The sequence below is a fragment of the Marmota monax genome, unplaced genomic scaffold (genome assembly GCF_021218885.2).
Source record: "Marmota monax isolate L192 unplaced genomic scaffold, Marmota_monax_Labrador192_F-V1.1 WCK01_AAM20220418_F8-fsc00347, whole genome shotgun sequence".
In the NCBI taxonomy this organism is placed as follows: Eukaryota; Metazoa; Chordata; class Mammalia; order Rodentia; family Sciuridae; genus Marmota; species Marmota monax.
In genome coordinates, this window is record NW_026694678.1 from 1,251 (window position 1) to 289,608 (window position 288,358).

The 288,358-nt window shown below is 44.3% G+C and overlaps 2 protein-coding genes across 5 annotated transcripts; one reads left to right on the forward strand and one right to left on the reverse strand.

Moving 5' to 3' along the window:
* Window positions 1-3,303: 3,303 nt before the first annotated feature.
* On the reverse strand, window positions 3,304-233,310 carry LOC124078531 (mitochondrial peptide methionine sulfoxide reductase). 4 transcript variants are annotated; one of them, XM_046423354.2, is made up of 6 exons: window positions 232,982-233,310; window positions 100,156-100,224; window positions 66,687-66,806; window positions 9,314-9,418; window positions 3,927-3,993; window positions 3,304-3,463 (listed from the first exon to the last, which is right to left on the reverse strand). In XM_046423354.2, exons 1-6 carry the CDS (start codon window positions 233,109-233,111, stop codon window positions 3,319-3,321), a joined length of 636 nt encoding a protein of 211 aa, XP_046279310.2. In that variant the 5' UTR covers window positions 233,112-233,310; the 3' UTR covers window positions 3,304-3,318. The 4 variants fall into 4 exon arrangements, with proteins under 4 accessions (XP_046279310.2, XP_058428327.1, XP_058428330.1 ...); XM_058572344.1 differs by lacking the exon at window positions 232,982-233,310 and adding an exon at window positions 197,614-198,266; XM_058572347.1 differs by lacking the exon at window positions 232,982-233,310 and adding an exon at window positions 197,341-197,531.
* An 18,357-nt stretch (window positions 233,311-251,667) lies between these two features.
* LOC124078530 (FMR1-interacting protein NUFIP1-like) lies at window positions 251,668-253,355 on the forward strand. Its single transcript, XM_046423353.2, has one exon. The coding sequence runs from the start codon at window positions 251,696-251,698 to the stop codon at window positions 253,154-253,156; it is 1,461 nt and encodes a 486-aa protein (XP_046279309.1). The 5' UTR covers window positions 251,668-251,695; the 3' UTR covers window positions 253,157-253,355.
* Window positions 253,356-288,358: the final 35,003 nt, after the last annotated feature.

Below are 288,358 nucleotides of genomic sequence, written 5' to 3' on the forward strand. Positions count from 1 at the left end.
GATCTCTAGCACAGTTGTATGATGGTCAGAGAAACATAATCTACATGATTTTTAAGCCCCTTGAATCATACATTCCATGTATGATTCAGGAGATAGTATATTCCCAAGTTCTGGGTAGTGTTTTACATATATCCCTCAGGTCAAGGGCTCTAATTGTGTCTGTCACATCCTCAGTATTCTTAATAAGACTCACAAAATTCACATTTTTTTGTGACCGGAAAATTCCCGGGAACAGTGGTCCCTCTAAGTGTCTGTTTACCTGGGTGGGTTCCTGTGTTTTCTCCCATTTTGAGCTAACAATTCCATATAACTCTGTCAGCTCTTTGATGTGATGCTTTCAATGTTTTTAATATTTTTCCAACATCTTAAATTGCTTTCAGTGAGTAAATTGCTCTGAGTGACCTAGCCTTCCATTACTGAAGCCTAGAAATTCTAGTTCCTGTGAATGTTATCAGCTCTGATTTTCTCTTATCTAATTTAGGACTTTTTAATGTGAAGTATAGTAATTCCTCCAACTTCATTTTCTATTGCTGAAGTGCAATTTATTCGAATTTGAAATGACCTAACCATTACAATCTAAAATATTTGCAATGCTTCCAGGCCAAAAGTTTTCAAAAGGCTCCTTATTTGAACTTCGTCATCTTGCTAATCTTTAACAAGATTTATAAAACTGTAATGGACACCACAGGAGTTCATGACCATTGGATAATGTGCTGCTGTTTCCAATCACAGGGAGTCAGTCATGCTTTCTGCTCCCTGCTCGCCCTGCATAACAATGCAGAGCTTTATGTCAGCCAATGGAAAGAACATGGGCTTAGAACAGGAGCCCTAGGGTCCAAATTCCTGCTCTACCACCTAATGTACTAGCTGGCTGTGCCAAGTCATTTCACCTCTCTGGGCCAGTTTGTTCTTCCCTAAAATGGGTCTTAGGTTCTCAGGTTACTGTGAGGCTCAAATGGGATCATGTGATGTAAGCAACTAAGCACAGAAATGATACCCAGGAAGGGTCTGATCCAATTTGGAGACCCTTATGACATTAGAAAGCAATGGAAAACATTAAACATGGCTATACAGCATGAGATGGAAGAGGGATTAGGAAGTGCAGAGAGAGCACGGACACTCGTGATAACGTCATGCAAGGAGAAGTGTGACTGAAGGAACAATTAATAAAGAAAATATCAGTTAAATTCTTTGTTTCAGTTTTCTCTGTTTCTGAAATTCTTAAAAGAATGCAATCCCTTTCAGAATTCATAATGCTGGGTTTGGGCCATTTTTTGCATTTTATATGTGTGCAGCTGTGCCTCCACTCTAAGCATGCACATCTGCTCATTAGCAATACAATATAATTCCCACTGTCTAATTATTTGCAGATGATGGATTCCTTGTACATAGTCTAAAAAAAGGATAGTCCTTCAAAACTGGTGACTTATTTAAAAAAACTAACTTAAAAGGGTCAGCACAACGAAGTTCAGATATTAATTTGGCAAGTTCAAATATATGAACACCAGCACTTAATTGCCCACTTGATGGGAAACAGAAGGAAAATAGGATTTTTCTCCTTCTAATTAATGTTTCCCAGTAGACAGCACAGGGGGCTCGCTGCTCCACCACGCACCTGGAAAGAAGACGTGGGGCAAACCTGCCAGAGATGGAAGAGACCGACCTGCCTCACTCTCTGGGACCCACTGGGCACAGCCCACCTGCAGCAGGGCTTCCTGGTGAGCTTGTGTGAGTGGGACATGTGGGGTCCAGAAGAACTGATTGGAAAAGAGCCCTCGGGTTTCCAGCTCCAAGCATGGGCTGAGGAGCCACAAGTCCCCCACCCATGGATCAGAGGCTGAGGCAGCTGGCCAGGATGTGAGCTCTGGGGCCGCCTGAAGCCCACCAGCTAGGACGGGGCATCCCACTGGGCAGGCAGACCAAGATTTCCTAGGATAACCCTGGCTCACTGTGGAAGACGGTGGCAGGGGCCAGAGGGAAAGCAGGAAGCAGCTGAGGAGGATAAAGGGCACGGACAAGGGACAGGAAACTACCTGGAGTCTCAGAGCACAAGCTGGGGAAATGGAATGGAGAAAGCTGAGGAGAGTTGGGATTCAAGGAGGAATGAGACACAGAGGGCCGGCAAGGGGGCTCTTCCACAGGTGGCAAGGGGCTGGCAGCTGGACAGTCAGCCCTCCGGGTCTGCTGCCGGGCACCCTTGATTCAACCCCCGTTGTCAGAAATTATCTGAGAAACAATGTGTCTGAACTGAACACGCACAGACTTTTCTCCTTGTTGTGATTCCCTGAACACACTGTACAACAATGATTTACATAGCATTTACATTGCATTAGGAATTACAAGGAATCTAGAGATGATTTAAAATATACAGGAGATTGTGTAGGTTATATGCAAATACTATGCTGTTCTACAACGGACTTGAGCATCTGCAGATTGTGGTGTCCATGGGGTCCTGGACCTAATGCCCACGGATGCTGAGGGAAGGCGTACCTGCCAGGTGCTTATGCTAGGCCAGGCACCCTGCTCCGGGCTACACCCTGCATCCCTCCTGCATCCTGACAACTTCCGGGGCAGGAACTCTTTACAGGCACAGAAACAGCTCCATTCACTCTTTCCATGAGAAAGGGTCAGCTCAACGAAAAACAAACCAGTAAACCGCCAACGACCAATGACAGGGAGCACAAGGTAGAGAGCCACTTGGGGGTGGGGACAGGGAGCGGGCTTTAACCAGGGTGTGGGGGGAGACCTCAGTGAGGACTGGACATCCTGAGGCCTAGAGAACAGAGCGGGCAGGTCCCATCAAGATCTGTGGGCAGACTGAGCAGTAGCCCCAGATCCCAGGCAGGAAGGCACGTGAGCCTTTTAGGAATGGAACAAGCAAAGGCCCCAGTAACGAGGTGAGGTGAGCAAGAGGCAGGCACCTGGCTTGAGCGGAGGTTGGAGAGTGAGGTGCCTCAGTTAATCCAGCCAAGCTGCAGAGTCAGTAAACTGTCCCAAAGAAACTGGGCAGCCAGCAAAGGGCTTAAAGCAGGCAGAGTGGGCTGGGCAAGAAAGAGGTCCCTGGAGGCTGGAGGCTAAGGGCCAAGGGAGAAACGACAGGTGGCCACTGAGCAGGGGTGTGGCCAGCCTGCCTCACCACCACAGCTTTGCTAACCTGGGTCCATATTCTCATCAGAGGTTTGGCTAAAGACATTTAATCAAGGGAGTGTTTTAATTAAGGCTTTAGAGGGGCAACAGGAGTTGGCGTCGTTTAAAGTTGGAGGCTGTGTTGGTTAGAACGTGGCTTTAGCTGCTGGAGAAAAGGACAGGCAAAGAGGCCTAAACTGAGTGAAAATGACAGTAGTTTGAACAGGATGATTCTTGCCTGTACAGTCCAGCCTGAGGTGGTGACTCTGGATCCTTCTGTCTCAGCTCCTTGGTCCTTACGGTCCACAGTGGTTCAGCACTGCAGCCACACCTGCCCCTGGGAAGGGAAGAAGAGGAGGAGGATGCCCTTCCTCAAGGAACCCAGCAGTGGCACTTTGCGAATGCTCCAGGAGTCGCAATTTTGACACATGCCATTCTCGGCTCTAAGGAGTCTGGGAACTTGAGTCTTCCCGGGTGGCTGCACATCCAGCTAGAATTCCCAAACTACCCAAGTGGGAAACCCATACTGAGTCCACAAGCAGTCTCAGCTAGGGGCCTCTGCTGACAGGCCATTGCTCCCAAAGCAGCGACCTGGGTGCTCCTGACTTGCAGTTGTCCCAGGAGGCTCTCAGATCCACACCGTGAGCAGGCGTGCCTGGAGGCTGGGATGCATGTGTGGGAGCACTGTCCTCTCCCAGAGCTACGGGAGGTGTGGCGAGGCGTTCAATGTGGAGCAGAATTAAATTCATGCTTGCTATTTACTATATTTGCTTGAGAAAAGACACTAAAGGCACAGTTACCACCACCTGGGGCCCCGCCAACATGATTGTCCATTGAAAAGGTCCTCCCGGTCAGGCAGCCTGCACCCTACAGAACCAGGGAAGAAAACAGACATGAGCTCCAGACAGAGTAGGGGCCCATCCATATTAAGCAAGACCAAGTCCTTGGGCCCTCAATTCTCTCCTGTTAGATGATGACAAGGATGCTACTTCATAGGTCTATGATCAAGATTCAATGGAATGAGAAGTGTAAAACACCCATCCCTAAGACTGGCCCATAAGGTGTTTAATAAATGTCTCCATCCTTGGCCCAGGATTGAGGAGCACAGAATGGTTTGTAATTGAGAAGTCAAATTTATGGTGTGAAGTCAGCCAAAGCTGAAGTCTATGCTTTGTGTCCTGTAGCTTAGGCTGAGGCACATGGTCTGTGCCCGTATCCTATGCAGGAACTGGAGGGCCAAACTGTGTCACCTGTGCACAGGGCATGGCAGGTAGAAGGCTGCAGACCAGGGGTGCGAGGCTGGGACCCGACTCAGCAGTAAACCTCAGGAGCTCTGAGGAAGGGTCCCCCAGGCCCACCAGCAGCTGCTCAGCAGCAACACAGAACCACAGCGCCAACAAGGCCACTCCTCCAACCAGCACAAGGGGCTGAAGAACCTCTGTGAGTAGAGGAGTCACACTCTTAGTAGTTGGAGGGTGCGATAGTTCCCACAGAAAGAAATCAAGGGCAATGTGAATATAGGAGTGAATTCTAAAATCTGGCGACATGGTCTTGTTGTACTGAGAAAAACAACCACACTCTCCAGCATTTGCATGGGACCAGCATTTTCACAATACTTACTTCGTTCTTAGGACAGCCCGTGAAGTGGGCGTAAAGTTATCATTAGCCCTTTTCACAGATGAGAACCCAAATCTCTTAAATCTCAGGCTCTGCTGTGTTACTGGGGACTGCAGGAGTCTGGCAACCAAGTGGCCAGGAACGCACATGCTCCGGAAGCACAGGGAACTCTATTTGTCCCATGAGCAAGATGGGGGAAAGCCAGCACAGAATGTGTTAGTTGACGGTGGTATTTGATGTTTTGGCAAAAGCTCAGGTTTTGTAGTAACTGGCCAATTAAGGTAAAATACTATTTTATTCACTGAGCAAACGTAAAATAATGCTGTCAGGTCTTCTGCTGCACCTGAAGCTGACCCCTTTGGTGGGACTCTCTGAACTCATCCACAGTGGCTATGAATGACAGGTCTCTGCTCCACCTGTATCTTATGATACCTGCATTTACCATTCTCCCTCCTACTGGCTTCACTACCTTCAAAATGGCAGGTTAGGTCTGGGACTTTGTTCTACCCACAGGGCAGACACAGTGACAGCTGATTCAGGGCCTTGTAGCAGTGAAGAACATGCAGAGTTTTGTTTAGTCTATACCAAGAAGATCTGATTTAATGGAAGAGGGACTTTAAGGTTAGCCTCCTGCTGATTTTGCTATAGTCAGACACTTGACATTACCTAGAATCCCCACATTTGCAAATGTCATTGCAGTATACTGCTTCTCTAGGATACTGCTTCTCCCACAAAATGCAAAAAATTGTAACCAAAAATTTAAGTGTCCCCTTCAAATGCTTAATTACTTTATCAATAAGGTACTAAAGTCTTCCAACATGCTAATTAAAATATATTTCTCTTGAGTCATATTCCTGTGGAGGATCACGCACCTCCCGGGCACATCTCCACAGCAAAGGTCAAGGCCTTCTCAACTTTGGCTGGGGTTCTGTCTCTTTGCTGATAAGCAATTCTGACAATGGTAGGAGCATTCCTCAGGGGGTTTTAGGAATTGCTTATTCTCATTTCTGGAAAGAAACCCAAGTGGGTTTGCTTCACAGACTAGAGTTGCCCAAATCCAACCTGCTGTTCTTCTGCGACATCCAGGTTTTGAGTGAGCAGTTACGACCTTTCACTACCCTCATCCACTCTGTTGGTGGCTCTCGTTTCACTGGGGAATGTGACATGGCTGGCCAAGTTCATTCACAGCTAGGCTCTCCTGCTGCCTGTGCATCCTTCAGGGAGTAAGTTTCAAATTCTGAAAAGTGACATGAGACTACATATTTTGGACCTTCAGGATTCCTGGGGAATATTAAAGTCGTTGGCTCCAGAGTTCTGACTTATGGTTTGTGTTGTTGTTGTTGTTTTGCTTTTAATGTTCCAGCATTAACACATACCTCTTTTAATGATTTTTTTCTTAATATTTTCACCTACAATCTTATATCTACCTATTTGTATGTTCATTGATTTGATCTCAGTACACTGAACTTCACTGTTTTTTTGCTGGGAGATGGGTAGGATTCTTCCCTGTGCATTAACCAAGCTTCTCCTGCATATTCCAGACCACTTGGTGGTTTAGCACCATCTAGCAGCAGGACGTAAAATGAATGTCCTTTATTAGTGACTCTTTTACAGCAGATCAGAGACATTGAGAGGGACTCTCCTATGTTTTTCAGGCCACACTGCCTAAATCCTAAACCCTAATTCTAAATTCTGAATTACCAAAAAAATCTCTAATCAAACCACCAACAGGTCTTGAAGTTTCATTTTTAGTGTCCCTACTCCACATGTGAAGTGATAGTTTATGCTTCTGATATATAAACCCAGATGAAAAGGTTATCTAGTTACCAGTATAATGAACACAGTAATTAAGGTGGATGAATGGATGAATTCAGATTTTTGTTATTGCAAGCAACAGTAATTTAAAAACCTAGCTAAAGAAAAACAACCAGGGAGCACATCATGGGAGCTCTGGTAGCCTGGAAAGCCACCAGGAGAGCTCCGAGAGTCACGGCGGGCTGTGGGAAGGACCTCTCCTTCTCGGGGCCACGGCGCCTCCCAGAGGGTCCTCTTGTCTCTCAGTGCCTCTGCTCATTTTCCCTACTTCTCCTGTAGGCAGGTTCTTCCCACACCCAGACCACCTCTGCCTTGGCACCTCAGCAAAGGAAAATGTTGTTCCTTCTCATACAGGGAAGGACGCTAATTGGCCCTGCTTGGGTCACAAGCCCAGTACTTGGGTCTGTTGTCAACAGGAAAATGTACTGTGATTGGCCAGACCAGTCATGAACCCACCCCTTGGACCAGCGACACCCAGACTGTCTCCAGAAGGGTCATAAGGAGCCTTATCAGACACAGAAAGATGACTATTGTGGCCTACCACGCTGGCTACCCAGGAAGCAGTTATGATAATAATGTGGGAGCACTGAGGTCAAGGCTGTGACATTCAGCCAGATGACCACTAGAATCTCCCCACTTACGAGTCTGTGGATGAAGCTCCAAATAAAGCCACTACATCACTAGATCACCTTATGGGCTCAATCCCTCAAGTCCATGTGTCAAGTCTTGAACGTTAGCACCACAGAATGGGACTGTATTTGTAGTTTGATAACGTTTTTAAAGAGGTAAGTAAGGTAAATCAAGATCACTAGAGTAGGCCCTGATTCAGTGACTGGTGTCCTTATAAAAAGAGATTAAGCAGAGAGACACACAGCGGAAAGTCCACGAGGACACTGAGAAAGGATGGCCATCTTGTAAGCTAAAGAGAGAGGCCTCAGGAGAAATAAAACCTGCTGCTGCTTGACCTTGGATTTCTAGTCTCCAGAACAGTGAGAATAAATATCTATTGTTGAAGCCACCCCGTCTGTGGCACTTTGTTATGATGGCCCCCATAAATGAATACAGACAGCAAACAAGATCTTCAAAGTGGTGGCCGGATGAAGACTGGGCAAGTTCAGGCCAAGGTGATATGTGGAGTGGGAGAACAGGAGGTTCTTTGAGGTTCTGGTTAAGGTAGAGTTCTCCCCAAGGTTCAGGGGCCAGGACTAGCAATCTATTACCTGCTGGTCCTGACAAAGACACAATCAAAGTAGGAAAGAGGGTAAAAGGGACAAGGGCAGAGAAGTCGATGACAGGCTTCATTACAGTAGGCCAGGTCCCGGGACATGGACTTGGCCTGCAGGAACCTGGCTCCCCCATGGCTTCAGCCTTCTCTGGAATCCCAGGTGAGTATCCACTGATAAATTTTGGAGCTCTCAGCATCTCTCAGACCCAGGGTTCTGCCAGCCAAAAGACTGAATGTCTGCTGTGTCTGATGGAAGGCTTACCAGCATGAGTCCTTGGCCATTGCCACACTATTATGACACCCAACAGTCAGAGCCCAATCCCTCAGGCCTACTTTTTGTGTGTGCTATGAGAGTCCAGTGGTCCAAACTGGGGTCTCCTCTGCCCCTTCTGACTGAAGTCCTCAGTCTACCCTGCCTCACACCTCATCCTTGTCCCACCAGGGACCTACCACCATGTCAAACAAAGAACGTTGTCATGACTACCTGCCTGGCCTCCTTCCTAGCCCAGACCTAGGGCCTTGAGCCACCTGGTGGATCTGCCTGCATCCTAGATCCATCTGACCTGGCTGGAGCTATCACTCCCTGCATGGCCTTTGCTGTGACCTTTGCCCTCTGGCAGATCACCCTGGCACTAGATGGTTCTCAGAAGCAGCACTCAGAACCTACCAACCTGTGCTGCTGGGATCTTATGAAGATTCCACCTCAAGTACAACGCATGGTTGGAAAAAGCATATTGACTCATCGGGAAACAGTGAACGTGGCCCAGCCACAGCACAAACCCCTGACTCCAAAGGAAGTGGTTTGTTGGGGAGACAGACTTCTGTCTGGCAAAGCAGCACTGGGGAGGCTGAGGGCGCAATCTGGAAATTGCTTCTTTGTTGAACATTACAATATTTGCCAACACGGGGTTTTCCATTTGTGTGTGAATTCAAATAAAATTTCTGGCCACTGTTGTTTATAGTCTAAATATATATTAATATTTCCACATAACAAATTCTAAGGAAGACAAATGAAATACTTAAATAACCCAAGCATTGTAGACCTACTGAATACAGCATTTTACCTTCACATTCTTCTTTCTGTAATCACCCCAGACGTTTGCTTAGAGAACAAACCTGATAACGTCAAAAGATGAGGAAGGCTGAACTCGGAGAAATAAAGGAAGCATAAATCAGGAAAACTTTGGAGCTTCGGAAAGACACTTTAATTTTGTAGACAAAAGACTGCATTAAGGAGGAATAATGCAATAATCAAAGGTGAACGGATCTCCATTGTCTGGCATCTTTCTCTGTGGGAATTTTCCCACCCCTGACAGCTGTAAGGGGGGAGGGGCGCTGAATGTGGCTGCGCCTTTATTCTCTCACCCTTTTTCTCCCCAGCCCCTCCTCTTCTCCGTCAATAAATGTCTGCAATCATATTCTTGAGCTCCTGTGTGATTTCAAGGTTCATCTCTTCCATGCAGCTCAAACACTAATTATCCCAGCTGTAATTAGTAAGATAATTAAATACTGGCTCACTCATCACTCTACCTTGGGTCGGGTCGTGATTCTCCCAGAAGACCTTGAGCAGTTCCTCAAAGCTGATGTGTTCCGGCTGGTACACAACCCGGACGACTTCTGCATGGCCAGTTTTTTCTTGAAAGAAACAGAATGTACAATCAAAATTTACTGACAACATCAATTTATTGCAAATTATTTGTTCTCAAGAAACCAACAGACAGAAGCTGAAATGATTCCCTCTGCAGGAGGGGCAAAAGCACGAGAGTGGACTTGAGCTGCCTCATCCTGAGCCTCTGTGCTGGCTCTTTTCCCATGGGAGCACACGGCTGCACTCCAGTGAGCTTCCTGGGGCTGTGGATTCTCCATTGTGCTCTCCTATTATCTTTAAGTCCATGAGAAATGAACTTGGATTTTCATTTTTCTAATCTCACTCTGATGAAATCCTATAACCCAACCTGACATAACAGTCAAGACTGGAACCCTGCAGAGGGGAATGAGCCTGCTTATTCTTGCCCCATGTTATACACAGTAAGCTCAGCTGCCCTACGGAGCAGGGTGGTGCCGTGGAGAAACCCGTAACCGCAGGCCGAGAAGGCTTCACAGTAGATGAGTTGGCTAGTGGAGAGCTGTATCTGCTGTGCTGCTGACACGGGGGCAAGGACCAGGTTCAAACACACGGCCGTGGAAAGTGCCTTCTCAGGAAACAATGACTCAGGCCTCTCTGGTAAACAGTGACTGCAGCAAATGTTTGCAGGGCCCACTGGTGCAGGCTCATTCTCAAAGCCAGTCCGGAGGTTCCAGGGATTGGGAGTGAGGAACCATTCACAATAGGGAGTTCACGTCCCTCCTACTGCACAGCCTTAGAACTTGGTGAAAAACAGACCCTCCCTACTGTCAGCATCTCTGTATTTATATTCCTTTTCTGTCTCTTTCAGTCACCTCATGTGTAATGAAGAACTTGACTTTGTCCAAACAGAGGTCTGGCCTTGGCCCTTGGCTACTGGGAGATAACTTATGTCCTCTCTGATAGAAGACAGGAATGGGGCTGGCCACTCCAGCTCTGAGGATGGGCGGAGGAGCAGCCGTGTGAAGCAGGGTGGGGGCTGTGGATGACATGTCGTCAGTCAAGCTGGGGCCTGAGGTGAGCCATGGGGCACAGTGGAGCCACAGTCAAAGCTCTGCACACCAAAGCTTCGGCAAGTCTCTCTGGCATGCAATGCTCTCTGCACGCTGTCAGACGTGGATGCCGGGAGGTTAACACGTGCAGACTCCACAGGAGAGGAGACCAGAAGGCCTGGGAACCCTCCAGACACTGCCCCCACCTCTGCAGCCGATTTTGAGCTGTGCTTGTTCCCTATGATAAATCATAAGTGCAAGTGGAACAGCTTTCAGTGAGCTCTGATGGTCCCTCCAGCAGACTGTCAGGCACGAGGGTGGCCTGGGGACACCCAAACTGCGCCATGGTTTGCTGGTGTTTTCCTATGCTGGTTTTTCCTCTTTCGTTCTTATAACCATCTGATGCCGGCAGCGGAGAAGGTAGAAATTCCCATTCCACAAACCCAAAAGCTGAGATTCAAGTAAGGTCAATTGGCTTGAGGTCACAGAGCCAGTGAATTTTGTGCCATAACCTAAATAAAACACCCTCTGACTTCTTGTCCAGAGTTCTACTCAGCACATCCCAGGAGAGCAAAAGCAAGGTGCGCATTGGGAACATAAGTTCAGGAAAGGAAAGAAATCTACCAATTATCTTTAACTTTTTTAATATATAATTTCTTTCTGATTGTAGATGCAATAATCACAAGTGAGATAAAGCTTAGAAAATATGGCAGAAGCACCCAAATATAAAATAAAACCCGCCTGTATTCATGCAACGTAAGCACTATAAACTCTTCTTATGCGTCCCTTTCTGAAGGCATCCAAATGCACATGCACAAGCACACCCATGTGCAGTTTCTACGACTGTATCGTGATAGCAGGCTTCCCACTTACCGGTGTACTGAGATTATTTCCCCATGCCACTGAAATTTTCAGAAAACACCACTTAGAATGACTACATAACACTCCATCAGATGGCTGTCCGGTTACTTAGTCAATCATTCCCTGTCATTGGGCATTCAGACTGAATCCTATTTTTATCCCTGAACGTAAGTAGTTTTCCACACTTCTAAAGCTGCCGAAAGCCATAGTTATATAAATGGAATTTCTAAATCAGCGTTTATAAACGTTTTAAAATTTCTTGATGGCTAGTGACAAACTGCTTTTCAGTAAAGTTGACCCAATTTTCTTTCCCCATTAGCAGCATATTTAAGGGCCAGATTCACTTGCTGTTAAATGGTTTTAGACCTTTGCAATTTATAGCTAGAAGTCAGTATTCTATTGTTTCAGTTATAATGAATTTAATTATTAGTGAGTTAAAAATAAGTTTCATGTTTATTAGTAAATTTCATTCCTTCTTTGCTCTAATTTTTGCCATGCCCTATTTACATTGAGTTATAATTGGTCATTATGTTGATGTTTTATTATTAGTTGGTCATTCCATATAATTTTAATTAAAATACTTTAGTCATTTAAGTTAGCATCGAAACAAATTCTATGCTGACAGAGCAGAAAAAAATGACAGGAGAGAGTCTAGGAAGAACATTCAGCAGGTATAATAATCATGTTATGTAAACCACTTTTGATCTACTTTAAAATCTTATTTTGTCATTTGAAGTGTTGAATGATTTAACTACATAAGCTTGAAAATTCTGAATATTAAAAATGGTAACAGTATGTTATAAATATGACACATGTATCATGTATTTGGTATGAAAAGCATTGAAGCCACACTAGAAATATAAGCAAAAGCTATAAGCAGACTATTCATATAGGAAGAGATAAATGTAAATCAAGACATGCGAAATGCTCAACATCTTTAGATCAAATAAGAGCAAATAGGTGCATATGAAAACACTAGCATACCACCTCTTATTTATTACCATTTGTACAGCCCCTTGAAAGCATGCTGCTATTGTTGAGGACATAGTGGAACCAGTGCCCTTTCTGTCCAGTGACAGGGAAAAGTCCCCATGCCCTATGGGAAAGCCCCCTGGCACACATGGCACGAGCCACAAAGGTGTGCATTCATCTTGATGAACGATCCAGGAAACCTCAAAAGTACAACCCCAAAAGAGGGAAAAGATGTCTGAGGACTCTCATTCAGACCACCATTCTCACAAAGGTGGAGGACTACAAGAAACACAGAAGTCCAAGGAGAGAAATGCTTCATGGAACAGCCGCAAGATGAAATGCAGTAACTATCAAAACCCAGCGTGCTCACCGCAGGGAAAGCTGCTAGTCCTAGAACACCAACAGCCTGGCGGGCACTCGGCCTACTTGGTGCCACTTTGCGCTCACAGCAAGTTTCCTCTACTGTGTTAAAGAATATATAACATAACATTAGCCACATAAGACTGAGCCATTTTTAAGCGCACAGCTCAGTGGGGTTCAATACATTCATGGTCCAGCAAACACCACCCACCTCGGGAGCTTCTCATCCTACAAAACCACACCCATTCAACACCAATGCTCCTCCCCTCTCCTGGCCCTGGCACCCCCATCCTACTTTCTTTCTCCATGAATTTGTCTGCTTCAGGTATCTCCATATAAAGTGGAATCATAAGGTATTTGTCTTTTTGTGACGGGCTTATTTCATTTGGTGTGATGTCCTCAAGGTTCATCCAGATGTCAGAATCTCCTTCCTGGTATTTCAGTGTGGGTATGTGTGTGCACGCGCCACATGTTACCCATCCACTCACCCCTCAAGACACATGTGGGGTGCTTCCACCTTTCAGCTGCCATGAATAATGCTGTTTTGAAGCGGGGGACATGAACTGTTTGCAAGTGTGCAAGAAAGACATGGTCCCATCTTACAGATGAGGAAACAGTTCTGTCCACAAGTTTTCTCATACAATATCACACAGCTGGTAAGTGGTAGACACAGCCACAAGCCAACTAGGTTTCAAGCTAAGAGGAAGCTTGGGCCCACTCTATGACCCCAAGCCCCTTCAGAACAGAGGAAACTGGAGTCACTAAGAGCAAGCAAACGTCACACAGCAGTGGCTCTGATGAGAAATCACAGCTGGTGGTAGCTGATACCCAGGCTGTCAAAAATATTTTGCAGGATTAGGCTCTTCTTTTGCAACAGCAATATGGGGTCAGGAAAGTTTACCGCTCACCAGCCAACACTTGCAGACTCGATCCCCACAGACACAGATGCAGACACTATTTGTGGAGAGGTTTAAAGATGCCTAGTTGTTTAAGAGAAACCACGATCATTCAAATTCAAGGTCCATTTGCATTGACAAACAGTACAGAGATGCCCTTGCCAAACTCACCTTTAAGTTTCTTTACTTTATTTCTCCAAAGTAAAAGAACCTGTGTAAAAATACACAGTGCAAATGATCAAAAGGATTAAGGGACTCGGAACCACTTATGGAAATGCCCGCGCTTCGCAGGAGCCAGCCAACGTTACAGGCTCATTTCATTCCAGAGGCCAATCTGCAAATACTGTCTGGTGCTTCCAGAGACAAAAGGCCATATCTTAAAAATATTTCGAGCCGCGTCTTCACATTACATCGTGCAAATAGCATGATAGATGTGACGGGCAAACACTCGTTAACATCCACAGCAGCAGCCCAGGTGCCTTCGCACTGCTGTTCCAAAATATCTTAAAAGGAAAGATGGGAAAGCAGGAGTGCCCTCTCTGAGCACCTTGCTCTGCTGCCTGACCTCACAGATCCCAAGGAAGGTGAAAGGTACAGAGGCTGGGGGAGGGGCCATTCCTTCCAAGACAAAGTATCCTACGAGAGATCCCGCTGAGCTGTAGGCACAGGCTGCCAGGTGCCACCCTGACGTGTCTAGGAGCTCAGTTCAGGAGCCCTGTGCCCAGGTGGGCATCCTGGCCACTTGGCAGCTGTGTGGCCTTGGCAAAGCTCTTCTCTGGGCTTTGACTTCTTGACTTCCTTATCTGTAAATGGGGACATTAGTGGTACTTGCCCCAGAGAACTGTTTTGATCCTGAGTTCAATAATCCATGGGAGTGCTGGGGTTGTGGCTCAGTGGGAGAGCGCTTGCCTAGCATGTGTGAGGCATTGGGTTTGATTCTTAGCACCACATACAAATAAATAAATGTTCACCCACAATAAATAAACAAACAAACAAATAAATGTAAATTGTCCATGGGAAGTATTGAGAGCAGCATGAGGCTTCACATACATAAGAACTCCACCAACATTTGCTTTAAATTATTTTTTTTTTGTACTAGGAATTATGCCAAGGCCTACTCCTTTTTATTTCTCACTTTGAAACGGGTTCTCACTAAATTGCTGAGGCTGACTTTGAACTTGCAATCCTCCTGCCTCAGCCCACAGAGTCACTGGGATTATAGGCATGCACCACCATGCCCAGCTCACTCAACATTAGCTTTTTATTAACAGCACTGTTAAAATGGATCACTACCATTTCTAGAGCTCATAATGTTTGGAGTCTGGGAATCTGTATGCTTACTGGATTCCCCAGGTGATTCTTAGAAGTGGTGCCGGTTGGAAACCACTGACTAAGACAGCCTACGGACTTCTTAAGGGGTCAACCCTCAACTATGTACCCTGGCACCCCAGTGCACATTGTGTCTGCAAGGTCAGGAGCACAGGGAGCCCCCAAGGCCTCAGGAGGAGACAGGAAGGAAGGCTGGAGAGGGTAAAGGATGAGGAGGGGCGGAGAGGGAGCAGAGGGGAAGGCAGGAGAAAAGGGGAGGGAGGAGATTCATCTGCCGCAGTGAGGAGAAGGAGACTGGTCCCCAGGAGTAGTAGTGCAGATAGCCACCATGGGCATTCTTTAAGCACCGTGCATTGTTCTAGGCTCCTGACGTGCATGGATCGAGTGGACCCACAAACACCCTGGGACAGCTAATATCATTCTCAATTTTTGGAAGAGGAAATTGAGACACAGAAGTAAAGGAAATCTATCTAAAGTCAAACAAATATTAAGTAAGGGACCTGGACTTGAGGAACGCAGGGACACAAAGAGCAGATAGCCCTAGGTGACTCTGGGCAGGTCACATGCATATCAGGACATCAGAGATATCCAGAGGGACAGGGCCCTTATGGATGGAGAAACCAAGGTGGATGGAGGAGAGGGCGGGGCACCCCAGTGAGTTGAATGTGAGGACCAGGTGGGAACTTCAGGGGAGGGTCAGAGGCCAGGCTCGGGCTCTCTGCTGCGGGTGGGGCCCTTGTGTCTCTTACTGTGAGGGTTTCTCACTGGCCCATCCCTGTGCTGCCAGCTACCGTCAGGAGAAGCAGGAAGCCCAGCCCCTGCCTCAGATGCAGGTGCGTTTGGATCCACACACAGCCACCCTAGAGATGACCAAGAGGAATGTTATCACCTCACAGCTAGAAAAGCTAAGGCGAAGAGCCCAAGAGCAACTGAGGTGACCGGAACGAGAGTCCACAGTGCTCCAGGACCTGCTGCCTCTCCCACTCCTGGCCTCTGCCTGGGGCTTCAGGAGCCTTCACCTGGCATCAGGACCCTCCAGCACTGGCACCATCTCTGCCTTGGGTCCCCACACCCTCCCTGATCCAGGCTCCTGTCTACCTGCATCCCCGCTCCCACAGCCCACAGCCCACGAGCCTCTCTCCAGCCAACTGCAGTCCAGACCCAACCTGCTCCTGAGGACCCTCCACCCCTCCTCCTCCAGGAAGCCTTCTGATCCTGGAACCTTCCAAAAAGGCAGATGCCAGAGAAAACACAGTCCATGTGACTTGATGGGACTGACTTTGCTTAGAGTTGGGGTCCTCAATGGAGTCACATCCTTGAGGTCACTCACAAGGTGGCTGTGAGGACTCGAGATGGTGCTAGGCAGCGTCCTGAACCTGGCACACAAAGGGGACTCAAGCAAAGAGGTTTTCTTCCAACCTCAGGCTCAGCCTCCCTGATCCTTCCCGGGATAAGCTCTCTGCAGGGAAAACTTGAATGCTAGCTGTTCCAAGCACCTGCGTAGTCTCCCGCCCAGTGAGACCTGGAGAAAGGCACCCTGACGGCAGCTCTTCTCTGCTGTCCCCAGGACTGAGCATACAATAGGCTGTTAATAAAAACACCAGAATGGGAGGATGCATTAACTGATCTTCTCACCACTCACTCAGCTTTCATGTGGACAGGGTCCTGACCCCCATGTGGACCCCAGCCCACTCACCTGCCTGAGGACCAGACCCCGGTGGAATCAGGCATGCACACAGTGCTCCGCCTCTCTGCCCCTCGCCTCTGAAGTCCACATAGACCTCGCAGTGCACCCTAAGACAGACATAGCCACCACCCGGAGACACAGCGAAGGCTGTAACATCCGTTCACTGTGTGGCCAACAGGGTGTTTTAGTTATTCATGGATCTACGAAAACTCACTGAATGCCTACAAAATTACACACACAGGCCAAGTGTCGGGGATGATGACGAAAGTCATTGTGGTGACAACAAACATCTCTTGTCCCATGGGTGCTGCCCATTCAGGGAAGGAACTGCTCTTTCACATAAAACGACCTGATCTAGTTTATTTATCCTACAGGCCAGACAGAGGGGAGAAGTGAGCTACCGTTGACTATTTTTCATTAAATAATAACCACTTTTCAACGCCCCTCATCTTTTCCCTGCCAACCAGACTCATCCAAACCGCTAAACCAAATCAAAGAGCACGCAAAAAGATCCAGGTGTCTGAAGGAAGAGGGAGCGGGTGGGTGAATAGAACTCCCCTTCCCATAGAAGATCCAAAACACTACTTTCCTCTTGCTAATTAACTACAAAGAGGTAAGACGTCAGCTCAGTGTCATCTCCAGCTCCTGCAGATGGAAAATGTGATTTCCAACAATGTACTCATTATAAAAAAAACCCCTAATACATCAAAATTGGATGCCCTGTGGAGTTCATTATAGGATTTGAGGAGTGTCTATACTGTCATTTTATCTTGGCTTTTTTTCTTTTGTCTCATCAGTCACTTAAAGTGTCCGACGAGAAATGTAAGCTTTAAAAAGCATCCTATTCAGTGAAAAGTAGGAAAAACACTATGTGAGCAATTGTAATTTTTTTCCTCTTTTTTTTTTTTGTCCACCATGGGGAGACATGCTGGGGAGCTGAGAACCCACTGGTGTATGTTTTATACGGATGGATCACTCAGTGGATATTCTCTCAGAGAAAGGCTATAGACACAGTCGAACACTTGATCAAGAAAATTCCTCAAGAAAGCAGTCAAATGTAACTATTGATTCTTGGTGCCAGGAGAGGTTCCCAGTGCTACCAAGGTAACTAGCAGGTAAAGATTGGTAACTAGCATAGGAGTGAGCAGCCCGCTGGCACGCAGCCTGCTGATGATAGAGGCTGGTCTTCACCCTGTTGAACCATTATTTCCAGGATGTGAAACACATGAAGGATCCATGGGTGGGGGCTGATTGACGTCTGTCTTCCAGACTAGCACCTGCCCTCACCCTACTATGACACAGGCAGGCAGGACAAGATGTCAGCCAAACCAACCTGCCCAGTACAGACGGCAGTAACCTCGCTGCCAAGGGAACAAGTACAGTTTTACCTAATGGCCAAGGTACTGCACACTGAGAAAGTGTCTCCTTGAGGCTACTGACTTACAGCCCCACGTCTGAAGCGAGGCCCATGGGTACCCTATCAGGGGGCCACGGGACAAGAGTGTTTTACAACTCTATGCCTCAGAATTGGTTGTGGAATGTTTTGAGATGGACTTTCACACCCACCCCTCCATCCCCACTGGAATTCTGATACAGCAGATCTGGGGCCAGGCCTGGGTGTGTGCACTCTCACCAACTCTGTGGGCACTTCTGACGCACATCTGGGAAGGAAAGCTGTGAATCTTGGTGCTTGAAATACGAGGCAGAGGAAACTCAAGACGATTTTTTTTTAACAAAAATCTCAGAATTCTCTGTGTCCCAAAAGGTCACCTAGCTAAATGCTTTGTCGTCTTCCACCCCACTGAGACAAGCAGATGACCATTTCTGGACAGGACTCATACCACTTCACAAAGTAGTGCATGCCACTGTTGGACTCTCTCAACTGCTGGGAACTTCTGCCTTTTGGAGTCAAATCTGCCTTATACGCTGGGTCCAACTTGTGCCTCTTGGAGTCTATTCACTCCTCCGCTGTGGCTCTCGAGAAGGCTCGAGTCTCAGGGCTCTGTGGGGCAGTTCAGTGGACACTGACTTATAGTCAGAAGACATAAATTTGAGGGCACAAATTGCCAGAGAATCCACTCTACTTCTCTTAGTCATAAGGTGCTCCTATGTAAAGCAGGAATTCTAATACCTGTTCTACTGATCTCAGAGCATGGTAGTGATCCACTGGTGGATATGGGGGAGCACTTTGGGGACTTCCTGTAGTGATTAGGACTGTCCCTCATCACTAGTGTCTAAGTATGTATTATTAGTACCATATACCAAGGTGACCGGTAAGCCACCCATAATGGAACTTCATGAGCAACAGCCAGACACTGTCAGGGAGGTGGGGTCTGTGTTGACACCACCAGAACAGCACGACTGCTCTCAGATGGGCTTCCCTGGGTGAGCCATCAGGGGTCAGTTTTTTCCTAAAAGTGTCATTCCAACTTAGAAGACAGCTGAGAACCCCTGAAATCGTGATAACAGAAGTCCTTAAAGCCAAGTCTGATGTCTTTTCATATTCATCAAAAACATTCTCAACCCTTACTAACACAGATGAGAAAAGCACCTTATCAAGCCCACCATTACCAACGTCAAGGCTGCTGCTGCACCCAGGAGAGCTCCCTCAAGTCATCCAGGACAATGAAAACTGCCTATTCATTCTGTACCTAAACCACATAACAGCTACTTTTTAAGTTGATGTGGTGGCTGCATATTCTCCCACCTTGATGGCACAGTGCTTACAGATATGCCACACAGGAGTGGTGCAGAAGGGCCATCCAGGAGGAATGGCTGTGCCTTATGCAGACATCTAAATCCATTAATATAAATACGATTACTTGGTTGGTCTAAATATTTTTGAGAAGAACAGAACTAAGGGCCAAGCCTTTCGATTTATTCACAACTTAGCTGCAAGTGGAAATACTGTTGGTGGTTTGAAAAACATCTTGGTTCTGCCTGCCTATTCAGTACCAAAAAGTTCCACTGAATTTGTACCAAACCATTCCCCCGAAAAAAATATCTACCAGCTTTATCTCAAAAGCATGTCAACCACACAAGCAACCAAGGTACAATAAGTTTATAATTGACTCTGTAAATGTCAAGCAGAAGCTCTTCAGAAAATCTTCATAGGATCAAACAAGCTGATTCGAGCAATTCAGTCCACTATAGTCTAACCCAGGTATTCTCAGGGATGGTGCTGTCATGTCCAAAAGGGCAAAAATTGGTTCTTAAGGGACAAAAATGTCTTGTATGTCAAAATAGTTGTGGCCCTCTGAAGGGTCACAGTACATAAACTGACAGATAGTGACATCTGTGATGTTAAAATTTAATGAAAGGGGGCTGACAGACACAAGGAAGAAATGTCTGAGAGTTGCTCCTTTTGTAAAGTTGAGAAGCATGGGTCTAACTGATCTAATCTGCCAGTAGAATTGAAACAGAGACAGGACCAACCACAACTCTTAAGCCACTTCCAGGTGGAGTCACACGTGACCTCACAGAGGAGGGCTTTGCTCCTCAGGTTCTCAGCGAGCCCAAGAGCCTCGGGCCTCACTCTTGGGTGCAGCTAACACAACAGGGAGTGAGACAGTTCCTCACCAGAGAAGCTCACGGCCCAGAAGGACAGCCATCCTAAATGGAATGTCCAGCATGAAGCAGTGACTTCCAGGAGAGGGGTGCGCAGGAGGACACCTGCCTGCCGTCTGAGAGGACTTCTGGGGAAAGAGGAGCCAGCGCTCTTGGCACTGAGCGCTGCAGTAGCCTTTGTGAGCCCTGAGTCTCTCAGTCTTGAGGACTTCACCCTTGAAGGGCATCCAAATAGTCAATACAAACATGGGGAGCATTCATTAGGCTCCATACCTTGACCTACGATCATTACTTCAACTTCAGAAGGAAACAAGGCCCTGAGCAAAAGCTTTCGTATGTAGGAATTATCTATTAAATCTTCATTGTAGTGCCATATTATGTCCATTTTACAGATGAAGAGGCCAAGCCTCAATGAGGTAGAATCATTCGCTAACTTCAGGCCTCGCAGCAGGTAGCAGAGCCCAGCAGGTTTAAGCCACAGCTCCAACCTGGCCGTTGATTCCATAGTCTCATGCTCTCCTGCATAAACACCTGCATTAAGGGAACCACTAAATTATTGCCACCATAGCTTCCTATAGAGTCAAACTCAGCTGTAATTAGATTGATATTGGGAATCTTTTAGTCTTGATTAGTGTATCTTTGATGATAGCCAGTAATTAATTTAGGAGCCCAAAGACATGCCCTGAGAAACACACCAAATGGTTCCACCACGCCAAGGGCATTGGCGGTGCAGTCGGAGGCTGACTCAGAAGAATTTCTCAACTTCTCTGTATCTCAGGTCCCTCGTTCACACAGCAGTTATTATAAAATGCCCAAAAGGCAAGCTGGGAGGATTACACTGCGGGTACATGCGCACGCACACTCACATGTACACATACACACAGGTGGTGTTAACTATAATACCTATTTCTTCTGCTCATTCTCTCCATCCCAGCCCAACAATGCAGGAATTTAACAGACATGAGCCTCTAGTCTTGGCTACATGCACAGGACGAGGACAGTGATATAAGAAATTCAAAGACACGTGACATGAAGAGCCTACCCTCGGGAGACTCAGGAGAACACTAACAAGGTAAAACGTGCAGGTGCCACAGGAGAGTACAGAGAAGCCATCTGGAAGTCTGGAAAGGAAGAGGACAGGAAGGTTCCATCGAGGGAGAGCATCTAGCTGGATGTTGGAAAATGGGTACCACTGAGACACACAACTGGGAGTGAGGATGTTCAGCTCTGTTTCTATTAAAATTAATTTAAATGCATTAGGAGAAAACCCAATAAAAGGGAGTGATTTTAAATATGCTATCAAATGAGGTTTGGGTAAGACTACTTCGAAAGATTGGGAAGTATGGTGTCAGGTGCTGGGATAGAGCAAATCAGTCTGTGTTTAATGGTGACACAGTTTCAGATCTGCAAGATGAAACAGGTTCTGGAGATGGACAGCGGTTGCAACAACTATCCGAATGCACTTAATACAGTCGCTCTTCCCTTGTCTGTGAGGGGTATACCCCCAGATCACCAATTGACGCCCGAAACCTTGAATAGTACTGAACACTGTATATACTGTATTTTTCCCATATATACTTTACCTATGATAAAGTTTAATTTATAAATTAGGCACAGCAGGAGATTTACAATAAAAACAACAAAATAGAACAATTATAACAATACACGGTAATAGAACTGCCAATATAAGTACTTTTGTGCTAAGGGGCCATTATGAGGTAAAATAAGGGTTACTTAAACACAAGCAGTGTGACACAGTGACAGTCAATCTGATAACCATAACAGCTAGTGAGTGACTAACGGGTGGGTAGCATATACAGTGTGGATATGCTGGACAAAGGGGCGGATGACACATGTACCAGCAGAACGGTGGTGCAACAGAAGAGTGTACGATTTCATCACACTCCCCAGAGCAGCACACAACACAACATTTATGAATTGTTTATTTCTGGAATCTTGTATTTAATATTTTTGGACTGTGGCTGATCATGAATAACTGAAACCACAGAAAGTAAAAACCAAGGATAAGGGGTGAACTATTGAACTACCAAAATGTAAAAATGACTAAATTGGTAAATTTTATGTTATGTATATTTTACCACAATTAAAAAAGAAAAGAAAAGATTGGCGAGGAACACATCAAAGTCCAGATGAGTTCTGCGCTCAGACTGCTACACAAGTATCTTCAAATTTTTTTGATTGTAACGGCACCGAATGACAATAACAAAAGTCGCAGGCAGCACTCACTGTGAGGTGCAGTTCTAAGTGGTTTCCGTATCAATTTAATCATCCCAATAAGCTAATAAAAGTGCTAAGGAGGCACTTTTATTGCACCCATTTCACAGATGAGGACAACAGGCATAAAGACATCAATTGATCACAATCACAACACCAAAAAGAGAGCCGAGTCAGAATCCAGGCCTAAATATGCCAGCCCCCTTCATCCCAGGCTATGCTGAGAAAATGGAGGAGGCCGTCCAAGCAGGGGACCACTGGCCTGGATCCCAACACATGCACAAGAATATCTACTTATTTAAGTTTTAAAAAATGAAGGTTTCTGTGGAGATTTTTTAAATGATTAAGTGAGATTCCGACTAATCAGCTACAAGGCAAGAAAAGCAGTGGGTAAGACATCCCCCGCTTCCTGGAGCTCAGGATGTTGTTGAAGTGTGGGAGCATGCAAGTCAATCCGCACTGGCAACCGCGGGAAGGGCTGGCTCCAAGTGCCGGCAGGAGGACCGTCCTCTTCTCAACAAGTGTGAAGGTGGCTCAGGGGTCAGCCAGTCATGGTGTGCAATTTTTATATGACAAAATATAGGATTAAGTGTGTCACTGGAATCTAAGAGACTGTCTGGATGCATCTTGCATGGTTTATTGGAAAGATAACTTGAAGAAACCTTTACCAAGCAAAGAGAAAGGAGTGTGTGTGTGTGATGTGAAGACGTGCATAAACAACGTCTGCACTGAGCACTGGATCTGGCCAGCCTTCCAGGAAAGTCTCCTGGGCTAGGTTTAAGGAGCTCCTGGAGCTATGAATGGGGCCTTCTTCTCTTTGATCTTCAAGGGGAGCCTACAAATCCTGTGTATTTTCTAGGGAGCAACACTGGTCTCCATTCCCCCTTTTCCTGCAGAGGGTGGGGAAAGCAGTTAGTCAAATAAAATCCAAGTCTCCTCAACAAACTATGGACAGAAGCAGTAAAGATAGGGAAGCAGCCTGCCTTTCCACACCTTTGTTGGAGAATTCATCCTGAACTCCAGGATCAACAGTACAGAGTCAGTGGCCAGAAAGTGAGCTGGAAAGAGCTGCGTTATTCAAGATTCATTTAGCAACCGTGTGGGGGGCACTTGGGTGGTGTCAGAGTCCACAGATGGAGATGCCAATTTCAAGGGCATCTCCATGGCTCTCTGATTAGAGAACAGTCAGGCCCAGTGTCACCATGGCAGCTTCTGTCACCTGGGAGTGCAGAGACAACAAGGCTGGACACTAAGAGGGGAGAGAATGGATACCTGTCCCCAAAGACAATGATGCTGGCAAATGTGCTCCTCACTGGAGATGCTAATATCAGAAAGCATCTGGCTAGATGAGTTGCGTGCGTAGCTTTCATCTTGCAGCTACCCATTGTAGAGGTCAGTCGAAATTATTTCCTTGACTGCCAAAACAGCTAGTGGAAATGGTTCAAAGTGTCTTCAAAAAATAAATTTCAAGCTGCAGGTAAATCAGTAATGATTTCTGTACCAGGTTCTCCATCCTGGCTCTCTTGCAAATCACGGCAATGTGCTTGCCGGTTACTCACTGCTGAGGTTGGTGAGGGGACGATGTTTGTGAAGCTTGTTGGTTTTCGTGGATGAAAGGTTTTTGATTAGTACAAATTATAAATTATTACCATTCATTAGAAGGAACAAACGGATTATTTCAGCTCCTAATGCATCTCTGACATCCGCATGCTACTGCACAGGAGGAGGGTGGGGCAGCCCACATTCTCTTCACAGCACCACCACGGAACAAAACGACACTCCTCCACCTTGCACAGAACACTTCAGAGCAGTCTGAAAAACCTGAAAAGTAAGTCCCACATTTCTTTGTCCCTTTATCTAAAAAGCAGGGAAAATATAATTAGAAACGTGGCTAAGAAGCCTCACTATTGTGCTTGGTGATAAGCTTCAGATGCTTGGATCCCAGCTCGATAATGGCCGTGGTCTTGATCGGTGCCCCTGTACAAAGCAGGCTCCTGCTTCACAGACAGGGTGGGGTCAAGGTTTCTGGCACAGAGAACAAAGTACAATTCCCCACAAAGGAGCCACTCCATAGAGCCCGGTCATTGTGCAGATTTGATACCATTTTCCCCTGTAGCACATGCCAGGAATTGTCCCTTAAAGACCGTTTCTTATCTCTAACACTTGCCTAAGGTGTGTGGTGTGCAGTGCTTGCTGCACTTGTATTGTTCAGGTCTCTGCTTCCACAAAATCTTCAGAGTGAAAGCCACGTGTGCCCGCCACGTGTGCCCGCCACGTGTGCCCGCCACGTGTGCCCGTGAGTGCTGCACTGTTGTCAAGGTCGGTCGGCCTAGGCTGCTGTGCACCATCATCCCTGAGGGCGGCTGTTGGAAGGTGATGTTTGTGTCTTCTCTACTTGTTTTGTTAAATCAATCCTTTTTAATAAATAAGTTAAACTTTGTTTTTCAACATTTCCAGTGGGGAAGTGCAGGGCAGAAGAGGTAAGGGGAAGAGGAGACAGAGAAAGAACTTGTACATACTGATTTAGAGTAAGTGATTTAGAGCTATTTTGACTTATTGGTGATTGCAGGAGAAAGTGCTTTTTACTTTGATTAATAAATGTTATGGTTTGGATCTGGAATGTCCTCAAAGGCTTGTGCATTTAAAGGCTTGGTCCCCAGTGCAGCGATGTCCAGAGGTGGGCTTTCAGGAAGTGTCTGCATCATGAGGGGTCTGACCTCTCAGTGGATTAGACTCTTGGGGGGATGACTCCTTTGAGTGGACTACCAAAAGAGAGTGGGAACTGTATGCAGGTGGGGTATGATTGGAGGGGGTAGGTCACTGGGGACACACCCTAGGGGACTATACTTGTTCCTGGCCCCTTCCTCCTGCCCTCCCTCTGCTCCCAGCTCCATAGTGGAGGTGGTGTCCTCTACCACACCCTCTGCCAGGACGTTCTGCCTTGTCGCAGGCCCAGAGCAATGGAGCCGGCTGACCACGCACTGAAGCCTCTGAAACAATGAGTAAAAATAATCTCTCCTCCCCAAGTTGTTACTGTCAGGTATTTTGTCACAGTGACAGAAAGCTGACTAACATAACAAATTTATGGAGATGAAATTCACATGCTTCTAATTCACCCCTTGAAAATGCACAGCTCAAGTGGCTTTCAGAATGTCCCCAGAGCTGGGCAACTATTACTGAGGCAGGAGAGAAGAAACAGAAGGATAGGCCAAAAGAAGACAAAAAGGAGGACAAGGAAATAAACTTTCCACCTGACGTTCTGCAGACCTTTCCAGGCCTGGCACTCTCAGGTCAGCTTTTCTTCCAGGGCTGGCACTCCCACGTTTCTGGGAAATCTGTAAGTCTTCGAGTTACTGGAAATTCACCCACTTGTTAAAGTTACCTTGTGCACTGTTAATCAGCCCACATAATAAATAGATTAAGCAAAGAGAGATACACTATTTAAAGAAACGTATAATGTAGGGGATTTTCCAACATCGTCTACTGATCAGATAATGGAGACCATGTCAGCCTAAGGATCCTGAGTATGAGCAGACCACCACAGACCATCCTGGGATCACCAGACTGATGTCATCCCCACACCTACCCACACTCACACCTCACCAAGCTTTCCTTTTAAACGAAGAACTTGAGAATCCCCAAAGCACCCCTCACTCTCCAGATGTACTCTCTTGAATGTGTATTCCTTGCTTTCTTTAACCAATCTCTGTGCCTCTATTTGATACTTCCTTAAGTTCACTTCTGCAACATTTGTCAAGAGCACCACTTGCCTGAGTTGAGGTCTCCGTCTCTGGGAACTCCACGGACCTCCTTGGGCAACATCACCAGAGTCAGTTTTAAAGCATTGTCATCACTCCACCAGCCTCTCAAAACAATGGGAAAAAGGAGTAACACTCCAGACACTGTCTACAAGTTGGTATAACTTAATGTTAAAATCAGACGAGGACAGTATAAAAAAGAAAAATTGTAGGCCAATCTCATTAATGAACCAAGATGCAAACTCTACATCAAAATTAACAGCAAACTAAACCCAGCAATGCATTTAAAAGCTAAAGCCCAAGGTAATTCAGGTTCATCCGAAAAATGTAATCAAAATCATTACCAAGATTTTTTTCATGAAAGCTGATTCTAAAATGAATGGAAGAGCAAATGGCTGAAATGACCAAGACGTTCCTGAAATGCTAATGGAAAGACTGGCCTTACCAAATACATCACTGATAACTAAGACAGTGCTTTGGTGCCACAATAGTTACCAGAGCTAAGGAACAAAGCGAAGAGCCCTGAGAGAGACCTGTGCAAATATGAACACTAAGCATATGACAGAGACTCCATTGTAGATCTAGCAACTGACAATTCATCAAAATGAAAACAAAATTAGACCCCTACATAATAAAAAATTAATTCTATTCATGTTAAAAAGTTTAATGTAAAAGATGAAACTCCTTTTGTCTTATAGAAGCCAACTAAGGAATATTCCTTATTTGTGATCCTAGGTTAGCAAAGATACAAATCTAGGCAAGATACAAAATATAAAACTATAAACAAAAAGATTAATAAATTTAACCACTCTAAAACTAAGAACTTCTGCTCATCAAAAGACACACAAAAAAGAATTTTTAAAAAGAAAGCCACCAAAGATAAGAAAAATATTTGTTATCATGTTAAGTGTCAAAGAATATACTCCTTAATCAAGAAGGAAAAGCAAAAATCTAAATAGAATAATTAGCAACAGATATAAATAGGAATTTCACAGAAGAGAAACATGAATGGCCAAATACATATGAAAATTATTAGTAATCAAGAGAACGCAAATTAAAACCATAAAAGGATGCCATTTTAAATCACAGAGTCAGCATAAATAAATAAATAAAAATAACCTGAAATAGGGACATCCTAGAGTGGGAATCAAAAGCTGAGTGTACTCTATCATCCAAAAATCTAGGAGCTGAGAGACACATGTACCTAGGTGTTTGGAGGCATGAACACGTGCACAAACAGCATAGTTTATGACAGAAAAGAATGGAAACAACCTAATGTCCATCTATGGAAAATAGAAAGATAAATGTTTATAGCCATTCAAGAACAGGCACTCAGCAGGGGGAAAAAAAGAAAGAAAGAAAGAAAAATATATTAAAAGTACATTCCACCAGTAAAGATGAATCTCAGGGACAAATGTTGAATGATAAAAATAATACATGAGAGAATGTAGAGAGTAGAGCTCCACCTTGAAACTGGTTCGAACAGACAAAACTAAAGATGTGCGGATGTGGCAGGACCACAAAGACAAGCAAAGGCCACTGAGTGCTCCATTCACATAGAGGCCACTTCTGGGAAGAAAGCAAGAGGCTGCGAGGAGACGGCGGACAAAGGCGGCGCTGTTATGGGTAAAGTCCTAGCTTTTAAATTGAGCAAAGGGCTCATTTTTTACTAAGTTTTCAATTTAAATTCACTTCATAATTCCTTTCATGAGTCAAATATCTAATTTCCTTTGAAGACAAATACCTATAATAGCCCTAGATGATCTTATCTCTTATATCTCTTCTGACAAAAGAAACTATGTGTGTTAGCCTTTATCTTTCATTTAAGAACAAGTCATTCCTAACACTTTGCCTGGGCATTTAATTATACGTACAAATACACAAATCAGCTGCTAGTTAGTCTACTGAGTTTTCTTGTGTTATACCTTTCAAATCTAGAACTAAAATGATCATTTTCATCATAGAGGCCACATCCAAACCTTTTCTCCCCATTCAATTAAGATTTATCCTTTAGAAGCCTTCCAAATAACAAAAGTTAAAGCATGGTTTGAAGGCTGCTCACTAATTCTCGGAGGTTCTCTGCCAGGAAGCTAAATGTGACTGCCTTTTTCTGCAGCAAACCTGAAAATAAACTAGGAAACTAAGCCGCAGCAATGCCTTCATGGAAAGACTAGATTACTTAAAAACCAGGCCTTGAATGGGAGTTGTGATGCTGGTGTTGATGAGGTACTTCTGAGAACACTGCAGCCCCTCTTCCTGCCTTTGGCCTGCTTCAGGCCAGGAAGCTTGGAGTGGGAGAGGGTGCGCTTGGTATGTTTGGATCTGGAGTATCTCCCAGAGCCTCCTGTTGAGAAGAGGGGCTGTGGGGAAGGGGTTAGATCATTAGGGTTCTGACCTCATCCACTGACAGCCGAATGGACTCCTGGGAGGTGGGACCTTGCTGGGGTCATGCCCTGGAAGGGTCTGTCTTCTCTCCCACCCTTTGTACTCCCACCCCCACCTCTGTCTCTCTACCCCCCAGCTGCCGAGAGCAGAGCAGCTTTCCTCTACCACACCTTCCCGCCATCTTGCCTCACCTAAGGCCCAGAGCAGAGGGACCAGCTGACTACATGGATAGAATCCTCCGAAACTGTGAGCCAAAATAAATCTTTCCTCCTCTCAGTTGCTACTGTCAAGTGCTTTGGTCACAGCAACAAGAGCGAATTGACGCCGTTGTCTCCCTCACTCCGTTTTATCCACTTTCTCTCTCCCTTTATCTCTCCAGGGCTGAGCCCAGAGTGAAAGGTGAAAGCAGAGAGTCCAGGCTTATGTGGTGAGTGACACTTGTCAGCTGGTGTTAGGGACTGAATTGTGTCCCCCTCCCCAATTTATATGCTAAAGTCCTAACCCCCTAGGACCTCCGAATGAAAGTGGATTTAGACACAGGGTCTTTAAAGAGTCATTAAAGCAGGCACTGATCAATATGGCTGGCGTTCATACAAGAGGAGATCAGGATACAGACACACAGAGGGATGGCCATGTGAGGACACAGGGAGAAGAAGGTGGTAGGCCCTGAGGAGAGGTTTCAGAGAACAGCAGCTTTGATGACACCTCGACTTGGATTTCCGGCTTCCATGTCTATGAGAAAATCAACTTCTGTTGTTTAAGCTGCTGAGACTGTGCCAACTGTCACGCAGCTTGGGCAGAACACTCATCTGGTATGCAGCGTCCCTCACAAGGTGGTAAACACACAATCAAAGCTTCTTTTCCTCCCTGCATGAGTCTGGGGGCTTCTGGTGGGAAGAAGCCTCCAGGAATTTCTGGCAGTTGTTCCCTTGAGGTGGTCAGGCCTGTCCTTTCTGCTCCAACTGGCTGCTCACAGCGTCCCTACCTGCTCTTCAACCTCTGGGACTTCCAGCAACCTACCCCATAGGTCTTCAGTCAGGACCCCTCTGCACACCCCCCCCCCCATCAGTGGTTCTCTTGGGAGAGATACTTTTTTAAGTTCTCAGGGTGGCTCCACACCACAAGGTCAACTCCTGAAGACAACACTTTGTCCCACACAGGTGGAAGCCCAGCCAGGCCCCGCCCCGCTGTGGTTCTCTTTCCAGGGCGCCAGGCCCTTCTTGCCACAGCCTTAGCCTTTATCCTTGCCAGGCAAGAGTGAGACACTCATCCTTACATTCCCAAGCTCTGGGAGCATATGGTAAGTTCCACAGTTGCACTCCTTAAAGCCCCGCCGCTTGGCCTGAGGTAATGAGGCATCCTCTGCTTCACCCCTCTCCTTAGGTTTCGGGGGGAAGATGCCTAATTCTCCAACAGCTCCTCAAAGAAATCTCCTCAACTCTTCAAACCCCTCTGTCTAAGGCTGATTTAAAGGATTCTACAACTTCCTAGATGACCTGTGCAACTGGCCTGAAGGTGCCCAAGGAATGCTCAGCTTGGCACCTCCTCCTGGCTTCAGGCTCAGGGGTCTGCCGACTTTGGTGCACAGAACTTCTAGTTCCACCGGGCTTCCTGCTGCCCACCCACGAGAAGATATGAAGGGCTCTCTTGGTAGAAGTGACTGAGAGACTAGAACCAGACACGCTCAGGAAAGGGCTGCTGGCCGCCTCCCTGCGTGTCCCCACCCTCTGCAGTCTGAGTTTCACTTCAGTCTAGCTGGACAGTTGTCCCAGAGCTGTTCCCCATTTCCCAGTTAACAAGGTGGAATGACTGGCCTGGGATTCACTGGGGGAAGAGCCCTGGAATCTGGCCTTCTTAAGGAACTGGAGGTAAGTGCATTCTGAAGCCCGGTGTCTAAGGTCTGAGCCTTCTGCACAGCAGCTGGCTACTGAACACTCCTCAGGCAGAGTCTACATGTGCTGGTCTCCGAGTGAGTGACCGAGCTGGGGTCACGCAGAGACTTGGGAAGATGGAAGGCAACTGAGGTTGTTTGTTACCTTTTTGAGCTATTTTTAAATATACTTTAGCATCTGTGGGGAATTATCCAATGCCACAAGATTACATGTATGCTGTTTGCCTCATGATTTGACCCCATTTTCCTTTCCAGCCAGTCCTTCCCATCACTTTCCTCAGGGGTCACCCTCTCCTGACACTGTTCCTCACAAGTGCCAGACTTCAATCCGGCTCCCTCCTCCCCATCTGCCCAGCTCCTGGTGACACCTTCCAAACTCCAGCCAGGAATCACCTTTCACTACTCCAAATCCTCGGAGATCTCCACCTAAATCTGTCTTGGAGACCTCAGCATTTTCTACCTTAAACCTGAATTATCTTCTCTGCTCTCCTCAATGATGAGCTTCTTGAATTACAATAATTATATTTTATGGACCATTGTCCCTTCATTAGTACCACACTGACAAGTAAGTAGATGGCCATTTGATAAACAAGGAAAGAATATCAGTGGCACTATGTATGTAACTTATTCTTCAGTGACAGAAAAGACTGACAAAGAAGGTTAAGTCATACGCTTGACTCATAGGTTTGATTTCACAGTCATTTTGCAGTAAAACAAAGTCATAATTATTAATTTTTTTCAGAAAGTGAAAATATGTTTAGAAACATTTTAAAAATCTGCAAGTTCCCATGAGCAAATCATATCTTCATATCAAATCCATCGTAACAAATAAGATAAATTATATCATCATAAGGCAGCACTTTCTTTTGTGAGCCTGGTATTTACTAATTTATTTATTTTAGTTTTGCTTTGTTTTGATTTTAACTTTTGTACAGCAATGGGTAGGATGTCTAAAGGCCTACACTACTCTTCACTTACTCCTCTTGGAAGGTCTCAGAAAACAAACTTTTGTATCCAAATTGATGTTTCACATCACAATCCTATTGCATTTTAAAATTTTTATTTTTTATGGAGAGTGGTTTTAGTCACATATCTTCAAATGAAATAGGATTAAGAAGCAAGGACTTTAGTTTGTATGTGTATAAAAAGAAAAGTACACAGAATGAACACGTCTGGGGTGTTACTCACCCATCACCAGCTACTTTAACATGATCATCTAAATATGCACTTAAATCAGCATCTTGTATGTTCTCTAAGCACTGCCAACACTGGTTCAGGCCAGAACTCTTGGCTATCCATCCCACAGCTATGCCCACACACATTTTCCTTGCTTATAGGGTACCCCTTCAGTTTGGGCAGTCGGGAATTCTGGGCAGGCAGGGACCTCCAGTGTATCAAGGAAGTCTTGACTGTTCTCTTATTGGTCATTAGATTCCCCTTTTCAGAGTTTGGTTTAGACACAGCCACGTGAAACAATTTCAGCCAATAGATATAAGGACATGCCTTTTGGAGGACTTTCAGGAAATTCATCTCCCCCTCACCAAAGGACACAAAAAATGGAGAGTGAATCCTCTTTTCCTTGCAATGGATATTGATGTTGGGAACTTGATGCATGAAACCGTGGCAGCCATCCAGAGCCACAAGGGACACTGCCAAAGCTGGGAATGGCGGAGTAGCAAGATAGAAACTTAATTCTTGACTTTTTTTTTTTCTTAGCTATTGAATTAACTACCCTCCTCTGGATCTGAATTAACTACCCTTCTCTGTTCTTTTCTCTGGATTTCTTGACCTTTGGTTATGTTAAAATTAAAAAAAAAAAAGGATATATTCCTATCCTTAAGCCAATTTTAGTTGCAATTTCTGTTACTTGGAGCCAAAAGTATTCTAAATAATCTACATATTAGATTTCATTAAATCCTCACACCAGTGATATAAAGCAGGCATTTCTTTTCTTTCTTTTTTTTTAATAAAAAAGAAGCAAATAAAATAGTAAAAAATTTAAATGGCTGTACCAAAGTCACATGCCTGTAAATGGCACTGCTGGATCTGAAACCAGGTCTGATTCCAAATTTGGTGTTTCTTCCAATGAAACTCAAGGACACACATAAAAAGCCTACAAATCACACGATGTCCTCAACAATTCACAGGCCACCAGGTCATCTTGGGAACAGAGTTGCTGTGGGGGCAAGAGCTGCTTCTATCAAAGACTCAGATTGAGACTGAATCACTTAACATTTCCCAATTATCAGATGCACAGTCTTCATCTATAATTCCAAGCAAGAAAATTCAAGACAAACAGATGAACATATTAAGTGCCTCTTCTTGCGCACAATTATTTGGCACTGTGTGAATACAACACAGACCAGATATTACCTGGTTCTTGAGGAATTCCTTCCCCTGATAATCTGAGTCATAAATATTGGAAACAGCTAAAGAAGCACACTTGGGATTACATCAGAAGTGGCATACATGACACCAATGATGGCACCAGTTGTTTCACTGGCATGGGACTAAAGAGTAGTGTGGATCCTGCAAAAAGATGTCAAATGTCACTAAGTAAACTGTTAATATAATTTTTTATTATAAAAAAAGGCAATTTTATCCATTCAACCTTGCTAGGCCTGGGATGCCTAGAAAGCAGGGAAAAAATGCACACATGTACACGCACATGCACACCCACACACACGCACACACACACATATTTGAACTAGTGGGAGTGTGGGAGATGTAAACCAGCCACAGAAATCAGAGGAGGGGTGCTGAGGTAGGAGAACTTGTGCAGAAGGGAGAAGAGCACCCAGGATATTGCACATGAACCCATAGGATCAGGAAGAGTCACCCTAAAGAGGAGGTGCCTCGCCTGAGTTCTCAGTAGGAATCAGCTTTGCTATTAATTTCGTAAACCTCTGAGAATTGTATTTCTAAATGGATGCTCATACTTTCCCCTATTGTCACCCATGTCATGTGTCTGGACAGCCAGCTGTTTCATATTAATTAATGCACTTAGCAGAGTGCAGTAGCTACACAGAAGATCTGCAGTGCCTGCCTCCATCATCACCCCATCCATCAAGGCAAGAATCATTATCTTTCAGTAATGAAGAGACAGAGGTTCCAACAGATACCCAACATAGTCATTGAGTAGTAGAGCCTAGAAAAAATTAGGCAGGAAGTAAGAAGAAAACAATAGTGTGAGCCCCATAGAATCAATGATCTAACTGTTCTTTGTAAAAATAACTCAACCACAAAGGGAAAAACAATTTCTTTGCACTGTGAGGCAAAAATCTCCTCTGACTACTGAGCATGCTCAAGGAGACCACCATTGCTGCCTGTCTGAACCACCCCAATGGTGCCCGTAAGCCTGCAGCTCCACTAAACTTCAAGGACCATGTCAGAAGTGAAATTAGCCAGATGGAGTTTGGAGATGTCTTGTTCCTTCCTTGTCTCAAGGTGCCCATTAGACACCTTTAACAGTGCCACAAAGCTCTGTGCCCACAAACAAGCCACGTTAGCATGATCTTCCAGGAGCTGCTGTGTCACTTGGTGAGGGAGGGGGCACAAACAACTTGGAAATCGCAGCAGACTCTGCCAGCTCTTCCCCCATGTCGACTTCCTTTTCCAGAAGCCCAGCTTCACCCCACTTCTGGCTTCCCTGGCTATTCGTGTGGCCATCTGATTGAGTTTCTGCCCTATTTTGACCAAGACTATGAGATATTTGTCTTTCAAATTTATTTTTATTAACAAGTAAAATTTGTAGATGTTTGTGGTATATAGCATGATGCTTTGAGACATGTATACATTGTAGAATGGCTAAATCAAGCTAATTAGCAAATAAATACATTGCCTTACATACTTATAAAGAGTTCTTAATGCAAAAAAAAAAAATGCCAGTAAGTAGCCAAAGACCTATCAATGATATGGCCCTCCACTTCTAGAAAGACGACAAGTAGCTGAGAGTGTATGCAACGGTACTGAGGTGAGGCCCTTTGACTCACAGAAATTAGTATGTTTGACCTAATATCAGTAAGCCTGGTCTCACATTATGCCTTCTGTCAAGGGACAAAGCAAGAAGACAACACTGGCATCAGACTCAGCAAATTACCCTTTATCGATACGATAAGAAAGCACAGACATTGAACCAAAGAGTAGTACGACCAGAAAAGGCTGGAGAAACTTTCTTCCTCAATAAGGAGATTGAGATAAAGAAACTTTGGCCAGAGAGGTTGAATGATCTTCCTGAGGTCACTCTCTGAGCTCTTGGTGAGAGAACGTGGAGTGAGGTCGGGGATGCTAACTCTGGGACCTGTGTTCTTTGGCTCTGACAGCATGGAGGGAAAATCAACTTAACCTCAGAAACAGACCTGTACATATGCTTTCATTAGCTAAATTATGCTAAGGAGAAAGAGATGAGACTTAAAATTATTACCATCTTAAGTTTGCTAGGATGCATTTTATAAGACCAATTTCATTGAGCTTAAAAATTATTAAAGATATCTTTAAAACATTGTCCTAATTTCTCACAATAATCCATTGCTGTTATTAATAACAACCTAGGCCTCAAGTAATGAGGTAATACTTTCTTATTTAGAAAAGCTAACAGATTATTTATAATCATCATAATGGTAATACACTTTCAATTACAGAGGGAAAAAAATCAAATCCCTTTTAATTTTATCTTTCTTAACCCTGAAGGATATTTCTTCCAGATTTCATCAGCTGATACAATTCAGATTTTTTTTTTATAAGTCCTTTCTTTATTACTTAAAGGGAGCTGTAAATCAAATGTAGACCTCAGGAGCGTGGGACAGAGGGGGAGAAGGAGGGAGAGTTCATTTGCTTATTAGGTTTTCATAAAAAATGGAGAATAACAAGCAGATCTAAATCTCCCCGGCTGAAGCCTTGTATTAGTTGCTGCTGAAACATTAGAGACGTTTCCTAGAGACAAACTGCAATCACCCTGACGTGGGTCGTCTCGCAGACACGCGTGCCGCTCCGGCTGATGAGATGTTATTACTAAAGGAAGAGATGGCTACAAATTAAAGCAAGCCCTGCTTAATCACATTAATCCAAAGCAAGTCAAAGGCTTCAATTTTCGAAATAATTTCGGGCTTAATGCCTTGGAGATGGGCAGCCCGCTCCATTGAGGCAGCAGCTGGTCCAATTTAAGCTGCATTGTGAGGCCGGAATTGTCAGGTCCTTACAGAAACAAGGAAGCCTGACAGTTTTCAGGACGAACCAAAACTGCTGAGACAAAGGAAATCGCAAGAAACTGAAAGGCCCTGAAACCATCACCAGCGGCCCCCGTTGGGCGATTAGCGGGCTCCCGGGCTCCCGGCGCCCGGCGTCCTGCGCTCACTGCGCCTGCGCGCCCGCCCGCAGCTGCCGCACCGAGCCCGAGCCCGAGCCCCACCCCCCCGGCCCGTGGCGGCTCGCCGCCTCCAAGGCCAGGGCCGCCGGCGCCGAGGGCACCCGCGCGCGCGCAGGGCCGCCCAGGCACAGGCCCGCGGCGGCCTCCAGCGAACACTGGCAAGTGCAGGGCGGCAGAAGGGACTCAGCCCCAAGTGCCAGACGACAGACAGGCTTTCAGCAGTGGGTTTTGACTCTCATGAGCAATTACCCTGATGATTATGCAATAAAGCTAAAGGGGGGGGGGGGGGCAGAAAGGAAACAAAACAAGTTTCAGGTTGCGAACCAGAGCCCGAATTTCTAGTCCCAGATGCGCAGTGACGGCTGTGACTTGGGGCGATTCGCTTTCTCTCCTGGGCCCCACTCCTAAGAGTCAGCCGAGGTTCCAGCTCGGGGCTGCGGAACCTGGGAGCGAGAGGACCGTCTACACCTCCCGCACACCCGGGGCCTCCGCATCTCCCGCAGCCTGCACGTCACCCCACGTCGCCACCCCGTCCCGCAACCCCACACACCCCAGCGTCCCGCGTCCTCACACGTGTTCAACGACCGGGCACACCGCCGCCCAGACGCCAGAGTCAAAATGTCCCCCTTCCCGCTGTTCCCAGTACATGACTCATTTCACACTGAACAAGGAAGAGACCCTGCAGAGGAAATGCTTTTCACCATTTCATTTCTGTGTAGAACTTCAATTCTCGAAAATTCTCATGTCAGAAAAGAACACATTCATTTCGAACAGTAAAATCATGCCACCAACCCGCTTGAACTAAGACCACCAAGCCAGGGCATAAAGACCTGTATACCCAACGCAGCTCTCTGCTTAGACAGTTGTAGGTCTTGTTCCTGAAACTTCAGAGGTGAGGATGGTCATATGTGGTTTCAATTACTTTCTTTGCTTTTATTCCTCCTGTCATTTTGGCATATTATGAGAAAATTTTAGGAAAAGGATACCTGGAATATAGAAGACAGCAAACAAAAATTACTCTAATATTTAAGCTAAATAAAATAATGCATATGTAATATCTTTGATTAATTCTAATATTAATATTATAGTCATTGAAAGCCAATCCATAAATATAGGCTCAAATAATATGAATTTTAATTGAGTGAAATAACTTTACTGAGTCTTAGTGCAACATAAGAGGGTGACTGGATGGATGATGCAGAGACATACATGGGTAGGTAGGCATTAAACGCACCTCTTCCGTAATGGAGAAAAGTCCACAGCTTCTCCAGACTGGAATGGACCTTGGGGGTCAACAGCATATGCTCCTGGCCTGGGTAACCTCCCACAATTCAAGAGACAGCCACTTTAGCTTCTGCTTCATCAGTCTCAGTGTCAGATGATGGAGACATCTGGAGATACGTATGCAGTTCCTCCTGGTTTGCCAAAATCAGCCTCCCTATCACTTTTCCTTGGCTTATTCCCTCTGAGTAACACATGCCTAACGATTTTCTCCCTCATGTGGCAGTTCTTCAAGTATCTGGAAACAGCTAACATGCTCCCCTCTCCCACAGCATGTACATGAGCCTTTGACCAGCACTTGGCATTTAACTCTAATAGCATGCTAGGAGGTTTCTGGACTTAATAGGTGTGCCAGTTAGTAATGCTCTGTGATAATGGAAGTAAGCCTTGGAGTAGTCTTTGCCAGATGGCTTTACGTTCATTAAGCTGTGTCAGTAGGAGGCACTGGAGGGACACAAGAAGAGGAAGGGCTTCCTGCTTCTGGTTCAAGGGGCTTTCTTCTCAGACTCCTGCAGAGTACAGCTCTCTCCAGGGCTGACCTCCTGTAAATGACTTCCCTATTAGGGTAACTGCTACCTCATCTACAGATAGGAAGCTACCAACTCCACCGGCCAGCTCCAGAATACTGCAAGTCCCCAGTTCTCTTTATCAGATTCTGCTTCAAATATTTTGAATAGTTTTTTTTCCTGCAAATGAACCCTAATATACATAGTATAGATGCTCCTCAACTTCTGAGGAGTCTACATCCTGATGCACAAATAGTTAGGTTGCAAATATAAATAGCAATGCATTTATTATACTTTAATATTCCCAACCTTACTTTTCTGCAACTCAACTTGCTACAGAGCATTAGTGGTTTTCCCTTGTAATTGTGTGGCTCACAGCAGCTGTGGTTCATTGCCCCACTGCTGCCCAGCATCATGTGCAAGAGTACTGTGGCACATATCACTAGCCAAAGAAAAGATCAAACTTCAAATTTTTAACTACAGTTTCTACTGAGTGTACACTTTCTACTGAAATATCGCCTTCCCATCATCATACAGTTTTAAAAATTGCATGTGGAGCAATTTGAAGCCTATATATTTATCTACTTTGGTTGAGACTATATTTACATGGTTACAATGATAAAAACTTTTCTATCAACTTTTTGAAAAACTTTCATATACTTATGTAAGAAGAATAAGAAGAGACGAGATAGAAGAATAAGAATAAGAACAGCATGGTATTGGCACCAAAACAGACATGAAGACCAATAGTACAGAAGAGAAGACACAGAGAAAAACCTACATAAATATTGGGAGGTAACATAAGAAACTTAAGTTTCTTCTAGAACTCATAAATAAATTCAGCAGAGTAGCAGGATATAAAATTAATACCCATAAATCAGTTATGTTCCCCATATATTAGTGATGATTCAATTGAAAGAGAAATTAGGAAAATTATCCCATCATTATAGCCCCCCCAAAATATTTGGGGATCAATCTAACAAAAGAGGTAAAAGATCTTTGTAATCAAAACTTCAGAATACTAAGGAAAGAAATTGAAGAAGACCTTAGATGGAAAGATGTACCATGTTCATGGATAGGCAGAATTAATATTATCAAAATGGCCATACTACCAAAAGTGCTATACAAATTTAATGCAATTCCTATTAAGGCTCTGATGATGCTCTTCATAGAAATAGAAAAAGCAGTCATGAAATTCATTTGGAAAAATAAGTGGCCCAGAATCGCCAAAGCAATTCTCAGAAAAGTGAAGCAGGAGGCATCACAATACCACACCTTAAATTACATGACAGAGATATAGTAACAAAAACAGCATGGTATTGGCACCAAAACAGACATGAAGACCAATAGTACAGAAGAGAAGACATAGAGAAAAACCTACATAAATATAGTTATCTCATATTAGACAAAGGTGTCATAAACATTCATTGAGGAAAAGACAGTCTCTTCAACAAATGGTGCTGGGAAAACTGTAAATTGATATGTAACCTCTATCTCTCACCCTGCCCAAAACTCAACTCAAAGTGGATCAAGGACCTAGGAATTAGACCAGAGACTAGAAAAGTAGGCCCAAATCTCCATCATGTCAGCTTCCTCAACACAAGAAGCAAAATCAAGAATTGATAAATGGGATGGTATCAAACTTAAAAGCTCTTCACAGCAAAGGAAACCAATCAAGAACATGAAGAGAAATCCTATAGAATGGGAGAAAATCTTTTCACCTGCACCTCAGGTAGAACATCAATCTCCAGGATATATAAATAACTCAAAAACCTTAATACCCTCCAAAAACCAAATAACCCAATCAATAAATGGGCAAAAGAACTGAAGAGACACTTTACAGAAGAAATACAATTGGTCAACAAATATATGAAAAAATGTCTAACAACTCTAGCAATTAGAAAAATACAAATTAAAACTACACTGAGCCAGGCGTGGTAGTGCACTGCATGCCTGTAATCCCAGTAGCTCAGGAGACTGAGACAAGAAAATCAAAAGCTCAAAGCCAACTTCTGCAAAAGTGAGGTGCTAAACAACTCAGTGAGACCCTGTCTCTAAATAAAATAGAAAATAGGGCTGGGGTTGTGGCTCAGTGGTCAAGTGCCCCTCTTCAATACCCAGTACAAAAAAAAAAAAACCTACACTGAGATTTCATCTCATTCCAGTCAGAATGTCAATTATCCAGAATACAAGTAACAATAAATGTTTGTGAGGATGTGGGGGAAAGGTACACTCATAGGTTTTGCTGGAGGAAATGCAAATTGGTGCAACTACTCTGGAAAGAAGTCTGGAAATTCCTCAGAACACTTGGAATGGAACCACCATTTGATTCAGTTATCCCATCCCTCCCCATATACCCAAAGGACTTAAAATCAGCATACTAGAGTGATGTGGCCCCATCAATGTTTATAACAGCTCAATTCACAATAGCTAAGTTATGGAACCAACCTAGGTGCCCTTCAACAGATGAATGAATAAAGAAAATGTGGTATATATGTACAATAGAATATTACTACTCAGCCACAAAGAAGAATGAAATTATGGCATTTGCCAGGAAATGGATGGAACTAGAGACAATTATACTAAGTGAAATAAGCCAATCCAAGAAAACCAAATGTCAAATGTTCTCTCTGATATGCAGATGCTAACACCATCTAGGGAGGGGGTGGGGGGAGGGAGGAGTGGAGGGTCACCAGACTGGACAGGGGTGGGGGGCAGAAATGAAAAAGACAGTAGACTTGGACATAACTTTTTTATGTTCATATATGAATACATGACCAGTGTAACTCCACATCATGTACAACCACAAAAATGGGAAGTTATACTCCATGAATGTATCGTATGTCAAAATATACTCTACTCTCATGTATAACTAAAAAGAACAAATTAAAAAATTAAAAAAGAAAAAAGAAAGTTTCTATAACTGATGTTTACAATATTATTATCATAAAACTTACATGACCTTTACTACATACTAAGCTGTTTACATATAGTATCTCATTAATCCTTTAGAAACATTGTGAGACAGGATAACAACATTTGCCCCACTTTGAAAAGATAAAAAATGAGGTACAATAAAATAAAATACCTTGTCCAACATGGTACAACTATCCAGGGTGGAAGCAATTAATGTCTAAAATGGGTGAATTGAGAGTGAAGTTATGTAGGTTAGTACAAGACGCAGAAGACTTCGGGGGAACAGGTTTAAAGGTAGGGAAGAATCAAAAAGAGGAATACTGCGTTCATTTTAAATGCTAATTGTTGTTTAATCATGTGCATATAAAGTTTGATAAGATAATTTATTCATTATAACTTAGACTAAAACAAACTTCAAGCAGATTTTATTGGGTGATAACTTAATCATTCCTGTAATCTCACATCTGTATGTGAATTGTCTTTAAGGATGAACTTGATAACTTTATTTCGCCTTTGCTGGATCTCCATTTTAGTAGTGCATGCTCCTTCATGATTACCCTTATTGGTCCTGAAACCCATCCTCTTATGGTCATATTTAACTTATGGAGTTTCTCCTAAATGTTTTGCAGATGTAATCACTCTCCATTCATTTACTCATTCAACAGAATTACTTCTACCTGTTCTATGCTAGACCCTAATTTAGTCTTCTATGATTAAAGAGGAGTGAGACAAAACCTATGCATTAAGAAATGTACAGCCTTGGGGCTGGGGCTGTAGCTCAGGGACAGAGTACTTGCCTAGCACACATGAAGCACTGGGTTCAATCCTTAGCATCACATAAAAATTAAAACCAATACAAATAAAGCATGTTGTCCATCTACAAATTTAAAAAAAAAAGGAAAAGAAATGTACAGCCTAGAATAAAACATGTCTATGTAGTATAGGCATTTGGAGGCTTCAGTGTACAATGTCAATATGTGGCTGGTCTTAGATGGTTAATTTTATGAATGAACTTGACTGTGCTATGGGGTTCCCAGTTGTTTGATAAAATATTATTCTGGATAAGAGTAACATTAGCATCAGGAATAAATCAGATTGTGGGTGGGCTTTGATCAATCAGTTGAAGGCCTGAATGAACAAAAAGTTCAAGGAAGAGGGGACGACTGCTGCGACTGCCTGACTGAGCCAGGAAACCGACTTCTGCCTCTGCCTCTGAACCCTCCTGAAATCACCAGGCGCAGATCTCAGGGTCTGCAGCACTTAGATCAGAACCACACCAGCTGCTCTCCTAGGTGTCCAGCTAGGATCTCAGGACCTGCTAGCCTGTGAGCTAATCCTCACAATCAATCTCTCCCCCTCTTCACACATATGTATTGTGTTGTACGCATACCTGTGTAAATACACACGTGTATGTTCACATATGTATGTATATGTGCACAGCATCCTGTTGGTCTGTTTCTCTGGAGAAAAACAACACACTGATTAGTGCAACGAGCTTTCAGAGTACAAAGTGAAGGAAATTATTCCAGATAGAGGAGACCAGCGTTCATGAAGTTCTTGAGACATGAAGCGACCCAGCACCCTTAGATGGAGAGTCAAAGAGACTAAAGGTGGAAAAAGAGCTAAATTGGAGGTTTTAGAAAAAGAATCCCCATGGAAATTAAATAATTCATTTAATGGAATTCCTGGTGAAGTGCTGTATATAAAAGAAACAGTTCCTTTTGTAATGCAAATATACTGACTGATAAATTTGAAATTTTAATGGAGATAAAATCACCTTTAATTGAGTTTATGAGCAGGTGTTTCCCAGCATGTAAAATGCACAGTAAACTATGCCTAAAATTATGTGCCTATCTGCAGTGTGCATAACTCCTAGAAAGACGGTTGCAAAGAATTTTTGCTATGGAAGTTTCCAAACATATATAAAAGCAACCTAACGGCAACATCAGCCCCACTCTGCCGCCCCCTCCAGAGGCGATGCTCTGTCTTTCTGTATTACAGACCAGTCACTTGATAGTGATGCTGTTTAGTGATGCTAAGACCAATCGGTGGACCCAGGCGATGACGGCCATCCCACTTGTCCCCATTTACTCAGATGGCTTCAGGAGGATGAACGACACCTGGGAAAACGATTTCATTCAGGGTTTCCAAACAGTGATTTGTCTAGTTCTACAATTATTTCTACATTAATAGTCAAATAGGGATCTAAAATCATATGAAACAGGAGCCACATATGATTGACATACGATAAACTGCACATGTTTAAAAAATGTGCAAAGTGAGAAGTTTTAACATAGGTACTTTCCCTAGATCATGAACGTGAAGGCCATCTTCCAAATGTTTTATCATTCTTCTTGGAGCTCTTCCCTCTCTCCCCTCACCGGCCCTGTGCCCAGACCCATGCTACCACAGCTATCGCTATAGCTTGCTTTGTATTTTCTAGAGTTTTTGTGAATTGAATAATACAGCATGTGCTTTTGTTTACGTTTTTAACATAAAAAACTATTTGAGCATAAATAATCTGAAATCCATACCTTCTGTTGTATCAGTGGTTTATTCCCATTTATTGCTGACTTGTGTTCCACTGTCTGGACATGCCACAATTTGTTTATAATTCACCTGTTGATGGGCATTTGGGTTGTTTCTACTTTGGGATTATTAGGAAGAAAGGTGCTATAAACATTCTTGAGGACTTCTTTTATGTAAACATAGTTTTCATTTCTCTTTGGTAAATGCCCAGAAGTGGTAAATGTATATTAAACGTCACAAAATATTTAAACAGTTCTCCAAAATGGGAGTACTATTTTATTCCCACCATCAATGTATAGGAGTTCCAGTTGATCCGGATGTTCATTCTCACCCTGCATTCACAGTATTTTTAAATTTAGCCATTCTAAGAGATTACAGTAGTATCCCAATGTGGTTTTGATTTGCATGTCTCTAATGACTGATGACACTGAGCATTTTTAACAATTCTTAGGTGCCATCTCTAGGTCTTCCTTGGTGACATGTCTACTTAGATATTTTGCCTACTTTCCAAAAGTTGTTTATTTCCTTATTATTGAGTTTTGAGAGTTCTTCATATAAAAACTTTTATTCTTCTACGTGATATAAAAAGAGAGAACTCATAAATGAGCCTAAAGTTATTTACTGCCAAAACAAAAATGTGCACCAGGCAGCTGGGTGTTTGAAATAAAAGGAAGCCCTGTTCCAGGATGGAATGAGATTCCTGCCAAGTCCGTGTTTCTGTGTGGGACAGCCGGGTGTGGGAAGGTGCCTGGCTCTCCACCATGCTGGGTGCCCAGGTCCTCCTGCACGTGCCCACACCACAACCCCTTCAGCCTGGCTTTGATTTTTCTTCTTTTGAAGAAAACCCCAAAAGTGTGGAATCAAAGCATTCCTCAGTTCTTTCTAGAGTCACATGAATGAGCTGGTGACACATGTCATGTCTGTGCTTCACATAACTCCTCATGAAATCAAACATCTCAGAGGCGCACACCCTCGTGATACTTGGTTCCCTCCTCCAGCATCCCACCTTAACCTTGGAACTATGGTTGCTCTAACGTGGCCTCAGGAGTTAGACGGCTCCTGGTGCTGTCCCCTTCTTCCTCTAGCTATCCACGTGACAGTCCTCTGGGACTGGCATCCAACAACCCGTCATCAATCTGCAAAACTCGATTTCACTTTATAATTAAAGTTGGATTAAAATTTCTATGACATGAATAAGGCAATTAGTAAATTACAGATTTTTTTTCTGTTTCTTCAAAAAGAAGACAAAGTTTCTATGGAAAATGAATAGAAATAAGGCTCCCATGAAAGGGTGTGGTGCCTTTCTTTATGCACAAGTATGCAGCTCTGTGTTTTATCTTAAAGCAAACTAGCTATGGACAGGCAGAACTTTATTTTATTACTCAAAATAGAATCTGGCATATAAATCAATCTTTCAAAGATAACTACCTAACAAAACAAATTTCCTGATAATATTGCACTAAGGAAAGACTGAACCCCCATGTGGAACTTGACTAAGTCACTTCCATAGTAACAAAATCTTCTGCCTTCACTGTCTAAACAACACAGTACGCCCACATCATCCTCTCTGATGCTCATGACATACCCTCAGGGCAGAGGAGAGCAGGCAAAAACATCCAGGTTGATGCAAGCTCTCTGCCCTCCAAGGCCATGGCCCCAACACTGTGCTCCTGGCTCCCTGCAAGGAGCAAGCACTTCACTGCCTCCCACACTAGCACGTGCACTATGCAGCCAGGAAGCTCCAGAACTCTCAGTGCTCTCCCTACCCTACAAAGCCATCCAGTCATGAACATTACCGTGGTTGGGTTGTTTTTCTTTTTAATAAATTGGCCTATATCATGACATAGTTCTGATTCTAAGTTCTGTTTCTTTAAGAAATTCCTTCAAGCCTTTATTTTTACCACTGACGAATAGTCTACAAAGGGATCTCTTACAATGAAACCATTTAAATGATTCAGAAAACCAAGAATGGCTGCTCTGTGGTATCACAATTGTTTGGATGAATTCTGTTCTTGCCCATTATCTGCACACAACGTGTGGGCCAACTGCATTCTGTGGTAACAATGTATCTCCGTTGGCCAGAACTCTGTTTCCAGCTGCCAGCCCAGGCTCAGAGAAGCATTCAAACCTGGAGACAAATGACCCGCCAGCCGGGAGGAAGCAGCACCTGCATGAAGGTGTGCAGGCTGCCTTATCTACTCAAACCATCACGTTCCCTCTGCATCTTTTCCAGAAAAGTAAAAATTAGGTCCCAGGAGGTGGAAAGGTTAATACTGTAAAGCTGTGTTTTAATGGCAAGAAGTGAAATTTGACCTGAATCCAGGATAACATGAAGTAATTCTCTTTGATGGGGTAGATCTGCCAGGTGTATGGAGACCCACTTAATTGGCCCATGTGGTCGACTAAGGAAGTCAGGCTATAGTCTTACTCAAAGGAACCTTGGCTCAGAGCCATGTTACAATTCGATGGTGGTTCAATTCCATTTGACCTGAATGCTTTTGAAGCCCCGGTTATTGTTTTTTTAAATGCTTTTTGGTGCAGAATTTGTTTGTACATCTACTTAATCATCTGGTAGCAATTTACTGAGATCTTACTATGTGCTGTATGTTCAAAATGATGGGGAGGACAGAGACAAATGTTAATTAGGACTGAGTCAGAAAGACAAGGATGTGGTGTGAACTGGCGCAGGGAGGTCCTGGCCCAACCACAGGAGGAGAGGGAAGACGCGCAGATGAGTACCGGCCAGAACCAAGGAAGACAGTCTCTCCTCGCCTCTTTCATTTGTTTTAGAAATCATTTTTCAGCAACATATTTTCCACTCTTGAATGCCAAATAAAATTGATCTTTATTTGATGAGAATAAAGTATCCCGATTTTGTTTGAAAACGAATAAATTAAGTGTGTGTTATAGTTAGCACGGTGTGCGGCAGCTCTACACACACACACCCACACACACACACCCACACACACACATACACACACCTGCCTCCTCCCTTAGACCACGCATTCTTTAGCACTAAGACTGCCCACTCATCTTCATAGTCATTCATTGGTTTTCATTCATCAATGGTTATTAAAGGGCAGTAGGGTACAAAGGTAACTGAGAGGTCTTGGCCTGAAGAGACACCTGTTCTAGCAGGGACAGAAAGGATCACTGGGATGTAGTGAGTGCCAGAGGAACAGAGTGTGGTCTGGAGACGGGGAGAGGAAGGGCCCCTGGAGGAGGCCAGACCAGTATTCTTGGTGCAAAGGAATGGTGCAAGTCACGTGTGTGAAGGGTGGAGGAGCGCCTGGCCTCAGCCCAGGATGAGGAGTGCTGCACGTGTCCGCAGCCAAGTTGCACAGTGTACCCATAAAGCTGTGCTCCTCTCCTGGAGGATAAGGAAGTAGGGCTGGGAGAAGCTGAGAGACTCGCTCCTGGTCCTTCAGGGGTAGAAGCAACTGTAAAGATGCAAACTCTGATCTGCTGAGTCCAATTCAAATTTCCACATAACTCTACTGCTTTCCAGGAAGCAAGCATGGCCCTGAGGCCAGGAGCACAGTGGGACCCACAGGAATTCCCAGGGGTGAACTGAGTAGCTCCGGTCCCAGGTAACAGCAGCACAGAATCTGTCAACCCGGTGGTGCTAGGAATGCCCCCTGCTCTCTTTGTTACAAGGACAAGCACTGGAAAAAAAACAAAAAGATATGCCTACATTGCTCCATTCTCTTTCTAAAGTTTACTCTTTCCCTGTCAATGAGCTGCTCCCTTCAGGCCCAGCAGCCTCCCCCTCCCACTGGGTCTGCACAATAAGAACCCAGAGAAACTTCTCTTGGCCGGTCTTATGAATGGCAGAGAGTGCTCCACATTGTTTGGGAGAGCCGTCCAGAGACATAATTACATGATTAAATGCTGTGTCCTCTCCAGGAAATCTAAAGTACCATAATTACCTCAACCGGGAGGGGTGGGGGGTAAACACACGCAATCACTGCTGCCAACGAGGTGCATGCCAGGGCCCCAGACTGCGAGGGTCCCCAGTAAAAAGGAAGAGGCACGCTTCCTATTCCGTCTATGTTCATATCAAGAAATATAACAAACCATAATCAAGAATATAATCAAGAATATAACAAAACGCTGATTGCCCTTAATGACCTTATTATTCTTTCACTAAACATATTATAAAAACTGGGCAATGTATGTTAGTGGTGTATTGAGTGCGCGTGTATAATGTAGGCTGACCTTTGCATTTTACTGGGACAGGATGGATAGAAGATGCCTGCCTCCGTCTAGGTGAAAAGACCACAGGCTTTTTACTACAGTGTGCTGGGTCCAAAGACTCACACCATATTCAAACATTAGTCCAAAATGTGCAGAGACCCTAAGTGAATCTTAACCTAATAAACTTCTTGAGAAAAAAAATGGAAGAAAATCCTTGTGAATGTGGGTTAAGCAAAGATTTCCTAATATGACACAAAAGTATGATCCATAAAGAATAAACTGGTATATTAGAATTCATCAAGAATTAAAACTTCTACTCTTCAAAAATCTGGTGAAAGAATGCAAGACAAGCAACAAAATATCATGTCAATATGTAATAAAGAACCTGTACCCAGAATAGATAAAGAACTCTTAAAATTCTAGAATAAGAAAACAGTCAGCCCAATGCAATAGAACACAAAGGAGCTGGACATTTTGTGAGAGAAGGCAAATAAGTACATGATAATATCAGTCGCCAGGGAAACCACAAGGTGACCACCTATTGGAATTGCTAAAATCAACGCAATTGACCATACCAGGTGTTGGTGAGGATGGAGAAAACCCAGAACAGGACAGCTGATGGCACAACCACCTTGGAAAGGGTTGGCACTTCTTAAAACGTTATATGGGTCAGCGTGGTTCTGTTCCTAGTTCTAGGAGGAAGGAAAGCTCACACAAGGACTTGTCCATGATGTCTACAGCAGCATGATTCTGAATAGCCCCAAACTAAAAACAACCCTTACCACAAGTGCATGAATGGTGGTCCACGCGACAGACCACGACTCAGCAATTACAAAGCATTGAGCCACTGCCACACACAAGAACACACAGGAACCCGGAAACAGTTGAGCTGAGTAAAAGAGAATCAAATATACACACTGTATGGTTTCACAAAAATTCTTCAAAATGCAAACTCATCTATATGACAGAAGTGACCAGGATTTTCCTGGGCACCAGAGTGGAGGGAAGAGGAAGGCAGGAAGGAGGACTACAAAGGCCGTGAACAGCTTTGGCTATGGTCACCATCTTGATGGGGTGATGGTTTCAGTGTCTACTTACATCAATACATCAAAATTTACCATGTGGTACATTTTAAACATGTCCTTTCACATATCAATTAAGGTTCAACATAGTCGTTTTAAAAAACCTAATACATATATTTATAAAAGGGGTTCTAATATAGTCCCTGCCACAGGCCAACTGCTGACAATGGTAAGTAGTCCTCCTTCTTGAGTTTCCTTTTCCTACCCTGAGAAAAGAGAAGAATCCACAGCCTCTAATAACGTGATAGAGGTGCAGGTGGCTCTTCCCAGCAGTCATCACACTTTGCAAAGGCCCAGGTTGAAGGTCACCCAGCACTGTACTTGTCCCACCTGGGAAACCACTTGGTAGTTGGCATCCTGTGTGCACCACATGCTGACCAGAAGCCAGGATCAACTTTGACCTCGTGTGGCAGCTTGGGACCAGCCTGTTCCCTTGCCTCTTTCTTCTCTCCCTACCACTCAGTGGATGACCAGACCCCTCCATCTGGCTACGGGGCAGCTAGCATCTGATCTGATTTCCAGAATATGGACTGGCCTCCCCCACATCCAGGACTAAACTGGGGAAAACATCACCAGGATAGTCAGGCCAGGTGACAAGTTAGCCCCAGGGAGGAGTGAACAAGGATCCTGATGCTCTCACTTTCCTGAACCAAAGACAGAACTTCAGTTTGCCATGACCTCATCCTAGTGGCCCTCTAGGATTCACACAAAGGCCGCCCCCCTGGCTCCAGCTCCAGAGATGGCACATCCAGAGATGGCTTTAAAGCTTCTACCCCTTATGGGCACCTGGCCCTCTGCCCCATTTGGCTCTCACCACCATCTCTCCAGCAAACAGGCCTGGCCATTTCTTCAGCTAACTCTCCAGTGCCCTCTACATTGGCCTCTCAGTTCATTCCCAGGTTATTCCTTGAGATTGACACACGGGATGGTATTCCTGGCCCATTCTGCAAGGCTAAAGGTTTCTCACTCATTATTATCTACTCTTAAGAACCTCATGTGCAGAAGACAACCACCATCCACTTGCCCTTTCCCCTCCTCATTTTGTGCCTGGGCCATTCCCACCAAGGCATGCCCACCTGTGTACCTCTGCCTGGCTAAGCTGCTCAGGCCCAGCCCACAGCCAGCTTTCTGCTGCACCCATCTGGGCCCAACCCAGAGCACAGTTCCAACAAAGAGGTTGAAATTTATCTGGAAAAGTGGCAAAACAGGAAACTTTGAAAAAGATTCAATACTGAGCTTCAGAAAACCAAATCAAATATATCTTGCAACTAGTTCAAACTATGTTCACTTAATTTATAATATAGGTTGAGTATCACTGACCAAAAAATTCAAAATGTCCCCAAATCTGAAAAGTTTTGAGTGCTGACATCACATCACAAATGGAAAATTCCATGCCATAAAACTCTGTTTTATGCACAAAATTATCTAAAATATTGCATGGATGTCCCTTCAGGCTATGTGTATAATGTATATTTGAAACATAAATGAATTCTGTATTTAGATTTGTGTCCCATCTCCCAAACATCTTATCACATATATGCACATATTACAAAAGCTGAAAACATCTGGAATCTGAAGAGGCTCCTTCTCCCAAGCGTTTCAGATAAGGCATGCTCCTCCATGCCTTTCAGATAAGGTCTCATTCCTCCATGAGAATGCTGTGGACAGCTAAGGAGATGCGTGATATTTTATGAGGGGAGACACCCACGTGCTAACAGCTGGAGCTCCAGGAGCTACTGGAAATGAAAAGAGCATTTTGCAGTGATGCAATGACACGCAGTGAGAAGGCGACTAAAATCCACCCGTGTTTCACAGAAGCCCGGTCTTGCAGAGAGCAGCTCTTGGGTCCAAGGTGAGAAGTTGTACCAGAGTATATATAAACTTGGAGGGAGAAAACCTCAACTCTTGAAGTAAAATGCACTTCCCACAACAAGCAGTCACACACACCTGAGGTCTCTCAAGAAATATTTTTTAAAGAAAACTACAGTCAAATCCTTATTTGCCCGAATGAAGAGGAGGATGTGAGGGTATGAATAAGCATGTGCAAAGCTTCTAAAAGGACTAAAGCATAACTTTGTCTTGTATCTATATTTAATTTCTAGAAGCATTGACTACTCTAAGGATTCACAGGACAACAAAATCAGGCGATGAAGACCCAACTACAAGAGGGTTGAAGTTGCTGGTTCTCTGCATCTCACTCTCCTGCTCTGAGGCTTCCCGGGTCCCTTCTGAACAACCAGAGCAGGAGCCCAACCCTGAGTCCCAGTGGGCCGCTGTGAAGCCCGGGCTGACAGCTGGGATAGAGAAAAAAAGAGATTCCAGAAGCCCCTCAGGGTTAGAAGATCAAAGGATCTGGAGTTCATCACAGGAAAGGCTGACTAGTCCACGAGGAGACACAGGCTCTTGGGAAAATGTACAGGGCCCTGCAAAACACCTGAGCACTCAGGATGCCTCCTGGCCTAGGGAGCTTTCTCTTCCCCTTGGACAGTGCACAGAGGTGTCTGATTTCCTGTGTGTCCTGAAGCAGAGATCACCCTACAATTTACGGCCTGAGGTACTAAGGAATGGTGAGGCCATTGTCCCAGAACTGGGAGAGTCAGAAGGAAGATAAGTTGTGAGGTATAGGAGAATGATAAGGAGATTGGGTTTAGCCATGACAAGTGATAAAGCACCCAACTTAAAGCCAGTTTTATTATCAACCACTGAATATGTGACAACTTTCCCAGACACTAGGCCTCAGGGAGGGGTTGAGATGACCCGTCATTGATGGTGCTGACACCATCAAGCAAAGGACGTCGGCGCCAGCCACGGGTGGTGGACAACCACAGCCAGCTGAACCCAGGGAGAACAGCCAGGGTCAGCTACTGGGATCCCTGGGAGTGTAATGGCCAAAGGAGCAAAAAATGAGAGGCCACAACTATGGCATAACCCGGAGTAGAGGTCCACGTGCACAAGAGAACAAGAGAAGGAAGCGGTGAGTGCAGGACTCGGCACCATGGAGTCTAAATCGGCGCTAGGAGAATATCGGGAGTGAAAGAGCCTGCTCTGGAGGCGCAGTCCTGCCTCCCAGGACACACTGCTCTACCAGTGCACCAGCGTGGAGTGACGCCAAGGCAAGCAGGCCTGTGAAAAGGTGCTTCACATCATACGCCACTAGAAACCGCAGATGGCAACAACAGAGCGGTAACACTGCATGTCTGTTAGAGTGGCCCAAATCCCAAACGCTGACAGTGGTGGCCACAGCGTGGAGCAACAGGTACCTCCTTCACTGACGTTGGCAGAACGGCATAGCCACTGGGGAAGTCAGTTGGATGGTCCCTTACAGCGCCATGTAGTCTTCCCACGTGATCTGCAGTCCCTTCCTAGGTATTTATCCAAATGACTTCCCAACTTACGTGTATACGAACCCTTGTACTTGAAGGTGTATGGCAACTTAACTCAAAATTGCCCCTAAACCTGAACAACTGCAATGACTTACCTAGGTAAACAGATAAACAACCTGTGGTGCATTCATGTGGTGGAATACTGTTCAGTGACAACAAGATTCAAGCTGGCAAGCCACAAAGACTGAAGTGACCAGAGCAGATTTCCAACTGAACAAAGAATAAAAAAGAATCTAAAAAGACTGCACACTCAAAAAGGCTACAACTACACTCCGAAATGATACAACCATAGGAGAGTCTGAAAAGTAACAGCTATGAACAGCAAAAACCCAGGGGTCACCAGAGTTTAGTGCGGGGGTGGGAGCACAGGAGTTTCCAGGGGCAAAACTGTTTTCAGTGCTATCCTGGTGGATACCTGTCATCATTTATGCCAAGAATCATGGCGTACACATTGCCAAGAGTGAGCCCTAATGTAAACTATGGACTCAGTTGATGTATAAGTACTGGCTCATCAACTACAACAAACATTCCACACGAAAGTCAGATGTCAGTTCCAGGGAATGTATGTGTACTGGGGAAGAAGCAGGCAATCTGGGGACTCTACATACTTCTTCCTCCATGTTTCTCTAAATCCAAAACTGCTCTAAAAATTGAGGTCATTTTTTAAACAGCAATGGATGTACACCTTTGTCAAGACAGAAGTATGCTTTGCCCACCACTGTATCTGTTGCTTAGTAACTTTAAAATAGTAAGTGAAGGAATAATTTTTAAAAGCTTTCAAAAGAGGACTCCTAAGTGAGTGTATAAACACATCAGTGCATATTAAAACACTGGATGGCAGCAATGTAGAGACACCGTCACATGAGATCAACAATACCAACAAAGAACCAGTGCAGAGGCCTAAAAATATAGACAGAGAGAATGGCTTTATTTTAGTTTAAAGCTGTCTTTTACATGATGATTCTATCTTGTATTTTACACTTTATTTTGAAAACCAAACCACATTCTATAACAATTTCCAAGAAAGTTATTATTTTGCATTTTGTGCTCAGAGTAAAACTTCAATGTTAAGAATATTTATTTATTTCAGATGTTTTCTGCTCATGTATCCAGATATTATTTACTCTCCCAGTGTTGAGACTGACCTATGATGATGACATTGAGAAGTGACAATTAAAGTCAGGTTTTATAAAGATGAATTAAAAATATCTTTGTACCAAAAAAAAAATCTTTTTAATGCATAATCAAACTTCCTTCCCTTACTGACTTTCACTCGCTCTTTTTCTCATCAGTGCAAAGTGATGCTCGCTGCCCTTTCAGATCATGAACACGATGTTTCTACCTCTGCCCAGGTATGTCCTTGGATTCCCTAGCTGGCATGTGTGGTCCCTGGGCAGCCAATTTATGCAATGAATAGTCCATCTGTTGCCTAACCTCAGGCAACATGATCAGCCCATCTGGGGTGTCGGTGCTATGGGTGCCTCACTTGTGGGTGCTGCTGGAGTTGCAGGGTGCTCTCCTGTCCACTCTCTCTCCATGGAAGCATTGCTCCTCTGTTCCATTCAGCTTGGACTATGGCAGGATCCTCTCCCACTGCCTTACTAACCAGAACTCCGTGCCTGCACTGTTGGCCCAGGCGTGGTGGTGCTACCCAGCTCTTGATTACCTGTCAGATGTGATCCTCACCTGGAAGTGGAACTCTATTTTGCGGCAACTGGGCCAAATCACAGGGTGCACCTCCTTCATCGACATCTCTCCTGCACACAACTGCTCATTCCTTCTGTTCCTTGCCATTTATTTGGAAGCATTCTCTTATGGTGCCCCCGTTTGATCTTGGCAGTGTTTATTTCTAGTCCAAAATGGGAAACAAACCCAGGTAACTTGGTTGTATTTTCATTTCTGAAACTGCCATGTCAAGGAAGCAGGCCTAGGCCCCTATCTGGAACTTCCGGTTGTCACAGCCATGTACCCAGGTCACCAGTGAGGGCCCACGGGTCGGGTGAGGCAGCCAGCCCAAACAGGGAACCCCAGGCTGCAGAGGAAGCTCGATGGCAAGGGGAGGGCCAGGGACAGCCATGACAATCAAAGAGGCAAAGCTGGAGATGTGGAAGGTAAGACCAGGCGGGTGGAAAGCCCAAGCCTGGCTCTCTCCTCTGTGCACCAGACCCTTCCCTTTACCCTGGGCTGTGTAGTACACGTTCCTGCAGCAGAATATTCAATATAGCATTTCCAAGCTTTGCCAAGGCCCAGAATGACACCTTCCCCTAGTAAGCAGTCAATAGATTCTGGGGGAGAGTAGTGCGCGACAGGAAGACTGCCCCCCACCTCCACCCACAGGGCGGCCAGTTACCAACAGGGCAGAGAGTAGGGCCCTCAACATTCGGTGCGGTCAGGAAGGACCCTTAACCACCTGGCTGTGACTGTGAATAATGTTCTTTCTCCTCCCATTGTGCAGGTTGAGTTCAGAGAATCCTCCAGAAACTCACAATCACATTTATCCAGCTTCCAGAGCACTCCAGAAACCACCCGTGTAAGCTGCTTTGCACCATTGCAGCCCGAGAGATGCTAAATTTAAAATCTAGTGACCACCCCCAGGTCCAAGTCCACTCCTCAGGGCAATGAGCACCTCATGGACTTCATAGGGCCAAGGCAGCAGGTAGACACGTAGAGCTACTCTCCTCCTCCCCTAGCTGATGGCCTGCTGCTCATCCGGGGTGACGCCTGGTTTCCTCCAGACCTCTGCTCTCAGGCCACCTGGAAAGGCTTGCTCAGAACTCAGTCTCTCAACTTTTCTTGCGATAGTTTCTGGTTCTTCAGCCAATCAGGAGCATCTCTCAAGACTTCGTCTGAGCACCTGTGTCCCCAGGCCATTCCAAACTTCCCACTAGATCCTCAGGCACTGCCCCACTCAACGCACAGGGTACCAACAGCTCCGCATGATGCCGGCTGACTGGGGGCCTCTGGTGCGAGGCCTGCTCCAGGTGTTGTGGGATAAGGAAAAGACACAGCCCCCACCTCAAGGACATCATCATCTAGTGTGAGGGAAGCCTTTGCTGCCACCAAGTCCTGCCTCAGGGCTGGCCTGGCAAACTTGAGTGTCTTGTTCTTTTAGGGGGAGGGGTATTGTACATCCTCCTGAAAATCAAGTTCTTTGCATTGTACTTACCGCACTTTCTCCTCCTCCCCAGAAAGACCCCACAGTAGTTAAAAGCAAAGGCTTTGGATACAGACCGTCAGGGTGTCAAATCAGTTCTGCTGCTTACTAATGATGTGGGACAAGTCAAATAATCTCCCTGTACCTTGATCTGCTCCTTTTAAAATAGACATGCTATCATATCCCATACCCTCACCCCGTTCAGCTGTAGAGAACTGAAGAGGTTGCTACAAATAAAAGATCTGTAATTAGATCCTGTTTATGGGAAGCACTAAAAATATTAGCCATCATTTTCTTTCTCCAAGCTCATATTTAAAGGCCATCAGAATGGGCAGGTGACAATCTTATAATCTCACCTCTGACTTCTAAGCACACCTGCTATGTTCTCCTGGCTAGAGAGATCAATGTCATCAATACGTCCAGCCAGAGAAAGACTGTCCTAGATAAGGGAATGATTTTTGGACCAAGGCAAGTCCCCTCCTAAATGGGACTCTACTTCTCATCAAAGCCTTGAGAAGCTAGTGCAAAGACCAGGATGCAATTGTGTTTATTTAACATCTATCTGTATTCACATGGAAGGCCACGGGGGGTGCAGTGACTTAAAATAAAGTTAAAAGGCCACCAAGAGATGCAAACAGACCAGGACACATGCCATCAGGGTATCTAGCTGCCTGCCACAGGGAGACCCAGGTCTCTGGGGAAGAGGACTCCATGTGCCATCACACTTCCCCACAGCTGTCATTTTCTCCCCTCTGCCCAAGGACCCTTCCAGGTCGCTGGTTTCCATCTGTTCAGGGCTGTTGCTGGCCACCTGAGGGACATGCTGTCACTCCCACCTAGTAAGCCCTTGTGCATTTGTAAGCATAAATCCCACCTCAGAAACCCCTGGCCAAAAACATGGCATATCCTAAGCAACCTTCCTCTCCCATATAACTCAGATGTGGGTAAAATATATTTTTAAGCTTTTAAAACTTCTTCACTGAGCGAGTACAAAAGAAAGGCCTATGCAGAGGCCACAGGCAGGATGTACAGAGGCAAGCAAGCCCCAGAGTTCTGGGAGCTTCTCCTGAACCTCCTGGGGGCAGGGAGGAGGACAGGAGTTGCAGTCTGCCCACCACCCTCAGAGCCAGGAGTCTGATGGGAACCAGCCTCCAGAGCTGGAACCCTGAGTACGACAGCCTCAGGGGAAGGTGAAAGAACCCAGCTGCCGCCCAGCTGCCCCCCAGCACAGACACTTGCCCATCCGAATCCCCCTATTCTGTGAAGGGAGAAAAGACACCTTCCCCTGGGAACTTATCACCACTGGCCAGAGGCACACAAACGTGCTATCTGAATTCTTGTTACCTATGTGATGCACCCCTCCTCCCCCCCGGAAAAGTTCAAGCGAGAAATTGAAAGTGGTTTTGGTGGTGAATCTCCAAGGGCCTGCCTGCAATTGGCCTAAAGGAATCCTCCTTGGTGGAAGGTGGATTTGGCCTCCTCAGCCTAGAGTTCCTGCATTCACCTCCCTGCTGTGTGGTCAAGAGCAGCTTCCTATGATTACAGCACCTTTATTCATAGTTACCCAAACCTGGAAGCACCCAAGATATCCTGCAGAAGGTGGTGAGTAAACACCTGTGGCCCATGCAGACGAAGGGTACAATTCATCACTACAAAGAACCGAGCTACCGAGTCATGAAGAGACATGGAGGAACTTTAAGTGCATATTGCTAAGTTACAGAAGCCCATCTGAAAAAGCGACACGTTGCATGATTCCAACTCAATGGCATTCTGTAAAGTCAAAACCATGGAGACAGTGACAAGTTCAGTTGCTGCCAAGGACTGAGGGGACAGAAGGAAGAAACAGGCAGAGCACAGGATTTTCAGGGCAGTGGAGCTATTCTGCAGAATACCACAGCAGTGGAGATGTGTCACCAGACACTTGTACAAGGCCATGCACAGCACCAAGAGTGACCTGATGGAAACAGCACATCCCTGCAATTTTACCCACCGTGGTGCTGCAGCGCTGGGGAGGGCTATGGGAAACAGGGTGTTTGTGGGTGTGTAGGGGCGGCGGACACAGGACTTTCTGCACTCTCTGCTCAATTTTGCTGAGAACCTACAAATGCTCTAAAAATAAATGTTTATTAATTTAAAATATTGATGAAAAAACCCAGATGCCTCCTGATGCTCACTCCTGTGACCTCAGCCTCTGGTGTATGGCTCTGCCATCTTTACAATGTGATTCAAAAGTGGACAGATGATTTGCTCTGGAGCATTTCCAAACTATCAAATGCAACCAAACAAGCCTTAAACAAAATGACAGATTCTTTTTTTCTTGTACACATAGATACTCAAGTTCAGGCACCTATGGCTTTCTGTCAACCGGCCCTTCCAGAGCACAGCTGGCCTGCTGACAGCCACACTGGTGTCATGGTGGCTAACAGGCCCGTACTGCCAGGACTGAAGGGGAGGGGCAGCTTTAAAATAAATACACTGGAGGTCCAGAGCTGCGTGGGACACAGTGTGCTCTGGACCACTTGCTGTGAGACCTGTTACTTGTGTGAAAATGTGTACCCCAGGGCTCCTCAAGTGCCCAGGCATGCCTCTGAGCAGACAGAGATGAGAAGGCCCCTGCCTGTGTTCTCTCTGCTCGGCCCCCCTGATGCTCCTGGGGCACAGAGAGCAGCTGCGGGCTTCCAGCAGGCCCTGTGCCGAGGGAGGGTGGAGGCTCCCCATTCCACTGCGTTCCACCAGAGTGCAGGTGTCCCTGGCCTCCGTGCTTTACAGAGAGAGCTCCTGTGGGTTCTCAGGAGGCACCTTTGGGGCCACAACAGAAAAGACAGTGTGGGAGTCAGGCCCCTCCAATCAGAGCTTCTGGGAAACCATGTCCTCCTACTAGACTGTGGTGCAGAAATTTCATATTAAGATAAGATTCTAATGCTTAATTTAAAAAAAAAAGAAGAAGAAGAAGAAGATTCAAAACTCACTAGATGTGCTCTAAACTATCCAACTAAGGAAAAAGAAATCCCACATTTCTGTGGATTGGGATTATCTAAATAGTTCCAAAACATTTTTGAAATTCTAGTTTATACTAAAAGAAAACAGCAGCTTTACTGACTATTCAGAGGCTGGCATCACTGGTAAGTGACTCCGGGCCAATGAGAGCAGCCGTGACAGCGCAGTGACCTCCTCAGAGCCACTGGCTCCTGCCCGGTGCTTGGCTCACAACCGGGCATTTTCATGGATTCCTCTGGTTGTGACTTTTCCTTGGCAGATGGGGCAGTCACTGACCCAGATATTTATTTTTAATGTAACTTTTAAAAAAAGAAATCTCGTTCTTGAAAATTTGTTAGTCATTAGGAAGTCATTAAGACCCAGCGTATCACATGAAATTCCTGGATTAGCTCACCCTTCCCCATGAGGTTATTTTCTGTTATTACAGTGTGGCTCCATTATATGTGATTTGAAAATATCAGCATAGGCACATTCATCAATGGCTTTTGCAATTACATTTTAAGAACTGCTTGCCATAGCAAATTCCTCTTAATCTCCCTTCTAAATCTTTGAGAATATAATCCCGAGACAATGAAAGAATAACCTATGTCTTATGTTGGGTGTGCACAAAGGATGCTTTGATTTTTGATTCTTTCCATTTTATTTATTTCCCATTTAAAAGGCCTATTCAAGTTTCGCCATTACATATGCTGAAACAGTGACATATTTAACCACTGAATGCCTGACAGTCTGTTGACCTTTGAACGCCACACCTGTTCGCCAGCAGAGATTCAAGTTGTTCAAGGAAAGAGGGGGGTGACCAGCCCAACGAGCTAGAGGGTATTAAAATATCAAGGTCACATGAAGAATGCACAGCACAGGCAGCAGTCTTCAGAGAATCTGTAAACTGTCAGTTTCGTGCCTCTCCTTCAAATGATGAAAGAACAGACGGTGGCATAGTGGAGTCTCTGGTGAGGGGCCTGAGGAAGAAGGTCAGCCCTCAGTTTCCTGGAGTCACCTGAGGACAGCGGTGGCCTGGTGCCTCATGCTGCTGCTTGCTGGCCTCAGTGCTCTGACGCTGTGGGAATCCTCCTCCTCCCTGACTTCTGCTGCTGGACTTACACCTCCAGGGAAAGTTTCAGTATCTCTGCTAAGTGTGCAGGCCCAGCAGACCCATGTCTTCTCAACGCTGGGGACCCTGAACCCGCCTTGGCATGGCAGTTCCAAGCCCACATGAGTAAGGGCAAACGCCTGGTTCTGCACAGGTGCTGTGGATGGAGGCTCCGACTGCAGGGTCCAAGGGGAAGGACGGGTGATGACGCACACGGACATGCTCTGAATCCAGTGACAGGAGGGAGGGTGGGTTTCTTAGTGTGGGGCCATCTCTCTCACGTACTGAACACTGAAGAAGATTTGTGTGAGACTGAGCCAAAGGCTTGAAGGCTGTGCTTGGGGACCAATCAGTGTGGGAAGGGTGGGAAGCCAGTCTGCAGAAGCCTTGAGGGACAGGGAAGGCAGGAAGCCAGGAACCGTCTCCCTGTAAGGTTTCCTCCTCGCCCAGGCCCAGCAGCTCCGCCCCTGGTGCAGCAGACGGTACAGAGAGCACCCACGGTCACAAGAAGGGTCTGCCAGGAGGCTCCAGTGTGGACATCCCTCGTATCCATGGCTTCACTTCTCAGCTTTCAGTACCCATGGAGAGAAGAGGGTGAGGACAGACAGGCTGTTCAGAGAGAGCACGTTCACATAACTGCTGCCGCAGCACACTGTTAGAGTGGTTCTACTTTATTACTAGTCATCACTGCGGATCGCTTGCTGTGCCCAGCTGGGAAGTGGAGTTTAGTCACGGGGCAGTACGTACAGGAAAAGCACTGTGTCTACGGGGCCTGGGCAGCCTGCAGTTTCAGACATCCACTTGGGAATTGGGACATGTCCCCCACAAATGACGGGGACTGCTGGGTCAGTCTAACAGAAATGAAGAGCAAGGACTAATTGACAAAATGTCCACCCCTTTATGTCTTAATATTTCAAACTCAAAGCCCCCTCCACTCTGAATCCCTGACCACCAACCTCACCTGGCAAGGGGGGATGAGGTAAGATTCTAGGAGTCAGCCATCGCGTGCCATCTGGAAGATTAGAAAACACTCCACCTCTTCTCCAATCTCTCTCTCAAATCACTTCTGTCAAGCGCGGTCTCTTCCACAGACAAAGGAAGTTGCCCCAGCGAACGTTAAAACATGGCACATTCATCAGGATCCCAACCTGTAATGCTGTGACAGGTTCACTGTGCAGCCTAAATCCTCGTCGTGCAGGGAATACCTCGATGCTGGTGCAAATCCCCATGGCAGCCTTCTGGAGCCCAAGGGTTCCATGGTCACCCAGTTTGAAAACTGCTGGACTAGCAGATATTTAAAGCCCTTTCCAGGCCTGGAACATGTGACCTCCCCATGACCTGTGCCCCAAGACTCCTGCTGTCAGTCCTTCAGAGGGTGAAATTTGTCAAGAAGCCAAGCTTGTTGGAGTGACTGAGCTCACAACAACAGCAGTTCCCCACTATCTGTATTGCACCCCTTTGGGTGATGGGTCCACCCAACCAACTAAGGTGCCCTGAAGAGCTGTGTGTGCTCAGGGCTGGAAGAGGGGCTGTACTCGGTCCTAGGGGTTACAACTATGAGCCAAGGGTCCTGACCTCAGAGCCTGGATTGAGATAGATAAGCATCTTTACTCTGCCTGCTATAAGTTCCAGGCCCAATGTTATGACTAATAATAAGAGGAACAAAAAGTGATCAAACTGCTTGTAGCAAGAACTGAACACCAAGTCTTGCATTTTCAGGGATATGTCAATAACTTAGTAATTTACCTTGACTGACATTGAAATGAGCACAATAAGTCTGACTATGCACTGAAAGGGGATTTAAAGTAGTCTGCAAGGAATTTAGAAAGAGTTTTCCGTGGCTCGATAAGATCTGCTAATAACAGATCTCAGCCCTGCTTTGAAGAAGAATGGGACCATTAGTCTCGTGTGAGCTGCGCAGACGTGCACTTCCACCCAAACACTTCAGAAATTAAGTCAGACTAAAAGGCACACAGAGCTGCTTTATATTAATGGAGAAATTATTATTCGATGCTTAGTTGAAGCTCTCAGCATCCAGGAGAGAACAACATGCACTTGGGGAAGGGGTGGCTATGACCTACCAAGAACACAGAGGAGGAGAAGAAGGAAGCGGTCCCCCAGCATGCACCTGCTGTAGGCTGCCCCCTGCCTGCCACGCACCTCCTGACCCATCACTCTCACCTTTAACATACCCAAGGGCTGGAGTGGTGGGAAGCAGATGTTCTAATTTTGTAGAGTAACTGTCCATTGAAAACAATCCCACCTTCAAATAATCCAACCACAGCCAATGGCCTCATAAAGGAGCACTGCTTCTATTTTACAAGAGAGGAAAGTGAGGCTCAGGAAGTAGGGAGACAACCGGGCATCTACACCCCAGGAGGCCTCCAAAGACTCCCACGCTCTGCTCCCCCCAGAGGCAGGAACCAGATCAGACCTCTGTGGACAATTTGCCTGACAATCCCCCAGAGAATCCTGTGGACAGAGCAAGTGTCTGGGCCTCAGATTATCTTGAGGATGTGTGAATCTCACGAGGAAAAGCCACACCGCCCCTTTCATGCTTCTGGTTTTGGTGCCACTTGGCTGTGCAGATTTCTAAAAGCTTATGAATAGACTAATAAACATGGAATTGTTCTGAACATCTGTAAGCAAAATACGAAAAGATATTACCCAGTGAATGAACATCCTGGGTTTTCTTGCCAGAAATGGGGTATTTGTATATTAGGCTAATGCTCTGAAATTAACCCAGAATGCTTATCCACCGCAGAATATCTTTTCATATTTTCATCTGTACAGTTGTTATTATAAAATGTAAGAATAATTCTCTATCAGGGTATTCAGGAGTCTGAATAGCTCAATTACTTCCAGAATCAGTGCCGTGAAGCAGCAGCATGCCAGTTATCAGTTGGTTTGCATAACAACCATTTGAGGGAGCTCGTGTGTGTGTGTGTGTGTGTGTGTGTGTGTGTGTGAGAGAGAGAGAGAGAGAAGAGGAAACCAGGGTCAGCGCAACTCCTTAAAGCAAACATGGAAAACCAAGCTTCTGTCTGACTCTGGAGAAAGAAGCCTGGATGGAGGAACCAGTGCTCTCAACATCAGTTCATAACACGGCATCTTGCGCGGGTGCAGTCCCATGAGGCAGCGCCATTCACTTAAGAATACCTCTGTGTTGGGCCTGGGGAAGTGGCTCAAGATGTAGCGGGCTAGCCTGGCATGCGCGGGGTGCTGGGTTCGATCCTCAGCACCACATAAAAATAAAGATGTTGTGTCCACTGAAAACTAAAAAATGAATATTAAAAAATTCTCCCTCTTTAAAAAAAAAGGAATACCTCTGTGAAGCTCTCGCGCTGCGCACTCCAGGTTCTGAACTCCTGAGTGCCAGGGAGAGACCTTATTCATAGGAATACAAGAGAATGCGTTAATCCTTGCAAGTCATTCCAGGGAAGAACAGTGGCCACCAAGACTTGTGACCTCTCAGCATGTCTCCTAGAGACAGGTCACAAGCCCCCTGGAAAGCAGGTCTGCTGGCTACCTTCCATCAGGTCAAAGCCAGGGCCTGATTTAGGGCAGCAGCCGGCTTTCAGAAGGCTTCAAACTCAGCCCTGAAACACCCTGGAGAGGAATATTTCTCAGCCTGTGCCTTACAGGCTCATATTTGACAGATCCGAGGAACGGAAGCTTACCAAGCTTACACACTTGTTACATGAGAATGGCCATTTTTAAAACAGGTTTGTAAGTAAGTAGGGAAATAAATAAGTCAGGTTCCAATGAAATTATCGACAACTAGAGAGATGGGGAATCTCCAGGGAAATGCAAGGAGGCAATCACAGCCTTTGGAAAATCATGGAGGTCTGGCTTTGGCTCTCAGCTTTGAAAGCCCAAATTCCATGTTTATCATTCAATTCCACCCAAGGTTAATCCAATTTGAAGAGAATGACCCATGCAGACTAAACTCACAATAGACTGAGATATACATCTCAGAGTGACATTTTATTGAATTTGGAAAGAGAATTAGAACTGTCTGCCTGACTGATCTGTTCTCATTGCATTTTCTTGCTGTATACAATCACCACCAGAAGACAAAAAAATAGAAGATTCTACAGAGTGGATCAGAACAAGAGGTTAGTGATATAATTTCAAAGTGTCATGATGTCAGGTGGTATGCGTCTTCCCAGAGTATCCCAGAGGGTGCCACTGGGGCTTCCGTACCCTCCCCTGGGCTGACCAACCTCCTCCTGAGTCCCCCCACCCACATAGCGGGGGAGCTCTCCACTCTGATTCAGGGCAGCATCTTTATGCTCTCTCCCAATGGGCAACATTACTGTGAACATAAGGAAATGTTAGCTCCTTATATCTTCCACCTACGTCGGGCTCCAGGCACATGTGTGGATGGAGGTGCCCGACATGCAACAGGCATCTTGCTTAGATGACAGTTGTCATGGTTTAGATGTGGTGTCCCCCAAAAGCTTGCATGTGAGCCAATGCAAAATGGTTCAGAGGAAAAATGAGAGTCTTAACCCAATCAGTGAATTAATCCCTGATGGAATTAACTGAGTGGTAACTGAAGTGGTAGGGCATGGCTGGAGGAGGTGGGAACTGGGGTGGGGCCATGGGGTATATATATCTGTATCTGGCTAGTGGAGTCTCTCTGCTTTCTGATCAGCATGTGAGCTGTTTCCCTCTGCCACACTCCTCCGCCAGGATGTTCTTTCTCACCTTGAGCCCTGAGGAATGGAGCCAGCCTTCCATGGACTAAGACCTCTGAAACCATGAGCCCTCAAATAAACTTTCCTTCTCTATAATTGTTCTGGTGGGTCTTTTAGTCACAGCAGCAAAATAGCTAATTAAAACAACAGTCAACTTCACCATGTGTCACTGCTGGGGCCATCCCCCGCTCATCTGTTCCTAGAAGTTGTACATCTTTTCCAGGTGCCTGATGGAGACTCTATCTTGGGTTTCACGGTCTCAGGCCCCTCAGTCTTCACAGGGAGACACCACTGGAGGTGAGGGCGTGCTAGCTGACCTCATGCTTCTGCTCGCAGACGCGCTCACCCAGGCCGGCTGGGCTGTGCACACCCATGAGCAGGGTGCCTGGCCAACTGGAGCCCTGGCTCCTCGGCTCAGGGCCGCCGATCTGCACGCCGACAGTACCGTGGAGGCTCTGACATCTGTCATCCCCTGAGAGATCAGGGTGGGGCTTTGACAGCCCCCTTCCATAAACTGGTTCCTGACCCAAGAAACCAAGTGGTACCTTTGGCTCCAATGTGCTGCCACAATAGAGAAGGAATTTGCATACAATAGTTCTTCTCCTTATAGTTCTTTTCTTGAAAAAGTAAAAATCAAAAACAAAAATCTTTACAAAATATTCATAGGTTGTGATCAAAGTTTGACCAACCCAAGAGTAAGCAATTTTGAAATGGATGCAAGTACTGGGACAGACTAGAGTTTCTCCCACACTGAACCTCAGCAATTATTACACCCCTTAGCAGAGTCTGGTTTCCCCAACACATTGGGCAAGGCTTTGCGCATGAGGGGGCAGAGGTGGGGAAGGCCTGACAGGCCACCTGACTTTTGTCTCCTGCACTCCTCTCCTCAGTCAGAAATCTGTAATTAGATGGTTACCATAATTCCTCTAGCTGGGGACTTTATTTCTCCTTCCCTGATATTCCCAGGGATTTGAAGCCTCTACCATCCCGAGCCAGAGGAACCACTATCACAGCCTCTTGCTACCCCTTTTATGATCAGGATAACAATAACAAATTCAGGGGAAAGAAATCATCTCTCCTTTCATGTCTGGGTTAGACCCAGTAAGTACCTCTTTCCAATCAGGAGCAAGTTTCCATGGCAACCACACTTCCTGAAGCCACCGCTAACTTAGCAGGAGTGTTGGCATCACACTTTACTAGCCTCCACAGTTCCCGTCTCCACCCATCACCACAGACCTCTAATGCCAGCTATTTGCATGAACTGGATCTTAAAGGGTTTGGTTATTTCCTTTCTAAACATCAGAAGGTCAAAAAAATTCTTTGGTATTTTCCTACAGTGATCATTCAAACACACATTAATATATCTAAAACTGCAGAAGAGGGATAGACCTGAAAGAGGGGTTGTGACTTGGTGCAGGCAGTGTGTGGAGATGAATGGAGAAGGGCTGGCACGGAGCAGCAGACAGGAGATTTACACCACGACAATGGCGTAAACTTTGAGCTGAGAGCAAACCAAGTGGAAATTCCAGCCACTGAGCACCCTGGGTGAGGAACCTATCCTCCCTGAGCCTCAACACTCCCTCTGCAAAAGATGGAAATCAACAGGCCTCATGGGAGAACTGTCTGGAAAAATGAAAGACATAAAAAGTGCCTGGCGCATAGTAGGAGTTCAACTCACTGTACCTGTCATGGTGTCACTAAGGTAGACGTGAACTGAGGGAGTCTGAGCAAACGATCAATCACACTATTCTGGCTGATCATCATCATTTTGCAAGATGAGGATAACAGCACAAGCAATGGACATTCTGGGGTTTTCTAAGCCACAGTTTCATCGTAGGATGATAAGTCATGCCTGGAACCACAGGAAGGAATCTATTCATTTTCATTCCTAAGACTTGAGAGGATACACCTGGGCAATCTCCCCAGTTCATCTGAATCTATTTATAGCTCTGCGTAAGCATTGGTTTAATTTTGAAACCAATGCTTACTTTAAAAGATAAAGCTGCTCGTGTACTCTTAAATTCCATTTGTGTCAATGTGTCAGACGGCAGACCTAGTTGGACCTTCCCAGTTGGGATAGGATACAAAATATTCTGTTAAAAAATGAGCCTTCATACTTCCTGAGCTGGCAAGAAATAAAAGGGAATTCATAAAGGCCAGAAACAAATCCAGAGAGGTAAGCTGGCACTGAACTAGAATGTTCCAAAGGGGGCATTTGCCTCTTCTCTGCAGAAAAGCACATTTTTCTTTTCCTTTCTTCCCCCTCTCCTGTAAAGGGCCGGAGAGTAAACATCTCGGGCTCTTCAGACCATACAGTGTCTGTGGTCACCACACAACCCTGCTATTGTGGCAGGAAAGTGTTCACAGATAACATGTTTTTAAAATTGGGCACTGCTGTGTTTCAACAAAACCTTATTTACATAATCACACAGGGAGCGGGCGTGGGCTGAGAGCTGCGGTTTGCGGATCCCTGCATGATAGTGTGGCTTTTCACCATTTTCCCTCCAGAAAACATGCCTTTCACCTGAGCCATTTGAGCCACGAGGGGGGTCGTTGCACTGATTGCCCTGATCTCCTCACTTCCCTGTGTCCCTGAACCTTGCCTGGGCTGGTCTCTTGTCTCACACTGACCCTGGGCTAGACCATGGGACTTGCTTTGGCCAGTGGGACAACAGCAAGTGTGCCACAGTCAGAGAACGGGGCTCCTGCCCTCCTGCTGTTCCTGGGTTCTTGCATCCACCACTGTGTGGATTAGCCCTGTCCAGCGTGCCACACCCCCATCCCCATTAGGCAGCCAATAGCACCGACTGCCAGACTCGGCCAAGAGCGGCCAGTCCCAGCAGCCCACAGTGGACTGCAGCCCCGGAGAAAGAGCCTGGTGCTCCCAGCCCAGAGGGCACAGCAAGCTGGAAGCTACTGGGCTCTGGGTGGTTGACCAATAGCAAAGGCTAAATGATACCTCCCAGAGGAAGTTTGTTATCTTCTAAAAATGTAAAAGAATCAAACAAGTATATTCACAGGGATGGTAAAGGGAAGCCCAAGGAAATATTAAACATAACTGCTATTTCCATGCTGAAGAGGCTCTCGTGCACCAGCAGGGACAGGCCTGTCCCTCCTAGTAACACACAGCGCAGTCCTCCTACCTGAGCAGACTTCCTTGTAAGTGGGGTTGGGAGTGTAGCCTCCTGCGAAGCCCACTTGAGTCGAATACACTCCCTTCAGGATCCAGAACTTCCTTTCGGCTCCCCAGAAACAGCCCATTCCTACAAAAAACAGAAGGTACAGGTTAATCCCCTTCCAAGGCGAGTGCCCAGTGCACTGCAGTGCCTATGGGCCAGGACACAGAGCTCGACTTTGTCTTGTAAAGAAGGAGGGGTTTTAACCTTTAAAAATAATTTCATTTAAAGTTGTTTGTAAAGATGTCTCTGTTTTCACTGTACAAAAACTCACAAAGCCTTAGATTTTAATGGAATCAGGTCATCTATACCCTTCCCAATGACACAGTAAAAGGATAACTATTTTATGAATATTTCCATACTCAATTCATAAATTAATAGAAATTCATTTAATGAACAGCTTTCTGGTCATATTTTTAAAATATTTTAACAAACAAGTGTAGCACTACATTGCTAATTTTAATGGAGAAACTTACAAAATCAACATAGATTGATGCAGTATTTCCAATGAACCATTTTGCATACGTGCTCAGTTTTTAAAAATTTTTAAAGTCACTGTAAATTTGCATGTGATAAATCACTTATTACCCACATATCCAATCTTTTGAATTCTATTACTGAATATAATAAATGGAGGGGGACAGGGGGAAGGAAGGGAAGGAACAACCACAAACTCACTCACAAAAGTCCACTCCATTCAACAGGGAGCATCATGTTCTCCCAACAGGTACAGCTTCCTCAAACACCTGGTGGAACCAGGCCCAGCCCCAGGAGCACAAGCACAGCTACTGCATCATGTCCTTGGGTTACACACAGGGACTCCCATTTCTACCCTAAGCTTCTGGACTGCCCAGTACAACTGCTGTAACACGCCCATCTCTAGAAGTAGCAAGACAGATGCCTCACTCACACTGTACTCAGCTTTTTAAACTCACAAGTAACTAAGATGAACAACAGTTGGTAAGTTAATGTATGCCTCCTACTCCACAATCGCCAGATTTGATAGACTTAATGACAGAGCTGTAAGAAAATTTAGTTTGCTGACATTCTTGACACTCATTTAATATTCTATTTTAAAAATTCAAAGCAACAATAAATAGCCATAATATGATGTTCATGAAGTTATACATTATTCAAAAATATTCTACTTGCTAAAATGTGAGGGGAAATCTACCACCCAAAAATAGGTTAATAGTTTTAAAATATGATAGAGCCAAATAATTAAATTCAATGCAGTAAAAATTACTGTTGTGATAATGTTGCAACATGGAAATATGCATGTGATTATATCATAATTATCTAAGGCTAAATTAAAAAGGAAAAACACAATTATATGCATGTTTTTATTATAACTATAAAAATATTCACACCAAAATAGACTGGAAGGAATTGTACTGAAGTTATAACCATGAGAATATTACAGTGGTGAGAATGGAGAAATACTTTTTCATTTTTAAAGTTTTTCTGTGATACAGTTCTATCACTTTAAAAATGAAAGGTATATATTTTTTTAAAAAAATTCAAAGAAATAATAGAAGCATATACATTACTTGAGTTACAAACTACTACAGCACTTCTCCTGTTTACAAGTGAATTATTTATTACTAGTGATTATAAATAAATGTTTTCTGAGTGTGTATTAAAATTGAGTATCCCCTGTCTCTGGCAAAAGGATTCAGCACAAATTTTACTTTGCTGTTCCCTGGGATGAGGGACTGGTGCTACAGAACCTCTGGAGGACAGGGAAACAGTGAGCTCGACACTACTGGACATCAGCAGCCTCAAAGCCACGCAGGAGCCGTGCAGGCGCCACACTGGAGGCACCCCGCCTGATGTTCAGGAGTCCATGGGGTTCGGTGAATAAAATATTTATATTGCACAATGACTCATAACAACAGTACCAAAGAGTGTCACATCTTTAACATTCTACATACAAGGGACATGACAGGCTTCAGTAGCCAGCCGACCAGATCTTGGTCTCCAATTCTCCCAGGTGCCTCTTGATGGTTCAGGCCATCTCTCTTCATGGTACCATAGTTCCCCCCACAACACACACACACACACACACACACCTTATCTTAAGTTTTGTTTTCTGAGATTTCAATCTCCTTAGACAATTATGGTCTGAAAATATTGAATGAAAAACTCCAGAAATAAATAATTAAATTGCTTGCCATTCTGAGTAGTGTGATGAAATGTCACTGTCCCCTCTTTCCCACCTGACACATGAATCATCCCTTGGTTCAGCGTATCCACGTGGCGTGCACTACCTGCCTGTTAGTCACTCATTAACCATATCAGTTATCTGATTGGCTGTCGTGGTATCACAGCACTTATATTCAAGAAACCCTATTCTTAGGCTGGGGTTGTAGCTCAGCAGTAGAGCGTTTGCCTAGCATGTGCAAGCTCCTGGGTTCGATCCTCAGCACTACATATAAATAAATAAAATAAAGGTAATGTGTCCAACTACAACTAAAAAGCAAATATTAAAAAAAAAGAAACCCTATTCTCCTTACTAATAGCCCCAAAGTACAAGGCTAGGAATGCCAGCAATTCAGATACGCCAACAAGAAGCCAGAAAGTACTGAATATATAATGTTCACTGCTATCTGCGGTTTCAGGCTCCACTGGGGGTTTTGTCAAAACCTAAAATATTCTTGACTGAACCAAACAAAACATTAGTTATAAGTAAAAAAGCAGTTCATCCTCTTTTAATGTTTAGTAGGGATCAAGAAATGGCCTTGTTGCAGGGAGGACAACCAGACTCCCACTGGGCCAAGGCCTCCAAAGTGCCACCTGTGGCTGACAGAACTGGTGTGAGATCAATGGACACGTATCTGGAGAGGCACTGACTTAGGACAGGGGTTGTCAGAACAACAACTCCTCCTGGAAGCAGTGTCTTATCTTGTGGCTTGCAGTATGGCAGAGCATTCAATTTGGGGGTTGAGTGTGAGAGCATGTGTGTTTAAACAAAGAAAACAAGCTTATTTATGGAAGAATTCCTCGTAACTTTCAATAATCAAAAGGAGTTTTGTCATCAAATAAAATACAGTATTCACTGTATTATTTTAAATACTCATATTTTAACCTATTGAAACACATTTCTGAAAGCACTATTAGGCAAACATCTTGTGACCACCATCCACAACCCTCCCCAAAGCAACTCCTATTGACTTTTATAGTAATTCCTTCCTGTGTGTCTTTATATTTTTATCATCTAAGAGTCCATCTCTGGCATTATATTAGTTTTTTTTTATTTTAAAATTTTGGTGCACTTTTAAGTCCTTTCCATTGACAAGTCCCGCTTCAGTTATTTTCCTTTTTATTTGTCGGCTAAAGAACGCAAGCTACTTGACCCGCATCACGATGTGCCTCAACTTGCTCCTGTCCTCAGAGGGCAACTTCCTGTGCTGGTTCTTTAGATGGGAAAAGGCATTTCAAGACCATGATGTGGGTACGACTGATGCTCACCACTGAATGACCACCCAGGGGAATCCCTGGGGACTATGCGCTAAAATTGACCATCGAGAGCGAGCCCAGTGGGTGCAGTCACAGTCCATCATGGAAGAGAAGTTATACCCAGGATCACACGTGAGCAGGGCCAGAGGGCATAAGCAGGTTGTGTGAACAGGTAGCCAGCCTCCCCAGCATGTACTGGGGTGTGCCCACACAGTCCCTCACTCCATACCTGTGGCTGTATGGGGACTCTGTAAACCGGCTAAAGGACAAGGTAAAGGCCTTTTTGTTTTGTTTTGTTTTGTTTTGATTTGCTTTGTTTATGGCTCATTATGTGAGAGCGAGTCAAACGTACCTAACAGCCACACTGTGGGATCACTTAGGAGTGGCCAAGAAAGACAGTGGTAAGGGAAAACCCTCCCAATTGGTAGCCTTGAGGAGCACACAGTTACCCACCTGTGGAAGAGGTAGCCCACATTTAGTTCACTCGTGGGCTCGTGGACAGTAACACATGGCTTGGTTGACTAGTCAGGGCAGAAACAAAAAAGTCCAGAAGATCAGGAACAAAGAACCCAGGATATACAAAGGAGTGCGCGTCTGCAGCGTGAAGATCTTTGTACCACACATTAATGCTGACCAGAGTGCACCCACCATGACAGAGGCACTAGCCAACAAAGAATAGGCCAACATCCCTTGGCCAGCTTCTTCAGCCACCCTAGTACTGGCAATATGGACACAGGAGCAATGTGGCCATGTGCAAGAAATAGGCTTTACATGAGCCCAGAACCTAGACCCCCTCTCACCAAGTCTCATCTAGCTGCTGCCACCACTAAACACCCAATACGATAGCAACAGAGATGGTCACCAGGCACCTTACATAGCACCATTTCTTAAGGGGATCGATCCACCACGAGGGGCCAAGGGGTGAGAGAACTCATGTATGTTCACGTAAGAGACAGATACTCCTGGAATGGGTCTGCCTCTTCTGCCTTCAGGGGCCTGGCAACATACTATCAGGTTAGAGCAGGTGACTGACTTCGTAGCATAGGGGACACATCTGTGGCTCGTGACACAGTTCCACCTATTCACTATACAGTGCACTACCCAGAAGCTGTTGTCTGGAAAAAGCACCAAGACACGGGGGTAGACCAACTCAGAGATGGCACTCTGAGGGTGTGTACCATCCTTCAGGACACAGGATAGGCCCTCCCCGAAAGACCCCAAAGACACTGGCATGCCATGCCACCCAGAAGACAACGCACGTGTTTTGAAAGCAAGGGGTGGAAACAAGATTAGTTGCTTTTACCATTCTCGGTGACCCACCGGGGGCTTTGTTCTTCCTGTCCCCACAACTCTTGGCTCTGTGGGGTTAGAGGACCTGACCCCCAAAGAGTGCACACAGCAAGAGCCCATCACAGTCATCTGCTACAGTTCTCATCTAGGCACTCTGGGTGGAAAGAGCTTGCCGGGTGTCACTGACCCAGACTGTAAGGGAGATTCCTGTTTTGCCAGGATTTGGTGTTACAAGTTATATACAATTTGCCAGTTGGCTGGGTTTTAAGTGGCATCTCATTGTGACTTTAATATAAACGTAGCTAATTAACAGTGAGGTCGAGGATCTTTACATGTTGTATATTGGCTATTTACATTTGCTCTTTCGTAAATTGCCTTTGTTCATTTTTCTATGAGGTTGCGATGTTTTTCATATTTGTTATAATTTCAATATGTTCTGAATACTATTTTTGCCCATTATTTATTTTCAGATATTGTGTCTAATTTGCCTTTTATCTTTGGTTATGATGCCTTCTTTCACACAGAAGTTTTCAGTTTTAATGTGGTTAAATTTCTATCTTTTCCTTTTTCACAGGTATTTTTTGTATCTTGCATAATAACTCCTTACATACATAAAGATTATAAAGACAATATCCTACATTTTCAGAAGCTTTAAAGTTTCATTCTTCATTTTAGGCTGCCAATCTATCTGGAAGTAATTCTGTATAGGGTATGAGGTTGGGATTGAATTTATTTTATTTATTTATTTATTTATTTATTTATTTATTTTGGTACCCGGGATTGAACTCAAGGGCACTTGACCACTGAGCCACACCCTCAGCCCTATTTTATATTTTATTGAGACAGGGTCTCACTGAGTTGTTTAGTGTCACACTGTTGCTGAACTGACTTTAAACTCACGATCCTCCTGCTTCAGCCTCCCAAGTTGCTGGGATTTCAGGCATGTGCCACCATGCCAGGCTCAATTTACTCTTTTATATGGATAACCAAATATTCCCCAAAGTGATAGTTATTAAATATTCCATTCTTCCTGCACTTCTCTCTAATGTCACCTCTATCGTACATCACTGAGTGGTCCTGTTCCTGGGACCTCTATTATGCCCCACTCATTTGTCTATTCCTACTCTGGTATACTTTACTGCTTTTCATTCATTCAACAACTACTCACAGTACAGTGCCTGCTGTATACCAGAAGGTGTTCTAGGAACTTGGTACTCATGAGTGAACAAAACAGACAAGATCCTACCCTCTTGTAGGGCATACACTCTGGTGGGGAAGAGAAAAGAAATACTAAAAATAACAAATATGTAGATGATATAGTAATGAAAAGGTTAAAGAGAGCTATAAAAAATAAGGAGAGCAGAGTCAGATCAGGAATGATGGGAAGGATCAATTTTCAATAAGGTATTCAGGGTGGTCCTTTTAATAAGTGCAAACAAGTTGACAAATTGCTTAAATCTGTTTATATCTGAAAATGTTTATACTTTGTCCTGTCAGTTGAGTTTAGCTGGGTATAAATTTCAAGATTTCATCAGTACTTTACAGGTGCTAGCCTACCGTGCTCCCATGTTGACTGAAGTCAAGTCTGCTGTGAGTCTAAATGTCATTTCTTGGTAGGCAATCTATCTTCATAGTTTTAATTTTTTTCATTATTCTTAATATTCTGGAGTTTAGTTTTGATATGGCTAGGTGTTATTACTTTTTATTTACCTTGCTTAGAGCTTAAAATGCACTTTCAATACGATCATTTGTGTCTTCCTTCCATTCTAGAAAATTCCCAGCTATTGTACCCTCAAATATGCTTCACCATCATTCCTGCCATTCTGTTTCCCTGGAATTCCTGAATATGCCAATCAATGAATCTCAAGTTATCCTTCATGTCTCTGTCTGCTGAAGAAAGGAAAGTAGGAAGGGAGGGAGGGGGGGAAGGAGGGAGACATTACTTGCTTCCCTATCTCAGTTGTCCCAGAACCATTCACTAGAAATATTCACCAAGCCCCTCATCAACTGGGTTCCATCTAAAAATCCACATATAGAATTGTTTCAATAGTTATTTAGTTTCAAATTTTATCATTTTTAATTTAGTTTGCTAATTTTCCATTATAGTTTCTTCATTTATCTTCTGGAATATTCTAAACATACAGATTTTAAAATGCTTTTTAGTTTGTCCCCTAAAGTTAATTTCATTAGTAAACACATATTTCACTTACTGATATGGTTGGTTTCCCTCTTACTATTAGGTTACCTACAGGCACTGGAATTGGACTTGCAGGTTCATTTTAAGGAGCTGCACACACATGGGTGTGTCAGCCTGGGCAGAAAGCAGGAGGCCAGAAGCACTTCAAGGGCACCTACATGACAGTCGTCACAATGTCCAGGGTTCTTGCTAAAGCAGCAGTTGCAACAAGAGACTGGGGGACCCAGAAGCCCTGAAGTGGAGCACCAGAGGGTCTCTTACACAATGTATCTAACTTGCACTTTAGAGAATATTTTATCCAAAGGTGATGCTGGCCTTTGGAAGACATAGATGCAATAAATTTACTTGCCACTACTACCACCTAAGAACCTCTGAAAGACACCCAATTCTGTAGGAATAAAGTTTTAAATTGAAGGGGGTGTAAAGATTTAATAATACATAATTTAAACACCTAAAAGATTTAAAGAACAGATAAAATTACAACTGGGAGACTATCAGATTCACATCTTTGGCACTATCATTAAACATTCTTTATAAGAATGCTCCAGAAGTTCCTCTCTGGGGGAGGGTGCTGTTTGCCCCTTTAGAATTACCCTTAATTTTTGTCATTTCTCATAAACATTTGTATGTGGGATTTTTCATATTTGTGGGACTTAATTTATTTTCTTTTAAGATATTTGTGATGCTCACATGAATTCCTTGGAAAGAACTTTTAAAAGACATCAAAATTTCATAAGTCCTTTTCCCAAAACACATTAACAGTGCATTTTTGACCTAACTAGTAAAAATCTGTGATTGTGATTGCTAAAATGCTATTTTCTGAAAATGTCAGAGGCCAATGTCTGCCACTGTGGCCCCGGGAATGCAGCCCTCGGTATCTGCTGTGTCCTCATGGGCCTACTACGCAAACTGGCCAGGGCCCGCTCTCTACCAGCACGCCCCATGCTCTGCTAACTGGCAGACCCCTTTCTCCAGCTCTGCCTGCTGGGTACCTGCACAGAACAACCCTCAGATGGCAGATGGGGCGGGAAGAGCAGTCTGTGTTGTCAGAGTGGAAACCAACAGGGAGGCTGGGCTCCCACAGCAGCATGTGCGGCCACCACATGCTCCTGCGACACCATCCAAATGCTCCCTCTCCCAGCTCTTTCCCCAGGTTCAGGAGCACAGGCTCAAGGAGCACAGTCATGCTCACAGTGATTGGGAGCTTCCAGGGTTCCTTGCTAAAACAGCAGCTATAGGAGAAAGGTGGACCCCAGAAGACCGAAGTGGAGCCTAAGTGGAGTCTTCACAGATGTACCTAAGTTGCATTTTAGAGGGCTACAGCTGCCACTCGGATGCTAGAAACACAGAGAGGAAGCAGGAACGACCCAGCCGCTCTGTGTCTAAGGTCGCATCCCCCCGCCCCCACCTAACCTCAAAATTCCTGCCAGTTCGAGGAGCACAATCACTTTGCCTTTTTATGGTCCCGTAAAGCACACTTTAACTACTTTTTTCCATTTTCGAAGCAACATTTTTCTATGTAGTTGAAAATGGTTTCTTAAATTGAGACACATGGCCTCCACCACCCACCTAACAGAGCTTCTGAGTGTCGCCGGGACCTGCACCAGGAAGCCTCCCTGGCACCATATATCGGGACAGCTCATGCCAGATGGACAGCCAGAGGCATCCTCTGAGGTTTCTGTGGGTTTCACTGGCACCACCTCAGAGGAAAGCTGAGCCCCGTCCTGTCCTCTCTTTTTTGTCCCAACCTCAACTGCTTCCTTGCCTCATTCTCTCTGCTCCTTTCACCCGCTGGACGGTGACCACCGCACCCCACCAGCCTTCCCTGCTCAGCTCAATTCCATTGCAAATGCCCTCCACCATCTTCTAGGTCCACCTTCGCCACACACACTCTCAGAGGTGTCACTTTCTCTTCTTTAAGACCACGGATAGGTAATATGCAAGAATTTTGAAAATGATAAATTTTGATCCAACGATTCTACTTCTAAAAAGAGGCTGCAAGAAAATATTCTATAAATACCAATTTTTAGGAATGTTTCTAATCTGAAACAACTCAAAATTTCAGTATTAGAGAAAGTACTTAAAAGTATTTAACAGATGATGCTGTACCCACAATTTGAAGTAGACTATTACATATTCATTTTTCTGACATTATTTAATTACGTGTAAAAGTGTTTAAAAGATGACATTAAGGAGGAGAAAGCATGCCGGGCACAGTAGCACACACCTGTAATCCCAGCAGCTCAGGAGGCTGAGGCAGGAAAAAAGCCAGCCTCAGCAACTTAGCAAGGCCCTAAGCAATTCAGTGAGACCGTCTCTAAATAAAATAGATGTATATGTAATGTATATATATTGAAAAATGGATCCAAGGGAAATAAACCAAAGGTTTTCATTGTCTTCTTTATACTCTTCAGTATTTTCCAAATTTCTACAAGTATGTATCATCTGTTGTACTCAAAGGAAGTTATTTAAAAAGTTTATATGGCAGGGCACAGTGGAGCACACTTATAATCCCAGTGGCTCAGGAGGCTGAGGCAGAAGGATCAAGAGTTCAAAGCCAGCCTCAGCAACTTAGGGAGGTCCCAAACAACAACTTAGTGAGACCTTGTCCAATTAAAAAAAGTGGGGGAACTAGTGATGTGGCTCTGTAGTTAAGTGCCCCTGGGTTCAATCTCCAAAAATTGATTGGTTCAATCCAAAAAAAAAGTTTATATGACTTGAGATTGATAGCTTAGAGGGAAATCAAATAAATACAATGTTGCTATAATAGTTACCTCCAGTTGCTCTGTGCATTTTTATGTATCTGCCAAATGGTTTCTAATCAGCCAGGGTCACTTTTCTAACCATCAAAATTGAAGTTCTAAGACCCACAGCCCATCCTTGGCCACACTGGATCCCTTTCCCATGACTACCCTCCAGCTCATCACAATGATCCACACTGTGTATCCTCCACCTTCTGCCCACCCGCACAGAACAATATCAGATCTCATGTTCTTCTGTTAATGTTTCCAGAATCCAAGCTGATACACAGTCTCTCTTCTTGAACCCCAAAGCATGTCCAAGGCCTCTTCACTCAGGTATTTATGCAATCATTCCTATGAGTGATTATGGGATTCCTTGGAAGCCCCTCTGTCCCTCTGCCACCTGACATGGTCCTTTTATATCTAAGACTTGGGGTAAAGAGGTCTGTTGAACCGGAAATCTGTGAAAATTTAACAGACCTTTCTTTGGGGGGAGGGGTATTGAACCCAGAGGCACTTTACCACTGAGCCACGTCCCCAGCCATATTTATTTTTTTTATTTTGAGTCAGAGTCTCACCAAGTTGTTCAGAGCTTCATTTAGTTGCTGAGGCTGCCTTGAATTTGTGATCCTCCTGCCTCAGCCCCACATTGCTGGGTTTACAGACACACCTCACACGCCTGGCTTAACAAACCATCTTTATCCTTAAGATGGAGTCCACAGTGGAGGGACGCCTGGAAACCAAACAGGGTTGTGTGGAGAGCTCAGCCCCTCCCTGGAGGCTTCGCACATGCAGACCCAAGGACCATGTGGGGAAAATGTTGTTCTGAACACAGAATTAAAAACAGCTTGCATTCCGCCTGTCCTTTCCTCTTCTGAGTTTCTGGGGCGTCCTGATGTGGATTCAGAAGTACCAAGCAAGCAGCACTGCAGTCAGCCCCAGGGCTGAAGCGCACCCGCCCTGGCGACCTCAGGAGAGCACCCATGTGCCCTAAACCTATTTCCTCTGCATAAGCTCACAGAGTCCTGGGGCACTGGGAGAACACCAGCAAAGTGTCAAGCACACAGCAGGTAGTCAGTAAGTGCTGGTTTCCACTGTTCCTTGTGTTCCCGTGTGCTCCACCTCTGGGCTACTTCTGAACCCAGATCCTTTCCTCACATATCTGCCTTCTCACTGCCTCTGCCCAATGTCACCAGCCAGGTGTCTGTTGCCCCAAACCTGCAAAGAATGCTGGTGTCAGCCAGGGCACTAGAGTTGAGTGTCACTGGGTGACACGCAGGGATGTCTGAAGTTTCAATTTGCCTCTAGAAAATGAGTGAAATGAAATTATTGCCAACATTCAGTTTGACCATCAAGTGATCATCCGATGCTTTGTGCAGCCCTGGGAACTGAAGACTCTTTTCCTTTTTCATTCTCAACTTCAGTTGTGACTCTGTAATTGTCAAAGTGAGCAAATAAATTTTTTCCTACAAACAGTAAATAACCTCGAATCCTTCTCCTCATTTGGCAGGGAAGAGGGGAAGGGGAAGGGATAGAGGAGGCTCTCTGGGAGCACCTGTCGCCCTGCGTCTCTGTACGCACGGGACCCCTAACCCTACAAGGATGACCTCATCACCCCACTTCCAGGAAGAGAAAATGGAGATTGGAAGAGGTTTAGGTCCCTTCCCAAGGACACAGAACCAAGGCACCCCGAGTCACCCCAGCAGGCCTGGCTGCAAGCTGAGGTTCCCACACCGCGCTTGCGTCTGTGGGGACTGAGGAACAGCCTCCCTGGCTCCTTGCACAGACCCGGGGACTCAGGGAACAGAACCCAGCCTGTGTGGCCCTCGGAAGGAGCATGGCCTTCACTGGCTGTAACTGAAGCCCACGTGGAGGGCCAGCACCGACGCCCTGCTCCACGCACAGCACATGTCCAGGGTGCTCCTTCCCCAGAGCTCTGTCCTTTTTACAGGACAGGATGACACAAGATGAGAGCTCTGCCCAGAGTGACAGACTGGCACTCAGATTCAGCCACAGCTGGACAGCGTGGCCTTTCAAGGGAGGGGGCTGGACAGAGAGAAATGGCCTGGGTACACCCAAGGGGCAACTCGGAAGGCTGGAGAGCAAGGGGCGGCAGGCCCTGAGACAGACAGCCACAGAGCCGAGTGTGGCCCAGGCAAGTCTCTGCCTGTCCACGTCCAGCAGGGGCAGGGTTCACCACCGGATCTCGGCTCCAAAATGCCAGAAAATGAACATGCGGTCAAAATGGGAAGTCTCCATCCAGCTTCCCGCCAGCTCTGCATGAAACAAGCCCATATCAGGCCGAGCGCCCCCAGCCACCTTCCTCCCACTAGTCTTGCTTGAAAACTACAGAATTTAAAAACACTTCCTGCTAATATGAGAAATCATATAGCAATTAGGGTCTGATTGATATTCTCAATATTTGATGACAACTAATTACTCTGTGTCCACATCAGTGCCTAGTGCTGCTTTAATTTGATTAAGCATTCCTTTGGTCTTTCCCTAATTTAAAACGTGCCCATGTATGCACGGGCACGTGCCACTGTGACTTTGCACTGATTAATCCAGTTCCAGGGTCTTTACACACACTGCAGGAGCTCAGCCGTCCCGCGGGAAGGTTCTCTCGAGAGCACGAGGTCCCCTTCACCAGCAAGTTCAAGAAACAACTCCAAGATCAGAGGGGCCCTTCCCTCTCAGCTCACTTAGGTGCCCATGGAGCTCAAAGTTCCTGTCACACCACGGCAGGCGGCTGTCCAGTCACTACCCTGCACCTGCAGAAGGAGCCCAGGCCTCCTCCAAGATCGCTAGAAAGGACACCTGGAAAGTTCTTCCGACGTTGAGCCAAGCCCTGGCGGGTTCCCCCTTCACTTGGCTCCCCTCCTTGAGGTCACAAAGGATGAAACTGGACCAAGTCGGCCCCTCTTCCTCACAAGAACCCACTGGACCTCTGGCCCTGTGAGGACGGCTCTAGGAACTCCAGGACCTCCCCTCCGCCAAGCTGGACACAACAAGTCTCCATTCCTATGAGGGATTATGGGCTCCTCATTAGACACCCTTTGGGGTCTGCTTGTCACTTGCTCACCTCAGAATGTATCACTGAGAGTCTGCAGCCCTTAAAGGACCCTGGGCAAGGACAAAGCTGGAGGCATCACAATACCTAGCTCCCAAGCACACCAAAGTCACAGTGGCCTCACAGCGTGGCACAGACCAACCAGTAGAACAGAGACCAGAAATCAATTCATGCATTACACACAACTGGCTTTTGACCAAGGAGCCAACAGTGAATAGTGGGGAAATAATGTCCTCTTCAATAAATAGTTCTATAACCCATACACAGAAGAACAGAATCAGACCCCGATCTCACCATATAAAAATCAATTCAAAATGGATCAAAGACAAATGAAGACTCAAAACTATAACCAGAAGAAAACATACTGGAAATGTTTTGGGATGTTAGTATCAGCAAAGATGTTTTGGGGAAAAAAAAACTTCAAAAACAGAGGCAAAAATAAATGGGGTTATATCAAATTAAACCACTTCTGCACAGCAAAGGCGTGAAAGACAACTTGCAGAACTGGATAAAACATTTGCAAAGTATTCATCATCTGATAAGGGATTAATATTCAGAAGAAATAGAGAACTCCACTCCACAGCAATAATAATAGTAATAGTAATAGTAATGATAATCTGATGTTAAAATGGCACAGGATCTGAATTAACATTTTCAAAAGATGACATACAAATGACCAACAAGTACATAAAAAAGTGCCCAACATCAGGGCTGGAGTTGTGGCTCAATGGCAAAGCACTTGCCTAGCACATGTGAGGCGCTGGGTCCGATCCTCAGCACCATATATAAATAAATAAAATAAAGGTATTATGTCCATCTACAACATTTTTTTTAAAAAGTGCCCAACACCACCAATCATTAGGTAAGCAGAAATCAAAACCACAATGAGATATCATCTCATCCTAGTTACAATGGCTATAATCAAAAACCCAAAAAGTAAATACTGGTGATGGTGCCGACAAAGGAAAACTGGTATCCACTGTCTGTGAGAGTGCATATTAGTGCCACCATCATGAAAACAGTACGGAGATCCCTCAAAAACTTAAAAATTGAACTACCATGTGATCTAGCAGTCTTTCTTCTGTGTGTGTGTGGGTGTGTATATATATATATATATATATATATATATATATATATATATATATATGAAGGAAATGAAATAGTGTATCCAAGAAATACTGTATTGCCATGTTCCCTGCAGTACTAGTCCCAATAGCCAAGATATGGAGTCAGCCCAAGTGTCCATCAGTGGATAAATGGAGAAAGAAAACGTGAGCTCCATCATGTCAGCCTAGGAGCCAACTTCCCTAACAAGACTCCTGAAGCACAAGAAGTAAAATCAAGAATCAAAAGGGATGACGTCAACTAAAAAGCTTCTTCACAGCAAAGGAAACAATCAAGAACATGAAGAGAGAGCCTACAGAAGGGGAGAAAATCTTTGCCACCTGCACCTCAGAGCATTAATCTCTAGGATATATAAAGAACTCAAAAAAAAAAAAAAACAATCAATAAATGGGCAAGGGAATTGAACAGACACTTCATAGAAGAAAAAATACAATCGGCCAACAAATATATGGGAAATTTTTCAATATGTCTAGCAATTAGAGAAATGCAAATTAAAACTACACTGAGATTTCATCTCACTCCAGTTAGAAGGGCAATTATCAAGAATACAAGTAACAATAAATGTTGGCCAGGATGTGGGGGAAAATGTACACTCACACATTGCTGGTGGGACTGCAAATTGGTGCAACCACTCTGAAAAGCAGTATGGAAATTCCTTAGAAAACTTGGAATAGAACCACCATTTGACCTAGCTATCCCATTCCTCAGTTTATACCCAAAGGACTTAAAGTCAGCATACTACAGTAATGCAGCCACATCAATATTACAGCAACTCAATTCCCAAACTGCCCCAATTAAAATCCCTTAAACAAATGAATGGATAAAGAAAATATGGTATATATGAACAAATGAAGAAGAATGAAATTATGGAATTTTCCAGTAAATGGATGGATCTGGAGATCATCATGCTAAGTGAAATAAGCCAATCTCAAAAAACCAAAGGCCAAATGTTCTTTCTGATATTCAGATATGGACTCACAATAGGCAGTGGCGGGGGAGTGGAGGTTCACTGGATTGGATGGGAGCGTCACGGGAAAGGAGAGGGATTGGGATGGGAAAGACAGTACAATTAATTAGACATCACTTTCCTTATATTCATATATGAATGCATGACCAGTATAACCACATCATGTACAACCACGAAAAATGGGAAGTTTTACTCCATGTATATATGTTATGTCAAAATACATTCTACTGTCATACATAACTAAAAAGAAGACATTAAAATTTTTTAAAAATGTGGTTTAGGTACACAATGGAATACTACTCAGCCATAAAAAAAATGAAATTCTGTCATTTATAGCAACGTGGGTAAGCCTGGAGGATGTTATGTTAAGTGAAATAAGCCAGGCACAGAAAGGCAAATATTATTTTCACCTGTGGCACTAAAAAAGTTGAGCTCATAGAAGTAGAGAGTACAACGGTGGTTACCAGAGACTGGGAAGGGAAGCAGGAGGGGGACTGAGAGAAGTTGGCCCGTGGGTGTGGAGTTGCACTTGGGAGGAAGGAGTGTGTGATGGTGTTGGAATGTTATTCACCTAAGGACTACTCGGAAACCAGGCTGCAGGCTACCTACCACAGAGGGGAAAGGTCATTCACTGTAAAGAGCTTGGCCCCATCACAATGCCAACCCTCAGAAGATTCCAGAGGGCCCCTGTGATGTCCTCCGAAAGTCCCTATGCAGGTTTTTACTCCTCTAATCAAACATTCTTTTCTTCAAGTTAAAATTTTCAAACTACTTGTTGATTGTTTGTATGTCCTCCTCTGAGAAGTGTCTGTTCAGGTCTTTGGCCCATTTGTTGATTGGGTTGTTTGTTTTCTTATTGTTTAATTTTTTGAGTTCTTTGTATACTCTGGATTTTAGGGCTCTATCTGAAGTGTGAGGAGTAAAAATTTGTTCCCAGGATGTAGGCTCCCTATTTACCTCTCTTATTGTTTCTCTTGCTGAGAAAAAACTTTTTAGTTTGAGTGAGTCCCATTTGTTGATTCTTGTTTTTAACTCTTGTGCTATGGGTGTCCTATTAAGGAATTTTGAGCCCGACCCCACAATATGTAGATCGGAGCCAACTTTTTCTTCTATCAGACACAGAGTCTCTGTTTTGATATCAAGCTCCTTGATCCCTTTTGAGTTAACTTTTGTGCATGGCAAGAGAAAGGGATTCAGTTTCATTTTGTTGCATATGGATTTCCAGTTTTCCCAGCACCATTTGTTGAAGATGCTATCCTTCCTCCATTGCATGCTTTTAGCCCCTTTGTCAAAAATAAGATAGTAGTAATTTTGTGGATTGGTCTCTGTGTCCTCTATTCTGTACCATTGGTCCACCCGCCTATTTTGGTACCAGTACCATGCTGTTTTTGTTACTATTGCTCTGTAGTATAGTTTGAAGTCTGGTATCGCTATACTGCCTGATTCACTCTTCCTGCTTAGAATTGCTTTAGCTATTCTGGGTCTTTTATTTTTCCATATGAATTTCATGATTGCTTTCTCTATTTCTACAAGAAATGCCATTGGGATTTTGATTGGCATTGCGTTAAACCTATAGAGAACTTTTGGTAAAATCACCATTTTGATGATGTTAGTTCTGCCTATCCATGAACAGGGTATATTTTTCCATCTTTTAAGGTCTTCTTCTATTTCTCTCTTTAGGGTTCTGTAGTTTTCATTGTATAAATCTTTCACCTCTTTTGTTAGGTTGATTCCCAAGGTTTTTTTTTGTTTGTTTGTTTTTTGAGGATATTGTGAATGGGGTGGTTGTCCTCATTTCCATTTCAGAAGATTTGTCGCTGATATACAGGAATGCCTTTGATTTATCTCTAGCAGTCAGAGAAATGCAAATCAAAACCACCCTAAGATACCATCTCACTCCAGTTAGATTGGCAGCCATTATGAAGTCAAACAACAACAAGTGCTGGCGAGGATGTGGGGAAAAGGGTACACTTGTACATTGCTGGTGGGACTGCAAATTGGTGCGGCCAATTTGGAAAGCAGTATGGAGATTCCTGGGAAAGCTGGGAATGGAACTACCATTTGACCCAGCTATTCCCCTTCTAGGACTATTCCCTAAAGACCTTAAAAGAGCGTACTATAGGGATACTGCTACACCGATGTTCATAGCAGCACAATTCACAATAGCTAGACTGTGGAACCAACCTAGAAGCCCTTCAATAGATGAATGGATAAAAAAAAATGTGGCATTTATATACAATGGAGTATTACTCAGCACTAAAAAATGACAAAATCATGGCATTTGCAGGGAAATGGATGGCACTAGGGCAGATTATGCTAAGTGGAGCTAGCCAATCCCTAAGAAACAAATGCCAAATGTCTTCTTTGATATAAGGAGAGCAACTAAGAACAGAGCAGGGAGGAAGAGCATGAGAAGATCACCATTAAACAGGGATGAGAGGTGGGAGTGAAAGGGAGAGAGAAGGGAAATTGCATGGAAAGGGAAGAAGACCCTCATACATATGGCAGTATGTAAAAACGTGGATGTGAAACTGATGTGATTCTGCAATCTGTATACGGGGAAAAATGGGAGTTCATAACCCACTTGAATCAAATGTATGAAATATGTCAAGAGCTTTGTAATGTTTTGAACAACTAATAAAAAAAATAATAAAAGTTTAATTGAAACTTAAAAAAAAATTTCAAACTATTTCTTAGTCAACCGTGTATACATTAAGTCACTGAATTACAAGGACTTTTCTCCTGTTGCCAATATGCAGAACATGCTCATTCACTCATCTCACAAGATATTTAGAGGAAGGGGCTGATTTGAGAGTATGGAAGACAAAATCCAGAACCTTTCAGCAAAATGTTTACAAGACAGGAAGAGGAGACCACCCACTCAGAATGCAGGCACAGTGCAAGGTGGGAGCCCTTACCTGATGAACAGAGGCACAAAGAGGGGCGGGGGAGGTCACTGAGAGCTGACAGATGGGCAGGCTGCAGCCAAGGACAGGAAGGGTGTGGAGTGGCTAAGGAGGTCCGCCACAGGGGGGCTGGGAAGCAGTATCCCCGGGGGCAGGCGGAGCAGCACTGCTGTCTCTAGAGACAAAGATGTCCCAGCAAGGTAAGGACCTGACCACAGCGGAACTCTGGGAAGCCCCTCTGGGGGAAATCATGGGATTTCTCAAAGATGACAGATTGGCAAAGGGACTCAGCTCCTCCACAGGACTCCATGCCCATACCACCTGGCCTAGGCCACCACCTCTCACCCTTTAAGACTGAGCCCCTCCCCCCCAGGGAAAGGGACCCACTCTTGTGATACCTCTGGCTACTGGTGACGAGTCCTGCTCCCTCACAGGTTGAAGTATAACATTGGAGAAGCACGCCGAGGCAAGCATATGAAGCAGGGTTTGTTTAAAAAGCGGTAACAGACTTCTCCCGGGAGGGAGAAGGGGGCCAGTTGGTGTCCTGGTCTCCCAAGAGGCCAGGCGTTCTGCCTTTCTGTGTGTCCTGGGCTTCCTGCGTTCTCCTGCCCCCTTCTCTGTCTCTTTACTGCATATGTGGGGTGCCCAGAAGGCGAGAGGCAGATGGGCTGGAGGGGCCAAGCAGGAAGGGGCATAATCAACAACTCCCTGCACCTTAGGCACAGGTTGGAGCAGGGGCAGGTTACCTTGATAAGGGTGGAGGAAGGGCTCTGAAGGCATGCCCATTTCAATCCCTCCATGCTCTGGATTGACCCTGGCCTCTCTGCCTGTCTAATCTGGCTTCACCTGTAGGGCGGGGGTTATTTTGTGTCTGGGCTGGTGATCACTGAGCTGTGCTGTAGACGGAGACCAAGGTCTTCTGTGAACAAGGAGCACACAGCTCTGGGGAAAGTGTCAGGGGTGTGTGGGCCCCAGTGGTGCCTCCAGCCCAGTCTCTCCACACCTGTCCACCCACACCACGCTGCACCCCGAAGCCTGGGTCATCTTTCTGAAACTCACTGTGTTCTTCCCACTTCCGTGGCTCTTGCTGCTCTTAGGATAGAGTGTGTTTCCTTAAGCTGGCTCCCAGCTGGCCGGGTGGGGCGGCCTTCTCTGGTGATGATCCAGGCTGCAGACTGGAATGATCTGCCCCGACACAAGTTAGCTAGAAGCAGAGCTGGGGCTCAAGCCGAGGTGGAGTCCAAGCCCGTGAGCTTTCATTCCAGCACACTGTCACCATGGAACCAGAGAAGGAGGACAGTTCATCCTAAAAGGAACCCAGTGGGGAAGTAGGGGGCGGGGGTGGTTCTGGAACGAGACGACCTTCTTGTCTTGTGTTCACCTTCCTCCCCACCCAGAGCATTCTGTTCCCTGATCCTGATTTGATCCCCGCCTCCGACCCTCCAGACCTGTCATTCACCTTGACTCCCCCAACAGTTTTTCATCCAACTTGTGGTCACTATTCCCTCAAATCTATCTTGTGTCCCAGTTACTTTCTAGCTCCTTCTGATGCTCCGTCACAGGTGTATGGGGCCACCTGACATTCATCATCTCACAGTCATTGAGCTCTGTTCACTTTTCAAGAACATTTTTCCTCTGTGTGCTCCAGCTTGGGAAAGTTCCACTGAGCTGCCTTCGAATTCACTGACCCTGTCTCCTGCAGCGTCCAGACGAGGCGCCTCCTAGGTCCACTCAAACGTTATTTTCAGATGCTATATTTTACAATCTTGGAATTGTCATTTTATTTTCTTTTATAGTTTTCATTTCTTTGTCAATACTTCCCCACCTCTTCACCATCTTTTCCTGCAGACCCTTTCACATACTTATGACAGGGTTTAAGTCCCCATCTGCCGATTCCAACACCTGACTGGTTCATCTCTGGGCCTGCTTCTCTTGGCTATTTTCCTTTAATCATTAACCACATTTTCTTGTTTCTTTGCATCTGATGATTTTTGTTGTATGATAAACACTGTGGATGATCCAGTAGAAATTGGGTTTGTTTTTTTCCTCTGAAGAATGTTCAATTTTTTTTTTTCTGGCAAACATTTTAATTTCTGGTGGGCTACCTTGATTCTTAGGAATCTCAGTTTTAAATTAAATGTAAATTAAATTAAATTTAAATACAGTGGCTTCATTTGGTTTTCTTCCTCAGCCCTAGGATGCAGCCTTCGCCCCGGGCCCACCCCTGAGACCCAGCCCCTCTGAAAGAGGCCTAACATCTCTACAAGTCTCTGAACCCCGTTCCATTTAGGACTGGGCACTCACCCTGTAGGGCCCAGGTCAGAGTCACCTGGGATTCACGCAGAGCCCCTGGGCTCTCCCTCCAGAGCTCCTGCGTTCTAGAAGGCTTCCTATTGATTTCCAGCTACCCAAGTAGCCTGCGATTCGGCCACTTTCTATGCGCGGTCTTTTGCTAAGCAGCTGTGAACCTAGTGCTGCCACCAAGGGACCCACTGGCCAATGTGTTTCCCTGCCTCTCCAAGGGCTGGGTCCCCTTGGGGTTCTGCCAGAAAGCAACATCTGGCCACTCTCCAGCTCCTTCATGCAACTCAAACCATCTCTTAAAACTTGGTCCAGAAGTGAGATTACTAGAAGCTGGAAGTTTCAAAACATAACCAAGGTCAGAACACATTTGTTAGGACTAAAACAGACTAACACATCTATTAGGACCTGGCTGAGCACAGGTACCTGATGTTCCTGTTCACAGTGGCCATGGGTGGAGGAGTTAAAAGAGCCATGACATGCTGACTTACCTCACAGATCAATTTCAGACTCCTTTCGCCACTGGTTTCCCACTCTCAGCCCAGCCCAACATGCCCTGACCTGTCTCCGCTGCCCCGGGTAGGGGGGACGCTTCCCCACTGCCCCATGGATGGTGGAACAAGCCTCTCAGCAGATACCCCTCACACCTTCAGGACGAGTCCCAGTGACCTCACTCTGTCCATCCAAAAATGCAAGTAACGATGATCTCTAGTGGAGCACTGACTGTCCCTGAACGCTCCACAGATGACCCGTGCCTTTTTGACTAGGGCATTGTTTACTATCCATGTCTTTCTAAAATGACAAGGAAAACAACACATATTTACGGTGTGTGGTGTGTTTTGGTTAACACACACACTGAGGAATGATGGAACCAGCTGATTAACACACCCCTCACTTCACATTTTGTGTGTGTGGTAAGCACACTTAAAACCTCCTCCTGGCAATTTTCAAGTACCTGTCATATTAAGTGCAGCCACTCTGCGCTCCTTGACCAGCACCCTCACTCCAGCTCCTGGGGCCACTTTTCTTCTGTGAGCATCCATGAGCCGGACTTCTTTCGATTCCACGTGTGAGTGCAGTTGTGTGGCACTTGTCTTTCTGTGCCTGGCTTACTTCACGGAGCTCAGCGTCCTGCTGGTCCGTCTGTGTCGTTACAGTGACTTAATAGTGACTTCCTCACTATTAAAGCGAATAGCACTCAACTGACAGATCACACGCTCCCAGCTCATCTGTGGATGGACACTCGGGACAACTCCACGCCTCGGCCACTGTGAACAGAGCTGCCATAACAGGCCCCCTGAAGACTCTGAGCTCATTTCCCTTAGGTATCACCCCGTACTGGAATTGCTGGATAACGGGCAATTTTTAATGTTAATTTACATTTCCACCAACCGTGGGAATCCTCACTAACAACTACTATCTTTGGACTTTTTGATTATAGCCAAGATAATGTGTTATTTAAAAGGGCCATTTAAATTCTCAAAACAGTGGGATAAATAAAACCTTCTAAAACTATGAACATACTGCATTTGACTAAGGTCCACAAGGGTATGTAGTTGAAGATGGGTTTTTTTGTTGTTGTTATTTTAAATTAAAGACAGTGTGTGTTCAAGACAGAAGTGCTGGCCTAGGGGACAACAGCCTCCTGAGTGGTGTTCCTGCTGCTGGTATTCCTCCCACCACCCTGGCAGTTGAAGTGATTGTTTTTTAATATATGTCTTATTACATCACTCCTCTGCCGCAATGCTCTAAAGATTTCCTATAATATTCAAAACAAAGGCCAAAGTCCCCAGGAATACCCACAAGGTCCCCGGTAACCAGATTCTCTCTTAATCTCTGACTTCAGTTCTTCCTCCTTCCTCCTCTTCCTTTGTCAATTCTACTTCAGCCACATAGGGCTCCTACCCAACCTGCTACTGCCCCAGGACCTTTGCAATTGTTTCTTCTGCACGGACACGTTTTCAACACATCTCTGTGTGACAGCGCACCTCTTCTTGGTCTCTGCTTAAATATTACCACCTCAGTGTGCCTTCCTTGACGATGCTATTTTAAATTGCGATCAACCCCTGTCCTCTCCTACCCCCCACCCCTGCTTTATTTTAGTCTACAACTTTTCGCAGTCTGCCATAACGTGCTTTACACAGCTATCTTGTTTCTGTCCCGCACTCCTAGAATATAAGTCCCTTGAGGGGAGAAATTTTTTTCTGTCTCCTGTTGCAGCAAATAAATGATTTGATGAATAAGCAAATAATGTGAATGCTGGTCTTATTTTCTCACCTCAGAGTTAACTGCAAAGAACAAATGAAATTACATGCATGAAAATATTTTGTAATATGGAAATTGATGCTCAAAGGGAAAAGCCAGTTGGGGTACTGCTGGTGTCTGACAGCCTTTCCTCTGTAAGCTAGATTGCAAATGCCTAATGGGAGAGAAAACAGGGACATAACCTGCATTCAGAGCCACTGGAAGCTATTTGTCATTCAGCTGGTGCACCTGCCTGGCTGCCAGGTGTCTTGGCACCAGAGTTGAAGCCCAGGCCATTTGCCTTGGAACCCAGCTTTGCTTGTGTTTGTGTATTGCGTGTGGAGGGGCAGAGGCTGCACACCAGACCCACGCCCCTGGGCCTTCCCCACTGCATGGCCCCAGGGTTGCACTTCTCCACTGCGAAGCTGGCCAAAGGCTGTACTGTCCAGTCTCAAAGATGAGCAGCCGAGAGGAAGGACCACTGCATCCCTGACAGCCCGCCTGCCCCTCTCCCATGCCACCGTAGCCCTCAGGCTTTCCCAGATAACTGGCACCTCCTCCTGTTCATGTTCCTTGTGAGGTGAATAGAAATTCTTCCAGATTCTTGGTCCTCAGTGACATCGGGACAAAGGTCATACTCCAAGGAAGGGGAGCCCTGGAGGTAAGGTGGCCCTGGGAAAGGGATAAGAAGAGTCTCCCAAGCACCAGCTTGATATGTGGAGTCAAAAGCAAGATGGATGCAGGCACCTGCTAGAAAGATTTTCCCCTGTCCTGACAAGGACCCAAGCACAGAACCTGGAGGTGTGTCACCACAGAGAGGCAGGGGGACTGAGAGGACTGTGGAGGAACTCTGGGCGGCGGGGTCAGAGATTCAGGAAAAAAAAAATTTCTTTTCCCAAAAATGAAACCCCGACCTCTGGGTAAGTCAGATTCTGCAGGCCACATGAGGCTGCTTTCACTCACCTAATGCTAAATGTATTTTTTAAATCTTTTTAATTTATTTATGACATGGTCTACCATGGACCGTCATTAATTTCTTTCATACTGTCATGAGTATGGAATCCCAGCTGAGACCCGGAAGGACACACAGTGGGACCTACACCAGGAGGTCCTCCATGCGCAGGCACCGCTGCTGCTCCAGGGCTAGGGGCGCAACACTAAACCCCTAGTCTTAGTCAGCTATGAGCCCAAGTCCTGAGATGCTAATGGCACCTCAGGAAGAGGAAGGGCGTCCTGCATAGTGACACCTACTGATGGGCAGTCCCTGGGCTCTGCAGTCAGAGCCGCCTGCAGAGCTCACTGGCTGCTCCTCAGCAGGGCTCAATGCCCGTCAGCTGACCCTCTTCCTAGGGCTCCAGTGGCCACACTCCCAGTCCTCCTGGAAAAGTGCATAGACACTGGCTTCGATCATCCAAAAACAAAAGCACGGACACTTTACTAGACCCAGGAAGTTTCATTTTGTTTCATTTTTAGTACTTAATTTATACATAGCATCTTTCCAAAAGAATTTAAAATGACTTATAAAAATACAGACGGGAGATACGTGTAAGTGGATCAGTACGGAGCTCGCCTTCTCAAAGCCCCGGGTATTTGGCTGCCATAATGGTGGATGGATCGATATTCCAGCGATCCTGCCTGTGAAGCCGGACGCACGGGCAACGCACCCTGATGAAGAGTACCCTGCCTCCGCAGACCCACTTGCCCCGCGGAGCGGAGGCACAAGGAGCACGCAGTCAGGCCGCCCAGCTGCCCATCCTCGCTGGGGGCGGGACCTGAGGAGCCTCGTCGTTTCTCGCCTGCTTTTCCCTTTCCAGGGCTTCAGAATTTGACAGCCACTTCAGGCTCAGCGCCTGGCCCCTCAGGAGTTGGTCCTAATGCTGGAGGCTCAGGATTCGAATCCATGTGGCAGCAGGTCCTCTGGTCACCAGAACTGGGTGGGAACAAAACAGAAGGTGGCTACTCCCCAGAAACTACCCCTGCCACCTGACCCCGGTGGCTTTACTCTGCTTTCCTGATCAAACTCGATCTCATGGTGTTCAACAGTTCATAAGGGGAAGTTTCCTGTTATAGAAATATTCCAGTTCACAAAGGGAAGCAGTTGCCCCCCAGGACCATAACGGGATGGATCCAAGGCCCCCTCCAGCTCCGAGATACTCAAATCTAAAGATGCTCAAGCCTCTCACATAAATGGAAAAGTATTTGCATATAACCTATGCACAGGCTCCCAAATACTTTTAGGTCATCTCTAAACTCCTTACAATACTAACGCAATGTAAATGCGATGTAAATAGTGGTTATTCTGTGTTGTTTAAGGAATAACAGCAAGAAAAAAATGTCTGTACATGTTCAGAACAGAAGCAAGTTTTTAAAATATATTTCCCATCCATGGTTGGTTGAATCCATGGATAGAGAACCCACAGACAAACAGGGCCAACTGAATCTTGCAGTCTCTAGTAAAATAATGGATCATGGCAGTCATTAGTAAAAGCTGCTACCTTCACCAAAAAAGAAAGAGCCAGTTATTAAATGCCTCCTGAATGACATTTCCAGGTTCTGATCCGGCCTCTAACTCCTAATTCATGGAAAACACAGAGAACGGAAGAAGGTGATCATTCAGTTCAGACTGAAGGAAATGTACAGGGCAAATCCAATTTTTTAAACAAATAAATTCTGAGAAAGAGAGAGAGGTGATAAAAAGAGACTGAATATTTATATCAACCAATTGCAATGTAAGGACTTTATTTGGAACCTGATTCAGATGAACAGTTAAACAATATTGTCTCATAAATCTGAGCCAGTAAATATGAGACAATAGGGGAAATAAAGACTTACTAAATATTGTACAACATTAATGAACAATAAAAAATTTTAGGTAAGATAAGAATCATTCTTCTGCTTTAAGAGGTCAGTATCCCTCTTTTAAGAGACATCTTTAAAGATATACACTAAAATACTCACAGAGAACTGCCATGACATCTGAGGCTGGCTTTCAGCCTGGGGCGGGGGCGGGGCAACACAGCTGAGCTGCAGAGGCCAGCGCACGCGCTCGGCCATCTCCTCTCTTACTTGTATACACGCTGGACACTTTCCACAATAAAGAAGTAAAACATTTTTAAGAAACTCAATTGAGAGAAGTACTGTTGATAGGAAATTCCCTAACGGACATCTGGTCCATCAATTGTTTTAGATACAAAGCAACTAATCTCTGGGTTGAGCCAGAGCCCACCAGTGGCAGGGGCAGGGCAGTGGGACATGGACCAAATGGTCCCTGGAGGGTGTCCCGAGCCCAGGAGAAGGGCAGTGTGACAAACAGCCCATAAAGTACTCCTACTGTCCCTCCTAAAGCACTGGCAGAGCACAACCAATGGCCTTTCGGGACAAGGGTGTCCTCTTTATAAGTGCCCTGAACAGAAGTTTCCTTCTGGTTCTAGAATCAGGGTTTTTTTTTACCCCCAAGCAGCTTCTTTTTCAGGATCACTAAGTAAAACCTGAAGCCAATCACCACTGCACCACCGGGATGGCTGCTCAAACTGAAGAGCGCAACAGCAGGGCTGGCGAGACGTGCAGAAGCCGGTGCCCTGCCAGGGACGCTGCCGGGCAGCCACGGAGGAAAACGGTGGGTCGACTGCTGGAAGAGCGGCACACAGGGTCCCCACGTGGTCCAGCAGCTCCACTCCTGACCATGGTCACCAAGAGAAGGGAAGAGACGGCTGTGCTGTGTTCACAGCAGCGCTGCCCACAGAGCCCAAGGGTGGGAGCAACCCAGGTGCCTCGAGGGACAAGGGTAGATGAACGCAGTCCACACACAGCAGAATGTCACGCAGCCAGAGAAGGAGGGACTGCGACGCCCCTGCCCTGTGCCTGAAACAAGCCAAGCACAAAAGGGGGGCGCAAAATGGCCCCCTTGCAAGAGGCCCCACGGGTGGTCGAGTCACAGACAGGAGGATGGACGGCCAGGCACTGGAGGAGGGGAACGAGGGGTGAGAGGTCAGCTGGTGAAGATAAAAAAGTCCCAGCGACAGATGGTGGTGATGGTTACATAACAACCGGACGCACACTTAAAAATGACCAAAGTGGCAAATTTTATACTGAAAAAAAATTAAATAAATAAACTCAACTATACAGCAAAACTGAACCTTCTCCATGTTGCTGCTAGGAAACTTAGAGCCGAATTTGTGGTCAATTTTCAAAAATTGTGTAAGTTATGGCCCACACACTGTGATTTCCTTTCACTTATTTTTCTTTGGTCTAATATTTACCAAATTCTAATGTATGCTATTTTTTGTGCCTTGTATACTTTTTAATTTTCCTTTAATCCATTTTATCACAAGGCCCAAGATAAATAGTTGGGAAGAGTAAGAGCAAGAAAAACAATATTATATTTCATATTATCTGTGTTTGATCCATATTGCTCAGAATTTTTCTTAAAAACACTATTTGGGTTAATTTGAACAATGAGTAAATGTTTTCATTTTCCTGTTCTCCATACCCAGTTTCTTTTCTAAAATAACTTAATTAACAGAGAAGCAATAGAAAGATAATTGATTTTCCCCCTGCATATGCTATTGAGCATATTTTCTCAGAAATTTAAGAAATGTCTGGACACATTTGTAAAGTAAATTAAATAAATCTTTTTTTTTATATTCAAAACTTTCAAAAGTAAAGGTTGGTTGAGTGGAGGCCACTTTACAGGCGTTATGATAGTGAAAACATCAGCCACAACTGGCTGCACTGATACTGAAGGAGCCCCGATCTAATCAGACCAGTGGGGAGAGTGGATTCAGCAGGACCCGGCTGACATGCGAGCAGTGCTCAACTCACTCTGTCCATCGCTCCCCAGAGTCCCCAGGATACGGAACCCATCTGGCATATTGAGGGAGAGGTGCTGCAACCAGGGGGTCTGGCTGTAGCTGGGCTCCCTTTGTAGGGCCTTGAACACGGGTCCACTGACAGGGATCCAGATGTGCCCCCGCCAGGTGCCTCCCACTCAGGGCACTCTCCCTCCTGCTGTGGCTGGGCTTTCTCTCCACCACTCCACGAGGCACACAGTCTCCTTATTCATGGACGGGGCAAGAACCCCATCCACTGTCACTCCAAGACACCTCTGACTTGACGACCTCTGGGAATTACAGTTCTTATGGACTTTGCACAATTGCTTCCTGGGGATGGCTTGCTTTCTGGCTCTTACTTGCATCCCAAGTGGTCGAGGTGTGTGGGCACGTGGGTGGCACTTTATCAAAGCTCACTTATCTCCCTCCGCCTCTAGCAGGCTCGGCTCCACCTTCCAGCACAGACCTGTCCCCATCTCCACCTTCCACACCCAGCCCTCCCCGCAGACAAGCCCTCCCTCTCCACATGGCTCTTCCCTGGGTCAGCACTGGGACACTGTGGTAGCACCATCCCCAGTGGCGCCACACATGTCAAAAGGGACTGTCCGCAGGCGTTGACAGCTGCTGTCCCCCGCTCTGAGACCAATCCTTCAGCAAGGGCTCTTTTCCCTTCCCTGTGTGACCCGCCACACCCAAGGAAAAAACGGAAGTTGAAAAAGACATAAGAAATAAAATGTGCCTTATAACACGTCTCCAGTGCCCAGTTGCTGTCACTTGGAGAGGTGCGTCTCACCACCCTGCGAGAAGGCCTATTTCTGTGCTTCTCCATCTAAGAAGTTCGCACCAGTCAGCAGCCTGCTGTTCTAACAGTCTCCTGAATACAGATTGTTCGGTTAATTATAAACACATTTCAAAGTCATTCTTCCTGGCCTTTTTCCTGGAATGAGTGACTGCCACTCCTCGGCTCACAGAACGGGCCTCAATAGTTTTCAGTCAAGGGTCAGGGAGAAATACGCCACACCGGGATTCGATTATTTACCAACATCATGTTGGACGCGAGCCAATGAGACACCAATACATTCTCCTTTGAAGTCTGACATATTGCCTGCTGCTTCCAAGGCTGTTTTCTTGGCTGGCAGACAAAAACTGAGGCTGTTTCAAAAATCACCTCCAATTCAAGTCAGGGGAAAAAATTGTTCTTGTGATTGGCTCATCTTACAGACATTGATCTCATTCTCCATGAACCCCCAGCATTAGGGGCGTTTCTGAGCCTCTGACAGCCATGGGCCCCAATTCTGCAACCAGGCCTTCAGCAGTTACTCAGGCAAAGCCTAACGTGTCCCCAGCCCCTGGCCTGCTGACACCTGAGCCGTGGGCATGAGCAAGGTCCCTGATGTCTTGTACTGGCTTTGTCCTCCTGTCTGAAGGGACCCAAGGGAACCTGACACAGAAGAAAGGTTTTGCGGTGGTTTAGGGTCACAGATACAGTACTATCAGGTTACTGGGAGGCGAAACACCCAGGACAACCCAGAGAAGTCACTGAGGGGCTTGAGCTACCCCACTTGGTATCAGCTTCTGAACATGCAGGTTCAGAATCTCACCTACAACCAAATTGCCTGGGTGCAGGTTTCTGACCTCCACAGGGTAAAAGAATTTTGAATTAGAAGGAAGAAGAAGAAGGAAGAGGAGGAGGAGGTGGGGGAGGAGGAGGAGGAGGAGGAGTCATTGTTGTTTTAGCATTCTAAAACATAAGTAAAATCTCATTAATTGAGAAAAATGGAACTTAACAGCTATTTTCCCCCATTAAGCGACTGCTCTATCATTTAAACACTTGGATTGATGAGAAGTTCATTATTCCATATCATTGGCCAGTCTTAGTACAATATTAAAATTTCAAGTGTACAGTCAGATACATTCTCTACTCTTATTGAAGGGCCATGAATCAGCCTTCTTTATAGATATGAATTAACTTTTAATCTGAAATCATTCAGAGAGAGTATAGCAATATTTACTGAATAAAATCTTCAAAGTTAGCCTAGCTATGAGTGTTGATGCTACATTACATACAATCAAAGTCTACTGCATTCCAACTTTTTCATTCATTTAATTCATTTTATGTATCTTAGTGTTTCGTTTTTCTCATTCCACTTTGCTCAGTTGTATTTATTTTTCTTTGTGAAATATCGTACAACCTGCAGTTGCATTGTATACCAATCGCCTGAAGCCCACCAGGTTTATACCTCATTATTTCAACATAATGTTGTTTTTGGTTTTTTTTATTTTGTACCAGGGATTGAATCCAGGGGCATTCAACCACTGAGCCACATTCCCAATCTTTTTTATGCTTTATTTTGAGACAGGGTCTCACTAAGTTGCTTAAGGCCTCACTAAGTTGCTGAGGCTAGCTTTGAACTCGAAATCTTCCTGCCTCAGCCTCCAGAGCCCCTGGGATTACAGGTGTGCACCACCATGTTTGGCACAACATAATTTTAATAGCACCCTTTCACTCTCAAAAGTGTCCTAATTTAGAAGAAAAAATTATGTTCAAGGGTTATACTTCAAAGTTTAAAATATTTTATCATATTTTCTTTAATTGTGCTGAAAACTCCACAATTTAAGATTGGAATCCCTTTGCCCTTCACTTCCCATCTTCTCAATTAGTGAGATTTACCTTCGTTTGAAATGACCGATCTTGACTATGGAATATTTTTAATAAAATTAGTAGCCGCTCTGTGCTGGAGAAGCACCTCCACAGAGTGGCCACAGCCTGGCTCTGCATGGACGGAGTGGCCCACCGCCAAGAACTGTCACTTTCATTAAGACATTGAAAGCCGCGGAGACCCTTCCCAAGATAGGCACAGCGTGTAGAGGAAAGATGTCCTCCCCAGGGGGCCATTCTCTGTACTCGACCATGCTTCTTTAATCCCTGGTGCCTCAGTTTCTGTACCACAGAGGAGCACAGTAATGTCCACTTTGTAGGGCTGACAAATGGAAGAAAAGGGATGATGGCCACAGGGCACTCTCAGCCACCAGCAATAAAGACACTGAGCAACAGCAAAATGTTCAGTTCCGCTTTTGCAGTGTGCAGGGAAAGGCTCCTGCTGACTTGAAAGGGAGCCCCCCAGGAAGACAGGGGAGCCCACAGGAGGACAGGGCCTGGCCATGGGCGTCATTAGCATTGTCAGAAAGTGCACTGAGGGAAAGAGCAACAAAGGAGGCCAAGAGCTCCGGTGGCAGGAAAACAAGACCCAGAAAAAGATCTCCCCAACGACTACAAAAGAAGGCCTGAAAAGCTGAACTTCTTGAGTTAAAAATAACCTGTGAAAACCATACGCCAGGAGCGGTTTTCAAGGAACCATCTATATGTTCTCGGATTACTTGATATAATAGCACACTCATGTACTTTTACACTGGAATGTGCCCGGATCCCTCATGCTGTCTGTCCTCTTTACATTCTCCTCTGATCTAAAAGCCTAACGGTAGCTCAGTGGTCACCTGCAGAGTGGACCAAACTTAAAAGCTCCTATTTAGACAATGTTCATAAGGTGCATTCAAATGATCTACCACTAGGTAATGAAATCATTCTTGGTGAGAGCACTTTGGCATTAAAACTGTGGAGACCGCCAAGGCCGAAGAATGAGTGTGGATGAGCATGAAGAACCATGGTGCTCTGGTCAGCTCACAGGCGGGGAGATGTAAGACACAGGCCTGTGCATTATTAATACTTGCTACTCAAATCAAATGGGGAGAAATCGTAATCATCATAGGAGACGTCACTCCAGACAGTGTTTTCCCGGCAAAAGCTGCATCTCAAGAGTCCTTCAGAGCACTCTGGGAATGCATGGGGGTTTACAAATCAATCTGCTAAATTGCCTTGGCAGGGAATCGTGCTTCTGTGTATGGGCTGAAAGGCACTGCTGAATCTGCTAAGCCCTCCCAGTGAACTTTCTAGAAGAGGCTACATAAGCCCTGCAGCCTTGCAAGGTGCTGGCAGGATGAAACACCAAGTGTATCTCAAAGAGTCAAATGCTGTGTTCATTTGAACTTTATGGTACAGCTATAAACAACCCAGAAGGACAGAAATCGTCCTCAAAAGCCATCCACTCCCTCACCGCTGTAGGCCAGGTGGACAGGGACACATAAAAAGAGAACGATTCTGGAAATGCGAACATGAAATGCTTGCATATGCTTAGCCAAAATAGGGACCTTAATTTAAGCATCTGCAAGAGCCAAACTGCAATTCTAAAGAAGGAATTCTTAGATGTCAAACGTATTCTATCTTATGATCTGCATAATCCTGCCCTTTACATACTGTTAACTTGTAGGAATTCTGTGCGTGATTCGGCTCTTCTCAAACCACACACATTGGCCATTCACAGTGAGCTCCCCAGGGCTGATCCACCAGGTGAGCCTCTGATCCTGGAGGGAGGAGGCAGAGCAAAGGGCTCAGAGCCAGAAAGGCTCAGTGTGCAGCCAGCAGCCTTTCCACTAGGAAAACTGAGGGCTTGGAGTAACTTGCTGCCCAAAGTCAAACCATGAAGGCTGTGGGCTAGGATTTTTAGTAAGTCTCTACAAACCAAATCGGACAGCAAAAAGCAAGGGAAATCTTCATTCCCTGATAGTTACAGTTACATCATGTCATCAGCCTGTCCTCCAGGAGGGAGTTTGCACCAATAACAGAAGCTCATAAGATAGGTCAATGTCACTTCACATTTCCCCAAAAGTTACGGAACCTCCTTTCTAACATGTCTGTGGATGGCAAATCTGAAAGGCTAAAAAAAAAAAAAAAAAAAAAAAAAAATCATCAAAAGAACACTTTGAACATTGACACATGGGACATTTGTGTCCCATGGTAACAGACACTGACAGGATACGAAAGTGGGAAGATCAGATATTTCCACACACGTTACAGTGTCCATTATGCCTTCTACAAAATCAGATTGTCCATTTAAGTTCTGCATGCACCGATTTTTAATCACTGCTCAGCACATTTTAAAGGGTGATTGCCCATCCAGGCAGGATTTGCTGACAGGTGGCACTAGGCCTTGCTTCACGGCTCTCCCACAGTTAATCCTCACTGGTCGCCAGGTTTGATTCCGTCTCAGGGAATAGGGATTCCATCTCGGGGATTCTCAATGTGCTCATTTAGGGACTGGCTGTTTTGAGGCCCATCTCCCTCCAGGTCAAACCCACTTCAGTACAGTTGTGTAGGACACCCAAGATTAGAGTGGGACAGAAGTTAGGAGAGGCATGAAGTCAGAGGACTTCAAGATTTTAGGACAGGAGAGGTCACAGAACCTGTCTGAAGGCTGAGGGAGACAAGCCAGGGAGACTCTGGATGCCCAGCTGAATTCCAGGGGACAGAGGTGCCTTCCCCAAGGGGCCCCTTGGAAAGAAGAGAAGTGGAGTCCAGAAGGACCAAAGGAAGCCAGTGTGAACAAGGGAAGGGAGAGGAAGAAAGGGAAGGAGAGAGGAAGGGAAGCAGGACAGAAAGCTCAGGAAACCCCGGAGATGCCGGAGACAAGGAAACAGGGTCTAGAGGGAGCTTGCCAGAAGGTGTAGAGTCTAACTGGAAAGTTCTGCTCAGCCCATAAGTGGACATTGTGGGTATGCAGTCAGGGATTGGACTTTGTTCTGCTTAAACCATTTTACATTAATGTTTTCTTCTAAAGAATGTTCTTATCGGGCTCGGTGGTGCCCGCCTGTAATCCCAGCGGCTCAGGAGGCTGAGGCAGGAGGATCGCTCGAGTTCAAAGCCAGCCTCAGCAACAATGAGGTGCTAAGCAACTCAGTGAGACCCTGTCTCTAAATAAAATAAAAAATAGGGCTAGAGATGTGGCTCAGTGGTCAAGTGCCCCTGAGTTCAATTCCCAGTACCCTGCCCCGCAAAAAAATGTTCTCAGTAGATGGAAAAGAAAGAGTTCATCCAATTAGATTGATTTTTGTGGAATAACAACTTAAAATTACTTGAATCCCAGCCTGTGTGGGGAGGAAAAACCCTTCCTCACAAAGAAAATCTCAAACACTAAATTAGCAGGTTAATTCACAGTGTGGACGAAAGAAATAGCAGATACACAGTTTGATATTTGGGTTGTTAAAGTGAGAAAAGAAAGCATGCTAGATTCTATAGAATAAGCATTCCCAATCCCAGAAATTACTAAGAATTTGAGAGTTTTCTTGGCTGTAAGGACTTGTAAACATCTAGAAGAGCCCAGATTTTGAAGCCCCGAGGACACTTGCTAAAACTAAGAAAGTTGGCAGTAGGTTTGCACACAATTTGGGTTTTCTTTCAGAGTTGATATCTTACCAAATACAGCCATCTGTGTTCCCTCTGGGAAAGGTTCAACTGTCCTGTTGCCATTGACATGATGTTTGGCTAGAGAAAGAAAGAAAGAAATGCAAGTTTAAGTGTAAAGTTCTACACACTTACTAACACATGTCATTAAATGTGTCAATGAGCCTATTTCTCATTTTGAGTTAGAAGCACACCAAAGCTTACCCTCCCCAGAGAGTTTTGGTTATTTTGTTTTTAATCTTAGTCACAGCAGAACCTAGACATCTTGTAGTCTAGGGAAGACATTTTGCAAATTAGCATGCCAAGGCCCAAGTTCCTGCAGGGCCAGACAGCCTGAAAGTGCCTGACCCCTGGCCAGCAGGTCCCCAGGGTGCTTGGTTTCCCCTGACAACTCTCAACAATCACAAGGTTGTCACGATCTACATTTAAGTGAGAGGTAAAATGAGCGAGGTAACACTGGGCCCAAATTTTCAGGAAACATAATAGCAGTCATGTCATCTCACTACAAATCAAACTCTGTTCCAGGGGGCCAAAGGCATTACCAGTCTTCTAAGGACCACGTGGATATTTCCATGCCTCCCACTGTCCCTTCATCCCCCTGGTGCCCACCACCAACCATCCTTCTTGCACTGGTGCATAGCAAGGACTGACTCAGAAATAAAAAGAAATCAGGTTAGAGGTTTCCAGCATTAACTTGTTCTCACGACTCCAAACAGAGAATACTGGAGTACCTCCATCTAGGAGGATTTTAATAGTAGCCTCAGCTCTTTTTGAATACAAGCATTTAGGTAGGAAATACAGGAGAGGAACAGCCACACTGCTTCCACACATGCATTGCAGTTTAAGGGGTCACCTTAGGCTTGCTGAGCGATGGAGAAGGACTCAGCACTAAAGTGAGGCTCCTGGGAAGTATGACATGGCTGCTGCCCTTGAGGACAATAGCTACCTTAGAGGCAAACATTTCAAAAACAAACATGACAGGAAGCTTATGATTCAGCACAGTCCTGGGGTGTGGAGTGGGAGGAGCTCATGGGGAGGGGAGCAGACTGGGGAATGGGTGCAGGAGACAAGAGGAGAGCCACTCAGGTAGGAGAGAGAGGGCTGGGCAGGGGGGTGGGCCAGGATGTGAGCAAGGAACAGAGGACCTCCTGAGCCAGGGAACAGGATAGCCCGGCTGTGGTTCAGGGTTACGCTGGGAAGCAAGGGTGACCAAGGACGGACCAGGGCTGGATCAGCCTATGGGAGGCCTCGATCCCCATCCAAACATGGGGGACCCTCTTCAGCTCTGCACAAGTGCTTTAGACCCCGCAGGCTCAGTTCACACGCCCCTCAGGGCTCCACCAGTTCTTCAGGCACTTCCACAGCTTCCTTGTGAGTAACTGTGGTGTGATCCTAAGAGCATGAAGCCCCGGGGAAAAGGAAAGCGCAGCGCAGGTTCAGAGTGCAAGCCCTGGGCTGCGCAGCCTGCCTGAGGTCCTCGGCTGTGCACACTGCAGAGTCACGGTGGAAGGTCCCAGGTGACTTGTCAAGCACTCACTAATGCGGTTAGGACCACTGTCACTGAACTCCAAGGAACACGAGGAGCTACGGTGCAGAGGTCCAAGTTCTGCCCTCTGGTTAGACCCCCCACGGCACCCACCAGTGGTTCTGAAAGGGTATCTTTACCCACTCAGGACTCAGGGATCCATTCAACCCCCTAACCCACCATGCCCACTTGAAAGAACTTTGAACCTAAGGAAAAATGCAGGAGGAAAAACAGGTGCCACTTGCAACAATATGCATTTGAAGTCTAACTTGTTACAATGAAATCTTAAAATCAACTAAATGCTTAAAAATTGCCATTCATGATTTTTCAAACGAATGGAATACTACACAACATAGTTTGAATATGACCCTGAAAGCTCTGTAGAGATGAAGGAAAACATTTGGATATTGATAAGGGAAAATAATTCTATTGTGCCTTTTATGTAGATTATAATGACAACTAAATGAAATTTGAATGACATCAGAAAAGATGGGCAGAAAAACATGCAAAACGAAAACAAGAAGATTGTGCTAGGTATTTATTTTTATTTTTATTCATTTCCTTTGTCACAGGTAGGTTATTTACTTAATGTCTAGGGAAAAAACATGTTTAAATTTCAAAAATCAACAAAGCTATAGACTTCTACATTTTCCCTTAGGAGTTGGTTCCCAGGACAGCAAGGCTCTTCTATGGCCCGAGTGAAACACTGCATGTGTTCATAAAAAAGTGCAGCCCCTCTGACACCTCCGTGGGCCACCTGGACAGCACAGAGGACTGCCCGCCATGCAGAACTGAGTCCCCTCCACACCCCTGCATTAGGGACAGACCCGCCATCTCTTATTCCTTGTCAGCGGTGCCCTTCTTTCTCCTCAGTGCCCACATCCGAGCCACCCAATCCTAGCTGATTTCACCTCCTCTACCTCTTTAGAGTCCCTTTCCTCTACCCGTCACCACCCAAGCCACTCCTGTCCTGCCATCATGACCTCCTTATCTGGACCTCGACAATGGCCTCCTAACCTTTCCAGATCCCTCTTTCCAATCACTCTTCTCAAAGCAGCCACAACTGCCCCGCAACATGGAACAAACCTAATTATGGCACAAACCCCACCCAATGCCCTCCCCACCTTCCACTTCCCACTACTCTTAGGCTACAACTCTTTAGCATGGCTTCCAGGACCTGCACGGACTATCACCTTGGCCCCTCATCCTTCTCCTAGTGCCCCCATGAAACCTTGGTACAAGCTTCTCCTCTGCCTGCTTGCCAGGGCTGCACTTTACACTCACGTCACTATTTGGACAAAGGCCATACCAATGAGTGGACCCTAAGCTCAGGGAGGGCCTGGTTCTTCCTGTGGCTCATTCCAGGACCCAGGATCCCAGCCGGGACCCACAGGGAGCAGGTGTGCGGTAAGGATTTGTTAGTAAATGAGGCCACTGGTATCTATAAGTCTCTATTCTGCCATTATGAAAGATTTATTTGACATGTCGCTTGCTGACAGGGTACCTTCCAAGAGACGGGTTGGTAAGCGGTTTCCATCACTGGGCGAACATCGAACATCGCAGAGTGCACTTACACAAACAAGACAGCAATGATGGCACTCGTGGCCTCATTTTATGGGCAACCACTGTATATGCAATCTGTCGTCACTCGAAAGTTAGTCTGTGGCATGTGACTAGACGCAATGTCCTAGCCTCACAGCCAGGTGGAGACCAGGGAGTCCCCTGTCCCTCCCTTAAGGCCCCAGCTGCTCCTTTTCCATCCACCCACTCTGCTGAGGAGTGGACGTGGAGGTGGGAGCAGGGAAATGCTCACGCTGGGGAAGGAGGTTTGTCGCCGCCCCTCCTCACTGAGGAGGTTCTCCTCCGGGGCCCAGGCCCTGTAAACTGGAGTTTGCACTTTCTTCTGAAGCACAGCTGCGTCTTGCGTCAGCCCAGTGGCAGCTGGCTCAGCATTAGCAAGCCAGTGACAGCCTGGGTTCTGGGACAAGATTGCCTGACTTTGAACCTCTCCCAGCCCTGGCTATGTGACCTTGTCTTAGTCACGTAACTTTCTGTGCCTCTGTTTTCTATTGTGAGCATTTCTTCATTGTATTTTTCCCACTTGTACCTACCTTGTGGGTGGTTTTGTGAATGAAATTATTTTAAAATGTAAAGCCCAACACACAACATATGGCACATAACCTTGAGGCTGGTATCATCATCTGTGTGTGAACTTTCTGTTCACAGCAAGATCTGAGTCAGGCATGGGACAGCTGCCTCCATATCCATGCTCGTGGAAGACAGCACTAATCAACCACAGCATCCTTTCATTATCCCCAAATGCGATCACAAAATCCTTTCCACACTTAACACTCCACAGAGCTTCTTGCCATTTAGGGATAGAAAATGAAATGAAATCACCTTGTAAACTCTTAGTCTAAGTGAAAAAACCAGAAAGATGGAACAAAGAAAGAAGCCATTTCCTTCTCATTTCTGCATGACAAGTTGCTATAAAACCCTCTTAAACCCCATACAGCAGCGCCCCCTTATCACTGGGCACAGCCCCAAGTGGGTGCCTGAAGCAACAGACAGCACTGGACCCTGAAGGTACCAGGCTTTCTCCTACATGCACTGCAGCGTTGCCACCGCATCAGAGGCCATCTGTCCTTCCATGATCCGTGCCCTGGCGCCCATTTGCCTCTCTGCTCATGCCCTCTGGGGTGGGAATAAAATCCAGGCTCCTTGAGCACAAGCACTGCAATACCACAGTGGCCAGCCTCATAACCAAGACGGCTGCTAAGTGGCCAAGGGTGGGAAGCATATGCAACATGGACACACTAGACAAAGGGACGACACATGCCCAGGCAAGACAGAGCAGGGTGGTGGCACTCAGAACAGCACACAATTTGAAATGAATGTATGATTTATTTCTGGAATTTTTCATTTAATATTTTTGGATAACAGTTGATCAAGTAACTAAAACCTTGAAAAGTGAGGCTTTGGATAAGGGGGAGTACTATATATAGCTTTAGAGATAAAAGAATGAGGAGGACGCTGAGGGCTACCTTCCACCCTGTGAAAGAATGGCAAGTTCTTTAAAATCCAGCACTGGCACTTCTAATCCTGGAAACCAAGGCTGAATCTCTCAAGGCATTTTCCCATTGAAATTCTAAGGCACGTATTTGAGGGCCAAAGAACCAGAGATCCTTTAAATATCTTATATAGGTCAAGTAAGATTCAGGAGAAGGGTGGGCATATGTAAATGCCAGCATTTATATAAATTTCTGTTTCAGAATTAGTGACATTCTTTATCACAGAAGCAATCACGTTCACTAAACAGAGAAGCCATTCAGTGGTTGGGTCCTAACTATTGATTGCCAGCAGGGTATAAAATGAAGACCAGGAGGGTCTGACAGGCAGGGACATCTGTTGACAAGTCACTACAGGTAGAGGCCTCCATTCTGAATGGTTGGGTGCATGTCCCTGCCCTTGCTCTCTGCTCCCTTGGGGCACATTCCAAAGCCACATGCTCCAAGAGGACAGAAAGCCTCTGTTGGTGGTGACTTGTCCTCCGTCAAGGGTATACGAGGACAAGGAATATATTTCCATTTATCTTGAAATCCTAGTGCTTGAGGAGCAGAAAGGTTAATTAGAGCAAAACCAGGTCAAAGTCAACTTCAGTGGAGATGTTGAAGGGGACTTGGGGGACATGCTCAAAAGCTTTAGAAAATGGCACCAATATTGCCTTTTCTTTTGTTTGTGAATATCCAATATGGTTGAAATTTTAAAAACTGTTTTTTTTTTTCCTTGAAGGAAGGTACAGTTCAGGGAGGGGTGAGTGGGGAGGACAGGAGAGAGTAGGGGGAGGATGGACGTGCTCAATCACAGTAGATGCATGTGAAGCAACACCACAGAGAAGCCCCATTCATTGTACAATTAATAGTTCTCAGAAAATTTCAATAATGTACCTGAAATATTTCAAATTCAGGCATAAATTACCCATCATAAGTATCTCCCTGTCCTATACTCAAATTATGTTAGCTAAAATTCTTATCTTCTGGATAAGAGGGGTTGGCAAAAAGCAGGGAAGGGTGGTGGGGGTGAGAGAATAGGTCCCAGACCCTCAGTCTATTACTGTGGTCCACGCTCCTCTTGACTGGGTACCAATGGGCACCACCAATCAGTCAGGCTGCTACTGAGTTATCAGTGGTAATTGGTGGTCTCATGGGACTGGAGCAACTTAGTTCACCGGTATGGTAATAAAAATATGTCACCTTTCAAACAGATTATGGTCTCCCAATTCCCCTCATTTTTTGTTTCTTTGAAGTTCTTTTTTCAGCTCAAATTCAAGGCATCTCAGTACAAGTCAGACTGCCCCCCGCCAAAAAAAAAAAAAAAACCTCATCCTGGACCTGCCTCTTCCATCTCCAGGGGAGGGTCCCTCAAGAACCCTGACCAGACCCTGGCCCAGATGTCCTCCACAGCATTGAGGATGGTTTGAGGGACACTCAGCTATGGGACAGGGGTCCTGGGAGAGGAGGGGAATTCTCGTCACAGATGCCCAGAGGCATGGGGTTCTGTTTTTGTCCCTCACTGTTCCTATAATTGGAAGCTACTGTATTTTAAAGGGAAGGTTAACAAAAAGGTAAACGGACACAGCTCTAATAAGATTATTTAGTAGGGGCTGGGGCTGTAGCTCAGTGGCAGAGCGCTTGCCTAGCATGCATGAGGCACTGGGTTCGATCCTCAGCACCACATAAAAATAAACAAAATAAAGTCATTCTGTCTATTTGTAACTATAAAAACATTTTTTTAAAAAACATTATTTAGAGAATAGGTCCCAGACCCTCAGTCTATTACTGTGGTCCATGCTCCTCTTGACTGGGTATTATCAATTTATAAAGAATAATCATAAATAATTTTCCATGGCATCAGGAAATGGTAATAACATACGGTCAAGTAGGAAAAAAAAATTTTAAAGTATCCTACTCAACTAAGTGAAGAATGAAGACGCAGGAAAAAGACTGGAAGGAAACATAGTAAGAAATATAATAGCAGCCACTTCTCCATGATGACTCATGGGGAATTTTTTCTTTGTGTGTGTGTGTGTGTGTGTGTGTGTGTGGTGCTATTGAACCCGGGGCCTCACACATGCTGGCCAAGCACTTTGACCACTGAACCACATTCCCAGCCCCTTTTTCTTCTATGTACTCTCATTTTTTTTCTTAAGTACATGTTTCTTTGGCCGTCAGTTAACCAGAAAAAGGGAAAGGGAAAAAAAAAACAAAAGCAACACTGAGAAAGAAGGTGACTCTTGGAGCCGTACATATGGAATGTCCTCCAACTTTCAAGTCCATTTTCTCTGAGTAGAAAGAACAAGAGAAGCAGCAACCTGCTCTGACAGGAGACTAGTCAGTGCCCAGCTTCTGTCCGGCTTCATCGCATAAGGACTCCAGAGGGGCCCTTCCTTTCCAGAGTCCTGAGTACCTGACCTCGCTCTTGCCCTTGGCTGCAGAGCTCGGGCTGCTCGACTCCACAGGAACCTGAGGCAGCTCTCTGGCTGCCTGCTCACTCCTCTGCTGGGCTCAAGCCATTGCTCCTCTTGGGAGGGAACTGGAGCTCAGCAAGTCCTAGGGACACACGTGTAGAAGAATGAAGGAAGGGTGACAGGGGGCACTAGGGGCACACGGCAGCCCTAGCACGAGACAGGAAAGGGGTCGGTGCCAGCTACTGTGCTTCAAGGTGGCAACACAGAGAGCAAGATGCAACCCTGCCTGCTCTTCACCCCTCACCCACCCGTGAGGCCCCGGCCCACTCTTGAGGGCCATAATCAACCCAGCACCTGGCTTCCCAGCCACCAGGACACCCAGTGCCCTTAGAGCAACCTGGACGCCCAGCCCACGCCACGGGACCCCAGAAAAGCTCCACCCTTATCACTTCATCTGCTGAAGAATTCTGGCTTTACTTTTAGAAGAATTATTAATTACCACTTTTAAGAACCATGTCTAACTGAAGCGTCTGTGAGAGTATATAATATTATTTTAATTGATGGGAAATTTCTACCTTTTACAAAAATCTCCCCATTAACCCAAGTAATTCCTAATCACTATCAAAATTAGATAATATTAAAAGCAGAAATTACATTTAAAATGGGGTTATTTTAAGGATTAAGATCTACATTTCTACCTGATGCACATGACATCCTCCTGCAAACACCAGTGCTGAAACACGTGAGGAGCCAGGATGAGTTCCTGTGACTAAGGGGCGTGTCCTCTGACAATTCTAAAACGTATTTTAGATTTTTAAGATGAATGGTAAGTGTACCTATGAAGGATCACAGAGAAATCATACTTCCTATTTCTTTTTTTAAATATTGCCCCTCAAAGACCCGGAGGAACCTGGCTTTGCTGGCTGGCATTGCTTTACTCTCTGCATACCCACAAAGCACAGCTATTGACTTTCTCCCCAGCAGGGGTTGTTGGTTCGACTATATTAAAATATTCAGCCTTGTGCAGAGTGAAGTCCTAGGAAGGCAATTAAGGCTGCAGCCCACCAAAGTGTTCCTTCATTCTGTCAAAGAGACACATTACCTCTTTGGAACCTGGCTGTGTGCCTCTAGAACACCCTGAAATCTACTCTTACAGACAGTTCCACCTGAGACCAGAGAGGATGCAGCACGTGGTTCTAGAGACGTCCCACAGCAGGTGGCGGATCCTTCCTCTTTTCCTTGTGAACATGTCAGCGGCCCTAAGCAAAGAGCTCGCTGTCCTTGATGGGATGAGGTTTACCTGCTGGTCGGGCAAGGCCCTGTCATCTGTCAGTCAGCAGCTGGATGGGAGTGGCCCAAGAACTGCCCCACCTTGTCCCCACTCTAATGGTGTGAATGGTGGGGTTGGTGCTCAGCCGAGCCTGACCGCCCTGCCCTCCCCTCCCCGTGCAGTCTGTCCCTGGACAACACCAGCCTTTCTCCCAACGTCCCTATCAGCACTGTCTCTCTGCCTGCCATGGGCTGAGGTCAGCCCTATTGGCTCTCTAGTTCTCCCTCAAAGAGGAAGTCTGGCTTTATTTCTTGGCTGAAGCTATTAATTGAAAATGGAGTGTGGGATATGTTATACCTCACAGCACACTCGTCTCCACTCTCTTTTCATATTAGGAATGAAGAAACACAGTTGTGAACGTGTGACTTTAGAATCCAGAAAAAGAAATCATCCCAGAAATGGACACAGATATCGGCCTTGCTCAGCCTGACTTCCATTAAAAGAAGGCTTCCAATTTTTCCAGTTATTGCACATTGTTGGGGTCAGAAGGAAAGAAAAGATTCTGAGGGGAATAAAATATTCATAGATGAAACACTAACATGGTTCATTGAAGATCAGCTTCCACAAAGCAAAATGCAGGTTCTTTGCTTCCACAAAGCAAAATGCAGGTTCTTTGCTTACGTGCACGCATAGTCGGGGCTACATGTAAAGACTGGCATGAAGCTTCTGCGTAACATGATTAGTTGTGCAGTAATAGACACCCTGACAGAGGGAAACGGTGCAGGAGAAAATGCGGAACACACCACAACTTGTTAAAAAAGAACAGGAGGCTGAGGCAGGAGGATCACAAGTTCAAAGCCAGCCTCGGCAACTTAGCAAGGTCCTAAGCAACTCAGTGAGACTCTGACTCTAAATAAAATACAAAATAGGGTGGAATACGATGGTTATCATTACCCTAAGTACACGTAAGACACAAAAGATGTGACTCTACTTTGTGTACAACCAGAGATATGAAAAATTGTGCTTTGTATGTGTAATATGAATTGTAATGCATTCTGTTGTCATATATAACAAATCAAAATTTTTAAAAAATACAAAATTGGGTTGGGGATGTGGCTCAGTGGTTAGGTGCCCCTGAGTTCCATCCCCAATACCAATACTCCTGGGCTGAGTCTAACTGAATGTCTTTAGGGCACCTGATTAAGACTTTTGAGCTCTGTTCCATGTGATGTATTGCTTATTGGGAAATAGAAAAAGCAAGTCTAGGGACACTTGGGAGCCCAGGAGCCTCTCCTGGGTGACAGCTGCGCTAAGACAAAGGAATGCAGGCAGCAGCCGCGAAGCTCAGACCTGCCTGCGGCTCCGCAGCACCCAGTCCCAGCACCACGCACCCACCCCCTCGTGATCCCACTCACAAGCTTCACACCACAGCATAACCCAGACCTCTTTAGAATGGGTTTGGGGCACCCTGAAACCCCTCCACGAGAGGTGTCCCAGCACCCTCTCTAAAACAGCTCCGCAGCCTCCAGAGCAACATGTTCCCTGTCCCCTTTTCAAGGAGGAAAGGATTTTAAGAGAATCAATCATTCCAAATTTTAGATAGAATTAAAAATTATCAAAAATAAAAATAAAGGTGTTTGGGGTTTCCTCTTCTTAGAGAGCAGAGGGCAAGAACAGAGGCTAGGACACCAGCACACATGCTGCCTTTCTGGAATTGGTGACCTCTTTGATTTTTTCTCTGTCCTCCTACCTCTCATCCTTTCTATTTCCATCTGCCTTACTATTTTCCTCTACAACACAGATAAGGGTATTTCAAAATCTGCTTTAGATGTTTACCATCAGAATGTAAAAAGCACTTCAGACATTCTACATTTCCCTTTAAAAATTAAGTTTTTACTATGAAACTTTCAATTGATTTTAAAAAAAAAATCCAACTCTTAGACAGCACATGTAAATCAGCTGCTCTGAAAATTTCCCCTAAGGACCTGGCCTTCTGAGATAGCAGGCTCGCCTCATGACTCATTAAGAAAAGTTGGATAACCCAGCAAGATATTCATATTAAGAAACATAATGAACAAAATCTTCAACTGTGGGTCTACAAATGGCACAGAGAGGCATTTTATGGTATTTTTCACACTTGTCTTTCTGTGCAAACCACAACATATTAACTAGAGGAAGTTAGTGGAAGTGGGTGGCCCTCCCCACATGCTTCTGGGCATCTGACTTTATGAAGGATAGGGACATGGGCACAGAGCCCTCTACCTGTCTTCTACCTTTAATATGTGCTTAAGCATCATTTATTCAAGCCATGGACACTCCCTAGACCAATTCTCTGTTGACCGACAGGAGCATTCCTGAATAAAATGAGAGGCATGTCTGAAAATACCAAACACAGGAGAGGCAGAGGCGGGAAGCTTCCTTGCAGTTCAGTTTGAGGGTCCAAATGGTGTCTCTGCAAAGGCATCCAGCTTCCCAAAGACATGGGGAGTAGGGGGTCCAAGGCAGGCTAAATGTTTCTCCTGGGCTGAGTCTAACTGAATGTCTTTAGGGCACCTGATTAAGACCTAAGAGTTCTGGAGATGCAGAAGACAACCATGACCAGCAAACCTGAACTATTAAGAGATCTTGGCACAGGCCCTGCAGAAAATCTGATCTTGAGAAGAATCAGGTCTACCAGACTCCTAGTGCTAAGAGTAAATCACAGTAATCTTTATTTTCTATCACTTTCTCTTTCCAAAAGGTTGATAGCTCAAAATGTAAACTATTGTTGGAATGATTTCTGGGGAGGACAGGCAAGTCGCAAACTTAAAAATGAGTCACAATCAAGAAAGAGATCTGGGATACCAAATTCATTTTTCCAGGAACATGCTGGTATCAAGTGGTGAGCTAGCTCACAAGTGCCTACTCAGTCTACAACAAGTATCAAATATAACTCTTCCTTGGGATTCTAATCACCATTTATATAACACTGCTTCATTCTAAGTTCTACCCTGTAGCATCAAGAAGATACCTTTCATAGTGGTCATGTTTGTTGAAAGGTATAAGAGAGGAAAATAAAGCACTGCCCTTCTTTCCCAAGCTGCACAACTATTAGCCTGATTATAGAAAAATATCTCCCACTGTTCCACTCAGCCTTATGGAAAAATGTAGCCTCCTTGGAGCCACCTTGAAGGAAATTCATTGATGCACAGCCACACCATTCAAACGCAAGTTACATTCCAAATTCAGAGGTCAATTTCATCCTAGGGTATGCAGTTGGGTGGTCCTGACTTAGGACTCCCACACAGCTGCAACCCAGGTGCTAGCTAGACTGCAGCCTCATCCAAAGGTTCAATGTTAGCAAGGGATCAGCAAGCTTGAACAGATCTTCCTGCTATGATTTGGATAAGAAGTGGTCCTAAAGACTCACGTGTTGAGGGATTGATCCCCAGTGCAGCCATGTTCAGTGGTGGGGTTTTAAGGAAGTGTTTGGATCATGAGGGTTCTGATCTCATCAGTGGATTAATCCACTGCTAGCTAAACGGACCTACTGGGAAATGGGAGAAACTTGTAAATGGTGAGGCATGGTTAGAGGAAGTAGGTCACTGGAGGAATGTCCTGAAGGGTATTTCTTGTCCCTGACCTCTTCTTCTCCCTCTTCCTGCTCCCTGGCTGCCATAAGCAGAACAACTTTCCCCCTCCACAACCTTCCGCCACAATGTTCCACTTTACCTTGGGGCCAAGCAATAGAGCCAGCTGACCGTGAACTGAAACTTCTGAAACTGAGAGCCAAAATAAGTCGTTCCCTCCTCTTAAATTGTTCTTATCAGATATTTTGGTCACAGCAACAAAAAGCTGACTAACACACCTCCCATTGCCATAAATCTCTGATACTGCTCTGTCCATAGGTGGAGCTTGATTCCTTTCCCCCTGGAGTGTGGCCTGGACTTGGTGATGCACTTCTGTTGAACAGAACACAACAGGACACTGGGAGGCCAATTCTGAGAGCAGGTTATATGTTACCTCTTAGTTAACTTCCAGGTGTAAACACAGAGAGACGGGTTAAGGAATGGAGAGAAAAGAGCTGAATGTAGTACACTAGGGTGCACTCTCTTATATGGCCCATGTGTGAGACATTGAGGCCCCCCAAGATGTAATGCAACTGACACCTTAATGGTAGCCTTGCAAGGGACCCTGAGGCACCCAGCAAGGCCATGCCAGATTCCTGACCCAAAGAAAACATGAGGTCATAGATGACTGCTTTAAGCTGCACATTTTGGAATAATTGGTGACACAGCAACAGAAAATTAATATACTAATGTGTTCTAATAAAGCAAAAAGAATGCCTTTATTGCAAACAAAAATTAATGGCATATGCCAAGAAAGCAAACCATCTTTTATGAAGCTAATTTCCACAGGAAAATATATATTTCCAGTCTAAGTGATTTACAAATCAACCCCTGGAACCTGACCCATTTCTAAGTTGGAGACTATCTCTATGCAGTTGATTTTTTCCACACACTTTGTTCCCTAGTGTGCTGGCATTGCTGAAACAGGCACTTCTGAACCACCAAAGTCTAGGGATAGTGTGTAAAATATCAAAGGAGGGCTGTTAGCACTTTTGCAATAATTCTGGCAATTTTTATTCATTTGCATTATCCAGGGGATTGTTCTCTGCTTTTCCTGCTGTTTTGTTTGGGGGAAGTTATATCTCTGCTTCATGGGGCTTACAGAAACAATGAAGAAAAATGTTTTTCCAAAATTCCAGGGAGGCTAAATTTAAATTCATGCCAAAGGCCTAACTACAATGAAGAGAATTTTCTGTGTTTCGGTGGGGTTTTGTGTGGTTGACTGGTTGTTTAGTTGAGTTTGGGGGGTTTTTTTCTTTGGATAAATGAAAGTAAAAAGACGGTTGGACTATTTCTCTTCAGAGTCATGTTATGAGAAATTTGTTTTCCCCTCTTTTATATGGGAATAAAATACAACCTCAACAATTTAATTGTTGCTGGATAAGAACTACCTTTTAGTGTGGATACTTCATCCAGTAGGCTATATTTTGGCCTGGATACTTCTTCCATGAGTAGCTTAAGGTTCTAGTACCCTATTCTAAGCAGTAAAATAGTGATATTCTATTACATGCTGGGTCCACAGTATCTCTAGAAACTCTAAAGTCTCTGCTAACTGCCATGAAACCCTGCAAGACTAAAGCTGAGGCTGGTCCCCTCAGTGATGCTTGGAACCATGTCCTGTCCACTGACGGCAGAAATGTCACTCACCACACTTCTCTCCCCTCCCTCCTTTTAGTTAAGTTCCAGGTGTAAACACAGAGAGGAGGGATAAAGAATGGAGAGAAAATAGCTGAATGTAGAGCAATGTCTCTCATCCTTCAGAAACTGAGAGCCAGAACCACAGGTGACAGGTCTCACCCAACAGTGCTTACAAGAAATCCTTGTGTAGCAGCCTGGATCCAATCAGGAGACACAAACCACAGAGCAGGCCAAAGAGAGGAAGTCTGCCACACAGAACACCAACAGTGATGACAGATCGCTGTGTGACCTAAGGAAACTCTCCCTGCATCCCAGGGCTTGTCGCCGTCCATCCAAGCTGGTGACCTATGCTGGGTTCACAAATCTGACTATTCCAATAACTCAAGAAAATGGCAAAGAAAGCACACAAACACACAGAAGTACCTTTTCAAAATCCTGGGATGGCTCTGTGACCTTGGGGTCTGTGGAAAGAGAGAGAACTACAGGAATTCTTTATTCCTTTTTTAAAAATCTTTGGTTTTTAATTTTATTGATTTTTAAAATTTATATATGACAGCAGAATGCATTACAATTCTTATTACACATATGGAGCATAATTTTTCATAACTCTGGTTGTATACAAAGTATGTTCATACCAATTCATGTCTTCATACATGTACTTTGGATAATGAAGTCCATCACATTCTACCATAATTTCTAACCCATGCCCCCTCCCTTCTTCTCCCACCCCTCTGCCCTATCTAGAGTTCATCTATTCCTCCCATACTTCCCCTCCCTATCCCACTATGAATCAGCCTCCTTATATCAGAGATAACATTTGGCATTTGGGATTTAGGATTGGCTAACTTAGCATTATCTTCTCTAACTCCATCCATTTACCTGCAAAGGCCATGATTTTATTCTCTCTTATTGCTGAGTAATATTCCATTGTGTATATATGCCACATTTTTTTTATCCATTCATCTATTGAAGGGCATCTAGGTTGGTTCCACAGTTTAGCTATTGTGAATGTTTATTATAGCTGCTATAAACATTGATGTGGCCGTGTCCCTGTAATATACTGTTTTTAAGTCCTTTGGGTATAGACCGAGGAGAGGGATAGCTGGATCAAATGGTGGTTCCAATTGTCCCCATTTTCCAAGGAATCTCCATACTGCTTTCCATATTGGCTGCACCAATTTGCAGTCCCACCAGCAGTGTATGAATGTGCCTCTCTCCTCACATCCTTGCCAACACTTATTGTTGTTTGTGTTCTTAATAGCTGCCATTCTGACTGGAGTGAGATGAAATCTTAGAGTAGTTTTGATTTGCATTTCTCAAAACTCAACTCAATTGGATCAAGGACCTAGGAATAAAACCAGAGACCCTATGTCTAATAGAAAAAAAGTAGGCCCTAATCTCCATCATGTGGGATTAGACTCCAACTTCCTTAATAAGACTCCTTTGGCACAAGAATTAAAATCAAGAATCAATAAATGGCATGGACTCAAACTAAAAAGTTTCTTCTCAGTAAAAGAAACAATCTGTGAGGTGGACAGAGAGCCTACATCCTGGGAGCAAATTTTTACCCCTCACACATCAGATAAAGCACTAATCTGTAGGGTCTATAAAGAACTCAAAAAGCTAAACACCAAAAAAAAAAAAAAAACAAATAACCCAATCAATAAATGGGCCAAGGACTTGAACAGACACTTCTTTATTCTTATATAGGGGACACACAGGAGGAGGTTCCATGGAACATTCTATCCCAAAAAGGGCAAAGAGGTAGGATTACAAAGGAACAGGTGAGTGTAACTCAACCCCACCGGGTGACGCCTGCTCCTGGAGCCACGCCTCATTACCCGAGAGGAGGTAAAGCCCAAGTTATGCGGGGCACGATAATTGTTCAGTATCTCTCCTCAGGACTTAAGGGTGTGTATTTCCAGAGCGGCTCCCACAAGGGCTGAAGGAGGACCAAGGAAGGACGAGCCTGGAAGGAGGCGACCTACTGAGGAAGGAGGGCTTCAGCCACTGGACAGCGAGAAATGACCTGGAAGTGCTGGCCAGCAATAGGCCACCCAACTAGGATGCAGTAGTCAGCAACCAGTGACGTTGCTGTGCTCCTGCAGGGGTGTCCAGACCCTGAAGGAGACAGGAGGTCTTGGGAGCATCTGCAGGGGCTCCAGGCACAGCCATGGCAGGAGCAGCAAAGGCCTGGCAGCCCAGGGCTCTGGCCCCCTGTTGAGAGACTGTGGGAAAATGATCACCAGACCAAGGCTGTAAAGGCACAGAGAAACTATGTTCTGGGCACATGGTGGGGATAGGTGACCCCAGAGGTTCTCAAGCCTCTGACCGTGACCCACAGCACCAGTGGCCAGAGAGACTTCCTCCAGCAGTGTCTCCCCCGTGTCCTCTACCGAGAACGCTTCACAGCATGATCACATGGCCTGAGACCAAGTCAGGAAATCCCTTTGTTTATCTCAGAGCTTAAAAAGAAGGGTGTACTCAGAGCTGAGAGGCAAGAAATTAGTACTAGACATGCCTTGAAAGATATGAACTACCAAAAGAAACATAAGAAACAGAAAATCTGACATAGAAAACTCCAGGCTCATAAATGGTCACTGGGAAATTCCAGATACACTTAAGGCAGGAATGTTTTTCTCATCCCATAAGAACCACATTACTCTGATGTCAAAACCCCAAAACAGCACATGAAATCTACACACAAGTCTTTCTTCTGAATATAAATTTAAAGATCCTTCAATAATACTGAATTTGGAATATATAGTAATCATGACCATGCTAGGTTGATTCAAGGTATTCAGTTGTTTTAACATTCAAAAAAACTCTATAATTTGTCACATGAATATATATTTTTTAAAAAATTCATCACCTCAAGGAGGCTTGGAAAGCTTTTCACCTGGCTGTTTGAGGGAGCAGCTCGATGATTCCAGGTCATGTGAGAACCTTTCTCAGAGCGGCTCCATAGAACAAAGTGCATGCAGTAACTGGTGAAATCCAAAATCTGCATTTGAGCTGAGAGTGTTACACCAACGCTTTAGCAATGTACGGTGTGAGGCGGCCCACCTGGAGGAAGCGGGCTGAGGCACACTGAAACTCTGCTCTACTTGTACAACATCTTGTAGATCTTAAGCTACTTCAAATTAAGTTTTCTTTAAAATATTGTGAGAAATCCTAAACACATAAATATTCCCTAATTGTTTAAAAATCAAGCTAACAAAAACTCAAAGCTGGAAAAGCAAATTGGAAAGATTTTCCTTACCAGAATAACTTTCAAAGTTCCACAGTTCTAACCCATTCATTCAACCTGTTAAATTCCATTTACCCAAAGGTAAATGGTTACTGTCCAATTAGTCCTTCAACACCCGGCAAATTGTTGGGTGGGCAATACTGTAGCCAACTCACCAAATCCAGCCCACCTCCTGTCTTTGTAGGACCTGTGAGCTAAAGGTGGTTTTACTATTTTTTTAAATGGTTGAAAAACAATCACAGGAAGAAAAATGTTTTGTGACACATCCCAGGCCCTAGTTTGTGGTCTATATGTATCCTCATGTCAAAGGATTGAACAGTTGATAGTTCTATCTGTGGAGTACAACGTAACTATTATACAAATATTTCTGAATAAAAGAACATCCAGTGCATAGCTCCACGCTGATGGGCAACATGCTATTTATCTAACACACCTGAAGGACCTCAGAAGCTTAACTTGAAAACAATAATAGCAAGCAACTACTGCCTGCTGTGCACTCAGTGTCATCAAACATCCTGGGAAGAAATACAGAAAAATAAGTTGTGCCTCATTGTTACAATGAATAATCTACCTATTTTTTTCCTCAGACTCCCAGGCCCTAGTTTGTGGAGAAATGACGAAGTGTTCCCTTGTGCTGTGGGGCAGTCTTTTGCAGGGGGTGCCTGTACAAACCAAGTGCCTGCACAGTCCCCCTCTGCAGCTTTCCTAGCAAGACTCCCAGCATGCAATGCAGGGCCTGGGAAGGGAGCAGAAGGAAGCATGGGTATAGTGAAAACCAAGTTCCTGTGAAGCTTCCAATTCCTTTCCTATGCTTCTTCCCAAATTCCACAAATAGGCATAATATTTTAAGGAAAATTTTATTCCAGGATGCACCCAAGGGAAGGTACAAAGCAAACCCCTTGAGATACTCCAGAGATTACCAGCCACGTTTCAGGTGATGCCTAATCACTGTGGATGACCTGGAGACCAAATGTGGAAGGAGGCTCAGCCATGTGGTCCTCGTGGTCAAAGGAATATGGCCAGCAGCTGGCCCCAACCTCCGCTGAAGCATCACACCAAGGAAGGTCTCTAAATCTGTCCTCTGTATCACAACGTCAGGTCCCATGGCTTCAAAATCTAGCTGAGATGAAAAGTATGGGTAAAGTTGAAGCTCTATGTAAGTCCCCACTGAAAGAAACACTTCATGAAATTGTTCAGAAACAAAAGCAATCCCTCTGCCAACACTAAAAAGCATGAATTTATAGGATCAACCATCAGAACGGCTGATGACAGCTCACACAAAAAAGATCTAAGCCTGGTATTTTTACAAAAACCAAAGCAAGACCTTTTTCTCTATATAGAGCTCAAAGATAAATGACATATAGGATTTAAATCTAACATTTCATTGAAGAGACAATAGCTGCACAGCAGGACTGACCTTATTTCACACAGAGGCAGCTTCTGCCTGGTGTCACCTCCCGCCCCTCCTGTCGCAGCCACAGCTGCCTGAAATCCCTACAGGAGGTAACAAGGCCTTTTACCTGCACTTAAAGTTCCAAGTCATGTGTGCTTCCAGGAGAACGAACACAGTGATAATTTTACCCAAAGGTAAATGGTTACTGTCCAATTAGTCCTACAACACCTGGCAAATTGTTGGGTGGGCAATACTGTGGCCAACTCACCAAATCCAGCCCGCCTCCTGTCTTTGTAGGACCTGTGAGCTATGGGTGGTTTTACTATTTTTTTAAATGGTTGAAAAACAATCACAGGAAGAAAAATGTTTTGTGACAATGTAAATTCTATGAGATTCAATTCAAGTGTCATTAAATAAAGTTTTATTGGAACACAGCCACGCTCATTCATTTATATATTGTCTATGGCTGCCTTTGCTCTACAATGGCAGACTGAGCGGCAGTGACAGAGACCGTATGGCCTGCAAAGCCCAAAATATTTACCATCTGGACCTTGATAGAAATGTTTGCCAGCCCTTGTCCTCGAACAGCCATGAGAAGAAGATGAGAATGTGAAGTGGGAGGAGGCCTCTTTCGGAAAAGAGAAAATTCCCGATGAGGAAAGGGCTACATGAGAAGGGCCAGAAGAACAGAAATTGAACTTGGTTCTTGTGGCCTCTACACTCAGGTCCAGTACAGGATGACATCCTCAGGAAGGGGAGTCACAAAGATGCCAATGACCATGATGTGGCAAGAGCTGAAGTCCTGACTGCACAGCTCTGGAGGCTCCACTCTCCATCAAAACTTCCCCTTCAAGCAACTCACATGACCCTTCTGAGTTTCCATTAGGGTTCAGCCTTGATAGATGAGCAGGTTTCCATGGGAACACAAGGCTCCCAGAGGAATAAGTGAATGGCGAGCTCAGCCCATAGTCTAGGAACTGGTGATAGATGTCCCTGGTAGCTGAGGCAGAAAAGGCCATCAGGCCAGATCCTGAGTTGATGTACAGCCCTCTTTTCCCTGATCATCTCTCCCCCTTCTCTGTGCACGACCCTCTTCCCAATGGCCTGCCAAGACATCCTTGAGTGTTTCTGGGCCCAGGGTGACTAAGGGCTGAACTGTGCCCACACTTAAGGTATTCCCAGTGGCACCTTCTGGGTACCTGTTCTGAGGTAGAAACAGGCTTCTCTGCAGCACCCCCATCCTCTCATCAGATCATTTGACCTACTCATCCCCACACTCAGGTAAATCTTTGGGGTAAAACCCTACATCTACAGCTGGTAGCTTCTTCCAGCTGCTAAGTGGGAGCTAAATGAGATTCCTGGGACTCGGAGTCATTTATAATGAATTCTAATGACTCCCAGGCCCGGTGGTGATGCATGTTGATGAGCTGCCCTGCAGCCAGCTGTCCCTCCATCACCAATTGTCCATGAGGGGATTCACATTCGTCAAGGGTACAGCCGTCTCCAGAGATGAGATCAGCAGGGGGTCTGCAAAGGAGAAAGGCAGCCCTTTAGCCTTGAGATAGGGATTTCATGGTGAATGTTGGGAGTATTTACCAACAGCAGAAGGCACAAGCAAAGAGTGGTTAAGAACTGGGTCTCAGCCCTGCAATAAAGATCATAAGTCTAAATTTACAAACTGTTTATTCTCATGTTTTATTCAACATCCATACTTTCTATTCCTTCACTTACCATCGTGTTCTCTTCTTTCATAGGATAGGTGATAAAACAGGGCTATTTTCTGTTCAATTTGAGCACTTGATTTGGAAAAGGAAGACCTAAGTATGAATCCTTGTTGCATAATTATTACCTACATGACTGATAGCTGTGTGTTCTTTGGCACCTAACTTTTCTGAATCCAGATCTTTCCATCCATCAAATCAGGTACTGCTTGCTCTACTAAGATTGTTATTGGACCAGGTAAAAACATGTGGAAGATGGATCTGGTAAGCTTAAAGCATCAAGCAAATCCAAGGGATCCCTATGGTTTTAAATATGTCTTCATCTTTAAAAACTTAATACCAGTTTCTAAAAGAACCAGTTAGGGAAATATTTTAAAATAATGAAAACCTTAGAATGTGATATAAACCAAGCCATTTAGCCTCATCCCAGAGGGGGAGGGATCTTCTACTCCTTTGACTGCATCTAACATAGTGGCTGACCTCTCACATCTGAAGGGAAGGTGGTCATCAAGTTTACTGTTCCCAAGGGCAGGAAACTGACCCCCCCCCCTGCTTCCTGGAGTCTATTAACATCTAAGGGGGAACTTGGGGGGTAGGGATGATTCAGGAGGCCAGTGATGTCAGGCAGAGTGAGGGAGTGGAAGCCTCCACCAATACCACCAAGAGCACCAGCCTCGGCTTCTCCAGGGAGCCCAAGGGATGCCATGCCTCTGCATCTAGGCATGGGCTTCAGGCAAGAGTCTTTAAAGAGTTCACAAGAAGAAAGGAAAAGAAAAGGAGTCTGGACAGCAGCTAGCCCATGGACCTGCCCCTGCCCCTGTCGGCCACGTCACTGCCTTACTCTACCCACACTTCTGCATTTTCAACTGTCTTTTGGCCTTGCTTTATAGACACTGCTTCAAGCTCCTAGACTCTGCCCGTCCTTGACCATGGCTACAACGTCCTCCAAGCACTGCTGTGCCTTCTGTTCTAGGATCCTTCACTAGCTCTATGAATAGCACAGCCGGGGTGGCACCCTGGCTGTTTTCCTGACCCATTACTCACATGTGGTGCCGGGCAACAGAGGCCATGAGTCCCAGGTGACATGCCACAGGTCTGTCTTCTGTCAGTATGCACACAGTGCTAACCCTGCACAAGACTAACCTGTCTGCTTCCTACACCCTAGTGTGACAACCGCCTAAAGTGGCCCACTCATGACCAGGATGGAGGGACCAGGGTGGTACCAGGTCTAGAAGCAGAACAGTCCTCAAGAGCAAAGACGAGGTTAAGATCTAAGACAAACAGAACCATGAAATGAGCATTCTCAGCATGGTAGTCTATACCCTAGACGATGTGCTATGAAGGACAATGTTAGAGAAAGGTGAGATGGCTAATTGAATAATGGAATGTGTTGTTTGAACTCTATTATTTAGGCCTGTGGTTGTGGCTCAGTGGTAGAGCACTTACCTAGCATGCATGGGGCACTGGATTCAATCATCAGCACTACATAAAGAATAAACAAATAAAATAAAAGTATTGTGTCCATCTACAACTAAAAATATATTTTAAAAAAGCGAATTCTATTACTTAGTTCTAGACTATCTTATATGCTTCAAAGACATGTTTGTATAAAGGAATGGAGCAGAAATCATGGGATTTCAGTGTGACAGACAGAACCTTAGTATCCTGGGTCTCAAAACCCAAGATGGGACTTTTAGTTCCCATTGAGATCCAGGCCTGGAATCACCACACAGCAGCTGGGCACTTACAATGTGCAAGTGAATAAAAGCCTTTGAGGCTAAACCTGCAGACATAGAAACCACTATCTTCTGGCTTGTGGTAGGCCAGGAAGCCCACCTCTGGTCTGGCGGATGGAGGTCAGAAGGCCCCAGCTCTACTCACAGGGACTATAGATTTGGGTTAGTCATGTAATTTCCTTGAGTTTCATGTTCTTCATTCATAAAAAATGAGGAGGGTCCAGGGTGATCACTAAGATCTTTTCTGCTCTAATAGTATATGAGTAGATTTATGATAAACAGCTGTGGAAGACAGCCCTAGGCTAGTCCCAAAAATGCTCACCTCCTGGTGTTTACAGTCATACACAATCCATTCTCCTCTAATAACTTGCTGCCAACAAACAGAATAAGATAGCATGGAGGGAATTTTACTTCCACAATCAAGTCACAAGATACTACAATCTCCATTGGACTAGTGGACTCTCTCATGCACACTTTGATGAAGCAAGTTGCCATGTTGGAAAGGTCCCATGTAGCAAAGCCTGTCAGGAACCAAGACCCTCAGTCCTATGCTCAGAGAATCCCCTGAATCCTGCACAATGACCAAGAAAGCTTGGCAGCAGATCCTTCCTGAGTTGAGATAAGACCTCCACCCTGGCTGACACCTTAGTCAGCTTGTGAGAGACCCTGAAGCCGAGGGCCCAGCTGGGCAATGTCCAGATCCTTGACCCACAGGGACTGAGGTCCAGATGTGTGTTGTTTTAAGGAACTAAGCTTTAGAATCATTTTCCACACAATAATAGATAACTAATACACACAGCTTGGTCTCCTGGACCGTGATGAGCTGCATCCTGGTCTCTCACTTTGGTTATTCCTAGTCATTCTATCAGCCAAGTGAGGGATTATCTGGAATTGGGGTCAGGAACCAGGAAACCTGACTTAGCCACCACAATTCAGATGACAAGATAGATGAGCCCCCAAGGCTCCCACCCCCTCCCCAGCCACACTCAGCCTCAGAACAGTGGGGTGGACTCCAGATGGCAGCTGCAGACCTGCCAAGAAATCTGCATCTCCTCTCCCCACCCTAAGGTGACATTCACTCACACGTCCACACTTTGAGGAGAAGAGAAGATATTTTTCTTACATGAATCTCCTCACCCACACCCTCACCCAGAATGCACACCAATCAGTCAGGCTGAGGCATGGAGGCCACAGAGGAAGGCTGTTCCCATGCAGGGGCGCGGCCCGCAGGGTAGAAGCAAGGCCCCAGGACACTCGTGCTCTTGGTGACACCACGCCACGTGGCACCAGGAGGCCCACTCCTCAACACCTCCCTCCCGACCCAGCTCGCCCCCTGATTTCCTCAGTCACGAAAGCCCTCCTGACTCCACTCTCGCCCTTCCTCTGGGCTCCCCTCACCCCACCCAGCCGCACAGAGCAATCTGTCTTAAATGAGAATGCAGTCATGTCACCCCCAGCCTCGAAGTTTCCCGCAGCTGTCCATCCCACTCAGGATCATCCCACAGCATGGAGCTCGACCCCAAGGACCCAGTCCTGTCCTGACTGGTCTCCAGCCTCGTTTCCTCCCCACATTGTTCCCACCTGCCCAGCCAGACAGCGGCCTATCTGGGACATGTCAACATGTCATCCCCACCAGGTCTCTGCACTTCCTGTTCCAGATGCTGGACACTCTTCCTGCAGATATTTGCTTAACTCACCTTCTCATTTAAGTTGCTGCTTGAGCCCTAGCTCTGCAGGCCTTCCCTGACCAGCCTTTGCAAACAGCACCCCTTCTCCCTGCTCACCCCTTCTCCTGCTTTAGCTTACTCCGCAGCATTCAGCAATATTTGACATTACAACATATTCTGCTCTACGGTCACATTCCACCCTATGTGCGTGCTTGTTTACTGGGGTATAGAGATTGTCCATCTTATTCTCACCTATCCCAGTGCCGACTGTTCAGTCAGTATTTGGGGCTGCACTATGGATTTGACAAGGGAGCCATAGAGGAAGACTGTAAAGGAAAGTTATCAGGTAGAAATCATAGGGGAGAGGTCAAGTTCAAGAAGTCAGTCAAAGAGAAAGGATGTGGTGAGTTTTATCAACTTGGCAGTATCTGGAAGGAGTGACAAGAAGGTCATCCAGGGCACCTCTCAAATCACTGTCTCCTGAAAACACCAATGTCCCATCCTTTTCTCCAATGCACTCAGCTGAAGAAAACCAAAACACAATTTCCAACAGTGTCCGGCACTAAACAAATGTGTTAAATATACACAACTGTGATTTAATAAGGGATACGCACTTGCCTCTGCCTGGTTCACACAGAGCTCCTACAGCCCTTGAAGTTTCTGAGAGTCAGGAGTAAAGAGGTGCATCACTTATGCATCTTTTCATAACAAGCCCCTCTGGACCTCCTGAGTTTATGCTAATGAGGTGACTCTTGAAGTGAGGGCTGGCTGCCAGAGGAACCTCCCAAGTGAGTAGAGGGTTGGAATTTCCAGCCTACCCCTGACCCCCAGGGAGAGGAGAGGCCAGTGAAAATCAGCCTAAACAACAGGGTGCAGAGAACTTCTGGGTGGGTAAACATTGCAGTGCTGGAAGGATGGTGCCCCAGAAAGGGTGGGAAGCTCTGCCCCCTTCTTACCCTATCACATTTTCCATCTGGCTCTTCCTGAGTTGTCTCCTTTACAATAAAATCAATACACATAAGTAGTGTTTGCCTGATTCTGTGAGCCTTTCTAGTACAATATGGAACCTGAGGAGGGGGCTGTGGGAGCTACCACCCGAGGAAAGTGGAGGTGGCAATTTGGGACTTGCAACTGGCATCTGAAGGGGCTGGGAGCAGTCTTATGGGACTGAGCCCCTAACTTGTGAATACAGACACTAACTCTGGGTAGTTAGTGCCAGAACTGAATTGAATCATTAGTCACCCAGTTGGTGTCTGCAAAGAACTGGAGAATGTCCTGGAGTAAGAATCTATCCATTTGGTGTCAGAAATGTTTTTGTGAAACTGGGCATGGTGGCCCACGCCTGCCTCAGCCACTTGAGATGCTGAGGCAGAAGGATCACAAGTTCAAGGCCAGCCTCAGCACTTAGAGAGATCCTGTCTCAAAAAAAAGGACTAGGAATGTAGCTCAGTGGTAAAGCTCCCCTGAGTTCAATCCCCAGTACCCCAAAAAAGAGAAAAGGAAAAAAAGAACTGAAGGAGAGGGAGAGAGAGGAGGGGGTCAACATTTCTACACATAAATACTTTTGCTTGGAGAAGGGTGGTGTGTTAGGCAGAGTTTTGTCACTATAACCAAAATACCTGACCAGAACCACTTAGAGGAGGAAAATTTCATTTGGGGTTCATGGTTTCAGGGGTTCAGTCCATGGACAGCTAACTTCATCTCTCTGGGCCTGAGGTGGAGGCAGAGCATCATGGCAGAAGGACCTGGCAGAGGAAAGAGACTCTGCTCATGGCCGCAGGGACAACATTTCCCATCCCCAGGCACACCCCCATGACACTCCTTCCAGCCACGCCCACCTGCCTACAGTGACCACCCAGTAGCACATTCAAATTTTAATCCATCAAATGAATTAATTTCACCTCCTGCATTAACAGAGGAGGTCTGTGGGGGACACCTTGCATCCAAACAGATGACATACAGGGAACCAGGCAGGCATGGACAGATGCTGTCCCAAGTGCTTTGCTATCAGTATCTCATTGACTCTACCTCAACGTGCAAAAGCAGCAGCATGAAAAAAAAAATTAGCTCAAATGGGCTTTGGGCCTGGGACATGAACCCAGGCCTGTTTAACCTCAGAGCCCCTGCTCCTAACTCATGTGCCCTGTCAGCTGGGTGGTGTATTTAGCCCTGGACCAGAAATCAGGAATGTCATCCTAGGAAAAAAAACAGGACAAGGCCATGCCAGACACAGGGCAGAAAGCATCCACTGAGCAAAACTGCACAGGCCGGGCCACAAAAACTGCTTTCTTTACAAAACAATTGAAGTGTACAGATACAAAATGCACTGTCACTACAAACGACAGACCGTGGGAGCTGAAAATAAACAAGAAGCTCCTTCAGTCCCACCACTTTCCTAGAAAGATGAAGCAACCAACTCTTATAGCCCAGAGTCCCACCATTACAGAGAAAGCTGGATGCCTGGTCTTTTGTCCTTGGTACCGGTTCAGTAGGTAGGTCTAGTATGTAGGTCCAAAATTTGCAGCTCTTAGAAGTAATTTGAGAATTTTGCTATGTTTTTTAAAAAAAATAGATGATAACCTTATCACCCCACCACTTTAGAGGCAAAAGTAATTCAGTTATTAAAAGATAATGCAGACCTGAGGCAGCCATGACATAGGATGAGGCATCAACCCACCACAGTCATCACAGCAAATGGCACACTGCCAAGGGGAGACTCTGCCCAAGGGGAGTTCTAATATTGTGATGCCCTGAACAGCAGAGCACCAGGAACTTGCAACCAGGCAAGCACTGAGCCGTGTTCCTCCAGGAAAGACAGAAAGCCAACAACCAAGAAGCAAACCAAAACAGAGCCTCAATGGAGGAACCTCTCCCTCAGTCAGCGGGCCTGAGCACCAGGCCCACATGCTGAGCCATCGTGCTCTCTCAACTAGAGGCCACAGTGGTCTCCCCGCCCCTTTTCCAGAACTCAGCTGGGTGCCAACCCTGAAAACTTGAGAGCTCCCAATCTCTCCACATCACAGCCTGCGTATCACCCTGGGCTACTCTGATCTCAACTGAAGGAACGGCACATGAGCTACTAGAGTGACTCTCATTGTCACTGGTGTCTGGGCAAAGTTAATACATGCCCCCTACACTAAGGTAAGTACTCATTTTCACCCACAAACTATGTCTCTCAGGTCTTCGTCGCTACTCTTATGTAACTCTGTGGTATTTTCTGTGTTACAAAATTAGCAATATTGCAGTTCACAGGTTTTTAAAATCACTTTCCTGTTTGGAATGCTGCTGTTGATGAAAGGCTAAGATGAGTTTGGTTTTTACTGTCCGAGTATGTGAAACTAAGCAAAATCTATCAGGAAATGTAAATACCCCTGGGTCTTCTGGTTTTCCTACTCTTAGCTCAAGGACAATGGAGACTTTTAAAATGTCATGGATAATTAGTCGGCCTCTTTACAAATAAGATTTCTTGCTCTGATAGAATCACAAAGTTAGCCAGTCTCTGGAGTTGACGTGCTCATGAGGAGGTGATCAGATGTAAAATTCGGTTTACACTTCTGAAATAACGGGGAAGAACGTGAGGCTGCAGGTGAGGTGACCATGGTCCTGAACAGAAGTGGCCAGGGCACAGACCTGGTGCTGAGGGGTTCTAGGGAGGTCACTTTACTCTCTTTATTTCTATTTCCTCAACTTGGAACTTAGAAGACTCCTTTTGGTTCTTAAAATCATCTTCTACCCCAACCCAAAACAGACTTATCCATAAATGAAACAGACTCTATGCAGATGGCATCAGGTTTTGACCTGGCACTCTAGGCATCCAAAGCTCTTCTTCCTTTCAGGACTGGTTTTAAGAAATTTCAGGACTGCCCATAGATCTACTACTAGAAAAGATTCACCAACAAATAAAACATCAGTGAATATAAGGTATAAACTAGGAGCTTTGTTACCAAAAAGATCTTCAATTTCCCTACTGGTATACATTGTGTCATAAAAACAAGTGACAAATACCTATAAGCAACTTTTAAGTTAATGCTGATATGCCACGTAAAACAGTATTTCTATAACCATAAAGACACAGGCCATACTATATTTATGAAGTACTATGTACAAAGCAAGCACACTGCACTCAAAGAAAATGTACCAACAAAAAGTATCAAGGCTCATAAATTTTCTGAAAGCAACAGACAAGCAGATATAGTAAAGGCATCTTGAGTTGGAAGGATCCTGGTTGGTCCCCCCACCACATTCATCAGAGGGCCTGGCCAGATGCACTGAGCTGTTGAATGTGGGATAATTTAGAGTTGTGAGATACAAGCCAATCCCTCAGCAATGAATCAGCATCAGCATCAACCTGTCTTTGTCTTGAATTCTGTGAAGAGTGTTCCAAATCACAAGTGGTACAAGCTTGGCACATTTCATGAGCACCAAGTTTTTCCACACCAGCATGATACCACTCAAGACATCCACCATTTGCAAAGACGCCTGAGACTCATCAAACCGAAGCAGCGCGCATCAGGTGATACGCTGAAGGGGCCTGTAGCACCAGACTCCGGCCTCTACTGAGAAATAAGGGTTCCCTCATGACCCTGTCTCATTTGTGATATATGAGGAGCTTATAGGCCTCATTAAGAAGTCTCCAGGGCTGAGGTTGTGGCTCAGTGGTAGAGCGCTTGCCTAGCATGCCTGAGGCACTCGGTTCGTTCCCAGCACCACATTAAAACAAACAAACAAACAAAAAACAACTAAATAAACAAAATAAAGGTAGTGTGTCCATCCACAACTAAAAATATTTTTTAAAAGAAGTCTCTAGATAATTTTCTACACTAGAGGAGGGAAAGCTGAATTATTTAAGGCCATTTTATAGGCAAGAAGACAGAGACAGAGAGTGAAAATAACGTGAATGCACAGCTAAGGAGCTGATCACAAGTCCTCACTGGAACATAGTTCTGAAAGTGTGGCAGAACATAGTTCTTGGTGGGAGCTAGATTCTGTCCCAGCCTGATCCCCTGCTAACTGACATGACCTTGAATATGCCAGTTAATAACAATGACCCGAACTTCAGGCTGGAGTGTGAAAAGGACAGCCTTTTCACAGAAGTCTCCAGGGTCACCTTTCCAGAAATTGGTATTTGTAGAAAAGTTGCACCTTCCATCACTAAAACCTGGGCCGGGCTAATGGCACCTGAGTGTGAGCACTCTGTTCTCCAGCCCACCTTGGAGATGAGCCAGGGGAGCTCTTGACTTGGGTATTTCACCAGATCCAAGACCTACACCTCTGGGGAGCCCCTCGCCCTGCACAGGGACCACCAGCCTCACCCCCTCTCAGCACTTCCTGTCCTGGATCTTTCCCAGCGGAGCCCTCTCCCCTGGTGCCACCTGCCCTCAGTGCGGCTCAGACAGGCCTCACGTCTCAGAGAGGCTGGAGTTGAGATGAACAAATGCTTCTGGTTTTAAAAGAACAGATTTGAGAAGTTTTCTACAGGCAGCTTTTCCTGAAACTTCAGTTCTCATCCTGAATTTTAAAACCATAATGTGACATTTTAACATATGGAAAAGAAAGATGAATTTGAGATCATTTCAAACTGCTTAAAAGATCTGCATTAAACACAGATTTCCATTATTACAGAGCTAATAAGTCCTATTCTCATCTGGGCTATCAGCAACCGAGTAAGTAATTACCTTTCAACTTGGGCTGTTCCAGTCCATTAGCCCAATACTGATGACTCAGGAAAAGCCATCCGTGAGAACTAAATGCTGATAAAAGATGAAATGAAACGGAAGAAAATGATGCTGACTTATCCCAGTCACCTACATCACTGTGAGGAATGAATCGAAAATAAACTTGATGGAGTGATAAGTCTAAAAGTAAATATTAAAAATAGGAAACAGAGTTGTAGCTACCTAGATGAAAGCAGAAAGCAAAATGGATCCTGGAACAATACATCATGGATTCTGAAGACCCCTCAGTCATTGACTACAACATTTTCCTGTGTAGGAGGACCAGATCTAAATGGTACCAAACATCTCCAAAGTGAAAATCAGTGCATCAGGTATTCATTCAACAAACCAGCCAATAAGTCAGGCTTCTCCGCTAGGTGCTGGCAAGGTGAATATTAATGAGACAACACCCTCTTTGTGAGAGATTCGAGATATCATTTTAACCATCCGAATCAAGGGTACTTCTACCAGCACAATTACTTTTAAGTTCTTTAGACTAAAATTTTTCTTTAATCGAGAATCCTGTTATCAATTAGACAACATTTGATAGTTTTATATTACATTCCTGGCATTCTGGAGAATGCAAGAACAATGATCTTGGTGATTTGATAACAGTGTACATTCAAGTCAGGGAGATAAGAGCAAGGAACCCGGCGTAGGAAGCACGTTCCACGTTAAACTGTGGAGCAGAAATTAATAAGGAAGGAAGGGGGTCAAAGAACAGACAAGAATCACCACGGCCGGCTGGGAAGGTGCCTCCATGAGTGCAGGGTGCTCCCAAGTGCTCTAAGGAGCAGGAGAGCAGAGCTGAAGGACACCAGGAGAGGGGCCACTGGGGGCAAAGGGGAGCCGTGGTGGTGCCACAAGGTCCAAAAGGAAGCGCCACGGCCGCATGAGCCCCAGGCACACTGATGGCGACCAGTCAGCCTCCCAGCTGTCCTGCAGCCCGAGTCCACCCTTGCCACCTCTTCGCCCACCTGCTCTCTCTTTTCCAGATACCACCATGAGCTTTTCCCTCTGAGGCCCTCCTGTCCTCCCCGCCCCTGGCTACAGGCTCCCCCTCCACTTCCTGACACCTTCTCCAATATACCCAGTACCATCTACCCAGACCCCTTTTTGTAACCTGCAGAGCTAAGCTGCTGCCAGCTCCTTCCCCAGAATCTTTCTTAGATAAGCAAGTGGCTGGGGACCCTGGTTGGATGGTGAGCCCTGTCAACTCAGCCCACAGGCCATGGGAGGACCAGGCCTGTTCCTCAGACTCACAGCCCAGGTGTGTTTCCTTACCACAGAGACAAAGGCTGCCTTGTGCGGGTTAAATGGAAATGTAGTCATTTTCAAATGCAAATGCCTGAGATGGGACAGACTAGGAACACAGATGACTGCAGGAAAAACCAAGAGTGACAAGAAAACAGTGACAAAGAAGGGCTGCAGATTGAGCGAATCCAGGCAGGATTTGGAAGACAGCATCTTGAAGCTAAGCCTGGCTCCAAGCCCAGAAAAGAGACAAGCGGGAAGATTCCCGGGCACGTGGCCCAAGGAGGGCTCAGCATACGTTCGAGGTGTCAGGGAGATGCCTGGAGAGCAGTTGTAGCCCCGATTTGTGAGTGATGCCGAGAACCAGCCAGAGGGAGCTGAGTGTTTCAAGGTTCAGGGCTGGAGGGAGAGACCTGGCCTGGTGTAGGCAGGGCAACCCAACCACTTAAACAAGACCCTTCCTGGGGCAGCACGAAGCCACACCCTGACCCTGGGCCCTCATCCCGTCTGGTCTGCACCCCCAGTCTTCACCACAGAGATCTCTTGAGCTCCGAGGACCGGGTGTGACATTGCTGCTGCAGGTGTCAGTCTCACCTGGCAGGTGACAAAGCCTCCAGCAGACAAGGAGGGCCTTGGCTCAGAGGCGCCTGGCATTTAACGTCTTCATTCTAAAAAGCTAAAAACCACATATTTAACCACTGGTGCTAAGACTTAAAATGCAAGAGAGTACTGGGTGGATTTTGAACAGAAAAGGGCCCGTGAGAGAGAGCTGGCTGCGAGAAAGAAGTCCTGCGAAGTGCGCTCTTACCCACTTTCTTTCCACCTCGGTGCTCTGCCCCTTCCTCTCTCCCCTTCACTTTCCAACCTCGGCAGACACCCAGCCCAGAGGTCAGCTCTTTTCTTCACAGAGGCTGTGCCCACTCCCACTTGGTGTGACGTGGCTCATTTGGCCAGGCCCCTTCTCAACAGAACCGCCTCGGGACTCTCGCCTGCCTCCGCAGCACAGCACCTAGGCCCTCTCGCCCAGGCTCCCGACAGCACTGCCCAATAAAGAAAGGAAGGGTCCCACCAGAGGGGGTGGCCCTGGGCCACCAGGGCCCCACACTGCTCTAGACTTACCTCCTTCCCCCTCTGGCCGATCAGCTCTGTCTGCAGCCCTGCAGCCAAGACTTGGGCCCTATTTCTTTTGCCCTATTTCTTTTTCCTTAGCCTGAGTTTTTAAGTCCTTCCTCTACTTCAGAGGGCTCCTAATCGTACCCTAACCTGTGTCCCTCAGTTAATACTTTGCCATCGTTCAGTTTCCATCCCCTCCTTCACCCCCTCTCCCTGCCTCCCAACTAATCACGCTGGACTCCCCATCTAGGACTTCACTGTCCACCGCCATCAGTTCCAGAGCTCCACCTTCCAAACGGCACCTCCAACCTCAGGCAGCTCTTCCTGAGCTCTCCTCAATGCCCTTCTTTGTTGTTCTGGGGTCCACCAGCTCCTTCCCAGGAGCATCATCTCCACCAGGTGACACACACTAGCCACCCCACCCCAGGTCCCACTGCTTTGGCCCATCAGTCCTCCCAGCACAGCAAGGAGGAGGCACATGTCCCCGGCTCTGCTGAATTTCCATTCCTCCGACTCCAGCCGCAGCGCAGGGCCCCCCAGTCCATGTGCAAGCCTGGCAGGGAGCGTGTGCATCTGAACTTAATGTGATTATTGCTATCACTGTAATGGGTGCGGCATTACCTCTATATCCTACTTCAGGTATTTTGGACTTCAGAGACTGTGTTATCTTCTCTGATAAGAGACATGTAAATAGCTCATAACATTACACAAGAAATGCTTTGGCAAATCTCAGCAACAGACAGAACACTTCCTGATTTCAAGTAGTTGTTAACAGAACTATAATGCCATCATAATGATTGATACTTTGCACAAATTCCACTACCAGCTAAACAAATTGCAAAGACATTTTAAAGATGATTTTCAAAGTGTTCTCACATGGTTGAGTTGATGATTTAGCTTTTTTCCAGTAATATCAGCTCTATGTAATTAACTGGTGATTCCACATCGGCAGTTGGCTGTGGTCGCCTGTGCTGTCAAATATGCTGCAATGTGGTCACTGGGGGAATCAAATGCTGACAGATTAAAATGTATATTTCTTCTTACAGTTTTATTCATTAATAATAATTTGTTCATTACTTGATGTCTTATCAACAAAGATATAAGGCCCTTGTTTTCTCTCCCAGCAGCTAGAGGGTGGAATTTTGCTAAGAGATCCCATTACGAGTACAAGGCAACATAGAGTTACTCATTTTCTTAAGGCTCTATTTTCAAAAAGTGAGGTTTAAATGGAGGTAACTCTTAAGATGTCAGCTTCCTGGTTTCTTCAGGGCCAGGGAGTCGAGGGAGACGTGAACATGGACAGGCAAAGGGCAACGGCCATAGCAGAGAGCCAGAGATTTCGAAGCACATTAGAAAAATAAATAAGTAAACAAAAACGGACTCGCAGCTGGCGGTTCCTTCCAACTCAGCTGAACCTGGCCTGCTCGCTCGACTGCTAAACATGCTTTGGCCCCGACACCCCTCCCAGCACGGCAAGGAAGGGGCACATGTCCACGGCTCTGCTGCCCTTCCCTTCCTTGACCCCAGCTGCAGCGCAGGGCCCCCCAGTCCACGTGCAAACCTGGGAGGGAGCGTGTTCATTTGTATTGTCAGTTGGGGGACGGACGCCTCCCCCGAGCAGCACTCAGAAGCAGCCCACACTCGCAGGAAGGAGGGCTCTCCCCCAAGATGGAGAACCAGGCAGGAGACGCTCTCACCATCCCTGTGCGGCTGCACGCTGCGGGTCCGACCAGCACAATAAGGCAATAAGGGGAGAGGAGAAGCATGCAGGTTGCAAAGGAAGGAGCAGGACCATCAACACTCACAGACCGCCACGACAAACTGCCACACACTGGGTGGCTTCTCAACATCTCTCAGCTATGGAGAGACTGAGGCAGCAGCAGACCCAGGGTCTGGTGAGGGCCTCTTCCTGGCTTGCAGAGGGCCGTCCTGTCACCACATCCTCACTGGCAGGAGGGACTCCGGAGCGCTCTGGCTTTTTTGTTTGTTTTATTGTTTTAACAAGGGCTCTAATTCCAGAGCCCCGTGTCTTAATACCATTCAATGGGGGTCAGGGTTTCAACCTAGGAATTTGGGGGGACCTACACATTCAGAATACAACAGTCTACACAGAAAACACCAAAGACCAGAGAAAAAAGTCACCAGAACAAGTAAATGAGTTTAACAGGTCCTGAAGACACAAGGTCAACAAGAAAACGAAAATGAATTTTAGGAAAAATCTACTAGCTCATTGTAATGACATCAAACAAAATATGTGTGAAATTTATCTTTTCATTTTTCTCAACAATATGTTTTGAGTAACACAATTTTGTACCTTATAAAATACAATCTATCATTTTTCTCTTATTTTCTGGTTTTTGTGTCCTAGCTAAGAATTATTTGCCTCACTCACGGTCACCAAGATTTTTCTCCAATGTTTTCTTCAGGAAGACTGATGGCTTTATGTTTCAGATTTAGGTTTAGGATACATTTTTGAGTTAATTTCGTACAGAATACAAGGTTAGTAGCTCTAAAATATGAAAATAGTAATAAATAAAGTGGCAATAAGAGGAGGAACTGAGAAGTGGACAAAGTCAGAAAGCTCGAGCCCAGCTCCAAGCCCTTTCCGCGCCTCCCGTGCCCAGGCAGACCGGGCCCTGCAGCAGCGCAGGCTGGCGAACAGCGAGGGCCGCACCAGCAGCCCATGGGTACTTCATCAGCTGGTCTGCTGGCATCATCAAGAAGTGCAAGGACATGCTGGTGACACAGCCACAGACCCAGCACTCCATGGCATTCCTGTCACCGACTCCTCAACACCTGGCCACACCACATAGTGATCCAGAACGAATAATTTACACATATTCCTACCTTGAATTCATCGCTGGCGGTTATCAGTGTCACTGTGACAGGAAACAAGACCTCACTCTGCATATTCAAAACATCCTGGTCGTCCAAACTTATGATTTACTCCAGCAAAGCCTAACTGTCACTTTTCAGGAGCACAGAAGAAAGGATTTCTGCTTGGGCAGGAGGCTGGACTTGGTGAGCTTAGAGCTCAAGTGGTGGGCACAGGGTTAGGGTCTGAGAAGAAAAGTCGGTTCAAATCCCTGCTGAACTACCAGCTAGTTACATGACATGTGGCCAGTGGCAGGTAGAGCCATCAGCCCAGTGACGTGGAGGACCATGACAACACAGAAATCTATATTCGTTGATGTCATCCCCAGACTGGGAATTCTACATTAAAAAAAAAAAATGCAAATGTACGGGTCCAAGATTTCTAGTAGTAATAAGTGAAGTAGTAGTGGTAGTAGTTAACAAGCATGTGCCCAACACTGTTTTAAGCATTTTACATGGATTGACATATTTAACGCTCACACAATCCTCTGAGGTAGGTACACATTATCACCATTTTGCAGATAGGAAAACCGAGACAAAAGGAACATAAGGATCTTGTCCAAAGTTACAAAGCTAATAAGTTATAAAACTGAAACTCTAACCCAGACAGTCTGCAGGATCCCCACAGCCTTATAAAGATCAGAAATGGTTAAGGGCCACTCCCACATCTTTCAACAGGGTTTCCATGAGTGGCACCCGTGTGCCTGTGTGGCGTGCCCAGTTTTCTTAACTAATGTCAGGGTACCTGGTGAGGGGGCTTCTAGAGCAGTGGCACTCTTCTTGTCCTTGGCAGGGTGGGGTGGAGGGTTGCATGGGAATCTGTAATTATTCCTTGGGTTGTGTGGACTCTTCTATTTACCTCACAATAAGAGAAAGTGGATCAGCATTCACATAAGACTCACTGCCCAGCTTTTGCCATTGTGAAGGTTCCCTGTCTGCTGCTGCTGATGCACGCCCAAGGCAAGGCACAAAGGTTGGGATACAGGGGAGCAGAAGATGCCGCACAGCTCCCGGCCTTCCCTGGTCCTTGGAATTTGCATGCTAGAATTACTGGAGCAAAAGCTCAGCTAATCTCCTGGCTGCGTGGCTGTTATTATCATGCAGCGCACACATGCACATTCAGCCAGATTTAGAGGGAAGGAATAAGCCACCCTCGTGGTGCTGCTGATAAACAGCCCCCAAAATCTTTTTCCCTGTGCTCAGACCAAACACATTTTGAGGCCTTGTCATACTTAAAAGTGATTTGCCCCTAAGTCTTTTATATGTTAATAACATTGTACATTGAATATTTTGTTCCCAGGACCATCATCTGATTGGTTTCCCTGTGATTTTCAGTACAATAGGAATGGACGTGGCAGTCTCCGGTGCCATCGGACACCAATCTCCTGGTTCAAGCTCACACTGCACCCGGCTGCAGCAGAGCCCAGGCATGTTGTCTAGTGTGCTTATTTCCAGACAAACATTTTAATTTCTGGCATGGGAGAGGGGCTGGGAGGAGGGGAGCGCTGGAAAAGGACAGACAGGAGGGAGGGAGGGACAAGGGAATTTGCATGCCTCATCGGGGTAAGGTATCCGGCTCGCTGGCTTTCTCCAGCTAGTGCAAGGGACTTCACACTACCCATGCTCTGCTTACAGCCTGGGTGGATACGGCCAGGTGCTTCTCAATCCTGGGGAGCACAGGGCAGGGCAGTAAGATTGGAGCAACCTGGCAATCAGTTCTAGATGACGCTAGGCCTGGATCCAGGATTGAGATTTGAGGTAAGTCTGAGCTCCCCTGACCACACCACTAACAAGGAAGCTGCTTACACACCCCTGGGAAGGGGCACACCCATCGTCAGTGAGAGCCCAGGGGAGAATTCGTCAGGCCCTGGGCATATGATGGAAGGCATGCCTAGACTGGGCACCACGGGATGTCAGAAGAGCAAGCGCAGACCCCAGCCCCGAGAGTGCCAAGTTCAAGAATAAGGCAGGGGCTCTTGCCATGTTACTCTCCAACACAAGCACATACATCTGCACTCATATATACACACAAATTCCTGTACACACATGCAGACCAACATCCACGCACACCACTATGTGAAGATGCACCTCCTATAGGTTTTGCCCTTTGACAGTTTCATGAATAACATTCTGGGCTCATTCTCCCCTGAAATTTGTATAACTAAACCTTCCAAAACTTCTAAAGTAGGCTGCCACCACCACCCTACCCACTCACCCTGAGTGACCTAGTGCCAACTGTGAGACCAACTTGGCTCTTCTGAGTAGAGACAGATGGCCTCTACTCACACACCTCTGATTTTACGAGCCAAGGTGCCTTCCTTTCCTGAGGGTCCACCCTGTGCCCACACAGTCAGAGGCACCTTCTCGTGCCCCAGGTAAGGCAGCACAGTGATACCTTCAGACCTCAGCTACTCCAAAGAACAACACTGGGATCTCCGGTGAGTCCTGTGGCTCCCCCATGCTTTGGTTTCCTCATCTGGGAAAGCCAGGTGATAACGGAACCTACCTCAGGGTTATTTTATGTCTTCATTTTTAACTTACAATGGTGTTTAGCACAAGTCAGCAATGATTCCACCACCTCTGTGACCCAGTGAGGTCCCCCAGCACCTCCAAGGCACACCCTCACATACAGTCTCATGTTGAGGGCCACAGCCGAGTGGGGATGATGCCTGGCATTTTGCCAGAAGTAATGGTTGAGAGGCGAGCCATTAAGATGATGCTGGATTGATTCAATTGTACATAGACCCCTGCTGTCCGCCTGGGGCGCCCGCTACTTTGGAGTTCTCGTGGGGATTCCTGGGAAGTTCGCGTTGGTTGGTGAAGTTCCGGGGGAGGGAGTTCCAGTTGGTGTGTGGTGTTCCAAGGAAGGGCCGTGTGGGTGGCGTGGCGTTTGGGGGAGTTAGGAAATAAAGTTTGTTCCTGCTTGAGTGGCTCGTGATTTGTGCCCAGCCAGACTGTGGCAGTCTCACTTACAAGACTACATGAATTAATTTGGGGCTGAGAAGATAGTCAGCCTAAAGGGCTTTGAACAGTATCATTAGGAAACTAAGGCCACCAAGCACATCTGGACAGATGACCCTAGTTTGAACTCCCTGGCTACCGTCTCCCCACACCTACCCTGCTCTTGCCCCCCCTCCTAGGAGGTAACCCTTCTGGCTGGGTTTGCCAGGAAACCATGACAAAAAAAATCTTACTTGTGTTGAGTGCAATGGCGCATACCTATAATTCCAGCAGCTCAGGACGCTAAGACAGCCTCAGCAACTTAGCAAGACCCTTGGCAATTTAGTGAGACCCTGTCTTAAAATTAAAAATAAAAAGGGCCATGAATGTAGCTCAGTGGTAAACTGGCCCTGAGTTAAATCCCAGTACTGCCCCCCGACACACACCAAAACACTCAATAAATAAAATAAAATCTTATTTGAATACAGTTCAAAATTTCTATTCTTGTGTGAGTTTGGGTTTTTAATTGGAAACCCAGTTTAAAAAAGTGTGTGGGGGGTGCTTAAGTCCAGGAAAGTGGACATATTGTTGGAGAGAGGAGTGTTAGTTCTCATTAAGTTCAATGTCAAACAAATGCATTATTCCGTAATGATATTAACTCTAATTAGAGGCCAGCAGCTCAAAAAGAATACAGCAAAAAGAAGGCCAGATGCATTTTTCTCCAGTTTCTCAACCCTGGCTACACACCAGAATTACCTGGGAGGCATTTTTATAATGCTAACACTTAGATCTCACCCCCTGAGATTCTGGTTTCATTGCTCTAGGATGGGACCTAGCATTGCTATCAGTTTCTCAGGTAGTTTCTGTGTGCATCCTGGGCTGGGGGGTCACTATCCTAGAGGGAGGAAAGCTAGTATTTTTTAAAGTCCTTCCATGTCCCAGGCATTGTCCTCTGCTTTCATACATACTGCATTATTAACTGCAAAAATAAAAGTTCTATTAGGAGTTAGGGACAAGTCTGTAATCCCAAGAGTTTTCCCATTCTCTGTCATATTGGGTTGCTTATTTAATACAGAATTGTCCATTGGCCTTTGGGGGAGTCCTAGAGATGAGCAGAGAGGTTAAGACCAGTATTGTACCAAAACTTCAAAGAACCTCAAGAAGCTGGAGTGGCTGCCTCTGGTCTTCCTGAACAGCAGGGTGTAGAGAACACCAACCAGCAGCTGAGGGAGAGGACACACGGAGGCCCAGCTGCACCCAGCCCGTGGAGGGCTTCTCCACCCAGGGAGGACCTAGAAGTGAGTGAGCAGGATCATCCTGATCAAGACACAAGGCAGAAGAGGATCCGACTGCATTAAACTGTGAATGACACTAGGTGGGGACCAGCGAGGAAGACACCTGCTCACGCCCCAGTCTCACTTTCCTCTTTGTGTCCGGTTAAAAGCACTATTCTCACAAAATAGCTTCAGTGAGTGTGTGGTTTTAAGAAGAAATACAGGATTTCTTAAGAGGAGAATGGTGGGGTGGACATTAAGAGAAGGACCTAAAGAATTCAGTACAAGAAAAGCCAGAGAGAATGGTTCCTTTCATAGTTCCCAGGTGGCCCGCGAGCATCAGTCTCCCTGTGGATGCAGAAGGCGGCGTGCAGAAAGGCCAGCTCTTCATCACACCTGCAGTGCTCAGCTGCAGACTGGCGGCAGCTCCACACCCACAGGCAGATGGGGAGGGTGCCATCCTGGTCCCTGTGGTCCTCCCACCTGCCTCTTGTCCTGATGGGCCACTTGCTGCCACCCCAGCAGCAGTGTCCTTCTGGGCAGGGTCTATCGTCCCTATGAGGCACTTGCCAAGGCCGGCCTTTCCCCTTGATACTGCCTCTGGCTCCTGCATTATCTTTCCTTGTACCTCTTTCTAGTGATGAAGTTGTGCCCTTGATCTCAGATGTCATCTTCATGCAACAGAATCTTGTTTCCACCCAGTGCCATGGTGATTTCACACCTAATCCTCCAACTTCCAGATATGTGCTGCTTTATCTGATTCTATAGCATGGCACTGAAACAGGAAACCTCTACGACTTCACAAAGGTCAATATCAGGAAAGCCACCTGAATTTTGGATGATCGCCAGCCTCGTGGCATTTGAAATGGGGTAAGCAGTTGCAGTTGCATAATGGTCCACAGGGCAGCTCACACACCTGGCCTCCTGGCCTCCTCACAACCTCCCTGAAGGCTGGGTACTCTTATGAAGAGAGGCCGAGACAAGGATGGAGGTGGTTGACAGAGGCAAGGTGCCCTAGGTTCTGAGCACAGGGTCTCCAATCCTAAGATACTTTCTTGTCAACTCAGGTAGGCATAACAGACTACTGGGTGGCTTATAACAACAGAAATTTGGAAGCCTATGGCCAGGGTGCCGTCAGGTTCAGGGGCTACTGAGAGCCTCTTCTGGTCCTAGATATCCAACCTCTTGTGTCATCACATGGCACAGAGAGCTTGAGAGGATCTCTGGATTCCTTTCCAACCTAGTCATCACCCAAAGCCTCACCTCCAAACACCACTAGCCAGCGGGCAAAGAGTGCATCATGTAACTTGGGGGGTACAGCGGGTGCCATGATGTATGTCATCCACTACTCTGTCATGGCTGTATGAAGACTCCAGCCAGTTCCCCTACCTATGACCTGTGTGACCTTGGGCCAGCCACTTAAACCCTTAACACTTAAGCCTTAGTCTCCCCAGCTGCCAATGGTTATCAGCCATTCAATGAGGCATATATCAAGGGCTCTCAGCACAACGCCTAGCCCATCAAAATCTGTCGAGAATATGAGCTGCTGTCACTGTTACGCAGCTCAGCTGGGGCTCAGCCAGCCTCTCTGGAGATGGTCCTGCTGCTGCACCACTGCCATTCAGGCCGAGTGGCTTGTCTGAGAAGGCTGCCAGACTCCTCATGTCTGCCCCGCCCGATCCCGCCCCAGGCCCTGGCCTTCCATCCTTTTGCTCTCCCCAGGTCCCTGGGCATGGAAGGGCAGGGCATAGCCATGGAATTACTGGGAATGTGTGGCACCAGTGAAGGGCACCAGCAAGAGAAAGTGACTCTCCCTGGAGCAACAAGCAGCAGGGCTGGGAAGAGATGATGCAGGAACTCGAATGTACCAAGTATTCCAACCTCACAAGGAGATTCGCACTCCGGGGGCCATAAAAAGAAAACTGCCCTCTCGAGCTGCCTTCCTTTGTACTTGATTCTTTGGGCTCACCATCAGAGCTACTGGCTTCCCTTGGCCACAGTGGGACAAGGTCCCCTGACCCACTGTAGTAGCTGACCACTGACAGTTGCCAGTCCCACTATTACCCCATTCCCACATCAGCAGGTGGCCCCATAGAATTCAGGTACTGTACTAAAGGAGAAGCGCGCTGGCACTCAGTGGCTGTTAGATACCCTAAAGCAGGATGCACTCACGACCACACTGAACACCCCCAGGCCTCAATTCTCCAGGACCCTACCCAAAATAAAAAATAAATAGAAGCCGGGGTCAGAGCTCCAGGAATGACTAAGGCAGTGTCCCACCACAGACCTTTTCTTCCCCAACCAAACTCTACCACTTGGTTCATTCTTACTCCCCTCACATCAGAGTTCTAAGACCTGCATCAAGGTCCCAAGTGCCGTGCCTCACAGAGTCTCAGGCAGGAAGGGAGGGGAGGCGTGGGGACACTGGGCCCTCTGAGACACTCACAGTGTGTTCCTGTTCAATCCTCCTGGTCACCCGGTGGCTATCAGGCAAAAATTAGTGGTGTGCTCCCATTTCAAAGATGGAGAACCTGAGGCCAAGAGTGGACAGCCAGATCCCCAGCTACAGGGTCAGGGCCGGGATGCACACACAGGTCCCTCAGCTCCAAAGTCTACGCTCCTCGCTCCTCCGATTCTTGTTGGAAAGATCTTTCAAAAGGCACAGTCCGCTCTCTTGCTTCCCTTCACCAGCACTGAGAAAGCGGGTGTGCCCAGCTTCATCTGTGCCTCCACATGTAGCCCAGGCCCCAGAGCTCCTTGGGGACACATTCTCTCTTCTTATCAGAAAGAACTCTCAGTCTCATTGTCACTAGTTAATTGACATGGTGCAAAAGGGGGTTCTGGTAGGAAACCAAAGTATTTCCCGAAATCATTTCCCAAAAAACCAACTTCAGTTTTTTCTCTTCTTCAAACAAAACGGTTAAAAGCTGCATAAAACCTGCCCTACTTAGGGCTTCCGTGAAAGGTCTGGGATTTGTAGGTGGAAAATCAAAGTGAGCATTACTGGGGGACTCATCACCCAAGTACCTAATGAAGATGATCCATCAGCACCGCGGCAACTTTATAGGGCCATTCCTGCCCAAGGAAATAGCAAAAACAGCCAGGGGGGGACACCGCCGGGAATTAAATGGGGAAACAGATGATATTTAATTATATAAATATTCTCAGCAATGCTCCGAGGAATGGAGTCATCGGCTTGCTGGGCTGCCCCTCATTGAACCAGGCCGCAAAAGAGATTTATGCGGCAGAGTTCATGTTTTCATTAGAATCCACGCAGGCCATATTTAGAAAGAGGGTGCCTGGGAGCTGGAGGCTAGCGCAGGTTCATAATCTGATACCGTAATACTTGGCTTAAAAAGAGAAGGGGGAACTGATCTCTTATTCATTCGATATTTACATTTTATTAGGGTTATTATTATTTGGCATAATTACATACAAAGAATTAGCAATGTTAATTAATGCTGCACTAATGCAGTCCTAATTACTTCCATTTATTTCAGAACATAAATGAATTTTTATAAATTTGTTTATTTGGAATTCAAGTGACATCTTGGATTCACATTTTTTAAAAAATCAAATCTATTTGCCTAGCCTAACGAATGCTATAGAAGAAAAAAGTTGCCTAGAGTTTGAGCTAAATAGGACCCCCTGCAAAATCTGTGAAATGGAAAAATAAAATCATTTTAAGAATGAGCTATTGATTCATCCTGACTATGTTCCTAATCACCTGTTGGGTTTGTTTGATATTATTTTTATCCCACTTGCACTGTAACAAAGCTGTGGTCCAAGGAGAATTCTGAAAGAACTTCTTAGCACATTTTCAACTGACAAAGCAACAAAGAAAGAAAAGAAGAAAAGCACTTGATCTCCTCACCCTGCCAAGAATTATACTGACAACTTTTCTAAGGTTTAAAAGATTGTGAGTTATAAAGCTACCTTCCTGGGGAAATCCAAGGGAAACTTTATACATCTTCTTCCATATTTAACAGTGACAGTCCATTAAGAATTAATATCCCACAAGACAAGGATGCACCTTCACGACTTTATTCAACATAGTACTGGAGGTCCTGGCCAGAGCAATTAGGTAAGAGAAACAAATAAAGGACATCCTTTGTTTCTTTTTTTGAGGATGGAGCTTCATCCAAAAAATTAAAAACAGAAGTATCACATGACCCAGCAAGCTATACCACTTTTCAGTATTTATCTAAGACAATAAAAGTCAGCATATTTTAGAGATGCACGCATACCCAAGTTTCTTATAGCACAATTCACAATTACCAAATTATGGAATCTGCCTAGGTGTCCATCAGTAGATAAAGAAAATGTGAGATAGATATAGTTTTACTCAGCCATAAATAAGAACAAGATTATGCCATTTGCAAGAAAATGGTGGAACTGGAGAGTATCATGTTAAGGGAAATAAGCCAGAATCAGAAAGATAAGTATCAAGTGTTTCTCTCATAGAGGGCGAAAGGGAGCAGGGGAAATCATGAGGGCACAGGGAGATTATTACAATTTGATGTACATACATCGAATCATGTACATGCGTGCAAGTATATGTCACAATGAAATCCATCAGTCTGTGCAATTATTGTGCACCAAATTGGAAAAAAAAAAAAAAGAAAGGCATTCAAATCAGAAAGGAATACGTCAAACTGTCCCTCTTTGCAGATGACATGGTCACATATCTAGAAAACCTTGAAGACTCCCTGAAAAAATGGTTAAATTAATAAATGAATTAAGTAAAGCTTCAGGATACAAAACCGACACAGAAGAACCAGTAGCATTTCTACATATCAGTGGTGAATTATCTGAAAAAAACATAATCAAGGAAGCAATCCCATTTAAAATAGCTACCAAAAAATAACCAAATACCTAGGAATAAATTTAACCAAGGAGCTGAAAGATCTCTGCAAAGAAAATAATAAATAACTGATGAAAGGAATTTATCAATGGAGATAGCACAAATAAATGTAAATAAATCCCACGTTCATGGATTAAAAGAATATTATGAAAATGTCCGTAAATTTTATTAATATTGGTAAAATATCCCAAAGCAAACTACACATTCAGTGCACATGACATTTTCCACAGAAGTGGGAAAAATAATCTTAGAATTCACGAGAAATCACTGAAGACCCTGAACAGACAAAGCAATTTTGAGCAAAAGGAATGAAGCTGGGGCCACCATGTCAGACCTCAAATACCCTGCAAAGTCACAGCGACTAGGACAGACATGCAGACCAGAGAAGGGAACCGAGAACCTGACCTAAGTCCCAGGACCTGCAGCAACTGCAGGTGGAGGAATGTACTCTGGGGAAGACGAGCGCCTCGAACTTGGTGCTGGGAAAACTGGATATCCACATGCAGGAGAGTGAAACTCGACTCCTACCTCATGCCATGAAAAATCAAGCACCGGCAAGAACAGACAAATGAAATGGGGTTCTATCAAGCTGAAAAGCTGCTGCACAGCACAGAAAACAATCCACAGAGCAAAGGGACGACTGCAACACGTGGAAAGTGTCAGAAAGACGTGAATCTATCAGGTTATCCCAGAACCCATCAGGAATGCAGACACTCAATAGCAAAAAAGGAGGGGTGGAGGAAAAGGAGGAAGAGGAAGAAAGAAAAAGAAAATCTGATGTTAAAATGAGCAAAAGACCTAAATAGACATTTCCCAAAAGGAGACACACAAATGGCCAACAGACACATCTTTAAATGCTCAATGTCACTGATTATCAGGGAAATGCAAACCAAAACCACAGCGAGATATCACCTTGCTCCCTTTGGAAGGGCTTTTATCAAAAAGACAAAAGATAACAAGCACTAGTGAGGAGATGGAGAGAAGGAGCCTCACACACTGTGGGTGGGAAGGGTGGACAGCCGCTGTGGAAACCACCATGGGGGTCCTCAAAAGTTAAACATAGAACTTCTCCATGACCCCACTACTGGCATATCCTCAAAGGAAATGAGATCCATATACTGAAGAGATACCTGAACTCCTGTGTCTAGTGCAGCAAGATTCACAATAGCCAAGATATGCAGTCAACCTGTGCGCATCAGCTGATGGATGGACAACAGAATATGGTGCACACACACAATGGAATACTATGCTGCCATGAAAAGATGAACTCCTGTCATTTGCCACAACATGAATGGAGCTGGAGGACCTCACGCTAAGTGAAATGAGCTGGGCTCAGAAGGACAAGTACCTCACGATTCAGTGTGTGGAATCTACAGCTGGCCTCCCAGAAGCAGGGAGCAGAATGGAGGTTAGCAGAGGCTGGAGCGGATGTGGGTGCAGGGCCAGCAGGGGAAGAGGTCGGAAAACAGGTAAAAAGGTACAGTTAGAGGGGAAGAGTGTAGTGCAGGGGTTCTCCTACACAACACCTGAGTACAGTGACAGTAATGTGCTCTACACTTTAGAATAGATGTCCTATCAAAAAAAAAAAACAATGCATGTTTGAGGTTCAGACACACAAGCCACCCTGATTCGGTCATTACATAATACATACATGTACTACAACATCACGCTGTGCCCTAGAATCTGTACAATCGTTATATGCCAAACCAAACAATTAACATTCCAAAACTAGGACTGTATCTCAAAAAGAAAAAGAAAGAAAGGAAGGAAGGAAGGAAGGAGGGAAGGAAGGAAGGACGGACCCGTGGGAACCACTAAGCTGGCTAGATATCCATGACCAAGTGCCCCTCTCATCTTTTAAGTTCAAATAGCACATTAATAAGATTTTTGTTGGAAATAAGGACTTTAAGGATTCAAATTCGGCCTTACGGGGGCAAGCCTCTCCCCTCCCTCCCCATCACACAGCATCCCCTTTACTAGAAGCTTGTGAAGTGCGCTGACAGAGACGTTGTCCTGACAAACTCCACTGCACTGAGGGCCCGCGGCTCTCAGCTCTCTGTCACTGTCTGCCACACCGAGGACAGAGCAGCACTCTACTAAAACCCACAGAGCATCGCACTCTCCAGAAACAGGAGTGCGTCCCCCCACCCCGGGACGGGGATTCGGAGTCCCCTCCCCAGCCTTGCATCTGGAGCCTGGAAAGGACCAGGGTCAACTCCCCCAGCCTGACACTGTCCTTGACTTGGTGCAAGGCCGAGGGGCAGAGAGCTGGCCTTGTCCTCCTCTCTCCCTTTTCCTGTAAGAAGCCCAGCCCAGGAGGGGACAGCACATGCAGGGTGGCCAAGGGGTGGGACACAGCAGCTCAGGTGTCCCTTAGCCCTGTGTCAGTCAGCTTTGCTGCCACTGCGACTAAAAGACCCACCAGCACAACCACAGAGGAGGACCAGCTTCCGGGGGCTCGCGGTTCCAGAGGCCTCCGTCCACGACAGCAGCTCTGCTCTCGGGGCTCCAGGGAGGCAGGGCCACGTGGGCAAAGAGTGCGGAGGGCAGTGGCTCGCGTGGCATCAGGAAGCAGAACTCTCCAGACAGAAAATGTATCCCAGAGCCCGCCCAGGGCCCCACCACTCACCCCGCCACCAGGTGACCCACTCGCGGCTCGGGTTCAGGCTCCAACCCAGGCGCTCCCTGCGAACCCTCTGGCATCGCCTCGCACGTGAGCTTCAGGGAGACACTCACATCCAGACCCCAACAACCCCACCCACCAAGGGCCAGCACTCCGTCCCTGCAGCTGGCACACACCTCAAGGCCCACACGCCCAGAGTGGCCCCCACTCCTCCGGCCACACCCAGGCCGGCTCGCTAACGCCCTCCCCAGTCAGGCTGGCAACGAGGAGCCCTCCCTGACTCTCCTCTGGGGTCTAACACCAAGTCAACCCGTCAGGAAAGCCGTCCTCGGCACCTTCAGAATACCCAGCCTCCCTCGCCAGGCTCCTGTCCCCGAACTGTGCCCTGTCTCCCAGCTGCTCTCCCCGACTCCAGGCCAACGCACTCTGGATAGGACGCCAGAGGAACGCTCTGGGCTGTTGAATCTTACCACGTCACTCCTTCGGTCAAACCCTCCAGTAAACTGTCTCAGAATGGGAGTAGATGACCATCCACATGACGACCTATGATTCCCAACATAATGGGGCACTGGACCCCTCCCCACCCAGTGCCTTACGCCTCCTCTCTGAACTCATCCTCTCCTAGTCCACCTTCCTCTCCCCTGCTGTACCCACCTGGCTATTCCCTGAAACTCTTGGACCCAGCCCTGCCTCAGGACCTTTGCGCTGACATTCCCCTTGCTTAGACAAGCTCTCCCTCATCCTCCACATCCCCACATGGCGTTCTCCCTCACCACTTTCAAGGCTCTGCTGGAATGAACCATCTCCTCATCTGTCATCCTATTTAAAACAGCAGCACCACCGCCCACTCCATTTAGGGTTTCAGGTTTTCCTTCTCTTAGAACCTTCTGACATAACACACAATATACTTAATATTTATAGTCTGACACGCCACTCCCCTTCCCTAAACTTGAAATCCATGATGGCACACTTTTTACCTGTAATTCCCTGCTGGACCTCCAGTGCCTACAACAGCACCTGGAGCACAACAGGTGCTCAATAAACATCTATTAATGAATGAAGGCGTTTTGACAGATGGCAAGTCACCTTCTAGAGCAAACACCTGCAGGTTTAGAGTTTGCTCCTTCTCTCTCTCTCTCTCTCTCTCTCTCTCTCTCTCTCTCTCTTTCTCTCTCTCTCTCTCTCACACACACACACACACACACACACTTGCTTTCCTTTTACCAAAAGTGGGCTTAGGAGATAGGTGCAGCTCAGTGGTAGAGTGTGGCCTAGCAGGTGTGAGGCTCCAGGTTCAAACCCAACCCGACACCACAAGAAACAAACATCATGGAGTGGCAAAAGTAGGCTTACGACATCAGGAACTTCCGCCCTAAATACTTCACCATGCCTCTCTCAGAACAGAGAGCTTCTCCTCAACTCCCTGCTCATGCTCAGAGTTTCCCAACTGACTCACAATGATCTCGAGAGCCATCTTGTTGGCCTGGATGCGGAATCTGGTCAGGCTTTGCTCGCTGCAGTTGGCGGGGTCTCTGCTGGCCCTCCCGCCTGCACCCCGTGTACGTCATGCTACTCCCAGGAAGCGTCCATGCCGGCGGTCCTGTGGAAGCCTGTACCCCACGGGAGGGAGCCCAGTGTGGCCAAGGCCAGGGTCAACCTCTCTAGGTCCACAACCTCGCGTGTTGCCCGGCATTCCGCGTCCCCCAGCCGGCCTCCCACCCGGCGCCCTCTGGGTCTTAACTGGACGTGCTCATCCCTGGTGCTCAACACGCTGATGCTGCAGCCAGGGATTTGCACTGGCCCCGGACACGGCTCCCTGTCTCCCACAACAGCAGTTGGCACTATCAGCCTGAGCCCACCCCCGTCTCCCTGCACATCCACCATCTCAGTCGCACTCGCCGGAAGCTTCTAGTGGAGAATGGAAAACAAATCCCAGGACTGAGCACTGGGGGCGCTCACAGCTCCCAGGATGACATGGCTGCCAGGCTGCCAGGACAAGTGTGTGAGTGTGGGCACGAGTGAGTGTGCATGTGTATGAGTGTGAGTGTGAGTGTGAGAGTGTGCATGTGCGTGATTAGGTGTGTAACTGTGTGTGAGTGTGAGTGTGTGAATGTAAGTGTTCACGAGTGGGAGTGTGCACAAGTATGTGCATGTGTGAAAGTTTGCGTGTGTGAGAGCATGTGTGTGCATGTGAGTAACTATGCATGTGTACATGTGTGTGAGTGTGTGTGCGTTTGCACATGAGCTCCTGCTGATACTTTAACTCAAACCCAGAACGCGATCCCTCCTCACAAGCCCTTTCCACGTGCACATCCCTCTCTGCCACCGTGAAAGTCCTGGTTTGCACCAACCCACTCACTCACTCTCTCCCAAACAGACACCGGGAGTTCAGACTCATTCACTATCCCCACCAACATGAGCCGACCAAAAAAAAAAAGTCAACGTTTCTTCACCCGTCCCTTGGTCATCATACTATATGCAGTGGGCATGATTTTTTTTTAAAAATACAAGACTCTGAACTAGAAGAGAGGAGTTCAATGGTCTCCACCATAAAAAAAAAATGGTAAGTGTTTAAGGAGATGGATATGCTAATTATTTTTATTTGATTGCTATACATTAAATATGTGTATTAATTTATCACACTGTACCCCATAAATAAGTACAGTTTTTTAAAAATCCCCCCAAAAGCTCTTTGGCTATAAAAAAAAGATTTTTAAATGATTCTGTTAATCTTGTTCTCTTAGAACGTGAATGTGAGATAATACCAAACCATCCATACATTCAAGAATCAAACTCTATGATCAGCCTTCACATTAAATTTACAATGCCTGTGGTATTTAAATAGGTAATGTTAGCTTTTGTAAATCAACATTACAGAACATTTAAGACTAGGAGTCCTATTTCCATAGAAACAATAGATCACTATTTCTAAGAAGAAAGTTAAAATCTTTTTTCAATATATAAGTAATTTTCCTTGAACGATCTTCAAACAATTAATATGTTTGACCCATACCCACACAATTTCACAAGAAATAGTAAAACTGTTCCATTTAAAACAGAAATTCATTATGCCTACAAGACATAAATCCTGCTGTGGGGCTCGCATCTCCTGGAGCCGATCTGGGGAGTGTCCTCTAGCGCTGGGTGATTGGGTGGTCCCAGCTACTGCAGCTGCGGTCAGAGTCAGGAGTTACTGTTGACGGCTGCTTTTCTGGAAAGTTCTCAAGCAAGTGTCCCACCGGCACAGGTTGAAAGGGACATGGAAGAGCCGCCCTTGTACAGTTGGACCTTGTGGGCTCCTGATGATAAACAGCCTCCTCGTGCTAACTACAAGAGAGCCACACCACACCCTTCACTGCCACCAAGAGAAACCATAAAGACCACTGGACCTCTGCCCCCATCCACCTCACGCAGCTGCCCACCCGGAATAAAGCAGAGAGACGGAGGCGGGGGGGTGGACAGAAGCAGCAGAGAGGCCAGGGTGGAGTCCTCCTGGCCACGGGAAGGCTGAGCTACTGGAGGGGGAGGAGATGCATGGGCCAGAGAGCAGGGGAGGGCCCATGGAGAGGGTGTGTGAGAAGCACCTGGTCAGTCACACAGAAGCCTCTGCCCCCATGGGCGCTGCACACCAGGCCTGATGCCCCAAATGAGGAGCCTCCCTCCCCCCACTGTTTTAATCGTGGTAAAGCACACACAGCATCAGCTTTACCATCTTAAGCTTCTAAGTACTCGTTCAGCAGTGGTGAGTATTCACATTGTTGTGGAACTGATGCCAGGACTTCTCCACCTTGTAAACCTGAAACTCCACCCCATGAAACAACGACTCCTCAACCCGCCTGCCCGGCCACTGGCAGCCCCCTCTGTCCTGAATCCCCCATTCTAGAAACTTAACGTAAGTAGAATCTTACACTGTCCACCCTTGGGCCACTGGCTTACTTCCCTTAACATAATGTCAAGTTCTGACCATGTGGTGCGTGTACCAAAGGCTGGGTGATATTCCACTGTGTGCACAGACTACGTTTTGTCTATTCACACCCACTGTGGACACGTGGGTTGTTTCCACCTTCTGGTGATAGTGGATGAACCTGAAGAAACACCACCATTTTTAACAACCTCCTTCAGAACGTGCAGGATTACCTCTTTCTTAATAATATTTAAAATGTTTACAAAGGTACTTTGTTATTGAGCAGCGGATTCACAGAATCTAAAACACACTGGCTGTGCAGAGTCCCTGACCTACCTAGACCACAGTGGCTGATCTTTCTAGAAAGCCAGCCTCAGATCAGTCTGCCCAGGATTCTTTACAGCCTGTGATTTAGATCAGACTCAGATTTCTGTCAAGGTGATGGGAACTGGGCAGAAAGAAATGACACCCACTAGTTCTTGGTCGTAAAAACACCTCTTTATTTCAACTCCCTCGTGACTCATTAAAAACAAGCTTCTTCTCTTCCACATTTTAGATATTTATGTTTTATGACTCAATCCAACTCTGTTTTGCTTTACTTACTTATATACACTTCTACACATGTGTTGAGGCATGCAATGTCTTCCACACACACACACACACACACACACACACACATTTACACATACAGAGTTCTATTCTCTACACTTTTCAAGCTGAAGTCCAATTTAGGGAATTTTCAAGGGGATTTTCCACTTCGATACACAAAAAAATGTGCTCACGGCTTCACTGTGCATGATAAAACTGCCTGTGCAGTTACGTAGCCGCATTTCAGAGTGGAGGTTTAGACACACAAGACGAAGAGCTGTTCCAACACACCCTCAGCTTTCTCTCCATGAAATCTAGTCTCAGGACAAACTGGCATCATAAATCCAGGAAGCAAGGGAAGGTGAGGGACACTGAGGGTGTGAGACTGCTCAGCACTCTGTCAGATGGAAAGACCCGTCCCTGACTCAAGTGCTGTGACATGCCTCCTCACCAAGTGCCACGTGCAGACAAAAAGCAAGAGACACATTCATGGACCTGCTCACACTCATCTCACCACCACTTTTCTCCAGTGATTCTGAATTCTAGCAAAATCCACCCTGACCCACCCAAGCACTTTGAACCCTTCCTTCTGCTAGAAGGTTCTCCACTCCCAGTCTCTTCCTGTCTAAATCCTCCAGGAAGCCTTCCTAGACAGCCCCCAAGTGGGCATGGTCCCTTGGTCCCCTAAGCCTGCCGACCAGGGCTCCCAGCCCAAGGATAGGGCATTTGTGAGCTATCACCAGGCCTCGCCCCTCTCGCCCTGCTCCCAACACACTCACACGCACTGGCCAGGGTTCCACAAGATCACCGGCACCAGATGAGTTCAGGCAGCTGCAAGTTCAGGACCGTGCCACATGGTACCTATCTACAAGTGAGTCACAGTCCTGTTGCCCCTCCTCAGGCTCAGAGACAGCCTGACAGTGCTACACAGGGACACAACGAACAGGAAGACAGATAGTGGCAGGGGCTGAAAAGAAGGGGCCTAGACTTTTAAAGCTGGTGTGCTTCTGCTGCGAAGCCTTCAGAACAAAGGAGTGAACCAGCCGGGTTTTTTGATATAAGTCAAATTACCAAGTCAGACAGAAAAACTAACTCACAGATACCTGTCAATCAAACCAGGCCATAATTGCTCTGTGAGGCTGCTTTTTTGTTGTTGTTTGTTTCTGGAGATTTGAGGTCATATATTAACACATTAATTGAAATTTTGGTCATAATTATCATGTATTAAGCTGTTGATTACATGGTTGCATTTTGAAATTTTTAATTGGTTTGTTTCAATTGATAAAAGGTAATTTGTTTAGGGATGATGTTTAGAGTTCTGTATTTAATTATCATTGAACAGATAATTAATATAGTATAGCAATAGTAAATAATGACAGTGGTAATTATCATCGAGGTACACATATTTGTACAAATATGAGAGATGAATTTTCTCTCTCGAGTTGCTTTGGTCTCTGCTCTGGGCTGGCGCACTGGCTCACTTTCTTCACAGATGTAATTAGCGACATCTCTGTCTCATCCACTTCCTCTAATTTGAAAAGAGCTGGGAAGCCATAAGGACAAAGGACCTCCTAAAAGCCACATCACACTCCATTTTCCCCTCTCTGTAGATTACTCAGAGAGCTCCTCTGCTCTTTCAGTTGGCTCTCAGCATTCCCACAGTATTCCACAGACCCTTTTTGAGTGTTCCTGTGTCCCTGGCCCAACACAGTAACCACAAGCCAAGGGAAATAACGCCCTAGATTCAGTAGAAAACTGCAGCGCTACAAGGGGCTGAGCATCAGCTACTTGTAGACCAACAGGTAAGATATGCAAAAACCTCAGTGTTTTTTAACCTTCTCTCCTGATGAAAAAATATCCCTGATTCAGGAGAAATAATCGTGAACATCATGCACTTTGATTTCCAAGTCATGCCTGTCTGCCATGCTGCAGACCGAGCCTGGACCCCATCACCGCCTCCCCGCTGTTGGCCCAGCGAGGGCTGCAGCAGGAGCTAGTGCAGGGCTGTGGGGCCTCCCCTCCTGGAGGTGGAGGGGTCACACCTGTGCCTCCCCAAGGGCAACCCCCTGCCCTGGCCTCCTTGGACCTGCTCTCTCCTTCATTTTCCCCTCCTTAGATGCTGCCCTCAGCACTGGGCCTAACGCACCAGCCCTCGCAGCACCCACAGTGGAGGTCACCTTGGAATATGGCAAAATGCAGCAGAGCCTCAGAGGATGGCAACACTTACTTCCTCTTCCAGGCCCTCCAAAGTCATTTCCTCCCTCAGGAGCTCTGCACCATGACCTGGCCCTGGGGACAAATGTTGGGATCTGTGTTCAGCTCAGAGTCAGGGAGCAGAACATCTCCATGAGTGACCTGGACCATCTCACCCCTGACACATGGCAAAACCCCAGTGCTGTGTGATGCCAGAGTCCTCTGAGCAACACCCAGCTCTGGCCCCTGTGAACTGGCGCCAGGGGCACAGTGGAGGGCCATTCCCTTCCCAGACTTCCCTGGGCGGTGAACATGCCATTCTTTTTACTATTTGCAGTGCAATGCCTGGAATTGGGGGGCAGTGGCCAGTCTCCCCTGTGCACCCTTCCCATCCTGCCATCATGTGACTAACAGCATCTGTCAGAATGACAGCGCGTCACTTTCAGGCTGGGTCATAAAAACATGCTGACTTTCACCCACTCTTGGGGCACTTGTTCGTGGGGCAGCCAGCACCATATTGTGAGCACATTGGGGCAGCTGACGGCGAGGTCCTCGCTGTGAGGTCCGAGCCAGGTGAGTAAGCCACTGAGGAGGGACCCTCTGCTCCTTTTGCAGACTCCCTGGTCTCCATGACCAGCCTCTCTTGGGGCCAGAGCCACCTTTCCCCGTCTGTGCTGGAGCCTGCGTGTGCTTGGACTGCTAGTCTCTCAAATTCAACATACGCAAAACTGAGCACGTCATCGCTCCAAACTGCCCTTCCTGCCTGTCCTCATCTGCTCTGGCTCCCAGAAATGCAGCCTGGAAAACTGAGGATCCCTCAAACCCTGTCTCCCACTTGCCCCCATCCAGGCAGCACCAAGCCTTGTACAAATCTGTTTCCTCGGTGTCTTCCCTCTGCCCCCTTTCCACTCACTGAAGCCACCTCTCATGCAGGACCACTCGGCCTCCCTGATGGACACACACACACAGAGGCGGCTTGTGCAGATCTGTGCCTATATATGAATCATTTTTAAATTTCTACCACTGTGGGCAGGGACAATTATATTAACATACACACAAATACTCATCTACCATCCTGTGAGGCAGCATTCCTCAAAACATTTCAGGGAGACCACATACAAAAATTTCTTTCTTTTTTTTTTTTCTTTTAATGAAGGACTTTGAAAGTGAACAGGCCACATGTTCACATCCTCAGAACGAACACAGCATAGGAAATCCAAGGAGGTGTCCGCCCTGCGGACCGAGCGAGCTCCGCGGGCCCCTTCAGAGGGACATGTGAGGGCACAGGGCAGTAGAGGCGAACTGCACAGGCTGACAGCTCGGGCCGTGGCGGAAACAGCTCACCCCATGATCTGGACGCCACCTTCCGAGGAGAGAACCCACCTCAGAATCGTACACAGAAATTTCAGGGCCTCTCGTGCCTTAGCTCAGCCTTCGTCTGTTGGTCTTTCTTTTCCAGCGTGAAGCTGTTCTTCCAATTAATTATTTTACTTCTATTGTTTGTTTTAAAAGGGAAAAGCGGTCCCGATGTGGAACAGGTGCCCGCATCTCCAGGACGGCTCTCTCCTCACACTGTCTGCCCTGCCGCTGTCACTGGAGTTTGACTTGGCTCTGTCAGTGAAAAATTAGACTTCATTTCAGTATGCTAATAGCAATCTCTCCAAAACAATGTAATCAAGGCCTCATGTGCACCTATAATTTCATCCTTGACATAAGCCTGACAGCTATTTATTGTCTGAAAGGGAAAGCGGGGAGGGGGAGGGTGGAGGCAGAGGGACTCTGACATGCCCCCCTCCCCCAAAACAAACCCAGCAGCTTTATGTTTGAAGGCAGAGTCTTTGCAAAGTCCAAAAAAAATGGCAATAATCATGGGGTTTACATATGTCTTGTCTTAAGCAATCAAGACAGAGAGTTAACAGAGAAGCACATTCAGATGTGCCAATTCCCAAACTGCCCACCTCTGATGAGCCAGCTGTGAGCCGCAATTGTCACATTATAATTTAGGCAAAGGGAGAAAAAAAGGCATCAGAATACACACTGGATCAACATAATTATTCACAGCAGGGTGCTGCAGAATTAATTTAGCCAATCAGAACGATACTTGGGGGCTGGGCACATTGCAGCGATCAGGAGAGAAGGCAGAAAAGGGGAGAGGAGCGGAGGGAGGGCGCTGTTTTCCACACCTGATAATATTGGGATCATCTGATTCTGGAGATGTTTGAACACATGTATGTGCAGCGTTGCTTCCTTCACATTTATTTACAAACACCTAGACAACACTCACACCATGCCAGTCACCAGCTAAGCACTTGACAAATACCAACTTCTCTGATCCTCTGACTCCAAGACAGCACTATTATTATTCTCGGCATACACACTGAAGCCCAGAGATGAGCTTCAAAAACTGGCCAAGGACACACAGCGAGAAAGGGGCAGAACAGAGAGGGAGCCCAGGCAGGCTGCTCCAGAAGCTCCGCTACTGACCAGCGAGGCCGAGGGGCTCCTGGTCATACACAGAGCACATGGAGCCGGTGGTGGGTACATAACTGGTGACCTGTGCAGCTAGCACTTCACTCCTGTAAGCTGCCTTCCCAAATGGCAGCGCTCGGGCACCACCACAGGCATCTCCCTCACCTGGCTTTCCAAACTGGGAAGAGCTGCTGCCCCGGAGCCCCCCAGTGCTGAGGATGGAGCCTCAAAGCTGGGGTGACACCTGGCCTCCCTTCCAGACAGTTTTCCTATTTCAAAAGCAGCAGACAGGAATCCAGAAAGAACTGGAAAGAAAGGAAAAGCTGCTCCAAGAATCAGGGCTCAGTTAAATGCCTGGCATCAAAACACAGAGGCAAGGACCAAAGGAGAAACTAGAGGTCACACTAAGCTTCGTGCCTGTATTCACATCTGCAGAGTCAGGTGACCATGACATGAAATGACACTCACCTTTCTCAGGGCACAGTTCAATTTTAGACTAAAGTGGTCCTCTCACTGCCCTGCCTGGACTTCTGTCTGAGGGCAGCTATCAGAGGAGCCAGGAGGAGGCCTAATTCCCTTGTAAAAGTTAGACTTGAGCTTGCCTTCACTGCTTCTGGTAATGGGCGAAATGACAGGGAGCGGCCCAGGGTTTTATGTCTGGCAATAATGTTTGATCTATGCCATTGTCAATGAGAACTGTGATTTAATCCATAAGGATATATAGAGCCTGGTGATGAAAGGGGAATAACGACAAATCCTGATTAACAATGCTGCTACACCAAAGCGGGTTACCATGGTGACGGGGCTGAAATTATACAACAAACTGGGATGCCATACCAGGCAGATTACTCCAGAAAGGGGCCCTTTTCTGAAAGCATTTGGCTTTCTGTGTTCTCTTAAAATTAAGATGCAAGCATCTTACTTTCAACTGGTATTAGCTTTCCTCTCTTTTCCCTAAATGCCCCCTTTTCAGTGGATCTTGGGTAATATGAGGAATAGACACGGACGCACAGGAAATGCAGCAAACAATTAAGCACACTGCAGCCCCTCTTTCCCCTGATAGGGGAGGACAAAACAAAATTACCATGAGGAACCTTTCTTTCACATCATTCTTTTGATAAAATTATGCTTAATTCCTTGGCCGCAGAAAGAGGGGAATCAAAACATGTTCCGGTGAAATATTCTACTTCTCACTCCACACAGCAGAGTTTTCTGAATTCGTAGGAAAGAGGAGTAATAGAGATCAGTAATGATATCTCCTTTGTTTCCAAAGATGTTAAATTTTTAATTAGGATTTTTAAAAATAAGAATATGATTTTAAAATAACATCACTTTCCAGCATTTGCTCAAAATAATAGCCAGAACTATTCAATTGGGAGAATCTGCACTGGTAAACAGCACTTCAAAACTATTATGATTGCAACTGATTTTGGAGATGAACCTTTATAAAATAGATCAACTAGCCTAGGAAAAATGTACTGCATTTAAACATCATACTCGATGTCCTATGTCAACTACAGAGGAATATCAAGTGAGGCATTTAAAACAAACAGAAAAATCAGAGTCCTAAATATTCTCTTCAAGGAAGCAAGATATGTAAGATAGAGAAGCTAAAGAAATTTAAACACGGAAGACATGTAATATATTCCTCCTCTAAAAATAGGAAGGAAAAAAATCAGAGCTTCACATTTCTTCAGAAATGCTATAGTTCTAGAAGTCACATTTCCCTGGGGACTTAGCAGAGGCTTTCGGTCACCGAAAGGCAGTGTGGCCTAATGGAGACCAGAGCCCTGGGTACCAGCTGGGTCCTTTGTCATCTGTGACCCCTCAGTCAAGCCGTCCAGCCCTTTGGGTTCTGGCCTCCCCATCTGGGGAATGGGAATCGTTGTCTCTACCTCGCTTGCCTGGAGATGTCTATGAGAAAACTAGTGAAACACTGCACATAAGAACATTCTGCTCAATGACTGCTAAGGATTATCATTTACTTGTTTATTTTTGGTGCTGGAGATTGAACCCAGGACATTTTGCCACTGAGCTGCATCCCCAGCCCTTCTTATTTTGAGACAGGGTCTCAATAAATTGTCTGGGCAGGCCCAGAATTTAAATCCTCCTGCTTCAGCCTAGGATTGAGTAGCTGGAATTACAGGCATGCGCCACACAGCCGTGCTGATGACGGTCACGTCTTGCATTTCCATCGTTCAACACTTCCTGCGTGCTTTCTCCATGCTAGGCACAAAGCAGTCACGATAATCCTGGAACACATTTCCATGTGCAAAATCTACTGCTGAGTTTCCACTATCTCTAGCAAACTCACTTTGTCGTTTTAACTTTACACCAGGCCAAACTGACAATTTTTTTAAAAAAAGCAAGCATTTGCCAAGGGTGAATTCCTTTCTTCTGGCCCCATGGATATACCTTTAAGAGACATAAACCAGTGCTGGCTGCTTGAAAATCCTGATACAAGTTGTGTGCGTGACAAGTCAGAAGGCCAGGATGTCAGCCTTGCAAGCTCGGCGCTGGGGCTTCCATGTGCTCTGTGTCTTGCCTACCACTAGGACCCTGCACTTCCATGTGGCAGAGTGAAGGGGTGGGGAGAAGGCCAGGCCTCTGCTGGTGACATCACATGTCCTATCTGTGTGGCTTTTCCCTCCTGAGCCAGACTCCTTGGGTTCAAATCCCAGCTCACCACTCACCAAGTATGTGCTATTGTGCAGTCACAAGGTCTGTCTCCTCACTGCTGAAATGGATCATGGCGGCAGCACAACATAGACTGTCATTAAAGGCAAGGCACATAGAATGAGGCTGGACACAAAGTGAGCTCTTGGTGAGAGCAAGCTCCTAATTCTGTGGGTGCTCAGAACTGGGGGGCCTCCAGGGAGGCGGGGGGGTTCCACAGGTTGGCACAATGTTGGTGGTCTTCAGGACAGGCCCTTTGCCATCGCACGCCTGCCCACCACCCCTTGTTCTCCAGTGTCACCAGCCCTCCCCGCCACCCTGTCAGCAGCCTCAGGCTCGCTCCTGCGCGCTCAGCCCGTTTCCCGCTTTCCCTCTCCCTCACCGAGTCTTTAGTTCTTTCTTTTATTTCCTGTAAGTCTGTGTGTACTCAAGTGTGTGTGAGACTTTGTGACCTTTTCTCTTTCCTCCTCTTTATTTTCCTCCTCGGTTGCTTTTAATTTTTAATTTTAGATTTATTAAATAGTTTTCTGTTGTCTGTTCTTATTTTTTAAAAGCAGAGAAGTATAATACATTTCCCTCTTAAAAGAAAGTTTTTCTTTACCTAGGAGAACTTGACCATGATTTCTGAATATTGGTGACTTCTGATAGAAATAGTGCTCCCCACGCCTGCTACAGAAAAATCCCAATCATAAAACAGAAGAGCTGGGCGATTACACGTGTTACAAGGGAACTTCTTGGGGGTTCATTTGTTCGTTCATTGGTTTGGTTTGGCACATTGGGCCCCTAATGCCCTGTGACATGAACTTAATATGGACCATTTTATACTAAAGATGATAGGAGAGACTGAAGGTAAGGTCAAACATTTAGGATAAAAAGCCGGAAATCTGAAAATGAATTAAAAATAAATATAGGAAGTCTTTGAAGAACTATGCAAATGCTGGCATTGGTGACACCCTACCCCAAACATGGCTCCTTGGCATCTGAGAAAACAGCAGAAGTGAGAGGGGGCCTGCTCCCCTAAGGCAGGGCCTAAGACCTGGAGAGGTGTCCTCCCTGCACCCAGAGGAGAGGACACAGTGACTCAGAGAAGACTGAGCCAACAGGCCTCACACACCCGTCATGGCCCCCATTTATCACCATTAGCTCCCCCTTCCCTAACCAAACTGCTGCCAACCTCCCAGATGCCATCAGACCCAAGTGTAAAGAGGCACAAGCTGACCTGTTCCTTTGGGTCTTTTCTTTGCGAAGGTCTGCATGAAACATAAAATGTTAAATAAACCTGCATGCCTCACTCCGTCCATCTCTCTTGTTACCAGTGCCTCGGCCCTGAAGCCAGCAGTGGGTGAGAAGAGGAATCTGCTCCCCAGCACTCAGCTCTTCTGACACAACTTTCAAGAACACACCTCTCTACATTCTATACGGGGGACACATTTATCAATGCCTGTGTCATTCCAAGACTCAAAAATCTATTTTTTTAAATAAGAAGTATGTAGAATATTGCTTTTCCACCCAATATTGGATAAGTTCTTTAATTCATAGCTTCCATGTTCTTTAAATATATAATCTTCAATTCTTTCTGGTGAAATGTCAACAGTAGGAAATTCACGAAACATAAACTCAAACCTAAGTAATCTTCAGCATTATCTACTCAAATATAGAAAGTCCAAATTTCACTTTTTAATATGGTAGCAACAAAATGATGGAATCTTGGAACTCAAAAGGACAGGGTGGCCCAGTGGTCATATGGAGGTCCCTTCCTCAGGGACCAGAACTCAGGAAATCCATCTCAACCTAGGAATGGGGAGCCCAGGGAACCCCTTGATCACCAGCTCCCAGTGACCAGCTCTACTGGTGTGACTGCTGCTATTGAGGCTGTTAAAATAAATCCCATCTCTTCCAACAAGTCCCCGCCCTCTGGGCACAGCCCTGTGCTAACACAGTCACACCAAGATAGGAGTGAGGGTTTTATTGCAAGTGGCTCTTCCCCAATTTAACTGCAAAATAAAATCCTTTGGGTAAAGACCAAGGAGTGGGATAGCTGGGTCAAATGGTGGTTCCATTCCAAGTTTTCCAAGGAATCTCCATACTGCTTTCCAGATTGATTGCAACCAATTTGCAGTCCCACTAGCCATGTATGAGTGTGCCTTTTTCCCCACATCCTCACCAACACTTACTGTTGTTTGTATTCAGAATAGCTGCTATTCTGACTGGAGTGAGATGAAATCTAAGAGTAGTTTTTATTTGCATTTCTCTAATTACTAGAGATGTTGAACAATTTTTCATATATTTGTTGATTGATTATATATTACCTTCCGAGAAGTGTCTGTTCAGTTCCTTGGCCCATTTATTGATTGGGTTATTAGAGTTTTTTGTGTTTAGCTTTTTGAGCTCTTCATATACTCTAGAGATTAGTGCTCTATCTGATGTACGAGTGGTAAACATTTGCTCCTAGGATTTAGGCTCTCTATTCACCTCACTGACTGTTTCTTTTGCTGAGAAGAAACTTTTTAGTTTGAATCCATTCCATTTATTGATTCTTGATTTTCATTCTTGCGCTATAGGAGTCTTATTAAGGAAGTAGGGGCCAAATCCAACATGATGGAGATTTGGGCCTATTTTTACTTCTATTAGACGCAGGATCTCTGGTTTAATTACTCAGTCCTTGATCCACTTTGAGTTGAGTTTTGTGCATGGTGAGAGACAGGAGTTTAATTTCATTTTGTTGCATGTGCATTTCCAGTTTTCCCAGCACCATTTGTTGAAGAGGCTATCTTTTCTCCAGTGCATGTTTTTGGCACCTTTGTCTAATATAACTGTAATTGTGTAGGTTAGTTTCTGTGTCCTCTATTCTGTTCCATTTGTCTACTAGTCTATTTTGGGGCTAATACCATGCTGGTTTTGCTACTATTGCTCTGTAGTATAGTTTAAGATCTGATATAATTATGCCACCTGCTTCATTCTTCTTGCTAAGGTTTGCTTTAGCTATTCTGGGTCTCTTATTTTTCAGATGAATTTCATGATTGCTTTTTCTATTTCTATGAGGAATGTAATTGGGATTTTGATTGGAATTGCATTAAATCTGTATAGTGCTTTTGGTAGTATGGTCATTTTGACAATATTAATTCTGCCTATCCAAGAACAAGAAAAATGTTTCCATCATCTAAGGTCTTCTTTAATTTCTTTCTTTAGCATTCTCTAGTTTTTTCTATAGAAGTCTTTTACCTCTTTTGTTGATTCCCAAGTTTGTTTGTTTGGGTTTTTTTGTTTGTTTTGTTTTTTTAGGCTATTGTAAATTGGGTAGTTTTCTTCATTTCCCTTTCAGAGGATTTGTCACTAATATACAGAAATGCCATTGATTTATGGGTGTTGATTTTATATCCTGTCACTTTGCTAAATTCATTTATTAGTTCTAGAAGATTTCTGGTAGAATTTTTTGGATTTTCTAGATATAGAATTATATTGTCGGCAAATAGTGCTAATTTGAGTTCTTCTCTTCCTATCTGTATCCCTTTAATTTCTTTTGTCTGTGTAATTGCTCTGGCCAGTATTTCAAGGACTATGTTAAATAGAAGTGATGAAAGAGGACATCCCTGTCTTGTTCAAGTTTTTAGAGGGAATGCTTTCAATTTTTCTCCATTTATAATGATGTTGGCCTGGGGCTTAGCACAGATAGCTTTTACAAGGTTGAGATAAGTTCCTGTTATCCCTAGTTTTTTGAACATGAAGGGGTGCTGTATTTTGTTGAGTGCTTTTTCTGCATCTATTGAGATAATCATATGATTCTTATCTTTAAATCTATTGATGTGGTGAATTACATTTATTGATTTCTGTATGTTGAACCAACCTTGCATCCCTGGGAAACAGCATACTACAGGGACACAGCTACATCAATGTTTATAGCAGCACAATTCACAATAGTTAAACTGTGGAACCAACCTAGATGTCCTTCAGTAGATGAATGGATTAAAAAAACAAGTGGCATATATACACAATGGAATATTACTCAGCATTAAAAGATAATAAAATCATGGCATTTGCAGGTAAATATATGGAGTTGGAGAATACAATGCTAAGTAAAGTTAGCCAATCCCAAAAAAAACAAATGCTGAATGTTTTCTCTGATATAAGGAGGCTGATTCATAGTGGGGAAGGGTGAGGGAGCATAGGAGGAACAGAGGAACTCTAGATAGGGCAAAGGAGAGGGAGAGGAAGGGAGGAAGCATGGCGGTGGGAAAGGCAGTGGAACAAGATGGACATCATTACTCTAAGTACATGCATAAGGACACGAATGGTGTGATTCTATGTTGTGTAAAACCAGAGATATGAAAACTTGTGCTATATATGTGTAGCATGAATTGAAATGCATTCTGCTATCATATATAACAAATTAGAATAATTTTTTTAAAAGGTTGGGAATGCAGCTTGGTGATGAAGAGCCTCTGTGTTCAATCTCTAGTACCAAAATTTTTTTAAAATAAAATAAATTATCTATGAAAAATGAATAAATAAACAAATAAAAATAACTGCAAACCAAATTAGTGGCAAGCAAACTCTTATCCCAAAGATGATTCAGGAGGGGAGAAAATGTTTTTAGAGCCTTTTATTCCTTTCAAAAATGCAAATAGCCTAATTTAGCCTTGTGGGAAAATACACAATATTCTTACAGTTCAGATCACCTACTATATTGAACCAAAAAATTGTCATCAGAAAGAGACATATTTGAAAAGCAGCAACATGAAAGCAGCCTTCTAATTTTCCATCCTGGAAGGGTAACAAAGGCTGCGTATTGGAAGCTGGTGGCCCCATGTGTCCCGTGGGCCACAGGCTGCTCACCACTGATGCTGTGGGCAGTTCTGTCCCACCTTGGGCCTCCCTCACTTCTTCTGAGTCACTGTGACACCCACATACTCCCCTGGGGCTCCTCAAGCCCCTCTTTAGACAGCCCCTGCCCCTTCTGCAGCCAATTCACCAATGAGTCAACCCTCAAAGTCATGTTACTAACCCCCTTTGGCCCTCGGGTTTCCTCTATGATAAATAGAAACACTGGCAGTAATAAGCCTTTGCTATTTTTCTCCCAGGGTCACAAAAAAATAAATAAATAAAAAGAAAGAAAAACTTTCCTCTAAAATCATAGAACTAATTAAGGGGTTACTATGTCTGTAGGGCTAATGTATCTACATACTGTCGTTATCTAGAAAGAACGCAAGGGCAGAGCAGCCTCAAAACCTAGGCTCTGAGCTCCTGTGCACCTCCCCAGCTGACACTCCAGGCTTTCATCATTTGGTGCCCAGGGTTCTGCTATGATTTGGATGTTAAATGTCTCCCAAAGACCAATGGGTAAAGAGGGGTCCCCATGGTGTAGCCATTGGGAGGCGATGGAACCTTTGGGAGTGGGAGCTCCTTGGCCACTGGAGACAGGTCTCAAATGGGACTGTGGGATCCCAGCCCCTTCTCTTCTCCTTTCACTTCCCAGCCGTGAGGTGAGCAGGCTGCTCCACTATGTGCTCCCTGCCATCACCATCTGGCACCCCCAAAGGCCCCAAAGCAAGGGGTTGCCTTGATCATGGACTGGAAAGTCTAAAACCCTGAGTCAAAATAAACCTTTACTCTTTAGAAGTTAATTACTCAAGTATTTTGTTTTAGTGACAAAAAGCAGACTAACACAGGTTCCAAGTAAGTTTCCAATGAGAAGTGTGTTCTCCCACCTTAGAAAGATTTGAAAACCACTATATAAACTATGCGATGGCTCATTCCTGCTAAGCTTATGGTCAGTTCCTTCTAATGGGTTAGTTCACCTATTATGAAATGATTTTTTGCTGAATTCTTTTATTTTCTAGTATACTACAAGCTTCTCAGAATGAAACAGGCCCAAAATAACAGAATAAATGCTGATTCCAAATGTACATTTGAGGCAGCCCTTTTTGCTATCAAAGGAGGCAGTTAGGAGTTTCTGAATGTCAAAAGGATCTTTCAGATGATTGCCATGAACAATGGCAGGCAACAGGAAGGTCCTAAATTAAACAGACCCATAAATAACTCCTCCACACGATTACACAAACGCAGAAACCAGACTTGTAAAAATATACTCTTGAGAAATGAAGGCAGAAACGCTATTTTTGAAAGCCAGAGTCCAAAGGGAAGAGGCAGCAAGGACAGTTCATTGAGCCACAAGGACAGTTTGCTGTGCCCATTAAACTTGTGCCATCTTCAGGGCACGATGAGGATTTGAGAGGGACATAAATGCTAGTCCCTGGCCAACATACCCCAGGGCTTCGACAGAACTGGACAGAAACATGAACGTGGCCCATCTAGTAGGTGAAGGGCAAACAGCCTTTGGGGACTCATGGGGACAATGACGAGAGGCTGTCCCAGTGGACTGTCTGCTCCCACAGTGGATAGGCAGTGAGTGAAAATTCAGGGGGGACAAAGGACAACGGGGGAGAGTGGAATAGAATGTTCTGGAAGCCACACAGTGGCCTCACCTCCCAGGGCCTCGCTTCTATAAAGCAAGGCAGCGCCACTTCCCAGCCCCCAAGGATCCCACTGGCCCGCAGCTCTGGGGTTTTAGGGGAACTGTCGAGGATTTTGCCCTTGTGCGTGGCTAGTTACGACCGTGCAAAGCCTGCACTAAGACATGCCAGAGCTGCAACTCCAAAACTGTGCCTGCCAGTCTGAGGCCACAGAGACAGGTGTCGGGCAGAACCACAGGAACCTATCTTGGCTCACAACAGCAGCCATCTCCTGTGGGTCCACAGGGCTCAGGAATGCAGAGAATGCCACTGTCAACTCAGAGAACATCACTGCCAACTTGAGAGCAACACTGACACAGGTAAAAATTAAAATCCCTGCTCTGTGACAACCAGCCAGACCAGCTCTGTGCAGTCACTTGCTGGCTCCAGGGAGCTCCACTTAGAGGCAGAGCCTGAAAGGCAGGTGACATTGAAGGTGGAAATTATCCAGGACTTCTTAAAAGGAACGAGACTTGTGTATTAAAAGAGCAAAACATAAACACTGAAGGGTAAGTTCCGAGCCCTGAAACAGTGCCTACGTCATTAGTCTTCGCCTGGGGTAACTCTGCCTCCATTTTCCTCCCCACCTTCAAGGAAAACCGAGGTCGGATGTTGCACCAAATTTAAATGTAATTGTGAGATTTGTACATTAAAGTTCCCTGCTGGTTCCCCTGGCAACAGCTCTAACTTTCATCACCTACCCTGGATACAGAGTCCTCCGGCAAGAGTTCTTGGGGATTGATTTCTTAGAAGGCCTGCCCTGCAGTCAGCACACAGCGCGTAGACCAGCGTTGGAACAGAACATGTAATGACATCTTTAAACAAAGAATTAAAGTGGGCTCTTCGCAGACATGCTTCAACCACACATTTGGTTCAGGTGCTGTGACACGCCCTCCCTCCTGAACCCTGCGCCGCTACCTCTGTTAGACAGTCGGCTTTTCACTGCCAGGCTTCAGAGCCCTATCAGAGCACAAGTCCAGACTGGCCCACGGATGGCACAGCAGGCACAGGCCATGGTGGACTTAAACCAGAGCCCAGGCAGAACAACGAAGCTCTGAACCTAAGGATCCTCCAGCAGGCAGGGCTGGCATGTGTGTGACACCAGCGTGAATGTGTCACATGTCACCCATACTTAAGAACAACACTGACTCTGGTATAAATTAAAATCCTCACTGTGTGCCAATGCATTCGGCCCGAGCAGCTCCTGTGCACAGTGTGACGCTGACTACAGCGAGCTCCACGCTGAGGGTGCAGACTCACCTGCCGCCCGCTGGCTGGCCCTGCCGTGGGAGCCATTCCTGTTCTTATTTTCTAGTGCAGTGGGAGTGACCAACTTATGTCCAGAATTCCTAGACATTCCCCACAGAGGAACAACAGACAGGTCCAGAGAGGGAGAGAGAGAAAGCAGGAGGCCAGGTGGCAAGGAAACGCATTTCATAATTTATCCCAACAGCAGTTCTTTAGGGCAGGATGTGAAGTGCAGGGTTGAAGGGCCAGGGGGGTGCATCCAGATAAGGGTCAGCCTCAGAAAAGCACCTTCACGACAGCTGCTCCCGCTTCCTGGTCACTTGCCAAGTCGCCATCCAAGCCCAGAACTCGACACCAGTCATCTAGTTTTAAGCCAGACCCTAGCCCCCTGACACAGTAGTCCTTTCTGCTTTTAGGAATGCCAGAGCTCAGGTGTGGACAGGTCCAGGCTTGAAGGACCACACAGCTGGTAGGCGGTAAAACCCAGGCTTGGAACTAGGCTAAGTAAACCAAACAGTGTCCAGAAGGAGGAATCCTAAAACCTAGTCCCCAGGAGCCCACCACTCAGCACCTGTGCAGCACTGGCCCCAGTGGGGAGCCCAAGAGCCAGGGCACTCTGTGGACAGTCCTCTTTGTAACACATGACAATAACAGGATTCTCAGAGAGTGGTCATGAGGACCCAGGGGGCTAGATACACAGCACTCAGCAACTCTGGCTGGTGCTCTATCAGCAAGAAGCCCACCCCACCCATGCCTCCCACCCTCACTGCCTCCCCAACAGTCCAGGGGAAAACTCGACTCCAGTGTACACCTTATGACAGTGGATCCAGGGCCATCAGCATCTTTCCAAAGCGTCCATGCCCAGTGGCTTTTCTCCCCTGGGTGTTGGACAGTTCCAAGCCTTCAAAGGTGCTCCTGGAACACTCAGCTGCAAGGCAGGATCCCACCCAGTGCTCCTTACAGGGAGAACAGGCTCGGCCTGTTCTAGTACCTTCTAGCCCAAATGGTTATATGTAAATGACCAAAGTCTTATTCCCCTAAAGTGTGGGATCCACCCAGACTGAAAGCCAGAAGAAGTGGGATTTACCCTGAAAATTTTACGACCCTGGGTGAACTGCGGGAACTCTGCCTCTTGCATCTTATCTGGCACAGTGCTCTGCACTGGTGAGGGGGGACTATTTCCCTCTATGCGACCTATGAAAGGAGATCACCATGCCAGTCTTCCCTGTCCTTTCCTTTTCCTTTACTAATCAATTAAGGCAACAAAACACTTGATAGAAAATCATATAAAGGCTTATAAACCAGGCGTAGTGGGTACCTGTAATCCCAGCAGCTCGGGAGGCTAAGGTAGGAGGATTGTGAGTTCAAAGCCAACCTCAGCAACAGTGAGGCACTAAGCAACTCAGTGAGACCCTGTCTCTAAACAAAATACCAAAAATAAGGCTGGGATGTTGCTCAGTGGTCAAGTGCCCCTGAATTCAATTCCTGGTACCCACCCCACCAAATAAAAGACTTATAAACATCATTCAGATCCTCTCTAACATTCATTACTTTCTTTTTGTGTAACTGGTATTACCATTAAAGTAAAACTAAATTAAATAGAAGATGTCATTGTGGTTGCTTAAGAGATTTGGGATTATACTTGCTAGAAAAGTGATCTCCATGATCCTGCTATTCCAGGAATCCAGCTCAGTAACACGCACAGCATCAGGGTCTCTGGTGGCTGGCTGCCAGGTGGACACTGGCATAGGTGGTAAGGGATAGCAGGATCTCTGGATCTTACAAACCAGGAGTCAAGGGGGAGCTTTCAGGCACTGAAATTTCTAACAAGTTCCCTAGGAGTCATTGTATAAGGACTAGAGTTCTAAACCTTGAAAGCAAATAAATCCAGGTTCTTTCTCTGAATGGTCAGCAGCACACACAAGGAACCTCCTAACCTCAGCTGTCCCATCATGTCACTCTAGCTGTGACCTTTGTGAACACTGTTCCCTGAGAAGGAGTGCCCTCCCCTAAAATGCTGCCTTCTCTTTTCCGGGATGCTAATTGCTACCTGCCCAAATCCTGCAGTCTGGAAAACAGTTAAATACCATCTCTACCCTCTCCTTGTGTAGCTTTCTTTGATCATATCAGCCAGAAGTAATTTCTTCCTGGCTAAATTTCCATTTAATTTGGCTTTATTTGCAACATTGTCACCTTCCCCTTGGCACTGTGGAGGACACTCAGATTCTGCTCACCTTTGCAGCCACAGGACTCAGCACATGCTAGGTGCTCTAGGAAACAAACAAGAAACAAAGGGACCAGGGGAAAAGCAAGGATGCCTGTCCTCTCTGGTAACTTTTATAGTTCTGTAGTTTGCAAAAACAAGCTGAGCTTGCTCCACAGACCATTAACATTTCTATATCCACACTCAGCCTGCTAATAAAAGCATGCGGAGGATTCTTAAAGGCCCTATAAGAAAGGTTTTATATCCTGGCTTTAGCATCGTTGGCATCTGTGGCATCTAAACCTGAGAAGGCGATTCCTCAGAGGTGTCATTAGCTTTCTGTGTGCCTTCAAAGGCTCAAAGACAATTTGCTGGACCCCTCTAAGAATGCCAGTTTCTTTCCAGCCACTGCAAAAATACATCTTAGCTACCACTGGAATTGTCATTTGCTTTCTATGCCTTCAAAAGCGCTGTGAGAGACACGGCCCTGTGCTATTATTGGCACTGTCGGTTTCCCTGTGTAATATCAAAAGAGCCCTCCAAAGTGTCTTTGTGTGTGCTGTCTCTGTGTGTGTGCATAGTGACGCTCAGATTATTTTTCTGGCGAAATGCCTTGTCCACAAAGCCAACCCAATTTTACCTAATAGCTTCCCAGTGAAAGAATGTCTAGGGGGAATAATTCAAACAGTAACAACCCTTATTTCACCCATGCCGATAGAAAGAGAACAATGATAGCAATGCCCTGAAACCTAAAATAATATTCCCATGTAAGTTTCAACTTAACATATCCGGAATCTCACAGTGGGGATCAAGACTCAGTCAACATTTCCATTGAATAATAGCCGCAGCCACAGCATAGGCTCTCTGTCTTCCCCTGCACAGCTGCTATCCTTTAGGACACAACTGTGAACAGTCCCTCCTTCCAATTGCTGAGGATTTATTTCTGCACACTCTAAAGAGCAGGTTTCTCACTGACAGTGCTCCTGGCATTTGGGGCAAGATAATTCTGTTTGGGACAGGGGGAGGGATTGTCCTACACTAAGTGTTTAGCACCCCTGATAACACCACTTACACTCCCCAGTCATTGTGATCGCCATCCACACCCCATTACTCCCAAGGCTGCGGGTACTGCCAGCAGATGGATGGCGGGGACTTAGCACACCCATTGTATAAAATCCATACTGCTACCACATATTACACACCGTGGGTACACATACATATGGGGAGAGAGGGAGACATGGGAAGCGGAACAGTGTCTGCTGAATGTTGGCTCTGTGCCAGGCAAACACCCCACTTTGCCAGGATGAGGAGGCCTGGACACAGATCCAACTCAGCCACCTGCAAATACAGAATGTCTTTATTTCTCCCAATGTCTGTCCTTTGCTTTTTTGAGCTTTCTGTGGCTCAAGATCAGAGGAATGAAGAGAGAAAACTTATAACTAAGAGCAAATTTGTGTCTGATTGTCTATCATGAAATGTCAGTTCAGTCAGTCAGATGCTGGAGGAACAGGGCATTTTGGTGGATGGAATTCCATGAATGAGCCACAGGATTTATGTAAAACACATCTGGGAAGTGTTAAGCTCTTCTCCCCTTAAGGGGGCTGGTGAACCGTAGGAGAATGAAGACGGAAACAGAAGTTACACAGTGTGAAGGCCCACGTTTACCAGGTTTACCAAGGACACCAAATGTCTTTCTAAACTCTGGTCCTGCAAAAAAAAAAATCAATTTGAAACATAATTAGCACTTGGCTGAGGAAGAAAAGCCCAGTAGCAAATACCTTCCCAGAGGGTCTAAAGGAATCAGATTCAATGCAGCAGCCCTTCCCACGCTGGAGACTCACAGACACTTGGGATGTCACCAGGGACAGGACTGCCCTCTACCAGGCCCAGACAACAAAGCCAACAGAGGGGCAAGTGCTGAACTGCCCACTTCTAGGCTCGGTCATCACTTGAGCGAGTTGCACAGTCGCAAGCATTCTGCCTTTAGAGAATGACAGGTCAATAAGAGTCACTGAAGGTCAGAGAGCCGAAGAGACAGTCAAACTCAGAACTGGCGGATACAGTGACACCACGTGATACTGGTACGGGCATCATATTCATCACTGACACTTAAAAAGGTAACTCTCACAGGTTTCCTGAAATTGCATCTGCCCCCCTCCCCTCCCAATGCACCGGAACACCATCCCGTGGAAAGGCTGAGCAGGCAGCACCCGCTGCCCAGAGAAACCATTTCACGTGGGCAGCACAAAAGCCATTCTTCCAGAATGCCTGGAAAAAATACCTGAAATTCAGTAGGATTCAAATTTCCATGATACTATAAAGATGAAAATATTAGGTTTTCTTTTTATTTATTTATTTGTTTGTTTGTTTATTTATTTATTTTTTAGTTGTAGTTGCCCCAATACCTTTATTTATGTGTGGTGCTGAGGATCAAACCCAGGGCCTCGCACATGCTAGGCGAACATTCTACCACTGAGCCACAACCCCAGCCCGAAAAAATATTACGTTTTCATATCTGAATTTCTTTACTGATAATTATTCAAACTCTGGCATTTTAAAATTACTTATTCCTTCTACTTAACAACTGCCTTTTGAATTTTAATCAAGTAAGCTAAAGTAACTCAATTCTCTTTTCATAATAAATGTAACAAGGGTCTTAATCTCAATATTCATTGATTGTTTTGATGTTAAATAGTGAACCACAGGATTCATCTCACCTGTCACCTCCTTTAAGGCATCTATGCGCTCTGAGTCCAGGCTGCTCTTATGAAACACAGCTGGCCAGGCTGGGGCTATAGCTCAGTGGCAGAGAGCTTGCCTAGTACATGCAAGGTATTGGGTTCAATCCTTACTACCACGTAAAAATAAACAAATAAAATAAAGGCATTCTGTCCATTTACAACTGAAAACAAAATGAGCATGGGACCTTGACCAGCTTCAAAAGGGGCTTATCCAAATGGGGACAGCTGAAATGGTGCCAAATCTGTTTCTCCTTCATCTCATTGCACCCCCTATATTTTGTCCATTTATAAAACAGTCAAAAGCTGTAAAGAGAAGGAACGAAATTGAACAAAGTCAGAGAATTTGAAAAAAATAATTAAAAACCTAGATAATCACAATAAACACCCCACAGAGAGGATAAAGCCAAAGCACTCAGAAATTTACAAACCAAGAGGGACTAAGCAGATGAAGGAATGAATTTTAGAGCTGTCCAGTAACAGGTGTGCCAAAGTATCCTCTGTGGTTAACTTTAGTAGATGGATCTGGGCATGGTTTTCACTCCTGCATCTGCATTAAGAGTTACTATCTGACATTATTCATTGTAAACACGCATCATTTACACAAAACAATTCAAAATTAGAGCTGGGGACATAGCTCAGTGGTGGAGCACTTGCCTAGCAATGTATGAAGCCCTGGGTTTCATCCACACATACACAAAAAAAAAAAAAAATCAAAAGAGCAAAGGGAACTAATGCTCTGAGCCTATTGTCTTCTCATCCACCGTCATCTTTCTCCACTTCAGCTGCAACAATTTTACCTAAGGTACAACCTATTTGTTAAATTATTAATTATGATTTATTAATTATGAGAACCTTGAGCTCTTGTCTTAGGCATACTCTTCCAGGTATGGAATGGAGATAGCATGATGTGCAGGGTTTTCCTTTCTATTTTTAAAAAGATGGATAAAGACAGAGCCTTACTCCAAATTTGGCTGAGTTCTACAGAAATTTGACTCTCAGTGCCTGTGCTTAATGTCAAATCATAGAAGCTGTGGCGAGGCCTTCTCAAGGAGGTGCTGATTTTGTCCTTCTATACAATGGTCAAGTAGATTGACAGAGGATGACACACTGATGCACATACCAGCATGTGAACAAATGAAGTGATGGCAGAGGCAAGGATCCTGCACCATCTATTGTGGACCAACTGGTAGTGTGACCAGCCAGAGGTGTTTCAGAGGAAGAACTCCCCTTAAGGATTTCCAGATGTTGTCACTGAATCAATGACATTTTTCATGCTAAGAAGGGCAGTTCCCACAAGATTGGGTCTTCTAATGTGGCAGTAGACTCAGCAGCTAAATCAGAATGAGATGTGCAAAAAGAACAGCTCTTTCCCCAGACTGTCAACACAGCGACCCAACTTCGCGCTCTTTCCTGCAAATTGAGCCAGAAAAGAGAAGCGCTCAAAGCCTGAACCTTGGGGAGCTGGGGGCACAGGCAGAGTCTTCTGTGTAGTCAAGAGCCTGAGAGCTTAGTCCCAGAGGTCAGAGCTCACGAAAGTTGCCCTCAGCTCCTCAGAGGAAGCACCTGGAAGGCTTCACACTCCCCAGAACATCCTGACATACCTCAAGATCATCTAGAAGCTGAGTGCAGTGCACCTTCTGAAATCACTGCAGATCAGCTCGTGGCCAAAGGGGCTTCGTGGAGGAGATTGAAGTGGTGAACCGCATCAAAGCCTCCTTCTTCCAATTGTCTGCTTTCCCTCAGTCTTACAGTTTAATAGCTCTTCATCATAAAGTGAATTATCTTCCAAAATAATAAATGTTCACTACCTTTCTAAATAATAAAATACGTTTCCCCAGCACATAAGCCAATAGCTTTACTTTTATACTAGAACTGATATGAAATTATATGTCATGAATTATTCATTTTATCCAATTTAACTCAATTATTTTTACTGAATTTACATCTAATCCATAAAAATGTTTAACTCAACCCCCCCCAAAATCATGTCTGCATCCTTGAATAATAGATTTCTTGCAAATTTTCCGGAAAGATAAGTGGATATTTGGTATGAAATGGCAAGGCATACTATGATTGCAATAATGAAAATAATTTCAACTATTTAACCATACATCCTGTTCTATTTACCGACTGATGTCTATTAAAAAAATTATTTAATATCAAAGTAGAATCATAGGAGCAAAAAGTGACTCTTAGCTCCAATTATGGCAACAAAGCTTCTTTTAGGTTTTCCATAAGATTTATACACAGAACAGGCAGATGCCCCCCAAATGGGAGCAGTTCAATGCCCAAACAAAAGAACAAATTTTTGTACTTGCAGAAAGAGATCTGATTTGCCCCCAAAGAAATCAGAAGCAGGAAAATCATCATTTCTCTCTCCTTAGAGAAAGCCCAGGCCGTCACGCCATCTACCACTTCTCTTTTTCTCGTATTCCATGACCTCCTTGGGAATGTCAACACATGTGTCAATGGCTCTGACTTTTTTTTTTTTTTAATGATGCTGGGGATCGAACTCAAGGCCTGTATATGCAAGGCAAGCACTCTACCAACTGAGCTATGTCCCCAACCCGGCTCTGCCTCTTGTCTCCCCATCTTCTTGTTTATCCCAAGACCTAGCATCATGTGAGTGGTCTCAAGGTCTCATTCCCTCTAAGTCCCTCAATGTTTTCTCATCCACTTAGCTTACTCCACCCACAGAAACAGCTATCCAAACCAGAACCCCTCCACCAGCAGCCCCAACGTCAATGGGCCATTCATTTCCTGTCAGGCCTCACCTGGGCCCTCGGACCATGCCTGCTCTGTGCCCAAGCCAAGCTTCCACTCCCTGGGTCCTACTCTGACCTCTGGATCTGCTTACCTCAGAAAAGATAAAATGCAGCAAAATTACCATTTAAGTCACTTTAAAAAAAAAAAAAACTTTATTCTATTGATTTATTTTTATGTGGTGCTGAGGATTGAACCCAGTGCCTCCCATGTGTAAGGCAAGCGCTCTACCACTGAGCCACAATCCCAGCTCCTAAATCACTTTTTAAAAATAGTCCCCAAGTCGGGCTGAGGTTGTGGCTCAGAGGTAGAGTGTTTGCCTAGCATGCATGAGGCACTGGGTTCGATCCTCAGCACTACATAAAAATAAAATATATTATGACCACCTATAACTAAAAATAAATGTTAAAATTTTTTTTAAAAAATAGTCCAGGTCTTTTTTTTTAAAAAAAAAAAAAAACACCTGCTATGCCCTGAATTCACGGCGACTAGGTTCCAGCAACCCAGGTCCTTCTCCACTGGTTTCTACAAAGTGGGCTTCTCTGGACGGGGCAGGCTGGGGCTTCCCTTCTCCTAGCTCCCTTCCTTTTCTCATCATTCTCCTTTGCAAGTTTCAGGATACCACCTTGGCCTTGGATACTTATGCTGGACGCGTACATTAATTCTCTTGGCAGGAATCTTGCTCGTAAGTTGTTTGTTAACGACAGCATTGGCATGCTGGGTAACTGTGGCTCTCTAGCCTTGCCATGGTAACCTGGGAGACAGAGACAGGTCCCTTGACGTCCACAATACCACTTTTTTGGTAGATTCAGATCTATGTGGGGCAAAAGGCACTACTGCATGTTTCTAGAACCTGAGGAACACACAGCAGGTGCCTTTCTTTGTCTTTATGTTGGTCATTTGAAGAATTGTAGATGGTTGTCCCAGCCAAAGGGCTTAAAGCACTTTTGCCCCAACCTCCAAATAGCTTTTCCCTTTAACATTCTGCAACACATGCCCCACAGAATCTCACCTCAGATGGCTCTAAGCACATCGCTCTACTAATGTCAGACTACTGTGCACAGGCAGAGGACTCCCAGCAATCAGGTTGCTGCCATCAGTCATGCTCTCTAGCCTCTGGCAGACTGTCAGGGCCACCAGAAGTCCTTCTCCAGGGCCCAGGGAGCTCTCTCACCTTCAAACTCCACCCTCTTCAAGCTCCCACCCCTCATCTACCACTCACTCTTACCTCACTCAAGACCTAGAAACCGCTCAGCCTCGACACACTTACCCACGTGAAAATCCTCATTGTGCCCATGCCTGTTCAGTAGCGTTCTCTAAGTGACTAGTCTTTGTTAAGTTTTTCCAAAATGTTTGGCATAATTTTAAAACAAACAAAAGACTTTTTTGCTTTTATATTTCATTGGCTCACCTAATCTGCAATTAAATTGTGCAAATTTAATTACAAGTAGAAAAAATTTGGAGGAACACAGACAAAAGACTCTCGATACACATACAAATTATGCAGGTATACAAAGACAACCACCTAGGCGGATGCACTGGGTCTGGCCAGCTCATTAGATACTACGTTTTCAAGAGGAGGAAGCCTGTGGATTAACACAAATCAGTCATGATAGCTCCTGCTGCCCTGTTCCATACTTCCCAGGCTATACCTCTGTTGTACCATTAGTTTAGGTGGTCCTCTCTCCCGATACATTCGAGCTCCCTGAAGAAAGTTTCCAGGCCTCCTCACCTTGGTACCCGAGCATATTCAGCACAGTTTCAAAGAAATCACAGACACTCGGTGAAAGCTGAATTGAACTGAACTGAACTGAAATGAGTTAACGCTGGCTAAAGGATCCAAAAGTACTTTTTGTGACTGAGAGAGGAGGCCCTTAACCCTTGGGGTCCCCACCCTTTGGTACACATGCCATGGTGCTGGAGTCAGAAACCAGACATCAGTGGGCAAAGTACAGGGCTTCACATGGCTCCTCCTCTCGCCCCTCACCTCTCACCCAGTGAGAACCCCGTATCCCTCCTATTGGGTACAGTTACAAATTCATTGTTTCCACCCTTCCACAGAGTCCCCTGGGATTCAGTGGCAGAGGAATTCAACCACTGCCAAACTATAAGGAGAGAATCAGGAACAAATCCCCACCCAGTCTTCAGCTGTCCTATCTCCCACCAGCGTCTCCTTTTGGCCCATGTGACCAGAGGCCAGAGATCATGAAACTCCATGGATGTATCAGTGTTCATTCAGGGCACAGAGAAGGGCAGAGGGAGGATCTGGAAGAGCAGGACCTGCAGAAGGACCAATGAGGCACAAGGAAGAGAGAAACTTGGCAACACTGAGGGCACTGCAGAGGCTGCCAACAGTGAGCGTGTGAGAAGTGACTGGGTCATGACAGTCCTACCGATCAGTGAATTAATCCCTTAATGGGATTAGCTGAGTGGTAACTGAAGACAGGTATGGTGTGCATGGAAGAGGTGGGCACTGGGGATGTGGCTTTGGGGTCTACATTTTATATCTGGCCAGTGGAATCGCTCTCTCTGCTTTCTGATCATCAAGTGAGCTGCTTGCCTCCACCATCTTCTTCCACCATGATGTTCTGCCTCGCCTCAAGCCCCGAGGAATGGAGCCGGCCCTCTGTGGACTAAGACCTCTGACACCGTGAGCCCCCCCATAAAGTTTTCCTCCTCTCCAATTGTTCTGGTCAGGTCTTTTAGTCACAGCAGCAAGAAGGCTGGCTAAGACACTCCCGGTCCTGCTCTGGGCTGGGAGTGCTCGGCTGCTGCCAGCTCCCAGGTGCTCTGCCACCACATTGTTCCCCTTGGCCCTGAGCGTGCCTGTGCACACAGTTCCTTCTTTCAACTTCCTCCGGTCAACCCCACTGAGTGCCTTTGTGCAGGACCCTGATTGAGACTGAGCCTTAGTCTGCCACATAGAGACAACCTCAGACTCCACTGTCCTCCCCAAGCTCAATTCTGGGAAGTCGCCCCTAACCTCATCTCCACTCCCCTGAGGCTGCTTTTCACTAGCCACCTGGAACTCTCCAAGAGTCACCGACATGCTCTGTCAGAGAACACAACAGTTTTTTCATTGTTGCAACATTTCTGTGAATAGTCTTCTCTCCAAAAGGCAAAGACCATGTGCTCATTCTCATGGAACCCAATGCTGAGCAGAGAACCAAACGCAGACACACACCTTGTGCTGACTGCTTTTCCTGCTGAGTCACTCCACTCATCAATCCCTTGGCCGGCTGCAGCCCAGAGCCAATCTAGGGCTTGAGGGCTGCAGAAAGCACATCCAGGTGCTTTACCACTGCCTCCAGGTGCTGAGGAAGGCAGCCAGCTAGAGCCAAGGCCCTGCCGGGTCCTATGACTATCTTGTTCACCAGAAATCTAGCCTCTTCAACAAAGACCCATTCCTATTTGATTATAAATATACATATTTATGGATAAGTTATATAGCAATATTAAAACACACCAGAAATAATATCCAAAGTAATGTATCTCCATGGAGTTGGTGGCTCTAATTCTCTATTGCGCTCTAAGAGGATGCTTATATAGGCATAACTGTGAGCTGTAAGGAGGCAGAATAAGGGTCCACACAGATGTTCAGAAGGATGAAGGGCATGTTCCCAAGGGATTCCCAAGGTCCTGAAACAGGGTGTCTCTCCTGCAGAATCTATAGAATCTGACTTCAAAGATGCTGAAATCCTCCTAGAGCAGTCCAGACCAGTCTGGGCTGGGCCAAGAAAGTTGAGGACTATTGCCTTCCAATGATTCAGGTGCCAATGCCGTCTCCCCAGAGTGACCCCTGAGCCAAGATGTTGTAGCACAGGCACACAGAGCAACTCTGCCTTGGGTTAGTAGCAGGGAGCTAGGACAAGAGTCTCCAACAGGAGCTCACCCGCTGTTTTTGAGGGATGGGTAGGAGTTTGCCAGCTGGTGTGAATGAAGCAGGGCAGCCTCGACCCAGAAAAGAGAAGGGGCAGAAGCACAGGGGCAGGAGGAGCACAGGTGGGGCACAGGGTGTGGGGGCAGCAGGGGGAGATAAGGACACCAAGGTGGCCACAGTCGGGCTGTGGAGAACTTCACTGACTAGGCTCGAGAGCTTGGACTGTACTGTGGGGACAATGGGGAACCACAGAAGGTCTCTGAGAAGAGATCTGATGGGCTTATACCTTCCTCAGCAGGATTATAAACCCCGGGAGGTGCAGAGAGGTCTTCTGTGATGACTTATGTCATCCAGAAGCCTTTAAACGTGGCAGGAGCCATGATCACAGTTTTGTTCCCCTAGCACTTCTCATAGTTCCCGCACACAGCTAATGCTCCCTTGATGTGTCCTGAATAACTGAATGAAGGAATATGATTATAAAGTCTTCCCACAATCAGGGATGCACGCCAGCAACCGATCATCCCTGCCGTGAAGTAAAACCTCCAGTGCAGGAATAGGACTCAGGCTCCGCCAGCCACTGCCAGCCAACATTAGCCCAAGGAGACAGTGAAATAAAACAACCAGAAACCTTCACTAAAATCCTACAGACACATTTGCTTTGGTACCTGCATCTTTCCTGGCAGTGGCGATCTCCAAGTGAGGACAGGCTTTTGCGTTTGTATTTACAGTCCACCTCTGGTCTCCCCTGTTAAGATGGAATGTTACATTTACATGGCTTCAAGTAAGCAAGCAGGGACCTGGAATTTTTCTTCATCAAGCAATCAGAGATTCATTCATGACTGAAAATGAGGGTAAATTTGGGTTTTCTCTGACAACATTCCTTAACAGGCTCATCAGAGCAAATAGTCCAAGCTGTTGAAAATTAAAATATTTTAATACTAGCAGCTATCACACACACACACACACACACACACACACACAAAAGAGCCTGATATGTATTTGCTTGGTCGTACCCCAGCAGGGGAGTCCTGGCATTGTTTTTACTCACAGCAGTACGCTGAATTACCCATTACCTACAGACACAGACACTGTGGTCATAAAAAGATATGACCCAAGCCCTAAAAGTCATCTAATACCCAGAATATAGAAACTTATACCCACAGAAAGCCAGTTTATTTCTGGCTTATTTATTCCTAAAGTTCACACTTACAGAGGGACAAAACCAACCCTGCTCCCCTATCTGAGCACACTGCTGGGCTAAATTAGGGTCCTCTAGGCCCAGCCAGGGAGCGGAGTGGAGCATTCAGATGATCTCTGCTATCACTTTTGTTAGCTTTTCATCACTGTGACCAAAATAACCAAAAAGAACAACTTGGAGGAGGAAAAGTTCTCCTTTGGCTCACAGTTTCAGAGGTTTGGTCCATGGTTGGCAGACTCCACTGCTCCGGACCCAAGATGAGGCAGAACGTCAAGGCGGAAGGGCGCGTGAGAGACTACTCAGCTCACAGTAGCCAGGACCCGGGCAGGGGAGATGTGCCCTTCCAGGGCAGCGCCAGTGGCCTACTTCCTCTAGCCACGCCCCACCTGCCCACAGTTACCAGTCAGTCCATTCAAAGTAGGATGGTATGATTAGGTCACAGCTCTCAAAATCTAATCATTGCAACCTTGAATATTCCTGCATTAACACAGGAGCTTTGCGGGGACATCCAATATCCAAACCATAACACCCTTCTGGAGGCTCTATTCTCTCTTTCTAGGCAATTCTTCTCCTCAAGTACGCAGTGCCCTCCCTGGGCCCAGGGATGCCTCTTCTCCAGCTTCTCTCTATAGACATATCCATCCTGGGTCCCATCCTCTGTCACTGGCTTTTTCCCTAAAACCATCCTGGAAATTCAACCCACAATTAAGTAGGAATCTAATGAGAACCGCTCAAGAAGTTCTACAAAGGATCCGTGTTTTAAGAGACCACTCCTGGAAAACTCAGGCAAGAAATAACTTTTCAAGTAACATAACAGATATCACGCAGCTACAGCCAGCTCAGGCAGGAGCACGCTCAGCACCCCTTGGTGAACAAACTACGTCATCTACAGCCAGGTCTCCACCTCCGTCTAGCCCAAATAGAGCTTCATCTTTGTTAATCTCCTTAGCAGACCCTGCTCTGTGCACCTATGGCACCCCAGCTTGTTTCGATGTCATACCATCACAGGACATCAGCATGATTTGTCCACAAGTCTGGCCTCCCTGTACACCAACCAGAGGAGACTGTGAGGCTGAGCATCTCTGACCTCCCCAGCCCAACACAGCACTCTGCACACAGTAGGTGTTCATTGACCATTTGTAATAGAATTACTTCCTACTCAATATGTGAAATTAAGGAACTATTTGATGCATTAATACCATAATCCAGTGGGGTTCAGTGTCATTGGTTGTGAGAATGGCACATTCCCTCTTTGACTCACAGCATCAATATCTGTACTTCTTTCTGTTTATATTGTTTAGTGGCATTAGTTATAATTTCCAAAACAAGGTGGAAGGACTGTGATGGTGACAGCATTTTCATCCGGTCATGACGTTAGTAAGAATGCTTTCTTCCATAAATAAGTCAATGACATTGCTAATGGCTCTTCAAAGGTGCTCTCTATCATGAGGGAAGTGGCCTCCTGCATCTCATTTACTAAGAGCTTGTGTTTATTTGTAAGAAAAGGCAGGTATTGAATTACATCAAATGGCTTTTGAACATCTATGGGGATGATCACAGCTTCCTCCCTCATGAATTAGCAGGCTCATTACAACACCAGCCTGCCCACCACTGACCTGCCCTTGTATTCTGGAATGAACTACTGGGTGGCAAGTGGTTCTCTAAAACAAGGAGGCAGTGCAAGGCTCAGGTAAAAGCTGGGACCAGCTGTCAGAACTGACCCATGAATCAGGGAACAAACAAAATGCAAGTAAGGAAGAAAATGCTATTAGGACTAACACATGTAATTAAAAAATTAAGTCTTCAAAAAGAAAAACAAGCCAGGAGCAGTGGCACATGCCTATAATCCCAGTGGCTTGGGAGGCTGAAGCAGGAGGATCGAAGTTCAAAGCCAGCCTCAGTAAAAGGGAGGCACTAAGCAACTCTGTGAGACCCTGTCTCCAAATAAAACATAAAAATAGGGCTAGGGATATAGTTCAGTGGTCAAGTGCCCCCGAGTTCAATCCCTGGTACCAAAAATAAATAAATAAAAGAAAAAAGAAAAAGATAAACGAAGTAGGTGGGGACTGCAAAAAATAAAGTAGAAAAACTTGTGACAAATCTGACCAAGAACAAACACAAAATCACAACATCAGAGATAAGTCTCGGTGGCAGGGGCAGCACTGGGCTAGGCTTGTCGCTGAGAGTCCTCAGTCAGTACGGGACGCGTGCCTGGCCTGGCAGACGTGGGAGATAAAATGAGGTGGGGTGAGTCACGCAGGGCACAGTGCTACCCACACAGGGGCAAAAAGAGGCTCTCCAACTGTGCACTCGGCTGGCTAACAGTTTGTTCAGGCACTTATTTTGACTGTCCTTATCAGGCCAGCCTCAACTGACAACATGGACAAGGGCAAGTTCACCCTTTCTCTGTGTTCTGAAAGAGTTTAAATGGCATAGCTATTCTCTGTTATATATGTTGTCTTCACAACCACACGATCCCAATAGCACTTTGGATGCTAGGTTTTGTTTGTTTGGGTTGTTTTTGTTGTTCTTGTTGTTGTTTTAACTAAGAAGCTTTCTCTACTTGTTTTTCTACCTATTCTTAGGGCAATTTTGGCATGCTTTATTTTCTTATAAAATCATCCATTTAATCTAAGATTTTCAAATTACGGCGTTTTCCACAGCCCCCTCCAGGTCTCGCCCTCTGGTCCGAGGTGCCTCTCCAGCGCGGATCCAGCAAGCCCTCACCACCTGACTGAAGCATCACTTTCTCACTGTGCCACTGGCGCTCTGCCCATCAGCCCATGCTCTTGACACACAGCATCAGTCTACAATTTGCTTCCTCTGTCTTTGCTCCAGTTTTTATCCCACCTGGAGTAGGGCCTGCCTGTTCCCATGGCTGACACAATTCTACTATCACTCAAAATCCAATTCAACTGTCAGTCCATCTGCAGAACAGAAATGGCCACTCCTGACCTCTGTGTTCTGCTGGCCCTTCGCTCACCCGGCTTCTCACAGGACTGCTCCTACTGTGTCCTAACTGTTCATTTCGCTCTCTGCAGCCGGTGTTTGAGTTCTCTGATGGCTGTGTCTAATTAACTTCTCTCCCTTCTAAACATCCTTGCTCTAATCCCAGTACTGAGCAAAATGCCTGCACTCTTCCTCTACAATTTGTAGTGATATAATGCGCGCGTGCGCGCGTGCACACACACACACACACACACACACACGATCACTCTTCCTCACTATACTGAGGGAGGAAATCTGAATTTTACTATGTCCCCAGCTCTGCACCTGACACATGGTAAATATTTTTTAATCTGTTGAATGAATATGATTTGAAGGAACATTAAGTATGGCTGAATCTACATGAGGCAGCTACTTGTGTGAAAGAGAGACCTGAGACAGCTTGAGCATTTGGCACATGGAGATTTGAGGGACCCTCACATGACAGCCTCTCAAGTATGGCAGCTCAATGAGGACTCGCTGCATTAAGAAACTCTGCCATGCTTAGGGCATGACACCTTTTGAAACATTTTGGAAAAAGCTTTCCAGTTCGGTCATTCATTCAACAACCACCTATGGAGTGCGCATCTGGAGCCAGGAGCTGCTCCAAAGCCGAGCGCCCTCATGCTGAGGCACTCCGCCCCAGCCACATACCAGCCTCTTGGAAACAAGCATGATGTGGTAATGATGCTGGTAAGAAAGAACCCTCCAGACAAAAACCCATGTAATGGTCCCTTCTGACGCTGATCCCACTTGTTGCAGGAACAGGCAGGAGAGGAGGTAGACAAATCATAAGTGGAGTGAACTGTGGGATCTAGTTTCTACTCCTGGAAAACCCAGCAACCTATTGTTTGGGCTTCTATAAAGAAGACAAGATTCAGAGGTCCCACGAGAGAGAAGCAGGCAGGGGTACAGCATGGCAATGAGGGAAGGAGACGGGTGAAGGCTTGATGGATAATCCATGTTCACAGGCCCTGTAAGCATTCCAGATGGCCCCAAGTTCTCAGTAAGCACCCTACTCAACTTCCTGCTCCATACATTCATGACTGTGGCCAGGTCCAAGGAATCAGAGTGAATCTGTCATGGACCTGAAGCATTCTGCCTGTCCCAGATACAAGAGAAACCCCACAGTCCTGCTGGCGAACAAAGTGCTCCTCTCAGTGAAATAGAGCAACAGGAAGTTCTTAGCGACTCCTGACTTCTAACTAGGCCATGATGGTCCCACACTTCTTAGACTGCACTAGATAAATGCTACCTTCATTTCTGCATGTCACCAGAACAAAGAGCTGGCTGACGTGGAGCAGGTCTAGAGGAAAGTCATGTAACTAGACCATGTCACATAGAAATGGATGGAGACAGAAGGCTCATTTTTCAAACAAAAAGGTTGTCACATGTTGGAATGAGATGTTGTACTGGATGACCCCAAAAGGTAAAAAGAATCTGCAGAAGAAAAGGAGGGGAAGAAAGATTATAGCATAACAACTCAGAAAAACAGCTGACCCAAGAGATCCTGGCCAGGTCGCCTGTGTAAGCCTGAGGACTCCAGGGTAAAAAGGGGACAGTCACTTAGACTCTGCACAGGAGCTAGGAGGGCCAGAGAGGTATCATATGCAAGGTCCTGGATCACATTCAGAGTAGTTTGGGACTGCAAGGGACCACCATTTGACCATTCTGCTGGACAATTCAACAGCCCATGAAAAAGATGTCACATGAACTTCACAAAATGAATGACTCCAAATGTGAAAGTACAGAAAAGTCCAGAAAACATCTCTGGAGAATCTTCAGATGCACTCAGCAGGTGCCGACCCAGGACTGACTCCAGTTCACACTGCTTCCCCCAACTCTGCCGCAGGGAGGCTCATGGGTTGGACCTCTTGGCTCCAGACACTATCCCCCCATATGAATCTTGACCACTAATAACACAGGAGAGAGACTTTAGAACAAGCCGCAAATATGCATAGCTCACAGCCCTGAAAACAATCACCCAGAGATAATTAAGAATTGAGGGAGAAAAAAAAAAAAAAGCTGCTTCAATTATAAACTGAACAACAACAAAAAAAAAACATTGAAATAGACCAATCCTTGTTTGCTTCAAATCCAACTTCAAATAGGCATTAACTAAATAATCTGGATGGTGCTGGAGGGATCAAGGGGCCTAGGTGTGAGCCTCACTGACAATACCATGACACTCGGCAGGCAGGAGCTCCGTCTGCTCCGTGATGTGTGAATGTGTGGCCTCCCACCAGAAAGCAGGGACAAACAGACACCCAGGCTCTTGGGAGCGGAAGATGACACACGCTACCTACCAAGGGGGTAAGTCCAGCCTCCTCTCCGTGTGCCCATGGGGTCTAGGATTTGTGGTAAACAGCCTTTTGCTGGCCAGAGAATCTCAACTCAGGGCTGGGCAAGGCCACATTCAGAGTGGTTTGGGACTGCAAGGGACCACTGTTTTACCATTCTGCTGGACAATTCAACGACCCATGAAAAATATGTCACATGAACTTCACAAAATGAATGACTTCACCTCCTCATTAAAATTCCTCATCACATAAACTAAACTACCAGAGCCAAACTGTTTCTTCAAAGACAGTATAACATGGTTTCAAAGACATAAGTTCAAGTGCCAAAAGTGCATCATAAGCAACAAAGAAAGTGTCTGTGATCTTTAGCATTATAAGTGCTCTTAACATTGACGGGATTCATATTAAATTGAAGGGAGGAAAGGGTTAAGCTGATTTAGACTCCGATGTCAAATGTAGCTCTGTGCCAAAGCACTCACTTTAAAGGCAGGCACTATATGCGTTTTATCTCCTGGACCTAATCTGGGTTTTGCTATGCTCGACAATTTTAATGCCAAGAGAAAGAAACTAAGTGAGAAAGGGAACGCGCTGGCCTGAACCTAGAGAGTTGATCTAATTGAACTGAAAAAATTAAAACCCTCCTCCATCTGCTCAATGCACCTGCTGATGGAGCACAAGCACAGGTAGGGAGGAGATCCATCAGAGACCCGTTATAAATAGACTTTTATTTCATCTGCTAAAAGCTTGGCAGCCAAGGTGGGAGGGCTGCCCACGCAGGAGCCAGGCGAATGCTCTGTGTTGCTTTTCTGTTTAGGTGGAAGGAGTGAAGAGACAGAGACTAAGAAACAAACCAAATGAAGAAATATCCCAGCAGCTCATGCCAAGCAACAGTCAGCGTTTACGATGTGACCAGAGCTGGGGAGACACACAGACCAATCACCGCCCTCCTGAGAACGGGGCAGAACCCATGGGAAACAGGTTCAGCTGCTTACACGGCGAAGCACAGTACCAACTTCCCTTGTGGCATTCGTAAGACGAATCACGAAGGAGGCACACACTGATAACGAGACGGTGCCATAACTTCCTGGGGGTGGGTGGAGGAGATTCTATGTGCACAGAATGGAAACCAGCAGAAATGTTCTCGTGGGGAAGGGAAGCAGAGACCCCAGACCACAGACTCTCGAAGGGCCAGCACTGTCGAGCCACATTCGGGCCTCTCCTCCAGGGCAAGTGAAGGGCAGTCTCTCCTCCTCACACTCTTCAGCTTCCAGAATGGCCCTTACATCCAGGGGGAGGTCAACAACAGCAGTTCAATTGAACGAATCGATGACCAGCAAAAGGATGAAAAGGTGCTGCTCTTCGAGTAAAGCTAGAACCAAGGGCCGTCTGGAGGCAGGCCTGATGGAATATTTGATTAGAGACTCAAGAGCAAAATGTCAGACTATACTTCCAAATAGGACCCTCAAGAAAAGGGATGGGGCTGGGCACAGATCGCATGTAATCCCAGCAGCTCAGGAGGCTGAGGCAGGAGGAGTTCAAAGCCAGCCTCAGCAAAAGTGAGGCCCTAAGCAACTCAGTGAGGCCCTGTCTCTAAATAAAATACCAAATAGCTGGGGATGTGGCTCAGTGATCGAGTGCCCTGAGTTCAATCCCCGTACCAAAAAAAGACAAGGGGTGGGGAGGAATAGAACGTATTTATCCCACTTGCACAGGTATAGGCTTAGGGAGTCCCCTTCAAGAGCATTAAGGATATCATGGAGAAGATAACGACCTGCTCTGCTGTCACCACCAAGGACAACAGGAGTGATGGCACTGGGCTGTGGCAAGGGAAAACCAGGTTAAATACAAGGAAGAATCTCCTGACAGCAGAGGTTGTTAAACACTGAAAAGGGAAGCCAAGGGCGTTAGGGGCACTCTCTGGAGGTCTTTTAGAAAGTAGAATTGCTTGGCGAGTACCTGGGGTAATTTAGGCACGGTCTGTGCTCCTGTGGCCTTTATCAGGGCTCTAATTTATCCCCTGGCCCGACAAGACACAGTCACCACCGTAAACCACTGTCACGCTCACCCCATAACGAGCTCTTAGAAGAAGAATGGGCATTAAGGAAGTGGCAAGAGCTCTCCTGCAAGTCAAACTCATTTTTCTTTATTTAAACAGCACACTGGGTTTTTGTGGCTTTCTTTTTTCCTTTTCTTTTGTTGTTGTTGTTGTTGGATTTTTTTTTCCCAATGCTTATCTCCAGAAATAGAAAAACGGAGCTTATCACCACTCATGCTCTTCCAGAGCATTCAAGGAACGCAGGTGAGGAGCAAGCGTGGGAGTTCCCAACCCAGGTGCACACAGTGCTCCTTTGCGCACCCTCCCCTGCCTTGTCCATGCCTGGAAGCTGCTGCCCCAGGAGCCGAGAGCCACTTCCCAGGAGGCCCAGAGAGGAGCAAACCCATGGCCTCCAAGAGTCTAAGATTCTGGAGTCTTTACTTTTTTAAAGCTCTACACTCAGGGTTATATTTGAAATTTTTTTCAAGAAAGACTCATTTTCTGAGTCTCTGTTCTCTACACAAATCTTTACTCTCCCTAGTACCAAAAATCCCCAGTACCAAAAAAAGACACGGGGTGGGGAGGAGTAGAACGTATTTATCCCACTTGCACAGGTATAGGCTTAGGGAGTCCCCTTCAAGAGCATTAAGGATATCCTGGAGACGCAGCCCGCTCTGCTGTCACCACCAAGGACGACAGGAGTGACGGTCTTCTGTGACGAACACAGAACACAGAACACTGAGGACCACAGCCTGTAAACCAGGCCCCCTTCTCTCCTGTGTCACCATCCACATCCTGGACGGCATCCCCGGGTCTGTGGCCCTTCTCCCCACTCCACTGCAAGCTCCAGGACGCAGGGGCTGGTCTTCCCCTCCACGGCTAAATCCTACCACTTACCCGCCATGGAGTGAATGAGTGTGTGGGCAGCGGTGGATTTACCTGAGAATTTACAGTCCCAAGAGGCCTATGGTAGGAGATGCCTCTGAAAATGGAGCTCCTTGCAATCCTCTTGGTGGCCCCCTCACAGCGGTGCGTACAAAGGAGACAATAGCTCAGGAAGCTGGGAGCACAGGCTTGGTCTGAACCCTAGGTCACCGACTCGCCAGGCACTTCAGTTCTGAGCTGCAATTTCCTCACCTGAACTGTGTGTTTGTCTCACAGAGTTGCAGTAACATTGAAAACAGAGTTTGTGATTTAACAAATAGTCATTATTTTCATACATTCCCATCAAACATCCATGCAGTGGAGAACCGGTAGGTGCCAGGGAGCAACCAAGTGAGTGAGGCGAAGAAGGATGGAGACTCAGCCAGTGAGACTGAGGCAGCATTTCCCTGGCAGCTCCCCTGCTGCAGGAGGCTCACTCAGTGCCCTGAACAGCAGACACCTACCAGAAGGCCAGCATGCCCTGAGCCAAGCACAGGGCCACTGCCCTAAGGAAGGAAGGCGAGTCGGCCAGACCAGGACCAGGAGCCAGAGGCTTGCCCTACAGGTACAGGCTCCCAGGTGGCTGTTAATTTCTCCCTAGAACTTTCCCTACAGTTGCAGCAAACCGTCACAGTAGAGCCAAGTGGCCTGAAGCATCAGCTCCCTGTGGGTACAGAGAGGGGAGTGTACACGTCCCGACTCAAGCTTTAAAACCACCAAATGACAGTAAAAGCAGTGCCCTGTGACTACCTTGTGACTAGCAGGGGAAGGAGAGGGAGTGGGGCAGCCCCTTCCTCTTGGCCTTAGTATCTTCTGGGTGTTCTTTTGTTTTGCAAAGTGATTTGGGAGATTAGGTAGATTTTGTTTAGGCGGGATGTGAAGCAGTGTTGGTGAATAAGTGCTACTTGATTGCACAACAAAAGATACCCGGAGCCTCAGCCACAACTCACTTCCACTTGCCCCAACACTTTGAATTTCTCAATTAAGTTATTTTGTTGGCAAGACTACCAGTTAAGGAAAGGAGAAAGTGCTTATTGCACCAAGATTATTCACTGTTTAGAAATCACTGTAATCAGATCAAAAGAACATCTTAAGTTCCCAGGAACTCCTATTTGGTAACGCTGCAGACGCAATGGGAATGCGTCCATAGCTTTGCTGAGCTGTAAGTTAGTCTCTACAAAAAATACAATAAAACTTAGCAATAGTCTAGGATTCAGTCATAGGTGCCTGGAAACTAGGCCTCTGCCCAAGACTCCAATAAATTGACAAAAAGTCTATATGAAAGATAAAGAATTTTATCTCCTATATATTATTAAAGGGATAAAATTCTGATGCATTGAAGAAATAATATTCCCAAGAGTTCTCTCTTCCATATCCCAAACCCCAGACTACAGGTACAAACAAAAATATGCATGGAAATGGTGTACATCAACACGAAAATCACCTTTGAAAATGAAAAACAAAAACATTTCAATTTTTCAAACGTATACCATAGTTTATTTCCAAAGGAAAATGAAAGAAAAAACAGATCAAAGAGTCAGAAGATATTTTCAATTCATATAATAAAAGCTTATTATATAAAATATGCTGCAAGTAATGATAAAAGGCCTCGAAAGAAAATGTGCAAAGTGAATGGATAGATAACATACAGAAAGGGCATCTGAATGGCTATTATAAAAAGATGCACTATCTCAGTAAGTAATCAGGCAAACAAAAATCAGCAAAATTTCTGGCCTTCAGATTGGCAAACATTTTTAAATCTGATTTCATCGAGTATTGTTGGAGACCCAGTGATAGGAAAACTTGACGCAGATGTCAAGAGCTCAGGGATGTTCACTGGGGCAAGTGGGAGGAATGACTGGCATTACTGAGGCAAGCTGACCACTCAGCAACTGGCTCCCTTTCCAGACCTGCCCCAAGAGGTCACACCTACCTGCAGGAAACCAACAGCAACAGCCAAGACAGCAAGCACCCTCTGCTCCAGGCAAAGCCCAAATCATCCATCCACAGAATAAACAACTACAAGGGAAAACTTATTCTAAACTCTGGAGCTACATTAGCAACAGAGATACATCTCAAAAATATATAATCTAATTTGCAAAAGGGATAGGAACAGTTCAAAGCCATTTTAAAATCATATAAGTTTTAAATCATGTAAAATAATATTTATATTGTCTATGGTTATGGGTACGTGTGTGTGTGTGTGTGTGTGTGTATTAAATACTACAAAAATAAGCATGGAAGTATTCTACACCAATTTCAGGAATGAGAGACAAAGGCTTTATTATCCCTAATGTTTTATTTTATTCCTTTTTTTAATAAAAAAAGAACTGAGGCAAATTAAATATGGCCATTTATCAACTCTGGATAATGGACAAATGGGTATTCATTCTGTTTTAATTCAGTACTTTTCTGTTTGAAAGTTTTTCCTAATTAAAAAAATTTAAAGTGTTTTAAAGATATACATGCATAACCCATAGTTTATTGGCATGCACAGCTGAAGAGCAAGCAGAATTAGGTCCATTATCTTTATCCATCACCATCATGTGCTCAGGGTAGCTAAACTAGGTAATTATGTCTCATGTTTGTGGAATACCTATCAGCTAAATTGCTTTCAGGCACATTATCTCATTTAATATTCTCAACAACCCTTGGATACAGGTATTATGGCAGCCATTTTACTGACAGGAAAAGTCAAGCATTAAAGATTGGGGATTTTTCTCAAGATCACTCAGTAAGGGACCCAATACTGAGATCCTATACTGCCATTGCTACAGGACAGATACCCACTTAAAACCCTGAAAAAATATATTATTCCAAAGACATACATCATCTTCAAGATCTGTGTTACTGACCGGAAATCCCAGGTGTAAGTTAGTATATGAAATGAAACACTTCATCACTGAAATTCTTAAGGCATCCAATGAAATCCATTTCTACTGACTAGTATTTCTGATATACTGACCTATTCTAAAAAAAGTTACAAAAGTCTGATCAAATCTAGCCTGTTAACAAGAAAGAAATTGGAAATCTTGCCCAGGTAGGCTTTTCTCTAATTTTAAGAGTAAATTTTCAAAATCAATAAAGTACAAACTATCATTTCATTTTTTAACATCTTTTCTTCAACATGCTAATAGTAAATGCATACTAATCTTGGGGAAGCTAGTGATTATAGCCATCTCAGTCCCTATTTTGAGAATTTGACTATCATTAAACAAGTTTATCAAAACCATTTCACACCAACAACATAAGCTAAGTTTAAAGAATACACTGCTCAGGCACTGTCCAACTTACTGCACAGAGAGCAAAACTAACCATAAAATAACCGTATCACCTAGGAGCTCACACCTCCCCACACCCAGCAGCGTCAATGCAGCCCCTACCCAGGGGTGAGTGGGGGCCAGATGAGGATCCTGGAATTCTCCCTATACCTCACAGTAACGAGTGAGCCCCTTCTCCACGATGGCTCAATGTCAAGGGGAATTTGTTCAAGCAGAAGGCTTAGGTAAGATCCACAATCTCATAATACTCAAAGCTACAAGTATTGGAATATAATAAAATATAACTCATTGTACCAAGAAAATCTGAACTTAAATGAGAAAAGGCAATCAACAGATGCCAACATCAAGGTGACACAGATGTTGGAATTATCTGACAAGGACTTTAAAGCAGCTATCATAAAAATGTGTCAATAAGTAATTACAAACACATAGGAAACAAATGGCAAGGACAGAAAGTCTCAGCAAAGAAATAGTTGTCAAAATACTAAAACTGAAATTAAAATTCACTAGGTGGATTCAACAGCAAAATGAAGATGACAGAGGAAGAATCAGTGAGCCTGCCAACTTATCCAATCTGAACAGTAAAGAAGAAACAGACTTTAAAACATGATCAATGTCAAGCACAGGAAGGACTATACCAAGAGGTGGGCACTCACATCCTCCCAGGCTGGAGGAGAGGAGAGAGAAGGCAGGACCAGAGAAATATTGAAGAAGAAATGGCTGAAAACTTCCCAAATGTAACAAAAGACATAAACCTACATATTCAAGAAGGTGAGTGAATCCCAAACAGAATAAATCCAGAGAACTCCATGACAGGACACATTTTAATCAAACTCCTTAAAAATAAGACAAAGATTTTCAAAGTAGTGAGAAACAAATGACATCCTATCTACAAGGGCAAAACAACTCAAATGACACAGCAGATTCTTCTTCAGAAACCACAAGGCAGAAGAAGGGGCATAACATGCTTCACCTGCTGAAAGAGAGGAACTGCCAACCCAGAATTCTATAATCAGCCAAAGAATCCTACAGGAATGCAGAGGAAATTGAGGCTTTCCCAGATGGAGGGAAATGAAGAGATTTGTTGCCAGCAAACCTACTCTAAAATAATGGTTAAAGGAGCTGGGCACAGTGGCACACACCAGTAATCCCAGGATTAAGCTAAGGAGGCTGAGTCAGGAGGATCATGAGTTCAAAGCCAGCCTCCACAACTTAGCAAGGTCTTAAGCAACTCAGTGAGACCCTGTCTCTAAATAAAATATGAAAAAAAAAAATGGCTGGGGATGTGGCTCACTTGTTAAGCGTCCCTGGGTTCAATCCCCAGTACCAAAAAAATAATAAAATGGTTAAAGGAAGTCCTCCAAAAGGAATGCTTAAGAAGTCACTTGATATTAAAAGTGAAATGTGAGTTGTATATTCTAGAACAATGTGTAAGTACTATATTATTTGAGTGATGCAAGTGATATGAGCATGATTAACATGCATGCAAAACTCCACCCTACAAAGTAGTTTACTCAATGTGGTGTTTGGGATATTTCCACAAGAGGCTAGGCAGATATCATAAGCTCTTAGTCAAGTCCTTTCATTAGACCACTATCTGTGCTAGTAAGTCAAATGATTTCAATGCAATTTGAACATGATTTGCTATACATGCTAAAAGTGCCTATTGACAGCAATTTCACATCAGAAATATACCCAAAGAACCGAAAACACAGTCCTAAAGTCCGTATCCACCACAGTATTATTCACCTCAGTCAAAAGGTTGAAGATGTTCATCAACAGATGAGTGGATAAACAAAATGTAGAACAGAGGTGCAATGGAATATTATTGAGACTTAAAAATGGAATTCTGACACATTCTCAGCATGGATGAACCTTGAAGATGTTATGCTGAGTGGCATAAGCCAGTCACAAAAGAATGGATACTAGGATTCTGCTTCTGTGAGTTCCCAAGATAGTCAAATTCACAGAACAGGAAGGAGAATGGTGGTTGCCAGAAGTGGGGGATGGGGAGTTTTTAACAGGGGCAGAGTTTCAGTTGTGCAAGATGAAAAGATTTCCATGACTGAATAGTGGTGAGGAAAGCACTCCAATGTGAACTGAACTGTACTTAAAAATGGTTCAAAGGGGGCTGGGGATGTGGCTCAAGCAGTAGCCCACTCGCCTGGCATGTGCGGGGCGCTGGGTTCGATCCTCAGCACCACATAAAAAATAAAATAAAGATGTTGTGTCCACTAAAAACTAAAAAATAAATATTTAAAAATTCTCTCTGTCTCTGTCTCTCTCTCTTTAAAAAAAAATGGTTCAAAGGGTAATTTTCATGTGAAGCATATTTTATCACAGTTTCTTGAAACTTTAAAATAATAAATGAACAACATTTGCCATTTATTGAGTACTTACTATGTACCAAACACTATACTACATGCTGTGCAAATATGTCCTAATTTCTCCTCCCAAAAGCCCAAAAGCCTTTGCAGTAGATCCCATGGCCCCTGTTAACAGGAGAAGGAGCTGAGAGTATGTAACTTGACCAACTAAGAATGGAGGAATAAGGGTGGGGAACAGACCACCCACTCCGGCTGGTGAGACTTCAAAGCCCAGTGGACAATTCTCTCCCTCCACGATGGTAAAGGACTGTGTGGAAGGCAGCACTCCCACGAGTACCCTAGGCACAGACTCCTGGTCCCTGAGAACACCTTGATCTTTTCAAGTAAGGGACAGTGACTTAGAGTGGCTAGCAGGAAAAGATACATAAATGGCATTGATGTACAGGGAGAAAGGAATGAATAGCATCACTCCGGAGGAACTAAGTCTTCAAAACCTCAAGCTGCATACGTCAGGGGCATTCTAGTCGGCGGAGATGCTACCTGCGGGACAGAGGAGACCTTTCCTTCTTGCAGCACTGTGGAATGAGAGTGCGCGCAGGTGGCTTGTCCTTCTCTACGGGCCCTCACACTTGCTCCTAGAGAAGGAAAGCCCTCCTGCAAGCCATGCTATAGGCTCAACCTGTTCAGAGAAACTCCTGACATCAGTACCTTCCAGCCTTTCCTGTTACTTGTCCCCAATCTCTATTCACACCTTTCCCCAGTCACCATGGCTCTAGAACTTTCCAGTCATGTATCCCACCCCACCTAGACCCTGGGCCCCAAACTGGAATGCTGCCCTCCCCACACCAAACCCCTTTACCTTACTCTATTCTGGCCATTCCAGTTCCACATCTGGACTCTTCCCCAGGGCCACCACTAGCACCCATGGGGCCTGGGACATCCTCCAATGGACAAGGCTCCGAGCTTGGGCAGGAAAGCACATGCCCCACAGGAATAGTCCTGGCACCGCCTCCCCGTCCTGGACTCACAGCCCTGCTGAAGAAAGACCTAGAAAGGTGCCACTTGACATGAACTGGCCTGGCAACGCTTCTAGTGCCACCCCCATAATGCCCTGGACACTGTCAGGGTGGGCTGTTGCTGACATTCCAGTCTAACCCCAGGGACCACATACACCCCTGGCCCTAAAGGGGCCTCCACTCTGAGCCTTCCCACAGGCTGCAGCTGGCAACGGAGCGGCGGCCTCAGCTCTCCTCTGCTCCCCTGGCCACTTCCCTCCCAGTTCTCAACCTTCCTCCCAGGCTCCTAAGAAATAATTCAAACTCTTTGTCAACCTGCTACCTGTTTAGGCCACACCACCAAGTCCTAAGGGACAGGCAGGGAGCCTTGGGAAAACAAGCATAGGGAGAATGCAAGACAACAGGGCGCTGGAAGGCAGTGGGTGGCCAGGGCCACTGTCAATCAGTCTCAGATAACGACCTTGAGGGATTCTAACATCAGCTCCGAGCCCCCCCTCCCCGACACCCCTTAACCAGCAACCCAGAATCTGGATAAAAACAAGCACCATGATTTTTGTTTCTCTACCATGAGGAGAAAAACAAGAAGATTTATCACTGTATGTATCTATGTGACTGCATGACCAATATGATTCTGCAACATGTACACTCAGAAAAATGAGAAATTATATCCCATCTATGTATGACATATCAAAGTGCATAAATACATTCTGTCATGTATAACTAATTAAAATAAATTTTTAAAAAAAAGAAGATGATAACAGGCCCAAAGCTCGGCTGGGTCTTTCAGTGAACACTCATTAGTGACCGCCATGCATTGCTGCTGGGGTCTGATGGGTACCAGGTGAAGTGGCTGAGAGACGTACACCAGTCGCCCTCCCTCCCTCCCTCAGCAAGACGAAGCTGCATCCTCTGCTTGGCACAGCACAGGCCTCGCCCCGCGCAGGATTCTGAGCAGTGCGAGCCCGGCTACACCTGCCATCTCCACTCCAGCGCCCGGCCATCTCCACTCCAGCGCCCGGCCATCTCCCTCATGCCGTGGCTTCTGTCACCCCTTCAGAATAGGAGCCCATGCCTCCTCTTCACGTTAGAGAACAACCCATGGAATAAAGCTAGGCCGCTAAGCTCCACAGGCACCAAGAAACAAAAACCTGGGAGAACACAGAAGGTGAATGATTGGTCCCTTTGAAGGACTTCGCCCACTGGCAAGCCTAACTTTGGGGCCACACTGACCACAGGATGTTGGGATCAGTCTCCTTGTTCTCCTCGTTCTCACCACAGAAAACAAAGGCAACAAAAAACCATCCTTATAAACGTACACTGTTTTTTACACATCTTCAAAGGTTCAATGACACCTACGTTACTTAACCCACGGACACTCCAGAATGTGGACAGCAGCTGGACCTTCCTGGTTTCTCCCTTACAGCACAGGACTGCTTACTCTTGGGGTCTGCCAGGAGACCTGAACGACTGAAATGCTTTGGCCAATGAGAAGCAGCCTCCCAAACAGTGGTGAAGCCACAGTCTAGCTGTGGGGACTACAGCCACCTCTCGGCGTTTTTATAATAGCACTCTGGGACACATACATTGTGTAATAAAAGTGAACACCCTTTAACCTATAAGTCACAGTACTATACTACTCTTTTCTATCCAGGCTTTTTGAGCTTTGTTTCAAATCAATTCCCTCTTGGATCCACGTTTGTGGCTTCCTTCGCTGTTACCCAAAATAACTCCAACAGCAAAATACCAACATACTTAAATGGGTGCTCAATAAACATTTGTTGAATAAATGAGTGAAAAATTATCAAAATACTGGACTTAGGCCCCTGAGAGGTTTGCAGCTCTCCTCTGCTACCCTGGCCAGTTCTCTCCCAGTTCTCAGCCTTCCTCCCAGGCTCCTAAGAAATACTCTAAATTTATTTGTCAATCTGCTACCTGTTTAGCTACATCAGTGGTTTATATGTGCAAGTATCTGCATTGAAACAGGACTTAACAACAGGACTTAACAACAGGCATCAACTAGCATTAAACATTATTAAGCCCGTTTCTGCCTTAATAATTCTACTTCAAAAAATCATGCAATCCAAATATAGCGACTATGTGCTTGAGAGCGTGTGTATTTACAATCAGAACACTGGTATTTAGACACTTAAAAGTCAGATTTGAAATATAAGCACTATCATGGAAATAGTTAATAACAAACATCGATGTTTTATAGCATAAAAGGTCTAAAGAAAAAGAAACATGCATTAGGTTCAACCTAAATATCTGTTTTTGAAAAATGTGATCAACACAATTTCTTAATCAAACCTCTAAAAAAATAGCTGTACACAGAAGTGTCCATTCCACCCAGCTAACAATAAGCATCTTCCAGAAGGACTTTTTCGTTTTAAGATGTGTAGCAAGTAGGCCAAAGAGAATGTGCTGGTAAGAAACTATTTGATAAAATGGCTGATTTTCATCAAAGCTTAAATCTAATCACACCACGAAAATGTAGTTTTACCAGTATCGAAAAATTTAAAATTTCTTAAGGTATATTCCGACATCTTTGTTTTTAAATTCGCCCACTTTTGATTATACTGTTAGAAAATAATTGGCCCTAAAATAGTTTGGACATAAGTTTGTTCTTATTGAGTTCGCTACAAAGAAGTTGAGAAATAAGCTAGTAAATAATTCTATTTGCTTTAGGGGGAAAATGTCTTAAATAAACAAAGTTAGTTACATATTTGGCAATCCTAAATGATAAGAGATGGTGTTAAATGTTTGGCAAGTAAATATCAACGGAACAAGATGGTCAGCAATAAAATGTAGCTCTCATTTGAGCTCAGTCCCTGAACTTTCTGTCTTCTATATTATAGTTTTTAGCGTGGACGCGAATGATCTTGCAATCAGTTCAAGAATGAGGACTGTGGTCAGGCAAACACGTCCTTTCCAGTGCCTCTCAGCTGTCTTTCACGGCATGGCGTCCATGTTAGGAGTGTCAGGGAGGTGGGTGCAAAGCAGCGTACAGAACAAAGGTTGTCACTTTGGCAACCCACACAAACACCAAGTGATTTCGTTTTATTGAAAATCAAAATGATGATGAGTAAAAAGTGGAAGAAAACACTTCAGCTTAACAATTCAAACACCTGTATTAGATTTCATATGTTTTAAAATCGCATTTGTCCATTAAATGCCACTCTCAGAAATACTGATATGTCACCATAATTTTATAAAGACCACCTTAAACAATTGATCATTTAAGGTGCGAAATCATAGAAAGCTATGGACAGTTTATTTTTGTCAAAGGATTAACAAATCAATGATTACATACTCAAAACAAAAGCACAGATCCAGGAGCAGTCTTTTATACTGTCCAAAAAGATTAGTACTTATGTGAATAGGTCCGATTTTCCGGCATTCTCCCAGTACATAAAATAAAAAGAAAATCTATGATTCCAGGAAGTCATCATCTATGCCTCAAACTCTGTTTTAGAAATAGAATACTTACTGACAATGAGGGTGGTCCACAAAATACGTGCTTCCCAGTTAACCTCTCCTACAACAATACTGATTTTTAAGATCAGAACTATCACAATCCAACCTGGTTATAACCAGGCCTGACAGGAAGCATCTATTGTCATGAAATTACATATAAAGTATATATCTAAGTAAAACACCAGGTAGAATTTAAAAGAAAATCGATGGACTTTCTAGATTTTCTTTTTGCCTAAAATATTTTGAGAGAGCCAGGCTATAGTAACCGTTGAATAATAAAACCTAATCAACTAAAAAATAATGGAATTTTTCTCCAACTATTTCAAACACAGCCACTACTTCTTTCCCAGAAGATTTAAATCTCTGGTCTCTACCATTCCCAGCCATTTCTGCCAACATTGTGAAAAATCACCTTTTATCATTCCTCCCCACAATGAGAATTCACTAATCGCACACATCTTCAGACATAGACACCTACCCACCCACCTCCCCACCCACCTCCCAAAAATGGTTCAGAGCAAAGACACACACAAAAATAATGACCAAGCTCACATTTCTTTCCTGCCCTTCGAGCGAAGTCTGGTGTCTTCAGCTTGCCTTTCTGGGCTCCAGTGTTGTCACTAATTGCTGGGGAGGTAGTTTAGGACAGCACGAAGCAGCAGAAATAAAAGCTGTTGCTTTAAGAAATCGTTTTCTTAAACACATGGATCAAGCAACTTTTACTCTGCCCTCCTGGCTGGGCTGCATAAAATCTTAGAAAGACTCCTGAAAAACTTAATGTCTACAATGGGAAAAAATAAAATAAAATAAAGTCTAAAAACTTACGTTCTGAACACATTCCGAAGGATGTCTGATTGGATTTGAAAGCAGGTTTGTACTGATGAACAAACTTTATTTTGTAGAAAATTTAATTCTCTCTAATTAGAAATTTGCCTTGCCATCTTCTATGTTCATCCTGTCTCTCATGGTATAATCATATATGCAAAAAATCAAATACAGTATTTCCCACATGCATGGACACTGTGGAAGCCTCCTTTTGAAAAAGGCTTTTATTTCCCTAAATACTGGTGACTAAACGTCATTGTATGTACCAACACTTTCAAATAGCCCACGAGACTTAAAAAGCCTTCTAAGTTTGAAAACCAAAAAGTTCTGAGTTTTCTGTACCCAGGACGGTTTTCTTCCTGAAGCTCAAGCCGAGAAGGCAGACAAAAGAAGCGGATTCGACTGAGCTGTGCCAAGTCTTGCCTTTTTTTCTTTCCTCAGCTCTCCCTCTGCCTCTCTCTCTCTCTCCCTCTTTCTCTCTCTCACTCTTTTGCTCCCAGTATGGCAACCTTCCGAGCAGTCTTGGCGGAGGTCCAGGCTGTGCCAGTCTGTCTGAATTCTTGTCTCCAAAGATGTCCTTTGCGGATCAATTAATACATTTGAAAACAGGAAACCGTGGTACGGTACCCAAATCCTGGCACCAGCAGCACCGACTCCTGCCAAATCACCTTACAGATTTCATGGTGTCCTACCTTTCATAATCATGACTAACATGTTCCCGGAGCAATAATGGAATACTAGAAGCCTTTCACTGCTCAGCAATAGGGAATCTGTTCCCTAGAAATGTCCATATGCAACATATGCACAACCTGCAGTGAATCAGAATTCTCCTGTGAGAGGAGATGTATGTAACTTTAATAAGCACCACATACTGTATTTATTTTTATAAGATTTGCTTTTCCTTGTCCTGCTGCAAAGAATCATGGGAGAGTAGAAAAGCAGGCATGCAGATTAAAATTAAAACTGTATGCCCAAAGATGCCGTGCTTTATTCTATGGGGGGATGAGCACAGTTCTGATTGATCAGTAACTCTAATTTTTAAGGAAATTCTAATATGAACTGTATGTATCCAAAATTTTACTGGAGAAAAAAGGGTTCTTTTCCAAACAGAAATATCAATTTTAAAAAAGGAAAGGGAAAAACAGGGTGAATTTAGTAAAAGAATCTTTTCATAGTTTGACACCTCAAATTTCAACATAGTCACTTGTCTACTAAATTCATACTAGTATAATTTAATAAGCATAAGTAAACACTATTTCTTTTTATTTGTAGCATGTGCACCTTCTGAAGCAAAATAGTCTATGCTTAACACAGTTTAACTGGTGTAATAATTCATTTTTACCTTTGATGCTTGAAATAGAAAATAGCCACACTCTAGAACCACCAGTTTCATAGATAGAATCCAAAATTATGAGTTCCAGTCCTTGGGTCTGCACATTTCTAATTTAGGTAACCTTAAGGTTTTGAATTGTTTAATCTATATAGTTTTCAGTTTGTTCATCTACTAAACATAAAAACCTTCTCCTCTGTGCTGCCAGAAAACTTGGTTGATATTCACAGAACCCTCATCCTAATGTCATAGCTACTAGTTGCCAACAAATGTGTCGTCATCACAGACCATGTAACACTTATCTAAGAAAACTGGAACACTTGCATAAAGCCTTCCAAATGCAGGTGTTCAGTAAACCAAGTAGATGACTTATGGTAAAGAATCATGCAAATACCAATCTGAAGTTCTATAAAAGTATGAAATGTGATACAAAAAACAAAGCCACATACTATTAAATCATAAAGTTGAAGGACCAGGGAAATGCTACAGATATAAGATCATGAGAGTTGTATTAAAGCTCTAGAAAAACTGTCCAATGCTATCCACTCAAAAGGGATGATGAACTATGGGCAGGATGTTAGTAGATTTTAAATTAATAATCAAACTGTTGACAGCAAAAGACAAAGAGAATCCTGAAGCAGCAAGAGAGACGAGTGACTCATCGCGTACAGGGCATCCTCAATAAGACTAACAGCTGATTTCTCACTGGGAACCATGGAGGCCAAAAAGCAGTGGATAACAATTTTGAAGTATTGAAAGGGAACAAAGATGTCAACTAAGAATTCTGTATCCACAAAACTTTTTTTTAAATAAAGGAGATATTAAGATATTCCCAGATAAATAAAAACATAGTGTTTATCACCAGCAGACTGGCACAATAAGGAACACTAAAGAAACTTTTCCTTTAAGCTGAAATGGAAGGAAATGAGACATTAACTTAAATCCACAGGAAGAAATACAGAGTACAAGTGAAGGGAATTACAGAATTGAATATCAAAGATGGTATAAGTGTACTTCTTGTTTGTAACTCTGTTTCTCCTGTTTGATTTAAATTATAGCGGTATAAAATTATTGGTATAAATATATGCTGATGGACACACATTGTATAATGAAGTAATTTATAACACAAACAGAGTGAAGGAAGAATAAGAGCTTAGAGGAGCAAAGTTTTTATATACTATTGAATTTAAGTTGGTAGTAATGGGAATTAAACTGTTATAAATAAAAATACTAACTATAATCCCTAGAGCAACCATAAAAAATAACTCAAAAATATATAATAAGAGACATAACAAGGGAATTAAAATGCTACCCTAGAAAAGATTTATATAACATAAAAAGAAAGTAATAGTGGAAGAACAGAAGAGCAAAAAAGACAAAGAGGTATAGAAAATAGAAAAACAGCAGAAGTAAATCCTACCTCATCAGTAAGTATATTAAATTTAAATGAGCTAAGCATTCCAAATAAAAAGCAGAGTTTGGCAGACTGTGTTTAAAAGAATAAAAACAAAATATACTCCATTTACATGCTGTCTATAAGAGTCAAACTAGATTCAATGACACAAGAAGGATAAAAGTACAAGGCCAGGAAAACATATACCAAGCAATCAGAAGAGAGATGAAGTGATCATACTGACAATTATCAAAGCAGACTTCAAGACAAAATTTGTTACTAGAGACAAAAGAGGACATTTTATGATAATAAAAGGGTCAATTCATCAAGAAGATACATCCAAACTAGGTGCTGTGGGACACACCTATAATCCCAGATACTCAGGAGGTGAGGTAGGAGGATCGCAAGTTGGAGGCCAACCTCAGCAACTTAGCGAGACCCTGTCTCAAAATAAAACAAAAAATAAAATTTTAAAAAGAAGATGCATGCATTATAAACATATATAACAATAGAACCCCAAAATACATAAAGCAAAAAATAAAAATAATTGAAGGGAAAATAAAATTCAACAGTAACAGGTAATACCTCACAGTGGGGAACGAATTTCAATATGAATTTTGAGGGAACATTCAAAGTATAGCAATAACCAATAAAAAAAATAATAAAGACTAAGGTAGAAATAAATACAGAATAGAAAATAAAAGTCAGACAAAGATCTTACAAGAATACTACAGACCATGACTTCACACTGTTTGAATGGCTATTACTGAAAAGAGAAAAGATAACAAGCATTGGGTGAGTAGGTGGAGAAAAGGTGACACTTAACATTGGAAGGTAAATCAGTGTAGCCACTGTGGAAAACAGCAGGGTGGTTTTACTACCACATACACCGGCAACCCCACTACTGGGTATAGCATCCGTAGGAAATGACATCAATGTGTCAAAGGATTTTCTGCACTGCCATGTTCATTGTAGCATGGTTCACAACAGTCAAGATGTCGAATGGCATGTCAATCGGCTTAACTTAGCCATTCTACACAGTATCATGTTGTATATTAAAAATACATACAGGGCTGGGGTTGTGGCTCAGTGATGGAGCACTTGCTTAGCAGGTGTGGGGCAACAGGTTCAATCCTCGGTACCACATAAAAATAAATCAAATAATTAATTAACCAATTTTTTTAAAAAATATATGATTTAGGTCAATTTTAAAAAGAAAAAAGAATAAAATAAAAATTAAAAACACTACTACAGACCAATAACACTTATGAATATACATGCAAAAGTTCTGCAGGAAATACTAACAAACTGAATGCAGTAACATATAGAAATAATAATAAACCATATGTAAGCAGGATTTCTCTGGAATATAAGATCAATACATCATATAAATATCAATGGTCATCTCTATAGAGACAGAGAAAGCATTTTCAAAAGCCAACACCCTTTCATTATTTAAAAAAGAAAAGAAAAGGAAATCATCAACAAATAAGAACTAGGAGACTTCCTCAAACTGATAAAAGGCATCTACAAAAAACCAAGAGCTGTCAACAAACTGAAGGCCAGAGCTTTCCACGCTGAGGCCAAGAGCAAGATAGAAGACTTGTTCTTCCTACATTTGTGCCATCATTGACTGGAGGGTCTAACCAGACAATTAGGAGAACAAACAGGGAACAGCATCCAGACTTGGAAGGAAAAGGTAAAACTACCTCCATGCATGAATGGTATCATCTTACATATAGAAATCTTACAGAATTAATACACACACAGACACACACACACACACAATGATACAGTACAACCTACAAAAGTCAGTCACATTTCTACACTCTGCAATGTGCAATGAATGATCTGAAAATGAAATTAAGAAAACTATTACATTTATAACAGCATTTTTTAAATCCTTAAGAATAAGGTTGGGGATGAAGCTCAGTGGTAAAGTGCATGCTTAGCATGTGTGAGGCGCTAGGTTCAATCTCCAGCACAAGAAAGAAGAGAGGAAGGAAGAAAGGGAGGGAGGAAGGGAGGCAGGGGAGGAGGAATGAAGAAAATAGAAAAAAAATTTAAATAAAGAAGTAAAAGATGTGGACACTGAAAAGTAGAAGACACTGTTGAAAGAAATTAAACACAACCTAAGTAATTGGGAAAACATTCCATGTTCATGAACTGTGGAATTAATACTGTTAGATCTCCAAATTGATCTACAGGCTCAACAAAATACCTATCAAAATCCCAGCTGACTTTCTGTAGAAATTGATAGATTGATCCTAAAATTTATATGAAAATACAACAACCCAGAATAGCTAAAACAAACTTTTAAAAGAAAAACAAAGCCAGGCACAATGGCATACACCTGTAATTCCAGAGTCTGGGGAGGCTGAGGCAGGAGGATCTCAAGTTCAAAGCCAGCCTCAGAAACTTAGCAAGGCCCTAAGCAACTAAGCAAGACTCTCTTAAATTTAAATAGATAAATAAATATAAAAAGAAGAACCAAAGTGGATGCTTCACACCAATTTCAAACTTACCACAAAGTAAACCAATTGGTGCGGTTTATGACAGAAAGATGGAGAGAGGGACCAATGGAATAGAACTGAAGTCCAGGGGGGAAAGAAACCCATACAATTATCCCCAACTTACTTAGACAAATGACAAGAAAATCCAGTAGGGAAAGAGTAGTCTTTTCAACACATGATGCTAGAACAACTGGATATCCAACATATGAGAGAATAGATTTGAAGCCCTACTTCACACCAACTAAAAAATTAACTCAATATCAGTGACAAATCCTCTGAGAAGGAAATGAGGAAAACTACCCCATTTACAATAACCTCAAAAAAAAAAAAAATAAGATGCTTAGGATTCAATGCAAGAGGTGAAAGATCTATACAATGAAAACTACAGAACCCTAAAGAAATCAAAGAAGAACTTAGTAGATGGAAGGATCTACCTTGTTCTTGGATAGGCAGAATTGATATTATCAAAATGACATACTACCAAAAGCACTATGCAGATTTAATGCAATTCCAATCAAAATCCCATGGCATTCCTCATAGAAATAGAAAAAGCAATCATGAAATTTATCTGGAAAAATAAGAGACCAAGGATAGCCAAAACAATCCTTAGCAGGAAGAGTGAAGCAGGTGGCATCACTATACCAGACCTTAAACTATACTACAGAGCAACAGTAACAAACACAGCATGGTATTGGCACCAAAACAGGCAGGTACCAATGGTACAGAATAGAGGACACAGAGACTAACCCACAAAATTACAATTATCTTACATTAGACATAAGTGCCAAAAACATGCATTGGAAAAAAGATAGCATCTTCAACAAATGGGGCTGGGAAAACTGGAAATTCATATGCAACAAAATGAAATTAAACCCCTATCTCTCACCATGTACAAAACTCAACTCAAAGTGGATCAAAGACCTAGGAATTAAACCAGAGACTCTGTGTCTAATAGAAGAAAAAATAGGCCCCATCTCCATCATGTGGGATTAGGCCCCAACTTCCTTAGTAAGACTCCTATAGCACAAGAATTAAAACCAAGAATCAATAAACGGGATAGATTCAAACTAAAAAGTTTCTTCTCAGCAAAAGAAACAATCTGTGAGGTGAATAGAGAGCCTAAATCCTGGGAGCAAATATTTACCCCTCACACATCAGATAGAGCACTAATCTCTAGGGTATATAAAGAACTCCAAAAGTGAAACACCAAAAAACAAATAACCCAATCAACAAATGGGCCAAGGAACCTGAACATACAGGACCTCTTAGAAGAGGATATATAATCAATCAACAAATATATGAAAAAATGTTCATCATCTCTAGCAATTAGAGAAATGCAAATCAAAACTACTCTAAGATATCATCTCACTCCAGTCAGAATGGCAGCTATTAAGAACACAAACAACAGTAAGTGTTGGCGAGGATGTGGGGAAAAAAGTACACTCACACATTGCTGGTGGGACTGCAAATTGGTGCAGCCAATATGAAAAGCATTATGGAGATTCCTTGGAAATCTAGGAATGGAACTACAATTTGACCCAGATATCCCTCTCCTCAGTCTATACCCAAAAGACTTAAAAACTACAGGCCACATCAATGTTTGCAGCAGCACAATTCACAATAGCTAAACTGTGGAACCAACCTAGATGCTCTTCAGTAGATGAATGGATAAAAAAAAAATATGGCATATATACACAATGGATTTTACTCAGCAATAAAAGAGAATAAAATCATGGCATTTGCAGATAAATGGATGGTGTTGGAGAAGACAATGCTAAGTGAAGAAAGCCAATCTCCCAAAACAAATGCCAAATGTTTTCTCTGATATACGGAGGCTGACTCATGGTGGGGTAGGGAAGGGGAGCATGGGAGCAATAGATGAATTCTAGATAGGGAAGAGGGGTGGGAGGGAAAGGGAAGGGACAGGGGATTAGCAAGGATGGTGGAATGTAGTAGACATCGTTATCCAAAGTAAATGTATGAAGACATGAATTGGTGTCAACATGTTTGATATACAACCAGAGATATGAAAATTGTACTGTATATGTGTAATAAGAATTGTAATGCATTCCACTATCATTTATTTTTTTAAAAAATCAATAAAAAATTAACTCAAAATAAATAATAGCCTTAAATGGAAGAGCTAAAACTATAAAGTTCTTAAAAGAAAACATGGGTGAATATCTTCAGGACTTTGATTTGGTGACAGTTTCTTAAGTATGGTGCCTAAAGAACAAGCAATCAGAGAAAAAAAAGTAGGAAAATTGGACTTCACCAAAATTAAAACATTTGTCCAAAGAAAGTGAAATAATAATCTATAGGATGGGACAAAAATATGTGCAGATCATATATCTGGTAAAGTTCCACTACAGAGAATACGCAAAGAACTCTTAAAATTTCACAAGAAAGACAATCCAATTTTAAAATGGATAAATAACTTGAAGACAGTTCTCCAAAGAAGACACACTGATAGCCAAAAGCATAACTTAATAATGCATTATTAACATTATCAGTCATTAAGAAAATGCAAATTAAAACAACATTGGAATAGCACTTCACATCCAGTAGGATGACTATGATTTATTTATTTATTTATTAGTTGTAGTTGGACACAATACCTTTATTTTATTTTTTTATTTTTATGTGATGCTGAGGATCGAACCCAGGGCCTCACACATGATAGGTGAGCACTCTACCTCTGAGCCCCAGCCCCAGCACCTATGATTTTTTTTTTTAAGAAAAGAAAAATAACAAGTTGTTAGCTACTGTAAGAGGAAAAGTGACATCTCATTCCTTGCTGATGGAGATATTAAATGGCATGGTTGCTATGAAAAACTGTTGGCTATTCCTCAAAAAGTTAATCATGAAGTTACATATGCCCCAGCAGCTCCATTTCTGGATATAGCCTCAAGAGAATTTAAAACATGTTTCTACACAAAAAGTTGCACACAGATGCTATGGTAGCCTTATCATAATAAGCAAAAGTGAAAACAATCCAGGTATCCATAAACTGATAAATGGACAAGCCAAAGGGATTTAAATACACAATGAATATTGCTCAGCAACAAAAAGGAATGAAGCACTGACACGTGCACACATGGAAAACACTGTGACTAAGTGATGCTGAGGAAAAACGCCAGACACGAAAGTTCACACATCACCTGGCTCCACAGGAAAGGTCCGGCACAGGCAAACCCCAGACTGAAATCACCTGACTCCACAGGAAAGGTCCAGCACAGGCAAACCACAGACACAGAGAACAGCTCAGTGGCTGCTGCTGGGCAGAGGGAAGGGTGAGGAGGGTCTCCCAAGGGGCACAGGGTTTATTATGGAGTAATGAAAGCACTTAACGGGAGAGTGGCACAACCAAGTGAATATCCTAAAAGCCACTGGATTCTGTACCATCAAGTGGTGAGTTTTACAGAATGTGAATGGTACCTTTGAAGAAACATGCAGTCCCTGCCTCCAGTTTTCATGAGTGTTGCGAACAGCAACCCTAGGTAAACCCCAAAGCCCTTTCAGCCTCTTACAGATCAGAAATATAAACATCAGCTGCACCTTTCCCCGAGAGTCTGCCTCAGGAACTGCCAGCTCCCGCGCCTGCCTGTCTTTGGGTGCGGGTTCCCTCCAGCCACCTCGGGCTCTCCGGTGGGTGAAGTGCTCTGCAGCGCTGCAGTCCTGACCCCATGGAGAGCCCCTCTCCTGCACTGCCACGCCCTCCCTGTAGCATTTGGTCACCTTGTCTTCCCGTCCTCACTGCCAGGCCTTAATGAAATCAAGCATGTGACAGGCAGCCCTCTACACGTCACCAAACCCTTTCTCCCGGATGTGCCTTCCTCTTCAGAAGCCCAGGAGGTCACAGAGCCCTTCTCAGTATTGACCCATCACCTGACTCGTCCCTGTCCTACCTCACCTGTGTCCCTGTGGTTTTCCTCCCAGTCACCACTTTAACAAGACGCTGCCCTCTGCACCCCCTCGGGACACTGCCCTGGCAAACTCACAAACATGGGGCATATCCCTTCCGGTCTGTACCATTTACCCACTGACTGGCAGCCTCAGACTGTCTTGATTCAGGCTCCCAGGCAGAAAAGGCAACATGGAAGAACTGGTGTGGACAGGTGTCACATAACCCAGAAGGAGTGGGAGGACAGCATGGGTGGACCCTTCTACAGACCTGAGGCACGTAGACTCAACCACTCAAGTGGCATAAGAATGGAAGTCAAAGGTGGCTCTTCAAATTTGCTTCCAAGGAGCCCCAGAGCCTCCCAGAAGCCTTAGGACCTTGACAGAGGACAGAAAGGATCTGAAATTGAGGTTCTGGGACATGGTCTGGCACCAACCAAATGCTTCTGTTCATGTGATTTATGTAGAGAGGGTCGCACAAGATTTTATTTGAAAAAAGTCTGTCTTGAAGTAGTTTTAAAATCCTCTTTTCTGAGTCAACTTGGGAAACCACTCCCTGAAGAGTCCCTAACAAGAAACACTGAGGCCCTCTCAGAACAAGAGCCAGCACTACCATATGCCATGGCGGCTGCTCCCCAGGAATCCACCCCACCTGCAGGACAGCAAAGGAACTCACAGAGTTCCTGACACCTTCCCTGTTTTCTTTCCCTTCCTAGATTGGGTCTCTAAAACCCCAAAGAGCAGGGATCTGGCCTCCCTGCCCATCCACCCACTAAATTGTGAACATGTGCGTCACCAACTGAACAACACTGTGCCAGGCGCTTCAGTCACCTTTTTCACTGCTGTGACTAAAAGACCCTACCAGGACAACTGTAGGGGAGAAAAGGTTTATTTAAGGGCTCAGGGTTTCAGAGGTCTCAATTCACAGAAGCAGGCCCCATTCCTTGTGGCTCAAGGTGAGGCTGAATGTCATGGCAGAAGAGTGTGGCAGAGAGAAGCAGCTCACATGATGATCAGGAAGCAGAGAGAGACTCAATTCACCAGAGACAACATAGATACCCCAAAGCCACACCCCCAATGCCCACTCCTCCAGCCACACCCCACATACCTTCAGTTACCACTCAGTTAATCCCATCGGGGATTAATTCACTGATTAAGACTCTCACAACCCAATCACTTCTCCTCTGAACCTTCTTGCATTGTCTCACACATGAGCTTTTGGGGAACACCTCACATCCAAACCATAATACCAGGCCTGGGCCAGGGCCAGGGGCTCTGCACCATGCTACTCAGGTCGAATCCAAACTCCAGACGGCCACATGTATGACAGAAGCACAGGAAAGGAAATCACCTGCTCATGAGTCACCCACCACCAGCCAAAAGCCAGCTGATGTCCCCGCAGGTAGAATGAAGAAAGAAGATTTCGAAACTTATTTATTCAATTGACACATTTTTTTGTGTGTTTGTATTATGTTTATACCAGTGAGCCAAGACTCGGGAAAAGCAGAGGCACATCAGAAATGGTCCCAGCCCCTAAGACACTGAAGGTCTGTTATGAAGGTAAGAACCTTAGCAAATACCACTATGCTTCCCATGGTGCTATTACTTATAAACATCCCTAAATCCTGAGTCTTCCATGCTGCCTCCCTAGGGCCATAAAACCAAAGATAAACTGCCTTTCCCCAAAGCTCCAATGAGGCGTTCTAATGGTTTCCCTCCATAAAGCCAACCCAAATGCTGTCCATTCTCACTCTCTCCTTCCCTCACCCTGTCGCTCTCCTCTCCCACCTTCCTTCCTCCTTCCTCCTCCTCCTCCCTTCCTCTTCCACCATTACTTGATATTTGCATTCATTGATTTATTAAATCAGTATTTACTGAGCACCTACTATGTACAATATATGGAATTATAAACCACAATGGACATAAAAATGAAGAAAACGCCTATGATCCCAGCAGCTCAGGAGGCAGGAAGATCCCAAGCTCGAAGCCAGCCTCAGCAACTTAGCGAGGCCCTAAGCAAAACGCTACCCTATCTCAAAATAAAAAAATAAAAAAGGCTGGGGATGTTGCTTAGTGGTTAAGTATCCCTGGGTTCAATCCTTGGTGCCAAAACTAAAAAAGGAAGAAAACAAAAGGCAATCATGTACTACTAATAACACCAATGAGATCAGCACTTTTGTACTTGTGAACTCGTTCACTCCTTATCCAAGCTCTGGAGGAAGACAGGTGTTATTTTTATGGTATAGATGAGGAAACTGATATCAGAAGCTGTTCTGTGAATTATCCATATCACCTGAGGATACAGAAAATTTAAGCCCCTACCCCAGGGTCCACTATTTAGTGAGTGTAGGAAGATGTAATGAATGCAGGTGGCCTTGCACATCCACCACCTACTGAGCGGTGCCTCCTGGATGACTAGCAAGCATTTCAAACTCAGCTTGGCCAAACCAGAACTCTAGATTTTTCTCAAAAAATGGTCTTAGAGCTAGCAGTGTAGCTCAGTGGTAGAACACAACTTAGCATGAGCAAGGCCCTGGGTTTGACCTCCAGAACTCCCCCTGCTCCAACAAATTCCTCATGCCTCTCTCTGTCTCCTGTTCAATGGTGGCACCAAACATCTACCTACTCAACCCAAAAATCTAAGAGTCATCCTTGATTTCTCCCTCATCCTCCACTGGAAAGATAAACAGATAAAAACAGACAACACCAAGTACTGCAGAGGAGACAGAGACACTGGAACTCACATGTTGCTGGCTGGAACACAAAATAGTAAATGGTTTGGCAATTATTTAAAAAAATCAAACTTACACTTTTCATTGGAACCAACCATTTCTACCCCTATAAGTATTCAAGAGAAATGAAACATGTTCACAAAATACCTGCATATGAACAATCACAGAAGAATTATTCATAATAGCCCCAACTGAAACAATCCAAATGTTCACAGATGCACTCTATCTCTTGTCATTGAGCAAGAAAAAGGGTCAAACTTCCAGGCATAGTAGTGCACGCCTGGGATCCCACATCTCAGGAGGCTGAGGCAGGAGGACTGCAAGTTCCAGGCAAGCCTCAGAAACTTAGTGAGACCCTGCCTCAAAATAAAAAATAAAAAGGGCTGGGGATGTAGCTCAGTGGTAGAGCACCCCTGAGTTCAATCCCAGAACAACAACAACAATAAAGTATAATAAGTAAAGAGAAGCAAACACTAACAAACCCAACAACATGGATCACCACATTCTGCCAGGTGAAAGAATTCAGTAGAAAAGACTACAGGTTGTATGATGGCTTTCTATGAAATTCCTCCAAAAAGAGAAAATTATGGAGATAAAGCTGGGGGTTGGCAAGCAGACTGGCTGCAAAGGGCAGGAGAGAACTCTGAGGTGTGGAAGTCTTCTAAGGCTGGAGGGTACGGACAGCGTCACATCTGCGAGACCTGTTAAAAGTCACGTGCAGAGCAGGTTGGTTTTCTAGTATAGACATGAAACCTCAATACAAACAACAAAAATTGAGATCAACTGTTTTCTGACATTGACCGTCTCCAAGGCACTATACCAGGCCCTGTGGGGGACACGCGCTAGGAGCCTCCAGCCCTTTTCTCCCAGCTGCAGACGGAAACAGACCTGAAGACATGCTAGAAACTGTACACCAAGAAATGATACCAAGCACACGGAGCTGGCAAAGAGCCAGAGAAAGTCTGGAGAACAGAGAGAGGCCTAGAGCAAGGTCCAGGGGAGGCCTCATAGACGGCCATAGCTTCAAATGCAGCCTTAAGAATGAATGAAAATCAGAAAGCAGAATGGGAGACAAGGGGCATTGCTGGGGAAAAAACAAACCTAAAGGGAGCTGGAATGTTCGGCAATCAGCGAGGGGTCTGGCTAAAACAGGGGCCCACAGGGAGCGAGGAAAGCTCCCCAGGCCAGCTGGGACCAAGGGCAGCTGCTCTCTCACAAAGTATCCTCAGACCTGAGACCTGTGGGTACGGTGTTCATGATGTTCGCCATATTTGAAACTAGAACACAATTTATTTATTACCTTCCTAATAGTCTTTAAATGCATTTCTTTTTACCTAGAATAATTTTAAAGGAAATTTTATATTATATATAGAGTATCATTTGCCAGAAATAAAAAATACTTTTTAACCAAAAAAAAAAGATTTTATTAAATTCAAAAAGCCTAGAGCTCTCTCTAAACTCAAGTTCTACCCATTAAAAAGAGACATCAGCAAGTGTTAGAGAGAAGTTGAAAACATTCTTGCACAAGGTAGACACATTCACCCTGATATAATCAGAACAGCTGAAAGCTGGTTGGAAAAGGAATGGTTCTCTCACTGTGGTTTAGTGTCATTTAACGTCAAACCCTGAACCATCTAATATCCTGTATTATGAATCCCACAATTTGTAAAATGCTTGTCTACAGCAAATCCTAAAAAGTGGGTCAGTAAACATAACAATATTTATTTAGCACTTATGATGTGCCACACCTTATTCTAAACACTTCTCTTATTTCATTTAATCTTATTAATGATAATAATATCTATCTCACCATTTTCAGGCTAGGAAACTAAGACACTAAGGGAATTTAACCAACTTGCCCAAGATCACACAACCTGCTAAAGGTCATAGAGATAATAGATGGCAGGACTGGGACAGACCCAAGAAGTCTGTCTCCGGTCTGCACACCCAGTCATGACAATGGAGCCAACTCTCATATGTCATGATGTTTTAGGAAGATTTGTCTGGCTGTGATTTGTTTGATGAACTAAAGGACAGAGAGGCTGGAAGACTATTGCCAAGATCCAGGTATCAGATCCCAGCTGGGGCGGTGGGGGTGGGGAGGGGGTCGGTGCTGCCATTTGCTGTGAGCAGCAGAGGGCAGCAGAGGGCTGTGGGGCAAGAACTGGGCCCCTGCTGAGGCTTCTGACCAGCACCTTCCATAGAGAAGGAGAAGCTTAAAGAGCAAAGCCAAGGCCAAGGCAATACCTGCAGAACCCACTCTGGGGAAGAGAAGAGCTGGAACACCACCATCCTTGGGAGGCCAGAAGTCAGAACAAGTCCCAGGGAGCCCAGGAGCAGCACTCCCAATTCACAGATGGCCTTCCAAGATCCTCTGATCCTCCCACCTGGCCCAAGTTCTTGCACTTTTTACTTCCAAAACACAATATTAATACAAAGACCTCTATGTTATTTACAAAAGGATTTCAGATCTTTCAAGAGGACAAAATTTAACTATTCCTTGACCTAAATCCCCTCTTTTAAATTCCAAATACTCACTTAGGACTGGTATCTAATTCTCAGAGAATGTATTTTAAAATTAAAATTAAGCAATACATTTAAATGTTATTTCCAAGCTTCTGACAGGCCTGAGACATCCTGAATACAGACACCATTAATGCACAGACATCAAAATTGTTTTATTACCTTGAATCTTCCAAAATCATTGTTTGGGAGTTTAAAAAAAAAAAAAAAAAAAAAGGATAGCAGATGAAACTGTCAGAATAAGGAAAAAAAAAAAAAAAAAAAACTCCTCAGGGGGAAAAAAAAATGTCCTCTACATGGTTAAAAAGAAAACACTCTAAAAACTAAGAACAGAAATAACTGATCCAGAGCTCCCAATTTGATACTTAACTCAGGCTTTGTTAAATAAGCAAAAAATCAGACATTGTCAGTTTGTGATTCACTCTTAGAGAAATGTGATTTCTTATTTCCCAGGAGAAAAACTTTCAGAGCATCAATAGATTTCTCTGGATATCAAATATTTCTCTATTATTGTGAGTAAAGTATATTTGGATCAAAATCAGATGGATTAAATTTCCCTTAAAATACCCAAGAGATTTTTAAAATACAAGGAAATGTGTCACATATCCAAAAACAATGTTTTATCTTAATGCCTCCTTGGAAATATCTCTCCATTTGAACGTTGGCCAAAAAATAAAACTAGCCTGAGTTTTAGATTTTACTAAATTCAAAGTAACTTGTTATGACCATGTTGTCATATGCTAAGATGAAATTCATAATCTTTTTGTCCTTTAAAAATCCTTAAAATATGGCCTTGCATTTTTTATTCTAATATGGAAAAAATGTATCTGAATGAGTGAAAAGCTGCATAGGAGTGACACTTGTATTTATATATACCAAAAAAATAAAGAATATAGATATGATTAAGTGCTTCCAGATTCTTGATAAATACCCCTCAAGTCAGTGCCACAAATTCAAGGCTTAATTATTCTCATCTGTGGTGTTCATGTCTTTCTAAATAGGCCAGGCATGGTAGTGCACACCTTTAATCCCAGCTACTCAGGGGGATCACAAGTTAGAGGACAGACTAGGCAACTTAGCAAGACCCTGTCTCAAAATAAAATATAAAAAGGACTTGGGATGGGGCTCAGTGGTAAAAGCACTCCTGGGTTCAATCCCCAGTATGAAAAAAAAAATCTACAAACTTCTTAAGAGTAGAGATTATTCGCTTTTCAATCATCCAGCAGGGCCATTCTGAGCACATCCATTTATTTAATAAAATACTTATTGAATTCTACTATGTCCAAGGCATATTATAGGTGCTCCAGGGATAAGATAACGAAGCAGACACAGTATTCCCCTTCAAAGATATCATTGTCTAGTGAGGCAGGAATTGGAATACAGTGTATGGGTGTGGCAAGACTAAGGGGGCTCACAGCATGGGGGAGTGAAGAACACAGAGGGCCACCAAGCCCAGTCACCCCTCACTCCCTCTCCCTCTCCCTCTTCTACTTAGTATGGCATCCAATTCAAGCTCCAACTTACAAAACTGAAACTCGGCCACTTTCTTATTTAGGAAAGTAACTTAGCAGGGTTTAGAAACAGAAGGTGAGATCCTGGCAGCAAGGATGCCAGCTACATTCCACTCCAAAAAAAGTACGTGATCTATTTCCCTAGGAAGGTGACGAAACGAGGGATGAGAGGATGGGAGGCCTGTGGCCTGCCCGCTGGGAAGAGCAGGGAGAAGTCTTGCACAAAGGGCTGGCCCAAAGGCCGGGGGAGAGGAAACGTTCAAGCAGGTATCACCTCACCTCTTGGTGACTCCCAGCACAGCACCTCCTCCTTCAGTCCTAGCTCCATCTCTGGTAAGCCCGGGACACTCCCAGGTGTATTATAGGTGGGCCTGCTAATGGGATAATTCACTGTGAAGGAGAGAGAGGACCTAGTGATGCAGGAACTGAGAGGCAGAGTCCTTGAGAACATAAGTGTCACCCATGCACACATGCTCTGGAATGCAGAGAGATTCGGAGGATAACTGTGGACTCCTATCATGTGGAACTGGGTTATGTACCAAGGCATATGGCAAGAGGACTAGAAAAGACAGCTGTGGAATGCCAGATTCAGACCACCACAGGGAACAAGCAACTTCAAGGGAGAAGCTGCACATGGGATCATCCAGACGGGCCTCATGTCCCCCTAATCAGTCAATCCTGTGATATTATTATAGGGCCGCCCTCAGCCTGGATCTTGAGTTGTATTGGCAGCTAGCTCTGCCCTAACCTGGTACTACCTCTGCTTCATCCTGTATTGTGACACCCTGCCCAGAGTTCCCTAGCCCAGACTCCACAGCCTCTGTGCTCCAGTGGCTGGGTCCCTGTCTGCACTGACAGTTCATCCTTACTATACCTCACCACATAGCCAGCATGGGAGGGATGGCCACATGAACTGGGGGGACTAGTCTTTGGTAGGGAGAGCTGTGAACAATCTCACCCGAGGAGACAGAGCTACAGGCTGGCACAGAACCAAGAGTCCACAGAGAACAAAGTCCGCAGGCGGTCTGCATGGAAAGCACTCTTACTCATGGCAGAAGCCACAGCAGGTTCTGCTTCTAAGCCATCTGTGTGCTTGGCTTCAAGTGTGCTTTCAAACATTCAGATAGAGGGAAGGGGGTCGTTCTCTTCAAGAAAGTTCAGGAAAACCAGATTCTTTTTAAAAATCTGTAAGGAGTCATCCCACCACACCAAAGTGATAGTAGGGAAGGAGGGTGCTAGCTCCGAGGCAAGGGCTTGGGCTCTGGTTGCCTAAGTGGCTCCTCCAGATGGAGAGAGGCCATCAGGAAAGAGGGACTGTCCCGGCATCACCAAGTGCATGCCATTGTCTCTTTCTCTTTTTTTTTTCTTTTTTTTGGGGGAGGGGTAATGGGTATTGAACCCAGGGGTGCTTTACCACTGAGTCACACCTCAGCCCTTTTTATTCTTTATTTTATGATGCTCAGGGTCTCACTAATGCGGCAGTGTTCAGAGGGGGGCTTTTGGAAGTGACTGGACCATGAGGGCTCTGATCTCATCAATGGATCAGTCCACTGACTGAGTTACTGAGAGATGGTGGAAACTGCGGAGGTGGACTTAGTTGCAGGAACAGGTCACTGGGGGTGTGCCATGGAAGGGCAGAGCTCGTCCTCTTCCTCTTCCTCTCCCTTTCCCTCTCCCTCTCTCCTTCCCAACCAGGAGGAGGTAAGCAGCTTTGCTCTGCCACAACCTTCCACCACGATGGGCCTGACCACAGCCAGGAACAGTAGAGCCCAGTGACTATGGATTGAAACCTCTGATACCCTAAGCCAAAATAAATATTTCCTCCTCTACGTTGATTTTCTCAGCTATTTCTCCACAGTGACAAAAATCTGTCTAATAAACAGCCTTCTCAAAGTGGCTCTGGTGGCACTGGTAGCTGGAGATCACAAACTTAAAACTGGAGATTCTCATGTTTTTTCCATAAAGACAAACCAGAGTTAAGGATAAGGAAGACACCTAGATTTCTCTGACTACTAATGAAAAAAAATCCAACTTGCCCTTGGCTTAAACAAAAAGGGAGAAAATGAGTGTTAGAGAAGTTATATTTCATTTCTAAGGATCCAAGGAAAAGGTGACATGGTAGGAAGGGCAGGAACACATCAGATGGAGCAGAATGAGGGCCTGAAGACTGCAGACCAGCTACCATTTCCATCAGCTCCTGCACAGAACCTCAGCCTTCCCCAGGGAAACACGCCCCTGGAGTGCAGAAGCAGGTGCTGTCAGGCCCAGCATCTCACAGACCCAGCCCATCTCTAGAGGAGGCACAGGACTCTGGGAGGAGAGTCCAGCCCAGGGGGAAGGGGGTTGGGCCACTCCTAGATAGGGGGCTGGGCAGAAGAGGCTCAGGGAGCCCACAGAGCCCAGCTCCATCACACAGGGGCCAGGTCTGCCTGTGAGCAGGTGCCACAGAAACGCTCATCACTCAGATGTCAGCTTCCATTCACATCTCCATGTGGTTATTAGCCCAATATCAAACCAAATGAGAGGAGGAGAAAGAGAAGGGAGGAGGGAGAAGGGAGGAAGGAAGGGAGAGAAGAGAACAGGAAGTTTCAAAACTGCAAGTCATGTTCTTTATCCTCACCTCTCGCCCTCCAAGAAGCCTGTCACAGGGTACTTCCAGAAACAGTAACTAAATTTCTCCAGTTTGGCTTTACATCAATTCTAAATCAAAAATGTGTTTTGCATTTAATTTCCTATGCTACTGTTCTTGATGGAAATTAGTTGGATTTATATCCCAAAACTTTCAAAGAATAATGCCTAAAAATGAAAAAATTAACAACATAGGGTGAATAGAATAATCTGTCTAGAACATATAAATTCTGAAGCAACCATATAAAGATAATTAGGAAGCATTAGCATACAGTTGAGGATGGATGAATGGGATAAATGGACACTAGTTACTCCCTAAAAGGACAATGAGGTTTTCATACTCAGATTCCAGAGTGCTGTTGGCATCCAAAAGGAAAAGACTGTTTAAAACATACACACACACACACACACACACACACTAGTAAAAGAGGAGTTGTCAGAAATCGTAGAGAGAGAGGAAAGGAAGAAAGAGAGGAGGAAAATAACCATGAATTAGCATACAAAAGGGGGCACTAGTTAAGAAGTAAGATAAGAATCCACATATAAAATGACAAATAGCAATGCAAATTTAAATGAATTTATTCCTTCAATATCCTGCTATATCTTCCCCTCAGAATGTGCACATCTTCAAGTCTCTTCAGTCTTTAAAAACAATACCTCTTTGAATCTGTTGCCCTACTTCCTTTCCTTTCCTTTCCAGCCAAGCTTGTTGGAAGAGAAGGAGCGACCCGGCTGGTCTCCCCTGCTGACATTTGACCTGTGGTCACCTGATCACCAGCTCTGCCTCCCCTCTGCTTACCCACCACCTCAGCAGGCCTCCTGCTTGCCCAGTGCAAAAGTTGCAGCCGACCCGTCCCTTCCTTTCTTCCCACAGTCTCCCTCTCTTGGCTTCCCAAGTGATCCTTTTTCTTGGCTAACTACTTTTTCTATATATCCTGTGCTCTGCATCCTCTGCTCTTAGACGTTGGGATTCCATAGCCTCCAGCCCAGGCCCCTTCTCTCTTCTCCTGATGCCATCAGCTTGATGGGAGCTGGGTAGAGACACCTCAGTCAGGAGCATGGGCCAGGGGAAAGGGAGCCCGGGCAGAGGCCCTCCAGGCCAGCCCTGCAGCCCTCAGTGTCGAAGGGCAAGGCTGACAACCCACAGGGACCCACTTCCCCTGTAGAACTCTCCTCCACAAGGCACTCGATGGTCCCCCCCAAAGCCTTCACTCCAGAGAGGGGCAATCAGAAAAGACACCACCTCTGGGAAGTGGGGAAACGGAAAGCTGAGGAGGTACATGCCCATTTTAGCCATCCAAAGTCATTTTGAGGGACCCTTTTTTCTTCAAAAGATGAAAGAAGTGTGGGCTTGAGTGACACCTGACTGCCCTTTCTCACAGGCAGATCCAGTGAGGGGTCTGAAAGGTCAAGGTCAGTGTCAGCTGTGGCCTGGCCACCTCCCTACCCCACACCGCAGCTCCTTCAGTGAATACAAGGATGTGACACAGCCATTAGCTGCGTTTCCAGAAGAAGGAGCAACACCATAGCAGTAGGCTGTCTTCAAAAGGTTCCTGGACACAACACACTATTTAAAAAAAAAAAAAAAAAAAAAACCATCGTGTGCACCTGCCAGGAGCTGGGCACCATGCTAGGCTCTTCCCCATCATGGCTTCTGTCCCCAGGAATATCCACATGGGGCAGGTGCCACCGTCCTGTGTTTTACAAAAGATAAAAATGGGGCAAATTCACCCAAGGTAATGCAGCTAGTGAGCACACAAACTAGAGCTGAGACTCCCCAGCTTATGGTTTAAATACGAGATGTCCCCAAAAGCTTACATGTGAGACAATGCAAGAAAGTTTAGACGTGAAATGATTGGGTTATGAGAGCCTTAATCTAGTCAGTGCATTAATCCCCTGATAGGGCTTAACTAGGTGGTAACAATAGGCAGGTAGGATGTGGCTGGAGTAGATGGGTCATTGGGGGATGCATTTGGGGTTTATATTTTGTCCTTGTTGAGTACAGCACTCAACTGTACTTCCTGGGGTGATGTTCTGAGCCACTTTCCTTCACCACATAGCTTCCTCCATGATGTTCTGCCTTACCTCAAGCCCTGAGGAATGGAGCCAGCTATCTATGAACTAAGACCTCGGAAACTGTGAGCCCCAAAATAAACTTTTTCTCAATTGTTCTCATCAAGTCTTTTGGTCACAGCAGTGAAAAGGCTAACTAAAACACCATCCAAACATGAAGCACATGAACTTCCACCAAACCAAATGGTCCCACACTTCTGAATGCACCTATTTATACAGAGGTGGCAAACATCAACTAATGGTCATGAAAGGTCCTGTAGAGAGAGATAATAAACAAGCACTCATTTCCCAGCATCTCACACTGCAGCACAAATGAGTTTCTATATCTTGGTATTATTAAGTCAAGAGAGGAAAGTGGTACCCTCGGGAGAAAAATATGAATGAGACCTGAAGGAACACAACAAACTCAATAAATCCAGATTCCAATATTGCTATGTGGTCTCGGCAGCAGTTATGCTGTGCTGATAACCTTACAAAAGTTCTTCGTAAAACTTGTTAAATCATAAAATCATCTCTTGATTTGAGAACATAAAACAATGTCTTTTTTATGTTAACACAACCTTGGGGAAACTGTAGATCGCTTTAAGATACTTTCTTCTGTCACACTGAGAGCCATTTCCTTCATTCACCACTATTTTTACATATTTGTATAAAGATGTCACTTCCATAAATATTAAACACAAATCATGATGTGGAGGGTAGAGCTCAGACCTCCTCTAATACTTTTTGGAAAGTCAGCCATTGGGCATACACAGCAATCATAATCAAATTCCTAAAGATGGATAGTTTGTACTGGAAGCTAAGTTAAAAACACTGCATCCATTTATTGAAATTCATTAATGAATCCAGGCCCCTCTGCCATAGTGCAGGAACTGCAGACCCAGAGGGCTGGAGTGCAGGTGGTGAGCACCTGCCTGCAGCTGCATGGAGCCCACCATGCCAGTGTGGGCCTGAGGCACAGGGAGCCATGGCCAACGCAGCCAAAGTGCACCAACTTATTCCCCCCACAGCAGCCCTGCCTGAGCCAGTGCAGGCGCCTGCTCTGCCCAGTGCCACAGCCCTGAACCCCCTCTCCCAAACATCCATGATCCACCTCAACCTCCCACTTCCCCATGAGCAGCAGGAAAATGGAAATAGGACAGACCTGAGTAGAATAGCAGGGCTCACCAACAGCATTGGTACTTTTCCAAAACCTGAGCAGCATATATTTTAGCCAGTATCTTAGTACTTTTCCTAGCCCTGATTCGCATAAATTTAGACCAACAGCATTAACTCAGGTGCTATATAAACCCTTGGAAGAGAACACTCAAGTGGCAACCCCTGTCAGTGCCCTCTCGCCCTATGAGAGCTCCATTGTTTTCTTGATACAGTAATAAATCCTACTCTTTTGCACTCACCCTTCCTTGTCTGTGGATTTCAATCCTCCAATTCAGGAGACAAGACCCCAGAAAGAAGAAAGTGGCAGTGAGCTTCTGGGGTCTGCTGCAATACTGAAGGGCATAGCCGGAGGTCATTAGGAGCTACAACACACCACTAAATGGTAGTGGAGAAAGTGGGGTTTTGCCAGCTGTGATCCTCAGAGCTGACTAGCAGGCATCCCCTGCCTTGATTAGCAGGTAATGCTACAACAGCCTGTTTCAGCTGCAGAGGCCTGCAGGTTACACAGACCCCTCCCACCATAGAAGCAGAGAAACTTTGCTTTCATTAACATTAATATCTATTGACCTGTACTGTACTGAAAGGATTTTATTGAACAGACAACTTCTGAACATAATGTTACATAGAATTGGCTGGGGTTGTAGCTCAGTGATAGAGTGCTTGCCCAGCATGTGTGAGGTACTAGGTTCAATCCTCGGCACCACATATAAATAAATAAAATAAAGGTATTTTTTAAAAAAAAGAATATAAGCTCAATCACTCTTTCATTCATTTAACTAGTAGCTACTGTGTAACATAAACATATATAGGCAAATATATAAATATAAATATATAGCCACACAAATAAGTAAGCCCTCACCAAACTTACAGTGCTATTACAGAGAAAACACATGCATTCAATGAAGTTAAATCACTAGCTTGAAGTTCAACAATAAGACAACAATATAAGATATCTTCAAGCAATCTGATTGCTTGTCAAATGAGGAGTAAAGAAAAGAATTTCAAGAGGTCCCAAAGAGAGGAGGGTCAAGCATGTTGGAGAGTAAGAGAAGGCGTCACCACAGGAGGCAGCAGTGAGGGGCAAAGGAAGCATGGAGAAGAGAAGGAAAAAAGAGTATTGTCAAGAAAGCCATGTATGGAGAGAAGAGATGAAGTCAAATGTACACTCAGAGACTCAGGACACGCCATCTCCAATTAATGACCAGTAAGCACAAAGCCACAGTGGCTTAACTTCTGGTGACCAGAGGAGCACGTCTGTTTATTTCCTAACTTACAGACTCAAGTCATAAAGTTATCAAGATCCTAGTTTTTGGGAAAAGCAAGAAATTTGTCAAAGCTAAACTGTATAAAATTTGTAGGAAAGAGTATATAGTAAATACCAACTACGATACAAAGAATCGGTGCTTACAGAAATGCAATAGTCCACCAGATCCTGTAGAAATCACCAAAGTCCTGTACCTTTTTATTGTGTAAACATTCTGAAACACACCATAGTGCAGACTACAGTGAGAGCTGGGGTGGGGCAGGGAGGAGGTCAAGTTTGAAGACAGTGCAATGCAGGTGACTTGTTTAGGGCGACACTTGAGGTACAGAGTTGATAGTAGTTTCCAGTTTATCATGTCAGAACTACCTGAAATACTACTGATGCTGAGAACACAGGCAGGTTAGAACAGGAAGGCCTGTGGAAGGCAGCCAGAGGCCCACCCACTCATCCTTCCTGCTTTCTTCTGAGGCTAACACCAGCCAATGACTCCAATCCTAGGTCTCAGCCAGTTGAAAATGCATGTACAGAGTAATTGGACACCAGGAGACAGGAAGTATCTGACAGAAAAGGAAAAAAAGAAAAAAAGGCAAACCAAAAGAAAGAGTTCGTGAAACTACAGTGGGATTCAGAAAACCTTTTCTGTAAAAGTCCAGATAAAAGTGTCTTAGGCTCTGAGGGTCATATTGTCTCAATCACAGCTGAATTCTGTTGTTACACTGCAAAAGCAAAATAAGCATGCCTGTGTTCCAATAAAGCTTTATTTGTAAAAACAGGCACTAGAAGACCCATTCAACACAATACTCTTGGGAAGTCAGGGGGTGATCTTTTCTGGCCCCTGTAGTGGGCAGTCTCCTGAAACCCACAATTAATGTGCCATTGACAAAATAAGCCTCATGTCAGCCTCAGCCTCAGCCTCAACTTGACACAAAAGCCAACTCAGAACAGATCACAGCCTTAAATGTAAAATTAACACTAGAAGACTTTAAGGGGGAAAATGTACCAGGGAAGATCTTCAGGATCACAGTAAGGCAGAGTTCTAAGACTTGACACAAAAAAGCATGACACATAAAAGGAAAACCTGGTAAAACGGAACTTATCAAAGCTAAAAACTTTTACTCTGCAAAAGGCCTTATTACAAAGCTAAAAAGACAAGCTACAGTCTAGGAGAAAATATATGCAAACCCACGTCTGACAAAGAACTAGTATATATAAACAACTCAAACTAACAGTAAAAATAATAATGATAGTAATAATCCAATTAGAAATGTCTAACATTTTACCAAAGACTTTCACCAAAGAGGATATACAAATGACATGGATATTTTTTCCACTCCTAATCTTCACCAGAAAATAATTATTCACTTTTCTCCCACATATTGAAGCAAATCCACACAGCTTCCTAGTAGAAGGATCATCCTGAAGGACAATCTTTATGTCCTAACTTATTATTTTAAGTTATTGCAACGGGCATTCACCACAGGCAATCGGGAGTTCTGGGTTCCCAGGCACCTGCCCAGGATGGGGCGGCCTGGGCCTGTGCACGGCATCACAGTGGGCACAGGGGCTTGGGCAGTGCTGCGTGGAGCCAGAGCACACATCTTGGTGTGGAAAAATGTGATGGTGAGCAGGAAACTCCAGGGCTGCCAGAGGTTCCTGCAGAGGCTTGCTGTGTGGGGAGCAGCTCCTGGTGAACGGGAAGAGAGCTGCAGGCTTCCAGCAAAGCGGGGTTTTCTGGGGGGTCCTATCTGATGGCTCCCTACTGGTTCTGCCACTCTGAGGCAGTTTCCTTTTCATCTAAGAACTACAGTAATTTTGAGATTTTTCTCCAGCTGGAATGCTATGAATTCCCTCAAAGTTTTTCATTTTCAAGACTCTTCCCTTTGGGGTACAATCTGTCAAAATACCATTTTTTTCAGTAAGTCAAAGAAGGGTTTGTGGCCTCAGTTGATCAAAGCTTTTTAACTTCTCACATTGTATTTGACCTACGCAAACTATAAATTACCTAACAGTATACTACAAATATTTTTTTTAAGTCAAAGGTAAAACATGAAAAATTATAAAGGAAATTCAACATTAATATTATTTCTTTACCGTGGCAACATTTTTTTCAAAAGAGTTAATTTCATGTACATGCTCTGGGAAGACATTCAATGTTCTTAACTTTTTTCTTCATGATTTAAATGTAATGGTAATATATTCATTGAACGTATTGTCACTCTGCGTATCCTCCAGTTTTGCTATTGCCAGTCTTCACTCTATTATGATGTAAATTTAATAAACTTATTCAACAAGGTAGTGGATCTGAAATAGACCCTGATGAGAAACACCACAGATACACTCACACAAGCGACACAAAAGTCCTACAGGAAAGTAAGAAGCCATGTCTTTCTCATGTTGGACAATAACTTTATGCCAACTTTCATAACAGGCCCATTAGATGGAGAGGATCCAGACAACACAGAGGTCTCTGGTCAAGGAAAATCAAGCACTAGGCATCATGAGTTGACCATCAAACATCTCAGCAAAAGGAGAAGAGCTTTTGGATAGGCTATCACGAGGGAATTAGCTGTTGGAATCCAAGAGTCTGGTCATGCCAGCAGGGTATTGTAACCAGGCTAGGAGCTCAGGAAACACAAGCGGGAAGAGCTATCACTCAGCGCCAAATATAGGAAAGAAAATCTACCTTTTCTCCCTAAAGAGAAGTAGTGCCACTGACAGAAATGTGGACGTTAAAACAGGTAGCCAGTGGTTTCGGGGAAATGACACGATGGCTTTCGGAACTGTGCTTACAGCAGGACTTACCCACCCTGTTAGAATTCAGAAACAGAAAAGTGGAACTTTCGCAAGATGAGATATAGATTTCAGAAGCCAGGCACAGAAGAGATGGCTAGAACCAGGACAGCAGCCAGCCAGTCAAGAGAAGGAGGGAAGAGAGAACAGGAAGGGAGGGGCAGTGTGCGCAGATGCCAAAGATAAGGCCCAGGTCCCATACTTCCAACTGCTCTCCCTCTTTCAGCTCAAAATGTGACAAGCAGATGAACAGGAGCCAAAACGACTAAATTGCTGTATGAAGACAACCTGAGCTCACTAGAAACTGACATGGCTGACGCTCTGGGCCCCTTCACAAAGCTCAGTCCTGTGCAACCCACCTGGGCTGGTTCTCTGAGCTACATACAGGAAGGAGACGAAAGTGGCAGGTAAACCAACCGTCACTGTGTCACACGGGCAAGTGGCACTCCTTTTCACATACTTTTGTACTTGGCTACAGAAATTCTACCTAGCTGGTAAGGTTTTCTGAACGTGATGGGAAAAACCAACAAGAGGGAGACCAGCAGACAATGACAAGCCCAGGCCCCCAAACCCAGCATCTTCAACACGCTGTTCTCCCTTAGTCCCCCAATGTTTTCGTATCTCACTCATGCGGCGTGTCTGTTATACACAGTACCACTCGGAAGGGCCCTGCCTCTCAGGTGCTATGCTGCTGTTGCTCAGCAAGTACTTGATGTCTGCCTACTGACAATTTCTCCCCTTGGATAACTTACGTCTAGTACCACACCATCATCCAACAGTGGATACTGTGACTTTCTCAAACTGGGAATTTACAATAGGAGAAAGACAAACAGGTAGCATGTAGAAGATCCACAACTCTCATTCAGCACTCACTGAAACCCAGAAACCAACCCTGGCAGAATTCAGAGTCTCAGACATCAACAGAGGTTCAAGGGTTTTGGTGGGCTCATAACAGCAGGACCAGCCAAGGGCTGGTTTGTGGGAAGGGGCCAGACCAAGCTCAGCAAACAGACATTACCCTGTCTGTCCCTCCTGAGGCCTGTCATCCCACTTATTCTCTAGTCCAGGGCTCAGCTGTTGTCCCCTCACCCAGCAGCCTCCCCTTGCTTCCCAGCCACCAGCTCCCCTCCCTCCTACCCACATTCCCTTCCCACTCCAAACAGGGGCTCACAAGGGTTCCCAAACCTGAGGATGGCAAGCCAAGGCCTCACCTGGGTGGTGCTGAACTCTGTGCCCTTTCCCCACCCCTGCTGCAGATGCCTAGCAAGTGTCTGCTCAGGAATTCAATCCCTTCATCCTGGCCAGAAGCCACATTTACCACTGGTCACAGAGGGACAAAAGAACAGTCTGAAGAAATCAGTATGAATCCATCACTACTACTGGAACAATGTGGAGTAAATGCCCATGTCAGCTAGGTTGGCTTCTCTGTGTCACAGTGGTGACAGAAGACCACAGAAAGACCACATGTTTAGACTTTGTTTTTAGGTCTTAACCATCCTCTTCATGATACCCCTAAACCACTGCTAGGTACCTGGTTTGGGCAGCGTCTTTTATGAAGTGCCATAGACCAGAGAACGAAGTAAGTAACAAACACAGGGCTCCCAAGGAGCCAAAGGCAGCTTCTCCCTCAGGGAGCCACCATCATGTAGGAAATAAAACACAGACTTGATAATTTGGCAGCAAAGCATCTAAGCAGCAATGCAAGAGCTGACAGAAGGAGTCATAGTCGCAAATAAATGTTTGTCCAGTGAAGAAGGAGGAGATTGCTGAGGCTTGAAAAAAAGGGCTGGGTTTACACAAGTAGAATTAGGCTACACCAATTTTGAGGAATAAGAAATGGATGTATGGAAACATACAGGCTTTGCCCAAGCAGGCATTTAACAGACATTTAATGAAGGAATTAATAGAAAGATCAGAGCATGCAGTCCTCATGGGTGCAGCAGTGAGCACTGATCATGTCAGGAAGAAGGTGGGCTCCACAGGGGCACCGTGGGACACAAGGCTGGGAGGGAGGGAAGGAGGGATCAGACAGTGGGGTTCCACACCTTCCAGGGACTTTGGGGGAGCAGAAAGTCCTGCAACAGACAGTAAAACAATCTAAGAGCTTTGCACAGGAAGCAAAGAGGAGAAATAGCAGTTCTGTGTCCTACAATTTAGAAATTAATCACACATTGGGAAAAATGTTTCTAAAAGAAAAACTGTTTCCTATCATTTTCTTCTAAAAATCTGTGTATATCACTCACCACAAAAGAAATACACATAATGCCTGACACATAATAGTGGAAGGAATTTGTCCCCAAAGATCTTTTCTTTGTATAAATGCTGCTACCACAATTGACGCTTCAATAAAAATGAATATTTATGAAATGTAAAACGGCTTGGATTAACTTATTCCAATTTCACCTCTAAATTTAGATTTTTAAATCATGCCAAAATGTAGATTTTGATTACAAAAGCATATTGGAGGAAAAAAGATGTACTTGACAAGGAAAAGAGAGAAAATTTTTTTAAAAAAAATTAAAATCAGTATGACAAAAGATGATAGAAAGGTGGTCAATTAAACTACAACAGCAGAGAGCTCATCCTCAACGTGGAATCATTTAATTCAATAATGCAGTCACATTAGGAGAATCACAAGTTATAAAGAAGCATGAAGTAAAAGTCTATGTATCCCATCCATCTCAGTTCATCACACGGCCTCCCCCAGCTATTAGTCCTCAGCTCTCCTTTCAGAGTCTCTTTATACATACATGCATGTTACTATTTTCCTCCTGGTTTACACAAAAGTTAGCATCCTCTCCATACTGTTCTGACCTTGCTTTCTCCCTTCACTGTATCTTGGCAATCTCTCCACACCATTCATATAGACGTCCCACATTCTTTTTACAGCTGCATATTTCATTGTGAGGATGAACCATCATTTATTTAACTAGCCCTATTGAAGGGCACTTGGGTTGTTTCCAATCTTCGGCTATTGCAAACAAAGCTGCAGTGAATAACCTGGTACAGTCGTCACTTGGCAAGTGGATCTGCACAGCAATTCCCAGAAATTGAATTCCTGAGTCAAAAGGTAGACGCATTTAAATTTTCGATAGATACTGCCAAATTGCTTTGCATGAGAGTGGAGCCGACCTACGTTTCGTCAAGAATCTATCCATGGAGTATATCTTCAAAGCGCTGGGGGCTTGCCAATCTGAAAGTGGTATTAGCATTGTGAGCGCAGTTGAGCATCTTTTTATGTTTAAGAGCCAATTGTGCTTCCTTTTCTGGAAACTATCTGCTCAAAATCTTTGCCTATTTTCTAATGGATGTTGGTGTTTTCTTACTACTTTCTAGAAGCTCTGTACATACTAGGGAGATTGGTCCTCCGCCAATGAAATGCATCCCGGGCTGTCTTCTGATTTGGCTGAAGGTGATTTGTGCCACACAGAAGACTCTTCGGTGGAAGTGATCTAACTTATCAGCCTTTTACATCTTTTGATTTTCAAGTCAGTAACAACACCTTTCCTCACACCAAGATTTTAAAGGAATTCTCTTTCTCTCATACTTAAATTTACATTTAACTAACTAGAAAAAGAGTAATTACGTCCAAACACCTCTATAGCCACGCTACCTAGGTACATATTCCAGCCCCTCTACTTATTAGCTATGTGATCTTGGATAAGACACCTAACTCTCTGCGTCTCAATTTCTATAATCATAAATGGAGATAATAACAGTTATGACTTCATCAGGTTATTGAGAAGAGTGACTGTGTTAGTAAATTTAACTACAGTACTTGGCATATAGTACAAGCTGTAAGTGTGAGCTGTTATAAGCATCTTATATCTGTTTGGAATTTTAACTTGGTTTCAGTACAGAGCCAGCACTTCTTTCCCCATATTGCTACCTATTTTCCCCATCACCATTTACTGCATAGTCCATCTTTTTCCCCACTGAGTTATCACTTTTTTCATAAGCTATAATCCCATATGTATTTAAGAACTTCTGATTTTTTTCCCTGTCTCTTTTGAACACCTCTAATTATCCTATCTTGACTGACACACTGGCTAGGACCTACAATACAATATTAAATTGATAAGTAACAGGTAGACATGAGCAGTGGGAACATGAAGATTGAGGAGTTAATTCTATAGGCTGAGCCTACATGTTAACTCTCAACACATTTTTAAAGAAACAACTTAACACAGAGTCGTTCTGGCCCTGCTCTGACTTAGGATAATACCCTCTAACAAGCAGCATATTGTTCACAGGGCTGAGGCGTGTTTGCCCAGAGGCTGTTAAGCTCTCAAGCCTCTGGTCAGATTATCCTGACCAGAGACTTGAGAGCTTAACAGCCTCAAGGTCTGGGAAAACAAGTTCCTAGCAAAATTAGCCAGCACAGGCCAAGATAAATAAAAGTCACCTTTAGGTCCTCAACATGTCATTTTAATCTTATTGTAACTATAAATCTCATACCCCCATGGGATTCACTTTGATACTTATGGGCAGAAACATGGCCAGTAGGAATCTGATAGAATCCAACTGTCAATCAAGAGCCAGGAGTGGTGCTTGGGTAGGAGTCTCCAAAACTGCCCCTTAATCCCAATAAAAGCTGGGAACACAAAGAAAGGAATTGTCTCTCTCCTCTCTGAGACCACCTACTGTCTCCCTTGAAGGCACTTCTTTCCTGTTCAAACTCCCATCTTACTTGAAATGTTCTCTTGCAAGAACACAAAAATCTAGAAAACAACATGACCCATGGTAACAAAATAATAACCACTCAATGTAGGCATATTTCTGTTACAATCTAATTTAGCTAGCCTGGGAAAATTAAACATTTAAAATTTTAGAGGTTTAAATCTTACCTCTTGCAAAGTATAAATATACTACTACATCATGTTTAGTAAACAGGTAGTCATTTCCTTAAATATTAAAAAAAAAGAAGGATTTTTTTTTTCAAAAAGCCAGGATTAAAGCTAAGATGACCAACTAAAAGTGTCTGATCACAGTGCACACCTGGTACCAGGCTAGGCTCACATCCTTGTCTTGCTTCAACTTTAGCAAGACTGTTTCATAATTAAACCTGAAATTGGCCTTTGTGTTAACATAGATATAATTTTACATATTAAAGAAGTAGCCATCTACTCCCACCCTGTTGAGTGTTACTATCAGGACAGTTGTTAAATTTGGTCAAATAATTTCTCAGCATCTAGAGAGATAGCTATGCCATTATTTTCTTAAACAACGAATTACAGTAACTGGTTCTCCACTATTAACAAAAGGTCTTTGCATTCTATGGCTAATCTCCATGGCTGGGTTCTGTTTACCCCTATCTATTTAGCATTTTGTATCAATCCTCACACATGAAACTAGTCTGTAGTTTCCTTTTTTGTGTGATCTTTCTCAGATTTGGTCTCAATGTTAGACTTGCTTCTTGAAAAGAATCTGGATCTTTCTTTTTAAATAATACTGGAATCATTTGATCTTTAAATATTTGGTAGACATTCTCTGGGAAACTGGACATCATGCTTTGGTAAGAGGTAACTTTGACAACTTTATTTCTTCTATGAAAATTTAACTGTTTAGATTTTCTATTTTTTCTGGGGTCAGTTTTGGTCACTTATCAATTATATCAATTCTGGGCTGGGGCTGTAGCTCAGGAGTAGAGCACATGCCTGGCACATTTGAGGCCTTGGATTTGGTCCAAGATAAAAGAAAAAAATCCATCCAAGTTTTCAAATTTATTTTCAAAGGCTTGAGAAAACAGTCTCCTATGATTCTTTCAATTTTATTTCTGTGTCCTCCTTCTCAGTTCTCCCTTTGTGTATTTACGCCTTCTTTCTTTTTTTTTCTTTATTAGACCAACTCATCATTTACACTATTATTGTTGCAGTTTACTTAGTTTCCAAAGAGCTACCTTTGGAACTAACTATATTCTATTTTTTTTATTTTCCCCCATATTTTTTCTTGGTGCATTATAATTATGCATTATTACATATATGTTCATGCACACAATACAATGATATAATTTGGCCAATATCACTCCCCAGTATTTCCCCTTTCCCCCCTCCCCTGGTCTCTTTCCTCTACTCAACTGATCTCCCTTCAATTTTTATGAGAACAGTGCCCTTTTCTTTTCCTTTTTCCCCTCTAGCTTCACATATGAGAGAAAACACAACCCCTGACTTTCTAAGTTTGGCTTACTTAATATAATGTTCTCAAGTTTCATCCATTTTCCTGCAAATAACATAATTTCATTTTCCTTTATGGCTGAAACCTCTATGGTGTGTGTGTGTGTGTGTGTGTGTGTATTACATTACATTTTTTATCATTTATCCATTGAGGAATACCTAGGCTAGTTCTACAGTTGGCCTATTGTGAATTGTGTGCTATAAACATGGGCAATTATACATCACTCCAGTATGCTCACTTTAATTCTTTAGGATAAATACCAACGAGTGGTATAGCTGGATCATATGGTTGTTCCAGCTCTAGTTTTTTTGTCTACCACTTTTTTATTTACCCTAAAGTTCTTAGAAGAAGAAACCTTCAGCAGGTGTTCTGCATCTGTTATCTCCCCGCTCCAAAAAAACAGCATCACAACAAAAAACAATAAACTCTACCAAGGAACATAAGGACTGGTTAAGATAAAGCTAAACTGAATTTAATATAATTTGGGCAATATCATTCCCCAGTCTTTCTTTCCCCTTTCCCTCCTCTCCTCCCTCCCCGGGTCTCTTTTTTTTTTTTTTTTTCTTTTCTTTTTTTTTCTCTAATGGTCTCCCTTCAATTTCTATGAGCTCCCCTTCCCCTTTCTTTTCCTTTTTCCTCTCTAGCTTCCACATACAAGAGAAAACACACCTGTAATCCCAGCAGCTCACAAGGCTAAGGCAGGAGGATCACGAGTTCAAAGCCAGACTCAGCAAAAGCAAGGTGCTAAGCAACTCAGAGAGACCCTGTCTCTAAATAAAATACAAAAATAGGGCTGGGGATGAGGCTTGGTGGTCAAGTGCCTCTGAGTTCAATCCCCAGTACCCCCTAAAAGAGAGGGAGAGAAACACAATCGTTGATCTTGAACTAGTTTTCGGGTATTATCCAAAAATCTAAGATTTTTTGGATTGTTTCTTTGGTATCTGGAGGACATAGCAAAAATGTTGTAATATATAAAAAGAAAAATTACAACAAGCTGAAGAAGTTCAGCATTTAAAAAGCATTGCTTTATTATGAAGAATACAAATAATAATAAATGCTGGTGAGGATGTGGGGCAGGGGATGTACACTCATACATTGTTGATGGGAATGCAAATTAGTAAAACCACTCTAGAAAGCAGTATGGAGATTCCTCAAAAAACTAGGAATGGAACCACCATATGACCCAGCTATGCCTCTCTTTGGTATTCAACCAAAAGAACTAAAATCAGTACACTACAGTGATACAGACATCAATGTTTATAGCAGAACAATTCACAATAGCCAAGTTATGGAACCAGCCCCAGGTACCCATCAACAGATAAATGCATAAAGAAATACACTATACACACAATGGAGTTTTACTCAGCCATGAAAAAGAATGAAATTATGGCGTTTGCTGGTAAATGGATGGAACTGGAGAATATGATATTAAGTGAAATAAACCAACCTCAAAAATCAAAGGTTCAATGTTTTTCTTGTGACGAAGCTAAAGCACAATAAGGGGAGTAAGGGAGGCTGGAAATTCAGATATTGTAAATACACAAGGAAGATCAGTGGAGTAGAAGAGACAGGGAGGGAGTAAAGACTGGAAAGGGGAGAAAATGTGGAATGAATTTAATAAAATCAAGCTATGTGCATTATAAATATATCACAATGAATTTAATCTTTGTGTACAAAGCACCAGTCAAAAATAAATAAACAAACTAGTGAAAGGAACATCAGTAGAATATATGAAGGAGAATAGGGGGAGCAGGAGGACAGAGGAAAGGGGGGTGAGGCAACCAAGGGCTGAAATGGAGTAAATTAAATTCCATGCATGTATGATTTTGTCAAAATAAACCTAACTACAATGTTCTTTTAAAAAAAAATAGCATTGTCTTTAAATGTCCACTTACAAATACTGGCTTGTCACAATTTTAAAGATAAATGTACAAAGTTTAGATAAGCTGGTCGTAAAGCCCATATTTTTAAAAAAATAATCTGGGGGCTGGGGATGTGGCTCAAGTGGTAACAAGCTCGCCTGGCATGTGCTGGGCGCTGGGATCACTCCTCAGCACCATATAAAAAATAAAAATAAAGATGTTGTGTTCACCGAAAACTGAAAAATAAATATTAAAAAATTCTCTCTCTCCTCTCTCTCTAAAATAATAATAATAATCTGGATTTTTTTCAATTTAATCTCGGATTTAAATTAAAAATTAACCTCTAAGGCTGACGATGACTGAATAAAATGATGAAGGTGGAATACAGACAACAGCAAACGTTAATTAGGTGAAGGAGAAAAAGGTCACACCATTTCCAAACTTCTTCAGACCCCAAAAATCTCTACTGCGGCTAATCTCACAGTAAGTATTCCACGTTAAGACAACCCTTGGCAATGGTAAGCACGGCACCGAGGTACTGCGGGGTGAACATCCCTCATGAGAAATGCGTGGGACCACGGGTATTAGATTGTGATTTTTTTTTTTCCTATTTTGGAATACTGATATACACATGAGGTATTGTGGACATTTGAAGGAAGTCTAAAACGAAATTCATTTATGTTTTATACACATCTTACACACACAGCCTTAGGATAATTTGACTGCGTTTTAACTGTGACCCATCGCCCAAAGTGTGACTTGGAATTTTCCGCTTGTAGAACCGTGTGTTGCTCAAGAAAGTGTGGATTCCTGTTTTCGAATAAGGGATGCTCACCCAGTTCCGCTCTGCTATGGGCCTGGTACTGGTGGACCCACACAGTCCTGGACAGAAATTGAGAGTAAGCTTTGAAAAATCAGGGAGCATCCACACACGTAACCATTTTCCTAGTATTTCCTCTTTACTGTAAAGTTTGGGAAGCTCTGCTCTAAAATGACACCTCCGCGTGACTCATCAAGGGGGACAGCCAGGCCGTCCTGGAGGATAACGGGGGCCGGGGACAATTCTCGCAGCCAGAACACTGGACTAAAGGCCATTTTCAAAACCCAAGTCTGCATCGCCAGATCTCGTTCCGGCGCTTCCAGGGACGACTCGTACCGCACCTCGGGGGCGGATGGCCGCAGCGACGGGACGGGCAGGAGGGAAAACCTGCGCCTTTCAGGCCCAGAGCGTGGCTGCAGGTACCGCACCCCGGTAGAGTTAACCAGTCATTCTAGGGTCTTTCAAAGGGCTCTGATTTGTTTTAACGCGCGGGAAGCTAGACAACCTGAGGAGCTCCGGGTACAGCCCAGCAGCCTACCCACCCCTGCTCCGACCGCGGCGCCCCGCGCGCCTGCGCGGCTCCGACCTCCGCACGCCCAAGCCGGACGTGACTTCCTTCCGGGCGGCGGTGGACGCCCGCGCCGGTTCCGCGCATGCGCAGCGGCGCATCCGCTCCTCGGCAAGCGATCCTTACCTGCTACCGGCATGGCCTCTCCGCGGCCGGGCAAGGCCTCCTGGGGCCCGACGAGCTTCGAGGCGGACATCCTTGGGACAGGAAGGAGGCTGTGGAGGAGCTGGCAGGCCCTCCTGGTGGCCCGGAGCATGGACGGGCGCCGGCCGGGGGCGTCCGGGTGGGACGGCACTGCCGAGAGCTAGGAGCCGCGCGGCGGGCGGGCGCTGCTGCGATGCGGCGGCCGGCAGAGTGGAGGTTGCCTAAGCCGGGCCCCCGGCGGTCAGCGAGGGCGTGTTCTTCCCGCGGGGGTGCCCGGCCCAGCGCGGCCGCCCGCGAGTCGCGGCTCTAGCTCAGGGGCAAAGTTCTCAGGAGAACGACGCGTGTCCTACTAGCCGCACAAGTACGTGAAGCGGCAGGGACCAAAAGATGGTGGTGTGTAGCCCGGTGGTCTGGCTGGTGTCGAGGTTGCTTCGCGCTTGGCCACCCCCCTAGCAGTTGCTCACTGTGCTCAGTAAGGTGTGAGGCCCAGCCCGCCGACAGCTAGGAAATGGAGGTTTCCTTTGGAGCCATTGTAAAGACAAGTCCTCAAATAGATTTCTGCTGATCCAAAGAGAAAACCCATCACTCCTCTCAAAAAGCACAGTATAGGGATGATGTATTCAACAAAATAGTGACCCTTTATGTATAAATTTACTCCTAAACCCACTTTGCAGGCCATTACATAGAGGAACCAGGCATAGACAACACCGTGAACAAGTTTAGGTGAAGGTGAATGATGCCGTTGGATCATTCTTGTTTCTGAAGTCACGGGAGGTAACATTTGTTTCTGTGACAAAATTTCAACCTAAATGTGAGAAGTGACTTGGGAGTTCCGTATGTGAAATACCGGTTTTACATATTGTGCCAAGATGGGTGTATGGTCTCATATGAAGGAAGGAACTTAAGATTAGCACCCACAGAAATGAGAAGCTTTGACCCATCCTCCCCCAGTGTTTGGTTACCGCTTTGTCTTTATGGGAGGCCGTAATATAAGGAGGACAGAAGGATTAACCTATGCACAGAATGTTGCCAGACACACAGCCTCAGATTAAAACATTTATTTTGTAATGTATATTTCCCCTGGGCCAAACAGTGCCTGTTCTTACTTTTGATTTGTTTTTGTCTTGAGAGTAAACCAAGCAGGTTCTAAAATCCTTTCCTGGAAACACCAAGATGTCCCTTCTAAGCTTAGGAAGTCCTGGTCACTGTTTAGGCATTTGAAAATAAAAAGATCTGTCAAAGGAAATAATTCTAAATTACTGCCTTTTGATACATGTTGGTTTGATTTTTGTTTCATGGTTGACTAACATACTAGAAATACTCTGCAACTAAGAACTGAAGAATTTTTAACATTAAGGGGAACAACATTTTACTGTTAAGTGAACAACCACAACAGAATTACAATATATGTATATTTCATGTGTAGTGTGTACAGAAATGCATATAGTCCCAATTCCCCACTGAAGAAAAACTAGATTTTTCTAATTAGATATAAAAAAAAGCAACATTGCTGTTTTGTGGTTCATAGTAGTAGGATTCTACTAATAAAGTTTCCCTTACACTTTTGAAAATGCTCTGTGTACATTGTTAAAACATTCTGAAGTGTTCCAATGGCTATGTCATCTTTATAGTTACAAAAATAAATATTTTTAAAGAAAAATATACATTTATCTATTTCAAAGCTTCTTTTCCTAAACAGCAGTTGAGGTTTTGTTTTGAGGAGAGAATTAAAAGTTTGCTTTCAGCAACGCAGTTTTCACCCCAGGCTTCCCTTTTCTTCACTTTCTAGCTACTTCCTCCTGACTTCTCCACCCTGGGGTACCCCACCCCATCCTTTTCACCAGCTGGTACTGCTTTGATTTGTTGTTCTTTTCAATTATTTTTTGGTTTCCCTACATATTCTAACAATTTATATCCTTTAGGGTGCAGTCTAAGCATCCTATAACAAGAAGACCCAAAATATAGACATTTAAACAAAATAGTAGTTTCTCTTAGATGTAACAATCTAGAAAAAGGTAGTCCCCTGAGCTGGATCGTGTCTTTTCTTTCATAATATCTTGTACAGAATGGACTCACATGAAGTATTCAATGATTATCTATTGAATTTATGTGTAACCCTGACAGGTCAGCAAAAGTTTCTTTTCCGTTTCTTCAAGAATGGCTCTGCCAGAGATAGTGCTCAATTTCAACACTAGGCTTAGGTTCTAGATGGGATACAGGTTTGGTTGCTTAAACTGAGACTCCAAGATATTAGATCTGAAACAATATAGTTTGTTGCTTTTGTTTTCTTCTTTCTCTCATCTAATGACCTGTAGGCAGTCCAGAACTAGTAAGTCAACTCTGCCACCTTCCTCATCCCTGGGCACCTGGGTGCTTGGGTCACTCCAGCATCTGCTATCACATCTGTATCTCAGCCACACAAAAAGAAAAAAGGTGCACATCTCAGTACTTTTAAGTGTCCCAGGAGTGGCACATCTTATTTCTATTTAATTCCTTGACCTGATTAGAGACATATCCAAATCTGTTAAGAAGGTGAGCAACCATGGATTCACCTAATACTTAGAAATTCTAGGAATGAAGAAGATGTGATTATACTTTAGTGAACAACTCTGTCACAGACCACTTCTTTGGCCACCTAAATATTGCTGTACACTCTTCTGACATAAAATGCCCTATTCCAAAGCAGAAAAGATTCCAAGAAGTTCATATCCAGTTCAAAGTCCACAATCTGAAGATGTTGTGCAGTCCTCTACAAGTCTGATCCAGTGACTTATAAGGTAGAAGGTAAGTTTTCTATTCCTCTTACCCTCTCCCAAACAATTTATTATGGTGAAGTAGGACTATGGAAACCACTTCAGAAATAGTACAAAAGAATAATCCACAATCTGGTCAAGTGTTATAAAGGGGAAATTTCATAGATTGCCTCCCTAACTTTACCTGCACTGTTTGTATAACCTGGACTGCCTGGTTGTCTCTGGTTTTCTAGACTTAACTATTCTTTACCACTCAATTCAATATTCATCTGCTATGACTTTGAAGTGGTCCAATTGTGTTCCCACCAAGGAGCATGTTAAAGGCTTGTCCCCAGGGTGGCACCATTGTGAAGAAAAGAGGAACCTTTAAGACGCAGAGTCTAATGGAAGGGACATGGGTCAACTGAAACTGCTCTCAGAAGGGATTGTGGGACCCCAGTCTCTCTGTTCCTGACAGTAGATGTAATTGCTTGCTTACTTCCATGTCCTCCCACATTGCTACCTGTGCCATGAGGTGATGGCCAAGGAGCAGCCCCACCATAGCCTGGCTATGCTCTGTGAACTTTGAACCTCTAAAAGGGTAAACCAAATAAACTTCTTATTCATAAGTAGTCAGATATTTCATTAAAGTGATGAAGAGCTAATATATCTTTGTACAACCTTCCCTGTTGGCACAAAACCGTTCCATCATGGGTTGGCCCATAGTGCCAATTGTTCATACCATTCAGCACATAGCATACACTGCCTTGTGTTATTTGTCATCTAAAAAGATATACAAGTTATTGTGGAGGTTCGAAATACATCTACAAATCCCCTGGCACTTCCTTCTAAAGGTGGAGCCCAACTCCCATCCCTTTTGACAGAACTCTGTTTTTGCTTCTACTGAATAGAACAAGACAGAAGTGATGATGTGTGGGACCTCTGAGGCTAAGTCATAAAGGGCAAGCAGCTCCTTGCTTGCTTTGGGTCATTCTCCCAAGGGAAGCCAGTTGTCTCACCATGAGCATTACAGTCAGTCCGGTGGAAAGGTCCAAATTTCAAGGAATCAAAGTCTCCATCTAACAGCCAGGTGACTGAGCAACTTTGGAAGCAGACCGTCCAGCCCCAGGCAAACTTGGATGGTATCTTATCTGCCGTCTCATAAGAGACCTTAGCCAGAACCACCCAGCTAAGTGGCTCCCGAATTCCTGACCCATAAAAACTGTGAGATTGTTAATATTTGGTGGTCATCTGTCAAAAAGACCCCACATCCAAATAATATCACATCAAGGTAGTACTTCAAGATAGGAATGGGGTGGGGGACACAAATTCTGGGTTCATAGCAAAAAATAACCACATGCACAATGAAATGGACCAACATATTTTAAAATGACCTAGATTAGATTAGAAGATAACAGGGTGCATCAACAAGCAGTAAGGGTAAATATAATTTGGGGAAATTTTTGTTGTTCTGTTATATACATATGGGTGTATAGTGTGTGCAATGTGCGGAGACATGAAACATTTCTTTAATTTTTTAATTTTTTTTTGTAGTTGTAGATGGACAACATGCCTTTATTGCATTTGTTTGCCTTTATCTGGTGCTGAGGATCGAATCCAGTGCCTCACATGTGCAAGGCAAGCACTCTGCCATTGACCTACAGCCCAGCCCGGAAACATATTTCTTAATGTAGCCTTTGGTAAACATGAAAAATAAAAAGACAAACTTGAAAGCCACAGTCTAGAGAGACTATAAGCCTCTGGGTCATCACAGTGTGTCATGTGAGGCGAGAGGGTGCAATGGCTGAGGGCAGCCTCACAGGATGTTTCACAGTTGTGTTCTGAATGGAGAAAGCAGGTTACATTCCAAGGAGTTTGAGGACATGGAAAGACTGAGAAAACCAGTGAGCCCACTATAGCCTGGATTCAGGGCAAAGAAGACCCAGTACTGTGATCCTGTGCCATAAAAAATTCCCTGTCTTTAATACCAGGAATGAACATGATGGCTCAGGGACTGAGCAGGAGCCCAGGGGACAGGAGTCCAATATCAATGAGATATGGTAAGGATGGGGGACAAGGCTGAGAGACCCTGACATCAGGAGCTTCTCCCAGTATCTAGATGCCATTGTGGAAAAGAAGGGGTAGGGAAAGCCCTGGAGAGAATTCCAAGAGACCAAGGAGTTACCAAAGAGGCTCTTTTAAACACGAGGACACCAAGAAGTCACTTTTACTGGGCAAGATCAAGCATTTTCCTCTGTTTTTAGAAATGAGAGGCAAAGGGCAAGTTGAGAGGTGTATTAATTCCTAATCTCCAGCATAATATTAACTTTTATATATCCCTGGTCAGTGAGCCTAATCACATGCAAAACCTTTCCGTGAACTTAGAAACTCAAGTGCTGACTTATTTTGTCATTTTTTTTTTCATAAAACCATCTATGTGCTAAGGCTACTAAAAAAATACTAGGGAAGAAAAACATGTTCATTGAAGTTAAATAATACATGAAGGCATTCTCATTTAGTAAAAACTGGAAACTAATTATTATATAAGGTGGGAATATAACAATTTAACCAAACTAACAAGAACAGCACCAATGTTTAACATGTCCTGCCATGTTGTCTTAATGAGCTTCTGGTATTGCCCATACAGGTAAATCTTGCTGAAATCTTCATTTGTTTAGTAGGTGCCAGGCACCATTAGGCTCAAACACAGAAGAGTCAGGCTTTCTCCAAAGGCCACAGTGCAATGGAAACACTGCCTACACACGGCCAGCTGCAACTCCACACAAGTGGCCCAGGGTTCTCTATAGCACAGCCCTGGACAAGGGGCTATGGGGTTGCAGAGAAGGAAGACCCAGTCCTGAACCTCTGGAGTTGCAGTCAGGGGCATGGAAGGCCTCGCACAAGGACTGGAGGTGCAAGCACCAAAGACCTGGAGGATGAACTCAAGAGCCGCCGTGTGAAAGGCTAGGCCTTTCTCCCCTCAATAAGCATTTAACTCTTATCTCTGTTCTTTATTAAACCATGAATACAGTGGCAATACCCAGGCACACTCAAACAGAAATGAGTCTTTTTTGGTCTTTTTCATAGAAAGCCACTTAACTAGGTAGAGAGACACCCTTATAAATGAATAAATAGAAAGCTTAATATGACACTTTACATTTGCATACTTAAAACCAAGTGGTCTTCTGTGTGGCCTATCTATAGAAGATACAAAGATGTCTAAAGCATTTTCATTATTTTCATGGATTATTCTGATGAATATTAAAAGGAAAATAAAAATAAGAATAGCCATTGCTACTAATTGTGGAGCACCCGAGCTTTATATGCATTATTTCTAACCTTCATGCTGACCCATATTCACAGTTTTACAGATGAGGAAACAGATTCAAATTCGAGGTTTTTAAATTTCCAAGTTCAAGATCATTACTTTACAAAAATAAATAAGTAAAATAAGTAGGTTAAACTAGATCTCACTTTGATAAAGAATGGAAAACCGAATGGAGAAAACTTGGGCAAAAGATAAAACTCTCCTTAAGGATCCTTCCGAAGAAATGGCTAGTTGTCTCCCAACATCCATTCACCCTTTCTTTGGTCATTAGAAGAACCAGCAGGTTGTAATGGACCCTGAGTTCCCCAGGTAGATGACTAGGTGTGACCATGTGACGAGGTGGTGATCAGTGGATGGGTGCAGCAGAAGTGGGGGTACACATTCCTTCTGATCCCCCTCTCCTCCTGCTGGCTGACACATGAGATCTAGTAACCACTGAAGACCATGACATGGGAGCCACATGTTGAGGACAGCAGAGTGACTGGATAGTGACAGAGAGTCCCCAACATAAAGGAGCTAGACCACTTATGCATAGACTAATACATTAGTTCTGTAAACTGATTGTTTGCGTCCCCACAAAGTTCATAGGTTGAAATTCTACCCTTCAGTGTGATGGTATTAGGAGGTCTGGCCATTGGGAAGTGATGAGGTCATGAAATTGAAGCCCCCATGAAGGGGATTAGTGCCCTTGTGAATGAGGCCCCAGAGCTCCTTGCCCTCTTCCACCATGTAAAGTCACAGCCAGAGACAGCCATCTCGGAACCAGGAAGCAGCCCTTAGCAGGGACCAGATCTGCCAACACCTTCATCTTTGCCTTCTCAGCCTCCAACACTGTGAGAAAGAAATTTCTGTTGTTTATAAACTGTCCAGTCTTTAGCATTTTAAATAAATTAAGACAATTTGTGAGAAATGAACTTTCAGTTTGTTTAAGCTGCTATGGTTTTGAGCAGTTCAGTGGTTTTTAAACTCCACCTGGCATCAAAATCACATGGAGGCTTGTTACAACACAGGTTTCTGGGCCCCAACCCAGAGTTTCCGATTCAGTAGTTGGATAAGGCCAAGGACAGCATTTCTTTCAAATTTTCAGGTGATGCTGATGCTACTGGTCCTTAAGAATCACCCTTCTGGCTAAAGCCACCTCAATTGAATGATATCTTAACTGGTTTTGCCCATGCCCACTCACACACTTGGGTACAAAACAAAAGCTCACCTCAGTATTAACTTTTCTAAAGTTATCATTGCTTGCCAATCAAAATCCCAACGGTATTTCTTGTAGAAATAGAGAAAGCAATCATGAAATTCATATGGAAAAATAAAAGACCCAGAATAGCAAAAACAATGCTAAGCAGGAAGTGTGAATCAGGCGGTATAGCGATACCAGACTTCAAACTATACTACAGAGCAATAGTAACAAAAACAGCATGGTACTGGTACCAAAACAGGCGGGTGGACCAATGGTACAGAATAGAGGACACAGAAACCAATCCACAAAACTACAACTACCTTATATTTGATAAAGGGGCTAAAAGCATGCAATGGAGGAAGGATAGCATCTTCAACAAATGGTGCTGGGAAAACTGGAAATCCATATGCAACAAAATGAAACTGAATCCCTTTCTCTCGCCATGCACAAAAGTTAATTCAAAATGGATCAAGGAGCTTGATATCAAATCAGAGACACGCCATCTGATAGAAGAAAAAGTTGGCTACGATCTACATACTGTGGGGTCGGGCTCCAAATTCCTCAATAGGACACCCATAGCACAAAAATTAATAACTAGAATCAACAAATGGGACTTACTCAAACTAAAAAGTTTTTTCTCAGCAAAAGATACAATAAGAGAGGTAAATAGAGAGCCTACATCCTGGGAACAAATCTTTACTCCTCACACTTCAGATAGAGCCCTAATATCCAGAGTATACAAAGAACTCAAAAAATTAGACAATAAGAGAACAAACAACCCAATCAACAAATGGGCCAAGGACCTGAACAGACACTTCTCAGAGGAGGACATACAATCAATCAACAAGTACATGAAAAAATGCTCACCATCTCTAGCAGTCAGAGAAATGCAAATCAAAACCACCCTAAGATACCATCTCACTCCAGTTAGATTGGCAGCCATTATGAAGTCAAACAACAACAAGTGCTGGCGAGGATGTGGGGAAAAGGGTACACTTGTACATTGCTGGTGGGACTGCAAATTGGTGCAGCCAATTTGGAAAGCAGTATGGAGATTTCTTGGAAAGCTGGGAATGGAGCCACCATTTGACCCAGCTATTCCCCTTCTCGGTCTATTCCCTAAAGACCTAAAAAGAGCATGCTACAGGGACACTGCTACATCGATGTTCATAGCAGCACAATTCACAATAGCTAGACTGTGGAACCAACCTAGATGCCCTTCAATGGATGAATGGATAAAAAAAATGTGGCATTTATACACAATGGAGTATTACTCTGCATTAAAAAATGACAAAATCATAGAATTTGCAGGGAAATGGATGGCATTAGAGCAGATTATGCTAAGTGAAGCTAGCCAATCCCTAAAAAACAAATGCCAAATGTCTTCTTTGATATAAGGAGAGTAACTAAGAACAGAGTAGGGTCGAAGAGCATGAGAAAAAGATTAACATTAAACAGGGATGAGAGGTGGGAGGGAAAGGGAGAGAGAAGGGAAAATGCATGGAAATGGAAGGAGACCCTCAGAGTTATACAAAAGTACATACAAGAGGAAGTGAGGGGAAGGGGAAAAATAATATAAGGGGGACAAACGAATGTCAGTAGAGGGGGCAGAGAGAGAAGAGGGGAGGGGAGGGGAGGGGAGGGGAGGGGGGATAGTAGAGGATAGGAAAGGCAGCAGAATACAACAGACACTAGTATGGCAATATGTAAATCAATGGATGTGTAACTGATGTGATTCTGCAATCTGTATATGGGGTAAAAATGGGAGCTCATAACCCACTTGAATCAAATTGTGAAATATGATATATCAAGAACTATGTAATGTTTTGAACAGCCAACAATAAAAAATTTAAAAAAAAAAGTTATCATTGCTGAATGTAAAGAGGTTTGGAACATACCAGAAACCATGTCAAGACCTAGGAAATACAGGAAGGATAGTCATCCCTCATTAGCTTGGGGATTGGTTCCAGGCAAAATTCTCATAGGTATCAAAATCCTTGGGCACCAAAATCCATACCTGCTCAAGTCCCTTACATAAAATGACAACATCCTATATACTCTAAATCATCTCTACATTACTTGTGATACCTAATACCATGTAAATGCTATGTAAACAGTTGTTATTGTTTAGAGGAATCATGGCAATTTTAAAAGCTTGTTCTTGTTCAGCACAAAAGCTTTTTTTTTTTCCCCCAAATATTTTCCATCCAACTTTGGTCAAATCCTTGGTTGCGGAAGCCACAGATCTAGAGGGCCAACTATACAATCAGTACCTCCTGATAGAATGTGTTGAACCATCAAAATCTAGATTCCAGAACCTAGAGAATTAAAAAATTTCTCTGCAATAATCTATCATTTTCAGGAATCACAACTGGAAATTAAGAAACATTTTAAAAATCTACATGTATTTGTCATATATCAAATTAAATTAAGCTCTGATTTTCAGTAGTTCCTTTTCCTAAACCAAGCACATCATTAAATCAGATCAAAGCTGCAGAAACGGTGAGTCTCATAAAGAAAGAGCCAAGTGGGCAACACAGGAAGATGAAAACCCCAAGGGGGATCTTCAACTCTTGAGTGGTAGCCGTGCTCAGCAGACAGCCCAGGCAGCGACAAGAGGGATGCTTGGAAACCAGAAAACATGCCGGCTGCCATCAGAGAACACACAGGGACACTTCCAGTGTGTTCCTCACATTTCCCCAAACCTAGGGCTTTCAGAGATGTCCAATAAGAGACAGTTCTGCCCTTTCTCCCTGGCAGGGTCCTGGGAAACTTGTGAGCTTGCCTCAGCTGTCATCAGTGTCCCCCCCACTGCCACCACAGATGCCACACTCCACTGCTACCATCAGAACATCTGACACTGCTGACCTCATGCTGTTGCCACTCCCTGGGGCTCAGGGCTCCCCTGGCTTTAATCAGCCTCCTCCATGTGTAGCCTGATGCACTTGACCTTGAATCCCCCACTGAGGGACTCAGGGTCAGAACCCTTGTGCTGCTCGGAGAACAAATCAAGGATGGCCCTCAGTGCAGCACAGACAAGGACATGCAGGAGGCAGTAAGTACGTAATAAACGTTCATTTTCACTTCTTTGTCGACTGCTAACCACTCACCAATTTCCCCAACCATACACTTTGAGCACATCCTGACTGCTTGGTGAGCACCCTGCAGAAACCAATAGTGACATCTCCTGAGCCAACTGCTCACATCCTAAGTCTTCCTTGTCACTTCTCAAGGATGCTTAGTGGGCTTGGTGAAAATAGGACTATTTGTCTCTTCCTATCTGAGTGCCTTGGGTTAGTATGCAAGTTAAATTCCACATACACGAGGCACAAGCCCATACACACACCACAGACCCTCTCTCCCCGCCCACCCCTACCCCCACACCAAAGGATGCAGGTAGAATTTATTTTTATAAAACTATAATTTTTTGTCAACATTACCCTTTTCTTCTCTAACTACTTACTGAAAATGTATGACGATGAAACAAGATAATCCAAGTGAACACATTTAATGGACTGCCTAATGCCTAACAGCTGTGACTATTATTACCATCGTCAGTGTAAAGACTCGACAAGCCCAGAGCTCAGGGCTGCCATTGTAGGGACTTAGTAAACAATTGTTGATTAAAGGAGCAACTGGCAAGGTGACTGAGTGCACCCGAGGAAGCCTGGATTGTAACCTAGTTTGGAATTAAGTAGTTCTGTGACCTTGGACATGTTATTTACCATCTCTTCATTTTTCTTTCTTTTTTTTTTAAAGATACATGACTTATTTATTTATTTATTTATTTTTAAAATTTTAATATTTATTTTTTAGTTTTCAGCGGACACAACATCTTTGTTTGTATGTGGTGCTGAGGATCGAACCCGGGCCGCACGTATGCCAGGCAAGCGCGCTACCACTTGAGCCACATCCCCAGCCCCCATCTCTTCATTTTTCTCATCTGTGAAGCTAAGGGAGTAGGAGGGAGAAGTCATAAGTTCTCTAAATTCATTGAATCACAAGCTTTTTAAACTGAGAGGACATTTGCCAGACCTGTCAGGTTCACCCAGTCTGACGGTGGTACTTCAAAGACATCCCAGCTTGATGACTGAGCAACAGAACACCTCCAGGCTCAGGGGCTATCCTCGGGAAGCTGTGATGTTGAGTGACTGGTGTGGCATTCTCTCATGTAAAGCTGCTTCACATTGATTCTTTAACATTTAGTTATCAGGTAGCTTTTTTTTTTTTTTTGAGTATTATCACTGATAATTTAGTTGACTGCCTGAATTATGAAGATAATTCAGTCTGTTAGTTATCTTTTTGAGGGACTCTTTTTTGCCTCCAAAATACATATACAATCCTTTTGTTTTTTCTTTAAAGTGCTACTTTAACAAAATGCAATTCATTCCTTCATTTTAAGTGTGTGTGGGGTGTGTGTGTGTGTGTGTGTGTGTGTGTGTGTAAAAGAGAGACAAAGAGAATGGGGAAAAGGCCTAGAAGAAGATGCCCAGGAAGTTAACAGTAGTTATCTTTGATTGGTAGAAAAGTAGACATTTTTCCCTTTCTTTGCTCTCTCTTTGACGATGCATGTCTTTTTTTAATTCATGGAGAGATAACCAAGCTATTTAGAAACTCCCTTGTGAAATAGTCAAAACTCAGAGCACATAATAAGCATAGTTAACAAGATTTCTCTAGTTATAAAAGTAGTATCACTCTTTGAGAGAGTTTGAAGTAGTGAGGAAAAAACCCAGTACTGCCTGCTGCAGCGGGTCAGATCTTCCCACAACCCACAGACCTCCGGAGGGTACCCTGGGCTTTCTGCACATCTCCGGCCATTAAAACCCAGGGCAGGGCGGCCTGTGCTTGGAGACTGCATGCATCTCAGCTGCGTGCTTCAGCCCTCTCCCAGCCCAGCACAACCCAGCTTCCCCCCCACAGTCATGAAGAGGGACCCCTTTTCCTTTTCTTCTCTCTTTTCTGGGATCAAGCCCTTTTAGGATTGGAGACTGGGAAGACGGATGGAGAAATAGGGCCGCCTTTCATGACTGGCCACCAGTGTGCTTCTCTGCCATGTACTCTGCCAGCACCTCAGGTTCACACCATGGGCACATAAGCCTTCCATGTGCCAGGTGTCACTTGCAGACTCTGTAGCTGAACACTACAGCAAGCCTCCCCAAGGTCAATGCAGGAGCTCCCCCAGAAATCCCCCTGGCTGCTAGGAATTGCTGACCCCTAGGATCCCCAAGCCCTTGAGTGTCATGGAGTTAAGTGGAATGGAGCTGAGCTATCTTCCAAGGTGCCCTTAGTCCAGGAGCACACAGCGCCAAACAGTGGTACAGCTCCTCCTCCACCCTGTCGCACCCCTCCACTCTCCTTCTCCCCGTGAGGAAAAGCACAGAGCAGACCTATAGGTACAAGCAGCAGCAGACCCCTGCCCTGGGAAAAAGTGCGACTTTCCATTGGTGCAGAACTACCCACCCCTGGGCAAGTTCAGTCCCTTCAGCTTTGGGAGGGGCCTCTCCCTGGGCGACCATCGGCCACATGCTCTGGGGAGATTTGGCTACTTATAGACAATCTCAGAAGGCACAGTTTGACCCCAGTCTTTGAAGGCCTCTTTTAATTGTGGGGGTCTTTGATGACTCCCTGTCTTTGTTTTGGGGCTTCTTGTCCAAATTAGGGGTAACAAGTGAGATTTCTCAACACCCAGTTTGCATGTATGTCCTATTAGAGTCACAAGAAAAAGATCGAAGGAACAGCTCAAAAAGCCAACAGTGGTTCTCCGTCTCTGTCTCTGACGGGATAGTGCACAATTTTCATTTTTCTATTACACTTTTCTATTTTAAGTTTTTCTGTAACGAACAAGTATCACTTTTATAATCAGGAAGTAGACACTTTAATACAAAATAATTAGCGGAAGGGTAAACCACAGGTTAATGAAAAGATAGAGTAAATAAACTAGCTCAGCCAGTTCAGGTTTTCTCTTTTAATCAAAAATGCTGCATTACCTTGTTCATTCAGACTTTTATTTCCTTTGCTTTATTCATAGCCTGAAGAGAAAGATAAATTTTCTGCTTTATCAAAGGAAATTTTCTTTCCATACCTTCTGAAGAAATGAATGCTTTTGATAGTTAATTGCCCAATTTCAGTTTATGTTTGAAAAGCATCTGGTTCCCAATTTGTGGGGAGGTTCTTTTATTAAATTCCCATTAGCAAATAAATGTTTTTAAGTTGCTACCCACCAATTATAAAAGGTGTTATGCCCTCAGCATTGTGGAGGAAGAGTCTCTGAATTCCGTTACACTAGCTTCAACTTTCATTCAGAAGTTTAAAGAGGATCTGATATTGAATATTATAAAGGGGCCACTTAAATATATATATATATATATATATATATATATATATATATATATATATATATAGCAACCATAGGTGGATCTACTTTTTAATTATCTAAATAGGTTACTAAGTTTACAATGTTAATAAAATTAGAAATTAGGATTTCTAGTTCATGTCTCTGTCTTCCAGTTCTACCCACCATCCCACACCAGTACCTGTCCCAAAATATGCTTGCTTTAACTAGGTTTGTATTTCATTCCTTACTTTCTAAAACAGTAAATAAAAATTGTTCCAAAAACTTCACACAGTACCAAGAATCCAGGACAAAAAAGAAAAAAGCCACCCTGTACATGTTCTACCAATGGCTGGTATCCTCCAGATCTTTTTCCAAATAGGTTTATTTTGAAATTATCTAATTAACCTTTTTATGTAGTAATTTCAACTCTGGTTTTAATCTACACATACCATCTCAAAAACATCTTGATTTATAAGGCCACAGTTGTATAGGTTTTTCACTTTGTTTTATCTTCTACCCATTCTGCCTGCAGATAATATGGAGAAACACTCCAAGCCACAATTAGTTTTCCAACAGTACTTTTTGAAATGGTGACCAGCACTAGTTCACAAAGAAAAAAAGAGATCCATCTTTTTACTTTGAGTTTAGCATACATTTTTTTCATGTCTAGTAAGCTGTGCTTCGTGTGACATATGCTTCAATAAGCCACTCATAAGGTTTAATTGAGATTTAAGCACTCAATAAATATTTGTGGAATTGAATTGAATTTCAGTATTTATTCCGTAATTCTTAAAGCACGAAATTACTGTAAGGTGGAAGGATAGCACGTGGTTCAGTGTTTTCATTATGGAGGCAGCAAAATCCCTACAACCCATTGCTGATGTTGCACAAAGACAGTTTGATTCCTCTCTAATCACTGCTTTTTTCGGGACAAGATTTCTAAGTTTAAAAAGAAAAAAATCTCAATTGGAAATAAATTCATTTCCTTAAGCCATCTGGTGGCTCTCACTTGTAACTGCAACACGGCTGGTGGCCCATCCCAGAAGCATCTGACCTGCCCACTGCATGCAGGTTCTGTCATTTTCTCATCTTGTCTCTTACAAGATGTGTTATGATGAAGTGATACACAAGCAATGTGTAGGTATTAAAAACTCAAGAGAAATCCTTATGGTCCTCACCTCAGGGCCATTTTAATATCAAGAGCAACACAGTAAAGGCTTGGATGATGGGGTATAAGGAAAGATGAGTTTATTATATTTATATGATAAAGCAAGCTTTCTTGCACATCCTTTAACCTGCCAGGAGTGAGCCTAGGCTTTGGAACTATAAAACTAATAAGGGGGAACCTGTGTTCCCAGGGGAAACACGCAAAATGATAACACGGCCGGGTACGTGTCAGAATAGATGTGTGGAGGTGGAATGGAGAAGGCAAAAAACAACTACATCTCTTTTCCCTGGACTGAACACCTGAGGGTGGCTGCTATTTCTTCCTGGGAAATGCAACCTACCTAAAAACAAGATCAAAATTCTTTTTTTAGCATCAGCTCACAAGATGACAGAGCTGAAAGTGTATTGTAGAAGTTGATATCTTGCCTTCCGCAAAAGCCAAGAACATTCATGCCTTTGTGTAATGCATCATCCTCAAGGTTATGAGACCATGATTTATATCATAACTGGGGAGCCAGGAACCCTGGAAGACAGATGCAGATCAGAGTTAGCCTAACACCACCTCTGCCCCAGCTCTTGGAAGAAAGGACAGCAAAGAGAATGCAGAGCCTGACCACCAGGCTGCACCTGGGCCCACCTGGGCTCCACCCACTCCCCTGGACAGCAGAGTGTTACTGGACAAAGAGAGGAAGGGATCATTCTCCCTAGGAAGGGCAGAGAAGGTTCTGGAGAGGTCGTGCAGTTTGAGCTGAATGTGAAGAGTGGATAGGCATTCATTCACTGGACAGAGTGGGGACAAGGCCATTCCACTTAATGGGGACAAGTACAAATGCACAGTGAGGCCAATCTGGTGGCCTGCAGGTAATTCAGTATGGTCAGAAAGGCCACTGTGAAGGGAAAGTGACGTTCATCTGGGAGCGGGGGGCAGGGACAGGAGTGTGCGTGGCATAAACAGGGCATGAGCCTCTTGCCTTGCTAATAATGGGGCCACCAAGGGATTTTAAATGGGACAAGGATGTAATCATTTCCACTTTAGGAAGCCCACTCTGTAAGCAAGATGGGTATTAGAACTAGAAGGCGTGTTAGGTGGCCGTGGATATACACTGAGAGAGGTTTCAGATGAAGCCAGGGCCATACAACTAAGGAAGCAGAGATGAGATGTGAGAAATATGAAGCAGAGAGAGTAAACAGATCTTTGTGACTTGGCTAGAAGAGATTAGGTAGAGGACCGGGAGTGCAGCTCAGTGATGGACCATTTGCCGGGCTTGTGTGATGTCCTGGGACAATCCCCAGCATCACAAAAAGAAAAATAAAAGAGAGGGAGAGAGAGATTGGTATTTAAAGGAATTTAAGATGATTCCCAAATTCCTGGTCTCTAAACCTGGGGTGGAGGGTTCGATGATTTCACTGAAATTTCACTGAAATTCACCCAGTGCCTTTCACTGAGGGGGAAACAGCCGAGGCACCAGTGAACAGAACTAGCTTGGTTTGGAAAGCGTTACTGTCAGCACCCCTATGGGATGGTATTGACCATCTGCAGGCGGCGGGATGTGTAGGTCTGAAATGCCGCAGGAGAGCAGGGCAGAAGACGTAAATTTGGAACCACTGGAGTCAATGCTATGGGAAAGGAGGCAAGGGGACCACCAACCTGATACGATGCTCGTGCTCAGAGGAGATGTGTTAAATAAACGTCAAGGAATAAGTGGGCATTCCTGTGTATACCTAAGCATATCCAGAGAACCTGGCAGGAAGAGCCGGCCTAGAATTTTTTTTTTGCAGAGCCTAGAAATGAGGTTGAAGTGGGAAGCGTAGGAGGCACAAAGAGGGTGCAGATCTGGGGTCACAAAGGTGTTATGGATACTTCTAAAAATAAGTGTCCCCCCCCCCCAGGGTTGGCTGCAGGGACATCCTACTGCTGAAGCCACAGTGCTGCATTATCTCTGTCCCTTTGTCCAGGCTGGCTGTCACTCCTCATCTTCTGATTGGAGTGCTGAGCCCTGGATATGAACAGCACCGGGAGTGACATGTGAGGAGGACAAGGGGGACTGAGCGTGTGGAGCTGGAAGATGTACAGCCTTCCAGTGGGGTGGAAATCCCCGTCACTCACCCTGAGGATACCACCGTCATTCACCAGCTGGAACTTTCAATTAAAAGGCTACCTAATTCTTGGGGGTGGGAATTGTTTCCTTTTCCATCAATAAATCAATTTTCCCTCCCATCTTCCATCTTATTATATTTTAGAAGAAACTCATTCCAGTTAATATGAAAATGAGAAGGCAGAAATTACGAAGGAGTTGTAGTGATGCACTGAATCTGTTACTCTAGGTATCAATAATACACTTATTTTTCTGTCATTTAAAGGCTCTCAGTACCCATCTGCTCTTGGAACCGATCTGAACATGCTAACATTATGAAGAACGTACTAATGGAAAGATTCTGAGCCCCTCTATGAATACGAAAAGCTACATGCTACTTTCAGGGCATCAGTGGGAATTTTGTGAAAGGATGGAACATACCTACACAAGAATAGCATTGGAATGAGCCTTATTCTTGTGGGAAAAAATCCCAGCAGAGCAAGGAGCCAGCTGTGGTTGAGATGTCCAGAGTGAAAGCCAGCACACCTATTGCCCACACTGAAGCCCAGGGATCACTGTCGTTACCAAACTCCAGGTGGGAGGATGGACGAAAAATAGGAAGTTCCCAAAAGAAACCAAGTTCTTTTCATAAAACGTCCCACATCTAATGAGGTAAGCATTCCCTCATTGAATTGTTTTGGTTCTTCCCAGTTTATTCCTTTGTTTTTCTTTCTTTTGGAGTTTATTGTAGTTATACATAATAGTGAGGCTGATTTTGACATATTCTTAAGTGTATATAAAATAGTATTCTCCATTTCAATCCTCAATACAACCCAACCCATTCCCTGTTCACTCTTGTTGATAGACTACGAATGAGTTTGTTGATTTCCCCCAAAAAAATCCCTCGGGGTTTTGATTGGAATTATTTTATATCTTTGTCACAAACTGGAGAACATAAATGGCTGCAGACAACCTACCAGGAATGTTATGTCTCTCTGCTTATTTAAGTCTTCTTCTTCTAGCGACAGTGGATTTGGGCATTTTCTTTATGCAGGTCTATGTATTTTAAGGAAATTTATTCATTGTTATTTTATGACAACTTCCTCCACTTAGAATGTGTCTGTCCAACAGTACAAGCCAAAACACTGAATTTACCAGGACCCTTAAGAAATGGAAACATTCCATTATGGAATTTTAATAAATCATGGAAAACATAGTAGTTATCATACATCATAAGGAAATGGCTCATCTTATAAATTGTATTTTGATTGCTTGATGAAAATGTTTACAAAATCACAGTGCAAGCACAGAAAATGTGGGGCTTTTTCTTTTGTTTTGTTTGTAATACCAGGTTGCTCTACCACTGAGCTACATCCTCAGCCCTTTTTGATTTTTGTTTTGAGTCAGAGTCTTGCTAAGTTGCTGAGGCTGGATTCAAATTCAAGATCCTCCTGCCTCGGCCTCCTGAGTTGCTGGATTACATGTGTGTGTCACTATGCCTGGTACAAATGTGGTTTTTTGAAGGGCATAGTCTGTGAGATTAATTTAATTTCCTTCTAGAACAAGATAGCAGATTTTTAGATAAGGGCAAAGAATTATGTGAGAAATATCTGGATTTCATGAAGTCTGTGTTCTAATGAATATGATTCCACCACAAAGAATATAGGAAACACAGTTTGCTGCTGGCCACATTGCTGGTGACTGTATACTTGAAGTGAGGCTGTTGCTCCAACTCCGTGTTTGTTTTAAATTAAAAGAAAAATAGTCTTTATAGTAAATATACATCTTGGAGAATTCAAATCACTTCTTTTCTTTTCTTTTTCTTTAAGAATTGCTGTTGAGACGCACGCTGGGCTCCCAGCTTAGAAGAAGGTAGCATGGCAGAGCCAGGTAGTAATTTTATGAGCCCTCCGGGGTGGTTTCCAGCCCCCGAACCGACTCCCAGGTTGGGGCCCATGAGCAACGCCGCCCCTCCGCGGGACAACTGGGTATTCTGGGCAATGCTGCCGCCAATGCCGCCTCCTTCGTTGCAGCCTGCTGCCAGATCAGAGCATTCATTTGAGGCGCAGCCCCGGATGAAGGTCCAGCCTCTCTCCGGGGCGCCACCCCCCTTTGATGCCCAGATTCTGCCCGGGACGCAGCCCCCCTTCGACTCCCAATCCCCCCTTGATTCTCAGCCTCAGCTCAGCGGCCAGCCTGCTTGGAAGTTCCAGGCTTCGACATCTTGGTCCTGGGGACAGTCTCCTGGTGCTTTCCCTCATCAGCAGAACTCCTGCAATCCTCCAGTTAATCATTCTTATTTTCCACCAAAATATGATGCAAAATTCACTAATGTTAACTTCTCTCCTGGCAAAAAACAGAAAAAAAAGAAAAGAAAGGAACAAGTTTTTCACTTATTTTGTGATACCTGTGATCGTGGTTTTAAAGATCAAGAAAAGCATGACAAAAACATGTCTGAACATACAAAATGTCCTGAAGTAGATTGCTCTTTTACTGCACATGAGAAGATTGTCCAGTTTCACTGGAAACATATGCATGCTCCTGGTATGAAGAAGATCAAGTTAGACACGCCAGAGGAGATTGCAAGATGGAGGGAAGAAAGAAGAAAAAATTACCCAACTCTGGCTAACATTGAAAGGAAGAAAAAGTTAAAACTTGAAAGGGAAAAGAGAGGAGAAGTATTGACAACGACACAGTATGGCAAGATGAAGGGGATGTCCAGAAATTCACAGATGGCCAAGATCAGAAGTCCTGGTAGACAACACAAATGGGAAAATGATGATGTCAAACAGAGCGGTGTCCCTGGATCAGAAAACCTCCCTGGTTCAAAGCCTGAAGGTCCACCTGAGGCAAAGGCAGATCCTCTTGGCGTTTTGATAAATAGCGATTCTGAGTCTGATAAGGAGGAGAAAACACAGCATACAGTTGTACCTAAGGAAGTCACACCAGCTTTGTGTTCACTAATGAGCAGCTATGGCAGTCTCTCAGGGTCAGAGAGTGAACCAGACGCAACTCCTGTCAAGACTGAAACAGAAGCTGTGGCAGAAAACCAGGTTGCTCATAGCAGTCCTCCCAAGAGTCCAAGACAAGATGTTAAAGCAACTGTTAGAAATTTCTCAGGAGCCAAGTATGAGAACCGAAAGAAAGGTTTTAAAAAGACAAACCCTAAGAGGAAAAAACATTGTCCCAACTATGAAAAATTATTTCAGCCAAGAACACACCATCCATATCTCCTGGAAATGCTTCTAGCTCCGGACATTCGACATGAAAGAAACGTGATTCTTCAGTGTGTTCGATATATCATCAAAAAAGACTTTTTTGGACTTAATGAAAACTAAAGATGTATAGGTGTGTAATGTTTCAGCACATATAACTGAAGCATATAAAATGTGTAAAATAATACCATCCTCAAGTTAATGGAGGAAAACCCAAAACCATTTTTTTTTCCCAAAACTGTATTGGTAAACTATAAGCCTCATAGAATATTATGTTGGAATTTCAAGTCTTTCCTTTGATTCTGTGCAAATAAATAACGTGGTTAATTTAAAAAAAAAAAAAAGAAGAATTGCTGTTGCTCCTGGATAAAAAGTAGTTGACGTCTCTCATTCTGTTAGCTTGGAAAACATTTGCTTAAATTCCCAACTTAACAACCATTCAACCAATTGATAGCAGACAACATGGCCAGATCACTTGAGAACAAAGAGGAGACCATGTCTGTGTAACTTCATGATCCCACACATTTGCTATTCTTATACCTAACGGGTAATTTAGTTTCATTAACACCTGGAAGCCAAAATCCAAAAGAGATGGGGAAGGGCAGGGGACAGGGAGGGTTGTTCATGGATAGGCATGAAGACCTTCACCACAGACTCATCCTTCCTCTAGTTTTAAGTCTGAAGAGACAACCAGGGTAGGAGGAGACAGAAACCGATGAGGATGGAGAACAGCTGGAAATCCTTGTACATTGCTGGTGGGGATGAAAAATGGCACAGCCACTTTGGAAAAGAGTTTGCAAGCATCTCACGAAGTTAAACAAACACGTAGCTTCCTACCCAACTATCCTGTTCCTAGGGTTGATTAGATAACTTGTGTGCCTAGCATAATAGGAGGATGTGGGATTCCTTTTCAAAATCATGAAGAATTTTAGGACAGCAATATTAAACCAAGTATGGGGCCTTCCCGAGTGTGGATCCTGTGCAGCTGCACACACATTGCACATGCGTGAGGAACTCCAGCCCATATTTACCCAACAGAAATGAAGACACAGTTCACATTAAGATGTGTACATGAGTGCACCTATGCTCTGAATGCCTGGGTCCCTCAGAACTCATACTTTGAACTCCTAATCCCCAAGGTAACACTTTGGTGGGGCCTTCGGCAGGTGACCAGGTCTTAAGGGTGAGCCCTCATGAGCAGGACTAGTGCCCATATGAGAGGGACCATAGAGAGAGAGATAGCCTCTCTCACCACAGTCCAGCCACTTGAAGATTAGTGGGTCTGCCCCCATCACAGCACCACAGGCTCAGACTGCAAGCACCTTCATGGGCAAAATACTTTCAAGGCTCCGCTCCCTGCATTCTAGCACCGTGGGCTGGCCCAGGTGTGCCATGGTTGCGGTGGCCCCTCCTCCAGAAGGCAAAGGCAGCAAGCCTTAGTGGCCTCGGCATAGGACCATCTCAATCAGAGCACAGATTGGCTGCTTTATCCAAATTTCCAAGGGTGCCACCTCCCGGGGCCTCAGGTGTGCTCAGGCAGAGGGCCACTGTGAAGACAGATCCAGCAGAGTCCCTGCTAGGGCAGTGCCCTGGGAGCTGTGAGGGCCAGGCTGCTCCTTCCACCTCAGAATGCTAGAACCCCTGGCGAGCAGTTCCAGTACCAGGGGAGCCGCGGGCAGGCGACTCCAGCTCCTGAGAGCTGCCCTGGGGACTGGGCAGCTTTGTGGAGGCAGGCTTTGCAGAGCCTTGGGGACCCGGCCCTGCCCAGAGGAGCTGCAGAGGTAGGACCTCTACCCCAGTGGCCTGGAGAGCAGAGTCCCAAATCAAAGATCATTCCTGAGCCTCGAAGCTTCGGACTTGCTTGAAGCCTGTTATCCCTCTCCTTTCCAGTTTCTCTCCACGGAACTGGAAAGGTGGGTCTTGCACCTGTCCCACCATTGTAGTGGGAAATGTTTGATTTCACAGGTTCACAGGTAAAGAGCAATTCACCTCAAAAGGAATTGTACCTTGAGTCTGATCCATAGCTTTCTTGGGGGATATTTAGGCAAGACTCTGAACTTAGACTTTTGAATTGATGCTGGAATAATTCAAGATTCGCGGGGCTATAAAGATGAGATGAATGTAATTTTTTTTTAAAATTTTTTTTTGTAGATGGACTTTGTTTATTTAGTTTTTTTTATGTGGTGCTGGGGATCAAACCCAGTGCCTCATGCATGCTGAGCAAGTGCTGTACCACTGAGCCACAGCCCAGCCCAAGATGAATGTATTTTACACGTGAGAAGGACATGAACTTTGGAAGGTCATGAGGAAAAGGCCTCTTCTGAATGTTTAGGTTCCCTAGAAATTCATAAGTTGGAACTCAACCCCCCAGGAGGTGGTATTAGGAGGTGGGACCTTTGGGAGGTGACTAGGTCAGGGGTTAGAGTGCTTATGAATGGGATCGGTGCCCTCATGAAAGAGGCCCCAGAGGGCTTTCTGTCCCCTTCCATTATATGAGGACACAGCAAGAAGTTTCTGTCTATTAATCAGAAAGTAGACCCTCACCAGAAACTGAATCTGCTGGCATCTTGAACTTGGACTTCCATTTCTATGGGATTTTGTTCTATTAACCTGTATTAGTGACCTTTCCATTCCTGTGACAAAATACCTGAGAAAATCAACTTAAGGGAGGAAAGATTTATTTTAGCTCACAGCTTCAGAAGTTTTCATTTCTAGCTGGCTGCCTCCATTGCTTTTATACCTGTGGTACGGCCGAGCATTGTGGTGGGAGCAAAGCTGTTCAGTTCATGGTGCCCAGGAAGCAAAGAGAGAGGGAGAGGAAGGATTCAGGGACAACGCACACCCCTCTAGGGCATGCCCTCAGTGACCCACCTCTTCCCACCTCCTGGAGTGTCCACCATTCCCAATAGCACCACAGACTGGGAGCCAAGCCTTCACCACATGAGCTTTGGGGACATTCCAGATCCAAAGTATTACACAATTCAAAAAGACTAAGATGATGTATATATCGGCACTACTCGTAATGATCAAAACTGGAAAAAAACCAAATGTCCACCCACTGATAAATGGACAAATACATTGTGGTACATTCATAATATGGGACTTCTACTCATCAATAAAAAGGAATGAAGTATCAAATCACATAATATGAACAGTCCCAAAAGCTTTCTACTTAATAAAATGAGAAACAAAGACTAAATTCTGTCTGATTGCAACTACATGAAGTTCTAGAAAAAGCAAAACTATAATGAGAGAAAAAAGATCAGTGATTGTCTCTGGCTAGGGGGTTGAGGAAGGGACAGGAGGGACAAAGGTACAGGAGGAAACTTTTTTTTTTTTGGTATTGAAAATGCTCTGTGTATTAGAGGAATGTTATTATAGGTAAATTATACTTCACTAAGAAATAAATAGCAACTAAAGTTGAATGGACTAGTGTAGAGTCAAGTATAAACCACTTAAAAACACTTAAAAATATACTATTGAGGGCTGGGGATGTGGCTCAAGTGGCAGCGCGCTTGCCTGGCATGCGCGGGGCGCTGGGTTCGATCCTCAGCACCACATAAAAATAAAATAAAGATGTTGTGTCCACTGAAAACTGAAAAATAAATATTAAAAAATTCTCTCTCTCTCTCTTTAAAAAAATATATATACTATTGATTATAAATGATGCATAACTAAAGTGATATTTATGTAAATGTTGGTGAGCAGGGTTTTTTTTCCCAGTCAGCCTATATTTTAATAATTGCAGTCTCCTTTCTCTACAGCAATACCGGGGGCATCAACTTGAGAACTTTTTCTCATGTGAGGTACAGGCTTGGGCGCCTGCGTGGCATACTCTCCAAGATGCTCACACTGAGGCTCCTCCTGTGCCTACCTGGGCCTCCCTACTGAGCTGTCCATAGCAGCAGAGCCGCTGCTCTCTGCATCCTATGGGTAGATAGGGCTTGGGGAAGCAGATACTTGAGACAAAGAGGCTGCACAGTGGCTTCCCCAGAAGTTACAAGTACAGTATCAGGCTTTGGTGACACCAGGAAGGAGGTGCACCTCCAGAAAAGGTTGTCCAATTTCTCAGAATCAGTGCACCTAGAGATGTTGAAAAACAAGGGGATCCAACCCTGAGTTCAGACAGAAACAAGGAGTGGGGCAAGGGAGAGCTCAGAGGGTGGGCTGCCCAAGCATCCCAAGCCCAAGTAAGATGGGCTTCAGATCCTAGGACTGCAGCACCGGCCCCATGACCACCAGCAGCAGGAGTCTGGCCTCTGGGTCACCCAAGGTGCAGCAGCTCAAGCCTCTATTGAGAGGACACGGGTGGCTGGAGACCACCTGCTATGGTTCAAATGTTTGTCCCCTCCAGATTTCACTTAGTTTCTTTTGCGGTAGTATTGGGAGGTGTGACCTGTGGGAGGTGTTTGGACCATGAGCACTCTGCCCTCATGCCATTGCCAAAGGGTGAGTTTGGCCCATGTTTGCCTCTTTTGCCCTTCTGCCTTCCACCACGAAGTGATGCAACAAGAAGGCTCTTGCCAGATGCCTCTGCCTTGATCTTGGACTCCAGAATTGGGAACTGAGAAAATTTTTGTTCATTATAAATTTCTCAGTCTGTGGTCTTCTGTTATAGCAACACAAAACAAACTGATATACAATCCTCCTCACCTAGCTCTCTGCATCCCTGTAGGTTAGAGTCAGGTGTAACTTCAGGCTTTTCTGATGATTGTCAAAGTGTGATTTTAGAAATAATGGCAAATCCCTGAATTGAAATAAATGTCACTCATGTTTGCTTGTGGATGCTTTAAATTCCTTCTAAAGGCAACACACTGTATTTTACTTTCAAATGTCTGGAATAGATAATAAATTAAGTGAAATTCTTTTATCCTTTAGAGTGATCAGCAATTCTAAATGACTCCTCCTGGTTCCAACCAGAGGAGGAGACTGAAGAGGAGGTGCCAAAGTGTATATGTGTGTGTACAGTGGGAGCAAAAACAGTTAAAGTTGGGAGGCAAACTTCACGAATATCTAATCCCATAAAAATGTAATCCCAGCCCTCGGGAGGCTGAGGCAGGAGGATCTAGAGTTCAAAGCCAGCCTCAGCAACTTAGTAAGACCCTGTCTCAAAATAAAACATAAGAAGGGATGGGGATGTAGTTCAGTGTTAGCCACCCTTGAGTTCAATCCTGGTACCAAAAAAGAAAAAAAAAGGTGGGCCCAACCTGCTTTTCACTAGACTGCTGGTACAGTGATTCCACTGTGCTCACGGAGGCCTGGCTCAGACATGGCGCCAGAGGCCCAGTGACTCTCAGGAAGTGAGCAAAGCCAGGAGCCACAACCATCTCATTTCACTGCTGCACGTGGGCCCAAGAGTGAGACAGAATCTGGGGCCTTTCCCCCGTGGCACAATGGGTCCCAATACTACATGCTTAGGGAACTGTCCCCCAAGGAAACGAGGAAAGTCGAGTTCAGCCATAGAGTGCACTTGAAGAGGTCGTGGGAAGCTGCTCAGTGGGTATCCAAAACGAGATGCTGGGGCGGTGCAACCTCAAGAGAGGCCTCATCTCTTCTGAAGAGACACAATGTCCTACAAGCCCCTCCTTCTTCACCTACCAAACTCGGTCCTTTCAGGATTAGCCAACACACTCCTTTCCTTAAAAACTGGGGGAAATAGAACGGTTACAGTTTCTTCCCCAAGGTTTTGTGTGCTAAAAGTTTGGTTCTCCCTGTGGCAATATTGGGAGGTGGTAGAATCTCTAAGACGTAGGGATTAATGCAAGGTTAGTAGGACACTGGATGTGATACACATGGAAAAAAATAACATAGTTCTCCTGGGAATACCCTCCATTCCCATGAGAAGCATTGTTATAAAAGAACAAGACTGCCCCCTCCCCACTATCTGGCTTCCTGTCTTGCCATGGGATCCTTTTCATGGGTGGGGGATCCTGAAGCCATCTACCATGAGTACCTCAACAGAGGCTAAACAAGAGGGATTGCCCAATTTGGATGTTCAACTTCCAAAACTATGAGCTAAGTAAACCTTTTTTTTTCTGTGTATATAATCCAGCCTCATATATTTTGTTATAGCAATGGAAAACAGACTAATAGAGAATCTAACACTAGTTGGGCACTTATAACCTGCCAAGAAGGTCTTTACATTTGCTCTCACAGCAACTCTATAATGTAGGCATTATTAGCCCCATTTACCAGCCTGCCCACTTCCTCCAAATGTTGGAATATAAGCTTCCAGTGTTCTGCAAATGTAGGCCTTTGGGAGCAAAAGCACATAGAAGCTGGGGAAGAAGTGCAGACAGGGAAGGGGAGGGAAGAGAGGTAGAGAAAACCTTCCATTTTACATTTGCCTGATCTTGCCACCATGGTTTATGTTCCTTAAAGTGATATGTGGTAGCCCTAATCCCCAGTGGCTCAGAATGTGATCTTCTTTGGAAATAAGCTTGCTGCACATGTGATTAGTTAAGATGAGGTCATATTGGAGTAGGGTAAGCCATTTTTTTTTAAGAGAGAGAGAGAGAGAGAGAGAGAGAGAATTTTTTTAATATTTATTTTTTAGTTTTCAGCGGACACAACATCTTTGTTTGTATGTGGTGCTGAGGATCGAACCCGGGCCGCACGCATGCCAGGCGAGCGTGCTACCGCTTGAGCCACATCCCCAGCCCAAGCCTTTTAACCAATATGACGGTGGCCTCAGGTAAGACGATGTGAAGACACAGAGGGAGACAGCCATGTGAAGACGAAGGCAGAGATGGGGGGATACAAATCAAGGAGTGCTGAGGACTGCCACCCCCACCTCAAGAAAGAGAGAGGCGAGAGGGATCCTAACGAAGTCTCAGGGGCGCACGGCCCTGCTGACACCTTGAATTTGTACTTCTAGCCTTGAGAACTGTGAGAGAAACCCTTTCTGCTATTTTAAGCCAAGCAGCCTGTGGTGATTTGTGATGGCAACCCCGGGGAACCACACACTCTGGTAGCTGTTAGCTTCCAGAAGACAGAGGCCTTGCCTAGCTCATTTTCCCTGCCAGAGTCCGTCTCAGAGCCTGCTGGGCCACAGGAAGTGAAGCACTTACTCTGGGCTTAGATAAGACCCATAGTTGCACCCTTGCCCTGAGTTGGTGACTCAAGTCCATGATACAACATGGAGGTGGGAATGAAGTGAACTCTCTGGAGAGGTGACTCTCTGGTCACCACTCTCTATGTGAGATTCCTGAATTCGGCTTGGGAGCTTCCCTGTGGTTGGACTGATGCTGACAGCCTCCATGTTTGTCCGCTCCCTCTGTGTGGGAACTGGCTGAATGGATCTCTGTGCCCTTCCTCCTACCCTGGCTCTGCCACAGACTGTGATCCGCTTGTGCTTTTTCTTTTCTTTTTTTTTTTTTTTTAAATATTTTTAATTGTAGATGAACACAATACCTTCATTTTTGTTTATTTAGTTTTTATATGTGGTGCTGGGGATCGAACCCAGTGCCTCACACATGCTAGGCAAGTGCTCTACTACTAAGCCACAACCCCAGCCCATGCTTATGCCTTTTCTTGAGATGTAGAACCCAGGCATCGGAATGCGGGCAGGTCTTATTTACTGCTTACTGATTTTGGAACCCCCAATACTCAGTGTGTGGCACACAATAGGATTTGTGTGCAAGTACCAAACTGAACAGCCCTGGCTCTTAACCTTTAGCTGTAGGTTCAAGAAGATCTCTGAATAATCCCCGCACTCCATCCTCAGCCAGAGCAGCACTGTGGTGCAGAGAATGTGTATGTACATTCTGCATTTTATACACCAGCTCTAATAGAGAGGCTGGAAAGCTTGCCCTGCTCATTTTTTCACAGTTTATTACGCAGAAAAACATAAACCTTCTGTTTTCCTGGGTTGTTAACTTGGCACCTCATTTCACGTATAGAACTTTAAAAGCATTAAAAGACACTACTTCTGTGAGTTAATCAGCCATTTAAAGAGCACAAGCACTTTACAGTCTGAGGACTCTCAGAGCCCATCTTCTAGGAAGAATGACATTACAGGCCAGGTGCACAGAGAGACTTCTGAGCTGGGTGCCCAATCATTTAACCCTCAAAACAAGCTAATGAGGTTGGGAGAAGACCCGCTTCAAAGACAATGAAGTTGAGACTCCAGGTCAAGCAACAAGTCCAAGGTAACATGGCTAGTAAACAAGAGCCTAGTATTGCTGACCATAGTTGGGGATTTTACCCTCGGACTCATTCTTACATTCACTCATTCATTTATTTCAATGGGCAAAATAAATGTTGTGTTTAGTGTATGACATGATGGAATGGCCAAATCAAGATAATTAACATAGGCATTACTCATAGACTCTGTGTGTGTGTGTGTGTGTGTGTGTGTGTATAGAAAACATTGAAAAGCCAAGGGGTTTTAAAAAACTCCATTCAGAATCTCAAAGGGAAAGAATTTTAAAGAAAATAATAATTTAGCAGGGCACTATGGCACACACCTATAATCCCAGCTACTTGAGACCTGAGGTAGGAGGATCTCAACTCTAAGGCCAACCAGAGCAACTTAGCAACACTCTGTCTTAAAATATGAAATAAAAAGAGCTGGGAGTGTACCTCAGTGTTAGAGCACCCTGGGTTCCATCTCCAGTACTACAACAAAAATAAAATATTTTTCCACAAAGACTTGTCAGATGGGTCGTGTTCTCTTTGCCGTCCCACAGAAGGCCAACCAGCAATCTCCATGACGTTGTTGTTGCTCCTTTCTTTATTCAAATGCTTGTTCCAAGGCTCCAGTCCTCAGAACCTGGCTGAGGAGCTTTCTTTGAAGTGTTGTCCGGTGGCAGGTCTTCAGCTCTGCAGTATTCCTGAGCAAATGTGAGGGTGAAGCAGGCGATTAAAGTGGCCCTCATGCTTTGGTGCGAAACACAGTTGGCTCTAGAGATGCAGGACAGAGTTCAGTGTAGGTCTCCTGACAGCAAGGACAAGTTCCCAGGCAGGCCTGGAACCAGGCTGAAAGGGTCTGAAAGCTGTGTGGCCACTTGCCAGCTTACCTTCACCAGCCTCCCCAAACCTGTCTCCCTGTCTGTGAAATCGGACCAGCACCTACCTGGCAGGGTGCTCATAAGGATGTAAAGGAGGCAATGCATACCAGTCACTCAGCGTCAGGGCTTAACAAATGGTGGCCATCATTATCCATCAAACCCACAAAGTTTTGAATAATAATAACCCCACTGATCCTACAGCTTCGAGAACATTCATCTGGATACCTACACTTTGGTACCTGCTGTATTCATTCAAGGCTAGGACAGTCTTACAATCCCCTGGGCTGAATGTGTTCCTGCAGTTAGCAGGGAGGTTGGCCCTCACAATAGCTGCAACAATAAAATATGCCAGATTCAAAGCCTGGTCATGCCTAGTCTGCTGACTACTGCCCCCTCCAAAAGGTGTTTATTTTAAGATAAAGAGACAAACCTTTCTTTCAGAAGGGCCAAAAAGTAAGGAGCCACGTCCCCCAGCCACAGCCACACTGACACTGCATCCAAGAGCACTGGCTGCTTTTTTTATTGCAGTTTTTTGCAATTGAGTGGCTAACTCAGAGAATTTTTTCTTACCATACATATTTCCCTTTCATTACACAAGAAATATATGTTCCTTAGAAAAACTAGAAATAGCTGACAAGTATAATTCATCCACAAATCATACACAATTCTACTTTCCAGAGCTAAATACTGTTAATATTTTTGGTGAGTATTCATTCAAATGTCATTGTATGTTTATTTATTTTTTATTCAAATAAGATCATGTTATGCATACAATATAATAACATGGTTTATTAACTAAGCAATTCCATGAACATCTATGTCAACAAATGTACAGTGCAGTTTTCATCAAATGATGCATAGGATGCCATTTTTTAAAATAACCCATATTTAAACAACTCTGTACTCTTGAACCCCTAAGTTGTTTCAAAGTCGTATTTTTTGCTATTAGGAGCTATACTGAAATGAGGTTACTCAGGAAGATTGTATTTAAGAAAATAATAAGCAAGCACATGATCACATGATGGTCCAGTGGACAAGGACAAGCCTCCTAGGATGAAACGGAGCCCAAAGGACAAGAAAGAGCAACCCCAACACAGAGGGGGGACGCATGGTCACCAGGGCTGGAGGTGGTAGGAGTAAGGGAATGCCATTCGATGAGTACAGAGTTTCCTTTTGCAAGATAAAAAAGTTCCAGAAAGCTCTACAACGTTGGGCTTATGGTTAATGGTACTGTACTATATGTAACTTAAAAATTTGTTAAGAAGTTAGATCTTTTATTACATATTTTTTAACCACAAAAGATTATATAAAATCTTTTAAAACCCAGCACCCAAAGAAGAAGAGCTAAAACCAAGAAGAGGGGCATGAACAGATGTTGGTGGAGAGGAGTGTCACAAAGGCTGCCGATCGCCACAGCAGTTGCCATCATGCTAATAGATGGTCGCCCATGGAGCCAATTGGATGTTCTGCAAAATCCATACATGCAACTTCACAAAAATGTCTCACAAACCCTTGGGAATTTTCCCTCTACAAAACACAGTCACTGATGACCACTCTGTCACCCAATGGAGTTGTCACCCTATAGGCTGAAGTTGCCTCCTGGAAATGAGCAGATTCTGACTCCCTGGTCCAGGTCAGCAAACGCTGATGAGCACAGATGCTGTGTCTCATGAACAACAGCTTCCTCATCTGCTCTGAGAGACAGCCTGGGCACCAAGATGACCACGACCTGCACACTGTCCACAGCATGTGACTCAACTGCAGCAGCATTGGTCACAGATGGACCAGACCTTTCTGGTGGCCATCCACAAGCACACCCTGCAAATGCTAAATGCAAGACCAAATCTGACTGCTGAATATGTTCTGTCTTATCATTGGCCTCGTTTCTCTCTTTGGGGAGTTTTTATTTCTCCTTTGACATACTTTCTGTGATCATTGAAAGTTACTAATTGGTTTAGTCACACAATTTAATAATATTAGAAGATACAATCTGAAAAATCCCCCCAAATGCACCCATGTACAAACATACAGCTGAGATTATTACTGTGAACTTAAACCTTTTAAAATTAACCTGTGTCTCTAACACTGTCACCAAGTCTGTGTAAGAGTGAATGCATTCACACAAGACAGAATCCCATTCTGCAGGAGGCAGGTTTTCTAGGTTTCCTGGCTGGATCCAGGATGGTGACTACAAATGTCATTGACCAGCTCATCCCTGGGTTTCCCCAGGACTTTGGTTTTAGCACTGTAAGTCTTTTGTCTTGTGAAACCCCTCAGTCCCAGGCCAACCAGGATGGCCAGTAGTTCACCATGTACTTAGTGCCAGTTTGTTTAGGTGCCTCTTTCTACCAAACTCTACCTGGAGGCCTTGTTTTCATTCTGACTTCATAATTCATGGGTTGTGAATGAACCCCTGCCTCAGAAGGGATTGCATGCTTGCTATCATTTGGACCTGGAATGTTCCCCAAAGATCCATGTGTAAAGACTTGGTCCTCAACCTGGTGCTATCAGGAGGTCTAAGACCTTCATGAAGTGGGGACGAATGTGGTCATAGGTCACTGGGAGGCATTCCTCGGAGGTATTGAGGTTTGCTGCTCTCTCTCTCTCTCTCTCTCTCTCTCTCTCTCTCACTCACATACACACACACACACACACACACACACTCCTGCCATGATGTGCTGCCCCACCGCAGGTCCCAAAGCCACAGGGCTAAACACCTATGGACTACAGCATCCAATACTGTGGGCTAAAATAAACTTTTCTCGTTTTAAGTTGACTATCTCAAGTATTTATTATAGTCACAGAAAGAAGACTGACACAATGCAGTTTGTTGATGATTGTTATTTACAACAAATTTTATACACACACATACATACATATATATATACACACTTATAAACATATGATAAAACAAACGATAAAGAATGGCTTACTTCCATGGTGTTCTGGCATTACCACGGACCTGCTCAGTAACTGACAATTAAAGGAATGACTAGGGGTTGTTTCTCTTCTCAGTCCAATCCACTACACAAGGTTGGCACTGCAGCTCATTCCTCTTCATTCACGCATTCGATATATTAACCAAATGCCTACAAGGTGCCTGCCATGTGCTCATCACAGGAAATACAACAGAAAACAAGAGACACATCTTGCCTTTGTGGGATTTACACAATAATGGAGTAGACTATTATTACTCAAATAATCTCAGAAATAAATGTATAATTACTAATTTTGATGAGTGCAATGTAGAAGCCCAGGGTAGGGTACAGCAGGAGAAGCTCATCAGCTGTGTCAGAGATAGCCTCTCCAAGAGACAAATATTTAGACTAGCCACAAGGATAAGCAAAAATGCAAGTTAAATAGTCACGCCCAACTCAAAAGCTAAAAAGTCAGACTTACCAAGTCTGACATGCTAGCAAAGATGGGGGCAGAGGGGACTCTGGCCTACTGCTGGGGGAGGGTGTCCCTAGATGCTTAATGTAATGTCTCTGAGTGCCACATCCTCCTTCTGCTCTGAACCGTGAGGGTTTGCAGTCTGTAAGGTGTGTTTCCCAGGATCCCCTGCTCAGAGGTTTCCTGTTAGGTTCTCCCATGGAAGGTGCTGGTAAAGATCAGAATGCAGGAGCTAGGGGGAAGCTCTCTGCTTCTGGCTTTGACTGTGGGTGGCAGGTACTGATGAAGGTGGCCATGGAGGGAAGGGGAGCTGAAAGCTAGCAGCTGAGTCAAGGTCACACCTTGAAGCTCCTGTCCTGCTTGAGGTAGCACCTATTCAGGAATCCAGAGCCAGCTGCAGAAGCTGCCACAGAAGCAAGGTCAGGCCTGTGGGCTGAGTGAAAGAGAACTAATGGCTTCTGCTTTAAGGGAACCACTGTTTCCTCCTGCTGCTTGTCCACTCTCACCCCTTCCATTTGCTCTTCCACCATGCCCAAAGCCTTTGAAGCCAATTCGTGGTACTGAATCCCCTCTATCTGAAATACCTAAAGTGGTTTCGGTTTTCCTACCTAGGCTCTTGCTGGTTCAAACATTTTTTTTTCTTTTCTGTTCACAGGTTTTTATCTTGAAAAATGCCACACTTGCACCTGACCCACAACATTCTGCTACATTTGCTTCCCCCCTCCACCTTTCCACTTTCTTCTCCTTTCCCTCTCTCCCTCTCTCTCCATCACCTCTTCTATCTTTTCTCTGCCCCTCTCTCCCTCTCCTTCTCCAAACACAGAGACATTTGAAAACAAACTGTGGATAGCTTAGCACTTAATTCTAAACTACTATTAAGAAAGAATAAAGCAAGGACATTTTCGTGCATATCCAATACCATTTACATTTTTTAAGTTAACAATAATTTCACAGTACCATATCCAGTCCATATTCAAATTTCACCAATGTCCCAAATGCATCTCTCATGGTTTCTTTTTTCCTAATCTAAGATTCATGCATTGTGTCTGATTGTTATGTTGGCTCAATCACTTTTGAAAACCATTTGGCATTATCTTGCAGAAATTCTTGTCCATGAGCATCAGGAGACATGTATAAAATGTCCATAGCAACATATTTCTTAAGAGCAAGCCATGGAAACAGCCCATTTGGAGGAGTGGGGAGGGAATAGGAGGAGTCAAAGACGGTCTCTCTGGGTCTGGCTGGGGCAGCTGGTTGGGTAGAACAGATTTTGCTGCCTGCTTTTTCTACGCATCCCACATGGTCCATTTGCTCTCTGGCTTCAAAGTGCTCCCAGTCACTATCTGCAGTGGCTCGGAATTCACTCTACCTGCTCTGTGCCTCCAAAACACTAAGAGCGGTTTTATTGTTCTAGTGATTTCAGTCTCTGTTTGCCCTTCAAAAAGCCAAGAAATGTGGTAGAGATAATGCCCCTCTGATGCCAAAGGACTATTACCAGTCTTCATGACCCAGCCTCTGAACATCCTCGATAGTATGATGGCCTTTAATTCCAAGTGCAGCTTGAAAGAGTCCCCATGATGCAGGAGTCATTTTTCCTATGATTATGCCCTGTCCCCCACAAAATGCCCCTGGCTCCCCAATCCTGTCCCCTTCCCTCACTGCAGGGAGAGTTAAAAGCAGCCACCTGATGTCCCCTGGGACTTAACCACTTTACCTTTCCCAGTCTCCTTACATGTGGGGCCGCATCTGCAGTGGTGGGGTGCTTCTCAGTTCTTAGGTCCGCCCACTTGTCCACAGTAACATGAATGTTGAAGCCATCTACTCCTGAATATCCTGGCTTATACTGCGTCACCCCCATGGGTCATTTTGCTCTTTAGTCTGATGAAGCCTGAAGGATCGACAGGGAAGATTAACATATGGATGGATGCTTTGCAAAGCCTGCCTAAGAAAATTAACCAGACCCAAGCTTTTCAAAGGGTGTCCCAGCCATTGTCTTGTCTGACTTGATCACACTGTCAGTCCTTACACAGCATATGTGGTAACTGTCCTAATGAAGCCAGAGGCCAGCAATGGCACAATGTGCTCAAAAGTGACTTATAACTAAAAGACTCACTATAAAGGTAGGACCTGGCAAACTGTTTGGGATCATCCTTGAGAGGCACTGATTCTTCTATGAGACATTATACCAAAATCCTGGTCAAGGCTTCCCAAGTATTTTGCAGTCTTGTCCTAGAAGCCTTTAGAAATTATCGTCAACTTCTAATGACTCAAAGTGCTGCCAGTATCATCTCAAACCTTTGAAGGAAGCAAAAAATCCCCCTCTGGCCCACAAACACAATGGAACCTCCCACTATTGCTATGCCCTGCACGTCTGATATCATGGAGGTGGCCCAAGAGTGACAGCTCTTTACTGAGTAGGAGCTTCCCCTAGTGAAGGGAGAGGATGCCAAGGAGCACTGCTCTTCATGTGTGATTTCGTTCTTTTTTGTTACCTGAGTCACATATTGTTGAGGTCCTGCCTTTTAAGCTAAATCAGACAGCAGGTGATGAGTGGTCACATTCAGTTATTATTTTTGTCTCTCTCACCCTTTGTTTTATAAAACAGAGACTTCATAAAAACCTCCAGTGCCTCTCAAAACTTCTTAAGTTATTTCCAAGAATTCATAGAATAAGTCTCATATATGCTAATGAAGGAATTTTTCCTGCTGTGGTCTCAATATTTGTGTCCCCTAAAATTTTCATATTGGAATCCTAACATCCAAGGTCCTGGTATCAGAAGACAGACCTTTGGAAAGTAATTAGGGTGAGATAAATGCCCTTGTGAGAGATGCTTCTGAGTCACTCTGTGCTCAGAAGCATCCCAACACTGAACACCATGGTGCGACTCTGAGGCAAAATCCGCCTTCCTTTGGAGAAAGTTCCCTCCTGAGAGTATATCAGGTCCCTTAAAAGACTGATCTCAACTAGGGCTGGGTGGTACAGTGCTTGCCTGGCATGCATAAGACCCTGGATTCAATTCCTCAGCACTGAAAAAGAAGGAAGGAAGGAAGGAAGACTGACCTCAGCTGACACATGCTACAATGTGGATGAACCTTGAGGACATGGTGCTAAGTGAAATAAGCCAGAACAAAAGGGCAGATGCTGTATGTTTCCAGTTATCTGAGGGACTTAGTCAAATTTAGAGGTAGAAAATAGAATGGAGGTTGCTAGAGGCAGGGAAGACAGCTGAACAGGAAGTTATCATTATTATTTAATGGATTCAGAATTTTAATTTTACAATATGAAATGAATGCTGGAGAAGCAGGTGGCAATGGTCACAGAGCAATGTGAATATACTTAATGCTCCTGAACTTAAAAATGGCTAAAATGGTAAATTTCATATTATGTGTATTTAACCACAATTAAAGTTTAAATAAAATAGTAAATATGCATAACAAAATGAGACCATAAAAGAAATTGGCCTCTGGCAGGCTACCCCATCTCCCCCAGGCCTCTGGATGCATCTGGATGGGTTTGCTTTCCGACTAGACAGACTGGAGTTAGGTCTCCAACAGAGCCTGGGCTCAAGGCAGGACTCACCATCACTGTAACAATGGATAAGTATTTAGTGACAGGCAGTTAATTTGGAATAAACCTACAGAGGGAGGGTCCCAGTGAGACTGAAGCTTACCTTCCATCTACAGCCTAGGTAAATTATAGGGGAATGGAGGGATCAGGGAATTTTTGTGGTTTGGCCATTTCTAAGGAATTGTCAGGGAAGGATTCTTGTGGTCTTCACCATCATTCTTCGTGATGGTCGCTGTTCCACATTGAGCAAGGTGTTTCTCAAGATTTCATCCCAGGTAACAATTCTCATTATAGGGTATTGTCTGGGGTTTAGGTGGAGCTGACCATTGTTCTGGGTCAGAGTGACCTTGGGGTAACTGTTGTTCTAAGATGAAGAATATGTCTCAAAATGATGTTGCCTACGTCACTTCTCCCCCACAGAGGGATCCACTGACACCAAGTTCAAAGCAAGGGCTTGAGTACTGATAGATAGAGTCCATGGCAAGGGCGTGTGCAGGGGAGAGAAGGTCACAATGCAATCAGAATTGCTCACAGGCATCTGGTATAGGTGAGTGCTTATGGCCACATCATTACAATTCATTCTTACAAATAATTATTACTAAGTTTGCATACATAGATGAATTGCAGAAATCCTATGAGTCTAAAACGAGAAAACAAGTTTTAGAAACAAGTCTTAAAGCTGATTCTGTGTACTGCTGCTAGACTTTACTTAGTAGAGAGATCCAAACGTTATAGTATTCAAATGCTGGAGTCTCTCAGTATGTGGATAGTCTCTATAGATTATACTTTCTTATAAATATTTTATCAGAAAAAATGTAAAGAGGTCAAGGGGTCCAATATTAGTGCTATTTAGTAATTTTTTTACAAAATAATCAGACATTAAATTTTAACATTTGTGGTTTTAAAGAAGGCACCTGTGAGTTTTTACTTAAGGGTTCAATAAGTTCCATTCATGGACCTCCTTTATTAAGGGATGGTCTCATGGGTAACAATATGGAATCTGCTAGAAGAGGACACATTGTTTGTGACAATGGTGTTTGTGACAGACAAAGAAATAACTTCATTTGTCTTCTACATATATTTGCTCATAAAAGGTAAAATAAAATTATTTAGCACTACGGACAAGTCCACTTGAGTCCATATCAATCTGGAAATTCTATTGATGTTTACTATAGTTTGTCATGAATTTATTGCCCCTCCCTCACTACAAATAATTTAAGAACTGATTAAATGCTCTATGATAAGTATTAAAGAATAATATTTGTCTATATGCTCTTATTTAAGTTTATTGTCATCTTTCCAGTCAGTGTAAAACATCTATAATGGGTAAAGTATTTTCTTAGCCTGGATTCCCTACAAAGCAGAGCCTGAGGCAAGGATTGAGTCCTGATGCTCTACTGGGCAGTCCCAGAGCAGTGCAAGTGAGCAAAAGGGCCAGGAGGAGTGGGAAGCCATGCTGGACCAAGGCTACAGGACCTGCCGCTCTTCACAGCAAGTTGTGAAGACACAGAGCTGACAATTTGGTGGACAGAGGGGCCACACATCTCTTATCAAACTGTATACAGAAACTGTGGCATGGGACCAGCCATGTAGGAAGCAAGGACTGGGAACTTATCTACCTGGCTCTTTCCATCTCTGTTTCCCACTGGTCAAAGTCTGCCCTTGGAGACTTACCTCCTCTGCCTTTTGGAGTGTCATCTGGCTCGTTTGGCTGTGGCTCTGCAAATGAAGTACCACATCCCACCACAAGGCATCTCAGTCAAGACCTAAAGGAAAGGAGAGACCAGAAACTCAGGGAAGGAAACGTTTTTCTGACTGCACAGCAAGCCCTGTGACTGGCCAAAAATGTCTCACATCAATATCAAACATTGTTGTGATGGGCGTTATGGGCCAAATTGTGCTCACCCTCAAAGTTTCTGCCTTGACATCCTAACACCCAGAACCTCAGAAGGTGACTATATTTGGAGATGGGGCCTTAAAGAGATGATTAAGGTAAAGTGAGATCATATGGGTTTCCCTCATTCAATGTGACCAGCGTTTGTGGAAGAAAAGATTGGGACACAGACACAGAAGGACAACCACATGAGGATAGAGGGAGAAGACACCATCTACACACCAAGGAGAGAGGCCTCAGAGGAATCAGCCCTGCTGACACCTTGATCTCAGAACAGAAAGAAAATAAGGTTCTATTGTTTAAAGCACAAAGCTGTGGGACTCGTTCAGCAGCAGTAGTAAACTAGTCCACAGGGGTGGAGCAGAAATCAACCAAATTCTGCCCTGATTTTCAAGTCTGTCACTCATTTACATTCCCTTGAGGTCAATTCCTAGAGCAGCTGTATTATTAACTCTCTGAAGGTAGCAGAATGAATGGGCCTTCTTAATTTTTTTAATCAAAATGAGAGCCTCCAATAAAGCATGAGATGTTTTTGCTAGTAGAATGAAGAAACATATTCAAATAGGCACTATATGTTTTAATGAATAATTTATGTATTGCACTGGTATTAGCTCTGCAATTATCTTACCACCACTTGCTGGGACCTAGCAACAATTATTAATATATTAGTACACTGATTATCAAGATTGCAGAATGACTTCAATCAAGTCAATAAAAGAAATGAAAAAATAATAAAAGTTATAATGTGTTCTGGAAACAAACTGAAATATGTAGGATCCACAGTGAAGCCTGATGCAAAAAGAAAAAAAAAAAAAAAACCCAACAACTAGAAAAGAAAAATTGGCTGAAATGCCAGACATTTACATGAATATCGACTTTACACAATTATTGGTTTATTTTGTTCAGTTGTTGCTTTGGGGATCAAAAAAATCATGTGAATTGAATAAAATACATTTAAAATGATCAAAGATGGGAGACCAAGGGAGGAACCAAAAGAACAAGAAAACAGCAAACCAAAGCACTGTTCTGTGTTTTTCGGTTTAGCAGAGGATTTAGTAGTGCCCCATGAAGCCTATTTAATTAAACTCATTTACATGATAACAAGATAAATAAGTATTGTTCCGAGCTGTTATTTGTTCTCCCCTTTCCTTGTCCTTTGGCTGCCTCTTCTTTTGGAAGGTCCTGGTGTTTCTCTCAGCCTCCTGTTTTACATCCTCTTCCTGGCATCATTGTGTCTGCATTTGGACAAGCTATTCTCAATCCTATCTACATTTATTTGAGGGCCTTTGTAGGAGGCCCCTGTAGTGAGTGGGCAGAGGGAAGATAAACAGCTAGTCCCTGTCCTCAGGTAGTTCCTAACTAGAATGAACATGCCCTCAGAGGAGAGAGCCAAATCTCTTCCCAGACTGGCAGGAACCGCCGACAGTGTACTGGGCAGGACCTAAAATGTGAAGTCATTTGACCCCCCTGTTCCCAAGATCTTCTCCCCCAACCCCAGCACATAAGGCTGCCCTTCAACAATGAAAAGGATAGTGTGATACATTCATACAGCAGAATATTATAAAGTACTAAGAATAAAATATCTACAACTATGCTCAACAATATGGATGAATCTCTCTCACACAAGTTGAATGAAAACAGCCAGATGGGAAGAGTGCACTCTGTGTAATGGATGCACAGGATGGGTACAAGTCAGGAAAGCAGGGACTTGTGGGGGCTGGGCTTGGGGAGCAGTGACTGACTAGGAGCACAGGTGGAGGTCCTGCGGTGCTGACCATATTCTTTTTCTCTGAGTGCTGCTTTAAATAGGGTCATTGTGAAAATTCACTAAGTTGTCCACTTTAAAAATGTGTGCTTTTCTCTATGTATATTACATTTCAACAGCTTTTTAAAAATGCTATCAAAGTATACCCACCAATACCAAGTTTTCTTAATACTGATAATTGTTAAGCTCCCAATTTTCCTGATCTTCATAGAGACACATAAGAATATTACTTCTTTATGACCATTGTCAATGAGAGGCATGACTTTGTTCAGAACACTGGCCAGGGGTCTCCACAGCTAAGGCCCCTTTACATTTGGGCTGAAAGAGGAACTAATTTGGTTTGGTATCCTATGCCCATTCCAAGTGGGAAGTTAAAAACCTTAGGAAATTAGGTGAATATACCAAAAACAGTTTAGTTCGTTTTTGAAAGGCAGCAGAGGGTATGTGACTAAGGAGAACTCCACACACAGTGACAGCTGAAGGAAACAAAGTGTTTGTAAATTATATCTATTGGATGGTGAAGAAAAAAGCTCTTTAAAAATCACTCACATCTACTCTAGTACCCATAAAGCAAGACACATCTAATGGATACATCCGAGTGGGAAATGAACAACTTTCAAATACAAAAAAAGACAACAAAATATCTTTTTTAACCCATCTACACCAGAGAAATAAGCACAAAAAGTCAATCCTGCTAAACGAGCTAAAAAAAAAAAAAAAAGTCCCCTTAAGGAAAAACACAACCAAGAGAAAACAATTGACTTTTACAGAAGAATGCATTCTATAATTTAAGATCCATATTTAATTGTTAGAATTGAACATCTTTGTTCTCGCCTTTCATATGTATCTAAAGTGTATTGTATTTAAAAATTATTCCACAGATCCAAGTTGCAAAAAGCCCAAATAATAACAAAATTAGTAATAATGATAATGATGTTACATTACATCAACCAAAATAAACATCTTATAACCTGATTAGATACATGTTAAATCATGGTATGTCAGACATGAAATGAATCCATAGTCTATCCTTGATTTCAAACAAGGACTCAGGAAAATGGTTCAGAATATAAAATTATGGAAAACATTACAGCACATCAAAGCAAAGCAAGTTTAATTAGGCTTAGTTTGATAATTGCAGAAAACAAAGAACCTGCCTCACAGCATGGCTGGTGTAAAATCCAGCAATAAGTCCGGTTGATCCAAATTAAAACCGCCCTATCTACCATCCCACATGAATCCTTTTATCTGAAAGCTACAGAGAACAAAGAATTACAATTCTACACAGAACTACACAGGGTCGGTCATGTTTTCATCAGGGTTTGCTTTGGTTAATGTGTGCTTCATTTCTCTATTTTAAAAATACAACCTATAAATACCCGAAGGTAAAAGGCAAGAGACAAACCAATGCTAGCAAAAACTACCAGCGCGTCTCTTCAGCATATTTGGATTCATAGAATCCACTTTGATCACAAAATTCATAGTCTTGTTGCTGAATTTTCTCTGAATTGATTTTCTAGAAGGGAAAGACAGAACTGACATCTTAGGAGAATTGTAAAATATTCCCCCAAACTGGGGCAAAACAGTATTATTGTGTTAATTTTTATTTATTTATTTTTTCTTTTTGGTATTGGGATTGAACCCAGGGGCCCTCTACTACTGAGTTTCATTCTCAGCCCTTTTTAGTTTTTGAGACAGGATCTTGCTAAGTTGTCCAGAATTGGCATGGAACTTATGATTCTCCTGCCTCAGCCTCAGTTGCTAGGATTACAAGCATGCACCTCCATGCCCAGTTGTGCTAATTTTTCAAAGCAGACAACTATAATAGGGGAATCAGGAAGCCAGAAAAAAATCAGAGATGGAGATGAAATGTGGTCAGATCCACTTCCTACCCCCTTCCCAATTCAGGCCCTGTTACCTGGCACCAAGACTGTCACTATGAACTATGTCCCTCACACAATGCTCCTTTAGCCATTTACTTACACATTCTGTGAATTATAACTTCAAAAAATAAATACTATCAGGTCATCAGCCCACTTATAAAATTCCACTAAAAATTTTAAAATTCAATGCTCACATGAAAAACACTAACCTCACTAATAATAAAAATGCTAATTAAAACAACCATTAAATATCATTTTTGCTTATCAAATGGACACAAATGTCAAACAAAAAAATGATTAGTGCTGGCAAGAGAATTATGGAAAAGGCGTTTTATAAATACCCTTAGTGAAAACATCAATTAGAATTGCATATTCAAAAATCAATTTGACCATATAAAATTATGAGTATTAAAAAATGGGGTCAGGGGTAGAAGTCAGTGGTAGAGCACTTGCCCGGCATGAGCAAGGTCCTTCATTTGATCCCTAGCACCACCTGGAAAAAAAAGTCATGCATTTTGACGCTATATCTAAGAATTTATCCTAAAAAATACTCAAAGCTTTGGACAAAGATTCATATAGAAGAACTATCATGGCAATCTAAAATTGCCACCCTAGCAGAAACACTGCAAAAGTCCAACATTAGAGAATGTGATCATAGTGCACCCCAGACAGACTAACGTCCTAGAGAGGAACTCTGAGGCTAAGAAATTCCACAGACTCGTCTAGCTGGGCATCCATTGATTGCCTGTATCTAGAGGAAGATCAGACATGGAGCTGGTGGCCCAGGCCACGGGCACAGGAGCAGATGAAGACCAAGTCTCCCCATTTGTAACACTGTGCAACCTGACTGGTGGTGCATTTGGGACATACTGACTTCTAATAATACATATCCACATAAGAATTCAAGTGACATAGAAAACACAAAATAAAGTTAAAATTTGACTTGAACACCACTGCCTGAAATAAATCATGATTAATATTAAAGTACACATCATTCCAGGCAGCTTTCCATGCATATATAGACTAGACAGAGAAGTACTTTTATAAAAATAGGATTATAATATAACTTCTATTTTTATTAAAAAGTATTACATATAATTTTACTTTAATTTAACAGAAGGAATAGAAAATAAAGTGAAACTAAAGGGATTGCTAAAGGGAATAGAAAATAAAGTGAAACTAAAGGGATTGCTAAAGATATTAGATAACTATCTTTTCACCACTAGAGATAGTATTTCATAAAATATCCATCCAAGGTGAAGGAAAAGAGAGATTGAAGTAATTTACTTTAAGATCTGTATGTATTTTAATTCAAGACAATATCAATACTGTTATAAAAAAGATAAGGTAGAACATTCATATTTTCTTTTACCTCCTAATTTTTGTGTTATTATTCTTTTAATTAGAAATATATTTCATAATATTCATGTTAGTCCTGTCATCTTAATTCTCACAGTTGTTTGGTCTTCATTTTATATTTAAGCTTCTTATTCAGAGAAGCAATAGATATATGGTAACTCCTTCAAGCAACGAGAGAATACTAAACACACACATTAAGAAATGTGTCTTCTGTTTGAGGATTCAAAATATCCATATAAGGGGGACCAATAGCTCCCTTCAATTGTGTTACCAATGTCTTCACTCTCATATGTTTTTATGCACACATTTACAAATCTGAAATCATGTTCTATATAAAATTAGACCCTACTGGTATCTTCAAAGTGCAGAAAAAATGACTGTAAACTTAGAACTGTATATCCAGAAAACTATCTGTCCAGAATGAGAGTGAACCAGGCATAGTGGGACACCATTTGGTAAGCCGAGGCAGGAGGATCACAGGGCTAGCCTGGGCAACTTAACAAGATCCTGTCCCAAAATAAAAAATGAAAAGAACTGGAAATGTAGTAAAGTACCCCTGGGCTCAATCCCCACTGTTGTTTAAAAAAAAAAAAAAAAGTGAAAGTGAAATTATAATGACATTTTTTAAATAAACAAGAGTGAGATACTTTATAGTAGCAGTTCTTTTCTCAAGAGATTTCTAAAATATGTATTTTAGGAAAAAGAAGAATGACCCAACTGGAAATCCATATGCAGCAAAATGAAAATAAATCTCCATCTCTCACCATGCTCAAAACTCAACTCAGGGTGGATCAAGGACTTAGGAATTAGTCCAGAGTCCCTGCGCCTAATAAAGGAAAAAGTAGGCCCAAATTTTCATCACATCAGATTAGTCTCTGACTTCCTTAACAAGACTCCTAAAGTGCAAGAAAATCAAATTAATAAATGGGATGGACTCAAACTAAAAAGCTGCTTCTCAGCAAAAGAAATAATCAGTGAGGTGAAGAGAGAAACTACATTTTGGGAGGAAATTTTTGCCACACACATGTCAAATAGAGCACTAATCTCCAGGATATATAAGGAACTCAAAAAACTTAACACCAAAAAAACAACCCAATCAATAAATGGGCTAAGGAGTTGAACAGACATTTCTCAGAGGAAGATACACATTCAGTCAACAAACATATGAAAAAATGTTCAACATCTCTAGTAATTAGAGAAATGCAAATCAAACTACTCTAAAATTTCATCTCACTCCAGTCAGAATGGCAATTATCAGGAATACAGACAACAATAAGTGTTGACGAGGATGTGGGGGAAAAGGCATACTCATATATTGCTGGTAGGACTGCAAATTGGTGCAATCAATCTGGAAAGCAATATGGAGATTCCTTAGAAAACTTGGAATGGAACCACCATTTGACCTAGCTATCCCACTCCTTGGTCTATACCCAAAGGACTTAAAATCAGCATACTATAGTAACACAGCCACATCAATGTTCATAGCAGCTCAATTCACAATGGCTAAACTGTGGAAGCAACCTAGATGCCCCTCAATAAGTGAATGGATAAAGAAACTCTGGTATATATACATAATGGAATATTACTCAGCATTAAAAGAGAATAAAATCGGACTGGGGTTGTAGCTCAGCGGTAGAACACTTGCCCAGCACGTAGGAGGCGGCCCTGGGTTCGATCCTCAGCACCACATAAAAATAAATAAAAGACGTTGTGTCCAACTACACCTAAAAAAAAAAAAAGAGAATAAAATCATGGCATTTTTCAGGTAAATGGATGGGGTTGGAGAATATAATGCTAAGTGAAGTAAGCCAATCCCCCAAAACCAAATGCTGAATGTTTTCTCTGATATAAGGAGGCTGATTCATAATGAGGATGGGTGGGGAGGAATGGGCAAACTCTAGATAGGACAAAGGGGAGGGAGGGAAAGGGAGGGGGCATGAGTAAGAAAGGCGGAAATGAGATGGACATCATTACTCTTAAGTATATGTATGAAGATACGAATGATGTGACTCTAAGTTGTGTACAACCAGACATGAAAAATTGTGCTCTATATGGTAATATGAATTGAAATGCATTCTGCTGTCATATATCCCTAATTAAAATTAATTAATTAATTAAAAAATAAACAAATAAAAAGGAAAATGACCCTAAAAACTAGGTCTGAAATGCAAGAAAAAAAGAAAAGCAAAAATCTGATAAGCACAGAAGTAAATCTAAACTATAATTTCTGTTGAAAATGACAGTCTTAGGGCTGGGAGTGTGGTTCAGTGGAAGAGTACTTGCTTAAGCATGCACCAGGCCCTGGATTTGATCCCCAGCACCTAAAAAAGAAAGAGAGAGAAAAAGAGAGAAAGGGAGGGAGGAGAAAGGAAAGGAAAGGAGAGACTTCCCAACTTATTCTATGAGAGCTGCTATGACTTTGATACCTATGTCAGGTAAGGGAAATATTAAGAAGAAAATTAAATCCCTATCAAAATCCCAATGGCATTTTTTGCAGAAACAGAAAAATACCACCTAAAAGTCATATAGGATCTCAAATGACACCAAGTAGCCAAAACAAACTCGAAAAAGAACAAAGTTGGAGGCCTCACCTTTCTGGATTTCAAACATATTACAAAACTATAGAAACTAAGCAAGATTGCCCTTGCATAAAGACAGGCACACATACCAATGGAACAGAGCAGAGAATCCTGAAGAAAGCCCTACGGTATGTGGGAAAATGGACTTTCCTTTTTCTCTTATCTTTACTGTTTTATTACAGAGTATATTACCAAGGATACTATACTGATGGACATCAGATCATGAGATGCCTTGGGCAAGGAAGGAAAAAGGAATATAGAGACTCCATGCTCTCTCCAGGAGAATTGCCCTCCAGGAATCTCTGTGTTCAGCTAGCTCATCCAAACTCTGTCCTTTGGGACTTTTATAAAGATTTCATGACAGGTGGCACCAGCCCCCATCCCAAAGTTACTTAGGGGCCCGCCAGCTCTAAGTTCACTCATTTGCATACAAAAACACACACACATGCACACAGACACATCACTTTGAAGATTCCAAGCACTTTAGGAACTGTATGCCAGGAGACAGGAAGAATACCAAATGTGTACATTTCACAACATGACAGCCTACCTCCAATCTTCACGCATAGTTCACTTACATTGAAAGAATGGACAATTCTAATAGTCTCACTCACAATATTAGGATCCATACCATCATGGTGAATCATCCAGTCCATCCTTATAGTGAGTGAATCTGGCTCCCAAGGTCAGGCCACTTGGGTTTGCAGGTTTCCATCAGATCTTGTCCAGTTCCAAAAGCAAGTGCAGTCTTAGCAAACACATAGCTTCACACTTTCAGGCATCTGATGTGCCTGAACTGAGAGACAATGTCCCCTTTTTAAAAGTGTTAATGTAATGTTGGATGTCCCCCACTGGATACAGGACTCCTTCTTCATTCCTCCCCTCAGCTGTTATTCTCCTTCTCTTCATTTGTACTGCAACTCTTCCACCTTTGGAAGGGACATTAGGGTTAGAGGACCAGGCTTTTCTAGGCTGCTGACAACAATACTAGTCTGACATGTGCCCCTCCCCAATCCACTCCCATTCCAAAAGGGTGAGGTGACACAGGTGCAGAACTAGTGGGCTGATGCACCACCAGGCAACACAGATGTACTCACTGTCAACCTCAATTCTGCCAGTTGGAGTGGAGGTCCTTAAGAACTCTGACATATGGTTCTAAAACATCCCGTTTCTTGCTTAAGAATAACCCTTGCTTGCAGCACTTTTAGTTGCAGCCCTGGTCCTGTGATCACTGTATTAGGTAGGGGAAAAACTGAGGTGGTAAAAAGAAAATTACAGTCTCTCTACTAGTGGGTTCCTTCTTTGGCAAAAACTGCATAGTCATATTTGCATCCTTCCCCTCCTCCTCTTCCCCAGATCCACCAGGAAAAAAAATGGAAATATTTAGTGCAGGCACTCTTAAAAGTTCCACTCTCGTTGAGTGTGAGCCCATTACTGTGAAAGAGTGTAAGCTGCTCTTCAAGCCTTCCTCTCTCCCCTACTTCAGGCAACATTGTTTCAATTGCCTCCTCCACTTCAACCCATAGAGGAAGGGCTAAGGGTCAGATGGAGCAAGAGGGGCCAAACTTATCACTTTATAAAAGCCTACTTCCAGTGGGATGGGGTTGTGGTTCAGTGGTAGAGCACTTGTCTAGCACATGTGAGGCCCTGGCTTCGATCCTCAGTGCCACATAAAAATAAATAAGTAAAATAAAAGTATGTGTCCATCTAGAACTAAAAACTAAAAAATATTTAGAAAGAAAAAGACTTACTTCCTAAATAACAGCATTAGTGCACTTATGAGGGTGGTGCCCCATGACTCAGACACCTCCCATGAGGCTCCACCTCCCAATGCTGCCACAATTGAAATTAAGTTCCTAACACATGAACTTTGGGGAATATATTCAAACCACAGTGGTCTTGCAAAGCAATAGCATTTTCTTCTATAAAAAAATAAAACACTCAAAACATTAAAAACTAACCAATAAAATTTTTCTTGTATCATATCCATAATTTTTCAGTTCCATTTGTTGGATTTGTTGAAGTTGCTGAGTATACTTACTGAAAATGTCTTTCTCCTCTAATTAATTGTCTTCTAATTAACTCAAATTCTGGTTTTTCCTTCTGTACGCATTATGATTATCTCTGTGTCCTCAGCATTGGTTGTTTTGACTTTTAGCTACTCTGTTCTCTTTGTTGATTTTAGTTATTTTCCTTGTTGTAATTCTTACTCATCAGCTCCTATCTTTTTTCATTCCCTTCTGTTGTTTTTCATCTTCTCTTGAGCTTTTCATGTATCAGAGTCATATTCTTCAATTCTGCTATAATGTGAAGCATTCTTGACAAATTCATTTCCATTCTTTTTTTATTTTTTTAATTTATTTATATCTTCTAATTTTTTATACATGACAGCAAAATGGATTTCAATTCACAGTACACAAATAGAGCATAATTTTTCATTTTTCTACTTGTACACAAAGTAGAGCCACACCATTCCTGTCTTCATACATGTACCTAGGGTAACGATGTTCATCTCATTCCACCATCTTTCCTACCCCTATGCCACCTTAATTTCCATTTATTTAGTTTTGTTGGTTTTAACTGCATTTTCTTATGCTACGTGCTTTTTCTCTGTAACATGGTGTGCATGCCATTTCTTCTTTCTCTCATGTTTAACACAGACCTCTCTCCAAACCTTCTATTTTCTGTAGAGTGTTGATTCACTGCCTTCCCAAGTATCTCTGCTTTTATATATTTCCATATTCCCCTATCAGCAAGTCTAAGTGCTGTGTATTTTGTAATCTATCCAAATTTCTATAACCTGAGGGTGAGAGATGTGGACAGGTTGATTCTGGGCATGATCTCTTCTAAGATACCCTGAATGTATCCTTCCTGTGCCTGATTAAAGATGGATGCTCCCTGGCTGTACTCCTGACTCCAGTGTGGAGGAGCTCCTGAGGCTTCACTTCCAACAGTTGGCCCTACTGGCTAACTTCCTTCCTACCTTCCTTTCTCTGATCCCAATAATAAGGAAAAAATGTCAAAACAACTCGAAAATAGTTTGTCATCAGATTTGGGCATGTTTCTATTTATAGCACCACCTTCAGGAGGATGTACATAGGACCAGGGTTAGGTACTATGTGGGAATCCTTTTCCTTACCTGCAATGCTTTGATATTTTTCTTGTTTACATATGGCTAATTTTTTAAAGTTATTGTTGTTTCATTTGTCTTTAATTTTTTTAAAAAATTTAATTGTCAATGGACCTTTATTTTATGTGTTTATATGCAGTGCTGAGAATCGAACCCAGTGCTTCACATGTGTTAGACAAGTGCTCTACTACTGAGCTACAACCCCAGCCCTGTTTTTAATTTTTAATGTTGCTAACTTCATGAGACATTGTGAGCAAGCAATTCTGTGATCCAGTTTCATTTCACCCTATTTACTCTTTTCTCTCCCATAAACCTTCATGTTAGAATTTGAATGCTGGGTCACATGCCTCTAGAACATGCTTATACTGATCAGTGTTTCTAACCCAAGAATTTCCACTGGAGACCTATAAAGGCATGCTTCTCTATCATATGCTGGCAAGGTTGAGACAAGAATAGAATCTGAGTTGAGAAAAGAGGCCTATTCAATTACTTACATCCATCTTTAAGGATGACAACAACAGAGTAGCCTTCCAGAGTTGGAAAGCAATAAACGTTGCCTATGGAGCTTCCCTGGGAGTGCACACAATTCATTTTATAACAGTGCTTACAGATCACAATTTAGAGTCCTCTGTTGATCAGACCCAACAGAGTGTCCTTGTACTATAAACATCTTGAGTTATAAAATCTTGAATTGATGATCAGTTAGTGAGTACCTACTATGTGCTCAACTCTGCCCAGAGCTGTGGGAGACTAATGAAAAGTACTAAGTCTCTGATCTTACAGGACCTACCAGTTGCAGAGATAAGATGTGTGTGCCCAAAACAGTGGCAAAACAGTTAACACAGGAGGTAAGTGCTTCCTGCTGGGCTCACACTCAGTCTAAAGGTTTGATTAGACTGATTAAATCCACTGCGAAGGCCCTGAGAGGTCTTTTGGTCCAATACTCATCATAAATGCCTATTTGTTGAGCAGCCATTGCCAGTTGTTAACTGATAACTGCAACTGCCACTTTAAAAATAGGAAATTATTGAGCTCTTTGTTGTAAAAGGTTCTTGAACTACCTATTAGTCAACCAGTTTTCCTTCAGAAGCACATAAAATTGCCATTTTGAGTCTCCCTGAGTCATCTACAGGCTCATCCGTGCTACCTTAGTGCAGGGAGGCCAAAGGGAGCCTCTGCTGAGCAGACACCTGAGCAGGCACAAGCAAGGCACCTGGGTCACTCAAGGCCCCACTGTCACTCAAGTTTTCCTGAAACTTAATGTGTACCTTTCACTGATGAATCAGTCTATATTTTTAAACAGAAATTTCAGTTTGGCTAGCAATCCAGTAGGAAAGGAAGAATGGGACCAACCTGGGTTCAAAATCCAGCTCTGCCATTTCTAACTCTGTGACCTTGAGCCTCATGTTTCTCATCTGCAAAATGAACCTAAAAAGACCTATCAAGAGAGGTTGTTTTAGGGATTCATACAGAAAGCACAGTGTGCCAAGTAGTACTCAGGAACCACGAGTGTCCTTCCCTTCTTTAGGTGACGCTTTCTACATCCATGTCTTTATTGGAACCCACACATTTTTAGAGTTCTAGGATTTTATGTACTATTTACTAAACCTTTAAAGAGTCCACAAGAGTGAGGCAATTGAGAAAGTAGAAAGAGTAATGAGAATAATAAGGTCTTCATGAAAGATATAATATACTAGAGCCAAATCTTAACTGGTACCCAAGCTTTGGTAGGCTATAAGAAACAGCAAGAGGAGGTAGAGGTGGAGCCTCCATGTGCAGAGCTGAGGAGGTGGGAACAAAAGTGGCTGTGTATGGTTCAAGGAGACTAGCAACCTGATTCTGGCAAGAAGAAAGGTAAAGGAAGAAGTATGGTTTTGAGAACCTGCCATGCGGCAAGCACCTGGGTGCACTCGCGTAGGCAAATCTGCATTCAGTGCTCCCAACCAACAATCATCCTATGAAGTAGACGTACTTACCCATTCCACAATTGCCTATTGAGTGGCCACAACTTTATTTGCAAGGAGTTAGGAGAAGTTAAGAAACTTGCCAAAGGCTATGAAGCCAGCAAACAGTAGACCTAGAATTTACACCCATAGCTACCTGTACCAAGCCCATGTTTTTCCAGCTATAAGTTGCTTCCTCCACAGGGAGAGAGGTTTATAGATAGAGTGAGTCTGTATTGGTTAGAATTCTACAGAGAGATGGAGCCAACAGGATATATAGATATAAATACAGATCTTAGAGAGAGAGAAAGAGATTTATTATAAGGTTTTGGCTCACATGATTACAGAGGCTGAGAAGTCCTACAATCTGCCATCTGCAAGCTGAAGACCCAGAAAAGTTGGTGGTGCTGTTTCAAGGCCTGAGTGCCAGGGAACTAATGCTGTAGATTCTAGTCCAAGTCTGAGGCCTGAGAAGTAGAAATGCCAAAGCAGGGAAAGATGGCTGTTCCTGCTCAAGTGGTCAAGCAAGAGTAAATTAAACTTTTTTCTTTTGCTTTTGTGTTTGACTCAGGCCCTCAACAGAATGGATGAGGCCACTCACACTGGAAAAAGCAATCAGTTCACCAATTCACGTGATAATCTCTTCTGGAAATGCCTTCACAGATATACACAGAGATTAGGTTTAAACAGATCTGAACATCCCATGGCCCAGGCAGGTTGACACAGAAAATTAACCATCAAAGGATACATTTTAGAGGACTGGAAAGCCAGGTAGATGACTATAATTTTTCTGGTGGAAAATGAGAAGCCACTAAAAAGTCCAGATAAATAGGAGTTGGTTATTCTATTGTCCTTTTAATTAGAATAGCATTAAAATAACCATGTACAGGTTAACCATGCACAGATATACCATTTACCAATGATTTCTTAAAATGATAAGCTATAGTTTCTGTTAGTCCATATTAAAGGAAACATGGCAGCTGAATGTAATGCCCAATCTCATGCTGGATCTGTTGTTCACAGAAAAGAAATGCTTTGTAAAGAAAACTATTGTTTGATTGACAAAATTGGAATAAGAATGGTAGATTAGATACAAATATTCTATCAATGTTAAATTAGCTGAATTTGATAACTATATTATGTTATGGCAAAGAATATCCTTATTCTTACAATATATGTACCAAAATATTAAAGTATAAGGTATGAACTGTATGCCACTCTAATTGGTTCAGAAAAAAATTGCATATATAGTCAGAGAAAAAAACTAATGAGGTAAAATGTTAACTATAGGTAAATCTAGACAAATAGGGTAAGATTTTCTTTGTACTTATTCTTTAACTTCTCTACAAATTTTTAGTTATTTCCAAATAAAGTTTCAAAAATAAATAATGGTACAATATTTGTTTTCACTTTTATTTTTAAGATTTGAGAATTAGTGCCTTAATCAAATATTTAAGGTCTAAAGATCACTTATTTTTTGAAATAAAAATCTAATATAACACTTTTTTCTTTAAAAAAATAAAATAGGAATTATTTATTATTATTAAGGAATTATTTAAGAAGAAAGAAGAGAATTACATCCAATGTGTTCTTGCCCCTTTACGAATTTTCTCATTTATTTTCTAAACAAGTCTTCAAGGTAGACTTAATCCTCATTTTCCAAATCATGAAACAGGGTTCAAAGAACTCAAGAGTTCCTAAAGTAAGTTGTAGAAACTGGATTTGAATCCAGATATATTAATATTTATAAGGTCAAATCAAACATTCATTACTAAATATTTATATGGTATGAAAATATCACAATTATCTCATTATTTATATGTAACATAAAATGCATTTATATAAAACACATTACATTTGCTATTAAACAAATGCTGGATAGTGTCCACTCTTTTCCTGGATCATTCTGAAATCATAGTTATCTGCTATCACATTCATTATTTTACGTATGTCCCCTCTGGAGCTGAATCAACAACCAAAGAAGCTGAATCATGAAGCCAAAAGAGGAGGAGCTGCAGCAGAACCTCCTGACCACTACCTCGCCTACCACTGCTGCTCACTCTGCCCACTGTACTTCTACCTTCCCACTACATGCACACAAGTGCACATGCATGTACAAGAATACACATATGCATACATACACATGTACGTACATCATGCACTTGAAATACTTTCACATACCCCACATGAAATTGCACTTAGTCCCTCACTCCCTGTATTAGTTGGGCTTTCCCAGAAACAGAACCAATAGGATATATACAGATATATAGAAACATTTATTATGAGGGATTGGCTCATGGGATCATGGAGGCCAAGAAGTCCCACAATCTCATGTTCATAAGCTGGAAACCCAAGAAATCCAGTGAATTAATTCCAATCCAAGCCCTAAGTCTGAGAACTAGGAAAGCTAATGGGGTAAGTCCCAATCTGAATCTAAAGACCAGACAACTGGGAGCACCAATGCTCAAGGGCAGGAAAAGATGGACATCCAGGCTCCAGAAAAGGAAACAAATTCATTATTCTTTGCCTTTTTGTTCCTTAGGACCCTCAACAAACTGGATGATGCTAACCACATTAGTGAGGGTCAATCTTCTTAACTCAATCTACCAATCCAAATGCTAATATCTTCCGGAAAGACCCTCACAGTCAAACCCAGAAATAATGTTATAAGCTACCTGGGAATCCAGTTGACCCAGCAAAGCTGACACATATTTACCATTGTACCCCCTACCTGCCCATACCTATGAACTTCCATCTTAAAATACTGTCCTTCCCAACCCATCAACATTCATTATCAGAAACTACAGGTGCTCAGGGCCCACAGCAAATCAGGATCATCCCGTGTTCCACTTCCACAGGTAATTCCACATAATAATGCATTTCACTGATTTGAATTCCTTTGTCATATGATGATGTGATTCCAAAAAGACTTAAATAATATCAAACTATACTGAGTTTGAAGATCATATAAAATAAAGTTGAATGTAAGAAATATCATTTATCATATACTTGACTTCATCTTTTCCCTGCCATGGTGGCATTTGAATTTTTCCTATTACTTATTTAGATTCCAATCTCTAAGTTTCTCTCTCCTTTTTTCCAGCTTCTAAGTCAAACAGATTTTTCTCAGCAAAATAACCCTTCAGTTACTACCAGGGACAGACTGCTATGTGGGCTACAACAGATGTACAAGACAAGCTCTACAGGCATTTTAAAGGGTTCAATGTCAAGATAAAATTTATCTAATGTAGCGTTTCCTCTCAAGTGCAATTTATCATTCCTTAGATGTTGAACCCCTTATAAATATTAGATTTCCTCTTTTGACAAACCTAGTTTGTTATTTTACCCTTAGTTAAGGACAAGCTTTGAAATTAGATTGACTCCTTTCATTTCTGCCTATTAATTCACTTTTTTTACTTCCAATTCTAATTTTTTTCCCTTTGTCTTGAAATTTGATGTATATTCTAACACTTTGAAAACAATGTCAATGAAAATTTGGCACTTTTGTGGAAGCTGTTTGTTCTAAAATGCCTTTTAGCACATCTACATTAATGAAATGCCTCTGGGTCCTAGGAAAACTGATGTTGACTACAAAGTCACCCTGTTTGTGCCCTGGGTATGACAATATCTCTGATGTCATGAAGACTTTGCTGGAACTGAGCAAAGAGATCCAGTTGCTTCTAAAATTAGCAAGTCCAATAATTTTAGAATATTAGAGCTTAAAGCTGTCACTTCTGTCAGTGGACTCGTTGGTGACAAGACCCAGGAAAGAAGTAGTGGTCACAGAGCAGGGTCATAGTGGCTCTTAGGTCCTGACCCATAGAGGACACCAGGCCAGGTCACAATGGCATGATCAAACACAGGAATTAGGAATACAATAATCAGTGGACATCAGAAATCAGGGAGATGCCCTAGATGTACACCGGATCAGAGAAGCACACTGGATGGCGGATGAGGCCGATGCTAGAAATTGGCCAATGTCCTCTTTCAGTTGTTTCTTTCGTAAAGGCTCAGAAGAGGCAGAATACGGAGACCTTCCAGCAGATACCTGCGCGGAGCAAGGTCACCAACAGGCCGCTCCTTGTGAGGCGTTCAGTGGTTCCCCAGCTGAAATCAATCACTGGTTCCCGGGGCTCCCACAGCACTGTTGCCTTACTTACAACCTTTAGAAATAATGGAAGTGCTTTGTAAACCGAAAAGCACTGTGAAAATGTCAGGCGCTGGGGGCTTGGCAGGGGAGCAACAGATAATGCATCTTTTCCGCTGCTGAGTCGGGAACCAATTGAGAGAGCGACTCACGCGCCAGCCAGAGCGACAGTCCGACTTATTGCGGATAACAGCTGGCTCGGGTGCAGGCTCCAGGACCTCCCCAGGACTCCTGCACCCAGTCAAGGCGACTGGCTCAGGTCCGAGCCCTGCTGACAAGGCAGCCCACGTTCCCAAAGGAGCACTTCCTCCTCCACGGCTAGGCCTCGGGGTGGGGCCAGAGCCATGCCGGAAGTGTAACTGTGAGTTCCTCCGCCTGGAAACACCAAGAGGAAAAGAAAGTTCGTCCACATTGAAGACCTTATGTGCTTCATTTTCAGTAGGTTATGTATGCCTACCCAGGTAGGCTTTGGCTTTATGTGGCAAGTGAGTGAGATCTCAGGTAACATATTCTTTAGTGGGAACTAAGGGGCCATACAAGCTTTAGGAAGGGTGGAGTTCATTTGGCTCCAGTGAGCAGGGGTAGGTGATAATGGAGTTGGCCTTGGAGTATGCATGGAAGTACCAGGTGGAGCAGAGAAGAAAGGGAATTTGT

Excerpts from the sequence above, each read along its gene's own strand:
- LOC124078531 (XM_046423354.2), bottom strand. The coding sequence starts at position 233,111 with ATGCTCCGGGCCACCAGGAGGGCCTGCCAGCTCCTCCACAGCCTCCTT. Across the intron at positions 100,225-232,981 it reads AGAGGCCATGCCGGTAGCAG|CCAAACATCATGTCAATGGC; the intron begins GTAAGGATCGCT and ends TTCTTTCTCTAG. Across the intron at positions 3,464-3,926 it reads TGGCGGGGCCCCAGGTGGTG|GGGCAGGTGTGGCTGCAGTG; the intron begins GTAACTGTGCCT and ends TTCCCTTCCCAG.
- LOC124078530 (XM_046423353.2), top strand. The coding sequence starts at position 251,696 with ATGGCAGAGCCAGGTAGTAATTTTATGAGCCCTCCGGGGTGGTTTCCA.